Source organism: Oncorhynchus clarkii, chromosome 14 (assembly GCF_045791955.1).
Source record: "Oncorhynchus clarkii lewisi isolate Uvic-CL-2024 chromosome 14, UVic_Ocla_1.0, whole genome shotgun sequence".
NCBI classification, from domain to species: domain Eukaryota; kingdom Metazoa; phylum Chordata; class Actinopteri; order Salmoniformes; family Salmonidae; genus Oncorhynchus; species Oncorhynchus clarkii.
Window position 1 is genome coordinate 5,720,281 of NC_092160.1, and position 288,358 is coordinate 6,008,638.

A 288,358-nucleotide genomic window follows, 5' to 3' on the forward strand; every position below is an offset into this window, starting at 1 on the left:
AGGTTTAGTGGTAAAACATTTGATTTGTGGTCAGAAGGTTCCGTACTTTGGTTTCTCATATAGCTAGGAGACAAGCACCCTGATGAGGTGTTGATGACCCAGTATGATGTCCTCTCAGGCTGGGGCTGATTTGGGGTGTGGGAGACTGGGAGTGGAAGTGAATGTGGCTGGAGTGAAGTGACGTGAAGTTCCAGAAACAGAATAGCTTTGAAACCGAACCCAGCCGTTGTGCCCACATCTCGTCATCACTCCGCCGCCAGGAACACATGTCACAGGCCATCCACGAAGCCTCTGGAGGAATTTACGCTCGTTGGAAAGTTAGGGGGGGGGGGGCTCAGGCGGGCAGGGGAGAGATAGAGATAGGGGAGAGGCGGAGGTGAGTTTCCAAGGTGTTGCTCCTCTGGGCTGGGATCGGATACATTCTATGAGACTCCAATAGCCGGCGATAATGGAGGTATGGGGTGTAGCGTTACACCACATCGCACATGATTGGATGGTGAGGGCTGGGAAAGTGAGAGGAGAGCAATTTCATCCTTGTAGTTCTATGTAGCTCCAGTTTCCTGTAAGGGACAAGGAGACCTTCCAAATAGACAGTAGGCTCACCTATATGTTGCGTTCCCCTGTTTCTGATTCACCTTGCTTTACAGTTTATACTAAAAATCTTTACACTGTCATAAAGTAGGCAGATTTAAATAGTTTGACAAGTGTAAGATACATTTTATGTGAAGTGTAACCGAATAACATTCCGATTCATTATACCGGTGTTAATATCGCTAAGATTACATGCTCATGTTTGTGTCTGTTTTGCTTGTATAGGCTACATGACCTCTCTGTATCTAAGGCTGGGGCTAGCTAAAGTCCTATACGTTTCTTCCGTGACAAACAGGCTGTGTAAAAGCACTTTTGAAATGAAGAAGAGCTGAATAATAGATAGATAAAGAACTTAAAGCCATGTAGACTGGCCTATATTATCAGTGTTCAAACCCCCAGCGGCCTGCTGTTTCTTCCCTAGCCCCCCCCCCCCCCCCCCTCTCTCTCTCTGCTATGAAAGGTTATTATATGCAAGATGTAAAATGTTGGCTGTTTTATTTAGCGGTTTAAAAACAAGCTGGCTGGATGTTAATGGGATTCACCTTAGTGTTTGGCACTTGCCCTGGGGGCATGGTTACATTCACACAGCATGGGGAGCAGCACTCCAGAGCTAGCAGCGCTACAATAGCTGTTAGTGAATGTATTTCAGAGTACTAGAGAGTCTGGTAATGGGAATGAGCCACTTCACCGCTAGATGCTAGGATTGTGTCCTCAAGTGTTATTGGTTACCAGTTCGGATGAGTTATGATTTGTGGATACATTTTGCCATTAATTGTGTATGCGTGTGTGTTGTTTACCTTGTCGGTGTGTGTGTCTGTAGGTATGGGGATTTGAGCCTCAGGGTTTGAGATATAGGCTAATGATTAGTGTGGGTATGTAGGGGGACAGGTGGAGGGTAGAGGGTATTCCTCGGCTCTCTTTTGTTTACCCAGTTGGCCCCTGCACATTGATACTTCACACACACCCAAATAGGCCTCACACTCTATAAGCTGTAGAACTGTCCACGTGCAAACTACCATGGCCTTAAAACACCTTCCTGTCTGAATGTTCCTCTCTCTCTTTTCTGTCTCTTTCCCTTCCTCTGTCTCTGCTCTGTGGGTGTATAGGTTAAACAGTTTCAGAGTGACTGCTTCATAAGGAAGTGCGTCAGCGATGTTGTCCCCATAGTGAAAGTGTGCTGCTTTCCCAACCAAAAACCCTGGATTAACAGAGTTACGTGCCAAGCTAAAGGACAGGGTCAACACACATAAGGCTATAGTAGCTAACCCTGAGACTATGAACACGTACAAGGTACTGGGTGATCCTGCCTTCCGAAGCTGACATTTAAAAATAATAATAATGTATTTCACCTTTATTTAACCAGGTAGGCCAGTTGAGAACAAGTTCTCATTTACAACTGCAACCTGGCCAAGATAAAGCAAAGCAGTACGACAAAAACAACAACACAGAGTTACACATGGGATAGACAAACGTACACAATAGAAAAATCTATATACAGTGTGAGCAAATGAAGTAAAGAGGTAAGGCAATAAATTGGCCAATAGTGGCAAAGTAATTACAATTTAGCAATTTACACTGGAGTGATATATGTGCAGATGAGGATGTGCAAGTAAAAATACTGGTGTGCAAAAGAGCAGAAAATCAAATATGGGGATGAGGTAGGTAGTTGGTTGGATGGGTTGTGTTACAGATGGGTTGTGTACAGCTGCAGCGATCGGTAAGCTGCTCTGACAGCTGACGCTTAAAGTTAGTGAGGGAGATATAAGTCTCCAACTTCAGTGATTTTTGCAATTCGTTCCAGTCATTGGCAGCAGAGAACTGGAAGGAAAGGCGGCCAAAGGAGGTGATGGCTTTGGGGATGACCACTGAAATAAACCTTCTGGAGTGCGTGCTTCGAGTGGGAGTTGCTATGGTGACCAGTGAGCTGAGATAAGGCAGAGCTTTACCTAGCAAAGACTTATAGATGACCTGGAGCCAGTGGGTTTGGCGACGAATATGTAGCGAGGACCAGCCAACGAAAGCATACAGGTCGCAGTGGTGGGTGGTATACAGTGCCTTGCGAAAGTATTCGGCCCCCTTGAACTTTGCGACCTTTTGCCACATTTCAGGCTTCAAACATAAAGATATAAAACTGTATTTTTTTGTGAAGAATCAACAACAAGTGAAGTGAACAATCATGAAGTGGAACGACATTTATTGGATATTTCGAACTTTTTTAAACTGAAAAATTGGGCGTGCAAAATTATTCAGCCCCCTTAAGTTAATACTTTGTAGCGCCACCTTTTGCTGCGATTACAGCTGTAAGTCGCTTGGGGTATGTCTCTATCAGTTTTGCACATCGAGAGACTGACATTTTTTCCCATTCCTCCTTGCAAAACAGCTCAAGCTCAGTGAGGTTGGATGGAGAGCATTTGTGAACAGCAGTTTTCAGTTCTTTCCACAGATTCTCGATTGGATTCAGGTCTGGACTTTGACTTGGCCATTCTAACACCTGGATATGTTTATTTTTGAACCATTCCATTGTAGATTTTGCTTTATGTTTTGGATCATTGTCTTGTTGGAAGACAAGTCTCCGTCCCAGTCTCAGGTCTTTTGCAGACTCCATCAGGTTTTCTTCCAGAATGGTCCTGTATTTGGCTCCATCCATCAATTTTAACCATCTTCCCTGTCCCTGCTGAAGAAAAGCAGGCCCAAACCATGATGCTGCCACCACCATGTTTGACAGTGGGGATGGTGTGTTCAGTTGTGTTGCTTTTACGCCAAACATAACGTTTTGCATTGTTGCCAAAAAGTTCAATTTTGGTTTCATCTGACCAGAGCACCTTCTTCCACATATTTGGTGTGTCTCCAAGGTGGCTTGTGGCAAACTTTAAACAACACTTTTTATGGATATCTTTAAGAAATGGCTTTCTTCTTGCCACTCTTCCATAAAGGCCAGATTTGTGCAATATACGACTGATTGTTGTCCTATGGACAGAGTCTCCCACCTCAGCTGTAGATCTCTGCAGTTCATCCAGAGTGATCATGGGCCTCTTGGCTGCATCTCTGATCAGTCTTCTCCTTGTATGAGCTGAAAGTTTAGAGGGACGGCCAGGTCTTGGTAGATTTGCAGTGGTCTGGTACTCCTTCCATTTCAATATTATCGCTTGCACAGTGCTCCTTAAAGCTTGGGAAATATTTTTGTATCCAAATCCGGCTTTAAACTTCTTCACAACAGTATCTCGGACCTGCCTGGTGTGTTCCTTGTTCTTCATGATGCTCTCTGCGCTTTTAACGGACCTCTGCGACTATCACAGTGCAGGTGCATTTATACAGAGACTTGATTACACACAGGTGGATTGTATTTATCATCATTAGTCATTTAGGTCAACATTGGATCATTCAGAGATCCTCACTGAACTTCTGGAGAGAGTTTGCTGCACTGAAAGTAAAGGGGCTGAATAATTTTGCACGCCCAATTTTTCAGTTTTTGATTTGTTAAAAAAGTTTGAAATATCCAATAAATGTCGTTCCACTTCATGATTGTGTCCCACTTGTTGTTGATTCTTCACAAAAAAATACAGTTTTATATCTTTATGTTTGAAGCCTGAAATGTGGCAAAAGGTCGCAAAGTTCAAGGGGGCCGAATACTTTCGCAAGGCACTGTATGGGGCTTTGGTGACAAAACGGATGGCACTGTGATAGACTGCATTCAATTTGCTGAGTAGAGTATTTACTCCTGAGGTGCTGACTTGCTGCACCCTCGACAACTACTGTGATTATTATTATTTGACCATGCTGGCCATTTATGAACATTTGAACATATTGGCCATGTTCTGTTATAATCTCCACCCGACACAGCCAGAAGAGGACTGGCCACCCCTCATAGCCTGGTTCCTCTCTACATTTCTTCCTAGGTTTTGGCCTTTCTAGGGAGTTTTTCCAGGCCACCGTGCTTCTACACCTGCATTGCTTGCTGTTTGGGGTTTTAGGCTGGGTTTCTGTACAGCACTTTGAGATATCAGCTGATGTACGAAGGGTGAAATAAATACATTTGATTCAATTTGATTAGAGTGTTGGAGGCTATTTTGTAAATGACATCGCCGAAGTCAAGGATCAGTAGGATGGTCAGTTTTAAGAGGGTAGGTTTGGCAGCATGAGTGAAGGAGGCTTTGTTGCAAAATAGGAAGCCCATTCTAGATTTAACTTTGGATTGAAGATGCTTAATGTGCGTCTGGAAGGAGAGTTTACAGTCTAGCCAGACACCTAGGTATTTATAGTTGTTCACATATTCTAAGTCAGAACCGTCCAGAGTAGTGATGCTAGTCGGGCGGGTGGGTGCGGGTAGCGATCGGTTGAAGAGCATGCATTCCGTTTTACTAGTATTTAAGATAGAGATCGACCAATTATGATTTTTCAACGCCGATACCGACTATTGGAGGACAAAAAAAGCCGATACCGATTAATCAGACAATTACCACAATACTGAATGAACACTTATTTTAACTTAATATAATACATCAATAAAATCAATTTAGCCTCAAATGAATAATGAAACATGTTCAATTTGGTTTAAATAATGCAAAAACAAAGTGTTGGAGAAGAAAGTAAAAGTGCAATATGTGCCATGTAAGAAAGCTAACTTTTAAGTTCCTTGCTCAGAACATGAGAACATATGAATGCCGGTGGTTCCTTTTAAAATTAGTCTTCAGTATTCCCAGGTAAGAAGTTTTAGGTTGTCGTTATTATATGAATTATAGGACTATTTCTCTCTATCGGTCCCTTTCCTTTTTCTTCTAGCCATCGCCGATCCACCTGTCATTTTCCATTTGTTTTGTCTTGTCTTCCCACACAACTGGTTTCAATTCCATCAATTACATGATTTGTATTTAATCCTCTGTTCCCCTCATGTCCTTGTCCGGTATTGTTTATTGTAAGTGCTTGTGCACGTTATGTCTGGTGTGCGTCGGGTTTTGTACCCATTTATTAATTGTTCTGGTTTCCGGTGGGTTTTATTATTAAACTGCGCCATTGGAAACACAGTTTTTGCTCTCCTGCGTCTGACTTCTCTGCCACCAGTACGCACCCTTACAAGTATAGGCTAGCAAATGTTATTTTAATTTTTAAGTATAATAGGACTTATTTGTTTCATTCGTAGGCTGACGCATATATACCTATCATAATATTTCCCCTAATGTTATTTCCCTGCCACCTCTTTCTCTTTCCGTTGTTGCTTCAGTCCTTCCTCGCAGTTAAATGAAATACTTTTTCTTGTCCTTATCTTTATCATTCTAATGACATCCTTGAATAATAAAGGTCTAGATTTAGATGCTTACAGTTCTCTTCACGAAGAGTGATTAATGGTTATAGGTCTGAATAATCAACTGCTATAGCCTACCGTCATTGTGTGTTCGCTCGGCTTTTAAGCTACCCGTGAGTTCTATTGGCTGCTGTATTTAGCATTCTGCAAAAAAGAGCTTGCATCTTTCTTCGATTAGTCTATTGGTATAAAAAATGCAAAAAAAAATAATGTCCAGCAAGCCTTTCCATTCTAGCTTTTGCTGCATGTTGACTCTAAGAGCTAAGGAGCGTTTTTTTAAGGAGAGAGACCAGCGTAGCACAAGTGCTTTCGTATTGCGCAAGAGACAGAGGCTATAAGTTAGAAGCTTATTAACCCATCATTATTTAGCTAAATATGAGGCTAACACTGCATTGAATGTATTACCTGAAAGAGGTAGGCTAGGACATGTATATATATATATATATATCTTAGCCTACCTCTTTTCAAGCCGAGCGAACACACAATGACGGTAGGCTATAGCAGTTGATTATATATATATATATATATATATATATATATATATATATATATATATAGGGCTATATATCAATCAAATCAAATCCTATTTTATTTGTCACATACACATGATTAGCAGATGCTATTGCGGGTGTAGCGAAATGCTTGTGTTTCTAGCTCCAACAGTGCAGTAATATCTAACAATTTCACAACAATACACACATCTAAGGAATGGAATTAAGAATATATAAATATTTGAGCGAGCAGTGTCAGAGCGTCATAGATTAAGATACAGTAGTAGTATAGGACATAATACAGTATATACATATGAGAAGAGCAATGCAAAATATGTAAACATTATTAAATTGACAGGATGATCTATTTTGGATGCAATTTGAATGGAGTTCATGGAGAGAGCGAGTCTGTGAGAGTGCTTGCGCGTGCACTGATTTAAAGCATTGATATTCGACTGATGGGCTGTTTTAAATCTACAGCAGCAATTAAAACAAGTATAATCTTTACAATTATAGACCAAGGTGACCCCCGAAAGCCAGATGGAAATTATTAAATTAGATGCGCATTCGGTCTTTATATTATTGTAGCATAGGCTATGTCGGCCTACCTGTCACAAGAAAAACATTTACCATGATGAGAGGATAGGTCTACATCCACTGTGAACTGCACTCCGTACTGAGATGGGCTGTCTGTCTCTACCCTGAGTGTTGATTCATCATGCGGAGACCGTAGAGAAGCAAGATTTAGACATTGCACATAATTTAACAGTTCCATTTCACAACATGCTGTTCATATAAATAATTTACCGGTGTCTCGCAGTTATTTATCCCTGGAAAAGGAAGTGGTTTTAGGTGGTAAATCCCGGTATATTTCAGTAACTGAGTTTCTGCCATTCAACCCTAGTGCTTAGCCCCCTCCTGTTCTCCCTGTTTTCCCATGACTCCATCATCAACTTTGCTAGTGATAAAATGGTGGTTGGCCTGATCACTGATCACTTTAACCAGTGATGTAGTTACTGACTCCGTTACTGACTCCATCATCAACTCTGTAGTTACTGACTCCGTGACTGACTCCATCATCAACTCTGTAGTTACTGACTCCGTGACTGACTCCATCATCAACTCTGTAGTTACTGACTCCGTGACTGACTCCATCATCAACTCTGTAGTTACTGACTCCGTTACTGACTCCATCATCAACTCTGCTGGTGACAAAATGGTGGTTGGCCTGATCACTGATCACTTTAACCAGTGATGTAGTTACTGACTCCATTACTGACTCCATCATCAACTCTGTAGTTACTGACTCCGTGACTGACTCCATCATCAACTCTGTAGTTACTGACTCCGTTACTGACTCCATCATCAACTCTGCTGGTGACAAAATGGTGGTTGGCCTGATCACTGATCACTTTATCCAGTAATTACATAATTCACAAGGCAGGCAGTTCGCTGAGGCAGTAGATCATCTTTTGGAGGGATGTGAGAGAGAGACCAAGTAAGTGAATTAATAAAGTTTTTGATGGCATATTATTACAAACAAAGTACTATGGTAGTGAATTGATGTTAGCTTTAGCAGTCAGCAAGGAAAGTTAGCTTTCTAAGCTGGAAGCTACCCGTATCTTCCTCCGTTGTAAAGTGAACAGTAATTAACAGTTCAAACATTTCTACATTCCTGCCGGGGCTACAGGGTACCCTAGAAGGTTGCAAGTTCAAACCCCCGAGCTGACAAGGTACAAATTTGTCATTCTGCCCCTGAACAGACAGTTAACCCACTGTTCCTAGGCCGTCATTGATAATAAGAATTTGTTCTTAACTGACTTGCCTAGTTAAATAAAGTTAAAATAAAAATACAATTATTCAAGTGTGTTAACTTCTGTCAAGCATGAGCGGGGAGCTAATATGTGACTCATTTCAGGAAACTAGACGTGTCGCACGGCACTACTTCACAGGAGCGCCATTGATCAATGCATTTTTTGGCAGAAATACCTTCTGGAACATGTGGACTTTCTTGTGCTTTAATAACACAATTGTATGACATCTGTAAATACGAATAAAATTGTTAAATTACGTGCCTAGTTGGTTTAGCCACAAAAAAATACAGAAACCTTCCCGCTAGCGATAATTGGCTGAGATAATGAGTGGGCTGGACATGCCGAGAGGTGAGTTCGGATTGGTCTGCCATGTAGCAGGCTTCTGTCTATAATATGAGCTGGTCAGCATGTGTGGGTAATCGTCCTAATGTGGCTTTTTTTTTTAAAGATATCATGTAGTAGAACTGTATCATTTTGCTTTCCACTTTCTAGAGGACTGAATTTTGAAGTCAGTGGAATTAGAGTATGATAGCTAAGGGGATGAAGAAAATGTAGGTGTTTGATTGCAATTATGAAGACGGATTCAAAAAGATAACACACAGAAGGCTCTTGTATAAAACACCTGTCTCCGGATTACATCTTCAAATTAAGGGCAACCATGGCATCTGTGACAGAGAGAAAAGCGTACATCCATTTATATGTGTAAGAGAGTCTAGCTAGCTACATTTTCAGATATTACACATTTCAAATTTAGTCAGAAAGTTGTTTTCATTTCAAGTTAAAGTGTACTGTTAGCTAGCTAACATTAGCTGGCTAGCTAGCTAATGTTACATGTATGATCTGTGTAGTAATATTCTTTTTTATCTCAGAGCCATTTGCTTTGCTAGTTATAGTCTAATTGTAACGGCTTTCTTCCGCTGAAGGAGAGGAGGACCAAAATGCAGCGTGGTTAGTGTTCAACATCTTAAATCAAGACTATACACGAGAACACTACAAAATACAAAACAACAAAAGTGAAAACCGAAACAGTCCTATCTGGTGCAATGACACACAATCACCCACAAAATACCCAAAGAACATGGCTGCCTAAATATGGTTCCCAATCAGAGACAATGACAGACAGCTGCCTCTAATTCAGAACCAATCTAGGTAACCATAAACATACAAAACTACCTAGAAAGGAAACAGCCCCATAAACATACAAAACCCCTAGACCAGACAAAACACATAAATCCCCCATGTCACACGCTGACCTAACCAAAATAATAAAGAAAACAATGATAACTAAGGCCAGGGCGTGACACTAATGTTAGCTAGTTAACCTGGTTGGTTAGCTAATTGCAGATTCATGCAGGGTTGTAACGTTATGAGTTGGGATTATGGTTCATTGTTTAGCTAGCTAGCTACATGTCTTATCAAAATACTCCACTATGCAAGTAACTATGTCAATAGAAAGTTTATGATGTCACTGCGACAACTGTCGATAGACATAGCTGGCAAATTCGCTCTGGCTATCTACTCTGATTTCAGAGCACTCTCGTCTGATTGTGCCAGAGTGCAGAATAACTGACACATTTACGAACACTCAACACCCTTTGAATATGGCCGGTATTGCTAAACATTGGCAAAAAGGCGTCATTAAATTGTTTCCAGCAGCACAGTTGCAGTCACCAATGCTCTGGATAACATAAAAACAGCCTAACCAGCTCTGCTAGGGTGAATAAAATGGTCAGAGTGAGCTGTTCTCTCATTTGTATCTGGAAGTAGCTAGCAAGCTAGCCAATGTTAGGCAGTTAGCTTGGGTGCTTGACTACTGTTAGGTCAGAATGCTAACCCTACTTTTCGGAGAGCGAAACACTCTGAATTTAGAAATGGACAATCTGACAACGCTCTGAGTTTACGAACGCCCAGAAAACACTCTGGCATTCCAGATTAAATTTACGAACACACCCGTAGTATAAGCCAGCCTTTAGTCTTGAAATCTTTGGTTGTTTAGTACATAGCCTCACATGTGGATCCTTGAAGAGATGGATGGGGCTAAAGCTTAAGAGGGTGTGAATGACACTGAATGGTTGTAGACAAAGAAGAGCTCTCCAGTAGGTGTCCCAAAACATTCAAGGGACATTTTCTCATAAGTGAGGTTATAAGTTGATCAATTTTCAGCAGAATTACTTTCCCCTTGTCACTTAACTGTAGTGTATGATATACTATTTTCTAGCTCTACTTGTATCCAATGTAAAAAACACAATTTCAAATTTTGCTAAATAAGACCAAATCGAGCCGGTCGGTCACATATGATGCTGCCCAGACTCCCAGTGCAGGCTAGCAGTCAGTAAGTGGACCAGGCATGGCGCACGCTATAATAAGGGGTTGGCTGTGCTGATAGACAGGCTTAATCCGTGAGACACATTTGACAGAAGTACCGAAAGTAACACAAATTTTAGTACCCACCATTTCAGTGTTCTAATATTGAAAAAGTAACAACATTTCAGTATACTGTGCAACACTAGCAAACGGCACATACACTGCTGCAAGAATTGATTGATTATAGAGATTAATATTACCATTCGAAGCTGCTATATTGTTTATAACTATTTTTATTACCATAAGTATTCTGCTACCAGCTAGAGATGGGCGATATGGACAAAAATCCATGTCGCGATAAATTGTCTGATTTGACGGAATAACGATAAATAGAACGATATGTTTATAACATTAATGTGCACCACTTTTTTTATTACCCTTTACTACTTTGATGGTTGTAGACATCAATTGTCCCATTAACAATCACACATATTAGCAAGCTTATTTCATTTAAAACACATTTCTCTAGGCTAGAGGTCGACCGATCAATCGGAATGGCCGATTAATTAGGGCCGATTTCAAGTTTTCATAACAATCGGAAATCGGTATTTTTTGACACCGATTTGGCCAATTATTTTATTTTTTCTACACCTTTATTTAACTAGGCAGTTCAGTTAAGAACACATTCTTATTTTCAATGACGGCCTAGGAACGGTGGGTTAACTGCCTTGTTCAGGGGCAGAACGACAGATTTTTACCTTGTCAGCTCGGGGATTCAATCTTGCAACCTTACTGTTAACTAGTCCAACGCTCTAACCACCTTCCTCTCATTGCACTCCACGAGCGTCCTGCTACTCATGCCAGGAATATAGTATATGCATATGATTAGTATGTGTGGATAGAAAACACTCTGAAGTTTCTAAAACTGGTTAAATCACGGCTGTGACTATAACAGAGCGTGTGTTTCATCGAAAAGCGCAAGAAAAACTGGTCACTGAAAGCTGAAAAAAGTATCCATGCGCCCCTTTCATGTGTTGTTTAAAGGAAACCAAATTTAATATGGACACGGATGCAATTCCTACAGCTTCCACACGATGTCGCCAAAAACGTCATTTTCATTGACAAAAATCCTTTGAGACATTACCAATAGATCCGTCATTCCATCCAGCCTACAACAATCGATTTTGGAAGATTGAAAAATGGACATTGTTTTCTTGAGTAGCTGCTATTGAATACAGATCGCCCAGTGATCAATTTGATCGCTTATTAACGTTTACAAATACCTAAAGTTGGGTTACAAAAGTAGGTTGAAGTGTTTTGTCAAAGAATATAGGCAACTTATATAATTTTTAAAAATGACGTTGCGTGTTGGAAGAGAGCTTTTTTCCTGAAGCAGACAGGCTATACAAATGGATATTTTGGGCATTCATGGACGGATTTAATCGGGAAAAATACCAATTTGTGATGTTTATGGGACGGATAGGAGTGCCAACAAAGAATATCATCAAAGGTAATGAATGTTTTATATTTTATTTCTGCGTTTTTGTGTAGCGCCGGCTACGCTAATTCTTTTGTTTACGTCGCCTTCAGGCATTTTGGGGTGTTGCATGCTATCAGATAATAGCTTCTCATGCTTTCGCCGAAAAGCATTTAAAAAATCTGACTTGTTGGCTAGATTCACAACAAGTGTAGCTTTAATTCAATACCCTGCATGTGTATTTTAATGAACGTTTGAGTTTTAACGAGTACATTTAGCATTTAGCGTAGCGCATTTGCATTTCCAGGTGCCTACTTGAGACGTCTGCGTCCCAAGTAGGATCAAGAAGTTAAAAGGAACCACCAGCTTTCATATGTTCTCATGTTCTGAGCAAGGAACTTAAACATGAGCTTTTTTACATGGCACACATTGCAATTTTACTTTCTTCTCCAACACTTTGTTTTTGCATTATTTAAACCAAATTGAATATGTTTCATTATTTATTTGAGGCTAAATTGATTTTTATTGATGTATTATATTAAGTTAAACTAAGTGTTTATTCAGTATTGTTGTAATTGTCATTGTTACAAATACATTTTAAAAATCGGCCAATTAATCGGTATCGCCTTTTTTTGGTCCTCCAATAATCGGTGTCGGTATTGGCGTTGAAAAATCATAATCGGTCGACCTCTAGTACAGGCTACTTATCGTGATGAACAATATCAGCAAAATGCCTGTGATAAGTGATCAGTGTGGTCGGCGTTGATCATGTATCGTCCCAGCTCCACTACCAGCCACTTTAATCCCTGTTTCCATGTACATTCCTTCTTCAATCACTCCAGTACCCCTGCACATTGTAATAACGGTATTGTCACTGCACTGACCTGCATACTGTATAAGATCGGTATATAACTGCATTCTCGTTTCTTTTCTTTTTTTGTCTCTGGGATTTCACGTTTTATTTGTTATCTTTATTACTACCTTTATTGTGCATTGTTGGGAAAGAGCTTGCCAGTTAAGCATCTGACTGTACTGTTTTACACCTGCTGTATCCTGTGCATGTGACAATAAAACTTGGAACTTGCTACTCTCTTAGCCGTGTCTCTGTTCTGTGTTTACAACCAGGCCAGGTGACTGAGGAATGACTGGCCACACAGGGTCAATGGGAGCCTGTCAGCCAGTGTGTTAGCCAGCCAGAGCAACATGATAACCTAGTTACAACCTAGCCACAACACTAAACCATCTGCAGCATCTGTTGCTCCCCAAAAGCTCCTCTTCTTCCCCCTCCCTGTGTGAGAGCAGAGCAGCAGACCACCTTTTCAGACCCCAGCCATTAGCAGGGCATCTGGTGTCCAAGCGGCTCCATCTGCAGAGGCATGTGGCCCCACTGTCAACAACACAGGGCTATGTGTGTATGCTAACGGCCCACATCTAAACAGGTCAGCCTCGTAGTCTGTGGAGAGATACTGTGCACAGATAGATAGAGTGTGTGTGTGTTGGGTTGGCTAGGGTCATTTCCATTCCATTTCCAAGTCAAGAGTTGTGTATCGGCCGCTGGAAGATTTACCAGAGCCAATTTCCCTCAGCAAATAGCAGAATTGGAGTGAATGAAATGTCTTTGACCCCCATCTCCTCTGCCAGCATGGACTCTGCCACTCCACTGATCCGCGCCAGTGCCGCATCTGTTCGCCTGCTGTCCATTTGTGTCTGCCCATCCTGAGTGACACGGGACGGGTCTGTGGGACAGTTGTTGGCATGCCCAGGGGTCAGTACCCAAACACAGCTGTGGCACCTCTACACGCCACAGATCCTACGGGCTGCAAACAATATCACAAGGGTTGTGTTTGTGAGTTCAGGGGGGGGTTGTTTATTCACGGGGTCTTGATTAGAACGGGATATCTTGTTTGAAACAACATCAGGTGCAACCAGGGCTCTCAATTCACATTTTTCATTGGTAGCACTGGAACCACATGAAATTGATTTACAGCCTATATTGGGCCTATATGGATGAAATGTTGTGCCCTAGAAACTAATATGTAACACAGTAAAGACATAGGTATCAACCTTTTAGCTTTTATAATAAACAGTCATTGAAATTAGTCATTTTTGGAATATTAGGTTTCTACATAGTGTAAAAGCATTATTTTCCTATTGAGAAGCATTACATCAAATATTCTGTCTCTTTAACAATGTCTTGTGATGACAACATACAAGAGATCTGTCATTCATTCATTCATTCATTGCTATGATCATTGATCCCTTTTCCTTTCTTTCTGTGCCCACAAATGGTTGGATATACTAGTAAAGTTACCAGGTTGTTAGCTAGCTAGACAATGAGGTAACACGACTGAACAAAGTGTAAACAAATGGTTAACAACGGGCAAGTAGTTTTGGAACAGCCTACAATGTAGTTTATGAATGGAAAATGCGGACCCGCTATAGGAAGCTGAAATGTTGCACCAGTAATATGGGTCAGGTCCTTTGACCTGGTCGGACTAAAAGCCATCTGTTTTCGCTATAGTAATGCTGCAGTTATGATTCTATCTAATCACTTTTTTTTTTATCTGGGGCACTCTGAAACAATTGTACAGCGCAAAACCTTATCATTGCAACAATTATTATCTGGGAGATATTTTAATTTTTTATCTGGTCACAAGGCAGAATGCTTTGTGGCATATGCAACCAAATTGGTCGCATTTTAGAGCCCTGGGCGCAATACGGCTGACTAGACTCAATGGGTTTTCGGGTCGCAGCTGTGTTCAATTCGGGCCTACACCATTTAGATTCCGGGTCAATTTGGCCCATACAGACCCAAGTACATCAGATCATAAATATATGATTTTAACCTTCCAAAATGTGCTCTTTCATATGCTTTTTTTCCACAGAGTTGATAGACCCAACTGTTCAAAATTTAGAGCCAAATATTTGATTGGGAATTTTGGGGATTTTTTTTGCCAAACTTTATATCACTGTCCCTTGGCCTCTGAACTAGAGTTTGACATGGGAACATTCCGGCAGGAATCCTGCGATCCTGCTGGATTCCGGCAGGAATGGGTGTCAAGTTCTAGAGTCATGTTCGGGACAGGACAGGCTCGACAGTCTACAGGAACAAAGAAGTTTTGGTGGTGGGGGTAGAAATATATAATGTGTGGAGCATAATTTTTTTTAAACAAAATATAAAAGCAACATGCAACAATTTCAACAATTTTACTGAGTTATAGTTTATATAAGGACATCGGTCAATTTAAATAAATTCATTAGGCCCTAATCAATGGATTTCACATGACTGGCCAGGGGTGCAACCATGTTGGGTGGGCCACTGACTGGGGAGCCAGGCCAAGCCAATCAGAATGAGTGTTTCCCCACAAAAGGGCTTTATTATAGACATATTATAGACATCAGTTGTCTGAGTGGCTGGTCTCAGACAATCCCACAGATGAAGAAGCCAGATGTGGAGGTCCTGGGCTGGTGTAGTCTGCGGTTGTGAGGCCAGTTGGCCATACTGCCAAATTCTCTAAAACAACATTAGAAAGGGCTTATGGTAGAGAAATTAAAATTAATTTATCTGACAACAGCTCTTTTGGACATTCCTGCAGTCAGCACGCTAATTGCTTGCTGCTCTAAATTGCACATTTTAGATTGGCCTTTCATTTTCCCCAGCACAAGGTGTACATGTGTATATGCTGTTTAATCAGCTACTTGATATGCCACGCCAGTCAGATTGATGGATTATCTTGGCAAAGGCGAAATAATCACTAACAGGGATGTAAATAAATTTGTGCACAACATTTGATAGAAATAAGCTTCTTGTGCATATGGAACATTTATGGGATTTATTTAACCTTTATTTAACTAGGCAAGTCAGTTAAGAACAAATTCCTATTTTCAATGACGGCCTAGATTAACTGCCTAGTTCAGGGGCAGAACGACAGATTTGTATCTTGTCAGCTCGGGTTGCAACCTTTCGGTTACTAGTCCAATGCTCTAACCACTAGGCTACCCTGCCGCCCCCAGATATTTTATTACAGCTCATGAAACATGTGACCAACACTTTACATGTTGCGTTTATATGTTTGTTCAGTATAGTTTACCTAATAAAAATAGATAAATAAATGGTCATTTCTCCCTTCCTTAGGCTCACTCGCTCGCCTCGCTCCAGTTGTAGCCAGTCACTACTTTACCTTAGATTCGTGCGGAGACATACACAGTTGCACATGTCATGAGTTCATCCGACACTGGGTAAATTAGAAGGGCTGCCTTCATTGCCAAAATCTCATAATGCGGTTGTTATCAGCTATGTGTGCACTGTGCAGGCAAATGTCTCATTAGCGCTGAGCCTGCCAATCGAGGCAGTAACTATGGCTACTCACACAGAGAGCGCACTATCGCATTTAGTGGATACTCACACTGCTCTCAGGACAGGTCTGCCGGTTTTGATTAACTGAAGTACCTTTTCATAACAGGTTAGGAGAATTTACGCAGCAGATTATGATAATTAACGTGGCAGGTTGGGAGAATTAGGTTAGGCTTAGCAAAAATGGTCCATTACGCGACTGAAACATATCTAGCTACCACCAGGCCTACCCTGAAAACAGTCTTGGTTTCCACTAATGTGATTCTGTACGCAGAGCGCGGTACAGACAGACCAGCAGCTAAAGGAGGAAGTTAATTTCTGAGCCTAAAAATGAGCACTGGACAGGCGGGGGCGATTTTTTTTTATCAAGATGGGAGAGGAATGTTCTGTGGTTATAGAACTATTGCATGATCAGGAAAGTACAGGAGATGGGGACAGGGAGCCTAGCTGTTACTGTTGGGCCAGTAACCTGGTTCGAAGCCTTGCGACAAGTAGTTGAAAAATCTGTTGATGTGTCCTTGAGCAAGGCACTTAACCTCAATTGCTCATGTAAGTCGCTCTGGATAAGAGCATCTGCTAAATGACTAAAATGTAAATGTAAAATGAATGAATTTTCACACCGGTGTCAACCTCTATTCTGAACATCCCAGGGAAAATATACTTATAGTGTTTTTCAGATTTTGTTATTGCCTTATTCTTAAATAGATTAAATTGTTTTTAAAATGTATTAAAAATATTTAAAAACTTCACATTCACATAAGTACTCCTTCCTCAGTACTTTGTTGATTAACTTTTGGCAGTGATTACAGCCTTGAGTGTTCTTGGGTGACGCTACAAGCTTGGCACACCTGTATTTGCGGAGTTTCTCCCATTCTTCTCTGCAGAAGAAGGGGAGGTTTGATTGGGAGTGTTGCTGCACAGCTATTTTCAGGTCTCCAGAGATGTTAGATCGGGTTCAAGTCCGAGCTCTGGCTCGGCCACTCAAGGACATTCAGAGACTTGTCCCGAAGCCACTCTGGCGTTGTCTTGGCTGTGTGCATAGGGTCATTGTCCTGTTGGAAGGTGAACCTTAGCCCCAGTCTGAGGTCACGAGCGCTCTGGAGCAAGTTTTCATCAAGGATCTCTCTGTACTTTGCTCCCTTCATCTTTCCCTCGATCCTGACTAGTTTCCCGGTCCCTGCCACTGAACATCTTGCCACAACCGTAGGGATGGTGCCATGTTTCCTCCAGACGTGACGCTTGGCATTCAGGCCAAAGAGTTCAATCTTGGTTGCATCAGATCAGAGAATCTTGTTTCTCATGGTCTGAGTCCTTCAGGTGCCTTTTGGCAAACTCTAAGCGGGCTGTCATGTGCCTTTTACTGAGGAGTGGCTTCCGTCTTGCCACTCTACCATAAAGGCCTAATTGGTGGAGTGCTGCAGAGATGTTTGTCCTTCTGGAAGGTTCTCCCATCTCCACATTGGAACTCTGGAGCTCTGTCAGAGTGACCATCGGGTTCTTGATCACCTCCCTGACGACAGCCCTTCTCCCCCGATTGCTTAGTTTGACTGGGCGGCCAGCACTAGAAAGAGTCTTTGGTGGTTCCAATCTTCTTCCATTTAAGAATGATGAAGGCCACTGTGTTCTTGGGGACCTTCAGTGCTTCAGAAATGTTTTGATACCCTTCCCCAGATCTGTGCCTCAACACAATCCTGTCTCTGAGCAGACAATTCCTTTGACCTCATGGTAAGGTTTTTGCTCTGACATGCACTGTTGGACCTTATATAGACAAGTGGAATTTACATCACAGGTGGACGCCAATCAAGTTGTAGAAACATCTCAAGGATTATCAATGGAAACAGGATGCACCTGAGCTCAATTTTGAGTCTCATAGCAAAGGGTCTGAATGCCCACTCTATGTAAATAAGGTGTTTCTGTTATTTATTTTTTGTTTGCAAAAATGTTCTCAACATGTTTTGGATTTTTTTTATTTTTTATTAATAATTTAGAATAAGGCTGTAACAAAACCAAAATGTGAAAAAAGTAAAGTGGTCTGAATACTCTTCAAATCAAAATCTAATATTTAGCAGATGTAATTGTAGTGTAGTGAAATGCGCATACACACACACACACACACACACACACACACACACACACACACACACACACACACACACACTCACACGTGTTTTACAAGTTTGAGACCCATACTTAGGAAAGTAAATGAAGGGTCATGGCGGAAAAATAGGAAAATCGTTTTTTAGTGATTCTAAACTCTTTTATGTGTCAAATTGACCCGGAACATAAGGGAAGATTTAAGGCCCCAAGTTGCCCGTAACAGTTGGACAATGTTCAGGGGTTATTTGGGTGTTGGGACTGACTGACAGGGAATCTGGTCTGGTCCACAAACAAAAACAACCTACTTTCCCCCTCCTGGAGTGTCAAGTGGATGGATATTTCTCCTGGGACACAGGTGTTGGGCCAGGGTGTGTGGGCCATGGTGTGTGTGTGTGTGTGTGTGTGTGCTAAACCCAGGGTGTGATTGTTTTCTCCTCTTAATGACCTGCAGAGGCCTGCTCAGTGACTCTCAATGGGCCGTGATGGGTGGAGAAGGGCTTGGCTAATTAGAAAGAATTTGTGGTTTTTAAAGCATACTAAAACACGTTCCAAAGAGGACTTCACTCTCCTCTCGCTCCCATCCCCTCTTCCCCTCCACCTTCCCGTACTCCATTCCTTTGAAGGCCTACTGTATACTGGTCTGTGTTTGGAGAAGTGCTTCTCAAACGTGTTGTGTCATGCCTAAAGCCATTCAGACATTCCAACGTTGAGATTTTCTTATGACCCACCTACAAAGAACATGTTTCTAGCCTCAACCCAGACTTATTTCCCAAGAGGGACTGGCCACAACCCACCACCATGTGGGAAACACTGCTGTAAAAGTCGAGAAGAGTAGGGCTGTTGTAATGCGACTCTTGGTGTCCCCTCCGTCCCCCTGTCACCCTCCTCTAACCCCCTGCCCTAAGGCCCAAGGAGCCAGGGGTCATCCAGTGTTTTCCAATAGCGCCTAATCAGTCGGTTACAGACTCATTTTCCACTTCATATTAACTAGGCTATATTTCATTTTAAAAGTTCAAATTCGCTAGTCCGTCAAGCCCTCTCCCGCTATAATGAACGATGTGTATCTTCTGGTGATCTATTGACAGGATAGGCGCCTGTCAGTCACAACACCAGCGATGACAGGGAAACGCAGCAGAGAGGAAGAGGCGAAGCGAGCTGTTTCACTCTCGCCAAAATCTGTCCAAAATGAGCCCAATGTGTTTCTATTAGCGGTTTTTGGACCTAAGCTTGTCACCTGCCTTCTTGGGTTTGGGACAATGACTTCCATTGTTAGGGCGGAGACATGAGCATCTCGTCAATATATTTGTAGTCAACTTTCTTTATACTGAGGAGGGAGAGAGAGCATAATGCTCGTGAATTTGCACCTTCCATGTAATGTAAGTGGTAACGGTGAGTAGAAATCCATGACTTTTCTGGCACGTTCATTTATTTTATTTTGCGTGTTTCACATAGTCAGCCACGCAGAGTCGAGGCTATTTACTGTGCGTTGATTGACAACTGAACAGCGAGTGTTGACTAGTTTATAAAAGGCGTCGAACTGACTGAATGAAGTCGATCTCGTATATCCTTTTGCCATTCATAAGTCATGCAACGTGGTTAGATGTTCAAGGTATCGCAATGGGACAAGTAACCAAAGGATTTTTAGGTTTCCTTTCCTAGGATGTCGGGGCTTGCCAGACAGTGACGCTGAAGTGATTAACACAGAATTCAACAATATAAAAATGTATTGACTTAGTAGGGAATCAACTAAATTATTTGAAAATGAATTAATTTGGCCAAGTTTATCATAAGCCATGAACAGAATGCATCAGGGATTTGTAATTCCAGCAACTTTCTGAAGAGGCAACGAGAGCGGCCGTGTCTGTGTGTGTGCGGTGCGTGCACCTACCACTTTGTGTAGCCATTAGCAATGATGCTAATAGAAACATTCCTCTGTTAGATGGAAACGCATTCCCAAAAACCTTCTCAATTATATGGTAACTACAAAGTAGCCTACGCTTACCTGACAGAATGATATCATGATTATTTGAATCAATCCAGTGGGTATTTGTTTTGCAAACTCTACTTTCACATGTGCACTACAAAAGCACCACTAAACAACAACCTTTTGCTAGGGGCGCACTTGAAATAAAGAGGAACTACACCCCAAAATAAAAAATATCTCCGATTTTTTTTTCTTAGACCTTTAATCTCAAGAGGGCACCGGTTAAATGTAAAAAAAAAAAAAAAAAATAGTTTATCTTATTAAGAAAATAGGCCTGATCATAGACCTAGGTCTAGACCTACACAATATTCAAAACAACTAACAGTACAATGAATTCATACATGTTCAGTAATAAAAATGGTAAAGTCATGTCTTTATTAAAAAAACATTTTTTGTGATATTGTGTAACTCGATAAAGTATTCAATAATTTCGCTGTGTTTTTCAGATGGAATCAAGGCATTAGAATGTACCAGAGGCCACCAAAATAGAGCTCCTTCTGCAAAAAAATGTATGAAGCTCCTGGCCTGTATATTAGAACCATACAGTAGATCTAGACAGCCTATGTAACCCCCCAGCCCCAAAGCACTGCTCTCATTTCTCTCTACCTCCCCCTTTGCTTTCCAGCACTTTCTCCTGGTCTCACTCTCTCCTTTTTATTTTATTTTATTTAAGTCATCTTTTTAATGTCCAGAATCCATTTATTCTGCCCCTTGGCGCTCTCTGGCAATGGCTGAAGACGGTGTGTGAAATGAAATTTGGTCTCCCACTCTCTCTCCCAGTACTCACACGGGCTAGCCGGGAACAACTCGATAAGGGAGAGAGGGAAAGATGGAGAGAGTAGTAGCCTGGTGGTTAAGACCATTCGGCCAGTAACCGAAAGGTCACTGGTTCGAATCCCCGAGCTGACTAGGTGACGAGTGTCAGCTGGATACTAGCGTCTGTTAAATGACAAAAAGGTAAATGAAAAAGGCAATTTATCCTCCAATACCGTCTCTTTCCTCAGGGCTTTTAATGGAGTAACACCCTCCCTTTCTCTCTTCCTTGTACTTACTATCACAGTCTTCTGTGATAGTACTACTACTAGTTAGTCCTTTATTGGTTCGGACACCCGAAGTTCCCCACAGTTGATCCACAAAGAAATCAGCTGGCGGGTGGAATGAAAACGTTCTTTAAACCCAAGACTCAGCACGCGGTTCAAAACAATTATATTGCGTTTCGGAAACGTTTTAAATCATGATTTTTGGGGTTTTGTTTTACCCAGGAGCTTGTTGTGTGGTGAAATCCATTCTGTGAGTGGTGAGGCAGACATACGGTACCAGCCACCCATGCAGTGGATCAAGGAACTGTCCATTATTTGTGTGGTGCTGAAACATATGTATTATCCGTCCACGTGACAATATGTTGACAAGTTTACATTCCCTGGCTAGCCTAGGTTATGAAAATGGCTAATGCAACCGGAGAAATAAAAATAAAGGTTCTCAAGTGTAATATATTATACAAATAAAGTCAACAAGATGGAATATGGGGAAATCTGCACCAAATAAATGTTTAATCTTCAACACAGAAATGCTACTAAAAATAGTTTTACAGAATACTTTAATAATTTGTTTTAATTTCCAGTGTCCTCCATCTCCAGTAACTGAAGTTAATTGTATGTTTTTTTTCTTCTAACAATAGTGTAAAATTAACAGCCTTACAGAAAGACTCATGTGAAGGCCAAATTACAGAGGAGGAACTTCTTGATGAAATGAAAGCCTTTAAGTCCGGAAAAACTCCAGGGCGCAAACCTTTTTTCGATGTACTCGGAGGTCTGTTATTAGCATGTTTTAACCACTCCTAACAAAATGGTAGGTTATCAGATACTCAGCAAGGTCTGATTTCACAATTACTGAAACAGGACGCAGGTGGAAAATCTAAAGATCCAGTCCACCTAAAAAACTGGAGGACCCTTACACTTCAGTGTATAAGAGAAGAAAAATAATTAATGCGTAACACATTGAATTGAAAAGGTATTGTTGGAATTTATTCATCCTAATCAGACAGGTTTTTTACATGGACGATACATTGGAGATAATATAAGACAAGTACTGGGAACAATAGAACACTAAAAAAAATCTGGTAAACTGATTTTGAAAAGGCCTAGTACAACTAGAATTTATTTTATTTTTGGAAAATCTCTTATTCAATGGGTTAAAGTTAATAATTATAGTAACCCAGGTGTAAAATAATAAATAATCTGTACTTCTCAGAAGGTATTAAACTGTCGAGGACTAAAACAAGGTTGTCCACTTTTGGCATATGTATTCATTATGGCCATCAAAATGTTAGCTATTAAAATCAGATCCATCAATAATATAATGGGATTGGGCTAGACATCCATAGCTCTATAGTACAGTACATTGTAATAATAAGAGGAAAACCCCCCCAAAATAAAAACATCCATAGCGTAAAAACGAAGGCCTCTTTGTACGCCGATGACTCGAGTTTTCTTTTAAATCCGCAATCTGGATCCCTGCACAGCCTCATAGAGGATCTAGATCAGGGGTGTCAAAGTCAAATGGACGGAGGGCCAAATAAAAAAATCAGCTACAAGACGAGGGCCGGACTGTTCGAATGTTCATTGAAAAATTTTTAAATGACGCATATAGTCTAGTGAACCTAATTGAACCTACTGAAAACCTAACAAATATATTACAATATGATCAGATAAATAAAGCAATATTTTCTTATGGCTCTGTCAGTAATCTTTAATTTTCAACAGACACAAAAGACAAATTTCCTTTATATAAATATCCCCATAACATGAACATTAAATGAAAGAAACCGGTATTCAAGGCACCATCAGTAGACTATATTTTCTATTTTAGCAAAAGTGGGCTAAATTTACTTCAAAGAAAAAACAATAATAGCAATTTTCTATCATCCACTCAACTGAAATATTTTTAAAATATAATTGGATTGAAATACAAAAAAATAAAGTGCAAAAATCTATTAATCAAAAACAACACTTTGTTTAAGGAGAAGTAACATGCAGTGAAAACAAATATTAAATTTTAACTTTTAAACTTGAACTGAGTAAAAACTCTAAATATGTGATTGCACAGTAATGTTCACTTGTTTGAGGTTGAGGGTGATACTTGGTGGTGTCCCATCTTTTCCACAAGTTCATCAATGTTCGGGGTAAGGCTCTGAGCTGAAGAAATCCTCAGAATTGAGTGGAGGTGTTCAGCAGTAAGTCGACTTCTGTGTGATGTTTTGTTCAGGTTCATCAAAGAAAACAGTTGTTCACACAGGTATGTGCTGCCAAACATAGACAACGTTTGAGCAGCCTGGATGCGCAGCTGGGGCATTGTGCCGGGGAGGAAACGGGCGAACTCCGCAGCACCCACTGCCGCATATTTTGCCCTCAGTGCATCATTGCATTGGAGGTCAATCAACTCCATTTGGAGGTTTGGTGGTGAGCTTTCCACGTCAACAGCAAATGGGTTACCGAGCAGTTCCAACCTGCTTTTTTGTGCTTCAAAGTCAGCAAATCGGCGTCGAAAGTCAGCGGCAAGCATACCTATTTTATCAGCCAACTGTGTGCTCGGGAACGCACTGGTAGAGAGCTTCTCTTTCATGGTCTGGCAGCTGGGAAAGTGGCTCAAATTTTCTTTCCGCATCTGCGTCTCCCACAGAGTCAGTTTGGTTTTAAATGCCTTCACTGTACTGTACATATCAGAGATGACACGATCCCGACCCTGCAGCTGCAAGTTTATTGCATTCAGATGACTCGTAATGTCACACAGAAAAGCCATTTCACACAGAAACATTTCGTCTCGGAGTTGTGTTGTGTCTTTCCCTTTGCTGTCCAAGAACAGACAAATCTCCTCACGAAGCTCGAAACATCTTTGAAGCACCTTTCCCTGGCTTAGCCATCGCACCTCTGTGTGATAAGGCAAATCACCATGCTCCGTTTCTAACTCCGTCAGAAATGCCTTGAACTGGCGGTGATTCAAACCTTTGGCTCTGATAAAGTTAACTGTGCGCGTGATGATGCTCATTACATGCTCCATTTTCAAGGCTTTACCGCACAACGCTTCCTGGTGTATGATACAATGATAAGCTGTCAGCTCACCTGTCGCGTTTTCCTCTTGCATCTTTTCCCGTATCTTCGCCACCAGTCCGCTCCTGTGTCCACACATCGCAGGTGCTCCGTCGGTTGTCAAACCCACGAGTTTTTCCCAAGGCAGCTCCATCTCATTTACACATCTTGACACCTCTTCATACAAATCATGCCCCGTAGTTGTGCCATGCATAGGACGTAAAGCCAAAAACTCCTCTGTCACGCTTAGGTTGGAGTCCACTCCGCGGATGAAAATTGACAACTGGGCAATGTCAGAAATGTCGGTGCTCTCATCCACAGCCAAGGAATATGCAATAAAATCTTTTCCCTTTTTCACAAGCTGCTCTTTTAGATTGATGGACAACTGGTCTACTCTCTCGGCAATGGTGTTTCTGCTCAGACTCACATTTAAAAAGAGTTGCCTTTTTTCTGGGCAAACTTCGTCACAAACTTTAATCATGCAGTTTTTGATGAAATCCCCCTCCGTAAATGGCCGGGCTGATTTAGCGATCTCTTCTGCCAAAATAAAACTGGCCTTGACAGCAGCCTGGCCTTGTGATTTGGCTTTTTTGAACAGAGCCTGTCGAGATTTGAGGCCTCGTTTTAATTCCTCTGCCTTTTGTAGCCTTTGTTCCATGTCCATATTCTTGTTTTTGTCCGCGTGTTTCGTTTCATAATGTCGTCTCAGATTATACTCTTTCAGTACCGCCACACTTTCTCCACACAGAAGACACACAGGTTTTCCAGCTACCTTCGTGAACATATACTCCGACTCCCACCTTGTTTGAAACCCCCGGTTCTCAGTATCCACCTTCCGTTTTGCCATTTTTGATGGGTATCTGAAAGTTAATTTTACTGTGATGCTGACGACTGCTGTGCCAATAAATATTGAAATGAAGCAGCCTACTGCTCGGTGCGTCACCTTTGCATTGTGGGAAATGTAGTATTGGTGCGTGTAAAAGATCTGCGGGCTGCCGGCTTGCTGCGGGCCGGTTCTAATAATAAATCAAGATCATCCCAGGGGCCGTAAAAAACCTTCTTGCGGGCCGGATGTGGCCCGCGGGCCTTGACTCTGACATATGTGATCTAGATGGTTTCTTGAACCTCTCTGGATTATAAGGGTGCTATATTACGTGTGCCAAATGTAACATTTACATATCTGTGTAGTTCACCAATAAAATGGTCTTACGGTGAAGTGGACATACTCAGTATTCATGTCCCAAAATAAATAATACATTTTTATAGAAAGTTTGAAAAAATAGATAAGATCTTGCTACCATGGAAAGGTAAATACCTGCCTATTTGTAGGAAAATAACCCTGATTTAATTATTTATCCCAGTTTAATTACTTATCCCAGTTTATCTATTTACTTATGGCCGTGCCTACACCGAATAACTTGTTTTTTTAAATGATATGAGAAAGCCAGTCAAAATTAAACAGACCTATTTATATAATGAATATGAATTAGGAGAGTTAAAATTATGAAATATTAAAGCATTGAACCTCTCACTAGTGGCTTTGACTTTGTTGTCCTTAAGCCATTTTGCCAGAACTTTGGCAGTATGCTTGGGGTCAATGTCCATTTGAAAGACCTATTTGTAACCAAGCTTTAACTGCCTGACTGATGTTTTGAGATGTTGCTTCAATATATCCACATAATTTTCCTGCATCATGATGCCATCTATTTTGTGAAGTGCACTTGTCCCTCCTGCAGCTAAGCACCCCCACAACATGATGCTGACACCCCTGTGCTTCACAGTTGGGATGGTGTTCTTTGGCTTGCAAGCGTCCCCCTTTTTCCTCCAAACATAGCGATGGTCTTTATGGCCAAACAGTTCTATTTTTGTTTCACCAGATCAGAGTACATTTCTCCAAAAAGTACGATCTTTGTCCCCATGTGCAGTTGCAAACCGTAGTCTGGCTTTTATATGGCGGTTTTGGAGCAGTGGCTTCTTCCTTGCTGAGCGCCCTTTCAGGTTATGTCGATATAAGACTCGTTTTACTGTGGATATAGATACTTTTTTACCTGTTTCCTCCACCATCTTCACAGGGTCCCTTGCTGTTGTTCTGGGATTGATTAGCTCTTTTAGCACCAAAGTACGTTCATCTCTAGGAGACAGAAGGCGTCTCCTTCCTGAGCGGTAGGACGGCTGCGTGGTCCCATGGTGTTTATACTTCCATTTTTTTTCTCAGGTCTTGGCTGATTTCTTAGTATTTTTTCATGATGTCAAGCAAAGAAGCACTGAGTTTGAAGGTAGGCCTTGAAATAGATCCACAGGTGTACCTCCAGTTGACTCAGATGATGTCAATTAGCCAATCAGAAGCTTCTAAAGCCATGACATACTTTTCTGGAATTTTCCAAGCTGTTAAAAGGCACAGTCATCAATTATAATCATTTTTTTATAAAGCCCTTCTTACATCAGCTGATATCTCAAATTGCTGTACAGAAACCCAGCCTAAAACCCCAAACAGGAAGCAATGCAGGTGTAGGAGCACGGTTGCTAGGAAAAGCTCCCTAGAAAGGCCAGAACCTAGGAAGAAACCCAGAGAGGAACCAGGCTGTGAGGGGTGGCCAGTCCTCTTCTGGCTGTGCCGGGTGGAGATTATAACAGAACATGGCCAAGATGTTCAAATGTTCATAGATGACCAGCAGGGTCAAATAATAATAATCACAGTGGTTGTCGAGGGTGCAACAGGTCAGCACCTCAGGAGTAAATGTCAGTTGGCTTTTCATAGCCGATCATTCAGAGTATCTCTACCGCTCCTGCTGTCTCTAGAGAGTTGAAAACAGCAGGTCTGGGACAGGTAGCACGTCCGGTGAACAGGTCAGGGTTCCATAGCCGCAGGCAGAACAGTTGAAACTGGAGCAGCAGCACGACCAGGTGAACTGGGGACAGCAAGGAGTCATCAGGCCAGATAGTCCTGAGGCATGGCCCTAGGGCTCAGGTCCTCCGAGAGAGAAAAATAAAGAAAGATTTAGAGAGAGCATGCTTAAATTCACACAGGACACCGGATAAGACTGGAGAAATACTTCAGATATAACAGACTGACCCTAACCCCCCGACACATTAACTACTGCAGCATAAATACTGGAGGCTGAGAAGGGAGGGGTCGGGAGACACTGTGTCTGACGATACCCCCGGACAGGGCCAAACAGGCAGGATATAGGACATACACCAGTCAACTTGGTGTATGTAAACTTCTGACCGTCTGGAATTATAAGTGAAATAATCTGTCTGTAAAAAAAAAAAAAATACTTGTGTCATGCACAAAGTTGATGTCCTAATCAACTTGCCAAAAAACTATAGTTTGTTAATTAACAAGAAATTACTGGAGTGGTTGAAAAACGAGTTTTAATGACTCCAACCTAAGTGTATGTAAACTTCTGACTTCAACTGTATGTATGTATGTTTGTTGACATTATACAATACATTCTGGGTGTCAAGTAAACGTCTGTCAGACCAAAGATGTTATGATGAGGTGAAGGAATGGTTCACTCATCCTTCGGGTAAACTTTCAGAAGTGAATGAAGGGAAGTGACTTATCATCTTTTCTCATCTTATTATCTTTGGTTGATGCGAAAAACAACATGGCGGCGTGCACAAACTACCTATCATCGGATTTACTTTAAATTTCTAGGAAGTGTTTTACTCAATTATTTCGATCAATTTTGAGCTCACCCGTGATGTGATTAATTATTAAATAGTAATTGCTATTAGCTAATTCATATTGTGGTTTCTGTCAGCTGAGAGTTATCTAAAGATGACCGCTTGTGTTACGTCAATATTTCCTCTGCACAAGGACTAATGTATCTTACATTTGCCAGTTTGGATGATTGTGTCTACTGTTGCTACATCTGTGAATGTCTGAACATTGCATCCAAAAATAAACTTGCCACATTCAGGACATAACTTTGTAAGGACTGTGTAAAAAAGACAGTGTGGCTAGCTCAAATGCTGACTGTTGCCTCAATCGAAACTGGATGTTCTAAATAAATGTTTGAATCAAACCGGTTTGAGCGTACGCACCAGGGACCACTGTAGAATGATCGCACCCATTTGTTGGTACGTGTGAAAAAATTAAAAGTTAGTTTGTTACATTTCTTTCCTTCTTAATGCGTTTGAGCCAATCAGTTGTGTTGTGACAAGATAGGGGTGGTATACAGAACACAGCCCTATTTGGTAAAAGAGTCGCAAAAACCATCAAGCGCTATGATGAAACTGTTTATCATGAGCACTGCCACAGGAAAGGAAGACCCAGAGTTACCTCTGCTGCAGAGTGGATAAGTTCACTAGAGTTACCAGCCTCAGAAATTGCAGACCAAATAAATGCTTCACAGAGTTAAAGTAACAGACACGTCTCAACATCAACTGTTCAGAGGAGACTGCGTGAATCAGGCCTTCATAGTCGAATTTCTGCAAAGAAATCACTACTAAAGAACACCAATAACATGAAGATATTTGCTTGGGCCAAGAGACATGAGCTATGGACATTAGACAGGAAATCTGTCCTTCAGTCTGATGAGTCCAAATTTGAAATTTTTGGTTCCAACCGCAGTGTCTTTGTGAGACGCAGAGTAGGTGAACGGATGATCTCTGCATATGTGGTTCCCACTGTGAAGCATGGAGGTGTGATGGTATGAGGGTGCTTTGCTGGTGACACTGTCAGTGATTTATTTAGAATTCAAGGCTCACTTAACCAGCATGGCTACTACAGCATTCTGCTGCTATACGCGATCTCATCTGGTTTGCACTTAGTTCCACTATAATTTGTTTTTCAACAGGATAACGACTCAACACCCCTCCAGGCTGTGTAAGGAGAGTGATGGAGTGCTGCATCAGATGACATGGTCTCCACAATCACCCGACCTCAACCCAATTGAGATGGTTTGGGATGAGTTGGACCGCAGAGTGAAGAAAAAACAGCCAACAAGTGCTCAGCATATGTGGGAACTCATTCAAGACTGTTGTAAAAGCAAGTGAAGCTGGATGAGAGAAAACAAAGAGTGTGCAAAGCTGTCATCAAGGCAAAGGGTGGCTTCTTTTTTGGTTACTATATGATTTTATATGTGTTATTTCATAGTTTTGATGTCTTCACTATTATTCTACAATGTAGAAAATTGTCAAAATAAAGAAAAACACTTGAATGAGTACGTGTGTCCAAACTTTTAGACTGGTACTATATACAGTGGGGCAAAAAAGTATTTAGTCAGCCACCAATTGTGCAAGTTCTCCCACTTAAAAAGATGAGAGGCCTGTAATTTTCATCATAGGTACACTTCAACTATGACAGACAAAATGAGAAAAACAATCCAGAAAATCACATTGTAGGATTTTTAATGAATTTATTTGCAAATTATGGTGGAAAATAAGTATTTGGTCACCTACAAACAAGCAAGATTTCTGGCTCTCACAGACCTGTAACTTCTTCTTTAAGAGGCTCCTCTCGTTACCTGTATTAATGGCACCTGTTTGAACTTGTTATCAGTATTAAAGACACCTGTCCACAACCTCAAACAGTCACACTCCAAACTCCACTATGGCCAAGATCAAAGAGCTGTCAAAGGACACCAGAAACAAAATTGTAGACCTGCACCAGGCAGGGAAGACTGTATCTGCAATAGGTAAGCAGCTTGGTTTGAAGAAATCAACTGTGGGAGCAATTATTAGGAAATGGAAGACATACAAGACCACTGATAATCTCCCTCGATCTGGGGCTCCACGCAATATCTCACCCTGTGGGGTCAAAATTATCACAAGAACGGTGAGCAAAAATCCCAGAACCACACTGGGGGACCTAGTGAATGACCTGCAGATAGCTGGGACCAAAGTAACAAAGCCTACCATCAGTAACACACTACGCCGCCAGGGACTAAAATCCTGCAGTGCCAGACGTGTCCCCCTGCTTAAGCCAGTACATGTCCAGGCCCGTCTGAAGTTTGCTAGAGAGCATTTGGATGATCCAGAAGAAGATTGGGAGAATGTCATATGGTCAGATGAAACCAAAATATAACTTTTTGGTAAAAACTCCACTCGTCATGTTTGGACGACAAAGAATGCTGAGTTGCATCCAAAGAACACCATACCTACTGTGAAGCATGGGGGTGGAAACATCATGCTTTGGGGCTGTTTTTCTGCAAAGGGACCAGGACGACTGTTCCGTGTAAAGGATAGAATGAATGGGGCCATGTATCGTGAAATTTTGAGTGAAAACCTCCTTCCATCAGCAAGGGCATTGAAGATGAAATGTGGCTGGGTCGTTCAGCATGACAATGATCCCAAACACACCACCCGGGCAAAGAAGGAGTGGCTTCGTAAGAAGCATTTCAATGTCCTGGAGTGGCCTAGCCAGTCTCCAGATCTCAACCCTATAGAAAATATTTTGGAGGGAGTTGAAAGTCCGTGTTGCCCAGCAACAGCCCCAAAACATCACTGCTCTAGAGGAGATCTGCATGGAGGAATGGGCCAAAATACCAGCAACAGTGTGTGAAAACCTTGTGAAGACTTACAGAAAACATTTGACCTCTGTCATTGCCAAAAAGGGTGTATATCAAAGTATTGAGATAAACTTTTGTTATTGACCAAATACTTATTTTCCACCATAATTTGCAAATAAATTCATTAAAAATTCTACAATGTGATTTTCTGGAATTTTTTTCTAATTTTGTCTGTCATAGTTGAAGTGTACCTATGATGAAAATTACAGGCCTCTCTCATCTTTTTAAGTGGGAGAACTTGCACAATTGGTGGCTGTCTAAATACTTTTTTTGCCCCACTGTTTATGTTTATTGGTGGAGTGGGGTTACGCTAATTAGAAGGCCCTTTTTTCAAAGCAATTTGAGTTGTCAATGTGCCGCATCTCAAATGTTGAATAGACAAACTCATTAATGCATGCAGGGAGGGGAATGATAGCTAACTACTCTGGAGTCATAAAAACAAGTCATGGATCTGCTCTCGGAACAATTATATGTAGGTGGGTCAGGATGTGGAGAAAAATCTGTCCAGGTGTCGGGCATCAGATGGAGCTCGGAATTGATGTGGGCGGTTCCAAAAAACGGACCCATGCAGAACTCTACTACTAGGTCTCTGTTGGATCATTAATATGGGGGACATCTAGCTGGCTTTACCATAATGACTCCTTGCGACATTGGTTGTCAGTGTCTCCCTGTGCTGTTGTACATCAGTGGTCTCCCTTATACGTTTCTTTATTGAGCATGTCTTGTTCTCCACGTTTATTGTTAATCAAACGAAGCATCTCAGGAAGAGCCCCCGCCCTCCGCACTGTAATATGTAATTATGTCAGTGCACTGAATGCAAAATTAGTCTAGTGGGATGGCAGGAGCTGAATAGCTATGGTTTAGGGATGGGGAGGGAAGAGAGGTATAGTGGTGGCAGAAGAGTGTGTGGGGGGGGGGGGGGGGGGTTGTAAGTCCTAGTCATTGCCTGAGCCCATTCATCATGCAATGCCTGCTGGGATGTGCGGGGGTTAGTCGCACACAATCACAGCCTGTTCTGCTCTGTTCTGGCTGTGACTGCTCTCATGTGCTCTGCTCTGTTGTGTTCTGTGGTCCTCTGTTCTCTTGTTTTCTCCTCTTATTCTTGTGTTTTCTTGTCTTCATCCGTATTTCTTGTTGTGCTCTGTGGTTGCTGTTTACCCCCATCCGTCCTCTGTCTGTCTGACAGCTCTCTACCAGAACAAATATGTGCTCCAGAAGAAAAAAAAACATAATTGCATTGCTTGTATGTCAGTGTTGTAATGAACAAACATCAAGGTTGGGCCTGCTGTGATGCTATGTTATGAGAGCAGAATACTGTTGGTCGTTCCAAGTGTACATCCTCCATACAGGCCTTGGCCTAGTGCTTTCAAGTACAAACCACCTAAACGGACTTCAAAGGGCAACATGCCTTCACATAAGTTTAGGACTAGTCCTATTCCTAGCTCGAACTCTAGCAACATTATAATGTATGTCTCACACCTGTGTTTTAATCTGCGGAGGAGGTATCACCGAGTCATCTGCTGTGTTTTCTAATGAAGTTGGGGAGATGTGACGACATGTCATGCATCTAATTTCCTGCTTAACTGTGTTGATGTTGGGGCTGATGCGCTGGCTCCTATTGGTGTTGCTGTGGTTAATCTCCCACTGCGACAGGAAACCGTGGAGTCACTGGGGGATACGGGGGGTGGGGGGGATATGGCATCAATAATTAGATTTGTCTATGCTACCTTCCCTGTGTGAGCAGAGGGACGGGGATAGCGATAGATTGAGACGGGGAGATGGGAGGGAGGGAGAGCTGAGTGAGTGAAGTTTTTGTTTTTCTATTGATTGACGTACAGATATCTTGAGAAGTTCTGGATGTTGTGCACAACAACTAATGTCCCTCAAAGTTTGTCATGCAACTAATGAAAACAAACATTGTTCCAGGCACAGCAAAGCATCATGTTTGAATGAATATGCGTTGGAGTTTCTTTTCTTTTATGTCACTCTGTAAACAGTTCTGAGCACATTAATAACCTCTAGCGACGAGCAATCCCGTATCCGGGAGCGTAATCATAGCCTCAAGCTCATTACCATAACGCAACGTTAACTATTCATGAAAATCGCAAATGAAATGAAATAAATATATTCAAACACAAGCTTAGCCTTTTGTTAACAACACTGTCATCTGAGATTTTCAAAATATGCGTTACAGCCAATGCTAGACAAGCATTTGTGTAAGTTTATCATGGCATAATGCTATGCTAGCTCTGCTGGCAGCAGGCAACATTTCACAAAAATAAGAAAAGCAACCAAATTAAATCATGTACCTTTGAAGAACTTTGGATGCTTTCACTCAGGAGACTCCCAGTTAGATAGCAAATGTTCCTTTTTTCCCAAAATATTATTTTTGTAGGCGAAATAGCTCCCGTTTCTTCATCATGCTTGGCTGAGAAATCGACCGGAAAATGCTACAACTATAACGCCAAACCTTTTTCAAAATTTGCTCCATAATGTATTCGATAATATATCTGTCGAGGCAGTTGGTTTCTCATAAGAAACGATTGGAAAAATGGCTACCTCAGTATTTTACGCAAGGTTTTCTCCGGGAGACACCATGCGACCACTCGCCCTATATGGTCTCTTACAGCCAATCTCCAATGGAAATGCCTAAAAAGACGTCACAATGCTGTAGACACCTTGGGGAAAACGTGGAAAACGTAAGCTGACTCCTAGCTCCTTCACAGCCATATAAGGAGTCATTGGCATGAGGCGGTTTCAAAAAATGCGGCACTTCCTGATTGGATTTTTATCTGGGTTTCGCCTGTAACATGAGTTCTGTGGCACTCACAGACAATATCTTTGCAGTTTTGGAAACGTCAGAGTGTTTTCTTTCCAAAGCTGTCAATTATATGCATAGTCGAGCATCTTTTCGTGACAAAATATCTTGTTTAAAACGGGAATGTTTTTCATCCCAAAATTAAAAGAGCGCCCACTATATCCAACTAGTTTTAACCTACATGAATCGCAACATGCGCATTTTTTTGCCTTTGTAACCTTTGGGCGGGCTGCACAAGCGTTTCTAAGGGTCCAAACAGTGTCATTAAAAAAAATATATATAAAAAAAAAATACAAAAACGCAGTGTAAACTTAAATGACTAAAACCAGATATGAAGTATGTATAAAAAATAATAGACCTATATATTTTTTCAATATTGTAATCTTTGAGTACTAACAATGACCATAATAAAAGCTACACAGTCGGGGACAATTTAAAATGTCCAAAATAATGAATTTAGCAGTGTACATGTTGTTATTATGTTTGAGCAAAAGAACACAGCATTAGCCATGGCAAAATGCCTATAATTGCAGGAAACCAGCTTTAAAACTGCAAAAATATATAATCTCCATGGCAGAATAAAATTGCTTTACAACTGCAGCATTTTCTAGCCACTGCATGACAAAATGTGTAGAATTGCAGGAAATTAGCTGAAAAATTCTATGATTTCTCTACAATGCCAAGGTGGGGGCCTCTAAAATGTACTCTACAATTTAGCCAAATCGACAGGCCGACCGCGCTCATTGCCACACCCCTGCCACGTCCATGACCTAAGCCCTTTTTTTATCCATAAAAAACCCTGCATGCATAAGTCTGCTTTCGGCAGAAGAACAATGTTTGTGACAAGCCTACTTTTCCTGTAGACCCAGATCCAGGGCTTGATTGATTAGGACCTTAAGCCTACTTGCTGTTAATTATGGGGAAGATAAAGCTGCACTGTAACGTTGCTGCCTGCCTGGGAAATAAGTAATGAATTAGTGATAAGGCTCTCAGACACAGAGACAACACCATTACAATGGCATCTGTTTACTTTAGATGGACCAGTTGGATCTTGCCATTTGCAGAGTGGGTGATCTGAGCTTTTCTGGTGTAAAGAGAAGGGATAGGCTAGTGTATCAAACACTCTTGCCTTTCCTTTTTTTCTCTTTCCCAGACCGTCTGTTTCTCGTTCTCTTTGTGTCACCCCATCTATCTCTTTCTATTGCTTCTATCGTTCTCTCGCTCTCCCTCTCTCTCTCTGTTTCTCACTCTCTATCACCCCATATATCTTTCTTTCTATCACCTCATCCCTCTCGCCTTCCATCTCCCAGCAGAGTCATTCCATGTCATTCTAGCAAGCCAGAACACCCACCATCTTAGATTGTTCTGAAATCTTTTCTGTAGTTAAAAACAGATACGATTAGCATTCCTGCAACATTATTTTGTTGACATTTAATTTGATCTCTGAGAAATTAAGCTAATTGATTGCACCCACATTGGCCATTTATATTTTTAGGATTCACATAATCGTCTATAAATATAGTACCCAACATCCGATTTGAATCAAACTTTTTCCTACCATTGATTTAAGAGATGAGCAATCCAATAAAATTGTAAAAAGCCACCCACGGACCCCCCATACAAATCCCACCTCACAAAGCAGTATACAGTTTTCGTTCTCTATGCCTTGCGGCTTGGAATATTGCTTCTTCATCCTATGTAGTGTATTTCCTGGAAATCTGGTATTCCCTGTGATTTTTCCCCCCTTCTGTTCAAGAAAACTTGTCATTCATATCGCTTGCATTATTTACCATATGTTACTGTGAAAAGTGCACAAAAAAATTCCATTCAAGCAATTCAGTTTGTCCTTCTCATAGCAACCCTAATGGTTAATCCCAACTCAAATCGAATCAAATTTTATTTGTCACATACACATGGTTAGCAGATGTTAATGCGAGTGTAGCGAAATGCTTGTGCTTCTAGTTCCGACAATGCAGTAATAACCAACGAGTAATCTAGCTAACAATTCCAAAACTACTACCTTATACACACAAGTGTAAAGGGATAAAGAATATGTACATAAAGATATATGAATGAGTGATGGTACAGAGCGGCAAAGGCAAGATGCAGTAGATGGTATCGAGTACAGTATATACATATGAGATGAGTATGTAAACAAAGTGGCATAGTTTAAAGTGGCTAGTGATACATGTATTACATAAAGATGCAGTAGATGATATAGAGTACAGTATATACGTATACATATGAGATAAATAATGTAGGGTAAGTAGCATTGTTTAAAGTGGCTAGTGATATATTTGACATCAATTCCCATCAATTCCCATTATTAAATTTCCATTATTATTAAATTCCCATTACTTGAACTCTACTTGAATAGTCTAACAAATGGCATCTTTCTGAGAGGGCTATCCCTATGGTGCAATTCTCATATGAAGATTTCTCCTACAAGCCCAAAACGTTGATGGAGAAATGGGCTAGTGACTAAAACTGTTGCGCCAACCCTAATAAAATGATACAATTATAAACCATTGCATGGCAGTCGTATGTTTCCCAAAAACATCTCTATATGTAGTGTGATTAGTGACATTTCCCATTAAGCCCAACCCATAATCATTACAAAACACTATACAGTGTTTCAAGACCATTTAGACCATAACATCAAAGCCATTAGAACTGCTGGGTTCACCAGGAATGATCTAACTAATCCCAACCTTTTTTGAAGGGAAGAAACCACATACAGAGGGGCCATTCCTTGGACACAAATTAAGCCGAAGAGAAGGACCAACTGAATTGCTTTCATGACGGAATGGCTTGCATCTTGAGGATGACCACATCATTTATTTTCATCATGAGCATGGGGGGTGGGTGGCTTGTGACTGTGTTATTGGATTTCTCATGTTTTACTCATTGTTAGGGATAATTTTGGTCCAAATCGGATGTTAGGTCATATATTTATTGGCAATTATATGAATCTAATAAATTAAAATGGCCAATTTGGGTGCAATCAATTAGCTTAATTTTTCTGAAATTGTATTTCAATAGAAATAATGTTTCTGGAATGATAATTTTATCTGTTTCTAACTAGAGAAACAATTTCACCACAATCTGAGATGCGTGTCGAAATCCTCTTTCTTGTGCTGGGTGAGGTGCTGGTTGAGGTGGATCCAGCAGTCTTTCTGTCCTTCCCTCTGGACACTACTGACAATGACACACTTCTTCTCCCCAGTTGGAGCTGGAACTGCCACTAGCTGCTAATATATTGTACTATGGCTGTGTATGAGAGCTCTAATACAGCAAAGTCAATCCCCACACTAATATCAGCAACAACAACAACAACAACAACAAAAAGTTGTATTTTAGACCTGATAGGTTCAGTGAAAATCCAACTGACATTTACTCCTGAGGTGCTGACCTGTTGCACCATCGACAACCACTGTGATTATTATTATTTGACCCTGCTGGTCATCTATGAACATTTGAACATCTTGGCCATGTTCTGTTATAATCTCCACCCGGCACAGCCAGAAGAGGACTGGCCACCCCTCACAGCCTGGTTCCTCTCTAGGTTTCTTCCTAGGTTCTGGCCTTTCTAGGGAGTTTTTCCGAGCCACTGTGCTTCTACACCTGCATTGCTTGCTGTTTGGGGTTTTAGGCTGGGTTTCTGTACAGCACTTTGAGATATGATGTAAGAAGGGCTTTATAAATACATTTGTTTTGATTTGATTCAGTGAAATGTGTTGTTTTACAGGTTCAGCCGTAGTAGTACAGTGCCCCTGGGTTTTATGTGCCTTGCTCAAGGGCACATATTTTCACCTTGTCAGCTCAGGCATTCAAATCAGCGGCCTTTCGGTTAATGGCCCAACACTCTAACCACTAGGCTACCTGCCACCCTGGCGATTACTATTCACTCATACAGTTCTGGACTTTCACCTTAGTTCAGCACCTCTATTGACAAACTCTCCGGCCCAGTATCCCCACCACACTACTTGGATAACCTCATTCCGTTCCACTCCTCTAACCCACACTTTTTCTAACCATCATGGGATAGGGGAAGGGGCTAAGGGCGTGAATTGTCACCTGATGGATACATGGTGGATCCCCCCACCCCTCCCCACACACATACACACTAGGGTTCGGCGATATTACGATAGTTTCATCTATCGACGATGATGGACATGATGGACAGCTATCGCTGATGGTGACGACATTGTGACGTGACAGACGATGGTTTAGCCTATTTGAACTTGACTGGCGCAGCGCCGTACAGAAGGGAGTCGGGCAGCACATGAGTGACGTTTGAGTAATTTGCCTCTTCCTGTTTGCTATAGCCTATTTCAATACATATGTTGTATACAGAAAGCAAAAGAGGAATGTAGGCTAGACAGAGGGGATAATTCTACCACCGCAGCGCAAAATGTTCCATGCAGAAGCTCCACCAGAAAGGAACTGTTTGAAATGATTTACCTGCACTTACCCTCTGCCCGTGCTTTCAACGACATTATCTTTCATCATGATTGGACCAGTTGTAGCATGCGATTTCGTGCTATAGCCCAACGGTAGGCCAATAGGGGGGCGATACCATCGTATACTGTATCACGGTGTTCTATGAGTTCATAATCACGATGGTACAGAGGTTGACATCGCTCAAGCGTAACACGTGCGCGCGCACGCTCCCTAGTGCCTACCTCCCTTTACCAACCCCTGTTACGCTATTGAGCAGGATTCAGTCCCAGGTTTAGTCTCTCAGTGAGAGATCAGAGTGTGACAGAACTATAATTAGCATCACCCGCCATGTCTCCTAGAGGTCACCATCATTCCAGAGCTCTACTCCTCCTCTCCTCAACCCCTCCCCTCCTTACCTCTGACCCATTCACATGGTACACAGCGTCTCGGGTGACATCACCCTTTCATAATGGCTTCCTCTCACCAATCTTCCCTTTCCTCCTCCTGTCCTTCCTTTCCTTCCTCTCGTCAATCGCTCCGGCTAAGTAAATTAGGGTGATTTCAATAAAGCTACCATCGTCCACCTCACTCCATTAGTTTGATTAACACCCAGTGGTTCCTGGTTCCTCTATGTCCCGGAGTCGTCATCCGTCTCTCCTCTCCTTCTCCGGGTCTCACTAGACAAGGAGGTAGTTCTGCCTTTCATGAATCCTTGTAACCTAGTTACTGGTGCTCAGCAGGGGAGAGAAAATCATTTAAGGAAGTGGCTTGCTGAGGCAGTGCTGGTACTACTACGAAACCCAGGAGCCGTCGTAACCAAGGTTTTCACTCATAACATTTTTCATCTGATGGATGTATTCTCTTTGTTTGGTTGTTTTTCCTCTCTAGAAGTGAAATTATAAGGAGGCCTGTTTTCGGGTTAGTCTGCTACCTGTTGGGAGCTATTGGAGGACATTTGGCAGCCATCTTGTTTTGGGTTGGTATGAGCTCTGCCTCCTTAAGTACAGATCTAGGGTCATCTTACCCTCTAAAAATCCAAACCTTAACCATACACAGGGAAACGTACATAGGGAAACTGACCTCGGATCAGTGTCGAGAGGCTCTTTCGTTCCCAAGAGGCCTAGGACCAGTCATTGTCAGGATTTTCAGATTGACTAGAATAGAATGAGGTCATTCTGAGAACTAATGCATTTTATACAGTGGGGCAAAAAAGTATTTAGTCAGCCACCAATTGTGCAAGTTCTCCCACTTAAAAAGATGAGAGAGGCCTGTAATTTTCATCATAGGTACACTATGACAGACAAAATGCGATTTTTTTTCTCCAGAGAATCATATTGTAGGATTTTTTATGAATTTATTAGCAAATTATGGTGGAAAATAAGTATTTGGTCAATAACAAAAGTTTATTTCAATACTTTGTTATATACGCTTTGTTGGCAATGACAGAGGTCAAACGTTTTCTGTAAGTCTTTACAAGGTTTTCACACACTGTTGCTGGTATTTTGGCCCATTCCTCCATGCAGATCTCCTCTAGAGCAGTGATGTTTTGGGGCTGTTGCTGGGCAACACGGACTTTCAACTCCCTCCAAAGATTTTCTATGGGGTTGAGATTTGGAGACTGGCTAGGCCACTCCAGGACCTTGAAATGCTTCTTACGAAGCACTCCTTCGTTGTCCGGGCGGTGTGTTTGGGATCATTGTCATGCTGAAAGACCCAGCCATGTTTCATATTCAATGCCCTTGCTATTGGAAGGAGGTTTTCACTCAAAATCTCACGATACATGGCCCCATTCATTCTTTCCTTTACACGGATCAGTCGTCCTGGTCCCTTTGCAGAAAAACAGCCTCAAAGCATGATGTTTCCAACCCCCATGCTTCACAGTAGGTATGGTGTTCTTTGGATGCAACTCAGCATTCTTTGTCCTCAAAACACGACAAGTTGAGTTTTTACCAAAAAGTTATATTTTGGTTTCATCTGACCATATGACATTCTCCCAATCTTCTTCTGGATCATCCAAATGCTCTCTAGCAAACTTCAGACGGGCCTGGACATGTACTGGCTTAAGCAGGGGGACACGTCTGGCACTGCAGGATTTGAGTCCCTGGCGGCGTAGTGTGTTACTGATGGTAGGCTTTGTTACTTTGGTCCAAGCTCTCTGCAGGTCATTCACTAGGTCCCCCCGTGTGGTTCTGCTCACCGTTTTTGTGATCATTTTGACCCCACGGGGTGAGATCTTGCGTGGAGCCCCAGATCGAGGGAGATTATCAGTGGTCTTGTATGTCTTCTATTTCCTAATAATTGCTCCCACATTTGATTTCTTCAAACCAAGCTGCTTACCTATTGCAGATTCAGTCTTCCCAGCCTGGTGCAGGTCTACAATTTTGTTTCTGGTGTTCTTTGACAGCTCTTTGGTCTTGGCCATAGTGGAGTTTGGAGTGTGACTGTTTGAGGTTGTGGACAGGTGTCTTTTATACTGATACGTTCAAACAGGTGCCATTAATACAGGTAACGAGTGGAGGACAGAGGAGCCTCTTAAAGAAGAAGTTACAGGTCTGTGAGAGCCAGAAATCTTGCTTGTTTGTAGGTGACCAAATACTTATTTTCCACCATAATTTGCATATAAATTCATTAAAAATCCTACAATGTGATTTTCTGGATTTTGTCTGTCATAGTTGAAGTGTACCTATGATGAAAATTACAGGCCTCTAATCTTTTTAAGTGGGAGAACTTGCACAATTGGTGGCTGACTAAATACTTTTTTGCCCCACTGTATGTGGTCAGAGGTTAAGCATCCATACTCTGCTGCTCTGACACCTGAGAATGGGCTAACAGCTGTGGTTTACCTTCTATTCTTTCCCACCCGCTCTCCAATTTCCCCGTTTTTTTCTCTTTCATTCCTCTCTCATATTTCAGGGTTTTGCATCAGTTTCTCTCACCCCTCTCTTTTTATTGGAATTAGCCCTCTCTCTCCTATCATTATTCTCTCTCATCTTTCAATCTGTCCATTAATTCGCCTTTTGATGCTAGCCTGTCTCTTTTTTCATCATCTCTCTCTATCGTAGGTTCTCTCTCATCCCTTTCTCTCTGTCCGTCCATTCAGTCCTTGCTCTTACTCTCCTTCTCCCCCCTCTCTCATTCTCGCTCTCTTTTGCTCTCTCTGTCCATCCAACCCCCCCCCCCCCCCCCCCCCCCCCCCCCCTTGGCTGTTGTTAGGGCCTGTTGAATAATGAAAGCCTGGAAGGGCCATAGGCCAGAGTACCAGTTAACCCTTTGATCTCTGATCACACATGACAGATTGACAAGGGCATCCACTTCATCCTCCCTACCTCTACCTAAATGTACCCACAATACATCCTGCCTTATTGATGGGGGTTTGAACCAGCAGGAAGTTGCTCTAGTGCCATAGCCTTTGTTATCTTAACGTTGATGTTTTATTGAAGCCCCAGAAAAGGCTGTGATTAATTATTAATTTGGGTGCAAGACTTTAGGGCTGCGCGATATGTGTAAAAAATGTAATTGTTATTCCTTTTACCAAATATTACAATTTTGATTTGACTTGCAATATAGATATTTTTTTTTTTACTTGGGAGAACTGTTGGAATCATGGTAATAGAATGCGTTATATGAAGAACCAAACTGTTCCAAACAAGAACGATGCTGCTTTACAATCTGTTGACTGCATTTGACCCAACAGAAGAACAGCAGGGAGGAGGAACTGTGCTGCTTGAGTGACAGGGTGTGAGGTTTGTGTGTGTGGGAAGCAGCCGAGAGAGGAAAAGAGACGACAGGGTAAACTATAAAAATGGGCGTCACATGTGGCTGGGTAAAGTTTCAAACTATTGCGATCTGGAGATCTTTTGCGAAATGGATATTGCACATGTCAATATTGCGATTTCGTTGTGAATTTGATTAACTGTGCAGCCCTACAATAGGTGTCATGACATTCTCAGCCCCTATTCTCTACCAAGGTTTTCCAGCACAGAGCTTTGACCAACTACAGTAGCTATGTTGGACTATTGTACCTCAAACAATGTGTATGTAGGTTTTTTAGGATTCAAACCTTCTCAAACAGCCTAACTCGTACTCTTAGAGGAGGGCCTCCCACAATAATGTTATTTGTACCGCATTCAAGTTAAAGTATTGGATTCTTCACACTAATCCAATTCCACTACCTTTTCAAGCTTTTTTAAATTATATTTAAACAGGCTTTGTTTTTATACCTACAAGACCATCGTGCTTGATTGAGAAAGCCGTTCTGTCTTGTAGTAATGTGGTACCAGCCTGTATTCCCTTAAACCTTTTTATTTAGCAATACATGTCATTGAGAAAAAATAAATATTTAATTAAATATTTTTGGGGGTCAGTAGGTGGTGGTGGTGTGTTGGACACAGACACTCATATATAGAGGTCTATAGAGCCAGTCTGCATTCCTGATTTCTGTAACCGTTAGCTTGCATTTGTAATATTGACATAAGCTCAGAAATATGCTGATCAATGGGCTGATCAATGGGAAATACCTGCACTGAACACAAGGGGCGCTATTTTGAAACGCCACAGAGCATCTGTAATCCTAAAGTTAGCAATGCTAATAAGTACATATAGAATCCCATAGAGAATGCTAACTAAATGCTAACGAGCACATTGCGAACATTTTACACAGTCTCTGACCTAAACTATTTTCAGAACAGACGTCCCAGCTCATAAAGTTATGCAAGTAACAAAAAAATGCTACTCACAGTTTGCTGCACAAAACAAATATTACACAGCAAGGCTCTTGATCCAGGAGGGGATTCTTTACTGTTACCAGGCGAAGCATGATTTTGGAAGAAGCTAACCATTTAGGTAGATAGCTAACTAGATACTAAATGAATTGCCTCTGCCCTTCCTACTAAATTAGCTCACCAGCTACTACATTAGCCAACCAAATGCACAACTGCAGAGCATTTAGGACATTTTAAACAGTTAAATTAATAGTTATAAAATATCTAGCTGGCAAACATTTAGCTGTTAATTCCATACTGTAACTAGATCACCTTGCTCGTGCTGCACAACAGTGAGTGACTCACAAGGCTCCGGTCTCTCGTCGTTGTGTGCTTGCAAACAAACACCACTTGACTGTGGACTACTGGTGAACTTCATAATGAAAATTGACCGGTGATATAAATAATGCGGCCTTCTTTATACCCTAACGTATTGCACACGTTGACTGGAGGTATTTACTTAATAAGTAGCTACAAATATTCACATTTATAATTTAAAAAAACTTTTGACGGTATTGAAAAAACATTCCGTCGCTATTTCCAAATACCCTGGTATACGGTATACCGCTTGAGCCTACAAACTAATGCGCTCTGCTCCAGCAGCGGAGGAGCCGGATGTTTCAGTGGGACCAGAAGATAAACAAGTGCGTAGATAGGGCCTGGCGCTCCGTCAATCAGCTGGGGTACCCATTTCAGGGAGCACAATCTGCCCCTTTGCCATTAACGAGTGTTTCCTTGGGATGTAACGTAGGGGTGGAGGGCATAGGTAGACAGTGTCCTTCGCCCCTGACTGTTGGGTACTCTTTTCCAACAGTTTTGTTAGAGAGGGCGAGGGCAGGTGTTCGGCAGGATTTAGCGAAGGACTCTGGGTGCTAGCTAACTAGGACTCCGGTACACAGCAGACGGGATAGGTAGCTAGCTAACGATAGCTAGGACACAGGTATGCTGTGTCCGTCAACCCCGCCTGTTGTGCATCGACAAGCATTTCGCTACACTCGCATTAACATCTGCTAACCATGTGTATGTGACAAATAAAATTTGATTTGATTGATTTGATTTGGTTTTCCCACAGTTCTATTAACGATGCAGGAACCAATGGGATGCTCGATCCCACATTATGGGCAAGACGCACGCAGTAGTACACACACTACAGTCCCTGTCCATTGCCACTCAGTGATGCTCTTTTAAGAGCCACCTAACAATTGAAAATAAGCGCACACCGTACGTGTGTGTGTGGGCCGGTGTGTGTGTCTCAGGACTGCAATACACATTTGTATTTTTAAGTTATTGTTTTCCGCTTGTCTGATTGGTCTTGATATCTTGTTAGGAAAGGCAGAGGCAATTAAGCCTGTGAACATGCACCATCACATCCATTTGCATGTATTATTCAGTGAATAAATCCATATTTTTTGCTTACTGTACATCTGACACGTGTATCAATTAATCAATCTTGTAATACATAATCCAATCACCCAATGTTAGGCACTCTGCCGGGTCTTATTAACCCTTGATAATCAATATCCACTCCCTTTCTTCTTAAGTGCTCGTCGTAAGCTTTAGAGACCCAGCTACAGAGGCCCAGAGGCCAGGATGTATTGATCGTTTGCTCTGATTGGAAGCTTCCCATGAAGAGTGGGGGAGGTGGTAGTCAGGGTCACAGACTGGGTAAATCATCTTACCTTTCTCATCGCTTTCTCCCTCTGTTCTGTTACCACAGCTGTCCCAGGCAGCAGGAGAGAAAACATGGCGCTGCCTCTGCCTGTGTGTGTTTGAAGGCCATGTGGCGGAACGAATGGGAAATGTTACATTGGGTTTACAGTGACCGTTTGTGGCTGAATTTACTTTGGCAGCTGGTGAAATGTTGTGCATGTCATGCCAGAGACAGGTTTCACATTTTACACAGCCAACACACCGCTCTGCTGCAGTGTGTGTTTGTGTGATTTGATGCCCATAACTCCCCCTCCTAACACACACACACACACACACATCCACGCTCCATTAAACTGTCAAACGGGTGTGTATACGCTGCTGCACACTGGCATTTAATCCATAACTGTCCCGTTTCCCCAGAACGGACAGTGAAAAGCACAGCAACCTCCACACACACACACACACACACACACACACACACAGAGACAGACAGTGAGCTGGGGGGGGGATAGAAATTAAGGAAGGCAGGGTAACAGACAGAGCCCAGATAGACCTGTCATCTCCCTGACATCCCGCATGTCTCACCTAATGCTGGCTGGGGATGGCAGGGCTGGCTGGGCGGGGGACTGGGCGGGTGGAGTGTTATGGAACAACAGCTGTAACTGGGGCTGGGAAGGTAGGAGAGCTGGCTGAAGCTGTGGGGGAGTGGCAGGGCTAGGTATGTTTGTATTCCATGAAGTAGTGAGTAAAATCATATCAGTCACCGTCATGAGGGCACAGTGTTCTGTCTTTTGTTTGTTTAAGCAAACCGTGACTGTCTATATGGATTGTTATTCTGCATCCAGGCAGGCCTATCTGCTGTTGTTGATTAAACTGTGAAAGCAAGCTGATGATGATGATGATGATTCTGAATGCAACCCGCTCCCCATCCTCACCAGCCAGTGAAAAATGCTATCTGTTTCATCTGGCTGAGACAAAATATGGGCAGCACAGCACAACATAATGTCTCCCTCTCTTTTGTCAGCTATTCTTCCTTACCGCGGTATTCCAATGGGAACCCCTCTTCGTTGCCGGAATCACAGGCAAATCTGTACGGGCTGCTCGGCTTTCTCTTTTCTGGACATGAAAGAGGGAGAGAGGGAAGAGAGAGGGGGGATGGAGGGAGAGAGAAGGGGATAGAGAAAGAAATAGGGAAGAGTCATGTTCCATTGAGAGTGATAATGTTCTGGTACCTGACACGTAGCCAGGCAGGCTCTTAAATCCAGCTCATCATCATTTCATGAGGAGGTATTGTAGTGCTGCTTATCACTGTCTGATCAGCCATCAGAGCCGGTGTTATCCCCCTCGGCCCACAGATTGATTGGGCCAGATTTGAGGAGGTCGGGAGGGCAATGGTGGCTGTTTGTCCTGCTGATCTGAGCTTGTGTTTCAAAAGCCTTGTTTTGGGTTTGGCACACCCTTTATGTGGTTTGTACTGTGTTTCTGGCAGGTTGGCATGTGTATTTTTTGTTTTATTTCATTGTATATATTATATATGGGTTATATACAGTGGCGGACAAATACACTGCTCAAAAAACACTAAAATAACACATCCTAGATCTGAATGAATGAAATATTCTTATTAAATACTTTTTTCTTTACATAGTTGAATGTGCTGACAACAAAATCACACAAAAATGATCAATGGAAATCAAATTTATCAACCCATGGAGGTCTGGATTTGGAGTCACACTCAAAATTAAAGTGGAAAACCACACTACAGACTGATCCAACTTTGATGTAATGTCCTTAAAACAAGTCAAAATGAGGCTCAGTAGTGTGTGTGGCCTCCACGTGCCTGTATGACCTCCCTACAACGCCTGGGCATGCTCCTGATGAGGCCAACTCCTGGACACTCTGTTGTGCAACGTGGCGTTGGTGGATGGAGCGAGACATGATGTCCCAGATGTGCTCAATTGGATTCAGGTCTGGGGAAGGGGTGGGCCAGTCCATAGCATCAATGCCTTCCTCTTGCAGGAACTGCTGACACACTCCAGCTACATGAGGTCTAGCATTGTCTTGCATTAGGAGGAACCCAGGGCCAACCGCACCAGCATATGGTCTCACAAGGGGTCTGAGGATCTCATCTCGGTACCTAATGGCAGTCAGGCTACCTCTGGCGAGCACATGTGGCCCCCCAAAGAAATGCCACCCCACACCATGACTGACCCACCGCCAAACCGGTCATGCTGGAGGATGTTGCAGGCAGCAGAACGTTCTCCACGGCGTCTCCAGACTGTCACGTCTGCCACATGTGCTAAGTGTGAACCCGCTTTCATCTGTGAAGAGCACAGGGCGCCAGTGGTGAATTTGCCAATCTTGGTGTTCTCTGGCAAATGCCAAACGTCCTGCACGGTGTTGGGCTGTAAGCACAACCCCCACCTGTGGACGTCGGGCCCTCATACCACCCTCATGGAGTCTGTTTCTGACCGTTTGAGCAGACACATGCACATTTGTGGCCTGCTGGAGGTCATTTTGCTGGGCTCTGGCAGTGCTCCTCCTGCTCCTCCTTGCACAAAGGCGAAGGTAGCGGTCCTGCTGCTGGGTTGTTGCCCTCCTACGGCCTCCTCCGCATCTCCTGATGTACTGGCCTGTCTCCTGGTAGCGCCTCCATGCTCTGGACACTACGCTGACAGACACAGCAAACCTTGCCACAGCTCGCATTGATGTGCCATCCTGGATGAGCTGCACTACCTGAGCCACTTGTGTGGGTTGTAGACTCTGTCTCATGCTACCACTAGTGAAAGCACCGCCAGCATTCAAAAGTGACCAAAACATCAGCCAGGAAGCATAGGAACTGAGAAGTGGTCTGTGGTCACCACCTGCAGAACCACTCCTTTATTGGGGGTGTCTTGCTAATTGCCTATAATTTCCACCTGTTGTCTATTCCATTTGCACAACAGCATGTGAAATTTATTGTCAATCAGTGTTGCTTCCTAAGTGGACAGTTTGATTTCACAGAAGTGTGATTGACTTGGAGTTACATTGTGTTGTTTAAGTGTTCCCTTAATTTTTTTGAGCAGTGTATATTGGCACCCTTGCACTTTTCTTAAATAATTCCCTATTTCTTAGAAAATAAGCTGCAATTGAAGAACATTTTTGGTCTCCCACATTTGAGGGAAAAAAATGGTTCTGCAATGTTGGCAATCCAATAACTGCGTGTGGAGACAAACTTTTTTCAATTGCAACTTATTTTTTAAGAAATAGGGAATTATTTCTTACATTATATTGTGTCTGTGCACGGTAGTGTTGAGTTGGTTTGTACTGTGTTGCATGTTGCCTATTATGCCACGTCTCCTATAAGAGTTCACCTTGTATTGTTTCTGCACAGTAGTGTTTTGCTACCGTGAATCTATATGATCTGTAGTTCATAGGAGAGATTTATCGCTTGGTCTTGTTCAGCAAATCCATAACATATGTTTAGCAAAAGAATAGCTACATATCCCACGTTTGTCTTCCGAGTCAGATGCAAGAGGTCACAGATAAAAGATGAAATCCTAGCAGATGTTTTATGTAGATATTTATTTTTCTAATGCACGACTTCTTAGAGATATCAAGCTATTTGCCTGGCTTCTCTGACTGTCAGTGTGATAAGATAAGAGAAGTCCCCGCAGCATATTACAGCTGTGTGTGCACTAAACTCGTACTTCTCTTTGGCCTATCAACAGTCTGACTTTCACCTCTGAAAGACCTCTTCTGTATTGGAAACACAAGGAGAGCACATTAACAATGCTCTCTCTTTCTCTCTCTCTCCCAATGGAGATGCTTTGTGCTGCTGCTGGCCCGGTGTCCTTCAGTGTTGTGTCCTGAGGTGGCAGTGGATAAACAATCTGAACAAACACTCCTCCCACTCACATTGATCCCAAGGTCTCTGTCCATCCCTCTCTTCCTCTCTCTACAGTATGTCTTTATCTCTGTCCATCCCTCTCTTCCTCTCTCTCTCTCTACAGTATGTCTCTGTCTCTGGTTGCTTTCTCTCTGTCATTGACTCTTTTTGTTCTGTTCTGTTTTACAATTGACTTATGTTACTCTACACCTCTAGTGTGTTCTGTTCATGTCCCATTTTTATATTTCTACATTTCTCTCTGTGTCTCTTTCTCCTGGCTCTTCTCTCTCTCTCTCTCTCTCTCTCTCTCTCTCTCTCTCCCTCCCCCCCAGCTGGACATCATCACCACATTGATTCCACCTGCCCTGATATTATATGAAAGCCACCCCTCACCCCTTCTCCAGCTCCAACCCTGTCAAAAAAAATTATAAATGACCACCATTGCTCCAACCATTGTGACTTTGTCTCAGGGACTACAATCTAATTTCTCTCCTTAGAAAATTAAGTAAACCACCACTCGTCTGTGCGTGTGTGTTTGTATCTTATTCACTGCCCCAGGCCCTCTTGATTTCCACACATAAACCCGTCGGCCATCTTATTCCAGCGCTGCAGGACATCCATATGCATGACATAAAGTGGAGGAATGGAGCGATTTAATCCATATACAATATACACCATAGGATGCAGCCTCCTGTGGCCCCTAGCTAATAGCCACCGCTGTCACTCAACTTACAGAGAAAATGTCTGGAAATATTGGAAATCATTCCAAGTGCAGTAAATTATACTTTCTCCTTGATTGCTTAATCATAACTCAATATCCAACCTACTGGAATGAATTTGAAATTAGTTTGAGCCGACATTGAGTTAGAAGGGTGAGATTGGCTAGGAAGAAGCTCAGAACACATTTGGTCCCTTCATCAGATGTTGTGATCTTTAAGTGGTTTCACTACCCTCCTTCATGGATTCTCGTCTTGTCTGGCAAATATACAGTGGGGTCCATAATTATTGGCACCCTTGATAAAGAGGACAAAAAAAGAGTGTACTGGTGTGCTTGGCCAAAGAGCTCTATTTTCATGTCATCTAACCATAGCACCGCCTGGAGTTTGATAAACAGCATTGGCACTTGGATGGAAACCGGTGCTATGTTCAGATAACATGAAAATGGAGCTCGTTGGCCACGCACAACAGTGGCGGGTTTGGCATTGAAAAACAGAAGCATATGCAGAAAAGTATCTCATACCTACTGTAAAATACGGTGGTGGATCTATGATGTTATGGGGCTATTTTGTTTCCACTGGTCCTGGGGCCCTCAATTAAGGTCAACGGCATCATGAACTTGACTAAATACCAGGACATTTGAGCCAAAAACATGGTTGCCTCTGCCAGGAGGCTGACACTTGGCTGCAAGTGGATCTTCCAGCAAGACAATAACCCCAAGCACACATCAAAATCCACAAAGAAATGCTTAATTGACCGCAACATTTTGCAATGGTCATCAGTCTCTGGACTTGATCCCATTTGAAAACCTGTGGTTGGAGTTGAAAGGGCAGTCCATAAGTGCAGACGAAGGATATCAAGGATCTGGAAAGATTATGTATAATTTTGACCACTTTCTTTTAAAAATACAAAATGATAATACTTATTAAGCAAAATGTCTTTCTCTGAACAATTGTATTATTATAAAATAATATAGTTTCCCAATTTTTCTGCATGCAATGTAGCTCAGTATTTGTATTGTTTATTTTATAAAGTATTTTATTGCTCATCTTTATCAAGGCTGTCAATCATCATGGACCACACTGTTTTTACACTACTGTTACTGCTACTGTTATCTCTTTGTCCTGTACCAGCCAATTTAAAGATGGGACCTGGTGCGTCTCTGCTTGGCACTCAGCATTAAGAATATAGATTGGGGGTAAGGCCCTGTGATAGACTTGTTATTTGAGTGAAAGGCATTCATTTCCCTCCGTTTTTGGGGGGATGGTGTGTGTGTGTGTGTGTGTGTGTGTGTGTGTGTGTGTGTGTGTGTGTGTGTGTGTGTGTGTGTGTGTGTGTGTGTGTGTGTGTGTGTGTGTGTGTGTGTGTGTGTGTGTTTGAGAGAGATGTGTCTCTTGTGTGTTCATTCATCTCTATAATGGGGTAAGGGGTGTGTTGAGTTGATGTTGTATGTTCCTCTCTCTCCAGTGTGCAGTGGGGAGAATACTATGGACAGATACCTCTACTTTACTGCTACACTATCCGCTAATGAACGTGTGTGTGTGTTTGCATGTGTGTGCGTTTGCGAGTGCACAGGCATGTGCACTGGCGTGTGTGTGACCGGATGTGTGCATCTGTTGGTACCAGTGGAGGCTCCTCAGAAGAGGAAGGAGAGGACCATCCTCCTCAGTGGATTTCTTAAACTTAAAAATGGTAAAACATTAAAAAACTAGACTAAACATATTCACGTCACCAAATAATTGATCAAAACCCACTGTTTTGCAATGAAGGTCTACAGTAGCCTCAATAGCACTCTGTTGGGTAGCACCATAGTGTAGTCGGAGGACAGCATGCTTCTGTCCTCTTGGTACATTGACTTGAATACAAAACCTAGGAGGCTCTTGGTTCTCACCCCCTTCCATAGCCTTACACAGTAATTATGACAACTTCGGGAGGACGTCCTCCAACCTATCAGAGTTCTTGCAGCATGAACAGACATGTTGTCCACCCAATCAAAGGATCAGAGAATGAATTTAGTACTGAAAGCTTACGCAACAGCTAGCTAGCACTGCAGTGCAGTGCATAAAACGTGGTGAGTAGTTGACTGAAAGAGAAAGACAATAGTTGAACAGCTTTAATAAGTACATTTCTTCAAAAATGAAGGAGAAGCAAGAGCGAGAGAGATTTCGTCATTTCTTTTTTCAGTTTCACTTACTTAGCTAGCAAATGCAGCTGGCTAGTTTAGTTACTCAAACAGAGGGATGCTATGTTAGTTAGCGGTCTATGACTATCCAACACAACACTGGAACTCTTCCAAGTCAAGGTAAGCTTTTGGTTATATTAAATTATTGCCACTGGGCCCCGCCGGTCTAACTGCTACCTGACTATACACTGTAACGTTACTGGTTGTAGTGGGTTTACTAGCGCATTAGTTCTATTAGCCATGTTGACTAGGATGTTACTTTAGCTAATATGGGGACAATGATGTAAGCTGTGTGTAGCGGTTATGACATGGTTTAGCTTGGAAAGTTATTTTTCGCCTGGCCACATACAGCTGATGTGTTGTTCATTGAAGTCCACAAACAAAGTGAAAAGGTGAAAGGAGGAGTGCGCACAGAGGCTAGAATGAATACAACGTGGCTGCTATGATCAAGGGTGCATTCAATCCGCGGATTCTGTGGGGAATAAATTCTTAAAGGAAAGTAAACGAAACAGGGATGAAAATACCTGAATTTGTCCAATAGAAACGTTCATTTGCAACTGTTGGACTAATGATTACACCTAGATTACACCATTACAGCTAGATGCAGGCAAGAGTGTGCAAGGTGTTATTGAATGTGTCACTGTCGGTCCATGTGTCACTGTGTTTCATCTAAAATTTTTCTCTCGACCTGTGTGCAACTACGTTGTAAACTTTAATTCATAGGCTAGGTTGTAGGGAACCTATCGATGTTACATTGAACTGGATTAATGGAATATGAATGACAGTCATCCAACATGCTGTAATAGAAATAAGGACATGCTCATGAAAAAAAAATCCTCCCTCGTCATAAACTGCACTGACCACCACTGATTGGTACCGTGTGTGTCTGTGTCTCCCTGCCTCTACCATAGTATTCCCATGGCGTCGCTATTTCAAATACCATCCCGGCTGCTTTCCCCAGAGTGTGGTAATCCATTTCACACGTTTTCCAATCCCCTCAGATCCACCGTATCTCCAGTGAGGCGCGGCTATATCAGAGATCCCAGATTCTCAGTTTGGAGAAGCTGCTTTTAGAGGCCATCTGAGTGGAGAAGACCCATACATATTTCATCTTCTCTCCCCATGTTTTTATTCATCTCAGCCCTAATCGGCTCTCCACATTCTGAATGTATAATCATGCTATTATACTGTGCCTGCTGCAGTTAGCTTCAAGCTGGGGATCTCTGGGCTAGATAACATCAGATACAATCACATCAGATGAGCTAATGTGGTTACATTATCATGGCTAGAAACTAGCTCTGTCCACCACTGAATATGCAGGTAGGCTACAGAAATAGCCACAATCTTTCTCATTTCTGTCCCAAAACGTCCCTTTCGTGGGCTCCGGGCTCCAGGAGTTAACGTCCAGATCAGCCCATGCACTCTGTCCGATTACGCTGAATAACAACACAATTAGGGAACAGCCGATATAGAACTTGTTTTAGGGTCGATGGCAATTTTTGGAGGGCAAAGCCAATATTTGATGGCGATATTGAATGTCATTTAATTTTAAAATGTTGTTGACAAAATTTCCCAGAGACAGCAATGTGTTCATTAATGAATACATTTTAACATCAAATAATACATGTGACTTTGGTAAAAAAAAATATAAAAAAATCTTACTAGCTAGTGTGTGCTAGCTAGCTGGCGTGTGCTAGCTAGCTAATGTGCGTGTAGTGACACAATGCTTGTAGTGACGTAATGCTAGTGGGCGAGGCATGTGTGCTAGCTAGCTAATGTGCGTGTAGTGACACAATGCTTGTAGTGACGTAAGCTAATCGCCGTCGTACTGTTGCAAGTACCCTAAATGGCAGTGGGCGCGATGTGTTATGGGCACTGGGTGTAGTTACTGCAGTCTGCAGATAGATATTATTGGATTGGTCACTCTTAAGACACTTGTCCTCTCTCACATGCAACAGTTTGTCAATAATTAAATAAGACCAGTCATTTTACCTAGTGAATGTTTTTGGAGACAATCAACTTACTTTTTCTTATGGTTCGCATATTATAGCAAATAAAGTTTTAAGGTAGTGAACCGATGTTAGCTGTACGCTATCTAGCAACGTTAGCTTTCGGTGACTGAATGAAAGCTATTTTCCAAGCTACCTGGCTAGTTAACTAGTTAGCTAGCTACCGGTATCTTGTTTAGTAAAGTGCTGTAGCCTGTTATGCACTTTTGTTTTGTTGATCAGTAAATGAATGAATACTTTCAATTAGGGATGTAACAATTTCCCGAAAGGCGTCGGCCCCCGATTGTAATGTTTTTAAGATAAAAGTGCATCGGTCCACGGACCCCAAACCAATCAAAATGTAGCATGCATCCGTCATTTTTTTACCTTTATTTAACTAGGCAAGTAAGTTAAGAACAAACGGCCAAGGAACAGTGGGTTAACTGCCTGTTCAAGGGCAGAACGATAGATTAGTACCTTGTCAGCTCGGCGATTTGAACTTGCAACCTTCCGCTCTAACCACCAGGCTATACCTTCTGAAAATACTTATCATCTTTTGTGACAACTGATGGATCCTCTCCTTCAGTGACGAACTGCATGACAGTCATTGATCTACAAGTCAATTTGCATGCCGAATAACCCCAGGCAATATCAGCAGCCTAGTCAGACTGTACACTGTGCCCAGATTCACACCTGTTCCTGATCTTGCACATCTGCGTGGAACCTTAAGCAAAGTTTCAAACTGTCAAAACGATTCGATTTTGAGATGGGGTGAAATCCAGACTTGTGCTTGTTACTATTTTCCACATAGTAGAATAATAGAGAAGACATCAAAACTATGAAATAACACACATGGAATCATGTAGTAACCAAAAAAGTGTTAAACAAATCAAAATATGTTTTATATTTGAGATTCTTCAAATATCAATTATTTCAACCAGCCTCATGATTTTTTATTTATTTAATTTTTATTTAACTAGGGATGTCAGTTAAGAACAAATTCTTATTTACAATGACGGCCTACCGGGGAACAGTGGGTAAACTGCATTGTTCAGGGGCAGTTACGGAGCAGATTTTTACCTTGTCAGCTCAGGGATTTGATCCAGCAACCTTTTGATTACTGGCCCAGTGCTCTAACCACTAGGCCCCATGATGTAGTCACCTGGAATGCATTTCAATTAACAGTTGTGCCTTGTTAATTTGTGGAATTTATTTCCTTCTTAATGAGTTTGAACCAATCAGTTGTGTTGTGACAAGGTAAGGGTGGTACACAGAAGATACCTCTATTTGGTAAAAGACCAAGTCCATATTATGGCAAGAACAGCTCAAATAAGCAAAGAGAAATGACAGTCCATCATTACTTTAAGACATGAAGGTCAGTCAATCCGAAAAATGTCAAGAACTTTGAAAGTTTCTTCAAGTGCGGTCGCAAAAACCATCAAGCGCTATGATGTAACTGGCTCTCATGAAGACCGCCACGGGAAAGGAAAACCCAGAGTTACCTCTTCTGCAGAGGATAAGTTCATTACGGCTATCAGCCTCAGAAATTGCAGCCCAAATAAATGCTTCACAGAGTTCAAGTAACAGACACATCTTAACATCAACTGTCCAGAGACTGCGTGAATCAGGCCTTCATGGTCGAAACCACTACTAAAGGACACCAATGAGAAGGGCCAAGAAACACAAGCAATGGACATTAGAAACACAAGCAATGGACATTAGACCGGTGGAAATCTGTCCTTAGGTCTGATGAGTCCAAATTTTAGATTTTCGGTTCCAACCGTCGTGTCTTTGTGAGAGTAGGTGAGTGGATGATCTCCGTATGTGTGGTTCTCATTGTCGGTAAGTTATTTATAATTCAAGGCACACTTGACCAACATGGCTACCACAGTATTCTGCAGGGATACACCATCCCATCTGGTTTGCGCTTAGTGGGACTATCATTTGTTTTTCAACAGGACAATGACCCAACACACCTCCAGGCTGTATAAGGGCTATTTGACCAAAAAGGAGAGTGATGAAATCCTGCATCAAATGACTTGTCCGCCACAATCACCTGACCTCAACCCAATTGAGATGGTTTGGGATATGTTGGACTTCAGAGTGAAGGAAAAGCAGCCAACAAGTGCTCAGCATATGTGGGAACTCCTTCAAGATTTTTGGAAAAGCATTCCAGGTGAAGCTGGTTGAGAGAATGCCAAGAGTGTGCAAAGCTGTCATCAAGGCAAAGGGTGGTTACTTTGAAAAATCTCAAATATGTTTTGATTTGTTTAACACTTTTGTTGGTGTTGATTCCATATGTGTAATTTCAAAGTTTTGATGCCTACTATTATTTTACAATGTGGAAAATAGTCAAAATAAAGAAAAACCCTTGAATGACTAGATGTGTCCAAACTTTTGACTGGCACTGTATTTTCATTGGCTAAGTCATGGCTTATTTGTAAGCCTGTAAATAAAGATACATTACTAACTCAAACACTTAATCTGCAAAAATTACTATTTAATTAGTTGGTGATGGTGATTTCAGAACAAACAAACATACAAGCTACATTGACCCCCCTAATCTGATAGTGGTAGTTGGGTGGTAGATGCTGAGTGTCCCTTATGGCTCAGCTCAGGTGCCTACATAGTACATACACCATAGCCATACATAATTTACACACATACAGTTGAATTCGGAAGTTTACATACACCTTAGCCAAATGCATTTAAACTCAGTTTTTCACAATTCCTGACATTTAATCCTAGTAAAAATTCCCTGTTTTAGGTCAGTTAGGATCACCACTTTATTTTAAGAATGTGAAATGTCTGAATAATAGTAGAGAGAATGATTTATTCCAGCTTTTATTTCTTTCATCACATTCCCAGTGGGTCAGAAGTTTATATACACTCAATTAGTATTTGGTAGCATTGCCTTTAAATTGTTTCACTTGGGTCAAACTTTTCAGGTAGCCTTCCACAGGCTTCCCACAATAAGTTGGGTGAATTTTGGCCAATTCCTCCTGACAGAGCTGGTGTAACTGAATCAGGTTTGTAGGCCTCCTTGCTCACATGCGCTTTTTCAGTTCTGCCCACAGATTTTCTATAGGATTGAGGTCAGGGCTTTGTGATGGCCACTCCAATACTTTGACTTTGATGTCCTTAAGCGATTTTGCCACAACTTTGGAAGTATGCTTTGGGTCATTGTCCATTTGGAAGACCCATTTGCGACCAAGCTTTAACTTCCTGACGGATGTCTTGATGTTGCTTCAATATATCCACATACTTTTCTTTCCTCGTGATGCCATCTATTTTGTGAAGAGCGCTAGTCCCTCCTGCAGCAAAGCACCTGCACAACATGATGCTGTCACCCCCTTGCTTCACAGTTGGGATGGTGTTCTTCGGCTTGCAAGCCTCCCTTTTTCCTCCAAACATAACGATGGTCATTATGGCCAAACAGTTCTATTTTTGTTCATCAGACCAGAGGACATTTCTCCAAAAAGTACAATCTTTGTCCCCATGTGCAGTTGCAAACCATAGTCTGGCTTCTTTATGGCGGTTTTGGAGCAGTGGCTTCTTCCTTGCTGAGTGGCCTTTCAGGTTATGTCGATATAGGACTTGTTTTACTGTGGACATAGATACTTTTGAACCTGTTTCTTCCAGCATCTTCACAAGGTTCCTTTGCTGTTGTTCTGGGATTGATTTGCACTTTTCGCACCAAAGTACGTTCATCTCTAGGAGACAGAACACGTCTCATTCCTGAGCAGTATGACGGCTGTGTGGTCCCATGGTGTTTATACTTACGTACCATTGTTTGTATAGATGAACGTGGTACCTTCAGGCCCTTGGAAATTGCTCCCAAGGATGACCTAGACTTGTGGAGATTACAAATTTTTTCCTGAGGTCTTGGCTGATTTCTTTTGATTTTCCCATGATGTCAAGCAAAGAGGCACTGAGTTTGAAGGTAGGCCTTGAAAACATCCACAGGTACACCTCCAATTGACTCAAATGATGTCAATTAGCCAATCAGAAGCTTCTAAAGCCATGATTGTAACGGCCGTTAGTGGAAGAAGGTGAGGACCAAGGTGCAGCGTGGTAAGTGTTCATAATTTTAATGGTAAAGCTGAACACTATCAAACAAGGAACAAAAGAACAACTGAAACAGCTCCGTCAGGTGCAAAACACACTAAACAGAAAATAACTACCCACAAAACTCAGGTGGGAAAAGGCTACCTAAGTATGGTTCTCAATCAGAGACAATGCTAGACAGCTGCCTCTGATTGAGAACCACACCCGGCCAAACAACAAAGAAAAACAAAACATAGAAAATGAACATAGAATGCCCACCCTAGTCACACCCTGGCCTAACAAAAATAGAGAATACTATGGCCAGGGAGTGACAATGACATCATTTTCTGGAATTTTCCAAGCTGTTTAAAGGCACAGTCAACTTAGTGTATGTAAACTTCTGACCCACTGGAATTGTGATACAGTGAATTATAAGTGAAATAATCTGTCTGTAAAGAATTGTTGGAAAAATTACTTGCCAAAACTATAGTTTGTTTAACAAGAAATGTGTATTATATCGGGGCCCATGTATCTAGATACGTATTAAATAGTCTTGTAAGGGAAGATGAACATCCCTTCTTTCAGTATATGTACGTGCTGTGTGTCTTTATTCAAGTGTACTTGAAACTATATGCACGATAAGTGGGTAGCTAACAAGATGAAGTCCAGCCAGAAGTTCCTCGCCGGCTTGCAAAGGTTTTAACATAAGTGCTCTCGCGCTACATAGGGGACATCGGCTGCACTGGTACTCAAGGGCCGATAGACTAGGAACGGCTAATGTCGGCCAAAAATATTGGCCCTATCAATTATTGGCTGTTCACTAAAAGCAATCATTTCAATCTTCATTTGGCCAGAGTCATAATTGAAGGCCCACGAACCATTTGAGGAATTTCTCTATAAATATAATCCTTGGTGAAATCAACTCAGTCTTGGGTACATAAATTGAGGTGCTGAAAGTTTTTCATAATTCTGCAGCTGTTCAATTCGTATGAGGTGTAGAAAGAGGAGAAAAAGTCAGTCACTTTCCTCGAGAATTAGAACCACGGTACCAAACTAGATTTTGTTTAGATTCCAGCTTCGTCACCTCCGTCCTTCACTAATCTCGGTTAATTCAGAACTAAAGTCTAGCGTAATTGGTCAGATGCTCGATTAAGTTATGGGTCCATACGTGTTAAGAGGAGAGATAAAACAAGGATCGGAACCGGAACGAAGAGCTTCACCCTTTTCTGTTCGCAAGTTACGGGCAAGTCTATGGGCCAAATGTCCCCTTCCGAAATTCTAAAGATGCTAACACCTGCGGAATCATGGTTTTTCCAAATAACCAGTGATGGAAAACCTGACGCACCGGAACAAATGCTGCTGATCTCACGCATCCCGTGTTGTATCATGACAGATCTACATGACCATTTATGTTTACGTTGTCAGTCCACAAAAGATTTGTCCTTAACAGGCATGAAATTAATTGATTTGAAGGGAAGTCAGTGTAAATGTTTGCACTGTGGCCAAAAGGGATGCCGCCCACTTTGTGCATTCAGATGGGCAAAAAAAAAGAAAGAAGAGCCGGAGAGAGAGAGAGGAACTTTCACCGTGCTTATTCTTCACTCTTTTTCACATCCTAAACTTTTAATCGCAACAGCCACAATGGATGCATGAAATGGATTTTGAATTTCAGATCTGATTCGATTCTTTATTGATGGATGCCAAGGGTGGCTTAGTTCCGACGGAGGGAACGGTCACTGCCTTTGAAATACAACCTGTCAAAAAACTATTGTTTCCGGCTTGCATTTCCATGTGTGCATGTTGTTTGTAGCTTTAAATGCAGCACAGCAAAAGGGAATTTTCCATTTCTTTTGAAGTCCTTAATCTCCAACAGGATAGAAAGGACAGGATGAATGCAAATGCTGAGATTTAGTTCAGCTGTTAAAAGTACCACTACTTTCTTTATGATGGGCAAATCCAAAGCTGCACACTTTCAAAAGCCATTATTATCATACGAAGTGTAGCCTTCCTATATGTGCATACTACATACAGCCTTTGTGAAAAGCTTTGCATGGACTTTAATGGTGCAGGTTGTAGTGTGCTCTACCCATAACTGCAGAGTCCCTGGTTCAAGTCCTGGTCCGGCTGTTCCCCCTTCACTCGCTACAAGTAGACTGGTAGTACAAGGAGCCAATAGTGAACCACTGCCAGTCATTAACACATGTGCTGCTGTCCTAATGTCATCAATGTCCAGATTAGGGTTGCAACGCTGCCGATAATTTACCAAAGTTACTAGAATCTTCAGTAATTTAGGTAATTAAGAGAAAATGTACGGCCATCGATCGTAACTTTGGTCATTTATTACTTGAATAACTTAAAGTTGCACTATGCAGAAATTGCACCGCCATTTCCTGGTTGCTATAACTAATAGTTTGCCTAATTTCAGTTCATGTGACAAAATGAGATAGTATAGTGTAGGAAATCATTGTACCATCCAAACCTTTGTGAAATATATTTTCCATAACCAAAAATATTGTTGTTTCAGCTGTTTGAAGCCGAAAGTAAAAGATACAAAAACAAAACTTGGTTGCCTGTTTTACATGTTATTTTGGCATTAATGAGTGTCACATATCAGTTTGCAAACAATGTAAAAAAAAAATATATATAAAAAAATAACCATTGAGTTGATAAAGCCGCATACAAATCTGGTGTCTGTTTTGCTTTCTTGAGTAAGGCAGCTCCAAAATGCAGGTGCTTCAGCCCAGCTTAGTGCTTTCTGTGATGGTGGGGCAGCCAGCGGAAAATACGGAACGTAGGGGTTGGTAATGTTCTCTAGTTGCGCAGTGATTTGCTCAGTGTTCTGTCACTCACTGGGACACTATGTCACCGGCAAATCTAAGGGTAGAGCTCGAAAATTCAAGCCCCTTTGGGTGCTGCCATAGAGTTACATTAGAAGTGCTGATCCAAAAAAGCTCAAGGTCGTTGGCCACAGATAAAATGACATCAAATCACGTTATATCTACAGTAGCTTTGATTGGACAATGAGAGAACAATGTAAGAATGGTCCATGTTCTGAATTGTGTTGCTGTACATTTCAAAGGGGCTGAACAACTAGTTATATTGACTACATCCGTCCTAGCTCGCTCATGACTGTCATAATCGAAATTACGGATTGCCTCTTATCCGCTTGTTGTCCCCTTATGCCATAGTTTGTACATCTCAATTGTCAATAGAAACCACATTTGTTTAAGCAAGTCAGCCATATCAGCTATGTTGTTTTTAAAGGCAGTAAATGAGTCTGAATTAACATTTTCACAGCAAGACAAGGCTCCGCTGATAGCCAGGTGTAGCAGTGGTAAGGTGTTGGGACTGCTGTTAGGACAGCTTTATATAGGTCCTAACAGTTTGTGGGCACCGTTTGTCACCATTATAGTGCAATTCATGTATCGTTTAGTGTTGTGTTGTGTAATGGCTTTGATGGCATGCATCCCCAAAACACATTTTGCCTCAATAAGATTTACATGCTCAAATCGTCATTGACATAGTAAAATAAATAAAAGTATGTAATTTTGGGGCGGATATTTCATGCTAAAACCCAACTATTAAACACCAATGGTTTATATTTAGGATGTTTCACTGCCTTGTCATTCAAGTTTTTATTTTAAAATCTTCTTATTTCATTATTTCAAATATTTTACATGTGATAAGGCCAGAAGAGAGGGTCAAATAATTACAGAGACGTGATACTCTGAAGTACCCAAAAAGGCCACTACATGTCTTGTGATAGACCACAAATAATTCTTGAAAGATACCAAAATTCTGGTAGTTTACTTGTAAACTTAGAAAGTTTCCAGTAATATACCCTCCCTTTGCAACCCTAGTCCAGATTAACTGGATTACACATTAGGGATTACACCACCCTGACCTTGACCCCGACACCTTGGCTCCGACCCTGGCACTGACCTGTCCAGCTGGATGGACATACAGTACTGCTGCTCTGCTGTTCTGCTTTTTTTAATTCTTCAATTTGGTTATTGATCATTGCTAGAGAGACATTTTCTTGCCATAGATTTTCAAGCCGAGTTAAGTCAAAACTGTAACTAGGCCACTCAGGAACATTCAATGTCATCTTGGTAAAATACTCCAGTATATCTTTGGAGTTGTTTTAGGTTATTGTCCAGCTGAAAGGTTTTTCTCCCAGTGTCTGCTGGAAAGCAGACTGTACCAGGTTTTCCTCTATGGTTTTCCCTTCCTTTTTATCCCCCCCAAATTCCCAAGTCCTTGCTGATGACAAGCATACCCATAACATGATGCAGCCACCACCTTGCTTGAAAATATGAGGAGTGGTACTCAGTGATGTGTTGTGTTGGATTTGCCCCAAACATAATGCTTTGCATAAAGGACATAAAGTTCATTTCTTTGCCACATTTTTTGCAGGATGTGTGTTTTGGAATATTTTTATGCTGTACAGGCTTCCTTATATTCACTCTATAATGTTGGTTAGTATCGTGAAGTAACTACAATGTTGTTGCTCCATCCTCAGTTTTCTCCTATGACAGCCATTAAACTCTGCCTGTAACTGTTTTAAAGTCATCATTGGCCTTGTGGTGAAATCCCAGAATGGTTTCCTTCCTCTCCGGCAACTGAGTTAGGAAAGATGCCTGTATCTTTGTAGTGTAATTAGTAGCTTCACTATGCTCAAAGGGATATTCAGTGTCTTCTTTTTTTCATTTTTACCCATATACCAATGGGTTTCCTTCTTTGAGAGGCATTGGAAAACCTCCCTGGTTGTTGTGGTTGAATCTGTGTTTGAAATTCAGTGCTCAACTGAAGGACCTTACAGGGTACAGAGATAAGGTAGTCATTCCGAATCATGTTAAACACTATTATTGCATACAGAGTGCGTCCATGCAACTTATTATGTGACTTGTTAAGCAAATTTTTACTCCTGAACTTATTTAGGCTTGCCATAACAAAGATGTTGAACACTTATTGACTCAAGACATTTCAGCTTTTCATTTTTAATTAATTTGTAAAAACATCAAAAAACATAATTCCACTTTGACTTTAAGGTGCATTGTGTGTAGGCCCGTAACGCAAAATCTCAAATTCAAGCTGTACCACGAAAGAATTTGTACAAGGTCAAGGTGTGTGAATAGTTTCTGAAGGCACTGTACTGTATGTGTGTTTTTGCTGAAAATGACACTGCATGTGTATCATTTAAGAGTGCCTTCCAGGTGATCTCATTCTCCTGATGCAGTAGTTTATACTGTTTGAAACAACAACATTATTGAAATATTGAAATGGCATGGGTGACCAAGAAGAAAAAACAAATTGATACAATTTAAGGCCAAGTGGCAAACAATAATTCAGGCACTAGGGATGGGGGCGTGAGCATGTAGTTCTGGGCAGATGATATGCAGTCATTGTTTGTGTGCGTCTTTAAGTTTTGTTCATATGTACAAGTTTGTATATGGAGTGAATTATTATTATTTATTGAGAACAGAGGGAATGCTGATTCCACAGAAGGAGAACACTGCCAGAACTCTGGCGTTACCATGGAGAGTGTGCGGTTGCCAAGGCACTTGGAGACGGAACAGGGAGGGTCATAATTTATTCCTGTCAGCGGCACCGCGGGTGGTGAGGGGTGTCAGGAGGGGGAGGTCGGGGGCATTAAGGTCCTGAGGGGCAGAGAGGAGAGGGACAATTTTATTTGTCAAAAAGTGGCACCTCTGGCTAGTTCACCTCACGCTGATACTGTACTGCACTGGCCTCAGGGGGGAGAGAGAGAGAGACAACCTTAGTGTTGTTTAGCCAAGGAGTTGCTTTGCTAGAGCTGATGTCCAGAGGAGGCCCCCGCCTCCCTCTCCTTTGTTAGGTCTAACTGACCACCTACCCAGAGGCTAAAGACTACTCACTCTCACAGAAATTTAGGAAAGCATGTATACACAGCTTTGTTTTCGTGAATTTTCAGGACTTTTTGGGGAGATACAGTGGCTTGCGAAAGTTGGCATTTTTCCTATTTTGTTGCCTTACAACCTGGAATTAAAATTGATTTTTGCAGGGTTTGTATCATTTGATTTACAGAACATACCGACCACTTTGAAGATGCAAAATATTTTCTATTGTGAAACAAACAAGAAATAAGACAAAAAAAAACAGAACTTGAGCTGACTATTCATCCCCCCCAAAGTCAATACTTTGTAGGGCCACCTTTTGCAGCAATTACAGCTGCAAGTCTCTAGGGGTATGTCTCTATAAGCTTGGCACATCTAGCCACAGGGATTTTTCATTTTTCAGGGTAAAACTCCTCCAGCTCCTTCAAGTTGGATGGGTTCCGCTCGTGTACAGCAAACTTTAAGTCATACCACAGATATTCAATTGGATTGAGGTCTGGGCTTTGACTAGGCCATTCTAAGACATTTAAATGTTTCTCCTTAAACCACTCGAGTGTTGCTTTAGCAGTATGGTTAGGGTCATTGTCCTGCTGGAAGGTGAACCTCCGTCCCAGTCTCACATCTCTGGAAGACTGAAAAGGGTTTCCCTCAAGAACTTCCCTGTATTTACCACCATCCTTCATTTCTGACCAGTTTCCCAGTCCCTGCAGATTGAAAAAACATCCTCACAGCATGATGCTGCCACCGCCATGCTTCACTGTGGGGATGTTGTTCTCTGGCTGAGGAGAGGTGTTGGGTTTGCACCAGACATAGCGTTTTCCTTGATGGCCAAAAAGCTCAATTTTAGTCTCATCTGACCAGAGTACCTTCTTCCATATGTTTGGGGAGTCTCCCACATGCCTTTTGGTGAACACCAAATGTGGTAGCTTATTCTTTTCTTTAAGCAATGGCTTTTTTTCTGACCACTCTTCTGTAAATCCTAGCTCTGTGGAGTGTATGGCTTAACGTGGTCCTATGGACAGATACTCCAATCTCCGCTGTTGAGCTTTGTAGCTCCTTCAGGGTTATCTTTGGTCTCTTTGTTGCCTCTCTTGGTTAATGCTCTCCTTGCCTGGTCTGTGAGATTTGGTGGGCAGCCCTCTCTTGGCAGGAGTTTTGTTGTGGTGCCATATTCTTTCCATTTTTAATAATGGATTGAATGGTGCTCAGTGGGATGTTCAAAGTTTCTGATATTTTTTTCCAACCCTGATCTGTACTTCTGTACAACTTTGTCCCTGATCTGTTTGGAGAGCTTCTTGATCTTCATGGTGCCGCTTGCTTGGTGGTGCCCCTTGCTTAGTGGTGTTGCGGACTCTGGGGCCTTTCAGAACAGGTGTATATATACTGAGATCATGTGACAGATCATGTGACACTTAGATTGCACACAGGTAGACTTTATTTAACTAATTATGTGACTTCTGAAGGTAATTGGTTGCACCAGATCTTATTTAGGGGCTTCATAGGAAAGGGGTGAATACATATGCACTTTTCCATATTTTTTGTTTTTGAATTTTTGGAAACAAATTCATTTTTAATTTCACTTCAACAATTTGGACTATTTTGTGTATATCCATTACAGGAAATCCAAATAAAAATTCATTTAAATTACAGGTTGTTATGCAACAAAATAAGAAAAACACCAAGGGGGATGAATACATTTGCAAGAAACTAAAATGTATTCCCATTCCAAATCCTATTTATCTCAACTCGAACCTTTTTAATACATTTTAGGACATGGGGAAAAAGTATTGACTTTTTTCAAAAGTGTTTTCCTAAATTGTCAGGACATTCTGGTGACTTGTCAGGACATTGTGGTCCTGACAATGTAGGAAAATACGTGTACACACACACTCCTCAGCGCTGCTGTCATCTGGTATTGTTTATATTCATGCACCCACTTTATTCTGCCCTTACAATTAATCCCACGCTAATAATGGGGTAAATATGTTAATTGCTGTTTTGAACACTTGGTAAATTCCTGATTTGATTGCTGCATCGGACAATTTTGTTGCTAATTTCTCTCGCTCTGTCCTTCTCTCTATTTTCTCTCTTTTTATTGCCTTTCTTTCCCTCTTCCCGCTTTTTTCTCTCTCTCCCTCTTCCTTTCTCTCTCTCCCTCTCCCTTTCTCTCTCTCCCTCTACCTTTCCCTCTCTCCCACTCCCTTTCTCTCTCCCTTTCTCTCTCTCCCTCTCCCTTTCCCTCTCTCCCTCTCCCTTTCCCTCTCTCCCTCTCCCTTTCTCTCTCTCCCTTTCTCTCTCTCCCTCTCCCTTTCCCTCTCTCCCTTTCTCTCTCTCCCTCTCCCTTTCTCTCTCTCCCTCTCCCTTTCTCTCTCTCCCTCTACCTTTCCCTCTCTCCCTCTCTCCCTCTCCCTTTCCCTCTCTCCCTCTCCCTTTCCCCATCTGTCTGTGTCTGTTGCCTCGTTTAGTAACTCTTTCATCCACACAGGCAATTACAGCCCTCATATTCACTGTGAGCTCTTCCCGTCAGAGAGCTTGGAAAGGTTAGCTATTAAATTCACATTAGTCTCAGTCTGTCTACCTCTCTACCTCTGCTCTCTATGCATGAGTAAGGGACTGATTCCTTCTTTACTGTGTTCTGTTCAGCAGCAGACTGGGATGGATGGAGAGAGAGCCTCTCTCCACCGCTCTCTACCTTGCTGATACGTCATCCCCACGTTCCATCAGGTCACTCAGGACATAAAATATTCATGCGTCTTCTCTCTTCTTTCTTTTTTCCACTATTTTCCATTTATTTCATTATTTGTCGGGGGAAGGGTTGAGGGATGCTTAGAGTCTCCTTTGAAGGCCGAGAGATTGAGTAAGAGATAGAGAGGGTTAGATCTGAACATCCATTAGCCTGCGTTTTCCACTCAGTGTAAATGCATCTCTAGTGTACCTAGCTACCTATCTATTCCCGCTACATTACAGTCTAATGCTCTCTTCTCTGCTCTCCTCTCTCCCCCCTGACCTTGCTACAAGGCCTAGGCTCATACCCAAGGCCTCCAGCTCTCCTTGCGCTCCCTATCTCCATCTCTCTCTTGCTCACTCCTCCCCCCCCCTCTCTCTCTCCCCCACCCTTTCTCTCTCTCCCACACCCTCCCTCGCTCTCCGTCACCCCTCTCTCTGATCTTGTGTAATTGTAGTCCTTTGTGGCCTAGGCTGAAGGTCAACATTGGGGGCCAGTCATAACTGGTGAGAGTTGGTCAAGACCTACCATAGATAGATGGCCTTCTTCCCTCTTCTTCCCTCCTCTCCTCTGCTTATCCTGCTGTTAACCGGTGCCCGCCAACCCCTGTCACCACCAATGCCAGTCTCACGGTAGCGTTTTGTCCCCTCAGACCTTTGGCCTCAGATAACATTCTGTCATTAGTGTGATTATCAAGACAAAATGACTTTTAAAAGTCCCTTTTCAAAAGAAAATAAGAGGACTTGACTACTCAAACCCACCACGGTGCTCGAGTAATATCTGGAACCTTCTCTCAAAGCAGGGTAACCACCCACCTGAGAAAACGTTACTACTAGTGATAAAGTTTCTGTCTCTCTCTCTCTCCGCAAGTCGTCCTCTGCTCTCTTGCGCGACCTCTGCGCTGTGCCGTAGCGGCTAATCTTATTTAGATAGGCCGTGGCACGGACCTGGCTCCTCACAGAAGGAATGGGAATCTTCAGCATACCAGGGCTGTGTGTTTTGGTCTGCTCTGGAGAGATACTTTCTCTGCACACCCACGTCCTTTTCACAGCCTCTTTACGTTGAAAAACTCTGGTCCTCAGAAGGGAATTCTGGAAGCGGCTCATAGAAAGTGTGATATATTTTTCTCTGCCGCAGCAGCACGGCCCAGGAGGGCGATTTGGGGCATCTTTACAGATTGTGACTGACGCAGGAAGACCGGCGTGACTTCGCTATACCAAAATGTACAGTTCTCACACAGTTGATTGTTTTGTATGGTGAGATCTTTGGCCTCTCTCCATGGTATTCCACAAGGAATGCTATATGGAATGATATTGAACTCTCCTTCATGGAATACCTTGAGGAATTCTATATGGAACCAGGGAATGATATCAGGTTTTTCCCTCATCAAGCTACTCTAGTCAGAAATCAATAACTCATTAAATGCAGTCCGTGTCAGGGAACTACTGTTTTGTAAAGTGTCGGGCTTTGGTGGGCCCACACAGAGCACTCTGCTCTCTCTCTGTACGGTAATAAACCTTTGATAATGCCCTCCCTTTAAGAAGACATTTTTGATTGCGTTAGGTAATCCATTTTTGATTAGATCCAAGGTCTTAATGAATCCTTATGGGTAGAATGGTGGTCATTAATGAATGGTTGAGATTGAGAGGGCGGCGGTCTGTCTTGCTCTCGTGTGGGGTGTGTGTCCTTGGATAGCGGAAGAGAGAAGGAAAAAAAACCCGCAATACTTAATAATACAGTTGTCTCATTTCTCAAGTAGTTCTCCTTGATAGAGATGAGAATGGAGAGAAGAGAATGGTTCTGTGTGTTTTATGGGGAATAGGAGGCTAGTGACCATGGCTTCATTTTACATGCAGTAACAGATCCCTGCCTGGACAGACTGCCTCAACTGCTCGCCTCTAGGCTTTGTTCTCTGTCTGTGTCTGTGTCTGTGAGGGCCAAGGGTAGAGCTCTGATGGCATGTGTGTAGGTGAAGGCAAGAACTACTTTTTAAAATGACCTTTCAGAGGAGCTGGCACCTGCACTGTAGCCTACACCTCTCCCACACAAGTAAACAAACCAAAGAAATATGGCAGTGAGTTACGTAGAGGCAATATTCTCTCTGTGGATTTTTGATGTTCTATTTCTTTCTTGCGTTTCTTTCCAGGTCATCACCGGATATCGTCCAGGAGGATGCTGCTATTGGGATGACCTTTGTGACCTCACCTTTGCCCTCCCCTGGAAAGATCCACCACCAATCAAGAACCCTGAACAACGGCCTACATGGATGTGGTTGGCTGGTTCCAGTGATGGACAGGTGACCAGCCAGCCCTCTAGCCGCCCTCTTCTACTTTGACTCTCCTCCCCCTCCCTCCCAGACGTGCAGCGTGCACCCCCGGTCGGAGACCCCCCACATCTCTGCCATGGTGACATAATCAGCAGCACAACATGTGGGAGATCCAACATCATGAGACCTTCTCATTTCTATCTCCAGTAGCTGCTGCTGAAGCTGCTGCTTCTCTAGCCTGTGGATTACCGACTAGACCACTTGAAATAACAAGACGGACTTTGGACTAATTTACTTTTACTCTCCACCAAGTAGCCCTCGAGAGACTGTTTTCTGGGTGTTACGGTTGGACGGTCAGTGAGGTCAGTCGGTCGGGCGTTGTGCGTGACGATGCTGGGATGCGTGTCCCGCCTGCGTCGGCTGGTCCGTCTCGTCCACCACCTCCCCCTCCAGACCTCCCTGCTCCTCCTCTTCCTCTTCTGCACCGTCAGCGTCTTCGTCTCCGCATACTTCCTGTACGGCGTCAAACGGGAGCTCGAGCCCTCAGGAGGGGGCGTGGCTGGCAGCGAGGGGGCGTCGGCCATCTACAATGACCTGCGGGCGAGCCCGTCTCGGCTGCTCCCGGTGCGGGCGGTGTCGGGGGGGCTTGCTGGGGGCGAGGGGGGCAGAGGAGGGGTGAGGACAAACCCCCTGGTGCTGGTGTTTGTAGAGAGCCAGTACTCTCAGCTGGGCCAGGAGATAGTCGCCATCCTGGAGTCTGGACGTTTCCACTACCGGACAGAGATCTCTCCAGGTAAAGGGGACATGCCCACATTAACAGATAAGGAGCGTGGGCGCTTCACGCTAGTCATCTATGAGAACATTCTGAAATATGTAAACCTGGATGCCTGGAACCGAGAGCTGCTGGACAAGTACTGTGTGGAGTATGGAGTGGGCATCATCGGCTTCTTTAAGGTTAGAAACACCCTACTGGCTGTCTTTCACTCTATCTCCACCTCTCCAGCTGTCCATCTCTCTTTATCTTTCTGTCGTCCCTAAGGAAATAGATCTCACTGTGCTGGAGAGAATGTGAAAGAGCTGAGGTGAGGAGTAGTACATCTACAGTACCAGTCAAAAGTTTGGACACACCTACTCATTCAAGGGTTTTTCTGTATTTTTACTATTTTCTACATTGTAGAAAAATAGTGAAGACATCAAACTATCAAACCATCAAACTATGAAATAACACATATGGAATCGTGTAGTAACCAAAAGTGTTAAACAAATCAAAATATATTTTATATTTCAAAGTAGCCACCCTTTGCCTTGATGATAGCTTTTCACACTCTTGGCTTTCTCTCAACCAGCTTCATGGGGTAGTCACATGGAATGCTATTGGGGAGGGAATCAGAGTTCATCTCAATGAAATCTCATCTGAAGAGATAGTCAGCTCCATCATCAATGTTGAACAGGAATGTGTGTTAAATATCTCAGCAAGCATTGAGCAAAAGTTGCTGTAATATTTTTTGGTGTGAGCACATCTTTAGTGTGTGTGGGTGAGTGTTAACGTAATTGGTTTTTTGTGTGTTTTTAATTAAACCTTTATTTAACTAGACAATATAATAACATTGCGTTTTCTCAGACTCCCACATGAGGAAGGGTGAGTGAGAGCTAAAAAGATTCTATGCCACATGATTGGAAGTTTTGCCTATTAAGTGCAATACAACAGATTTCTATCTGCAACGTTCTGAATAGAATTGACTAGAATGGACCTGAAGTTGTAACGCTGTCCCCTCTTGATGTTGTCATTGATTTCCCTCCTGTAGGCCAATGAGAACAGCCTGCTGAGTGCCCAGCTCAAAGGATTCCCCCTCTTCCTCCATTCCAACCTGGGCCTGAAGGACTGCACGGTCAATCCCAAGTCCCCCCTCCTCTTCATCACACGCTCCGGCCAGCCCCTCCCCGGCCCCCTGCCCGGGGACGACTGGACCGTCTTCCAGTCCAACCACTCCACCTACGAGCCCGTGCTCCTGACCAAGACCCAGTCCGCCGAGAGTGTCCCCTCGCTCGGTACGACAGCCACGCTGCTCCCCTCCGTTGTGCAGGACCTGGGTCTCCACGACGGCATCCAGAGGGTTCTGTTTGGGAACAACCTCAACTTCTGGCTGCACAAGCTGGTGTTTGTGGACGCGGTGGGCTTCCTGTCGGGGAAGAGGCTGTCTCTCTCCCTGGAGCGACATCTACTGGTCGATATAGATGACATATTTGTGGGGAAGGAGGGGACCCGGATGAAGGTGAAGGATGTCAAGGTGATACATACTTGGAAAATAGAAAATATTAATTTCCAATGTTTTGGTCTCTGAGACCTTGATAATTGTGTTGCATAACATGTTTGTAATGAAGCATTATTAGCTAGGCAGTTGGGCTGGTACAGGACATGAAAGGCATCGTGCCATTCCTAGTATTATATTAAACTTCTCAGTATGCTGACTCAGATGACATATAATTAGGTTAAAATAAACAGATGATCGATGGAATTGTGTTGTTTGATTTCAGTGCAGCCTTTGATGTTATTTAACCAATAGATAAATAGTGTTCTTCAATGGAAGCTTTTCTAACATCAGATACAGGGCATTGTCCCTCAGGGCAGTTGCCTTCAGTCGTTACTCTTCTCGGTTTTTACAAATGATTTGCCACAGGTCTTACACAGAGCTGGAATGACTATGTATGCTGTTCATTCCACACTCCACATGTCGGCACCCAAAGCCAGTGAGCTCATTGGAATTCTAAATAAGGAGTTACAGTCAGAATCAAAATACACAAATGGCACAAATCAACTATGCTAGTTGTTCAGGCTCTGGTCTTCTTGATTACTGTTCGGTAATATGGTCAAGTGCAGCAAAGAAAGACCTAACAAAGCTGCAGCTGGCTCAAAACAGAGCAGCACGCCTTGCCCTTTACTGCACATACAGAGCTAACATCAACAACATGCATGCCAGTCTTTCCTGGTTGAGGATTGGTGAGAGATGAACTGTTTCTCTTCTAGTTTTTTACGAGAAGCGTTACATGCTGACCAGACCACTCGCGCATGTCCGTCCGCTATTCGCGCGCATGTTGATTTTGTCCCCCCACACCAGACGCGATCAAGAAACGCAGGTTGAAATATCAAAACGAACTCTGAACCAACTATATTAATTTGGGGACAGGTCGATAAGCAAACATTTATAGAAATTTAGCTAGCTAGTTTGCTGTTGCTAGCTAATTTGTCCCAGGATATAAACATTGGGTTGTTATTTTACCTGAACTGTACAAGGTCCTATACAATTAATCCACAGAAAAAAGGGTAAACCAAGTTTGTTTCTAGTAATCTCTCCTCCTTCAGGATTCTCCTTTTGACTTTATATGGTGGTTGGCAACCAACTTTAAGGTGCATTACCACCACCAACTGGACTGGAGTGTGGACCTCAATTCATCTTTCAATCACCCACGTGGGTATAGGCTCCTAAAAACCAATGAGGAGATGGCACGTGGATATATGCTCCTAAAAACAAACAAGGAGATGGGAGAGGCGGGATTTGCAGCACCTGAAGCTTCACAAATTGAACCAAGTTCTATTTTAGTGCCTGGCTATGCAGACTCGATTGAGCAGTGGGTGCAATGATTGAATAACATGTATGTGTACATTTATTTTGCAACACTCGAGCACGCGACGCAAGCGGTGTGGTCAGCATGAGAATTCCAGATTGTCTGCATAATCAAATAACATTCAGCTCCGACACCCATACATACTGCACAAGACATGCCACCAGGGGTCTCTTCACAGTCCCCATGTCCAAAACAAATTCACGGCAACGCACAGTATTATACAGAGCCATGATCGTATGGAACTCCCTTCCATCTTTAATTACTCAAGCAAACTTTCAATTTACCTTCAAAAAATGATTAAACAACATCTCATGGAACGGCGGGGACTGTGAGGCGACACAAACACACATGCACACACACTAAGGGCGTCGGCATGCTTCAGTTCGGCTGGCACCTAGCCACACTTTGCGAGCCGGCCGGAATGAGTGTGCTCGCATACTCCCATAAAAGACCTTCACTTGGAAAAATGAGAAAAAAGCAGCAATAGTACGGTTTGTCCATTTTGAAATGCTGTAGTTAGTATAAACTTCCTCAAAATAGTCCGAATGAATATTAATCTTGCAATCTTGCAATATTAGTCGCGCAATTTGACATCTAACTAAGCTGTTTGGTGTAGTACACTACAAGTACACCAAAAGTATGTGGACACCTGCTCGTCGAACATCTCATTCCAAAATCATGCATGCAGGAAGCATTCTCTTAGCATCCGCCAAACCCAGATTTGTCTGTTGGACTGCCAGATGGTGAAGTGAGATTCATCATTCCAGAGAACGCGTTTACACTGCTCCAGAGTCCAATGGCGGTGAGCTTTACACCACTCCAGCCGACAGTTCTTGTGCTGACGTTGCTTCCAGAGGCAGTTTGGAACTCGGTAGTGATTGTTGTAGGCGTTGTAACCGATTTCTACGCTCTTCAGCACTCAGCGGCCTCGTTCTGTGAACTTGTGTGACCTACCACTTCGCGGCTGAGTTGTTGTTGCTCCTAGACTTTTCCACTTCACAATAACAGCACTTACAGTTGACTGGGGCCGTTCTAGCAGGGCAGAAATGTTATGAACTGACTTGTTGGAAAGGTGGCATCCTATGACGGTGTCACGTTGAAAGTCACTGAGCTCTTCAGGCCATTCTACAGCCAATGTTTGTCTATGGAGATTGCATGGCTGTGTGCTCGATTTTATAAACCTGTTAGCAACGTGTGTGGCTGAAATAGCCGAATCCACTAATTTGAAGCGGTGTCCACATACTTTTATATATATAGTGTATTTCTTTAATGGAAAAAATTGCACGAAAATGAGTCGTCTCCCGTTGAATGACAACAAAGACTTTATTGATTACTCTGTACTGTTGACCAATCACCGACGAAGGGGCATAGACTTTGGCTCTGAACTTTGACTTGCCTCCAGAAAAGATGTTGTGTGCCCGAACAGCTGAAAAATTGTCACCGAAGCCCAATACGAACGAAAAACATCACATGTTGTCATAATATACAGTACCAGTCAAAAGTTTGGACAAAGCCTACTCATTCAAGTTTTTTTGTAATTTTCTACATTATAGAATAATAGTGAAGACATCAAAACTATAAAATAACACATATGGAATCATATAGTAACCAAAAAATGTGTTACACAAATCAGATGTATTTATATTTGAGATTCTTCAAAGTAGCCAACTTTGCCTTGATGACAGCTTTTCAGACTCTTGGCATTCTCTCAACCAGCTTCACCTGGAATGCTTTTCCAGCAGTTTTGAAGGAGTTCCCACATATGCTGAGCACTTGTTGGCTACTTTTCCTTCACTCTACGGTCCAACTCATCCCAAACCATCTCAAATGGATTGAGGTAATGTGATTGTCGAGGTCAGGTCATCTGGTTAAGTGTGCCTTGAATTGTAAATAAATCACTGACAGTGTCACCAGCAAAGCACCATCACATCTCCCCCTCCATGCTTCACGATGGGAACCACACATGCGGAGATCATCCGTTCACCTACTCTGCGTCTCACAAAGACACGGCGGTTGGAACCAAAAATCTAAAATTTGGACTCATCAGACCAAAGGACAGATTTCCACCAGTCTCATGTTTCTTGGCCCAAGCAAGTCTCTTCTTTCTTTCTTTCTTTCTTTCTTTCTTTCTTTCTTTCTTTCTTTCTTTCTTTCATACTTCCTTTCTTTCTTTCTTTCTTCTTATTGGTGTTGCAAAGTTGTTTCTTTGCAGAAATTCGACCATGAAGGCCTGATTCACGCAGTCTCCTCTGAACAGTTGATGTTGAGATGTGTCTGTTACTTCAACTCTGTGAAGCATTTATTTGGGCTGCAATTTCTGAGGCTGGTAACTCTAATGAACTTAACCTCTGCAGCAGAGGTAACCCTGGGTCTTCCTTTCCTGTGGCGGTCCTCATGAGAGCCAGTTTCATCACAGCTCTTGATGATTTTAGCGACTACAGTTAAAGAAACATTCTTGACATTTTCCATTTTGACTCACCTTCATGTCTTAAAGTAATGATGGAATGTCGCTTCTCTTTGCTTATTTGAGCTGTTCTTGCCATAATATGGACTTATGGGGTATCTTCTCTATACCACCCCTACCTTGTCACAACACAACTGATTGGCTCAAATGCATTAAGAAGGAAAGTCATTCCACAAATTAACTATTAACAAGGCACACCTGTTAATTGACACTCATTCCAGGTGACTGACTACCTCATGAAGCTGGTTGAGAAAATGCCAAGAGTGTGCAAGGCCGTTATCAAGGCAAAGGATTTGTTTAACACTTTTTTGGTTTCTAATGATTCCATATGTGTTATGTCATAGTTTTGAGGTCTTCGTGATTGTTCTACAGTGTAGAAAATAGTATAAACAAAGAAAAACCCTGGAATGAGTAGGTGTCCAAACTTTTGACTGGTACTGTTTACACCAACTCTTCCAAACTGTTCCGACTGGGAAGCATGCAAACGCCTTTACACACATCATTTTTTGGTTTTGTATTATTATGATGTATTTTTTTGAATGATTGTTTGTATATCGTTGTATTTTAAATTTGTCTGACTGTCCTCGTCTATCAGTGTTTTGTTACTTGTCATGTTTTGTGTTTTTTGTGGACCCCAAGAAGAGTAGCTGCTGCTTCTGCAAAAGCTAACGGGGATCCAAATAAACAAATAGAGTTGACAGGCTACAGCGTTACGATAGAGACACACACACACACACACACTCTCTTAAGAACAATATCATGAATATTTCAATACATACAGAATAGCAGAACCCTTTCAGTTATCTGTATCTTTCTCTGTGTGTCCCATCAGAGTTGGGCCGCTTCCTCACACGAGCTAGGGTAGAGAAGTATATCAAGGCTTCCTTCCTCTCTTGGAATCCGAACAGTGGGGTGTGAAGAATAAATCACACTGTCTCTCCTGACAAGGCAGGAGAGACACAGGGAGACGGGGAGAAAGAGGGAGATGTGAGTGGATTCAAATATAGTACGGAGATCAAATGAAACAAACACTCAAATCAGAGGAGAGAGAGAAAGGAGGAGAGAAAAGAGTACAGGAAAAATGCACCCGGGGGTGGATGAGGGTGTGTACAGGGAGGGAGTTGCAGATTGACAAATTCAGCTGTGTGTGTGACTGTGCGTGTGCTTACATGCGGGTGTGTATTGCCCTGCTCACCTTCCCTCTCCTCTCTGAGTCAGGCCCTGTTGGAGACCCAGAGAGCGCTGCGTAACAATGTTCCCAACTTCACCTTCAACCTGGGCTTCTCAGGGAAGTTCTTCCATGCAGGTAAGACCGGAGAACACAGCATCCCACTCATGCAGTACCCGATCTGTGTACTGAAGCTTATTACTGATAGCATCACAGTTTATACTCCAGTACTCCTTGGTTTATCACCAGAAATCCTAGTTTTCTCTTGTCCTCCTCTCTCTGTGATTATCTTCCTCACCTTCTATCTCACCCTTGTCCATTCCCTGACAACCTCCTTTCTTTGCCCTTTTCATGTTTCATATTCTCTCTATGCTCCACTGTCCTCCTCCTGTCCTCCCCTTCTTCCACTATTCTTCTTCTCACCTCCTATCCTCCTCTTCTCCCTCCCCCGTCCTCCCTTCATGTCCAGGGTCAGATGAGGAGGACCTGGGGGATGATCTGCTCCTCTCCTACGTCAATGAGTTCTGGTGGTTCCCCCACATGTGGAGCCACATGCAGCCCCACCTCTTCCACAACCAGTCAGTGCTAGCCGAACAGATGCTTCTCAACAAGAGGTTCGCTATGGTGAGTCTCTGTCTGTCTGGAGGCTAGCAGTGGGATGCTAGCAATTAGCCCACCTCACTATGTTGCTCCAAATGAGAAATTCAAACTTTAGCTTAACACAGCTAGCACCACTGTGATTTTAATTGTTATTCCTTCTTTCTCCCTACCTACTTTATATTTCTCTCTCTCTCTCGCTCTCGCTCTCTCTCGCTCTGTCCTTTCTTCTTCACACCCACCCCCTCCCTCTCCCCTCCCTCTCTATATCTCTAGGAGCACGGTATCCCCACTAACATGGGCTATGCGGTAGCCCCCCACCACTCAGGTGTGTACCCAGTTCACCTGCAGCTGTACGATGCCTGGAAGAAGGTGTGGGGCATCAAGGTGACCAGCACGGAGGAGTACCCCCACCTCAAACCTGCCCGTTTCAGACGGGGATTCATACACAGCGGTATCAGCGTGAGTCACAGAACCTTTACCGACGGTTGCACTCTCTCTCTCCCTTATTCTCCTCTTTACTCTTTCTTGCCTCTACCTCTTCTGTGTTTGCATCTCTCCTCCACTTCTCTCTGTTCCTACCTCCATCAACATCTTTCTATCTCTTCCCCCCACTTGTCTCTGTCCTCCCATGAGTGGTTGATATAACAGCGGTAGGATTTTATTTATATCACCGTGGCAACAGTGGCCTTGGAACGGACAGTCTCATTAGGCCTTCCCGTTGGGTCAGTAAGTGTGTTTTGAGGATCCCTCTACAGCAGGTGGTGATACTGGACCGTAGCCACGCCAACCACTTGGCTGGCCCCCAAACACTACCTCCTGGATACACCTTTAACAATATAGCAACACCATCCACGGCGATGACCGTAACACTGGCTTAATAACAGTAACCATAAATCACCAAAACATAACTTTATCTTCTTCGAAATACATTCTAAAATAAATCCGGTAGTCTAGTGTCTACAGTGTGTGGTGTTGCCAGTAGTTTTCCTCCCCTGCGCTCTGTATCTCTCTATTTTTGTCTGCCCTTGAGATGCAGCTCTGAGTGGTCCAGTCTTCTCTGCTCTGCTCATACAATACATTAGATGATTGATATTCAGATCCCCAGACACTCTCTCTCGCTGCGTGTGTATTTGAATGAATTTCCATATAGACTCAGAGCGAATGAGGTTTGCTTTCCCCAAACGAGAAGTATAATATGAAGATTATTGAACACAAAAGTGGTGATATTGCCTAATATGTTTTGCATTGACTAGACCAGTGGGGCTGGTGTGTGTGTGTGTGTGTGTGTGTGTGTGTGTGTGTGTGTGTGTGTGTGTGTGTGTGTGTGTGTGTGCGCGCAGGTCTTGCCCAGACAGACGTGTGGTCTGTTCACACACACCATATTCTATAAGGAGTACCCAGGCGGACCCAACGAGCTGGACAAACTCATCAACGGAGGAGAGCTGTTCCTCACTGTCCTACTCAACCCGGTGAGTTAACACGCACACACACAAACGCATGCACACACACTCTTTCATTCTCTCTATACATTCAATTGCTACTCAGACTATCAGAGTGGATTGAAGTGAACCTTTCTGTCTTTCTCTCTCCATTTTCCTTCATCCATCTCTCCTCCTCCAGATCAGTATTTTCATGACCCACCTGTCTAACTACGGTAACGACCGGCTGGGCCTTTACACCTTCAAAAGCCTGGTGGCCTTCCTGCAGACGTGGACCAATCTGCGGCTACAGACCTTGCCTCCCGTCCAGCTGGCCCACAGATACTATAACCTCTTCCCTAACGAGAAAGACCCACTCTGGCAGGTCAGTCTGTGGGAGAGAGAGCGAGAGAGAGAGAGAGAGAGAGAGAGTGGCTGGAACTGGATGTGTGCATTAACTAATACTGGGATGTTAAAGGGGTGCTCCACTCAAAATACAACCTAACATGTTAACAGTCTTGGAGAAATCAGCTACATCCAAGGGAAGTAAGAATATCATGTTAGGTTGTATTTTGCATAGATCCTCCCTTGAGTAATTTATTCAGGTTAGTCTCATTTAGATAGAATTTATTTAACAGGGGTCCTGGTTGGACCCTTGTCCTGTACACCACAATCTGTTGCCAAGAATTGTGTTTGTGTTCAAAGGGCATCTCCATTGATAGTTCCAATATGTAGCCGCATGTCCTCGGGATGTTGTATGGATGGATTTGTTCAGGGTTCATTAAGCAACTGGATACTTGTAAGAATTTCTAATGATCTTCATAAACCCTGGTCCTACAGGATCCCTGCGAGGACAAAAGGCACAAGGACATCTGGTCAAAGGAGAAAACGTGTGACCGCTTCCCCAAGCTGCTTGTCATTGGGCCTCAGAAGACAGGTGAGAGAGACGGAACACCAGCAACCCCCAGTGGGCATCACCAGCAATGACTCTCGGTCCACAATCTTACGTTGCTTTGTTTCACCTCGTTTCTGTTTCATTTCCCTACCTCTTGTAATTATTTACAATAGTTCGAGTTGAGACGTCTTTGGTCTGGTCTGTAGGAGGGAGGTTTCGAGACTTTGGGCTGAAGAGGTGTCGTTCTTTCAGTGTTACACACTCTCAGTACAGAACAGAACAGACTAACAGGAACTGACCTGTCACAGATGACCGACTGACTCGCTCTCCTCCAGAGTGAAAGCAGAAGGAAGTTTATGAGGAACACACACTCACCGACACTAATGGGAATGGGACACTAACGAGACAATTTATTAGATTATTAATTGTTATGGCTGCGGCAAGGTGCTTCAAAGTCAATTTGTCAATGCCTCAAAATAGATTCTCCCTCTCGCTTCTCTCTCTCTTGCTCTCTCTCTCTCTCCTTCTTCCCCTCCCCCCTCTGTCTTTCTCTATCCACTTCCTCCCCTCCCCCGTCTCTCTCCCTCCCTCCCTCCTCTCCATAGGTTCTACAGCCCTCTATCTGTTCCTGGGCATGCACCCTGACCTGACCAGTAACTACCCCAACAAGGAGACCTTTGAGGAGATCCAGTTCTTCAATGGACACAACTACCACAGAGGCATCGACTGGTATGACTGCCACCGAGAAAGAGCTCTGGGCCCGTGTTCATAAAGCATCTCAGAGTAGGAGTGCTAATCTAAGATCAGGTCCCCACAGTCCATGTAATGGTATTCCTTATGATCTAAAAGGCAAAACTGATCCTAGATCAGCACTCCTACTCTGAGACGCTTTATGCATATTTACAATAAGCAGAATTACAATAAGCAGGGTGATCGCGAAGTGGATGACAACTTAGAGGCGCTTGCGCAGACCCAGACAATGTCTAGAGACTTTCCATTGAACATGCTTTCTAGTCCAGGAGCTTAATATGTGCTTCTGTCAGTTTATAATTTAGTTGGTGTATCTGTTTACTCTTTTGGTGAACACACAGGTACATGGAGTACTTCCCCCTGCCCTCCAACACCAGCTCAGACTACTACTTTGAGAAAAGTGCCAGCTACTTTGACTCCGAGGTGGCAGCGGAGCGGGCGGCCACCCTCCTGCCCAAGGCCAAGATCATCACCATCCTCATCAACCCAGCCGACCGCGCTTACTCCTGGTACCAGGTTAGTTATAACTCTTTATAATGCATGAGACATAACCATTCTTCCTTATTAACATGTAATATCCAATCCTGGTACCAAGTCTTAGAAATGCTGATAACTGTTAGAATTTATAATAATATATGAGTAGTTAGGCCTATGTCATGCTCTTATTACTGAGTTATAACCACTCTTGTTACTAGGTCAGTTATACCTCATCAGGCACCATATTACTGAGTACCATATTAACACAACACCATTTCTTCTCTCTGCTTCCCCTTACAGCACCAGCGTGCCCATGATGACCCGGTGGCTCTGAAGTACTCCTTCCATGATGTCATCACGGCTACCCATGATTCCCCGGTAAAACTGCGTGTGCTCCAGAACCGCTGTCTGGTGCCAGGCTGGTACGCCATCCACATGGAGCGCTGGCTCAAACACTACCACTCCAGCCAGGTCCTGGTTCTGGACGGGCAGCAGCTGAAGACTGAGCCGGCCTCAGTCATGGACAGGATCCAGAAGTTTCTGGGCCTGGTCAACACCGTCAACTACCACAATATCCTAGCGTGAGTTCTCTTTAGCAACACATAGCAGCTAACCTACCTAACCATTTATAAAGTTCATTCAGTAACTGATTCCAAGTGTCCCAGGTGTAGGTTTAGGTACGTTTACAAAATGTTCTGATTTTCTGCAGGTTTGACCCCAAGAAAGGCTTCTGGTGTCAGCTGCTGGAGGGAGGGAAGACCAAGTGTCTGGGGAAGAGCAAGGGGCGTAGGTACCCTGACATGGACCCGGAGGTAAGAGTTCTCATTTGCCAATACAAGTTGTTCACTGATATTTGCTTAATTAAGATACATGTTTGTAGACTACCTCTACGATTATCCTGCTTGTAACTGATAAGGGGTGTTTATTGATTGAATCTTGGCTGTGGGGGTAATTATCATATTATCTCTCTCTAAATTACTCCTATTGTTCTCTCTTTCTCTTTCCTCCAGTCCCAGTCGTTCCTCAGGGAGCACTACAGGGATCACAACATAGAGCTGTCTAAGCTGCTGTACAGAATGGGCCAGCCCCTGCCCAGCTGGCTCCGAGAGCAACTGATCCATACCAGGTAGAAGTACCGGGAGGGCGGGGGGTGGCAGCTCAGCGGACAGTACCACAGCTCAACCATCCCCCTGACAGAATACCATATGGAGGAGTATGATTCTATCCCCTTAGAGGATTATTTGAATCCCTTAAAGAATCCATAAGGGATAAGTACTCACCCTTGACAAGGTTCAGAAGGGGTGTGTTTTCTGATCACCTGTCAAAGTGAAGATTAGGATGCACGAGCCTCCTTCTCAGGGTGCCCTTCATAAGAGGGAAGGACATTGAGGAAGGGAGAGCAGGGATTGTGATTTACTAGTTGGCAGTGAGTCTACAATGGCCTGCCGCCTAAGTTCTCTCCCCTTACTCCCCAAGTTGCACCTCCCCATGATGCACCACCACCCTCACTTGGTACGGTCTAGGAACAGGACTGTACCACCTCTTACGGGGGTTTACCTGTGATACAGACAGGATGGGATAGAGACGGGGGTGGTCAACCCTTATCCGCTCTTCCTTTGACTATCCCTTGCCTTACTCACATGGACTCAGACCTTACTCTTGGGAGGAAGAGGAGGATGAAGAGGAAAAGTGAGACTTGGCTAGCCTGTACAGTACCAGTCGTTTAAGGCTGGGCGGAAATGAACAGTGTCAGCTTGTGTCAGTCAACACTCTACTCCCATATACTGAAAGACACAACTAACTGCCATCCTAGAAATTGGAAGATGAATGAATAAAGTAGATGATGAAACAATAGGGCAGATATGACAAATGAGTAGAGATCAATTAGCACTTGAATTAAAAAAAATGAATGGCATTAGTTGGAAATGCCTGTGGTCTCTGTCTAAAAACCAAGAGGGATATGTTGTGTATTGACTGGTAGTCTTATTCACTAGGCCTTTGTAGACACTAGACATTAACACATTTACCAGTGCCAGGACAGAATCAGCACCACTACATTGCATGGCCTATTGACAGTTCTTATTTTTTTAAGATTGTGACCATTTTTTTTTACCCCTTTTTTGTTTATTTTAACTTTGGAGACGCGTTATTGTAGAATTGACCAGAAAGAAGTTTTGCTTACTCTCTGTTTCGGATGGAGTTGATTGCACAGCACAGGGGGGTGCCAGGCTGCACATGTTAAAAGCACAATATGCAAAGTGGTATCTCTTAAAAAGACTCTTTACAAATTCACACAGGTTCTCATTAACCCTTTTGAGCAAAACACGTTGAAAATAAGTATTTCTGGTCAAAAAGATGTTGAAATGACGTATTTGTAACGTCTTGTGCTCACTGGGACAGGTTGTCTGTATGTGAAGTTGGACATAAGCTATGTTTAAATGCTCTCATGGAGATAGAAAATGAGAAAACAAAACAATATTTTTATTGAGGATGTCGTCAAAGCTGTGTATATTTTTGTCTCTTTGTTCTATTTAATTTGTTATTAGCAGGTGTTCATAGTATTTCTGCGTTGCATCAGGGAGGATATAAAATATGCACATCTAACATAGTCAATATGAGCCTATACAGTTGAAGTCAGATGTTTACATACACCTTAGCCAAATACATTTAAAATCAGGTTTTCACAATTCCTGACATTTAATCCTAGTAAAAATGCCCTGTTTTAGGCCAGTTAGGATCACCACTTTATTTTAAGAATGTGAAATGTCAGAATAATAGTAGAGAGAATGATTTATTTCAGCTTTTATTTCTTTCATCACATACCCAGAGGGGTCAGAAGTTTATATACACTCAATTAGTATTTGGTAGCATTGCCTTTAAATTGTTTAACTTGGGTCAAATGTTTTGGGTAGCCTTCCACAAGCTTCCCACAATAAGTTGGGTGAATTTCAGCCTATTTTTCCTGACAGAGCTGGTGTAACTGTGTCAGGTTTTAGGCCTCCTTGCTCGCACACGCTTTTTCAGTTCTGCCCACAAATGTTCTATAGGATTGAGGTCAGGGCTTCGTGATGGCCACTCCAATACCTTGACTTTGTTGTCCTTAAGCCATTTTGCCACAACTTTGGAAGTATGCTTGGGGTCATTGTCTATTTGGAAGACCCATTTGCGACCAAGCTTTAACTTCCTGACTGATGTCTTGAGATGTTGCTTCAATGTATCCACATAATTGTCCCCCCTCATGATGTCATCTATTTTGTGAAGGGCACCAGTCCCTCCTGCAGCAAAGCACCCCCACAACATGATGCTACCACCCCCGTGCTTCAAGGTTGGGATGGTGTTCTTCGGCTTGCAAGCCTCGCCCTTTTCCCTCCAAACATAACGATGGTCATTATGGCCAAACAGTTCTATTTTTGTTTCATCAGACCAGAGGACATTTCTCCAAAAAGTATGATCTTTGTCCCCAAGTGCAGTTGCAATCTGTAGTCTGGCTTTTTTATGGCGGTTTTTGAGCAGTGGCTTCTTCCTTGCTGCGCTGCCTCTCAGGTTATGTCGATATAGGACTTGTTTTACTGTGGATATATATAGTTTTGCACCTGTTTCCTCCAGCATCTTCACAAGGTCCTTTGCTGTTGTTCTGGGATTGATTTGCACATTTCGCTTCAAAGTACGTTCATCTCTAGGAGACAGAACGCGTCTCCTTCCTGAGCGTTATGATGGCTGCGTGGTCCCATGGCGTTTATAGTTTGTACAGGCGTCTATTGTTTGTACAGATGAATGTGGCACCTTCAGGCATTTGGAAATTGCTCCTAAGGATGAACCAGACTTGTGGAGGTCTACCCCAAAAAATTCTGAGGTCTTGGCTGATTTCTTTGTATTTTCCCATGATGTCAAGCAAAGAGGTAGGCCTTGAAATACATCCACAGGTACACCTCCAATTGACTTAAATGATGTCAATTAGCCTATCAGAAGCTTCTAAAGCCATGACATCATTTGCTGGAATTTTCCAAGCTGTTTAAAGGCACAGTCAATTTAGTGTATGTAGACTTCTGACCCACTGGAAAATTGATACAGTGAATTATAAGTGAAATAATCTGTCTGTAAACAATTGTTGGAAAAAGTACATGTCATGCACAAAGTAGATGTCTTAACCGACTTGCCAAAACTATTTGTTTAACAAGAAATTTGTGGAGTGGTTGAAAAAAAGAGTTTTAATGACTCCAACCTAAGTGTATATGTAAACTTCAGACTTCAACTGTACGTACGGTATAGTTCCAAATTTGTTGGTCACATGGTTTTACCACCGCAACCATAGATATCAAAAAGCTGCTCTTACTGTCTGCAATTGTTGTCAGTCGATATAGCAATTCACATGCATTTCCTGACTATGTCGTGTCATGTTGTAGACATACGTTATTGCATGTGGTCGAGGTGACATTCTTTCAGCCCCCTCTCACAATGCAATGAGAGAGGTATTTAAGTGGGAGAGAATCAGCCAGGTCGTATTGAAATGTCACTACAATGGGTCATATAACACAGTGCCATCTGCTAAAGTCCAAGCAGATCTTCTGTTTCCTGTCTGTTCATACCATCCCCTCTCATCTCTCCTCACGCAGTCAACTGGTGTACAGAGGTCCTTGATTTCTTTATATAAAGTATTATTGACACGATAATAACGCATAATAACAGTAATGATGGTACTAATCTCCCTGGACTGTACGATAAAGACGTGTAATTGTCGTCAATAATTTTTACGGTGTAACTGATATTGTTGGTGCTTTTTAATTTGCAAATAAACACCACTGTATTTTTGTCTCGTTGGTCAATTTGCTCTTCTTTCCCCTCTGAGTTTTCAGATAAGCACTCTATAATTTGGAACGGGAGAAACGGATTACTGCTCAAACAAAGTATGTTTTGGCATTAGAGAAGACGGAGATTGGAATAGTCTCACGGGGGGCAAGTATGAGGAAATGAACAATGAGGAAACTCACTATTAGGGTCTGGTGTGTTCGCATTTTTTCCCCTGCTTATTTTATAAACATAATCTTATAGTGGTTTTAGTTTCACAGTATATTTTAACATTTTGGGGGTTTCAGTTTGAAGCTGTGTTAGAAGATGAGTACAGATATCCATCTCCAGACTGACTGAGTCTAAACTGACTATGAGTAAATGTGTACTATATTGAGACTTTTCTTGTCCTCACATGATGATCTGATTTATCTTGACAGCATCTCCTTCTCATCACCGCTTCCTTAAAATGAAAATCCCCAACATTCACTGTAGAATAAGGGGATTCCTGATCAAGAACTAGGGAATGACCGATGATCCGTTTACAGAAGTAGATAATAGCCTTCAAGACATCCAATGAGAATAGAACTTCATAATATGACAATGTTGTCTCTGGGGAGAAGGGTTTCAAACATCTTGCATCCTTATCAACTTTAATATCATACTAACCTTTCCTATTACCATACTGCAGCTTCTAAAGTATCTGCATCCCATTTCAGAATAGAATTAAGGACAAAAGCCAAATATTATTTTTTTCTATCTACACATTATTACCTCCTGAAAATAAGAGAAGCAAAATATTGCACTGGTTCAAACCTCTATCCATAAGTATTATTTATATTAATTGTTTTATCAAATAAATCTCATATAATTACTGGGACAGTTTAGGTACAGGGCTAGATAAACACGGGTGTATCCGTTGTAAATGTTGCACCCATTCCAGAATGAATTATGATCTGTAGAGTAAAAGCGTTTCCTCGTAAACCAATCAAATGGGATGTTCATTTTAAATGTTAAATCTGAGGGATTTTCTAACAACTATTAATGCTATGAAATGTTGAACTACTTTCTTTTCATCCGTTCAGATTTGTCTGCCTCCATCAACAAGTGATGCAGGGCAGGTTGACCAATGACAGCTTAGAATAAACTCCTCGACAATGTAGTTGAACCTGCCCATCACTTTATTGACTCGGGACTTTCCATTTAATTCCAGGCTAGACCATTGTTCTATTCATTTCAGCCCGATACTTTCTCCGAATAGATCCCTTCCTCATTTACTACACTGTTAAATCGTTGCGTTCGTCGGATCCAGACTAGTTTTGATTTGAGAGAACTTGGAGAGTATGGAGGAGCAACAGCAACGTGATGATGCGCTCCTGGAGCGCACAGGGAGCCAGGACGTGATCCTACCAATGACAGCTACAAGAGGGTGAGACACAATTACTGCAAAATCTATAAAACATATTTCATTTGTTAAGTATTACAAATGAAATATGTTTTATAGATGTTGCAGTTAAATCGGTAAACATTCATTTTGCCTATAGGGTCAGTGTTTCTTTACCTTCCAAATGAAGGTTCAAGTATGTATAAACTCAAATTATTTTATTATAATATCAAAAAGGATATATAAATAATATTAGGAAAGTCCTTAAAAAGGTGTAATATTTTATGCTTAAGGTTACAACTGGTAGGCTATGCTATTCTGAATTTACATCATTATTGAAAGTATGCACAAATGATATTGAACATGCAATCACGACATTTGATTTCATGTATTTTTCTGAATTACATTCCCAACGTGTTGATTATAGATTGTTAAGATTGTTAAGGTAGTATTAATACAAATGGGAGCTATCTGATTAGGTGGCCTTCCCCATACTTTCGCTATTTCCTAGTCAAAGCCTCTGCCTGGCAACTAGTGATGTCTCACAAACCTGCATTAATCATTGGCTCAGGAATGAGGAACAGAAAACGGTTTCATATTTTCATTCTAAAAAGGGGGGTGGGTAGTTCTTTGTTGCATAAGAACTGGTTTAGGATTAGCTTTTGACTCTGGACCAGGGCTTTGATTCTTTTTTTTTTGGAGGTGCACTGATCTCACATAACATACCAGGGCAAATCCAAAAATGTCAGAGATGCAATTATGCACATCCTCATACCACTTTGAAAATGACATTTGATCCAGTCCCCATGGGGTCAAGGTGTAATCTCTATATCTCTCTGTAGGGCTTCTAACAGCCGTCCGTTGAAGATAGCAGGGTTCACAGTGTTGGCCTGTCTTCTCCTGGCCGGCCAGGCCTTCACTGCCTACATGGTCTTCAACCAGAGGGGCCAGATCCACGACATGGAGAAGACCAATGATAACATGCGCAAGCAGCTGAGAAACAGACCTCCAGGTAAGGGAGGAAGGGGGGAAGGAAAGGGGAGGGAGGAGATGGAGGAACAAGGAGGGAAGGAGTGGTGTTGATGTTGGTGGTCAAAGGAGAGGGAAGTGAGATATACTTATTTAGGAAGAGAGACTGGGGGGACTTGATAGAAAAGAGAAATACAGGTACTGGGTTTATTCCTCTGAAGTTCAAAGTTCTGGGGGAGCTAGCTTTATCCCAATTTGAAGTGTGCACTCATTGGTCTCTGTCACCCCCCTTTTGCTCAAGCAGTAGCCCCTGTCCAAATGCACATGCCCATGCTCAACATGCCCCGGCTGATAGACTTCACTGATGAGGACACCAAGACAGAAAAGACTCCCATGACGGTATGACTCCTGTTTCCCCATTGCGGTCTTCTTAAAGGCTTCTATAAACTGAGGAAAAGCGGTCACTAGATGGCAGCAACTACTCACTTGCAACTGTCAACTTATGTGTAACTCCAGTGAAATTGCATTGTATATCTACCCCCTTAGGAGTAAGCTCCCTCTTCCTGCTCTTTTGAAATTATAATATGAGTGTGATGAGTATTTATTTTCTGTTTGTCTCTCTGCTCTCCCATCAGAAATTGGAGGCCACTGCCATTGTGAGCCTAGAGAAGCAGGTGAAGGACCTGCTGCAGGTAAATTAATAAATACATATTCATTTATCCACTCTTTGCATTGAAGTCACCTCTACAAAAGGACAGAGAAATGTCAAATATTGACAATCGATCGATTGATCAATCATTTGATTGTCTGTTTTTATTTAGAGCCCCCAGCTGCCCCAGTTCAACGAGACGTTCCTGGCCAACCTACAGAGCCTGAAGAGACAGATGGAGGAGGCCGAGTGGAAGGTGAGACTGAATCTGTGTGTCCCAAATAGCACCCTATTCTCTCTCTAGTGCATTCCTTTTGACCCTGGCCATAAGGCTCCTGTTTACCATTTGGGACTCACCCTGAGAACATATACTTATAATAGGCAGGACAAACATATTTCAACGATTTCACTTATATAATCAAAACCAATAAATGATAGCAAGTTTTTTTTTGCCTCATTCAGTAGTTTGACCTAATTAAGTAGATTCATGTTGAAAAATAATGTGAAAATAATAATTTATATTCCTAAAGCATAAGTTGAAAATTATACTGTTGCTGCTTCCTGCTGTCATGGATTTTACATTTATAGCCCAGTGTCAAAACATTGGTTTTAGATGTCCAATCTCATAATCAATATGCTGAAATAAGTTGTGATATGTTGAAGACAAAACAGACACACTATTCACACTTGTGTTCAGGTAACTTGTATTCTGGTAAATTAGTACCTTATAAACTTCTCAGGCACCAATATTTACCAGTCGGTCACTCTAGACTGGAATTGATTAGTACAAACCAAAGATATTTATCTGGTACAAGCAATTGAATTTCTAAGATTGTGATAAATATAAACTTTCATACTAACACAACCAATCTGAGGTAAAAAAAGGATGTGTATTTTCTGTCATTCTTGAGTGGTGAAAACATTAGTTTGTTTAATGTACTAAGACGTTTTGTCTACCATAGGGAATTTAGGGTAGTATAAAATATTTTGATTTAAGATGATAGTTAATGAAGCACACTCACAGTTTTTTTTACAACAATGACATACATTTCTTACTACTTTAACCATAGAGAGAGTTTAACCACAATTGTTAACCACAATTTAATCAGGCGCTCTAGACTAGAGCTTACATAGTGACTGTGCAGCAGGCTGAATGTTTGATGTCTCTCCTTATAATATCCCATGAATATACAGTAGATGACCCACACTTAGGCCTATCTTATTTGAACTTTAACCCCCGACTGTGTTTTCTGCAGGGTTTTGAGACTTGGGCACGTAATTGGCTGCTCTTCCAGATGGCCCAGGATAAGCCCCCTGCACCCACCACACCTCAGCCTGGTGAGTTTACCACAAACCACCGCCATCACCACCACCCACCAACCTTCACACCACCTTACGAATGCACAACTTCCTCTGTCTTGTCTCTCTGTCTCTTATGTCATCCACGACCTGAACCAAGTATCGAATAAAAACTCACCTTTTCTCTCCTCTTTTCTTTCGTCTTTCCCTCTCTTCTGTCTGTTCCTCAGCCGCTGGCCTGCAGACCAAGTGTAACCTGGAGAAGTCGTTCCACGGCCGTAAGCTTGGTGCCTACCTCCCTCAGTGTGACGAGCAGGGCAACTACCTGCCCATGCAGTGCTGGCACGCCACTGGTTTCTGCTGGTGTGTGGACAAGAACGGCAAAGTCATCGAGGGCACCAGCATGCGTGGCAGAGCCACCTGTGACAGAGGTAGGAACTGGGCAGACAGTTATACAGCGTTAAGCGTTACTGAACTCTGTGTCCATGCAATTGCTTTTTAGTGCATTCTGCAGTCTATAACAAAGCTCATTTGCTCACTATTGCACCTGCCATGGTATATCTATGCAGTTGTATGTACATATAGATAGTGATGTGACTATTTTTGTCTCATGCTACGGTTTGTTCCCCGCAGTCCCCAGTCGGATGGCAGCTTTCCCCAGGATGATGCAGCTGAAGGAGTACAAGGGTGAGTGTTTCACAGACAAGCAGAACTAGAGAGGGAGAGAAATAAACTCAATAACAAACAGACAGAGAGAGAGGGATACAATACATAGACCACACTTGATTACATGGAACTAAATGGTGTTGTCTGACTGTTTTGTTTTTACACTGTGTACTGTTCATCTGAATAAATTGCATGATGGTTTCGTACATATGGTTGATTCTATTCTCTATATTTTGCAGATGAGTAAAACCACAGCTCCACCAGGGCACCAGCTGGCCTGCTCTCCTCGTCTCACTGCCAGATCGAAAAATGTTTTTGTTTTTTTACTTCTAATGACTATTTCACTCTTCCGCTATCATGATAAAGGTCAATTATATGGGATACAACACAATGAAATACTCTCTTTTGATTTATGGATAATAGTTTTCTTTGGACAGTATAAATGCTGTGAACAATATTAACAGCATTTTTTTGCTTCTGAACTCAACACAGCTATGTAAAGCATTTGAGATATAAATACAAGATGTGTGTTACATTTTAAACCATGCACAACACCCAGACTTTTCCATCCCCAAACCCTGACCCAAACTCCTGTCAACTTTGACCCCTAGTCCCTTAACCTGGCCCTCCAATCATATCCAGCTGATGGAGGCTAGCCCCACCCCGTTTCCCTATTCTGTCTCTCCACACATAGACTGCCATAGGGCTTATTTGATCAGCTTCTGTCTAGAGTTTCTAACATAGATGTAATGTTTTAAACCTCTATAACCCTGTCTTTGAAGCATGCTTTGACTTTTATGAATGTAGGGAAAGGTAAACCGATAAAAATTAATAAAGTGCTATTTCCTACTAAAATGTGTTTGTTTTTTTGTGAACTCTAATGTACAATAAATCTCTTTAGGACAGACTACTTAAACATACATGGTACCATCTGACTAGAGATTTTAGTTCTGGGATAACAGATTCATTTAACATGGAATCTACCCACCACAAAAAAACAACTAGTGTAAAATGAAAGACCATAACAAGACTGCAGATTAAGGGTTATGCTATTTTTTTTATTTATTTATCCGTTATTTTACCAGGTAAATTGACTTAGAACATATTCTCATTTGCAGCAACGACCTGGGGAATAGTTACAGGGGAGAGGAGGGGGATTAATGAGCCAATTGTAAATTGGTTAGGAGTAGGCTACAGTAGGATGAAATTAACTGTTTGACACATCATCGGTTTTACTTTTCCCTCCATTAATGGTAAAGGTAGGATTGGGAGAGGGTAAGCTGATCCTAGATCTGTGCAGAACATCTATACTAAGATGTTGGTTACTGAAGAACATTACTTTTTAAAGCACAACATTTTGGTGTAGGGTGGCATGCCTCTATGTATAATGATGATGGTAATACAACATGCTCCTTGGCAGAGGGAGTATAATTCTTGGTAAATGACATACGATACATGACCAAAAGTATGTGGATACCTGCTCGTCGAACATCTCATTCCAAATCATGGGAATTAATATGGAGTCGGTCCCCTCTTTGCTGCTGTAACATCCTCCACTCTTCTGGGAAGACTTTCCACTAGATGTTGGAACATTGCTGCGGGGACATACTTCCATTGCTGCGGAGACTTGCTTCCATTCAGTCAAGAGCATTAGTGAGGTTGGGCACTGATGTTGGGTGATTAGGCCTGGCTCACAGTCAGCGTTCCAATTCATCCCAAAGGTGTTTCAATGGGGTTGAGGTCAGGGGTCTGTGCACGCCAGTCAAGTTCTTCCACACCAATATCGACAAACCATTTCTGTATGCACCTCACTTTGTGCATGGGGGCATTGTCATGCTGAAACAGGAAAGGGCTATCCCCAATTTGTTGCCACAAAGTTGGGTGCACAGAATCGTCTAGAATGTCATTGTATGCTGTAGTGTTAAGATTTCCCTTCAATGGAACTAAGGGGCCTAGCCCAAACCATGAAAAACAGCCCCAGACCATTATTCCTCATCCACCAAACTTTTCAGTTGGCACTATGCATTCAGGCAGGTAGCGTTCTCCTGGCATCCCCCAAACCCAGATTCGTCCGTCAGACTGCCAGATGGTGAAGCGTGATTCATCACTAGAGAACGCGTTTTCAATGCTCCAGAGTCCAATGTCGGCAAATTTTACACCACTCCGGCGCTTGGCATTGTGCATGGTGATCTTAGGCTTGTGTGCGGCTGCTCAGCCATGGAAACCCATTTCATGAAGCTCCCAACGAACAGTTCTTGTGCTGATGTTGCTTCCAGAGGCAGTTTGGAACTTGGTAGTGTTGCAACCGAGGACAGACGATTTTAACTCGCTTCAGCACTCGGCGGTCCCGTTCTGTGATCTTGTGTGGCCTACCACTTCGCTGCTGAGACATTGTTGCTCCTAGACGTTTCCACTTCACAATAACAGCACTTAGAGTTGACAAGGGCAGTTCTAGCAGGGCAGAAATTTGACAAACTGACTTGTTGAAAACATGACAAAAGTTACTGCGCTCTTCAGTAAGGCCATTCTACTGCCATTGTTTGTCTATGGAGATTGCATGACTGTGTGCTCGACTTTATACACCTGTCAGCACCGGGTGTGGCTGAAATAATCGAATCCAGTAATTTGAATGGGTGTCCACATATTTTTGTATAAATAGTGTATTGTCATTCAAGGTGCTTTATTCTATTCTCCAATGCTGATGGGGCATAATATGGAAGGTGAATAGAGATAGCTAACATTGGACCTTAGCTCCCAGCACTATGGCATTGTTGGAACGTTGTTCATTGTTGTTTAATAATTGCTAATATTAGCTGCCTGGCTCGTTAGCTAACACTACGTGACATGTGTACAACACCCATTGAATATGGCCGGTGTCTGCAAAAAAGCGTAATGAAATTGTTGCCAGCAGAGCTGGTTAGGCTGTTTTCATGTTATCCAGAGGTAAACAAATCATCGGCCAGAGCATCAAGTGTGCACTCCAAGAGCGAAACGATATGTGGGTGAGTCTAAAGCTTAAGAGGGTGTGAACAATGCTGAATGGGTGTAGACAAAGAGCTCTTCACTAGATACCAAAACATTCAAAGGCGGTTTTCTCAAAAGTGAGTTTACAAGTTGATCACTTTAAAAGCAGAATTACTTTCCCATTGTTCCTCAACTACAGTGTATGATATACCATTTTGTAGCTCTGAGTCTCTACTTTTATCCAATGTAAAAAAAAAAACATTTCACATTTTGCCACATAAGACCGAATCAAGGTGGTGAACCACATATGGGAAGAACAACCACATCCAGTGTTGCCAACTCCTCAGTAAGGAAAGTAGCTATTGGCTGTCCTAAAAGTCGCTAGAAGTCGCTAAATGATGGCGTCACCTAATTTTCATAATTGTCCATGTGCATGTATTTGTGATGGACGCTGTAGGAGAGAGGAATAACGTTGTGAGAGAGACAAAAAGTGAGTAAAAAAACACCCTAAATATGTTTAGAACTACAAATGAACTTCTGTCGATTCTTGGTTTTTTTAAGTCAATATTCCAACCCTCTTCCTTTATCCGGGCTTGGGACCGGCAAAAGTGACCCAAAAAATACACTCTGGCAGAGTTACTTCGTTTTCTATTTTATTTGTTATTTTATTTTCTTGTTTTTTGTTTTTTTGTTTAGTTTGGTTTGGTTTTTAACCTTAGGAGCCTACAACAAGTCACAGTAAAACATGAACATTTTTAACCATAACATAATTTTTTAAATTTTTTTATAAAATCTACATTAACAATCTAAATTGACCAAAAAGAGACAATAGAAAAAACTGTCAATTGCAATGTGAGAAAATGATGGTAACTAGCCTGGCCCTAATTCAGGTTATATATTTTTTTTAAATGTAAGCCAGGGCGGGATCAGCCAGCGGCAGTCTGGACGCGGAGGGGTGAACATCTCCTGCTCTGACTGCAGCTGGGAGGGACTGCTGCGCGAGGACTGGGCCGCCTGTGAGTGCTTTTGGACAGGGTGGGGCAGTTGAGAAGAGTAAGAACAATACGTGAAGCATGTCAGAGTCTCCAAAAGTCTCCAATAACAACAGAAAAAGTCGCTAGATTTGTCGCTAGTTGCTTTTTTGAAAATGTGTCGCTAGAGGGGTCTGAATACTCGCTTAATATAGCGACGAAGTCACTAAGTTGGCAACACTTACACATCTTTTATTTCTTATCTGCACCACTATTATCACTGTCATTCACATATTTGATTAGTTCCCATAAATTAAAGGGGACATTTTCCTGCATACCTTTGACATTTGTAGATTTCAGGTGAAAGCGGACCTTTAGTAAAATGGAAGTTTAACTATCCCTTTTACTAAAGCAGAATAGGGAATTATAAAGAGTGGGATTGACTTTTCAAGATATTAAAATATGTTTCAGGACTTAATGCAGACATGCAACTACAACAATCAAGAGGGTGAGTAAAGAATTTAAAGATTTTTCCTTAAATTGGTCACTTATTTCTCTCACTTCAACATAAGGGATTCATTAACTAGAGACACAGTGACAGTTATGAAGTTCAACAGCCAACTATCACCTAATACCCCCATTTTATTATTATACCCATCTGCAATATACTGTTTTTTTTTTCAGAGTGATTGCAGTCATAATAAAATAAATCTAAACATTCAATTCAGACTGCTGTGAGTTTGTATTTTTACAGAGACAACCATACTAGGCTAGAGAACAGACACCTTCTTTATTGGAAAAGTCTATCTGAAGGTAACCTCTGTTTTGAACTCATACCCACATCCTGAGTAACTGTACACCCCTTGACCAGTGAAAATGGAGTCTGGGACATAAATATTTCAGGCCAGTGTAATCAAACCCAAATGAACTCGCAACACTCTGGATGGTATGGCTTCAGACTGCTTTCTCTGAGGACATGAACACACCTGTAAGTACCTTGCTACTTACTGTCCAATGTATGTGTGTCATCAGACTTGTTATAAAGGGTAAATTAGTGTTATTAATCCATCTCTTTCATAATGTTGTGGTTAATGGGACAATGGTGTCCAAAGGTAACCGAGCATGAGATCCGGGACAGTATTCAGGAGATTCGAACAAAAATGATGTCACAAGGGGACCATCGAGAGGAGGATGTCCATAGGCTGGCAGAACTAACCCATAATCTAAAGGTGAGATACAGTCTCTTTCCTGTAGAGAACAGCATATCTAGCTGTATCTGAAACAACAAATAAACTATGCCTCAATCTCTGCAATGAGTATTTAGAGTTGTGTTGATTTGGCAGGGACTGCATTCCCCAAAGACCCTAATACATATTGATAATAGTGACCATAACCCTGACCACAACATGGACCACAGTGTGACCATAGAGAGAAGGAAAGACCTGCAGGACCAGCTGAGACAGGAGGTGGACGAACACATCCAAGGTAGTGTGTATGCAATGTGAGGACTGTAATAAGTACACAAGCGAGCTGTAGTTGTAAATATACTAGGATGAGAGCTGTAGTTCTAAATATGACCACCAAAATACACTACGTGAAACCTGCATGATTGGTGTTCGAAATCCCGTTTTCCCTCATAAGTATTTGAAGTCACTGTGATAGGACAACCACTGTTTCCTTACTCTGTCCAGTGTCTGCGTAATTTTCCCCATCTTAATCTTTTATTTTTATTGGCCAGTCTGAGATATGGCTTTTTCTTTGCAACTCTGCCTAGAAGGCCTCCAACTCCAATGTCTTTTCTGGTTAGGGCCAGTTTGAACTGTTCTGTGAAGGGAGTAGTACACAGTGCTGTATATGATCTTCAGTTTCTTGGCAATTTCTCGCATGGACTACCCTTCATTTTTCAGAACAAGAATAGACCGACGAGTTTCAGAGGAAAGTCTGTTTCTGGCCATTTTCAGCCTGTAATCAAACTCACAAATGCTGATGCTCCAGATACTCGGGCCAGTTCTTTTCTCTGTAAATATCAATGATGTCGCTCTTGCTGCTGGTGATTTTCTGATCCTCCTCTACGCAGACAACACCATTCTGTTTACATCTGGCCCTTCTTTGTACCCTGTGTTAACAAACCTCCAAACGAGCTTCAATGCCATACAACACGCCTTCCGTGACTTCCAATTGCTTTTAAATGCTAGTAAAACCAAATGCATGCTCTTCAACCGATTGCTGCCCGCACCCGCCCACCCGACTAGCATCACTACTCTGGACGGTTCTGACTTAGAATATGTGGACAACTACAAATACCTACTGTAGGTGTCTGGTTAGACTGTAAACTCTCCTTCCAGACTCACATTAAGCATCTCCAATCCAAAATTAAATCTGGAATCAGCTTCCTATTTCGCAACAAAGCCTCCTTCACTCACGCTGCCAAACATACACTCGTAAAACTGCCTTTCCTACCGATCCTTGACTTCGGCGATGTAATTTACAAAATAGCCTCCAACACTCTACTCAGCAAACTGGATGTAGTCTATCACTGTGTCATCCGTTTTGTCGCCATAGCCCAATATACTACCCACCACTACAACCTGTATGCTCTCGTTGGCTGGCCCTCACTACATATTCGTCGCCAAACCCACTGGCTCCAGGTCATCTATAAGTCTTTTTTAGGCCTTATCTCAGCTCACTGGTCACCATAGCAACACCCACCCGTAGCACGCGCTCCAGCAGGTATATTTCACTGGTCATCCCCAAAGCCAACACTTCCTTTGGCCACATTTCCTTCCAGTTCTCTGCTGCGAATGACTGGAACGAATTGCAAAAATCACTGAAGCTGGAGACTTATATCTCCCTCTTTAACTTTAAGCATCAGCTGGCAGAGCAGCTTACCGATCAATCAATCAACACAGCCAATCTGTAAATAGCACACCCAAACTACCTCATCCCCATATTGTTATTTATCTTCTTGCTCTTTTGCATCCCAGTATCTCTACTTGCACGTCATCATCTCCACATCTATCACTCTAGTGTTAATACTCAATTGTAATTATTTCACCTCTATGGCCTATTTATTGCCTTTACATCCCTAATCTTCTACATTCGCATACACTGTACATATATTTTTATTTTGTGTTATTGACTGTATGTCTGTTTATGTGTAACTCTGTGTTGTTGTTTTTGTCACACTGCTTTGCTTTATCTTGCCCATGTAATGGTTTTCTTCCGCTGAAGGAGAGGAGGACCAAAATGGAGCGTGGTTAGTGTTCAACATCTTTAATATAGATGATAAACGAGAACACTACAAAATACAAAACAACAAATGTGAAAACCGAAACAGTCCTATCTGGTGCAATGACACAAAGACGGAAGACATTCACCCACAAAATACCCAAAGAACATGGCTGCCTAAATATGGTTCCCAATCAGAGACAACGATAAACACCTGCCTCTAATTGAGAACCAATCTAGGCAACCATAGACTTCCATAAACACCTAGACTAGAAAAGACCCCATAAACATACAAAACCCCTAGACCAGACAAAAACACATAAATCCCCCATGTCACACCCTGACCTAACCAAAATAATAAAGAAAACAAAAATAACTAAGGCCAGGGCGTGACAGCCCAGGTCGCAGTTGTAAATGAGAACTTGTTCTCAACTGGTGAAATAAAAAATACTCAACTAGTCTAAAGAATGCCAGTTGTATTGCTTCTTTAATCAGGACAATGGTGTTCAACTGTGCTAACATAATTGCAAAAGGGTTGTCTAATGAACAATTATCCTTTTGAAATGATAAACTTGGATTAGCTACCACAACGTGCCATTGGAACACAGGAGTGATGGTTGCCGATAATGGGCCTCTGTACGCCTATGTAGATATTCCATAAAACATCTGCCGTTTCCAGCTACAATAGTCATTTACAACATTAACAATGTCTACACTGTATTTCTGACCAATTTGATGTTATTTTATTGCTTTTCTTTCGAAAACAAGGACATTTCTAAGTGACCACAAACTTTTGAATGGTAGTGTAGGCTACCAATATTCCCAACTCCGGAGCATAAAAAAAAAATCCCATATTTCCTGTGGGATCATGCACTTGCTTACTCCTTAAAATTCACAATTTTGATAGGCCTACCATTAAATTATATGTGCAAAAACTATTAGACTCTTTTTGGAACAGCAAGCCAGACAAAATTAAACGGGCCTATTTATATAATGAATATGAATCCGGAAGGCAGAAATGATGAAATGTTAAATATTTGAAAATGAAATCATCTCCAAAATATCACTATTTTTAAAACAACAAAATATAGATACAAAATTATTGCAATCAATAATGTTATATATATAAAGTATATAATATATATATATATATATATATATATATATGGGGGATATAACCATCACACCTCTGCATATTTTACTGTGAAGAGACAGAATAATTAGATCAGGAATGGCTGACAAATTGCAACATTTACTTGGAACTCTGTAAATAGCACTGCTGGGTGATTTGAAAAGTCAGTCAATTGATCAATAATATAATAATACTCTTAGAAAATGTGTTTCTTTTCATTTACAATCTCTAGAAACTATGACAATAGAAAGGTTCAGAACTTTTGTGAAACATCACAGTACATTAGAAAAATACTGTATATGTCAGCTATAAATCAAAACTAGATGGTCTTCAGAGATAGATGGGAGGGGTTGAGGGTAGCTGAAGGCTAGGACTAAAAACAAACAAAAGATTACTAATATAAAATATACTGTCCTTCAAATGTATGTAATATAATAAACAAGGAAAATATACATAATACATCTAAATGTATTTTAGATTCTTCAAAGTAGCCACCCCTTTGCCTTAATTGCAGCTTTGCACGCTCTTGTCATTCTCTCATTATGAACAGCCATTGAACCTACACTATTCCAGCTTTGCTCAGGATTTGTACCTGATTCATCTAATCTTCTCAATTGAGGATTGTGATCCGTTATATCGGGTGTTAGGCCTATAGAATAGTGTAGAGATCAGAGGCCTATGTCGCTATGAACAGTGAATCCCAAGAACTGTGTCTTTCCTTTTTCACAGAGGGGAGAGTAAGTGTGGAGAGGATGCAGGAGAGAGTGGGTACAATCCAGCAGCTAAAGGAAGCCCTGAGAGAGGAGAAACAGGAGAACAGTGAGAAATCTGACCACCTGGAACAGGTACCAGGAATACTCTACTGTTCTGTGAGGTTGAGAAGAACAAAGTGATCTGTCCCTAATGTAAAATATCTTCCTCCTTTGACAACTTGAGGACTGGTACCAGGCGGAGTACAACAGAGCACAGGAGCGGAGGAGGAAGATCAAAGAGGATCATGGGAGAGTGATACAGGAGGAGGTGGAGAAGATGGAACGAGAGCTGGGGCAGGAACAGGTGACTAACACTTGAGATTGATTTAGTCATGATATTCCTCACATCTTAAACACTCAAACTGTCAAATGTCCTGCCTCCATAAATCTACCCCTATGGTCAGACTGAGGGCCCCCAGAGGGAGCTGTTGGTCCTGGGCAGAGAGAGACAGGTCCTGATTCTACAGATGGAGGCCCTGCACACTGAGGCCTTGGAGGCTGAGAGAGACCTGGAGACACAGTACCACAGACACCAGCATGAGCTTCACTCTCTTAGGGAGGAGAGTCTGCAGGTAAGGCCCTTACCTGCACTGCCATTGTTTGAACCAACCCTGCCTATCTTACCCATTTGTGCCAGTGTCATACCTTTCACCACCATACTAAGCTCTGACTCCCCAATCCCTTATCAGGTGTTCCGGGTTTTCCGCCAGGTGAGTGAGGAGCAGAGGAGGGTGTCAGAGGGCAGGTACAGGACTCTCCTGCTAGAGGCCATACAGGATGCAGTCTACCTGTCCTCTCAGAACCAACAGCTACAGGCAGACAACAAACAGCTCCGCAAAGGTGAGTTACACACCTGGATAAAGCTTGTATAACATATTTCTGTCTCAGTATAGGCAGTTTAGATCCTACTTTGAGAAAAAACTATTTTACATCACTTGAAATAATGGTGTATTTCATTGCATACCTTGATTGGGTTTAAACCTAGTTCATCAATAAATCAGATTCTCTTTCTTTCTCCATAGCATTGGCAGAGCTAAAGGACATTCTGTGTGTGCAGGGTGACCTCAAGGGACAAAGAGCATCCCAGTAACAGTGAGGGGATGGGGAAATGTTTCTCATGGATTTATGGCATTTTATTCCTGATAGAAAATACCAAAGAAATAAAAGAGAAACAACCATTGAAATATTAATCTTTAATATATAGTATTGCATAAAACACTTTCTGTACTATACGTCTTGACATTGGCAGAGGTAATGATAAAGGCTAATAGAATGATCATACTGACAATCATAGCACCACTCTTAAGAAGTGTTGGGTGACAATGTAGAAATAATGGAGACATATTACTCAAATCCAACTACCCATGATATATTGAAGAAAAGGCTTGAATGAATATGGAGGAATTTGATTGACCTGGAAATCAAAGGCAAGTGAAAAGTAGGCAGTACATTATGCAGAACAGCTAAAACAGTGATGGTGTGATGAAGGGCTCTGTAAGTCTCGGCTAAAGTGCAGCTTCTATTACATAATCAACAATCAAATTAGAAACTTCAAATAACTCAAACTAAATGGACCATTTGGGACATGAGAAGAAAAATACTGGATCCGAATCACTAAAATAAAATTGCATTTCAAAAGGGAAAAGAACACTTAAACCAAAAAAACATTCCAACCTTAATGTCAATCAATGTCAACACATCATCTGGTAAAAAGTGCTGCCAGAGATTGTGGTGGGGTGGTGGAATGGGAGTCAGTTAACAGAGTTCTGCTAAAGGTAGTACAGATAGGCTGCCAGGCCAATCATAGAGGTGGGTAACAGGAAGAAGGGGGTGAGCTGCAGGCCCAGTAGGGCCCAGGAGAGCAGAGCATTGACCAGCATAGAGCAAGAGATGACAAACAGTCTGGTGATGCCGCTGCCATGCTTCAGCACTACTGACATCAGCAGCCCGTTTGCTGCCTGCCCAGCGACAATGGCCCACACCACCCCTGAGTAACCCTCCAGGAAATCCTGTTCTCCCCCCATGCTTAAGAGGTGGGAGACCAAGTTGATGGCCAATCCAAACACGTACAGGTATAGGTTCTGCAGGCTTAGGGGTAGTCGCTGGCTCTTCAGCACCCGCTCTGTGTAGACGGCTGCCAGCCCTGAGATGAAGCAGTAAACCAGCACTAGAACAAGGCCCCAGGCTGTGATGCGAAGCTTGGAACTTGCCTGGTCCTCAGTTTGCCCTGGATACTCCAGATCCAGACTGCTGTAGCTGTGACACACCCCGGCCCCCATGAGGATCCCCAGGGCCAGCCACTGGGCGGACCGCAGCCTCTTCCCCAGGCAGGAGGAGTAGAGCAGGGCCGTGGATGCGATCTTCAAGTTGCTGAGGACCTGGAAGGAGCTGGGATCCATGTAGATCTGCATGAGGACTACCAGGTTGTTGTTGAAGGCATAGAGTGCGGCTGGGACTGCGTAGGGGGCCACGAGGGCCAGGGACAGGGGGGCACGCAGGGCAGACAGGTCCCCAGTCAGGAGCAGAGTTGCTAGGGACACCAAAAGCTTGGTTATCTCTATCAGAAGCACACAGGAGGAGGAGCTAAAGGGAACCCGCCCACCCACCTTGGTGAGGGTTATTAGGGGGGCATGAGAGCCATAGATCAGGACCATCAGTCCTAGGAGGACACCCCACTGGACCCTCTTCCTCCACCACCTCCTGTGACGGGATGGGGACCCGGACCTCACGTTATGGATCACAATCATTCTCAATACTGCATGTTATTAACACCCTGGGAATAAAAGTACAAATACAAACACCCTCTAAATGGACAACAAAAACATGTTTTAAATCCCCGAAATTAGGCTAAATCTATTCAACCATAACATAATATTCTCAAGATATGTTCATATTCTAAGCCGATAAAAGTGATTTGTGATTACAAAACACGAAAGCACCACTGTCTTGCTGTTAACACCCTTGATTCAAAATCAATTAGATGGCTGCTGTACTTGGCAACTTTACTAAGGCAAGCAGTCAAATATCCCTGCACTGTAACCTTACTCAAAGAACAGAACCTTATCACCTTTTACACACTTTATAATCTGATTCACAGTGATCAGCAGAGAGAATAGCAGATGTTCCCAGGGAACTGAATGTAGATTTACGCTTTAACCTTTGAACAAAACCCAAAACAAACCGAGGCTTTCACACTGGACCCCTCAATGGACACGTCAAAATCCAGTTAAATCCACATTTTCTTTGTGCTGTATACACAATAGAGAGCCTCTGAAAGTGGTGGTTGTCTCCTTAACTTTAGGCAGTTAGAAGATGACGCCTAGGCCTGGTTCTTCCCATTACTTTGGTCCTTTTCTAAACAAACTCATATAGTCCTTCAGAGTGCTGTCAATGTTGGGCACCTGATAGTTTTGTGCAGCATAGATGCCTGTGAATGTTCCTAGTAGCACTCCTATGATAGCTGAGGAGCGGAGCTTGGCCACCACGTACCCGGCCAGGAACCCCTTCAAAAAGGGAGATGCCAGCACAGAGCCCCCCTGGGAGAGAACAGGAAACACCAGTCAGGACAAAGTATGCACACAATAAATAGAATATATGGCATGCTTTTATGACTCTCGTTTAATAAGCAATCATTAGTTGATTCTTCTATTACTGTTTCAGGACTGACCTGAGGTTCATGGTTTGTCTGCTGTCCTGTTTCATAAGGTGACATTTCACCTACTTTCTAACATTGGATAACAACATACTGTACCTGTGGAATTCCTGCTGCAAATTCAGTCTCCACACGCTTCTGGATATCTTCCAGTTGATTCTTGAGCTGGTTGAGATCCTTCATCTGCTTGAAAGGATCCTAGAACAAATGCAAGTAAGTTACACTGACTGGCAATCAATGAACTTAGGTAACACTTCCTGAAGCGCCTGTCAATTTCTGTCACTGCCCCTCAGTTAATGCCTTCTATTCAGTCTATGCATGCGTATGAGTGACCAGGGCTGTGTTCATTATTCTGATTATGTTACAAAACGTTTTGTAACAGAAAGGTTTACTACAAATGGAAAACGTTTTACAACGAAAACGAGAGCTTCTATTGGACAAATTCAGGTAGGTCCCTCCCTGTTTGGTTCTTAAACTTCGTATTCGATGGGGTTTAACGACAGGATTTCTTGATTCAATAATTAGCTGGTTGATAAACTGAATCAGTTTAGCTACAACTGGGGCTGGAGCGAAAACCTACAGGAAGGTAGCTCTCCAGGAACAAGGTTGGAGAGCCCTGACATAGGACATCAACAGCCAGCCAGGGTTTCATTAAATACGCTACAGGCAATACTTGGTATTGCGCATTTAGGTCTAATTAAACTGATGCATTTGGCTTTGTTCAACTTCAATTCACTGGTATTATGAAGAATAACTTAGCCATACTGTAGGTGAATTTACGAGGCATTGCTAGATACAGATCACCGGTTCTGACTGTCTCGCTGCCTGCCCCGATCCTCTTTCTCTTCACTATGAAAAACGCTAGTGTTTGGTCTTCGGTCTGTTGAGTGTAGAATAGTTCAGCCTACTCATTTATAGCCTCTAATTTAGTGAATTTACCCAAGACATTGTAAGCCGCGAAATACAGCATTGCGATAGCTTATAGCCTACTTTTTTTTTTTTAATTACCGATGCACAGTTCTGACGGTCTTCCTGGTGGCCGACATGCCTAAGCCTGGCTGTGCTCCTCCCATCTCTTTTAATTTATTTTACCAGGTAAATTGACTTAACACATTATAATGTATAGCAACGACCTGTGGAATATTACAGGGAAGAAGAGAATGAGCCAATTGGACGCTGGGATGATTAGGGGGCCATAATAGTATGAGGGCCGGATTGGGAATGTAGCCAGCGAACGATGCGAGAGTTTGTGTTCTAGAAATAGACTACGCAAAATAGTTTCCTCCCCTGCAAAAATACTGACGTTCAGGGAGATTGACAACCAGAAATGGGAGTTGACGCGCCAAGAGTCCACCATTACTTGATAAGCGCCCTGCTACGAAAATCCATACAGGAAACATTCCACCGGTATCTTTGAGTCTTAAAACACGCTTCTTATGCTCCGCAGACACACACAAAATCTAAATAACACCACTTCTTGTGGCTCACACCGATTTTCACATCTTGTGACTGTCACCCAGATTTTCCTCGAGACGTTAAACGGATTTCCAAAGTAAATTAGCATTGATCCAAAACCCTCACTCCGACCTAAAAACGAGTCTAGAAGTTTACCGCACAGATTTACTTCTCTTGGTTTAATTTTTCTTTGCCACTGCAACCCATTCATTCTCACTTTCTGTACGATTAGTTTCATCCGACTCACTAGCTGCAGTCTCAAAACAAAACCTGTTTTTCCGCCATCTTCTCCTTGCTTCTTAAACCGTTTCCGTAATGAATAACGTTACACGTCCCCTGACAACTTACCAACACACCGTGCCTATCTTGTTATACGTTAAAGCTAGTTGGTTTATGACTAGATCATGCTACTCTTAAATAGCTCGTTTTCTGACAAGACACTTAAAAAAGATTGAAGGCAAAAAACAGTACTCACCTTGTCACCCGCCATTTTTGTTTTAAGTGAATGCTCTGTGATCTACTCATATGCCTAGGATGCACCGCCACGTCAGAACGATTACTTTTGCTTGGAACACTATTTGCTTGTGGGCAAAGTTGCACTGATTGCAAGTCAGCTAGCTGTTTTACCTCTCAACCATCGAGGCTGGATATGGTTAGGGGACACTGATCCTAGATCTGTGCCTATGGAAATTTGAAAATTGTAGTTGCTGTCAGTCAAATCAAATCAAAATCAAATCAAATGTATTTATATAGCCCTTCGTACATCAGCTGATATCTCAAAGTGCTGTACAGAAACCCAGCCTAAAACCCCAAACAGCAAGCAATGCAGGTGTATCATGCTTGGATTAAATTCAGATATTATTCCCGTGCTATCATTTCCTGGGTATGTGTCATAATTGATTTTACCCCACATGCACTGTCAGGGATAGGTTGCTGTGTTATCTAGACTAGTGGAAACCGTAGTTTCTTCTTCTTCTATGATGTAATGGCGGTCCGCAAACCAACGTTTAAGGTACATGCCGCCACCGACTGTGCTGAAGTGTGTGTGGTCAATCACGGTTTACAATATTTCTAAATCCTCCTATCTAACTCAGTACTTCTGAGAAAATAAAAAAGAGCCCTACTAACTTCTAATAGACCCTACCCCATCCCCCAAATCCCTTCCAAACCCCCGAACCCCATCCAACCTCAATAATCCCACACTTCAATCTTTCCCTCTCTTCAACATACTTACAACAATATAACAACACATGCTCCACCGTTTCATCGACCTTACACTCCAGACACAAACCATTAGCATGCTTGACAAACAGATGTTGTGACGAGTTCAACCTTTCTTTGGAAGGCATATAGATGCCGGCCCTTGGGCCCAGTCCCATCTCTTCTGCCACACATCTATCAAAATGTCTCTGATCTTACATTTGGCCTCACCTCCACCCAGTGGAACATTAATATAAATTATCTCTCATTTCAAAAATATTTTGGCTAACTGGTCTACAATTTATTTCCCTTCCACTGTGCTTGGACCCAGCAGAATCTCATTAATACACCTATTCTCCATAACAACATTAATACCTTCAATAGTAGGTCACTCCTATTAGATTTACCAGATGATAAACTATTCAATACAGACAGAGAATCAGAGCATACTATAATTCTAACAACTTGTACGTACTCCACCTAGTGGAGGGCAACTATTATCGGCAACAGTTCAACTTGTGGCGGCAGGTAGCCTAGTGGTTAGAGCGTTGGGCAAGTAACCGAAAGGTTGCTGGATTGAATCCTCGACCTGACAAGGTAAAAAAAAAAAAAATGTTGTTCTGTCCCTGAACAAAGCAGTTAACCCACTGTTACCCGGTAGGCCGTCATTGTAAATAAAAATTTGTTCTTAACTGACTTGCCTAGTTTAAGGTGTCCTTTGAAACAACACATTTGTGAAAGCAAGATTTCTGAACAGGTCTCGTGTCCGTGTCAGGACCAACATAAGCAACATTTCCTACAGTAGGTCCACTTGTTCCAGGAGTAATCCTGTTATCTCCATCATTCTGCCTAATAGTTCCCCCAAACTGCCTTGCAGCCTTTGCATATAACACACTATTAGTGATGTTATATCTTTGGTCCTTTCTAGCCTCTTTCTGCACCTGGCATCCACCAAATGCTGCACTGTGTTCCTCCCCACAGTTACAACATTTAACCTTGACATTGTTCCCACATTCACCATAATCATAACCGCCACACTTGGCACATATTTTCTTTCCTTTGCACAGAGCCTCTACCTTTCCCATTATTTGGCATTTAAAACACCATCAAGGTGGAACAAATTCTAACAGTAAAAGCCAGGAAGCCATCTGTACTTTCTTAGGTACAACCTTCTCAAACATTAATACTGACAGGCTTTCACTTCTCTGCCCCTCTTTCTTACTGAACAGTATTTTGGCTTCAACCACTATGCCCCCCATTACTTTTGTTTTTCAGTACCTTCACTCTCTTCACGTTCTCAACACTAGAAGTGCCACTGCTGGCAGCAGTGCTTATAGCAGGGCCATTCTTTCTCCTTTTCCTTTTCACCACAGACCATCTAGGTCGATGACTTTCATCATCTCCAACCAGTGGCGGTTCTAGCTTGCATTGCATCACCCCCCCCCCCCCCCCCATTAAATAGCATGGTCATTACACAGGTGCACTTTGTGCAGGGGACAATAAAAGGGCCACTCTAAAATGTGCAGTTTTCTCTCACAACACAATGCTACAAGTTTTGAGGGAGCAGTGCAATTGGCATGCTGACTGCAGAAATATGTATTTTTTATTTAACCTTTATTTAACTAGGCAAGTAAGTTTAAGAACAAATTCTTATTTACAATGGCGGACTACCCCGGCCAAACATTAGCCCGGACGACGCTGGGCCAATTGTGCGCCACCCTATGGGACTCCCAATCACGGCCGGTTGTAATACAGCCTGGAATTGAACCAGGGTCTGTAGTGACACCTCTAGTACTGAGATGCAGTGCCTTAGACTGCTGCACCACTCGGGAGTCTAATGTCCGCCAGAGCTGTTGCCCGATAATTTAATGTTCATTTCTCTACCATGAGCCACCTCCAACGTTGTTTTAGAGATTTTTGTCATACGTCCAACTGGCCTCACAACCGCAGGCCACGTGTATGGCGTTGTGTGGGCAAGCGGTTTGCTGATGTCAACGTTGTGAACAAATTACCCCATGGTGGCGGTGGGATTATGGTATGGGCAGGCATAAGCTATGGACAACAAACACAATTGAATTTTATAGATGGCAATTTGAATGCAGTTACCGTGACGAGATTCTGAGGCCCATTGTTGTGCCATTCATCTGCCTCCAACACCTCATGTTTCAGCATGATAATGCACAGCCCCATGTCGCAAGGATCTGTACACATTTCCTGGAAGCTGAAAATGTCCCAGTCCATATCTGTATTCACAGTCATTTGAAATCCATAGATTAGGGCATAATTCATTTATTTCATTTGACTGATTTCCTTATATGAACTGTAACTCAGTCAAATTTTGTTGCATGTTGTGTTTTATATTTTTGTTCAGTATAGTTTGAAAATATATTTTATGGAAAGAGATGCTGTATGTTTGTGAACCATGCTGTTTGATTTGAGAGGGTGCTCCTCCCTCACTGCCTTTGAACATTCACGTCATGGGCCATAGACCAGTGCACTGCGGTTCAGGTTAATTGAACGCTGCCAAGGATTACAATTGAGTTTGCACAGTTACTACAGTATGACCTTTAATCTCTTGTTTTGAAGGACATACATTTATCTACATCCCCATAACATTATTTGATAGCCTACATAGGCTACTGATCTAGAATGTCCCTATCTTGATGGTAGGAGTATTAAATGAAGGAATGTACATAATATGTAGCCCTAATACCAATCCCCTTGTCATTTTGATTCTGTTTCGCATGGACACAGAATTAATTAATAAATCATGATGTCACTAAACTTCCCAAGGCTCTCCTCGGCTCCCTGTAGCCATGGAAACCATGGAGGTGTATGAGGAGACTAATAGAGGGCGTCAGAGGAGGTGCAGAGCTGCTACACTCTCATGGAGGTCAAATCTCAAAAGAAGAGGAAGAAGAACAAGGCTCAGCAGGGGGAGATCATGTAGAAACCCCAAAAGCCCAGGTAGTCTACTTTACTGGACCCAAACAGTCAATGCAGATGACATACTCACTATTTTCACACTGTCTGAGTGCACCTGATTTGGATTGCTCGGGTAGACGGAGCAAACTAAATCAAATGACCCAATCTTTGTGTTGAGTTGACTGCTGTATCAGTCAAGATATCAATTATTTATAAAGTTTGACCTTTCACCTCCAGATCAGCCTACCTGCTGTACTACTTTGACGTGCACCAGACCATACAGCAGGAGTTCCCCAGCCTGCACCAGTCTGAGATCATCGAGAGGATCAGTGGGTGTTGGAAGAGGCTCAACGTGGCAGACAAAGGCTACTACCTGGAGAAGGCCAAGCTGGAGAAGGAAGGGACAGACACTGTATGTTTACCTCATATTTCTACCAGTGTGTCTTCTGTCTAAGATAGTGTGGTCAAGAAAAACTCCTGGCCCTAGTCTTAAAGATAACACCAGTCCTTCTTCTCTGTGTCCTCCGTAGACATCGCTGGACCCTTCCAAGGAGCTCCCAGGCTTTGTAGGATCCTCCCCAGGGCCAACTACATCCTCCTGCCCAAGGGGGCCACGGACAGGTTCCCAACTGGAGGTATGTATGGAGGGTGAAGTGAAAATGTCAATTTATTGGTAGGAAAATAATGAGTCATATACTTAAACAGTATATGTGTGCCACAAATTTTCCATGTTTCATGTCTCAGGTGAAGACGACTCCAGTGGAAGGTGCAGCCCCTTCAAGACTTCTCCCCAGAAACAACCAACCAATCCTGGGGACACCCCTGAGACTGGTGTGCCTCCCTCTGATGACCAGACAGCCCCTCCCAGTAATGTGCCTGGAGGGTGTAATGCAGGGAGAGGACCACTGGAGTCCGGAAGACCGATGCACCGTGCAGTTACAGCAGGGTCATCACCAGAGAGGGGTAGAGCCAACAGCCAGGGAATCATACTGCCTACTGCAGTGGTGTCAGGGACTCAGACAACTACTATGATGTGAGCATTACCATGGATAATGTTATATAATTTATCCTTTATTTTTTTTACATTTTTCCTAGGTGGTCACACTGAGAATCTATTTTTCAAACAAGCCCTGTGAGTATTTCTCTTAGTGGGCTTCAAGTTTTAATTGTTAAAAGTTATTTAAAGTGTAAATTCTGGTGTCTTTGAGCTGAGCTTGGGCTGGAACACTTGTCACTGGTGCCAGGGTCAAAGTTCAGGAGAAGAACAGTGTGAATGGTCAGTCGTGATCTGTGAGAGCCATCCTCTCCGCCCCCTTAAACACAGGTGGGCACTACTGTGGACAGATGCGACAGCCCTATTTCAATACTTTGACATGATTGGATTAATGCTTCTTTGCTGTGTAAACACACATGCCTAAAACTGTGTTGTTATTTGTCCGAAACTAGGCCGTGCCTTAGTCCAGTGGATTACTCTCCCTCCTGACAAAGGCAAAGTTGAGAAGACAACAAAGCAGCCATAATATGGCTGTAGATATCCAGCTGTTTTTAAAGTTATATTATGTACCTATAAAATAACATAAATCTACCTCCACACTAGTTAGTGGGACCTTTTAAACTACATTTTGGGGAGCATAAGCCATCCACACTTTTCCTTTGCAGGGCTCAGTGTTGTCTGTTGGAGTGTGACAATGTTGACCTTTCTGTATTACTCCCACTCTATGTTGGCTCATAGTATGACATGTGTCCTCTGTGTGACTGTCTCTTCCTCCTTTGTCAGGACCTAAGTCTGTCTACGGCGCGGGGCAGGGGTTCGCTGTGAGAACCCGTCATGTGGCTACATATACAAGAACAGCCTACAGAGAGCCCCTGCTGTGGATGGGAACTGTGCAGGAAGAAAGGCAACGGAAACATGGTACAGGTCAGTCTGGAGGGCAGGACCATGCACACGTAAAAAAAAATAATAATAAAATAATCATAATTCATATCTCGAAATTCATAACATACCTTTAGTGAACATTTCATTTGTTTTTAGCAGAGGCCCATTTATTTCTGCAACGACACACTCACTTTTGGCACCCAGACCGCCACAATGAGTCGCTAGACCACGTTGAGACAACGACATCCCTGCCGGCCAAACCCTCCCCTAACCCGGACGACGCTGTGCCAGATGTGCGTCGCCTCATGGGTTTCTCAGATCACGGCCGGCTGTGACACTGCCTGGGATCGAACTCGAGGCTGTAGTAATGCCTCAGCACTCAGTGTCTAAGACCGATGTGACACTCGGGAGGCTCCTTTTATTTTTTTAATATATTTTTTTTTACTGATTTGTGATTTATCTTCAATGCTCTTAAATAATAACTTCATAAGATAATATACAGAATCTTATAAGTCAAGATGTATGACTGGCTGGCTAGTGGCTTGTGTGGATATTTTAAGTAGTATATGGTGGTTAACTAGAGTCTAGACTATCTGTGTTGTTGCTACCACCTGAGGAAGGGATGGAGTTAAGTCGGAGCGAATATCATTGATGCCGTGGCACCTCTCTGTCTTTCTGCCTCTCTGCTGTGCATATGAGCCAACCAGACCAAATATTGACGCTGATGTTCAGTAAATCAAGTGTGGTCAAGTGTTATGCTGCTGTGGCAGTACTGTTGCTAACTACACACACTCGACTGGGGACCGCATCTCAAGCCATGTTTGTTTGGATACCTAATATAATAATCTAATATATAATCTAATATAAAATTGTATTTGTCACATGTGCCGAAAACAACAGGTGTCGACTTTACAAATTTAGGCTACTTATGAGCCCTTTCCCAACAATTCAGAGTAAAAAAAAAAGGGTGAGGCAAAGTGTGAGGGCAAAGGGGCATGTGCTGGGCACAGGTTGACTCCTATCTGTGCACTGCTGGAGGGAATCACACAATCTTTTAGTGTTGCTGTTTGTCTCGCTGTTGGCATCTGAATTCTTCCTTACTCTTCTCTAACCTCATCTCTCTGTTCTCATCTTCTCTCACTTCTTTCCCTCTTTCCTCTTCTACTTCTCCATCCCCCTGTCTCCTGTATCCCTACCTCTCCCTCTACCCCTCCCTTTCCCCCTCCTTCACTGTTTCTCTTACGCTCACTCTCTCCCTCCCTTCCATCCCCCTATCCTCCTCTCTCTCTCTCTCTATCTCTCTCTCTCAGGGTGGTTCAGTAGCTCTGTTAGACCCATACCAGACCCTGACCTCAGCCCAGAGGGAGCTCCAGCGCAAGTCCACCCTGCAGCTGCTACACCATGCCCTGCAGATCTCAGAGAGTGAGGCTGAGCTACACGACACCCTGGCCCACATCCAGGAGCTCAACTCCACCCAGGTGGTCCTCAATACCACCCAGGCTGGGGATCAGGAGTTGGAGGAGGACCAGGGAGGCTTGGGGAGGTGCAGGTCCAGTCAGGCTGGCCATGGTTCTATGAGTCTACAGCCACACACTGTGCTCTATGTCACTATCCCTGTTTACGGGAGGACAGAGGTGAGAAGATTTGTTTGTGTAGTTTTGTTTTTGTTTTAGCTCAATGGTTGGTCACTGTTTCACATTTCTGGTGTTTTGTACAATAGTTTGGTTTAAAGCTGGAATCGTCAATGATGAAACGGCCACTTCCGTTTGGGATATTACAACAACAAAGAAGTTACTGCAAACAACAAACACTGTTTTATACCCTCTGATATCATCACACATGTGATAGAAGAGCACAATATGTACTGCATAGTTTTTTTTACCATGCTGGATGAAGCTTCTCAGCTCTGCAACAAAAACAATCACAACGGTGGTGACCTTTAAGGAAAGGTCTCTATCATGTGTCTCTGGTGTTTTGTCTCATATTTCTGTAGCATGGCAAGAGGACCGCTGGCTGTTGACTGATACACTGATCCAGACAGCCTATTTCCAGCTGAATGTGACCAATAGCATTTGATTTGAAGGTGTGTCTCAACCCCCAGTGTCTGGCCCTACACAGCTTCACCGACCTCCACCCAGGTCTGTTCAACATTGGCAACAGGTTGTTGGTGAGTGTGGATCTATTCTTTAAAATCTGGAGCCAGCTCAGACTGGGCGAGCATCCTAACCAGGCAGTCAGGACAAATCCTGGACCACTTCCACAACCACCCTGGTAAGACTCGCTTGGAGCAACTGACAGTTCAGATGGTTTTGAGCTATTACTTTTGTCCAGGTTCACCCATCTCTAACTTCATCTATTCTCTCTCTTTTCTTTCTCCTCTCTTCATCCAACCCTCTCTCTCGCTCTTATTTTTTTACTCATCCTCCATTCCTCTTTCCTCCTCTCACCCCTCAATCTGCTTGTCCCCCCCCCCTCTCCAACTCCTCCTCCCTCCGTCGATCAGTCAAATCTCTGAGACCCGAGGAGTTGGCCAATGTCCAGGAGCTGCTGGTCAGTGGCTACTGGGCCTTTGAGTGTCTGACGGCGAGGGACTACAATGACATGACCTGTGGTGTGTGTGTGGCATCGCCCCCAAGATGGAGATGCACCAGCGGTAATACACACAACGTGCTGGAGCTCAGGAATGTGGAGGTGAGAGCGGATAGAGACTGGGTGGGCAGGGAGGGTCTGCAAAGAGACTTGCATATTTCTGCGTATTTTTGTGTATTTTAACATGCATTTATTAATGTGTACTGTAGTTGTAAATGTGTGTATTGTCTCTCGATGTGTATTGTGTACACAGGGCTCACCTCGGTCTCAGTGTTGTTAGAAGAGCCACAGATCCTACAGCCGTAAAAATAGAGATATTTAGTAGTCCTTTTTTGCATACATTTTTCATATGTGTCCTCTGTGGTTTATTTAGTTTGTTTTAGCCTGGTTTGTTTTCAGGACTTTCAAGCTGTGTCTGCATGCATTGTGTTGTATTTATGTGGATACCAGTGTTTCTCCCTCTTCCCTCCCTCCTGTAGTTTACGTGGCCAGACTTCGGGGCTCCAGATGAGGTGCATGTGGATGACGTCTGACTGGCCATGGAGAGTGAGGCCATTGAGCAGGCAGCGTTCCCCTGCAGCGTCGCCATCACGCGGGTTGACGCATCTATCATCGCCCCCCTTCACCCCCCCCCCCCCCCCACCGAGGAGGGGCTCCACCGTCATCAACACAGAGAAGGACAAGGCCTTACTACTCACACAACACAGGTAAGTAGTCTACAAGTAGTAGATTCATTATCATTCAGTGTTTATCCAAAAAGTAACTAAAATGTTTATTCACATCAAGTAGAAAAAACACTGTTGCACAATATCAGGACACAAATAATGGCCACTACTTGCTGATTACATGTTGTGTGGGTTCCGGCTGCCCCGTCAGTTGTGGTGCGTCTGATCCACGAGGGTCAGCTCAGACCATACCGGTTGGACGAGCACAGTGCAGAGGAGCTCAAAGGCATACAGGACTGCTGTGGAGAGATGGCTGCAACCAGAGAGCAACAGGGTAGTGTGATTGTGTAAGTGATGTCTCTATGTGTGTTTATTTCTGTTTTGATTGTGTTTGTTTGTTAATGTTTAAGAGATTGATACATGTCTCTTTTATCTCTGACAGGATGAGTTGCTGGTCTCTCTGATCTCCCTGTATATACGTGTTCAGAACGGCCTCTTCGCGACACCATCCACACCTCACCGCAGGCGAGCTGTCCAAGATCTGCCTCCATCAGTACAACTCACCAGTCAATCCATCCAGTAGAATATCAATCAATCGATCAGTCAATCAGTTATCCACCATAATCCATTCTACTATTACTCAGTTAATCAACCTGTCAATCAACCATTCAGTCTGTCAGTCTATGAAAAAGGCTAGCTAGACAACCGTGCCTCAACAACATTTACTAAATCTATTGACATGACAAACAGACAAATTGTATTGGGAGGCCTTCAATGTAAGGTGCTAAAAGAGATGCTTATGTGTTTTCAAAGAAGCAGAGGTGTTGCTGCTAACCAGACTCATAGTCTGTAACTTATTCTCTCATCAGTCCAGCAGAGAATTTGCTGGCTTGAAAGAGGAACCTATGAAGAGTCTAAATTTGAACGCTACTACAGCTACTGCCCTCTGCTTTACTTTGACTGAAGGAATGTTCACAGTTTTAGAATAGAGCATATTGTCCATGTTGACTAACTTCAATCTTGGAGTGCTTAATGTTTGGTCTAGACGTCTATTATGATTTAACAACTGTGTGTATTTAATGACCTCTCGTGCTTTGTCATTATCAGTGAGACTGTTCTGATGTTTTATCCTCTGCTTTGAACGTAAATGTTTTCAAAGATTCAAGTAGACAACCTTTCTCATCTGCCTCATGGCAGATGTGAAAGGACTACAGGAGACTGTGCCTAATCTCCAGTTGGAGGAGTGGCTCCAAATGTCAGGACTGTTCTATCTCAGCTGCTCGAACGGAATTTCAAGAGAACAATCAGTGGATTTTATTAATGCCCCGTACTGAGTAGGATTCTGTGTTTTCACATGCGAAAGGCATTACTTTTGATTTAAAAAACGCTTTATCTGCCTTCACAATGAAAAATAGTTTTATAACTCAAACATATTTTATGGAAAAGAGATGTATGTTTCTGAACGATGCACCATGCTGCATCGTTAACAATATGAGCGTGTGGCACGGACCTCCATTTCATTTTGAGCAGGGCACGCCTCCCTCACTGGCATCGCCCGGTCACTTGACTTGGCCGGTTCAAGCTTAAATGATGACATTTCCAGAGTGGTTTTGCTCAAGACTTTCTAAATAAAGTTAAAAAGTATTTATTTATGTTGAATCAAGTTTCTGTGGTTTTGTTTGGGGTGATTCTTACTTCCTATTTAGGTGGTCTGGTATTGCTCAACCTGTCATGACAACATGGAATGAAACTTCAGAAAAATGCAGAGAAGACATTATTGTATCCAAAATGGGGACAGTTTAAAACTCACAGGAATGTAGCATTTTGTTCCCTGTTGTGGTCCTATTTGTTCTTTCTTAGGACGTACAATAGAGTATCTAGGCTGAAATATTTTGTTTTTGAAGGCGAGGGTAAATGGAAAATTACATATTTCCAAGGAAAGCCAAGTTTCAGAGTTTGCGACACATTGTCTGTGAATGTAATTACTGTCCTTGCAGAAACCATACTGTGATTTGGTTAGCATAAACTAAAAGGATGACCCACAAATGATTTGTCCTTTGCTTTCAAGCAGTAAAGTAAAAATAACATTTACATTACACTGAGTATCCCAAACCTTAGGAACACCTTCCTAACATTGAGTTGCACCCCCACAAGGTGTCGAAAGCGTTTCACAGGGATGCTGGCCCATGTTAACTCCAAATGCTTCCTACAGTTGTGTCAAGTTGGCTGGAGGTCCTTTGGGTGGTGGACCGTTCTTGATACACACAGGAAACTGTTGAGCATGAAACTCAGCAGCATTGCAATTCTTGACACAAACCGGTGCACCTGGCACCTACTAACATACCCCGTTCAAAGGCAATTACATTTTTGTCTTGCACATTCACCCTCTGAATGGTGCATAATCCATGTTTCAATTGTCTCAATGCATAAAAATCATTCTTTAACCTTCCTCCCCATTCATCTATACTGATTTGAAGTGGATTTAACAAGTGACATCAATAAGGGATCATAGCTTTGACCTGGTCAGTCTGTCATGGAAAGAGCAAGTGTTCTTAATTTTTGGTATACTCAATGTATATCATACATACAGTTAAAGGGACATTTAAAAATGTTTCACTTCATATTCATCATCTCCAGCACCACCACAACATCAACATATGTGAAAATTGTGCATTTCTATATTTTGTAGTAAAAAAAGATAGTGGAAGATAAGGCTGGACTTACATGAAAGCAACTTTCACAACATTTTCGCTACAGTTGCAGGTTGCAAGTGACATCATCTCAAGCAACTTTGCTGTTACATGCAGCTACTCAAACGTGATTAAAATTGCATGCAACAGCCAATCAAATTGAAGCTGCTTGTTTGAGAATCTCCCGATGTCTTCTGCTGCGTTACATTGTGGTTTCACAAATGAGTTGTTTATCCAACCATTTGGTTATTGTAACAGCAAGGATATAGAAGATATGCATTATGTACAATTTAGCTTGTTAGCTAGCCAAAATGACATTGCTAACACCAACACAGCTAGCTAGCTAGCGCAGATCATGGTGGACATTTTTCAGGTCAAAATATCATTTATTGACTGCTAAACCATGTACAATCATTTGTATATGATCTCTTGTTGTGCTAGTCTCTGTTCTGTCAACCTTGACCACTGATGGTGCTGCACAGCACTGACAGCTGTGTTGACATGACAACTGGGTCAGAATTCCTAACCTTCGAATGAATAATGTGACAAAAGCAGCCAATTGTTTTGATTGGCTGCTGAAATAATAATGAGTTGCTTATTATTTCACGAAGCAATGAAGAAGCAACTCAAATTGCGTGAAAGTTTCATCGTGTAACGGCAGCCTGTGTTTCCAATGACATCATCAAGCAATTAGAAGACAATGCCTACTCATAAATGCTTAAAATCACATTATGCACATGTAACAGTATAGCTTCCGTCCCTCTCCTCGCCCCAACCTGGGCTCGAACCAGGGACCCTCTGCACACATCAACCATGAAGCATCGTGCCACAAAAGCCACGGCCCTTGCAGAGCAAGGGGAACAACTACTTCTAGGTCTCAGAGCTAGTAACGTCACAGACTGAAACACTATTAGCGCGCACCACCGCTAACTAGCTAGCCATTTCACATCGGCCACAATCACCCCCCTTTTGACCTCGTCCTTTTTCGCAGCAACCAGTGATCCGGATCAACAGCATCAATGTAACAGTATAGCTTCCGTCCCTCTCCTCGCCCCAACCTGGGCTCAAACCAGGGACCCTCTGCACACATCAACCACAGTCACTCACGAAGCATCGTTACCCATAGCGCCAAGGGGAACAACTACTTCTAGGTCTCAGAGCAAGTGACGTCACCGACTGAAACACTATTAGCGCGCACCACCGTTAACTAGCTAGCCATTTCAGATCAGCCACACACACCAATGATGTCATTGGAAATAGTTATCTTTATCTTTTTTACAAATAAACATAGAAACGCGCCATTTTCTCATGTTGATGTTGGGGTGGTGCTGGAGATAATGAATATGCAATTGAACATTTTTTACATCTCCCTTTAATAAAAAGCTCATAGTTTTCTCTCCTTTCAACTCAGTGTTCAGAATAGCTGCTGACAATTCGAGTAAACGTCTTACAACAATTCTGATTTTACAGCTGACATATAGCTTTTCACTTTGACGTAGAGCTTGTATCTGCAATCATCATAATTACAGTAGGCAGTATTAGCTGATTTCTACATTCAATACAATGAATCAACATTTTTACAGCATAATTGACCCCCAAAAATGATGAAGTGACGAATGAATGAACATCAAAATATTGAGTGTTACAGAAATAAAGAATCGATTGAATCAATCAAAAACAAAGCCTTTGTGTTGTCAATACTGTGATCCACAGATTTCCTTATACAGTTTTATCTGCCTTTCATTCCCTACTGTATCATATAGCATATAGGCTATATGTCGACTGGCTGAGTCTGAAGTAATATTGGTTAACGCACAACTAAAATCTTGTGCCATTTAGACAGCTGCGTGATTCTGTCATATTGTGACTGTCATACAAAACAACTATGGCTAGAGATTTTTTTTTAAACAATACACATGCTTTCATTGATGTAAATAGCGTCTCAAAATCCATTTCAATGCATTTCATGCAGCATGTTTAGGCTGAGGGACAATACATGGAATGTGTTCCCCAGTTAAATTGCATCTCATGTTATTACGTCCAGCATCAAACTAAGCCATCATACGAATAAAAAAACTCAAATATACTGTAGCAGAAATTATACAATTGCATTGTTTGCTACTGTCTTGCTGCTGCATAGCATGTTGAGAAAAGGTAGTCCTGCAATGTGAAAGTGAACCCGCCGACAAATGTCAATTCAAACACCACCAGCATTCGTTCCCATTTCCCTCAAATAATAGATAAACCCTTACAATAGTGGCTACAGAAGAAGATAATGTACATTAAAAGTACAAATAGCCTACAAAAAGCTGTGAGCAACACAATCTGTTCTGTCAGGGTAGATGCATCTTTGGTGCATAGATTTAAAAGATAATCTCCAAAACAACAAAGAAGAGTAATTAATGTAAAATAAGGCATTATATATATTAATTACACATCTAAGGCACTATCTGTGATTAGATTCATTCCCGCCTTTGTTTTTCCAAAACTTGTCATGGGATATAACAAGTCACATGACATGACTCTCGCAGCTTCCTGTCTGTATACAGTGTAAAACAGGCCTAAAAACTGATTTTCAATGCTTTAACAAAATATCACAATTCCATTTCTTTGGCTCTGTGCTCCCAGAATGATTCTACAGTGAGCAGGAGAAGATAGAAAGTGGACGAATTCCAGATCAGAATGTGGACAGTTTGATGATGTCGGAGCTGTCAGACATAGAAATAGAATTATGCTTTCAGCAGAACTGATAGTTATTGGTCTTCACCAGTGGTTGCTCCTCTTCTTCGTGCTCACACGACTGGTCACAGGAGCCGTCACAACACTTAGGCTCATCATTATCATCACACAGCTCCAACTCCTCGACCATCATGTCCTGCTGCAGCTGGATGTTCTGGTGCTGCTGGGACAGGAGAGTAGAACACTGAAGAGAACAGGTTTCAAAACAAAAACTCATTCATGAGTTACAGTATTGCTATCTTCAAACAATGCTTAAGTCTGGTCAATCCAGTCTGACAATGAAACATGTTTTATGCTGTCCATAGGGTAGATGCTGTTTTATCCTGATAAGAGATATACAGCTTATCTACCATGGTAAACATCAATCCCCCTGTCTGTGTTACCTGATCTGGACGTTCTGGCTCCTCACCCAGTAATCTCTCAATCAGCTGGCTGATCTTGCTGAAGGTCGGTCGCTCTGTTGGCTCCAGATTCCAGCACATTTTCATGATTGTATACCTAGTGGGACATAAATACATCATTACCTTATTCTTCTTTATTCTTACTCTTATTATTATCCATCCTGATGCCCAGTCACTTTACCCTGCCTTCATGTAAATATCTACCTCAAATACTGTACATCGTACCCTTGCACATTGATCTGGTACTGCTACTCCCTGTATATACAGTCGCTTGATTCTTGTGTATGTTATTCCTCTTGTGTTATTTTTTACTCTGCATCGTTGGGAAGGGCTCGTAGGAAAGCTTGTCACTGTAAATACTACAACTGTTGTATTCAGTGCATGTGACAAATCTAATTTGATTTGAAGTATCATATTGGTTCCGATACCGTAAAAAAAATACAATATTTTGTATCATTCCTCGTCGTTCTACAAGGCCCTCAAGCATCATGGAGAAGATTGTCTCAATATAGAGCTCTGTGGTCTTTCGAACACCGGAGATGCACCCCTCCTAAACACCACTACAGTCCCTCTAGTCTTCTCCTTGCCTGGTCTGTGAAATGGCACTGTTTCGGGCCCCAGCCTGCTGATCATGTGGCTAACACGCAGAACCACGCCTGACCAAGGACTGACTCATCCCCACACAAAGGGGCCCAGATGAATAAGTCCTGACTCAGTCTCAGTCCCCCTCTGTCGCTCTGTCTCCGGACCCACAATACTGTTATTCCGGGCAGTGTGGCAACCACAGCGAATCGACACACACAGATAGATGTATGGAGCCTTGGAGATATTGAAAAATACACTCTTTCTTTCTCGTTTCTATGGGGTGTTTGATTGTGGAGGAGAGCTTTGTTACTTTTTCAATGTAGGGCTCAGAACTCCAGCCAAGTAATCTGGAATCAGCCATGCTTAATGTGTCTATGGCACAATACATGTACTTTTATTACAAATGCTGAACAGGGGGTATGACTGGAACATAGGGGGTCTTTGTTCAGTCTTGCAGAATATTATAAAAGGATATTGTAGTATACATGAATGTGTATCCCAATGAAGCCCAATTGGCCTGGGGACAAGGTTGTTTAAACCTAAAAGCCCTGAATCTGTAACTTACATCTCTGGAGGTGCAAAGTCTGGTCGAGACATCTGATAACCACACTTGATCATGTTGTAGAATTTAGTATCCACCAGGATACTGGGGTAGGGACTCTTTCCTAAAGAAATTAAACAAAGGCACATGAATTAAACAACAAAACAAGAACGACTGAATGATTTCACCAGAGATATCAACATCTATTATGTTGAGAAATCTATGTTTATGCCAGCTCACCTAGAGAGAAGATCTCCCATAGCAGGATCCCATAGGACCAGACGTCACTCTGGACAGTGTAGAGACAGTCAAAGATACTCTCTGGAGCCATCCACTTCACTGGCAGACGCGCCTATAGACACATGGTGCGAGGAAACGCATATCAAACACACGTGAATGTTTCTTTATTGACATGGAACATGTTATTGAGGTTGTCACTGTTGTTTGCTCACATTGCCCTTCACCACATAGTTGGAGTCATTCATGATGTCACGTGCCAGGCCGAAGTCACAGATCTTAGCCACATGGAGGTCTGTCAGGAGGACGTTCCGAGCTGCCACGTCCCGGTGAATACACTGAGACAGACAGAGAGAGAATCAGTTACAGTAGCTTACGGCGGCATCACAAAGTGCATCTCTACTTTCCAAGAGATTATATTTTTTTTTAAACTATAGTCTGCTGAATTTTCATCAAACATAATCTCCAACTGCGAAGTGTACTTATACAGGCCTTGTTTCGCAACCTTTGTTGTGAAACTTTGTGTTGATGTGACTCACGTTCTTGGCTGCAAGGAAGTCCAGGCCCTGAGCCACCTGGTAGGAGAATCTCAGCAGGTCCTCCATGTCCAACGGCCACGAGTCCGGCCCACCATCCTCACACACAGAGTCTGATAGAACCGAATTTTTATGTTCATAGAAATGTCCAACTGAGACAAACAACAATAAACTGGTGAACCAATGCAATGAATGGTGCTAGATAAAAGAAAAGGGAGTAAGACGGATCAATTACCCAGAGAGGAGTTGACAGGCTGGGGACCAGGCCTCATCTCCAGGTAGCTGTCAGAACACACACTGGATATCCCACTGTCACTGGTAGAAGGAGCGGAGAACGGGATCAGGGGAGGAGAGGAGGGTGAGGGTCGAGAGGTGGTAAATCACACAAAGTGGTTACTTCACAAGACTGCTTCTCTGTATGCTGAATAAAGGTGAGTCAGAGTACGCCTTCTTTTTCATGGGCTTGGTGCCAACATTATCCATACCTTCTGATGAACTGTTTCCCTTCACAGAGGTTCTTGTAGTCACTGGTCTCCTCTGGTACCGCTGGTATGTTCATGACAAAGTTCAGGAAGGTCTCCTGCTTGTGTCGCAGGAAGTTCAGAAGGTCGCCATGACTACAGTACTCAGTGATCACCAGTACAGGTCCTGAGATAAGAAACATTGATATTTTATAATAAACTGAGAAAACTTTCAAACTTCCACATAGTACGAAACTTGACGCATTTACAAAAATATACAGATACTGTAATTCTCTGAATGTCTCTGCACTTCTTCAGATAGGAAGCTGTGTTTTATAGTGTTCAGTCTCACCCGCCTGAGTGCAGGCTCCCAGGAGGTTGACAATGTTCTTGTGCTGTCCCAGGTGACTCAGAATCTTCAGTTCTGACATCAAAGCCTCTCTCTCATCTGAGTGGGCCCTGGCTGCAGAAAGAGATAGATAGACAGATAGATAGATAAATAAACAGAGAGAAAGATAAACCCAATCATATGACACTCCCGTACCACTGTGATCACAGACGGTTTCTCAGACTTTGATCAATTCTACTCCTGAACTAAAAAAACGTGTTCAATTCAATGGATTCTGACCTTTGAGCATCTTTACAGCCACTCGCACCGCGTTGTCGTCCTCCCCCAGACCATAGGCTGTGGCCTCCACCACCTTCCCAAAGGCCCCGGCTCCTAGGATCTTTCCTGCGGGTCACACATCCAACGCATCACTTTCTAGTCTGACTGTATGTCAATATCCTTTATTTCCCATAAATACACTTTACAGTTGTACATGTAGTTGAGATTCCACTCATTCACCATACAGTATGGAATATCTAACCCAGGGATGGGCAATTGGCAAATTCACGAAAAAATGTCAATAATAATTCAGTCGAGGGCTCAAATTACTGTTGATAGTTAGAATAGAAGAATACACAAGGTGCAATGTCGAAATGTGGTTGTGCATCAGCAGTCAATTAGCCCATGTCAGCAATGTTTTTCTAGCATGGTAAGTTAGTCTAGCGGCCAGCTATCTAAACTTGTAGTAAGCATGGTCGAATTACCGACGGGATGGGGCCCATTGATCATCAGTTATCATATTAAAAACTGCTAACATGTGCTTCCACATTATGGCAAAATGAGCAGAATTGCATGAAATGATTTATACAATTTCAAAAACATCTCTCCGCTCCATGGCAAACTGTTTAGAATTGCAGCCAACTTGCTTTAAAACGGCAAAGTTTTCGCTACGCCACATGGCAAAATGTGCAGAATTTCAGGAAATTAACTTTAACCCCCTTGTGGGAGTCGTAGTTTTGCTCTACTACCCCGACAAGCATCTTAGGACTCTTCCGTAGTCCGTACAGCCGATCTTCCAACTTCTGTCTGTAGCGTCCGAACAGTTTGGGCTACACACTAATATGATCCCTCTGTGGAAAGGTCGCTCACAAACACGTACATGTCCATTGTTTTTGCCTTAGGATGCCCACAAGCCTCACAAGACTCCTCTGAAGGTCCCCCATGACCAGTTAAAACAATTCATGGAAGCACTGTATATGGAGATAAGTGGTCAAATACATGTCAGAAAAATCTTTCTTATATCTCTCAGATATAGAACAGACACTTCAGAACAAACTTTTGGGGGGACTATCTGTTGTTCCATGTAGTGTATCTGTTATTCAATGTGTTTGTATGGCCTAACAGTAGTAAGGCCAAATGACATTTTTCATCAAACTTCCAAGAACCAAACCACTGCAGTAGCCTATCTAAGAAAAGGCCACACACCTAGCTTGAGCTTGTCCCTGGGAAACTCCCACTTCTCATTGTACGGCATCTGAGTTGGGTCGATAAAGGTGTAGTTGTTTCCTTCACTGGCCTGGATGATCTTCCACCGGATCTCATATCTCGGTTTCTTCAGAGGGAAGGAAATGTATATTAGTCAACCATTTGAATAACTAAGGGTTCTCCATGGTTTCTTTGACTAAAGGTAACAATGATTTCAAACTACATGTATTTGTTAATACTCTATTCATGAACATATCAGTCAGTTTCTTGCCTATTTTATTTTAGATGAGATTGCATACTGGTCTATTAGTATATTTTCTATATTGCAGAGGGTGTTTTGTGTCCTACCTGTTTGTACTTGTAGAGCAGGACCATGAGTAGCAGGAGGAGAAGGGCCAGCACACCAGCTGCTCCCAATAGAGTGGAGGTGAACATTATATCTATCCAATCAGAGAGAAAAGTCAGGGTGTCTGGTGATGACACACTTAGAACATGCTGTGTGTGATGGCTTTGTTATGGGTTTATGTGGAACCAAGGAAGAGTAGCTGCAGCTAAAGTAACGGCTATTGTGAATCTGAATAAACAAAAGAACAGACAGTTCATGTACAGCTCATGTGCTTGACTATGACGACACAGGAAAAAGGAGTATGAACTAAGGATAAGACAGTAAGCCTGAGGATAACCATGGATGACCGTGCTCTGGCTCTTACTGGAAACGTCCATGGCGAAGGTGTCTTTACCGACTCCGACCAGGTTGAAGGCGACACACTCCACGGTCATCCTATGGCTGGACGGTTCCATTGTCAGGACGCTCTGGACCTCGACCACTCCATACTCCTCCCTCTGGACCTCGACTGTTTGGGCCAAGAGAGGAGCAGGCATCTGGAGACCTGTTGCGTTCTCATTGCACCTGTTCCATAGGAAGACACAGATAGGATAGAGTTCCCCATTTAGTTATGATACCTAATACGTCATTATATATTTTTAAATACATACTATACTTATTAAGTCTATCTTTTACAATGGCAATATCATACCACTGTGCCCTCTCTAACACCTACGTGGTTCGGATTCCAGAGCACTGGTACCAGAGGATTATGGGAGCAGGGTAACCGAACGACGTGCACGTGAGGGTGGTGATGTTCTCCCATCTCACCACGGCAACCGGCCTCTCTGCCAATCAAGAGAGAGCAGAGGAAGTCAGTGGCATGGTCAAGTAATAAATCTCACACACTCAACATAGAGACAAATATGTTCAATAGATGCTGTGCTGAAAGAAAATGTATTCCTCAGAGAGAATGGTTGTTGTATGAACTGACACTGTGTATTAGTATGTCTGTACTCATACTTTACTTACGATACATTTGGATTTGGAATGTAATGGATGCGTTGGCCATGGAACTCTTGGCATAAAAGGTGTACTGGCCCTGCTCCTGTGCAATCATCCTCTTGAGCAGCAGGGTAGCGGAATACCTGAGTGAAAAACAGACCTGATCTACAGTCGTGGCCAAAAGTTTTGAGAATGCCACAAATAGTAATTTTTTGCTGCCTCAGTTTGTATGATGGCAATTTGCATATACTCCAGAATGTTATGAAGAGTGATCAGATGAATTGCAATTAATTGAAAAGTCCCTCTTTGCCATGCAAATGAACTGAATCCCCAAAAATATTTCCCCTGCATTTCAGCCCTGCCACAAAAGGACCAGCTGACATCATGTCAGTGATTCTCTCGTTAACACAGGTGTGAATGTTGACGAGGACAAGACTGGAGATCCCTCTGTTATGCTGATTGAGTTCGAATAACAGACTGGAAGCTTCAAAAGGAGGGTGGTGCTTGGAATCATTGTTCTTCCTCTGTCAACCATGGTTACCTGGAAGGAAACACGTGCCATCACCATTGCTTTGCACAAAAGGGCTTCACTGCCAGTAAGATTGCACCAAAGTCAACCATTTATCGGATCATCAAGAACTTCAAGGAGAGCGGTTCAATTGTTGTGAAGAAGGCTTCAGGGTGCCCAAGAAAGTCCAGCAAGCGCCAGGACCGTCTCCTAAAGTTGATTCAGGAATGGCAGCAGGCAGGTGCGAGTGCATCTGCATGCACAGTGAGGCGAAGACTTTTGGAGGATGGCCTGGTGTCAAGAAGGGCAGCAAAGAAGCCACTTCTCTCTTCTCTGTTCCTTGTGCAGCTATTCTGCAAAAGGTACAGGGATTGGACTGCTGAGGACTGGGGTAAAGTCATTTTCTCTGATGAATCCCCTTTCCGATTGTTTGGGACATCCGGAAAAAAAGCTTGTCCGGAGAAGACAAGGTGAGCGCTACCATCAGTCCTGTGTCATGCCAACAGTAAAGTATCCTGAGACCATTCATGTGTGCGGTTGCTTATCAGCCAAGGGAGTGGGCTCACTCACAATTTTGCCTAATAACACAGCCATGAATAAAGAATGGTACCAACACATCCCCTGAGAGCAACTTCTCTAAACCATCCAGGAACAGTTTGGTGACAAAACAATGCCCTTTTCCAGCATGATGGAGCACCTTGCCATAAGGCAAAAGTAATAACGAAGTGGCTCGGGGAACAAAACATCAATATTTTGGCTCCATGGCCAGGAAACTCCCCAGACCGTAATCCCATTGAGAATTTGTGGTCAATCCTCAAGAGGCTTGATATTATACAGTTTTCCATTGTAACATCTGACAAAAATATCTAAAGACACTGAAGCAGCACACTTTGTGAAACTTAATATTTGTGTCATTCTCAAAACTTTTGGCCATGACTATACACTCTTAGAAAAAAAGGTACTATTTAGAACCTAAAAGGGTTCTTCGGCTGTCCCCATAAGAGAACCCTATGAAGAACCCTTTTTGGTTCCAGGTAGAATTAGTTTGGTTCCATGTAGAATAATTTTGGGTTCCACAGAGAGATCTACCTGGAACCAAAAAGGGTTCTCCTATGGGGAGAGTTGAATAACCCTTTTGGAACCCTTTTTTTCTAAGAGTTTATTGTAGTCACTGGAAATGTTTAACTGGGACAAAAGTGGAATGAATGCAGATGTTGTGTGGTTTGGTGACTAATACATGCTAGTTCTCCTTAGACAGTTACTGCTATGTGTCATAGCGGAGGTAAAACATTAGCTCTTTCCTTCCCTTAACTCTAGTTTCATAGTACAGAACTCTTTGGACCGGTGGTGGTGACGTCTGAGTTTGTGCCAGATAAACAAATAAACGGAAACATCAGCTCATTTCAAATCTTCTGCAGTTTCCCCATTCTGAATTTCAGTACATTCAGAAAGTATTCAGACCCATTGACCTTTTCCACAATATGTTACGTGACAGCCTTATTCAACAATGTATTAAATAACAAATGTCCTCATCAATTTACACACAATACCCCATAATGACAAAGCGGGAACAGGTAAAGAAAATGTTTTTGCAAATGTATTCAAAATAAAAAACTGAAAAACCGTATTTACATAAGTATTCAGACCCTTTGCTATGGGACTCGAAATTGATCTCATGTGCATCCAGTTTCCATTCATCATTCTTCATATGTGTCTACAACTTGATTGGACCACCTGTGGTGAATTCAATTGATTGGACATAATATGGAGAGGCAAACACCTGTCTATATAAGGTGCCACAGTTGAGAGTGCACGTCAGAGCAAAAACCAAGCCATGAGGTTGAAGGCATTGTCCGTAGAGCTCAGAGAAAGGATTATGTCGAGGCACAGATCTGGGGAAGGGTACCAAAACAGTTCTGAAGAATTGAAGGTCCCAAAGAACACAGGGGATTATATCATTCTTAAATGGAAGAAATTTGGAACCACCAAGACTCCAAGAGCTAGCCTCCCAGCCAAACTGAGCAATCCGCGGAGAGGGCCTTTGTCAGGGAGGTGACCAAGAACCCGATGGTCACTCTGACAGAGCTCCAGAGCTCCTCTGTGGAGATGGGAGAACCTTCCAGAAGGACAACCATCTCTGCAGCACTCAAGACAGAAGCCACTCGTCAGTAAAAGGCACATGACAGCCAGATTGGAGGACTCTCAGACCATGAGAAACAAGATTCTCTGGTCTGATGAAACCAAGATTGAACTCTTTGGCCTGAATGCCATGCGTCACGTTTGGAGGAAACCTGGCACCACCCCTACCATAAAGCATGGTGGTGGCAGCATCATGCTGTGGGGATGTTTTTCAGCGGCAGGGACTGGGAGACTAGTCTGGATTGAGGGAAAGATGAACGGAGCTAAGTACAGAGAGATTTTTATGAAATTCTGCTCCAGAGCGCTCAGGACCTCAGACTGGGGCGAAGGTTCACCTTGTAACAGGACAATGACTCTAAGCACACAGCCAAGACAATGCAGGAGTGGCTTCAGAACAAGTCTCTCAGACTTTCAGAGGATCTGCATAAAAGAATGGGAGAAACTCCCCAAATACAGGTGTGCCAAGCTTGTAGTGTCATACCCAAGAAGACTCAAGGCTGTAATCGCTGTCAAAGGTGCTTCAACAAAGTACTAAGTAAAGGGTCTGTTTTTATTTATTTATATTTTTGCAAACATTTCTAGAAACCTGTTTTTTGCTTTGTCATTATGGGCCATTGTGAAAAAAATATTTTATTAATTTAAGAATAAGGCTGTAACGTAACAAAATGTGGAAAAAGTAATGGGTCTGAATACTTTCCGAATGCACTGCATAATTATGATCAAGTGAGCCTTTGATCCGTGAACATTTTAAAATACAGTTTTCTGTTGCTGCCCTTTAGTCCCAAAGCCCCAAACGCCTTCCCAAAACAGGTAGAGGAGGATCACTCCTCACTCAGTCAGTGCTCTTCATCTTGTTGTTGTATGAGTACCACCCACCTGTTGTTATAGCGTGTAAAGGTTTGTTCCTGCGTGGAGGAGGCTGTAGGGGTGGCCCAGTGCTGGCCTATGATCTGAGGGTACGCCTCGATCAGGACACTGAGTTTCAGGTCTTCCCCCTCGTTCACGTCAATGGACAGGCCCTGGTGAGCCAGCTTGGAGGACAGCTGGGGAGAAAGACGGATGTAGGCCTCCTCTGGACAGAGACATGGAGAGACATGGGAGTGGTTATCTTCAAGGTCAGCCAGAAGTGTTTTCATTAGGCACTGAAACAGAGAGGGACTTCCTAAACTTGTCCACCCAAAAAAAGCTGTATTGATACAGTCTGCGTTGATTCTCACGATCCAGTTCTGCGACTGGAATGTGTTCGAATATCCCCATGTGTGCCTGAATTGTATTAGAGTTATCCAATAACTTACCTACAACCATCAGGGAGGTGGTAGATTTGTTGACTCCAGCCTCGTTGGTGCCGATGCAGGTAATGTTGCCTGTGTCTGACTGGTCCACTACAGGGATGGTCAGGATGCTTTCAATGTCCAGACGGTTACTGTCAACTGATTGGACTTTCTGCTCTATTGTAAATCTCTGTAAGAAGAGACAGGAAAATAACATAATGTCATTGTCAAGACATATTGTCATGCGTTTTATTTTGGCCAACAGTGGAACAAATAGGTTGTTCCAGATACTCTGAAAGTGCTTGCCTTTTTGGAGCTGTAATTCCACGTGACATTATAGTTGAAGTTGGGGTTGTGTGTGGTGCAGTGGATGCTCAGCTTCTCGCCCACGATATGAACATACTCATCCTTTTCCAGGAATACATAAGGTGGGAAACGCAGCCCTGGACACAGAGGGAACCAGGAACACAGCATGTATAAGAAAAGCACACACTTCTTAGCCAATTCGAATGCTTGTTCCTGAATTTGAATATATAGCAATTTTACAGTACAGTACATGGGCCTGATCAAGCATGTGACTTTAAGTAAAGTATCCCTCCACAACACTCAACCTACTTACTTTGGATGATGTTGAGGTTGAAAGTCTTGGAAGTCCTCTCCACCCCGTGGAGTTTGGCGCTGCAGACATAGTCAGCATTGTAGCTGGGGTGGAGGTTGCGGATGAGAATGCCTCTGCGGGGGTCTGCTGTGTAGTTCATCCCTGGGGGCACGGAGGTACAGTTGTCCATGCGGAGCCCCAAGTCTGTGGCCTCTGGGTCGGTCAGCAGGCAGGGGAGCAGGTGGTCCTCCCCCTCCTTCCTCACCACACGCAGGGACGCGCTGCTGGTCCAAAACAGGCTGTCTGGGTCTGGTGGAGAAGGGGGGATGTGTTAGAATGAGGGATACTGGCCAACACACCGTCTCTACAGGTATGGTAAACCAACAGTAACTCTCTCCTCTTCTGAGCTTACCTTTCACATACACATGCACCGTAGAGAACAAGTCCCGAACCTTGACGTTCACACTGGTATATTCACATTTATATGTCCCAGTGTGTTCTGCAGAGGGGCGGTCCACCTTGAAGGTTCTGACTCTCCCATTGCCCTTGGAGATTAAGCTCTTGTGTTTGGACAACCGGGTCAGCCAGTTGACTGGACCATCCCCCTCACACCTCAGGACCAATGGGGTGCCAGGGTTCAGTACTACTTCAGACCCAACCACGACCTCTGAGTTTAGCTTGATCACAGGACGTCGCCATTCTGAGGAGGTTAACATAGAGATGAGATCATAAATCTACGCGTTTCAAAACAACTGGGACCTCGGAAGTGGGAAATCTCTGACTTCAGTGCGTTCAAGACTAATGGGAACTCAGAAAAAGCTTAAACTTGGAAAATGTGTTTTTAACAGACATCCAACTCGGAATTTCGAGTTAAACCTCAAATCACTATTTATTTTTCTGAATGTCTTCTTGGTCACTCTGTGTTTAGGATTAAGAGTCATCTTGGACACCACAAATTCAGGAAACAAATGACAGAACTGGCCAGTCTGGCTCTAAAGGAGAGATCCTATTCTCTCTCTCACTTCTGCTTTTCTTCTCTATATCAATGTCATGCTACCGAGAACGGGAGTGAATGGAGACACATTTACTAGTCCCTCAGGGACCCACAGACATTTCATAATTTAGTTGTAGCCCTGAACTAGTTCAGCTGATTTACCTAGTCAAGGGTTGCGTTCCTCTGCTCAGATGTTGCATGCATCAACTAATGGTTGCATGTTGCGTCATCGACAGTACGGTCGGGCACCAGATTGCTATAAAATAGTATATGGCTAGCTGATACATAAAATACATATCCAGGCATGTAAGATCTGGCACGTGGCAGAAACACCTGGGCAGAGGAACACGCCGAAGGGCTTGATGATTAGTTGACTAGTTGAGTCAGGTGTGCTAGTTCTGGAATATATCAAATACAGTGGGGCAAAAAGGTTTAGTCAGCCACCAATTGTGCAAGTTCTCCCGCTTAAAAAGATGAGAGAGGCCTGTAAATTTTCATCATAGGTACACTTAAACTATCTAGAAAATCACATTGTAGGAATTTTAATGAATTTATTTGCAAATTATGGTGGAAAATAAGTATTTGGTCACCTACAAACAAGCAAGATTTCTGGCTCTCACAGACCTTCTTTAAGAGGCTCCTCTGTCCTCCACTCGTTACCTGTATTAATGGCACCTGTTTGAACTTGTTATCAGTATAAAAGACACCTGTCCACAACCTCAAACAGTCACACTCCAAACTTCACTATGGCCAAGACCAAAGAGCTGTCAAAGGACACCAGAAACAAAATTGTAGACCTGCACCAGGCTGGGAAGACTGAATCTGCAATAGGTAAGCAGCTTGGTTTGAAGAAATCAACTGTGGGAGCAATTATTAGGAAATGGAAGACATACAAGACCACTGATAATCTCCCTTGATCTGGGGCTCCACGCAAGATCTCACCCCGTGGGGTCAAAATGATCACAAGAACGGTGAGCAAAAATCCCAGAACCACACGGGGGGACCTAGTGAATGACCTGCAGAGAGCTGGGACCAAAGTAACAAAGCCTACCATCAGTAACACACTACGCCGCCAGGGACTCAAATCCTGCAGTGCCAGACGTGTCCCCCTGCTTAAGCCAGTACATGTCCAGGCCCGTCTGAAGTTTGCTAGAGAGCATTTGGATGATCCAGAAGAAGATTGGGAGATTGTCATATGGTCAGATGAAACCAAAATATAACTTTTTGGTAAAAACTCAACTCGTCGTGTTTGGAGGACAAAGAATGCTGAGTTGCATCCAAAGAACACCATACCTACTGTGAAGCATGGGGGTGGAAACATCATGCTTTGGGGCTGTTTTTCTGCAAAGGGACCAGGACGACTGATCCATGTAAAGGAAAGAATGAATGGGGCCATGTATCGTGAGATTTTGAGTGAAAACCTCCTTCCATCAGCAAGGGCATTGAAGATGAAACGTGGCTGGGTCTTTCAGCATGACAATTATCCCAAACACACTGCCCGGGCAACGAAGGAGTGGCTTCGTAAGAAGCATTTCAAGGTCCTGGAGTGGCCTAGCCAATCTCCAGATCTCAACCCCATAGAAAATCTTTGGAGGGAGTTGAAAGTCCGTGTTGCCCAGCAACAGCCCCAAAACATCACTGCTCTAGAGGAGATCTGCATGGAGGAATGGGCCAAAATACCAGCAACAGTGTGTGAAAACCTTGTGAAGACTTGCAGAAAACGTTTGACCTCTGTCATTACCAACAAAGGGTATATAACAAAGTATTGAGATAAACTTTTGTTATTAACCAAATACTTATTTTCCACCATAATTTGCAAATAAATTCATTAAAAATCCTACAATGTGATTTTCTGGATTTTTTTTCTCATTTTGTCTGTCATAGTTGAAGTGTACCTATGATGAAAATTACAGGCCTCTCTCATCTTTTTAAGTGGGAGAACTTGCACAATTGGTGGCTGACTAAATACTTTTTTGCCCGACTGTACATCTTAAATACAGTTAAATAAGGGTTAAATAAAAATACTTGGAACGGTTTGAGAACCACCCTCCTAGACTATGGTAATGCCCTGGCCCTTTTACATCCACAAACACCAACACAAAAACAAACAAAGACATCTTTGAATTCCTTATTTTCTTCCCGAAACAGAAGGGTCAGAGTGAGATAGAGGGAGCTGTATGGGGTGGTAAAACCATGTATGTCCTTTGGGTGTGACAAAGCTAACTGCTGGTGATGCGCTGATACAGGGACAAACAATGCCGTCTTTGAGACACTCAAGCAAATCACAGGGGCCAAGGGAGTCTGAAGAACTTCAACATAAAGCTACTGTAGAATAGGGCTTCAAATGGCATGTTTTTCTTGTCCTCCTTTAACTCTCTAACACCTTATTTGATAAAAAAGTTAATTTGGGCTCTATTGGGCTCTCTTGTGGTGGATTTATTTCAGCATCCACTCTCCTGTATCTGGTAAAGCATGGATCAGAAAACAACATCTGAAAATCACAATAGGTTTTGTCTCAATTCATTCTTTCATGTAAAGTATGTCTTGTTTTTGATTTATCTCAAAGCAGAACTGAGTTTTGTTGTTCAGCAGATTTTCTTAGTTACCACAGTCCACAGCTCAACCTCAGAGTGTCAAAGTGAGGGAGTGCTCCTGGTTTTGGGCTATTCAGTATCGATTGGGTCTAGACTTCCCGATAACATTACACACCACCTTCTTATGGACTCCAAGTATACTAGCTCCCTATCAAATGGCTGTTGAGCAATGGAACAAAAACAGCAGCAGATGTACAGGACATTACGGTCCTACCAAAAGAGGCTCATAAAAATAAAAATAATGAAACATTAAAAATGGCATAATTTTCAGATAAAACTATACTAAATATATTCACGTCACCACATCATTGATTAAAACACACTGTTTTGCAATGAAGGTCGACAGTGGCCTCAAGAGCACTCTGTAGGGTAGCACCATGGTGTAGCCAGAGGTAAACTAGTTTCCGACCTTCTCTGGGTACATTGACTTCAATACAAAACCTAGGAGACTCATGGTTCTCAACCCCTTCCATAGACTTACACAGTAATTATGAAAAGTTCCGGAGGACGTCCTCCAAACTATCAGAGCTCTTACAGCATGAACTGCCATTTTGTCCACATAATCAAAGAATCAGAGAATTAATCTAGTACTGAAAGCATAAGCTACAGCTAGTTTGCACTGCAGTGCATAAAATGTGATTGGTAGTTGACACTTTCCTACTCTAACCAGTGGCGACACATCATTCAGGGCTGGTGGGGCAGAGCCCCACCTGTTTAGCCCTGTACGCATGTTATTTTGGCATTACAACATGTCACATATCAGTTTGCAAACACTGTTATTAAAAAATCATTGAGTTGATAAAGCCGCATACATGTTTTGCTTTCTTGAATAAGGCAGATCCAAAATGCAGGTGTTTCAGCCTAGCTCAGTGCTTTCTGTGGTGGTGGGGAAAGTATGCAGCGTAGGGATTGGTAATGTTCTCTAGCTGTGCCGTGATTGGCTCAGTGTTCTGTCACTCATGGGGACACTACGTCACTGCAAAATCTACGGGGAGATGTCGAAAATTCAAGCCCCTTGAGTGCTGCCATAGATTTACATTAGAAGTGCCCACCTGAGAAGACTCAAGGTCATTGGTCACAGATAAAATTATGTAAAATCATATTATATCTACCATAGCTTTGATTGGACTGATCATGTTAACATAGCAAGCTAGACAAGCAGTCATCATCATGAATCAAGTCAAAAGTCTACTGGCAAATCCTTTTCAATCCTTGTCATATGAAGAGAAATTATAGATAAAACATAGTGGTGCTCATCGGCCATTGGACATAAACATTACACTAGTGGTGGAAAAAGTACCCAATTGTCATATTTGAGTCAAAGTAAAGATATCTTAATAGAAAATGACTCAAGTTAAAGTGAAAGTCACCCAGTAAAATACTGTTTGAGTAAAAGTCTGAAAGTATTTGGTTTTTCAAATACTTAAGTATCAGGTATTGGGGCAGCAGGTAGCCTAGTGGTTAGAGCATTGGGCCAGTAACCGAAAGGTTGCTCAGATCGAATCTCTGAGCTGACAAGGTAAGAATCTGTTGTTTTGCCCCTGAACAAGGCAGTTAATCCACTGTTCCCTGGTATGCTGTCCTTGTAAACAAGAATTTGTTCTTAACTGACTTGCCTAGTTAAATACATTAAAATTAACTGTGGTTCCAAGTACTTAAGTAGTTTTTAGGGTATCTGTACTTTTCTTTACTATTGATATTTCTGACAACTTTTACTTTTACTCCACTACATTCCTCAATAATATAATGTACTTTTTACTTCATACATTTTCCATGACACCCAAAAGTACTAGTTACATTTCGAATGCTTAACAGGACAGAAAAATTGGCATATTCACACACTTTTTAAGAGAACATCCCTTGTCATCTCTGCCTCAGATCTGGCAGACTCACTAAAAACAAATGCTTTGTTTGTAAATTATGTCTTAGTGTTGTAGTGTGCATGCAGCTATCCGTAAAAAAATAAAACAAGAAAATTGTGCTGTCGGGTTTGAAATGATTTATACTTTTACTTTTGATACTTAAGTATATTTGTGCAATTACATTTACTTTTGATACTTAAGTATATTTAAAACTAAATAGTTTTACACTTTTACTCAAGTAGTATTTTACTGGGTGACTTTCACTTTTACTCAAGTCATTTTCTATTTAGGCATCTTTTATTTCACTCAAGTATGACAGTTGGGTACTTTTTCCACCGCTGCATATAAATTGCATTTTAGTCTGGTAATATGTATGTAAAAGTATGGAGGACACAAGAGACGCAGTGAGTACAATGTCAACAACACAACACATGAATCCCAATACGATGCAGTATAGTTGAAAACAGGTGTTGAGTCGTACCTTGAGCTGCAGTGGGCAGGATCCCCAGAAGGAAGGCCAGGTACAGCTCCATCCTGGATCTGCTCCAGATCTATGTGTGTCTGTATGTCTAGGAGTGTTGTTATTGTGTCTGTGGTCAAGGAGAAAAATGAGGAATCATTACGCTGGATCTTTGCTGTCACTCACTGTCATACACTTCTTCTTTTCTAAAGAGGATATTTGGAAATCAAACTTTCACGATTTGTCACCTTGAAATCAAGGCAATATAGGCCAGACCTTACTGAAAGCCTTTTCAAATGTAATTCACATGCTATTAATAAAAGTTACTGTGTAACATGGCTAAGATTGGAAACAATGAACTCTACTGAACCTGTAGATTTCTTCAGCTCAGTGGTATGCCTCTGATCCCACAGAGCTCTGTGGATTCACCATCCGGGAGCGAGTAAAGTTCCTCCAACCCTGTCTCTCTTCTGTCTCTATCTCCCTTAGCCTGACCAGAAGCCAGTAAAAGAGAGAGAGGCATAAACAGACAGATAGAGGTGTCACGCTCCCCACTAATGACCATGTGTCTCTGTTTAGCTAGAAAACAGGACGGCCCTCCCAGTCCTAATGCCATGGTGCTGAGACTAATCTGCTGTGATGATGGGTCACACTGCTGCTCTGCTGCCTAGCCCCAGCCCAAGCCTGCTAAGCCTCATCCCCATTCCCATTCCACAGAGAGAGAACCCATGATCGACACGGTAGATGATCGGCTGAGTTTTGAGTTTGCTTGTGCTGAGGGCTGAAAAGAGAGGCTTTGATTGAACTAAGTCTAGCTGGGCTTGGGAAAGTCCCAATGGATTTTTTGGGGATATCTCTCTTATGGTCAATTAATCAGGGGCCATTTATTATCTCTTCGACATTGAATGGATAAAGCCAAGGCATTAAAATACAAGACAATGTAGAAACAGATGTTGGTGTTGAAAATTAGAGAGCTAAAAAACTATGTATTATTTTCCGTTATGGGAAAATAGTAGAATGCTGCAAGTCATTGAACTAATATAAAATGCAGAACACATTTCTTGTGTTATATATTCATTATAAACTTTTATTTTCACATAATCACTTTTAATTAACATACAAAATACTGCATATAAAAATACATTTGTAAACATACAGAAAAGCTTTGGTACCATAGCGTGTGTGTGGTGAATATTCTACATTATGTAGTGTGTGTGTTCTGCATTCCTGCGTGTTCTGCATTCCGTGTTCCTACATCATGTGACAAATGTATACAAATAAGCATATTTATATTTCACTGGTAGTGTATCTAACCATAGGTCAACCTCTGTGAGTGGACTCTAAGCAAGTTACAAGAAAATAAGTGACTTCTCTCAGGTATCATTTCATTGTTTCAATAATATAGATTAAAATCTCGATACCCACATTTCTAAAAAAGATCTCCTACCAAAGAGAAGCTTATTTTAACATTAGGCCTACTATTTGTATTTTTCATAGAACTTCATACAATAGAAAAGCACTTCAAAGATATTAGATCAGTCATGGGCACAGTACACAACAACGTACTAATCTTGTACCAGGTGTGCTAAGGCAGTGATATGCTCAGATCACTTCTCATTCAGTCAGTACCTCTGTGTAAAAACATAACATTTGTTCATACCTCTCAGACATCATTGAATCTCTTATGTACTGAACCTAAATCTCTTTCTTGGAAATGTTCATGTTTCCCTAAACATTGTAAAGTGCAAAATGTATACAGAATTGTTTAAACAAAATGCTATATAAAACGTTTAAAAAAATCTCTATAAAACTCAAGACAACATAAAATGATATTTGACACATAACCTTTACTGAATGTACACTATTCTGCTTAATTAAGGCCAAATGCATGAATCTTTTCTCTAAGTTAATTATATTCCCGCAAAATAACTTGAAATAGAAAGTACACATTTGTAAAAACAAAGAAAATATACCTCAGTGCAACTAGAATGTCATATCCCATTGATGTTGAGAAGTATAGATGCCATAAGATGATGTGTGTCTGATTGTTTTTACTAACTAAAGTAGCCTACCCATCTAAAAATATGAACTTTTTCACACAAGCAAAATGTAACAGTACATGCTCCACTTTTAGGGGTAAAAAAAACTGAAAGGGTTTTAGAAGCCTAATGTTTTCATCTTTATAATATATAAATACAAAACATGTATCAGGAAAAATGACAAGACAAATCCCCATAGAAACACTGCAATAGTGACCATACTACAAGTGTATTTTAAAATCATGAATTTCCTGATGTACATTTTTATTCTTATGTGACACTGGTATTTTTTCATCTTCATTATTATGTGAAGGCTTTAAAAATGGTCCCTCTCTTCAATATGGAGTATTTTGCATTGATTAGATTTATTAAAATCATCATCAATCAACAATCATCATTAATTAAATATATGTCACTCTCTCATTGTAATTATTGATTTTCAATTGATTTTCAGCACAGAATTATTTTGAAAGTACCAGTTGTGAAATATTTGCTTAAAGCAGTGGGAATTGCTTATGTTGTTAGGGTTAGCTCCTCACTGAAATCGCAACATGTTGTCTTAATCCACTAAAGCAGGGATGGCCAACTGGCAGAAGGAAATTAACTAGTGCCGGCTCTGACTGCATTTGTGGGTAGGGATGTGTGTACGCAGACCCGCGAGCCACTGCGGACCCTCATGATAAGTAAAAAACAATATGTGGCCCCAACCCCCATCAAAGTTTCCCATCCCCCGCACTAAAACTATTCAGGAATGTTGCTATACATTCACCAAGTTTCTTAAATCTCTACAGGAAGCTGTCTTCCACTTCCGGTGTTCCAGAAGATTCCAGTGGAATCAGAGCCTGGTTGGCATGGAGATCCTCCTCTTCTGGAATGGTGTCTGCCTCGGCTGTCTCCTGGGAGATGGAATCAGCCTCGTCATCCTCCAGAGCCAGAGAGCTACAGGGAATAACAACACACATGTTTCTTTACAAACAAACGTGGGATATTACGATTTTACGTCCCATTTCAGGTGAAGACTATACAGCGTTGCGCAACAAATCAAAACAATGTAAAACCTAAACTATCATATTTCTGCCAGCTTGTCTAATGTTTCAGTTTAAATGTCTTACAAAATCCTCAAAATGTGACACTGAGTGTACCAAGCATTATGAGCACCTGCTCTTTCCATGACAGACTGACCAGGTGAATCCAGGTGAAAGCTATAATCTCTTATTAATGTTGCCTGTTAAATCTACTTCAATCATTGTAGATGAAGGGCAGGAGACAGGTAAAAGAAGGATTTTGAAGCCTTGAGACAATTGAGACATGGATTGTGTATGCGAGCCATTAAGATAGGGTGACCAGGCATCCCCGTTCATTGGGGACAGTCCCCGTTTTTGGTGGCCTGTCCCCGGCTGGAGCTGTCCCCAGAAATGTCCCCGTTGTTAACTGTGCTTTAAAAACAGACTGCAAAGTGAAATAATATTATACGTGGAAAGAAAGACCGGGCAGCAGAGACTACCGATTAATGTCTCAATCGCTTTGTGCTTGTTTTGTCTAGCAGAGGGGGCTGCTCGCAATATCAGCTTCATTCACAGTTCTTCTTCTACTAACTACTTGCTCATGCTAGTTTTAGAGAAAAAAGCTGTGGAAAACTCAGCCAGAAGCTAGAAAGTGTCAAGTGACATCACCACAAACGTCTTTTCAAGCCAGGTAAGTTACAATTGATACTATCTAATGATGTTATAATGTCACAATTTATTATATAGATAGATGATCTGCTTTATAAGGTTTTAAATAGGTTATGCTAGCTAACATTAGCTATGTCGGCTAAGTTATCTAGCTAGGTTAGCTAGCTACTGTCATGGTAGCTAGGTTAAAAAACATTCACATGTAAACATGCAGAAGACGGGCTATTTTGAAAATATGATTATATTAAATTAATGTACAATTAAGAGAATATTTACTTGTAGATTATAAATTGAATGGTTTGGCATTAGTAGGGTGAAAATATATTTGGACATTTTTATGGATAACTGTCATGGATATCATCCTCTTCGTCTGAAGAGGAGTAGCAAGGACCAATACGCAGTGTGGTAAGTGTCCATGTTTTAATAGTATAACCTGAATACGACAGAATACAAAATAACAAAGTGAATATAAACAAAACAGTCCTGTGTGGCACAAACACTGACACAGGAAACAATCACCCACAAAATACCCAAAGCATATGGCTGCCTAAATATGGTTCCCAATCAGAGACAACGATAAACAGCTGCCTCTAATTGAGAGCCAATCTAGGCAACCATAGACATACAAAAACCCCTAGACTGGGTACCAACCCCATAAACATACAAAACCCCTAGACAGGCCAAAAACATATAATCACCCATGTCACACCCTGACCTAACCAAAAATATGAAGAAAACAAAGATAACTAAGGTCAGGGCGTGACAATAACATTAGTATAATGTTTTCTGTTAGAGTGGAGAGGAGGAAGACTGAAGAGGAAGAAGAATGAAAGAGAGAGGAGGAAAGGTAAAGATATGATTACAGAGCTTGCTAATTTATTATTACAAACAATGTTTTTGAGAGAAAATACAAAAATGAGGCAAGTAATGGGAATCTGTTAACCAAAGTATTTTATCTAATAGTGTACTATTTATGATTAAAGATTGGAGAGGAAGGAGAAGGGAAAATTAAGGGAGTAAAAAGAATGAAGTGAGGAGAGTGTAGAAGAGTGAGGTGGAAAGGTAAAGAGAAGGAAAGGAAGAAAAAGCAGGAAGACGAGTGAAGAAAAGAGGAGGAGAAAGATTGGAGGAGAAGAAAAAATTAAGAGAGTAAGAAGAGTGACACAAGGAGAGTGAAGAAGAACAGACAGAGGAGGTACAATGGCTCTTTCCAAGAAACGGAAATGCCATTTTGATGACAACACGATGAGAGAATTTCCATTTATACACTCCGGTCAAGACGATAGAATGGTTAACTGCACCCTTTGTAATTCGTATTTTTCAATTGGGAGCGGGGGAAGAACGGCAGTGGTAGAACATCAACAGAAGAAAAAGCATAAAGCCTCTCTGATTGCCCGTGTTGGTTTGCCCTCTGTCACCACATTCTTCAAGAAGGTAGAGCCTTCCCAAGAAGAATATGGTTTAGCTGTGCAGGAGGGTGTCTTTGCATACCACACTATGCGACACAATCATAGTTACTGATCTATGGACTGCACAGCACAACTGACATGGAAGCTTTATAAGCTGAAGTTTACATGTGCTAGGACAAAATGTGAAGCCATAGTGAGTAATGTTTTAGCACCATGGGCAACTACTTTGGTAACAGAGGACCTAGACCAGGTTGAATTTGTGTCCCTGTCCATTGATGCGTCCAATCATGGACATGTAAAGCTGCTGCCAATAGTAGTCAGATATTGTAAGATATATGATGGCAACACATCTGTGGAAACAAAACAGCTCGATTTTGTTGAATTGAAAGGAGAAACAGCAGAGGAGATTGCAGCTGAGGTCCTGGTGGTCATCCAAAAATGTAACCTGGAAAACAAAGTCGTGGCATTCTCTGCCGACAACACAAATACCAATTTTGGTGGACTGAATAGGCTGTGTCCATACCGAAGTTAAAAATGCTCTGCAGTGGGACGGCCAAAACAGACCAAACATGGCCAAAACAGACCAAACACGGCCAAAACAGCTTTGGATATGATTCCCCTTGATGTTGAGTACCTGCTCACAAAGATATTTTCATATTTTCATATTTTCACCGTCAGAGTAGAAAGACTGAAGAGCTTTCGTAAGTTTGTTGGCCAGGAGTACCATAACATTTTAGGACACAGCAATGTTTACTGGCTGTCCATGCTCCCTGCTCTAGAAAGAGTGCTGAAAATGTATGTGCCATTGAAATCCTTTTTTCTTCTGAAGACAAATGCCTTGTTGTCCTGTGAGCAATGTTTGAAGATCCACTGATTGAACTTTGGCTGGCCTTAGTCCATGGAAACCTGACTGTATTCAGTGACAAGATCAAGATGCTTGAAGGCCAGGACTGCTGTTTTGTGGAGTCATCTGCAATTCTGAGAAACGTTGAGGCAAAATTGACTACAAGGTGTGAAGACAATTTCATTCCAGTTTTGGTCAGAGGACTTCTGAGAGAGCTAGAGGAAAATGGAGCAATGTCTAAAGAGAGCTTTCTCAAAACATCCCAATCATTCTTCACTACGGCTGTGAACTACTTGCAAGCATGGGGAAAGCACACAGATAATCTAAAATATTTACATGGTCTCCTTTTAAAAAGGCAACCTCAGCGTGAAGAGATCCAGAAGGCAGCAGGCACACTGCAGGAAAAATGCCCCAATGTGACCATCAATGAGGATGCATTGTTTGACGAGGTTACTGGCCTGCAAGAGTTCCTAAAGGGGGGATCACTTGAAGAATGGAAAACATCTGAGACACCGCTTAGTCAGAGATGGAGCACGGTGATTACCCACTTCGAAGAGAACGACATCCCACACACTAACGTGGCTAGATTAGCATCTGTTATCATGTGCTTACCTGGAAGTAATGCACCAGTCGAGAGAGTGTTCTCCCAAATGAATGATATATGGACAGCAGCAAGAAATGGGTTCACTGTTTCTACCATCAAGGCCATGCTTATTGTGAAGACAAACTTCAACCTCCCCTGCCAGGAGTTCATGGAGAAGCTGGCCAAAGACAGAGCAATCCTAAAGAAGATACATTCTTCTGAGAAATACACAGATTAGATTGGTATAAGTATATTATGTAGTTACCAACCTCATCACCGTCTTATTTCTTTATTATGTTGTTAAGTATTTCACATAGACTATTGTCTGTTTTTTTCAGTTTTGCTCATATTCTCTTCTGCTCTTATTCTACCCAGACTACCAGGACCACTGAATGGCTGTTCAGATCAGTTCTACCCAGACTACCAGGACCACTGAATGGCTGTTCAGATCAGTTCTACCCAGACTACCAGGACCACTGAATGGCTGTTCAGATTGGACAGTTCTGTCTCATCTGTAGTGTTTCTGTAATATAGTTGTTTTCTCTATCACAGTGTACCTGTTAGACTAAATACATGTAACCGGAATTGTCCCCCTTTATTATTTCATAGATAATAACATTGGATATTTTAATTATATATTTACCGCCGAACTGGAAAGGTCCCCGGTTTTAATTTCAGAAATCTGGTCACCTTACATTAAGAGGGTGAATGGGCAAGACAGTGTCTTTGAATGGAGTATGGTAGTATGTGCCAGGTGCACCAGGTTGTGTCAACGCTGCTGGATTTTTCACCCTCAACAGTTTTCTGTGTGTATCAAGAATGGTCCACCACCCAAAGGACATCCAGCCAACTTGACACAACTGTAGGAAGCAATGGAGTCAACATGGGCCAGCATCCGTGTGGAATGCTTTTGACACCTTGTAGAGTTCATGCCCCGACGAATTGAGGCTGTTCTAAGGAAAAATAGGGGGGTGCAGGGTGCATCTCAATATTAGACAAGCAACACTGAGGCATGCATGAGAGCATCAGCTGTTCCGGACGACTGTGTGTTCACGCTCTCCGTAGCCGACGTGAGTAAGAACTTTAAACAGGTCAACATTCACAAGGCTGCGGGGCCAGATGGATTACCAGAACGTGTGCTCCGGGTATGTGCTGACCAACTGGCAGGTGTCTTCACTGACATTTTCAACATGTCCCTGATTGAATCGTTAATACCAACATGCTTCAAGCAGACCACCATAGTCCCAGTGCCCAAGTAAACAAAGGCAACCTGCCTAAATGACTACAGACCCATGGCACTCACGTCCGTAGCCATGAAGTGCTTTAAAAGGCTGGTAATGGCTCACATCAACACCATTATCCCAGAAACCCTAGACACACCATAATTTGCATACCGCCCAAACAGATCCACAGATGATGCAATCTCCATCCCACTCCACACTGCCCTTTCCCACCTGGACAAACGGACCACCTATGTAAGAATGCTATTCATTGACAACAGCTCAGCGTTCAACACCATAGTACCCTCAAAGCTCATTACTATGCTAAGGATCCTGGGACTAAACACCTTCCTCTGCAACTGGATCCTGGACATCCTGACGGGCTGCCCCCAGGTGGTGAGGGTAGGTAGCAACACATCTGCCGCGCTGATTATCAACATTAGAGCTCCCCAGGGGTGTGTGCTCAGACCCCTCCTGTATTCCCTGTTCACCCACAACTGCATGGCCAGGTACGACTGCAACACCATCATTAAGTTTGCTGATGACAACAGTGGTAGGCCTGATCACCGACAACGATGAGACAGCCTATAGGGAGGAGGTCAGAGACCTGGCCGGGTGGTGCCAGAACAACAACCTATCCCTCAATGTAACCAAGACCAAGGAGATAATTGTGGAGTTACAGGAAAAGGAGCACCGAGCACGCCCCCATTCTCATCGACGGGGCTGTAGTGGAGCAGGTTGAGAGCTTCAAATTCCTTGGTGTCCACATCAACAACAAACTAGAATGGTCCAAACACACCGAGACAGTCGTGAAGAGGGCACAACAAAGCCTATTCCCCCTCAAGAGACTAAAAAGATTTGGCATGGGTCCTGAGATCCTCAAAAGGTTCTACAGCTGCAACATAGAGAGCAGCCTGACCGGTTGCATCACTGCCTGGTATGACAATTGCTCAGCCTCCGACCGCAAGGCACTTCAAAGGGTAGTGCGTACGGCCCAGTACATCACTGGGGCAAAGCTGCCTGCCATCCAGGACCTCTACACCAGGCGGTGTCAGAGGAAGGCCCTGAAAATTGTCAAAGACCCCAGCCACCACAGTCATAGACTGTTTTCTCTACTACCGCATGGCAAGCGGTACCTGAGTGCCAAGTCTAGGACAAAAAGGCTTCTCAACAGTTTTTACCCCCAAGCCATAAGACTCCTGAACAGGTAACCAAATGGTTACCCGGACTATTTGCATTATGTGCCGCCCCCCAACCCCTCTTTTACGCTGCTGCTACTCTCTGTTTATCTTATATGCATAGTCACTTTAACTATACATTCATGAGCATACTATTTCAATTGGCCTGACCAACCAGTGCTCCCGCACATAGGCTAACTGGGATATCTGCATTATGTCCCACCACCCGCCAACCCCTCTTTTTACGCTACTGCTACTCTCTGTTCATCATATATGCATAGTCACTTTAACCATACCCACATGTACATACCACCTCAATAAGCCTGACTAACCGGTGTCTGTATATAGCGTTGCTACTATATTTTCAAATGTATTTTTACTGTTGTTTTATTTCTTTACTTACCTATACACACACACACACATACTTTTTTCCCCTTCTCCGCACTATTGGTTACAGCCTGTAAGTAAGCATTTAACTGTATTTGGCGCACGTGACAAATAAACTTTGATTTTGATTGGATTCTTAATGTTTAGTACACACAGTGTATACATGGTAAGATAAGACCAATTTTTATTGAAATCCCACGTATGGCTCTGTGTGTTGGTGTTGTAACTATACAAGGTCCTCTAGAGTAAATATGCATTGTCTTTCCTGCATGCTCAGCATTTGGCACACATTTGCAGTCAGTCAGTCAGTGTTTGTAGTCAGGAAGTACTTTAGACAGCCATACCTCGCGGGGCTTTCCATTGGCATGCGGTTGGCCTCGGAGAAGACTTCCTCCTGAGGCTTGGGGTCCGGGATGGGAATGATGTAGTCATTGTAGGAGGTAGTCACTTCCTCTTCATCTGCCTCCGGTCTAAAGTCTCCAGTTAGGGGGTAGGGGTTGAGATCCTGGAGGGAGTCAGGGGCGGTGGAGGGGGTGATGGCTGGGGTGAGGAAGGGGGAGGAGAGCCTGGGTTTGGTTCTGACCACGGCCGGGTGGTCACTCTTGAAGAACTCGTCGTTGACTTGGCAGTATCTCTGTACCAATAATTAGTCAATTAGATACATCTCAGTGATCAATGTCAGATCTGTCCATAGTCAATACACACTTAAAGGAAAACCCCACCCAAAAACTATATTTTGGTATTTGTTTCATTCGTCCATTCTTGACATAGTCCCAAAATGTTTTACTTGTCAGCAATCAGGTTTTTAAGATATGTAACTTACAAAATACAGAAATCATCCCTGTATGATGCATTTTGCATTTAGCAAAAAATGTGATCGTTTTCATAGATGGATGTGGAAATACTGTTGGTCTTCAGATGCAATGTGTAAAGGGAAAAAACCCTATATTAATAGGATACCTTTTTATAGCTGTCAGTGAGCATGTTCCCCATGGTGTGCACCAGAAAGGAGAACTCTGGCCTCTTCTCATGCTTCTCATCCCAGCACTTCTGCATCACTTCATAACTGGAGGACAGAATGACTTCCTTAGTTGAACATTTTAACTGAACTTGTCACTAAAAAAGAACTGACAGAAGACATGGTTAGAGAGAGGAGTTTGAGAGTGATGGTAGAGACTTACACTTCGTCTGTGGCGTGGTTAGGTTTGGCCATGCGATAGCCTCTCTTTAAGGCACTGTAAAACAGCTCATTCATAGGAAGGTCAGGGTAAGGGGTTCCTCCTGATAAAATATCAACCATTCAAGTATTTAAAGGCTGATCATGCTGAATCAGGAGTGTCCAAAAGTTCTCAAATCTCGAATGAAACAAGAATCATGACATATTTGGTTTCCTACGAAAAACACTGTTCACGCTGTTTCACGCTAAATTAACCACTTCTCAATAAGTACTCTTCTTATCACAACCGTTCCAAAAGCATTTGTAAAAATCCCAAAATGAATTGATAATAAACCCAGACTGTAGCTAATAACAACAAAACCTCATCTGACCCTAAATAGATTCAGGATTAGACATGCTGATTGTCTTATCCTCTTAAGATAACTTTATTGCCTGTTTGTTTAAACACGGTATTGACATCCTTTTGAAACCTCTATACTAACATACATTAAATAAACGAGGTCATCAGACCGCTCATGCTACTACTGACCTTTCTGAACGAAATCCAGTTAATGGGTTGTTTCGATTTAATCAAACAGTAATCTCTTTGAACTATCAGTTAATAATGAATGGATTCCATTTCCCGTCCACCTACCAAGGGTGAAGATCTCCCAGAGCAAGATGCCATAGGACCACACGTCACTTAGGGTGGTGTACAGGTTATGGAAGATACTCTCTGGGGCCATCCACTTCAGGGGCAGGAATGTCTGAGAGGGCCAGAATTAGAGAGAACGTTAGCATCAGCCAGGTACTTAAAGGTAGGTTACAGCAGAAGTTATGGCTTACAATTTAAGTCAGAAGAAAGTTGTAATTTATGGTGTTTAAATGGTGTTTTAATGTTATCTTTCAAACTTTGTCTTATTTAATGTGTATGTGTATGAGTGACCCTTAGTGAGCCTGCCACTCACGCTGCCTTTGGAGATGTAGTTGGAATCGTGCATGATGTCTCTGGCTAGGCCAAAGTCACAGATCTTCACCAGTTTCCCCTCACAGATCAACACGTTCCTGGCGGCCAGGTCACGATGGACACACTGGGGAGGAGAGGGTTTTAAATGGGCAATCTGCAGTTGCTACATTTTATTTTTGGAAATGTGTGATACATTATGTACCCGTTGATTCTTGAAGCATAGGACGTATATATGCCTCATGAGCTTTACTGTAATACCCAACAACAACATTGATGAAATTCCATACCACAATAAGCAGGTCTTTCAAAAAGTCAGGAAGTTGGCAGGCTACTCTGACAAACCATCTCCACCGGCCCATGATGACCCACTCGCCCTGTCCAACAACCTCAACAACTTCTTCTCAAGTAGAAAAAAAGAGGAGGAAGGGAAGCGCTGCTAAGGTACACAATAGTCGATTTTGGTAGACAGAAGGTGCTCTTTGGTGAAAGGGGTAAAATGGTTATCAAAAAGCAAGGAGGACCAAGGCACTCTTCATTTAATGAATTATTAAAATGCCTTGATTTGTATGGCATGTTCAATAGAAACAAAGTTTCGGCTGCATGGCCTTCTTCAGGGAGTACAAAGAAACTTCTTCTCATGATTTGATACCCACGTTTTGATACCCACTATGATCCAGAAGCTGTGAGAACTTGCTGGATGCCCTCCACTTTACTGATTCCCATGGCCCACTCTTCAGTGAAGAGGTGGCGGCATACCAGCGGAAAGCTTCGGTATGTGCAAGGCCAGGCGGGATAAAGTGTCGAGTCCTAAAAGCATGAGCTGCTGAGCTCAGCCCCATCCATAGCCATTCACCTACCGCGATCCACTGGCACAATCCCACCCTATGGAAAACATCTACCATCGTGCCCATTCCTAAAATGTCTACCTCGACTGAGTTCAACCGGCATGTTGCTCTCAAGTCACTGATCATGAAATTCTTGGAAAGACTGGTTCTTAACATCCTACTACTACCCACCGTTCACTCCTCCCTTGATCCCTACCAGTTTGTTACAAAGCAGGGAGAGGAACGGCTGACACAGTGGTCTGCAGCCTGCACAGGCTCCTGGAACACCTGGAGGGAATGGGGAATTACGCACACATCCTGTTTGTGGGTTTCAGCTACGCCTTCAACACCATCCAACGACACACGATGATCCAGAAGCTCAGTAACCTAGACATATCTCCCACCATCATTCGCTGGATCCACAACTCTTTAAGTGGCAGACCTCAGGCCGTGAGAATAGATAACACCAAGTCCTCTGTAAGCATCACCAACACTGTTGTTTGTTTCTTCTGTGTTTTCATATTTGTTTTAGGTATTCCTGTGTGAGCTGGACCAAGATTTTCCTATTGTAGGACAATAAATGGGATTCTGATTCTGATTCTGATCCGGTCAGTGGTATAATCTACTTTAAAAGTACTACTTAAGTATTTTTGGGGGGCAACTGTACTTTACTATTTATATTTTTGACAACTTTTACTTTTACTTCATTACATTTCTAAAGAAAATAATGTACTTTTTACTCCATACATTTTCCCTGACACCCAAAAGTACTAGTTACATTTTGAATGCTTAGCAGGACAGGAAAATGGTCCAATTCACACACTTATCAAAGAGAACATACCTGGCATCTCTACTGGATCTGATCTGAAGGACTCACTAAACCCAAATGCTTAGTTTGTAAATTATGTCTGAGTGTTTCAAATATTTTACTCAGGCACAGTTCATATAAGTAAATCAATTAAATAAAATAAATAAATTAGGCCCTAATCTATGGATTTCACATGACTGGGAATACAAATATGCATCTGTTGGTCACAGATACCTTAAAGGTAGGGCCATACATCTCATTCACATATAGTTGATCAGGCTGTTGATTGTGGCCTGTGGAATGTTGTCCCACTCCTCTTCAATGGCTGTGCTTAGTTGCTGGATATTGGCGGGAAATGTAACACGCTACACGTCAATCCATCCCAAACATGCTCAATGGGTGACATGTCTGGTGAGTATGCAGGCCATGGAAGAACTGGGACCTTTTCAGTATCCAGGAATTGTGTACAGATCCTTGCGACATGGGGCCGTGCATAATCATGCTAAAGCACAATGCTATACACGTGGTATGCGGTTCTGAGGCTGGTTCGACGTACTGCCAATTTCTCTAAAACGAGGTTGGAGGCGACTTATAGTAGAGAAATTGACGTTAAATTCTCTGGCAACAGCTTTGTTGGACATTCCTGCAGTCAGCATGCCTATTGCACGCTCCCTCAAGACTTGAGACGTCAGTGGCATTGTGTTTTCTGTCAAAACTGCACATTTTAAAGTGGCCTTTTATTTTCCCAGTACAATTTGCACCTGTGGAGTGATCATGCCATTTCATCAGCTTCTTGATATGCAACACCTACCAGGTGGATGGATTATCTGGTAAAAGGAGAAATGCTCACTAACAGGGATGTAAACAAATTTGTGCATAAAATTTGAGAGAAATACGCTTTTTGTGCATATGGAACATTTCTGGGGTCTTATATTTCAGCTCACTTTACATGTTGTGTTTATATTTTTGTTTAGTGGACATATCAAACTATAATTTGATATGTCATTTTGGATCAGTTGTTGCATCCATAGCTCTGTCTATTTGAGAGTGGTTACATTTCTCCAGCCCCGTCTATCAGCTTTTAACCAAAACATTAGCAGGGAAGATGCTTTGTTATTGTTTCAACTGCTTGATTGCCCATGTAAACAACCGGGTTATAGGAAGCCAAGGTCAGACTGGACATTAACTATTGATGGTGAAGTACATTCTATATCCATATCTACAGCTCTGTAATTACTGTGCCTGGCTCAATAAAGGGTAAATGATAAATAAATATATATATCAATAAAAGTTTAGATTCCATGTAATAAATAAAGGCTGAGTAAATAAAACATTACATACATTCTTGGAGGCGAGGAACTCCATGCCTTTGGCCACCTGGTAGCTGAAGCCGATGAGGTCAGTATAGCTAAGTGTAGTAGAGTCACTGATGAACAGGGCAGGGTCCGTTGTGATCTGGTCTGGAGGGAGAGCAGAGACAGGGATGGCAGGGTTCATTAATGAGGTAACAAAGAGAGACAATGTAAAGTTGAATAGATGTTCAGGTGATACACATGGACAGTATACACTGAGGGTACGAAACATCAATAACAAATAAAATACAAATCAAACTTTATTTGTCACACCTTGCAGACCTTACCGTGAAATGCTTATGTACTAGCCCTTTACCAACAGTGCAGTTTAAGAAGAGTTAAGAAAATATTTACAGAATAAACTAAAATGAATAAAGGTAACACATTAACATTACAATAAAGTCCAGTGGCCAGGTTTGATGTAGGTAGGTGTGAAGTGACTATGCACAGATAATAAACAAAGAGTAGCAGCAGTGTACAAAACAAATGGAGGGGGGGCGGGGGGGAGGTCAATGTAATAGTCCAGTGGCCATTTGATTAATTGTTCAGCGGTCTTATGGCTTGGGGGTAAACGCTGTTAAGGAGCCTTTTGGTCCTAGACTTGGCGCTCCGGTACCGCTTGCCATGCGGTAGCAGACAAAAACAGTCCATGACTTGGGTGACTGGAGTCTCTGACAATTTTATGGGCTGTCCTCTGACACCACCTACTATATAGGTCCTGGGTTTCTGGGCCGTACGCACTACCCTCTGTAGCGCCTTATGGTCAGATGCCGAGCAGTTGCCATACCAGGCGGTGATGAAACCGGCCACAATGCTCTCGATGGTGCAGCTGTAGAAGCTTTTGAGGATCTGGGGACCCATGCCAAATCTTTTCAGTCTCCTGAGGGGGAAAATGTTTTGTTGTGCCCTCTTCACGACAATCTTGGTGTGTTTGGACCATGATAGGTCGTTGGTGATGTGGACACCAGGGAACGTGAAACTATCGACACACTCCACTACAGCCTAGTTGATGATAATGGGGCCTGTTCGGCCTTCCTTTTCCTGTCATCCACGAACAGCTCCTTTGTCTTGCTCACATTGAGGGAGAGGTTGTTGTCCTGGCACCACACTGCCAGTTCTCTGACCTCCTCCCTATAGGCTGTTTCATCGTTGTCGGTAATCAGGCCTACCATTGTTGTGTTGTCAGCAAACTTAATTATGGTTTTGGAGTCAGTTTTTGGCCACGCAGTCGTGGATGAAAAGGGAGTACAGGAGGGGACTAAGTACACACCCTGAGGGGCCCCACTGTTGAGGATAAGCGTGGCAGACGTGTTGTTGCCTACCCTTACCAGCTGGGGGCGGCCCGTCAGGAAGTCCAGGATCCAGTTGCAGAGGGAGGTGTTTAGTACCAGGGTCCTTATCTTAGTGATGAGCTTCGTGGGCACTATGGTGTTAAACGCTGAGCTGTAGTCAATAAACAGCATTCATGGGTGTTCCTTTGGTCCAGCTGGGAAAGGGCAGTGTGGAGTGCGATTGAGATTGTGTCATCTGTGGATCTGTTGCGGTGGTATGTGAATTGGAGTGGGTCTAGGGTATCTGGGAGAATGCTGTTGATGAGAGCCATGACCAGCCTTTCAAAGCACTTCATGGCTACCAATATGAGTGCTACGGGCGGTAGTAATTTAGGCAGGTTACCTTCACTTCCTTGGGCACAGGGACTATGGTGGTCTGCTTGAAACATGTAGGTATTACAGACTAAGTCAGTGAGAGGTTGAAAATGTCAGTGAAGACACTTGCCAGTTGGTCCGTGCATGCTTTGAGTACAGGTCCTGATAATCCATCTGGCATTGCGGTTTAGTGAATGTTGATATGTTTAAAGGTCTTGCTCACATCAGCTACCGAGAGCGTTATCACACAGTCATCCAGGACAGCTGGTGACCTTGTGCATGCTTCAATGTTTCTTGCCTCGAAGCTAACATTAAATGCATTTAGCTCGTCTGGTAGGCTCGCGTCACTGGGCAACTCGCATCTGGGTTTCCTTTTGTAGTCTGTAATAGTTTTCAAGCCCTGCCACATCGGATCGGCGTATTGACATTTTGCGTGTTTGATAGTTCGTCTCAAGGGCATTGCGCGATTTCTTATAGGCGTCCGGATTAGTGTTCTCTGCTTGAAAGCTGCAGCTCTAGCCTTTAGCTCGATGTGGATGTTGCCTGTAATCCATGGCTTCTTGTTGGAATATGTGTGTACGATCACTGTGGGGACGACGTCGTCGATGCACTTATTGATGACGCCGATGACTGTGGTGGTATACTCCTCAGTGCCATTGGATGAATCCCGGAACATATTCCAGTCTGTGCTAGAAAAACAGTTCTGTAGTGTAGCATCCACTTCATCTGACCACTTCCGTATTGACTGAGTCACTGGTACTTCCTGCTTTAGTTTTTGTTTGTAAGCAGGAATCAGAAGGATAGAATTATAGTCAGATTTGCCAAATGGAGGGCGGGGGAGAGCTTTGTACGCATCTTTGTGTGTGGAGTAAAGGTGGCCTAGACTTTATTTTCCTCTGGTTGCACATGTGACATGCTGGTATAAAAATTTGGTAAAACTGATTTAAGTTTGCCTGCATTAAAGTCCCCAGCCACTAGGAGTGCCGCTTCTGGGTGAGCATTTTCTTGTTTGCTTATGGCCTTATAGAGTTGGTTAAGTGCGGTCTTAGTGCCTGCATCGGTCTGTTGTGGTAAATAGACTACAAATAATATGTATTTGAACTTTCTTGGCAGACAGTGTGGTCTACAGCTTATCATGAGGTACTCCATCTCAGACGAGCAATACCTCGAGACTTCTTTAATATTAGAGATCACGCACCAGCTGTTATTGACAAACATTCTCACACCCCCCACCCCTCGTTTTACCAGACGTGACTTCTCTGTTCTGCCGGTGCATTAAAAATCCCTCCAGCTCTATATTATCCACGTTGTCATTCAGCCGCGACTCGGTGAAACACAAGATATTACAGTTCTTAATGTTTTCTTTTTCAATGATTGCATGTTAGCAAGTTGATGGCAGTGGTCGTTTACTCGCTCGCCTACGGATTCTCTAAAGGCAGCCCAATCTGCATCCTCTTTTACTCTGTCTTTTCTTCACGCAAATGACAGGGATTTGGGCCTGTTCCAGGAGAGCAGTATATCTTTCTCATCAGACTCGTTAAAGGAAAAAGCTTCTTCCAGTTTGTGGTGAGTAATCACAGTTCTGATGTCCAGAAGTTATTTTTGGTCATAAGAGACGATAGCAGCAACATTATGTACAAAATAAGTAAAACATTTTCCAAACAACGCAAAAATGAACAAAATAGCACAATTGGTTACGGGCATGTAAAACGTCAGCCATCCTCTTCGGCGGAATTTTAACACCTGCTCTTTCCTTGGCGGCTGACTAGGTGAATCCAGGTGAAAGCTATGATCCCTTATTGATGTCATACACAATCCATGTCTCAGTTGTCTCAAGGCTTAAAAATCATTCTTTAACCTGTCTGCTCCCCTTCATCTACACTGATTGAAGTGGATTTAACAAGTGACATCAATAAGGGATCATAGTTTTCACCTGGATTCAACTGGTCAGTGTATGCCATGGAAGGAGCAGGTGTCCTTAGTGTTTTGTACACTCAGTGTACATAGAGGCTCTGTAGGTCAAATGAACAACTAACCCATCCTCCTGTGCTTTCTCTTCTCATGTGCTTCCCATATGTTTGACATATAACAGACCTAAAATATACAAAGTATACAGTACACTTGAGCTTTGTTATGGCTCTGTATTTCTTGGACTCTATACCTTGTTCCTGGTAATGGTCGTGCTGATAGGGAGACTCATAGGGAGAAGGCTGGATGTCAGCGTATTTGATGGTGTCTTTCAGCTCCTGCATGGGGACGTACACTGTGGGCTCGTCCTTACTCATGTCCATGTAACCACCGTCACACTCACTGCCAAATGACACGTAGCTGCCAAGATATTTGGGACACATTAGGGTAAAGTATAATAAATTAAAAAACACATGGTCATCTCTGTCTGTACGGCCTCATTTTGTAATTGAATGTCTACAGATGTAGGATCTAAATGTAATAACCCTGCAGCAGCAGGAAATTGAAATTATTATGTGGATTATAATGAATGGACATTTTTGTGGTTGATACATTTTTTGTAAGGGAAAAACAAGTCTGAAATTTCAAAGTGGAAATGACAAACTTCAGAAGCCTTTTTAAAGCTCAAATACACAACACGTTTACATTTCCTGCCTTGCAGAAAAGTTATCCTGCAACAGGGTGATTAAATGAAGATCCTACATACGTACACTACAATTCACTTAGAAATGTGATTGTTTTTGAAAGAAAAGCACATTTTTTTATCCATTAAAATAACATCAAATTGATCAGAAATACAGTGTATACATTGTCAATGTCGTAAATGACTGTTGTAGCTGGAAACTGTTGATTTTTAATGGAATATCTACATAGGCGTACAGAGGCCCATTATCAGAAACCACCACTCCTGTGTTCCAATGGCACGTTGTGTTAGCTAATCCAAGTTTATAATTTTAAAAGGCTAATTGATCATTAGAAAACCTTTTTGCAATTATGTTAGCACAGCTGAACACTATTGTCCTGATTAAAAAAGCAATAAAACTGGCCTTCTTTAGAGTATTTGGAGCATCAGCATGTGTGGTTTCAATTACAGGCTCAAAATGGGCAGAAACAAAGAACTTTCTTCGGAAACTCGTCAGCCCATTCTTGTTCTGAGAAATGAAGGCTATTCCTTGCGAGAAATTGGCATGAAACTGAAGATCTCGTACAATGCTGTGTACTGCCTAGAAGGTCAGCATCCTGGAATCGCCACTTCACTGATGATGTTGAGACTGGTGTTTTGCGGGCACTATTTAATGAAGCTGCCAGTTGAGGACTTGTGAGGAATCTGTTTCTCAAACTAGACACTATAATGTACTTGTCCTCTTGCTCAGTTGTGCACCAGGGGCTCACACTCGTCTTTCTATTTCTATTCTGGTTCAAGCCCATAATTAAAATTCCTCAAAAATACAAGTATTATACACCATTTTAAAGATAAACTTCTTGTAAATCCAGCCACAGTGTCCGATTTCAAATAAGCTTTACAGCGAAAGCACACCAAACGATTATGTTAGGTCAGCACCTAGTCACAGAAAAACATACAGCCATTTTCCAAAGAAGGAGAGGTGTCACAAAAGTCAGAAATAGCATTATAAATATTCACTTAACTTTGATGAACTTCATTGGAATGCACTCCCAGGAATCCCAGATCCACAATAAATGTTTGTTTTGTTCAATAAAGTCCATCATTTATGTCCAAATACCTCCTATTTGTTCGCGCGTTTAGCCCAGTAAACTAAATGCTGAATGCGCGATCGCTAAGTTCAGATGGAAAGTCAAAAAAGTTATATTACAGTTTGTAGAAACATTTCAAACGATGTATAGAATCAATCTTTAGGATGTTTTTATCATAAATTGTCAATAATGTTTCAACCTGACAATTCCTTTGTCTTTAGAAATGAAAAGGAACGCAGCTAACTCTCACAGCTTCGTGCATGACTTAGCTGATGGCATTCTGCCAGACACCTGGCTCAAACAGCTCTTATTCGCTCCACCTTCACAGTGGAAGCCTGAAACAAAGTTCTAAAGACTGTTGACATCTAGTGGAAGCCTTAGGAAGTGCAATATGACCCCATAGACACTGTATATTGGATAGGCAATCACTTGAAAAACTACAAACCTCAGATTTCCCACTTCCTGGTGGATTTTTTCTCAGCTTTTTGCCTGCCATATGAGGTCTGTTATACTCACAGACATCATTCAAACAGTTTTAGAAACTTCCGAGTGTTTTCTATCCAAATCTACTAATTATATGCATTTGCTAGCTTTTGAACCTGAGTAGCAGGCAGTTTACTCTGGGCACCTTATTCATCCAAGATACTCAATACTGCCCCCCAGTCCCAAAGAAGTGTTAACAATGTCTACACTGTATTTCTGATCAATTTGATGTTATTTTAATGGGCAAAAATGTGCTTGTCTTTCAAAAACAAGGACATTTCTAAGTGACCCCAAACTTTTGAATGGTAGTGTATGTCTTTCTCCCATTCAGGGCCTGAGTATTTTATCCACTCACTGGCCAATATAACCTCTTCTTTATCTTCCAAATGAAGACCTGAGTGAACCACCAAATGAGGAGGTAGCTCTTACCCTTTCCTTTGGCTGAGAGGGGTGCTCCCTCCAGAGATGCGGCAGCCAGAGTCCTCCTGGTTCTTCTCAAGGTAGTACTGCAGGAACGAGTGCTTGTTCTTGTGTAAGTAGTCCACCAGGTCTCCATAGCGACAGTACTCTGTCACCAGGTAGAGAGGGCCTGAGAGGTTGGGTGCCACAAAAGGGACATTTTTATCTTCATTGGGGAAGAGTTTGTGTGAAATATTGTATTACACATACAGTGGGGAGAACAAGTATTTGATACACTGCCGATTTTGCAGGTTTTCCTACTTACAAAGCATGTATAGGTCTGTAATTTTTATCATAGGTACACTTCAACTGTGAGAGATAGAAATCCAGAAAATCACATTGTATGATTTTTAAGTAATTAATTAGCATTTTATTGCATGACATAAGTATATAAGTATTTGATCACCTACCAGCCAGTAAGAATTCCGGCTCTCACAGACCTGTAAGTTTTTCTTTAAGAAGCCCTCCTGTTCTCCACTCATTACCTGTATAAAAGACACCTTTCCACCACTCAATCAAACAGACTACAACCTCTCCACAATGGCCAAGACCAGAGAGCTGTGTAAGGACATCAGGGATAAAATTGTAGACCTGCACAAGGCTGGGATGGGCTACAGGACAATAAGCAAGCAGCTTGGTGAGAAGGCAACAACTGTTGGCGCAATTATTAAAAAATGGAAGAAGTTCAAGATGACGGTCAATCACCCTCGGTCTGGGGCTCCATGCAAGATCTCACCTCGTGGGGCATCAATGATCATGAGGAAGGTGAGGGATCAGCCCAGAACTACATGGCAGGACCTGGTCAATGACCTGAAGAGAGCTGGGACCACAGTCTCAAAGAAAACCATTAGTAACACACACGCAGTCATAGATTAAAATCCTGCAGCGCACGCAAGGTCCCCCTGCTCAAGCCAGCACATGTCCAGGCCCATCTGAAGTTTGCCAATGACCATCTGGATGATCCAGAGGAGGAATGGGAGAAGGTCATCTGGTCTGATGAGACACAAATAGAGCTTTTTGGTCTAAACTCCACTCGCCGTGTTTAGAGGAAGAAGAAGGATGAGTACCATCTCAACCGTGAAGCTTGGAGGTGGAAACATCATTCTTTGGGGATGCTTTTCTGCAAAGGGGACAGGATGACTGCACCGTATTGAGGGGAGGATGGATGGGGCCATGTTTCGCGAGATCTTGGCCAACAATCTCCTTCCCTCAGTAAAGCATTGAAGATGGGTCGTGGCTGGGTCTTCCAGCATGACAACGACCCGAAACACACAGCCAGGGCAACTAAGGAGTGGCTCCGTAAGAAGCATCTCAAGGTCCTGGAGTGACCTAGCCAGTCTCCAGACCTGAACCCAATAGAAAGTCTTTGGAGGGAGCTGAAAGTCCTTATTGCCCAGCGACAGCCTCGAAACCTGAAGGATCTGGAGAAGGTCTGTATGGAAACGTACAGGAAACGTATGATCTCTGTAATTGCAAACAAAGGTTTCTGTACCAAATATTAAGTTCTGCTTTTCTGATGTATCAAATACTTATGTTATGCAATAAAATGCAAATGAATTTCTTAAAAATCACACTATGTGATTTTCTGGATTTTTGTTTTAGATTCTGTCTCTCACAGTTGAAGAGTACCTATGATACAAATTACAGACCTCTACATGCTTTGTAAGTTGGAAAACCTGCAAAATTGGGAGTGTATCAAATAGTTGTTCTCCCCACTGTACAATTACATGGTTAGTAAAAAGAAAAGTTTGTAACTATGATGTTATTGTCTCCTTAGGCAGATGGCTTAACTCCCACATTAATGTTCCAGCATATAGTGCCTTGCATAAGTATTCACCCCCTTCCTATTTTGTTGCATTACAACCTGTCATTTAAATTGATTAATTGAATTAAATTGATGTAATGGACATACATAAAATAGTCAAAATTGGTGAAGTGAAATGATTCTAATTTTTTTTGTTTTGTTTTTTTTGAAGAAATAAATAAAAGTGGTGCGTGCATATCTGTTCACCCCCTTTGCTAAGAAGCCCCTAAATAAGATCTGGTGCAACCAATTACCTTCAGAAGTCACACAATAAGTTAAATAAAGTCCACCTGTTTGCAATCTAAGTGTCACATGATCTGTCACACGATCTCAGTATATATATACACCTGTTCTGAAAGGCCACAGAGTTTGCAACACCACTAAGCAAGGGGCACCCCCAAGCAAGCGGCACCATGAAGAAAAGGAGCTCTCCAAACAGGTCAGGTCCAAAGTCGTGGAGAAGTACAGATCAGGGTTGGGTTATATAAACATATCAGAAACTGAACATCCCACAGAGCACCATTAAATCCATTATTAAAAAATGGAAAGAATGTGGCACCACAAACCTGCCAAGAGATGGCCGGCCACCAAAATTCACGAACCAGGCAATGAGGGCATTCATCAAAGAGGAAACAAAGAGACCAAAGATAACCCTGAAGGAGCTGCAAAGCTCCACAGTGGAGATTGGAGTATCTGTCCATAGGATCACTTTAAGCCATACACTCCACAGAACTGGGCTTTATGGAAGTTATAAAAGAAGGCCAGGAAGCCAGAAAAAAATAAGCAAACATGTTTGGTGTTCGCCAAAAGGCATGTGGGAGATTCCCCAAACATATGAAAGAAAGTGCTGGTCAGATGAACTAAAATTGAGCCAACACCTTTCATCACCCCGAGAACACCATCCCCACAGTGTAGCATGGTGGTGGCAGCATCATGCTGTGGGGATGTTTTTCATTGGCAGGGACTGGGAAACTGGTCAGAATTGAAGGAATGATGGATGGCGCTAAATACAGGGAAGTTCTTGTGGGAAACCTTTTTCAGTCTTCCAGAGATTTGAGACTGGGACGGAGTTTCACCTTCCAGCAGGACAACGACCCTAAGCATACTGCTAAAGCAACACTCGAGTGGTTTAAGGGGAAACATTTAAATGTCTTGGAATGGCCTAGTCAAAGTCCAGACCTCAATCCAATTGAGAATTTGTGGTATGACTTAAAGATCGTTGTACACCAGCAGAACCTATCCAACTTGAAGGAGCAGTTTTGCCTTGAAGAATGGGCAAAAATCCCAGTGCCTAGATGTGCCAAGCTTATACAGACACCCAAAGATACCTGCAGCTGTAGTTGCTGCAAAAGGTGGCTCAAGTTTTCAGTTTTTTCATCTTATTTCTTGTTTATTTCACAATAAAAATTATTTTGCATCTTCAAAGTGTTGTTGTGCATGTTGTGTAAATCAAATGATACAAACCCCCCCAAATCCATTTTAAATCCAGGTTGTAAGGCAACAAAATAGGAAAAATGCTAACGGTGGGTGAATACTTTCGCAAGCCACTGTACATGCTGTTGCCCTAGGTCTGGGATTTCAGAGACTAATGACATTAGGTTGTGAGCTTGTGATTGTTGCTGTGGTGAAGGGGGCAGGGCTCACCCTGTTTGGTGCAGGCCCCCAGCAGGTTGACAATGTTGAGGTGAGGCCCCAGGTGGCTCATGATCTTCAGCTCTGACATTAGAGCCTGGGTCTCACTCCTCCTGGCCGTGGCTGGAGGAGTGTTCAGAGGTCAGAGAACTAAAGCATGAAACAGACTGCATACAGGCTTAAAACTACCTCTATGCTGAAGATGATTGTTCTCACTTACATTTGAGCATTTTCACTGCCACTTTCGTGCTGGACTGGGAATGACTGAGACCATACGCGGTCGCTTCGACCACCCTGCCGAATGCTCCGGACCCAAGAGTGCGACCTGGAACAAAACACAAACATTGCCCAAATCAGAACAGTCAATATGAACAGTAACTTGTATCTGTCTCTATTAATTAAATACACTATCAAATAAAGATTTGGGGTACCCCCATAGACATCATTGGCACCCCCTTCCCCCATGGTTCCTGGTCCTTACCCAGCACCAGGCTGTCTCGGGGCATCTCCCAGGCAAGGTCATAGGGCAGATGGATGGGGTCAACATAGATGTACTCATGTCCGTCCAGACTCACTGACTCGATCACCTTCCACCTGATCTCATAGCGAGGCTTCTGAGGCAACACACAAGAGAAAGAGTTACCCAATCACTCAGGCACATTGAGATGAGTGAGTTAGTAATTGTACTGCATAGTTGCATAGTTTGCATAGTTGTTTTAACATTGTTCACTGTGTCTTTGTGCAGTCTCACCTTCCTCCACACAGCGATGAGGATGATGATGGAGATGATGACGATGACTACCAGCGCTAGAACCGCAGCCAACACTGCCACCTGGGAGAAAAAAGCTAGAACACAACACAGAACATTAACATCCAACTATGACATAGTCGACATAGTCACAGAGAACATTTGTTCCTAGTATTAACATTCACACCATTATTTATACATAAACTATTTATCAAGTGTGCTAGTGCTGGACTGGAACCAACAGCCTGCACAGTACACCCTGCAACTCTCCAGGACTGTCTAGTTACAGTATGTACTTTGATAAATGCAACCCCTTAGGTAGATGATACACATCGAAATACAAATATCCCCATAGATAAAAATTTTGTTCTTCGATAATGGCAATAGCATCATTGTTTGGTTCGGTCTTTAGATACATACTGCTGGACACCAGTTTGACGTCCCTCCTGCGGAGTCCTCTCTCGTTGCTGGCCTCGCAGCGGACGCTCACCTGCTGGGGCTTGTGGAAGATGACCTGGCTGCGGACCTGGCCCACCATACGGCTCTCGTTGAAGCTGACGTTGGTCTGGACGCTCAGGGTCTCAGGGTCTGACACTAGGGGCTGCCACACTGTGCTCCGGTTACTGCACCTGGGAGAGATGTTATGATGATAACTACAGGTGTTTCAATAGTACAGTAGTAAAGGTGAACTACTACTACTGCTACCTTCACTCAGGTGTGTCTGAGGTAAATGCTGTGAGCTAATGTACTCTGGTATAGAAGCTGTCTGATAACCCATAGTTGGCCTGATATCAGTTTAAACTGTGATTACTAAAACGAAACAAGCTAAGTCTGCCCTCTAGTGTCCAGAGTGTGACAGAATGCCAGACACTGACAGTGTGATAATGATGACATGACCCACTTGAGCATGCTGTCACAGCTGAACCACTGGATGGTGGGGGAAGGTACCCCCTCAGCCACACAGGTCACTGCATGCCTCTTCCCAGGGAGGTGGTGGTCCGACAGGTCTGTGATCTGAGGGGGGACTACACAGAGAGGGGTACAGAATTAGGAACGACATATCCCATGAATCTAGACGATAAGTGTAGGTATATGTTGAGCCAGGGTGTAATTTCAATAGTCTTAAGTTACTTTTTATTATCATCAGCCTCTCATTTATTTATACTGATCTCAAAGCATAGGGAGTGTGAAAGAAATGGAGCTACATCCATGGTGGATGCAGTTCTTTCAAATCAGTGCTGATGACAAAAAGTAAAGGAGGAGAAGGAACCACTTAACAGACGACTGATATACACCACATTGGTTTACGTTGGTTGCAAAGGCGACTCACCTTTGACCTCTAGATCAAAGGTCAATTTCTTGGCGTCATCGCCGTTGGCGACGTGAACGGTGTAGAGGCCTTTCTGTTCTGTCCTGATCCTCACCAGGGTCAACGTGCTGACGTACCTGAGATAGAAGGATAATGGGAAACCACACAGTTAAAAATGTTGGTTCACTGATCCTGGAAAAATGGGTTTATCTTAATAAATCCATCAACATCGCTAAAACCATAAAACCTCCTGAGACACCCAGTCTCTATCAGTCAACAGCAGATGAAGCCTAGACAGCAGGTAACCCAACACCCAGCAGGAACCAGAGGCAGACTAAGACCATTTCTGAGGGGTAAATTACCCAATTAGTTGCTAATGTAATGCATTGCATACCACACAAGTGGGATTGTAAATCTGGTTGCCTGATCTGTTTTATACTTACATGTGACGACAAATAGAACAAACTCTATTGATCTAATCTGAGAAATTCAATCTCCAGATTGATTAGAATTGATCGTCGTCCAGGTTGTCTCACCTGGTTTCATGCTCCTGCTTGGTGATTACGACGTTGTCCCCGTTGACCGTGGCATCATCTTTGGTCCAGCGGACACGTGGAGGGGGGTAAGCTTCAATCTCCACCCTCAGCTCTACGTTCTGGTGCAGCTGGGCCGAGACATTACGATCCTGGACGGACCTCAGCTCCACAAAGCCTTGCTCTGACAGAAGAAGGTTGTCATTAGTTAGTAAACGCATAATAAGTATAGTACCTCTGTGAACATTCTGCAAGAACATGTAGCCTGCGTTAAGGAATAAATAGCTTGACAAATGGGAGTTGAGAAGCTGAAACAGACAGGCACCCAGGGCAAGGGAAGAGGCCTTTAAATTTGTGATCCATATCTGCAGCCAATGTTTTCTTAATCTTAAGTTATCAAAAGTTTATTTTTCTTCTCCTTTATCGTAACTACTATTTAAGAGTATTAAGTGTAATTCACTGTGTTTACAGTATGGCTGCTAAGTATAGTGGTTCCATATTGTATAGGCTGAGGTGATTACAAAGCTTCCTAGTCAAATGGTTGAACTGTTTCGAGACTGAAACGAGGATCTGTCATTTCCAGTGTGCTGTCCAGAGTATTGGCCCAGAGCCATGTAGAGAGAAAGACTTGCAACATGAATGCCCTGGCTGTATGAAGAAGGCAGTTTATACATGTTTGACTTACTGTGGCCTAAATATAACACAACCTCAGTGGGAATAGGGTAAGCGTTCACAGAGGCACGACTGTCTCTTTGGCTACTTCCAATCCTCAAAGAGGGTGATAGAGAAAAAATGTTGGGTTTTACCATTCAAAAAACTTTCTGCTGACTTCCCTTTAGAAGCTTGTTGGACGCAGTTAAGTTGAATGAATTTCAATTATTTGAAGTGACTTCTAAGGTAAAGGCACAGTGCTGATTCTGATTCGACAATATCTCTCAGATTGGACACTTTGTACATAATGTTATCAGAAATAATAATTCAATGTTATTTGATTTTAATTGACTATCTCACACAAAACACAGATGTTGTGCTTGTATGTTCAGTGACGTTCACTAGCTAAATTATAAAAATAAAAAAAATTACATGTGGTTTATTTTTAATAGAACTCTCTCTCGCGTAGTGCATTGGGGTTCATATTATGAGTGATGCTCTTTCGGTCTCAAAAAAATTGCCTTAATAATAATCTATCCAGTCTTTGTTTGTTTTTAGAGAGTCTCTTCCTGTCTCCTTCTCACCAAGGATGGTGATGTTGACATTGGCTGTGGCTCTCTGGTCCTGGACACCCTCGTGGACATGACACGCATACTGGCCCGTGTTGGCCAGCGTCACCTTGGAGACTATGAGGCGTGAGCGCATCTTCTGGGATGACAGGACGTCAGTCAGAGGCTCAATGGAGTCCACCTGACAGACACAGGGGAGGAAAGGGGTGCATATATTTTGTATTCCTTCTGAGAGAAGGCTATAGAAGTACAAACTAAGTAATATCAGATTCTACTAGTTTAACAGGATGTGTTGATTTTATCCACATGTATATCTATCAGTGAAATCCTATCACAAGGGCCTTCAAACCTCTTAAGGATGTGACAGTTAAAAATAAAAAAAATTGCCTAAAATAACATACCCAAATCTAACTGACTGGAGCTCAGGACCTGAAGCAAGGATATGCATATTCTTGAAACCATTTCAAAGGAAACACTTTGAAGTTTGTGGAAATGTGAAATTAATGTAGGAGAATATAACACATTAGATCTGGTAAAAGATAAAATAAACAAATGCAAGTGAAAGGCCATAATATAATATTGCAGATTAGGCACAATTTTATATTGTGTGCAAAGTTTAAGATTGATCCAGTGAAGCATTGCAATACTGGACAATATTTTGTATCAAGTGTGCCCAAATGTGCCGAAATGGTCAATTTATACATTTACAAGTACATAGCTATAGAGAACATACACAAATTATATGGTAATACAAAACGTAAGTTCACACACTCCCAGGAATGTCATACATGATGGATCATTAGCTAATACACTAACTTTCACGCATCTAAATGGCCGGGCGGGGTGGGTGTAGAGCCAGAGACAGCAGGGGTTCAAACTATAAAACCCAGTTCCTACATTTTAATATAAAAATTGATTTTATCAAACAAAACTATGCTACATTTTATCTCGGGGACCCTCAGGATGACAAATCAGAACAAGATTACTGAATGTAAGTACATTATTTACCTTCAGAGGTGAATGTATCAAACCAGTTTCCGTGATACATTTTTTGTTGTTGTGCACTCTCATCAGCATGGTCTTTTTTCACTGTAATAGCTACTGTAGCTACTGTTAGATTAACAAGAATTTAAGCTTTCTGGCCATAGAAGACATATGTCCTGGAAAGTTTGCTGTTACTTACAAAATGCTAATTACATTAGCTCACGTTAGCTCAAACGCCCCGGTATAGGGACACCGACCCCGTAGAGGTAAAACACTTTCACCCCCAAAAAGATAGTGTATTATGAATGATGATATGAAAACCATGTGTCTGTTATGAATGATATTTCCTGGGGACTTAACACATCTAGGTGTGGCTACACAGACATCTTGATGTAATTTGCTCTATGCCTGTTCTCCTCTCTTCTCTCCCACTCACGTCTCTATTGGGATAGTCCCAGGAGAAGAAGACCAGCTCCACTCCGTGCACCGTGCAGTTCACGGTCAGAGGCTCGCCCTGCTTCAGCACCGTCTTAGACGCATTGATGTAGGCGTCGATCGTCTCCGGAACTAACACGGGAAATGTGTGGAAAGCGAAGAAAAGAAAGAAATGGATGTGAGGGAGAGCGGGATAGAGATAATGAGTTCCTTGTTATTTTTAGACATTACCGTAAGGTGAAAGAGAACATATTGCTTACTTAGCAATATCACTGATATACAACAGCTTGAGACCATAGATTGATACCCTTGCAATACTGTCGTTGTTACATCCAGACATGCATATCAACAATGACGTGCATGGCCTGTACAGTACAATGAATGTCATGAAACGCTAGGTCTCTAGCCTTCTCTAGTCTCCTTCATTGTTACATCCCCAGGCCCATCTCTGACCCCCAGCCCCAGCCTCAGTCCAGGTACCCACCAACAATGCTGAATACGTAGAAAGCCTGGGACTCTTTCTCCTCCCCGTTCAGCTCTCCTCGGCACACATAGGTCCTGTCCTCCAGTGGCGCCCTGTAGCCCTCACTTGGGATGTAGACCCCCTTCAGGTGCATGTCACTGTCTCTTTCGTAGAGGGTGACGTTGATCTGGGGGTTGGTGACCACACACGGGATGATCCCCTCCTCGCTGGTCTTGGTCACCATGCCGTGGAAACTCTCAATGAACCACACATCAGGATCTGTGTGAGGAAGACGAGGGACGGGAAGACTTAGCATCACTTGAGGGATAAGAGGAAACATTTCACACCATATGAGGAATAAAAATATTTTCTTTATATTATGATTGAACCAAGATATTGAGGCCTATAAGTGTAGTTTGCTGTCACAATATCCAATATTTGCCTGGGCAGTGGGAACATAACAGTTGTCTAACCTAACCTATCTTTGTAAAAGTACAATAGCTGTGACAGAGTGTAAAGAGGGCGGCATGTAGCCTAGCAGTTAGAGACGAGCCAGTAACCAGATGGTTGCTGGTGTCAAATCCTAGATGCCGCTGTACCCTTGAGCAAGGCACTTAAACCACACTACAATGGTGCCGAGCGTGGCAGCCCTGCGCACCTCTCCAAAAAAAGCTGTATGTGTGTCTCTTGTAGGGGTTGTGTTAAAAGAAGAAGTACCATTTTCATTGGACCATGTGTCTAATTGACCAATAAAGTGATCTTAATCTAATTTTAAAGTTATAACAGTGTTCTCACCCGGAACAAAGACTGCCACCTCTATAGTCTCGTCAGTCCAAGCCTCGGTACAGACATATACTCCCGTTTGGCTCCACGTCACATTGTCCAGAATGAGAACACTGGTTGTGTTCTGGTTCTCCACTCCAAAATAGGGAACATTGTCATCCCGCTTGAACCTCCATTCGACCGTCCCCCAGCCAGAACAGGTAATGATCATGGAGTCACCCGCTGTCATGACGACTTCACTGTTGCTAGGGGAGATCTCCAGGCAACAGAACTCAGGACAGAAGTGTAAAAGAGCTGCAGTCAACACAAACAAGAAAAGGTCAGGTTTGGGATCAAATAGCTAGATCTTCAGGTCAAGGGTCAAAGGTTAAGATAGCAATAACAACTCAGATATCTGTCCAATTACACAGCGATGACGGAAGTGACCAGTCTGGTGGGTTATGGAGGAGGGATGTTGACAGATCCTTTTAAGCTGATCAATGCTCTTTTCCATCCACATTAAAGAGCAATCTCTATGGCAAATTAGCTGGATACAAAGTTCAGGAGTTTTTCCCTACCATGTAACCTAACTAGGAAAGACTCAGGCTCTAGTCATGTTATATCTCACAGTTTATTTTCATGATATTTCAGTAGATGTGTGGTTGTTTCTCTCACCTGTAAGAATGGTTGTCAGATGGAGAGTGCATACTCTGACACTCCTCATGGTGATACGCTTCAGGAGATAATTATTCTGCAAACAGATTTCAAAACAAAAACACTGAATATTGTAGTCTCCATTATAGCCCCTGTTTTCTTCACGACATTCCTCCCAGCATATTGAGTTTGACCCTTGTGTTAAAGACAAAGTCCCTACCCAGAGTTTCTATTTTACACTTGTCCTTCATACAGTAAATGGCTTCTGACAAAATTATTGAGAGAGAGACATAGACGACTCCAAGGTTAGCGCAAGGGTGTTGTTCCCTCCTACGCTGGTTACTGGTGAGCTCAGGCATTCGGACAGCTCGGGGATCGGGACATGGGGAGGGTGGGACTCGGAGTTGGTCTGAACATTCTGAACTCATAACATCTTCTTAATATCTCTTCACATACACTACTGATACGCTCAAATCATGTTGGATGCATTTTACCCTTGTAAGACCAACAAGGTTAGGTCGAAACCAAGTTGGGAGCTTACTATATAAATCACATGTCATGACAGCACAATCTGTTCCTAATCCAAAGATACTGTATGCCACAGGAAGAACACAGGGCTAATCATAGACATGGACTTAACAGAGTAGATGCGGCTCTTAAAATACAACGGAAGGTTACTCCCCTCTCAATAATGAGATGTGAGTTCTGTACACAACATTCCGGTTCTGTGTTCTGAATGGGTTCACATGAGAGGTATGTGATGGCTCGCTGCACAGGGACAGAACAATGTCGGAGAGTTTTTGTTCTTGTTTTGCCAGCGTTCTGTCCAACTAACAAACGGGTCAGTGTGTGCCTCCGCAACACTCTGCTGCTGGGGCTAAAACTATTCCACTGTCGTGTCAAAACCCCTTCATTGGATTCCAAGTAAACAAAAGGCAACCACAGAACGGCAACAACAAACCATATTTTGGAGTTTGTTTGCTGATAAACTGCTATGGTGATACAATGTGCAGTTTCGTGACTTAAAACACAACACTGAGGCAAAATCTCAAATGATACCCTATTCCCCAACAATGCTGCTAGGTATAAAACTATTCCACTGTCGTGTCAAAACCCCTTCATTGGATTCCAAGTAAACAAAAGTAATTAGGCAATAGCGGCAACTACAGAACGGCAATAGCAAACCATATTTTGGGTTTTGTTTACTGATAAGCTGCTATGGTGATACAATGTGTTGTTTCGTATTTTAAAACTCAACACTGAGGTAAAATCTCAAATGACACCCTATTCCCCTTCAGAAAGTATTATTTACATCCCTTGACATTTTGTTGTGTTACAAAGTAAGAATAAAATGGATTTCGATCTTGTCTCATCGCTGCAACTCCCCAACGGGGCTAGGGAGAGGTGAAGGTCGAGTCATGCGTCCTCCGAAACAAGACCCGCTTAACCCGGAAGTCAGCTGCACCAATGTGTCGGAGGAAACACTGTTCAACTGACGACCGGAAGTCAGCCTGTAGTTGCCCGGTGAGCCACAAGGAGTCGCTAAAGCATGATGAGACAAGTAAAGCCCCCCGGTCAAACCCTCCCCTAACCCGGATGACGCTAGGCAAAATATGTGCCGCCCTATGGGACTCACGGTCACGGCTGGTTGTGACACAGCCTGGTAAAACAAACACGGGTCTGTAGTGACACCTTAAGCACTGCGATGCTGTGCCTTAGACCGTTGTGCCACTCGGGAGGCTCATAGTTGTCATTTTTTGTCAATGATCTACACAAAATACTATGTAATGTCAAAGTGGAAGAAAAATCTATCAAATGTAAAAATAAAAATAAAAATATAAAAAAATCTAGCACTAGTATATCGTGATTAAATAAGTATTCAACCCCCTGAGTCAATACACGTCTTTGGCTGCGATTACAGCTGTGAGTGTTTCTGGGTAAGTCTCTAAAGCCTTGTTCACATTGGCAGTTTGAAGTGACACCAATCAACATTTTTTCCGTATCCGATTCGAATCTGTTATTTTTCCTGCAGTCTGAACACCCAAAAGCCATATGGAATCTGATATTTCATTCCACATTTCAAACCACCTTCAGATATGGTTGAAATGAGATACAAATTTGATTCCTGGCCTAGCAAATTGTGTCTGAAAAGTCAAATCTGATTTCTTTGCCCTCAAGTGGTTGTTAGACTGTTATTTGGTGTGTCTTGTTGCTTGCTAGCTACTCTATTGACAGTTTGACAAGAACAAAATGTGGTGCCTAACTTGTTCATTGTTTGCAAACAAATTAGTGTTTGAAATGTGATAGAAAGCTAAACAGCTACCTAGCTAGCTAGTTGACTGCTGTGGCTAACCAAAAATGACTTATTTTGAAAGTTGGATCATCTTATTCTTTGGTGCTTTAAAGGTGTTCTTATACTATGATTTAGAACATTCAATGTAACTGGGAAACATCCAATGGTAAGCATTGTTGTCACCTGCTAACTTCTGAGCTATAGGAAGCACGACCACCAATCAGCCTACACACCCGTCATTATATGACAACTAAGCATAGCCATATCAGCAAGTGACTGCTGTCTGAATATACACAAATCCGATTTGGTCACTTGTAACTTGTTGTTTGGACAGTCAGTATTCCAAAACTGATTTGAGCATTAAGGTCTGCAGTGTGAGCAAGGCATAAGAGCTGTCCGCACCTGCAACATTTTCTCATCATTCTTTTCAAAATTCTTCAAGCTCTGTCAAATTGGTTGTTGATCATTGATTCCTAGACAACCCTTTTCAGGTCTTGCCATAGATTTTGAAGCAGATTTAAGTAACTCGGACACTCAGGAACATTCACTGTCGTCTTGGTAAGCAACTCCAGTGTAGATTTGGCCTTGTGTTTAGGTTATTGTCCTGCTGAAAGGTGAATTAATCTCCCAGTGTCTAGTGGAAAGCAGACTAAACCAGGTTTTCCTCTAGGATTTCGTTCTTAATACTCTGTCAAATAGGTTAGTATTGTAGACTAATTACAATGTTATTAATCCATCCAAAGTTTTCTCCTATCACAGCGTTTAACTTCTTATGGCTGGGGGGCAGTATTGAGTAGCTTGGATGAATAAGTTGCCCAAACTAAACGGCCTGCTCCTCAGTCTCAGTTGCTAATATATGCATATTATTATTAGTATTGGATAGAAAACACTCTAAAGTTTCCAAAACTGTCAAAATATTGTCTGTGAGTATAACAGAACTGATATTGCAGACGAAACCCCGAGGAAAATCAAACCAGGAAGTGGCTTCTATTTTGAAAACTCCATGTTCCATAGCCTGCCTTTGCTCCATTTAAAGGGATATCAACCCGATTCCTTTTCCTTTCGCTTCCTCAAGGTGTCAACAGTCTTTAGACATAGTTTCAGGCTTTTATTTTGAAAAATGAGCGAGAAAGATAACATCGCGTCATTGTATGGCCGGTTGCCAGCAGCGTTTTGTATGCGTAACAGAGTTTGGCTGCCAGAGCCTTTCCCTCTTCTGAGGAATGATTATAAAAAACGTTTGACATGTTTCTGTGGACATTACGGAAACTATTTGGAATTTGTCTGCGTTGTCGTGACCGCTATTTCCTGTCGATTTCTGAACATAGCGCGCCAAGCAAACGGAGGTATTTTGGATATAAAAAAATCTTTATGGAACAAAAGGAACATTTATTGTGTAACTGGGAGTCTTGTGAGTGAAAACATCTGAAGATCAAAGGTAAACGATTAATTTGATTGCTTTTCTGATTTTCGTGACCAAGCTACTTGATGCTAGGTGCTCATAATGTTTTGTCGAGCGATCGATAAACTTACACAAACGCTTGGATTGCTTTCGCTGTAAAGCATATTTTCAAAATTTGACACGATAGGTGGATTAACAAAAGGCTAAGCTGTGTATTCCTATATTGCACTTGTGATTTCATGAATATAAATATTTTTTGTAATATTGTTTGAATGTGGCGCTATGCAAATCAGCGGTTGTTCATGACAATTATCCCGGGATTGCAGCCCTAACAAATTTTAAACTGAAACGGTTTTAAAGTCACCATTGGCCTGATGGTGAAATCCCTGAGTGGTTTCCTTCCTCTGCAGCAACTGCGTTAGGAAGGATGCATGTATCTTTGTAATGACTGGGTGTGATTCAACATCCAAAGTGTAATTAATATCTTCACCATGCTTAAAAGGATATTCAATGTCTGCTTTTTAAATTTTTTAACTACCTACCAATAGGTGCCCTTCTTGCAAGGCATTGGAAAATCTCCATGGTCTTTGTGGTTGAATCTGTGTTAGATATTCACTGCTCGACATAGGGACCTTACAGATAATTGTATGTGTGTGGTACAGAGATGAGGTAGTCATAAAAAAATGTATGTTAAACACTATTATTGCACACAGAGTAAGTTCATGCAACTTATGATGTGACTTGTTAAGCACATTTCTCCTCCTGCACATATTCAGGCCTGCCATGAGAAAAGGATGGAATACTTATTGACACAAGACATTTCGGCTTTTTATTTGTATTTTGTAAAATGTCAAAAAACATAATTCCACTTTGACATTATGGGGTATTGTGTGTAGGCCAGTGACCAACAGAAATCTAAACGTAATCCGTTTTAAATTCAGGCTGTAACACAACAAAATGTAGAAAAAGTAAAGTGGTGTGAATACTTTCTGAAGCCACTGAGGTTCACTACCAGACCCCCCTTTTTTTTGAGACGCAGACTGGTTTTGATGTTTTAAGAGCAATATCATCACTTCAGCGTCAACATCATGTCAGAGATCAATGGAGGTTAAAGGTGACATGGCTCACCCATCATTGACAACAGACAGCCAATGAGAGAGAGAGCTGGAAGTATTCCTGAGTAAACACTGCATCATTAGAGGGAAAGAGGGCAGAGAGAAATATCGACAACACAGATAATGTGATGGAAGGAGAGAGGGAAAGAGGGGTGGAGGTTCTTGTGGGTGGAAGTGGGGAGGGGGAGCGTTAAGGGGGGCACAGGGAAGGGGTGCAGCAGCAGGCGTCTGGAAACAGTTAAGGATAGATCACAGGCCTGTACGCAGGAGGAGGGTGGGAAATGGAGAGAGGGCGGAAGAAAGAAGCCCTGGGAAGAGAGGGAGGAGAAGCAAGAGGAGGAGGACTCCTTAGTGGAAACATTGAAATTGATCTTAAAAATAATTGTGGGCACTTAAAATTGTTTAAATTCTGTTTTGAACTGGATTACTTAATGAGTACTATTAAAAGCATGTGTAGTAAAAATGATCCAACTTCTCATTTGATCACGATACAACTGTGGAACTGTTCCATCACCATGAAGATGTTCCTCCTCACAAGACAATGTTTCATACATTGTCATATACAGTTTGAAATACTGTATAATAATTGTTCTGTTTTTAGAAGTAATCAACAGAATCATAAAACGTGCTGGAAAAAGTATTACTGTTACTTTGATTACTGTAAAGCACTTTGTGCAACAAGTATTCTAGCCTATGAAAGGTTCTATATAAAAAATATGAATTTGTTAATATTTGAAATCTCCTGACTATCCAGCTAACTGTTACTCAAACTTGGATACAGTATATCTTTAGATCTTTAAGCCTGTGTAAAGAAACTGCCCTTGGCACTTCCGTTCCCCAAACTGAAACTCTTAAACTGTTCCAACAACATGACTCAAACATTTCCTCCCCCGCCTCCATCCTCCTGGTTCTAATAAAGCTGAGGATCCAGAGAGAGAGGGATTGGACGTCATCCTGCACTAGGCTAGCTAGGGCCTTGTGCAATGTTTGATTTCATTATAAAGTTTTTGGATTCTCTCACACACTCACAGTTACAGAGGAAACAAACGCAGGTAGGCAGGCAGACAGGCAGGCAGGCAGACAGGCGGGCAGGCACGCACGCACACACACACACACACACACACATACGGAGGCACACTTACTGTCACTCACACACACATTCACCATGACATGCACAAGCATGCATGCACACACTCCAGTCAACGCTCAACACACACCCCCTCCCGTTCCCTCCCCTCTGTGTCACTTGTGTACAGTACAGTTCACATTCCCACAGTGCTCCTATGAAACTTTCCCAGGCCCACTGATAGAGTGGGGATGGTGGCGGAAGCGCCAGGGCCTGGAGGTCACGCCGTCCCAGAAGGCCATACGTCAGAACACTCAGAGAGCGATCCGCAACCAGGGAAACAGTACATCAATATTTATGAGCACGAGTCACCTCAGTGTCACATATGACAACTACAGCGCCTTGCAAAAGTATTCATCCCCCTTGCCGTATTTCCTATTTTGTTGCAATACAACCTGTAATTTAAATGGGGTTTTATTTGAATTTCATGTAATGGACAATAAATAGTCAACATTGGTGAAGTGAAATGAAAAAAATGAAAAAGTGGTGAGTGCATATCTATTCACCCCCTTTGCTATGAAGCCCCTAAATAAGATCTGGTGCAAACAATTACCTTCAGAAGTCACGTAATTAGTTGAATAAAGTCTACCTGTGTGTAATCTAAGTGTCACATGATCTGTCACATGATCTCAGTATATATATATATATATATATACACCTGTTCTGAAAGGCCCCAGAGTCTGCAACATCACTAAGCAAGGGGCACCACCAAGCAAGCGGCACTATGAAGACCAAGGAGCTCTCCAAACAGGTCAGGGCCAAAGTTGTGGAGAAGTACAGATCACGGTTGGGTTATATAAAAATATCAGAAACTGAACATCCCACGGAGCACCATTGAATCCATTATTAAAAAATGGAAAGAATATGGCACCACAACAAACCTGCCAAGAGAGGGCCTCCTACCAAAACTCATGGACCAGTCATAGAGAGAATTAATCAGAGAGGCAACAAAGAGACCAAAGATAACCCTGAAAGAGCTGCAAAGCTGCACAGCGGAGATTGGAGTATCTGTCCATAGGACCACTTTAAGCCATACACTCCACAGAGCTGGGCTTTATGGAAGAGTGGCCAGAAAAAAAGGCATTGCTTAAAGAAAAAAATAAGCAAACAAGTTTGGTGTTCGCCAAAAGGCATGTGGGAGACTCCCCAAACATATGGAAGAAGGTGCTGGTCAGATGATAACTAAAATTGAGCTTTTTGGCCATCAAATTAATTTAGTAATTGCTGCAAGTAATTGCTGCAAAAGGTGGCTCTACAATGTATTGACTTTGGGAGGGCGAATAGTTATGCATGCTCAAGTTTTCTGTATTTTGCCTCTTCAAAGTGGTAGGCATGTTGTGTAAATCAAATGATACATACCCCTCAAAAATCTATTTTAATTCCAGGTTGAAAGGCAAAAAAATAGGTTGGAAGGCAAAAAAAATGCCAAGGGGGTGAATAGTTTCGCAAACCACTGTATACGTTCACGAGTGGCGATGAGGAGAGGTCTGGAGAGTGGACATCAGAGTTGACCCTAAGGATAGGAAAACACTCACTGCTCGTGCCTATGCGCATTAAATGCTTCTGGGAAAGACAAAGTGCATCAGCTACTCTGTGGTATTGTAAAGTGAGGCTGTGGGGGGTTGTAAGTAGATACAAATGTGTATGTGCAGAGTAGATCTATGTCCAGGTCAGAACTCTGTGTGAGGAATGGAACTTTTATTAAGCGTGAAGACGGTGAACCATGGGAGGATCTGCCAAGAGGTCCTGACCGTGCTTCAGTAACCCTGAACGGCCCAGATAATACAAGCTGCTGTTGGTTCCAGTTGATCCCAGAGGAGATGGATAAAAATACATTGACTTAGACCATAGTGACAAGATGCACATGAAGCAACCCTGGGTGCATTTGTAAATACATTTTGGCTATCTACTCTGATTTCAGAGCACTCTCGTCTGAGTGTGCCAGAGCGCAGAATAACTGATGCAAAAAAAACGTAATTATATTGTTGTCAGCAGCAGAGTTACAGTCACTAATGCTCTAGATAACATGAAAACAGCCTAGGGTGCTAGGGTGAGCAAAATTATCAGAGTGAGGTGTTCTCATTTGTGTCTGGAAGTAACTAGCAAACTAACCAACTTTAGCCAGTTAGCTTGGGTGCTGTTGTGAGGCCCGAATGCTCAGATCAACCCTACTCCTCAGCTAGAGCATCCAGTGTGCGCTCTGAATTTACAAACAGACAAAAATCTGAATTTACAAATGCCCAGAGCACACTCGGAGCGCACTCTGGCACTCCAGACTGAATTTACAAACACACCCACATTATTATTATTATTTACTTTTGTGTACTTTTTACCCCTTTTTCTCCACAATTTTGGTAGTTAGAGTCTTGTCACATCACTGCAACTCCCGTACGGATTTGGTCGAGACATGGCCCTGCCAAGATGCACTGCTCACTTAACCCGGAAGTCAGCCGCACCAATGTGTCGGAGGAAACACAACTGCCGATCGAAGTTAGCTTGCATGTGCCTGGAGTCACTAGAGAACGATGGGACAAGGACATACCGACTGGCTAAACCCTCCCCTAATCCGGACGACACTGGGCCAATTGTGTGCCGCCTCATTGGTTACCTAGTCACAGCCAGCTGCGACACAGCCTGGGATCGAACCTAGGTCTATCGTGACCCCTCTAGCACTGCGATACAGTGCCTTAGACCGCTGCACCACTCGGGAGGCCCTTAACCTTTTCATATGTGAGTTCCAAATATCTCTAACGGTCACCCGTTATGCACATGATGTCAGAATGCAATCTCTGTTCCAAAATGTGATTGTTACGCAACAGGACAGTTAACACGTGCTGCCTGTTAATTAGCTATAGGCCATGTTTCAACTTGTCAATTTCAAATTATTTTCTAACAAGTTGTATTTGATAACAACAGTTTGAATTGAGGGTTGTTCCACCTCCTCATTAATTCACATAGAAGGCGCCCATTTCAGATTTGCGGACAATTTATGTTTGAGGCTTTACTGAGCTAGAAAAACTTCCCTCTTCGAGGAGAGCCCTTCCCCATTTCTTCCGCACATCAAGTATGCAGACATTTGCTCAGTCTTGCTTACATTGCCTCCATTGTTGTTTTCCTTACAAATTATAACTTTGGGCATGTGTGCGTTCCTATCAAAGTAACTGCCTTATTTTCTGCATATCATGCTGTCGTTTCTACTGTAGCATGAACTATGTATGTACAGTATGCATGCATGTATGTATGTATGGAGCATAATGTATTTACAGTTTTATTCACATGTTTTCAAGTACTGGTGACAAGTAATGCATTCCGATTCTTGCATCGATTGTAATGGACACCTAAAATACTTTTTTGAGGGTTGTACTGATTATAATGAGCTAATGCGAAGCTATTTGCCATCTATGTGTGGCGCCATGTTTGTTGACATTATACAATGAATTATGGGTGTCACGTAAACGTCTGTCAAACCAAAGATGTTATAATGAGGTGAAGAAATGGTTCACTCATCTTTCGGGTAAACTTCCGGAAGTGAATGAAGTGAAGTGAATGATCATAGATTACACACCCCCTTCAACATGCATACTGCAAACAGACCAAACTCCTCGTCTCCTCTTATTATATTTGGTTGACGCAAAAAACAAACATGGTGGCGTGCACAAACTATCCATCGTCATTCCCTCGATTTCTAGAAAGTGTTTTACTCAATTATTTAGATCAATCTTGAGCTCACCCGTGATGTGATGAATTATAAATAGTAATTGCTATTAGCTAATTCATATTGTGATTTCTGTCAGCTGAGACTTATGACCGCTAGTGTTATGATGTCAATATTGCCTCAGTTAGCTCTAGGACTAACGTAGCTTACATTTTCCGGTTTGGATGATTGTGTATGCTGTTGTTACTTCTGTGAATGTCTGAACATTGCATCCAAAAATAAACTTGCCACATTCAGGACATAACTTTGTAAGGACTGTGTTTGTGCAAAATGTTTCTGTAAAAAAAAACAGTGTGGCTAGCTCAAATGCTGACAGTTGCCTCAATCGAATCTGTACGTTTTAAATAAGCGTTCCAATCAAACCGGTTTGAGCGTATGCTGCAGGGACCACTGCAGAATGATCACACACGTTTGTTGATACGTGTGAAAAGGTTAAACACACCCACATTTGAGTAACCTTTTGGACAATGGTCAAAGTGATGTCACAATCACCACACTAACCACTATTTGTTGCCAGGGGGAGTATGGAGTATGTTTGTGATGTCACAATCATCCTTTATTGGTAAGCATTGTTCTGTTCTCCTTTGTGATGCTACAATTGACACTTCGCTAAGCCCTGCCCCAAAATTGTGGGCAACCAATCACAGTGCTCCAATGGATAGCAACTCTCGTCAAGTCCGACACCTTGGACAAGCTCACGTTTAAAGGGAAACTTCACCGCTAGACACTATTTGGGGTGTTTTTCCAGTCTCTCTACATAATTACTACATTACTCATCTCATATGTATATGTATATACTGTACTCTATATCATCTACTGCATCCTTATGTAATACATGTATCACTAGCCACTTTAACTATGCCACTTTGTTTACATACTCATCTCATATGTACAGTGCCTTGCGAAAGTATTCGGCCCCCTTGAACTTTGCGACCTTTTGCCACATTTCAGGCTTCAAACATAAAGATATAAAACTGTATTTTTTTGTGAAGAATCAACAACAAGTGGGACACAATCATGAAGTGGAACGACATTTATTGGATATTTCAAACTTTTTTAACAAATCAAAAACTGAAAAATTGCGCGTGCAAAATTATTCAGCCCCTTTACTTTCATTGCAGCAAACTCTCTCCAGAAGTTCAGTGAGGATCTCTGAATGATCCAATGTTGACCTAAATGACTAATGATGATAAATACAATCCACCTGTGTGTAATCAAGTCTCCGTATAAATGCACCTGCACTGTGATAGTCTCAGAGGTCCGTTAAAAGCGCAGAGAGCATCATGAAGAACAAGGAACACACCAGGCAGGTCCGAGATACTGTTGTGAAGAAGTTTAATGCCGGATTTGGATACAAAAAGATTTCCCAAGCTTTAAACATCCCAAGGAGCACTGTGCAAGCGATAATATTGAAATGGAAGGAGTATCAGACCACTGCAAATCTACCAAGACCTGGCCGTCCCTCTAAACTTTCAGCTCATACAAGGAGAAGACTGATCAGAGATGCAGCCAAGAGGCCCATGATCACTCTGGATGAACTGCAGAGATCTACAGCTGAGGTGGGAGACTCTGTCCATAGGACAACAATCAGTCGTATATTGCACAAATCTGGCCTTTATGGAAGAGTGGCAAGAAGAAAGCCATTTCTTAAAGATATCCATAAAAAGTGTTGTTTAAAGTTTGCCACAAGCCACCTGGGAGACACACCAAACATGTGGAAGAAGGTGCTCTGGTCAGATGAAACCAAAATTGAACTTTTTGGCAACAATGCAAAACGTTATGTTTGGCGTAAAAGCAACACAGCTGAACACACCATCCCCACCGTCAAACATGGTGGTGGCAGCATCATGGTTTGGGCCTGCTTTTCTTCAGCAGGGACAGGGAAGATGGTTAAAATTGATGGGAAGATGGATGGAGCCAAATACAGGACCATTCTGGAAGAAAACCTGATGGAGTCTGCAAAAGACCTGAGACTGGGACAGAGATTTGTCTTCCAACAAGAGAATGATCCAAAACATAAAGCAAAATCTACAATGGAATGGTTCAAAAATAAACATATCCAGGTGTTAGAATGGCCAAGTCAAAGTCCAGACCTGAATCCAATCGAGAATCTGTGGAAAGAACTGAAAACTGCTGTTCACAAATGCTCTCCATCCAACCTCACTGAGCTCGAGCTGTTTTGCAAGGAGGAATGGGAAAAAATGTCAGTGTCTCGATGTGCAAAACTGATAGAGACATACCCCAAGCGACTTACAGCTGTAATCGCAGCAAAAGGTGGCGCTACAAAGTATTAACTTAAGGGGGCTGAATAATTTTGCACGCCAAATTTTTCAGTTTTTGATTTGTTAAAAAAGTTTGAAATATCCAATAAATGTCGTTCCACTTCATGATTGTGTCCCACTTGTTGTTGATTCTTCACAAAAAAATACAGTTTTATATATTTATGTTTGAAGCCTGAAATGTGGCAAAAGGTCGCAAAGTTCAAGGGGGCCGAATACTTTCGCAAGGCACTGTATATACTGCACTCAATACCATCTACTGTATCTTGCCTATGCCGCTCTGTACCATCACTCATTCATATATCTTTATGTACATATTCTTTATCCCCTTACACTTGTGTCTATAAGGTAGTAGTTTTGGAATTGTTAGCTAGATTACACGACCAGATTGCACGACCACACTAGCAGAGAGTAGATATGGTTGTCCTTGTTCAATAGGGACTTGTCTCAACGATTTTCCTATCTGCCACGGTATTGCAGGATATCTAGGTTGACTAATTTCCCCTGAATTTGTGAAGAATACAGCCTGACGGGAGCCCTACTTCCATGTCCAATTGTGTTCTCACCTTCGAAGGCAGGCTTGTTCAAAGTGGGGGTGGTACTAGTTTCTACAGGTTCACAGGAGCTATGTTACTGTGCACTGTCTGGCCAGCTAAATAATTACAATGACTGCTTCTGATTATTCCTCTTTCCAAGAAGAGCTGTTCTTTTTACATACTAACATAGGGACATACTGCCCTATTAATTTGAGCCGGAATAAAGAGAAGAGGAGTTGAGACAGAGAGAACAGCAAGCAGCGATGGGGAGCTACAGTCAGACTGGTGGTGCCTGTGCGGGTGCTGTCCAGCCATGTCGATAGAAGAGGAATGTCTGTGCTGCAATGAATTCGTTCATGGACAGCCAATGCAGACCCCATGGAATGTGTGTTTGTGACAGACCAACAAAGTTTCGATGCACATATGGATATCAGTGTGCTTGAGACGTTCTTCAGAACCTCCAAGATCAACTGGTGGCAGCAGCCTAAACCAGTTGGACCAGGAAGGCAAATGACAAATGAGTAAGTTGTTTTGCTGTTGGTAGCTAGCTAGCAATATAGATAAGCTCTCTTTTCACATGAGGCAGTATTGTTCAGTACAGTATCATTTCCTGGTCGATTTGGCCATAACGGGGCTCGCTACTAGCCAATGCTAGCCAATTTGAGCTAGCTAGTAGCTCTGTTTGCTATACCCAAAATGTACTGTAGCCTAATACTATAGCTAACTAGCTATCTAGCTGGCTAATGTTGACCTAGCTAGCCTCAGTGCATCTCATTAGGCTTAAGAGCAATACTGGAGAAATGTTAGGTCAAGTTAGATGGTGCCACATTTTCCCAGCTAAACTGGAGAAATTATTTGATGATGATGACGAAGAGTAAAGGAATGACTTTGACTTCATGACTCATATTACTAGTAGTCTTTGAGTAACTACACCTGTGTTATAGCTAGCTAGCTAACGTGTGTCTGTGAGATGTGCAATATTCTGCATCCTGCTGCTACAGTAGAAATACAGACAGTGCACTACAATTGCCCACGAAAATCGAATAGCTTTTTTTCCAGTCTCTTACAATGCTTCTTGGTGGCCTGCAGATTATTTTTTTAGTTTTTTAGAGAAGCTAGGCACAGGACACCAAATCCCCTTGCCTGCGTGTGTTGTTGGGGCCATTTATGCAATTCAAGAGGAGATGTGAAAGGTCCATAACAATCTTCACTTGTATCAAAGTGACTCCGAATACCACGCAACAACCCCAAACACACCATATGCAAGTATGGTGTATGCAAGTCCCGTTGTAGAACTGTAGTATTTATAGGCGTTAGTTGTATCTTTTTATTTTACTGTATATGGGGTGGCAGGTAGCCTGGTGGTTAGATCGTTTGGCCAGGAACCGAAAGGTTGCTAGATTGAATCCCCGAGCTGACAAGGTAAAAATCTGTTGTTCTGCCCCTGAACAAGGGAGTTAAACCACTGTTCCCTGGTAGGCCGTCATTGTAAGTAAGAATTTGTTCTTAACTGACTTGCCTGGTCAAGTAAATAAAGTATATGTTATGTTCGGTTCTGTTAATTACTGATGTCCCCTTTAAGAATGGAGCACCCTTGGTCATGCTCAGTGTTATTCTATGTTATTCTGGTACTAACTCGTTTTCAGTCTTTCTTATTATATAAATAAGTAATAAGAGCTAAGACACTACGATGGCGACGAGGATGATTATCTGCAGTGTGCATCACGAATGCAGATGGAGCTCATAGGAAGAGAGGAAGTTTTTGACCCTGTAAGAGAGGAAGATTTTGACCCTGTAGCACAACAGCTAGTGACGACGAGGGGAGAGCTGACGAGAACGAGGTGACAGATCAAAGACCCGTGGAGCTGGAGGTAAAGAGAATGGCTAGCATCGGGAAAATAGATGTGTTTGATGACACGCAAGAAAACTGGGCAACTTACATTGAACGACTGGAACAGTACTTCATTGCAAACAACATTGCTGATAACAAAAGAGTACCAGCGTTGTTGAGTTTAATTGGCCCAAGAACGTACAGTTTGCTAAGAGATCTGACTGCCCCTCTGAAGCCCTCAAATAAAACATTCACAGAGATTGTGGAGATATTGCAAAATCACCTATCACCTAAACCATCGCGGAACGTTTTCGTTTCCACAAGAGAGATCAGAATGAGGGGGAGGGTGTTAGTACACATGTAGCAGAGTTGAAGAAACTGTCTGAACATTGCCAGTTTGGAAAGAACCTAAATGACACATTAAGGGATAGATTTGTTTGGGGACTGAAACATGAACACATTCAAAAACGTTTGCTCATAGAATCAGATCTCACGTTTGCAAAGGCTGTTGAAATTGCTGTGGCTATGAAAATCGCGACTGAAGATGCATTTGAGTTGAAAAGTAAAATAAATACTGACCTATCACAAACTTCCCTGCACAAGTTCACGCAGACGACAGCGCCCCCGTGTGGCCGACAAATGCAACAGGTGTGACAGAGATGGTCACAGAGCAGAGGACTGCCGTTTCAAAGACTAAATTTGTCACAAATGCAGTAGAAGGGGGCACATTCAAAGAGCATGCAGAGCAAAATTCAGTCACAACAGGAAAACTGAGAAAATTAAAAGGTCTGTGAATGCACTAACAGAGAACAGTGGCAGTGATTTAGATTAATAGAATGTGTGGGGACTCCAAGGTAACTGTGAATTCAATGTTGCATGTGGACCAATATCCCCTGCCAGGTCTGGATGACATCTTTGCTGCACTAGCTGGTGGAAAACACTTCAGTAAAATCGATCGGAAACAGGCTTTACCTGCAGCTACTGGTTGAAGAGAGCTCCAAACAGTACCTGACAAAAAACACACTAAGGTCTATACAGGTATAACCTCCTGTTTTTTGGCATTGCATCAGCCCCAGCCATTTGGCAATGAACAATTGACCAGATTTTGCAAGGAATCCCAGGAACCCAGTGTATCCTGGATGGCACGATCATAACAGGATGCACCGACAAAGAGCACCTGGCTAACCTGGAAGAGGTCCTGAAAAGACTGAAAGAGTATGGTCTACAGGCAAACTTACAGAAGTGTGAGTTCTTCAAAGACAAGATTGTTTTCTGTGGACATGAAATCGACCGCAATGAATTGCACAAAACACAAGACAAAATCGAGGCAGTGGTACAGGCACCACGACCACAAAATATCACAGAAGTGAGATATTTTACGGGACTGATCAATTACTACAGAAGATTCCTCCCAAACCTTTCAGCAGTACTCCAGCCTCTAAATCAGCTCCTGGAAAAGAATAGAACATGGCGGTGGACAGAACTGTGTGAAAATAAACTTCTTGAGGCAAAACGGCTCATCACATTTGAACAGGTCCTGATGCATTACGACCCTGAACTGCCAGTGAAGTTGGCTTCTGATGCGTCCCCTTATGGCTTAGGGGCCGTCCTTTCACACACACTGAAAGATGGGTCAGAGAGGCCAGTTGCATTTGCGTCACGAACATTGAATGATGCAGAGAAAAACTACTCACAAATCGACAAAGAAGCACTGGCACTAGTGTGGGGCGTCAAGAAATTCCACGCATACCAATATGGCAAGCGTTTTACACTGGTTACAGATCACCAGCCGTTGCGTTCCATTTTCAGTCCAAAGAAAGGCATTCCGGCAATGACAGCAGCCAGGTTACAGCGATACGCCTTGTTCCTTGCCAGTCATATGACATTGAGTTTCTGACTACAAATACCTAGGTGTCTGGCGAGACTGTAAACTCTCCTTCCAGACTCACATTAAGCATCTACAATCAAAAATGTAATCTAGAATCGGCTTCCTATTTTGCAACAAAGCTTCCGTCACTCATGCTGCCAAACATAAAGCTGACCATCCTACTGATCCTTGACTTTGGCGATGTCATCTATAAAATAGACTCCAACACTCTACTCAGCAAACTGGATGTAGTCTATCACAGTGCTATCTGTTGTCACCAAAGCCCCATATACTACCCACCACTGAGGCCTGTACACTCTCGTTGGCTGGCCCTCGCTTCATACTCGTCGCCAAACCAACTGGCTACAGGTTATCTACAAGTCTCTGCTAGGTAAAGCCCCGCCCTATCTCAGCTATGGTCACCATAGCAGCACCCACTCGTAGCACACGCTCCAGCAGGTATATCTCACTGGTCACCCCCAAAGCCAATTCCTCCTTTGGTCACCTTTCCTTCTAGTTCTCTGCTGCCACTGACTGGAACGAACTGCAAAAATCACTGAAGCTGGAGATCTCCCTCACTAGCTTTAAGAACCAGCTGTCAGAGCAGCTCACAGATCACTGCACCTGTTCATAGCCCAGCTGTATACAGTCCATCTATCTACCTCATTCCCATACTGTATTTATTTATTTTGCTCCTTTTGCACCACAGTATCTCTACTTGCACATCCATCTTTTGCACATCTACCATTCCAGTGTTTAATTGCCATATTGTAATTACTTCGCCACCAACTCCCTTATTTGACCTAATTTGCACTCACTGTATATTGACTTTTTCTTTTTTTCTACTGTATTATTGACTGTATGTTTTGTTCATTCCATGTGTAACTCTGTGTTGTTGTATGTGTCGAACTGCTATGCTTTATCTTGGCCAGGTCGCAGTTGCAAATGAGAACTCGTTCTCAACTAGCTTACCTGGTTAAATAAAGGTGAAATAAAAACACCAATCCAATGGGTCTACAGGATCTGTACTACTAAAGCTGGTGTCAAGGTCGTCATCATCATCAGCGGCAGGATTAGTCAGTAGGACATACACAAGTTAGTGATTAGCCAACATTTTACCACTTTGTCCACATCAATACACATTTAAACAAGGTACTTTATCCACCCATCGCCCTCGTGTCAATAGATCGTGCTGACTAACCATCCCACAAAATATCCATCCCCAACAGACACCAGTCAGTCACCCACACCATCCCCTCCTTACTAATAACTTCGATTTTTTCCAATTTAGAAATTAAGCTTCGCATTAACTATCAAATACGCCTCCATAATACAGATAACTACAGTAGAAGTTGTACCCTACTTATAAACACAACAACAAGACACAGACCATGTTTACGCCTAGCTCCAGTATATTTATTTGATCATCGTGGAGTCATGGAAAGATTTAGCAAAGGTGACTTTGGTAAGATTTAGCAAACACTAGTTCCTAGTGCTGAGTTTGATGTTGATGTTGCTGCAGATGTTGATAGGATCAGACCCTGTAAATCGAACATATAGGCCAGTCACGTTAGCCTATGCGGTAGTTATCTAGCTAACGGTTAGATACGGTACGCTGTAGCTAACGTAATCTGACATAGCTAAAGTTAGCTTGCAAAGTTACAAATCACATCACCAGATAGCAGCTGGCTAATTACAATGATTTGCTTTGGAACATCTAGCCAGCATATTATGAAAGCTAGCTAGCTCAACGTTGGTTAAGATAAACAAATGTAGTTTGCTAGCTAGTTAAATACCTGTTGACTCCCATTCTCAAACGGATCCACCTTGGCAGCGGTGGCAATTTGTCCTGAAATCGTGAATTCTGTATATTGTGATTTGCTTATACCAGTAAATGTAGATGGCCCGTTTCTACCGGTAAGATTCAGAAATGCTTGCATTTGCATGTAGTGAGTAAATTATTATATATTATGATATATTAGTAACATATTAATGGACATATACAGTTAAAGAGCAGTGGTGAAATCTACTTTTAAAATCACATTAATGGCAGTTAAGGCTGTGGCAAAAACAGAGTTTTCTTTTAAAAATTAAAAAGCGTACTTGATACTGTAATTCCTGAAATTAAGGAATATTTTTCTGAAATGATGGAATATTTTTCAAATCCAAAATTGTACTTTTGTTACGTTGTTTTCTAGCTCTCAGTCTCATTGACCACCAAATGCTAGCTAGCTAGCCACTTAATATAACATGTTTTCTCAAAATGTAATGTTAGCAATGGTAATTATACTACTCCAATCTGACAATTTGAGAGCACTAATTTAGCTACAAAAGTGGTTATAACTTTGACTACATGATGACAGTGAATTCAGAGCCATTCAGTGGCTAGCTACACTACAAACATAATTTGACCAGGTTTTCGTGAAGCAATTGTAATGACAGTCCACCACAAGAGGTTCCCGATTAGCAAGGGGTAGTATGTGTTTAATGTCATTGTGTTTTAGAAACAGTGAGGGGATTTTGCCAGTGGTTGAATGGTGATTTGGGCTTTCCGGAAAAATGTTGTTGAGGTTGTAACAGTAACCAGGGGGGGGGGGGGGGGGGGGGGGGGTTGGGCTTAGTGAAGGGTCAACTGAAGGGGCGTTATCATATTTAAGTGGTCCATAGAAAGAGTGGTCTAGGACAGTATGTATACTGTCCCTTTCCCCCATTGGCTATGGTCGACGTAAAGATAGGTGTTTACATTAGAGATGTCATGGTGATCACCTTGCAGTTAAAAGTGTGTTCTCAGAGCGTGAGTTTTCCCAGGGATGCTGGGAATCTCATGTTTGAATGACCCTTCCCAACATTCACTACCAACCCCACCACACTTAGTGTCACACCCCCCCCCAGGCAGCCCGGCCCACGCGCAGGACACAGCTAGTGTGTAAACTGACTTTCCTCAGCAGCCTTCAAGCTCAATCTCTGGGTATTATCCATACTGGTCCGTGTTTGAGTTAGACATCTGGCAATGATGTTGCAGTCAGCACATGAGGTGGGAACCACTTTCTCAATCACATTTGCAACCAAGCATTTGCCTTACTGAGCGTGTCCCAAGGGGAAGCGGGGAGACAGTGTTTGAAAGAATAAAAAATACATTTAATAACAAAAGACAGACACTTGGTCCAAAAAGCTTATTTGAGCGCAGCTGGAAAGTCTTCACTTCCTGTATGGGGAAACATGCTCCCATGTGTGGGTGTGAAGGAGTGATTCAACCATGATGCTGCAGACCACCAAGACCACTGGCCAGACACATACTAAAGCACAACACAACGTAACCAGATACAGAGTACAGTGCAACACAACACAATGACGCAAAAAATGGCACATCACAATCAGAGACAGAAGAGCGCAACACAGTGCAACACAGACAAAACACAGGATCAAACAGACAAATTAACATAGACCAGACAACTGTACACAGGAAAACACAAGACAAAGCATGACAAAATTAGGGACAGAATAAACAAGATCAAACACAATGTGGAATAGAAGAATGAGAGATACCACAACAATGGATAGAACACAAACTCAGATGATACAAACAAAACAGAGAAGGGACACGCTGATGGACAGAACACAGTTTATGACACAACACCACAACAAAGTGAGCAGTACAACAAAGGGAATATGAGAACAGACACAAAGCTTACTCAACACAGAGGGTGTTGCCTATTCTTAATACGTGTGCAGGACATGGTCCTGAACAAAACAAACCTCTCCAATTTTGTGGTCTACTCTTCCATTACGGAACCTTGCTCTGAAAGCACTAGTGTAGTGGTCATACTATACATGAATTGGACATCTTCTAAATCACAGAACTAATATGGTAGCTATAGATACGTTTACACATCATTGTCATCCTCCAGCTTTTTGTGGAGTTCTCTTTAGACAACAGAGTCAGTCTCTGACAATGAGAATGTGGGGAAAAAATTATCCATTGTCCTTTTTAAAATAAACCTATTTTTCTATCGTTCCTCACAGAGTGACGAAACTCTCCTGAGACAAGACTCCTGGGGCCGGATTCACAAAACATTACTTATGAAAAAACGTAAGAAGTTTAAGGAAAAAAATAGGAAGTTCATAAGATAGGAATTGCATTTACGAACTTTCTTAGGAACTTTGTAAAAATCTTTCTTAAGAACTTCGAAAGTATCTTAACGTGGCATTGACATTAGTGACGTGCTTGAAACCAATAAATAAGCCTATGTGACAGGGATGATCGGATTTGGTTATTTCGTTATGTTTCACACATTATAGCCATTAGACTAGCTATATCAAAATCAGAAATGGATAACCAAGAAAAGAGATTGAAGTGATGGTGGAGGAAATAGCAACCAGGAAAAGGTTGCTGTTGGGGAGACTTGATAACTGCGGGGTCACTGCAAAGACCAAAAAAAGAGGATGGGCGAGAGTGGCCGAGTCTGTCTCTGCCATCGGGGGTATGGCAAGGGACAGTGACGCCGTAAAGAAGAAGTGGTCCGACATCAAGTTGGCTGCTAAGAAGAAGGGAGCTCAAATCAAATCTTATTGGTCACATACACATGGTTAGCAGATGTTAATGCGAGTGTAGCAAAATTCTTGTGCTTCTAGTTCCTACGGTGCAGTAATATCTGACAAGGAATCTAACAATTTCACAACAACTACCTTAAAGGAAGTGCAAAGGAATGAATAAGAATATGTACATATAGAGATGCAGTAGATGGTATAGAGTACAGTATATACATGTGAGATGAGTAATGTAGGGTATGTAAACATTATATAAAGTGGCATTGTATAAAGTGACTAGTGATACATTTATTACATCCAATTTTTAATTATTAAAGTGGCTAGAGATTTGAGTCAGTATGTTGGCAGCAGCCATTCTGTTAGTGATGGCTGTTTAACAGTCTGATGGACTTGAGATAGAAGCTGCTTTTCAGTCTCTCGGTCCCAGCTTTGATGCACCTGTACGGACCTCGCCTTCTGGATGATAACAGGGTGAACAGGCAGTGGCTCGGGTGGTTGTTGTCCTTGATGATCTTTTTGGCCTTCCTGTGACATCGGGTGGTGTAGGTGTCCTGGAGGGCAGGTAGTTTGCCCCCGGTGATGCATTGTGCAGACCTCACTACCCTCTGGAGAGCCTTACGGTTGTGGACGGAGCAGTTGCCGTACCAGGCGGTGATACAGCCCGACAGGATGCTCTCGATTGTGCATCTGTAAAAGTTTGTGAGTGTTTTTGGTGACAAGCCAAATTTCTTCAACCTCCTGTACGCCGAGGAACTTAAAATTTCCCACCTTCTCCACTACTGTCCCGTCGATGTGGATGGGGGGGGGTGCTCCCTCTGCTGTTTCCTGAAGTCCATGATCATCTCCTTTGTTTTGTTGACGTTGAGTTTGAGGTTATTTTCGTAGTCATCGTTTGCAAACGTGATGATTGAGTTGGAGTCGTGCATGGCCACGTAGTCATGGGTGAACAGGGAGTATAGGGGAGGGCTGAGAACACTCCCTTGTGGGGCCCCAGTGTTGAGGATCAGCGGGTGGAGATGTTTCCTACCCTCACCACCTGGGGGCGGCCCAGGACCCAGTTGCACAGGGCGGGGTTGAGACCCAGGGTCTCGAGCTTAATGACGAGTTTGGAGGGTACTATGGTTTAAATGCTGAGCTGTAATCGATGAACAGCCATGCCATGATTAAAAGCATTGTTTCGAGCGAATGCTGCCATTCATTAGACCATTCATGTGGACCAGCTGGAAGAGAAGATGTCGTCCATCGTAGAGATGGTGGTAGAGCGTAAGTTAGTTAGCTACGTTAGCTAGCTAACGTGTAAGACATTATAGCCAAAATAGCTAACAACATTAACGTTAGCTAAGTTAGCCAATTTCTTCTTTGCAAATTCACGAGATAGCACTAGCTATTTAAAACTTCTAGAATATTGTAATATATTGTTTAGGGAATGTTTTGCGAGATTTCAGTCCAGATATATAGTATCTTCAGCATATTGTGCAAACTGTACTGTGCATAACCATAAGTCTTCTCTACTTTAGTACTGGGTGTGTGGTCTATACAGTAGAGTATCTTCCAGTCTGTGAGAGGGGAAATAAGTAACATTTCAAGCCTTTGGGCATTTTCCATCCACAACCAAAGTGTAAACAACATGTCACTGGAACACAGATGTATTCTACTGTAGATGCATCTACATGACAGTTGTTTAACATTCTTGAATTGACCTATTTCTTTATTTATTATTAGGGTCGCTGCATGAACAGCTTTATGTGCCAGACAACAAAGATGAAATAAAAATACTTCACCATCGCGGAAATACCAGAAATGTTTTCCCACTACTGAAACTTGTCTGACACTGTGTCACAGTCTCTTCGGAAAATGAACTGGAACTGTGTGTTATAGAACCAACCAAGTCTACATCCTTGTAGAACAACACCACGCTACCTTGGCTAATAGATCTTAGCTTTCCTGCAATTAAACTACTGACCCTTCAGTAAGGATCACACAGAGGCTATAGACTAACAGTTAACTTCCTTGTGTGTACAGTAAGTATACTGCAGCTTCTGCCAAGAGGTCTGGACCTTCATGGCACGGGTGGTAACGGGGAAGTGTATGCCAGGGACGCTGATTCACACACCACTCCAGCTGTTCCCCCTAAATCGCTATACTATCGTCACAGAACAAGATGTTAATTGAACGAGAGAGGAAACTACAGTGAAACTGATATAACAGCAAATGTCCATTGCTATATTTTCTCCGCTTCTTGAAATGCAACGCAGTGGTGTTGGATTATCATGGGTAAACAGTGACTGATGTCTGAAGGGCCCTACCTCAACAGAGCTGTGTCAGACTTCTTATTTGGGAAGCTGTGGGTTCTGGCTAGATCCTATTTAAATGAAACTGTAAATGATACTGAGAAGGCTAAGGGGAGGCGGGGAACTGAGGGTCTGGACCTGGTAAAAACCAGTGGTAAAAAGTGTGGTAGTTGTTGGATGTGGCTCACGTTTGATATCAGTTTAATGATCTCGTTTGCAACTCATTTGGAAAACTAAACGAGGGAAAAGGCTTAAAAAGCTTTAAAGAGGGGGAAAAAACACTTAACAAAGTAGCTCTTATTCAATGTCTCATTAAGCATTTGTCAAAATAAAAACTATTATCCTGTAATCAAATGTTTGTCCTTTACTATCAAGGCCCCAAAAAATCTAGACCAGTGACTATGACATAGAGTAAAAAGAACATCCAGTATTATCACCAGGCAATGATAATATGTTATAAAAAGACGAAGGGCAGAGTTCCAGTAAAATGACAACCGAAAACCCTTGGTGAACTCTTCCCACTCCTAGGGAAGATACCGGATGTAGAGGGTTAGACACTGACAACTTGCCCCAGTCCCCTAGCCTCTCCCCCTACACCCCCAACCCACTCCACTAAACCCTCCCCATCTGGCAAGTAAAACACCCATGTCCCCCCAACCCTCATCCCCACCTCTCAACTCAAACACTTGAGGGAATAGCAGACCCCCCCCCCACACCACAGACCCACCCCTTCCCCGTGAGAAATAGAGGACGCCTACACTCCTCAAGAAAAGGAAAGAAAAAGAGAAAAAGAAACAGCTGAATACAATTACAGCTCTGACTGGCTTTAAATCCCTCTCGTTTTCCTTGGCGGCTTCCAACAACACAGCCGAGAGGGAGAGAAAAAAGGAAGGAAAAGGAGATTTTTTAAAAAGTTTGTAAAGTTTGTTAGTTTGAGCATTAAAGCAGCTTTGCAGTGGGGTCAGGACTATGGGGGTCAACTGACCCTGCTTTGAGGAATTTCAGTTTATTATTTTCATGTTTGTTGATAAGTGTTTTAATGAGAGATACTCATACAGTGGTGATTTTCTATTTCCATCCCTGAGACTCATGGGTAGTTTCAGTCATGATTTTAAGGAGGGAAAATGTAATTACACATAAGCTAGTTTTGTTCACTGTAGCATCATCAGTTTAGCGGTTATCTTTCAAATTCACACAGTCAGAGTAGCAAGCCAGATACATTCACTCTAGCCAAGGACTATTTTTTCTCTGTTTTCCTTCGTGTGAAAGGTCTTATCACGTCTGAGAGCTACAGCATGTTTTCCTTTGCCCTCCTTCCCAGTTTGTATGACCAGAACAAATCCCTGACATGTTTTAGTTGGACCAAGGACAGCACCAGAGGAAACAGCATTGTTTTCAATGGGCCCACTACAGCCTGAATAGTCAAACTGACTCTATTCACCATTCACGTTCATTGTGACACTGTTATGACGAATTCTCGCTGTCAATACATTTGACCTCCTGGGATGCGCTTCACTTTCTTATGAAGCCTTATTACTCTGTTACGAAGCTTTTACGGAACCCTTCTATTGTCCTCCAAAGAGAGTGGCTGGCTGAATAGCGCTCACACCCTCTCTCAGATATGATGCAGCTGCTTCTTGTAGTGTTGTTGAGTGGGAGGTGGGAGGGGGAGGAGTGGTGCAGGCCAGACCTGGACAGGATGTATTAGCCCAGCACTCCTCACAACTCATTAAGTGTTCTATGTTCTAATGACTCTGTCAGTGGAATGGTTTGCATCAAGGTGGAGGAAGGGGGAGAGGTGGAGGAGGATGAGAAAGAGGGAGGCTTTGAGTAGCAGGCTGTTTCAGCCACCAATGGCCTTACTACAGTGGCTATTTCTTGGTCCAGAATTATAAGGATGATACATAAGGAATCAATGGATTATTGACCACTGACTGGTAAACTATTTATATAATGTGTTCTGACAATAGCACGAAGATGTAGCTTTTCAGTGTTGATCTCTATATTTACTATAGCTGTAGTACAAGTTAGAATGGCAACACTTCAAGAAGGAGAGCTAAGTGCCAGGTTTAAACCCTTTATTATTTGTATTTAATTTAAACTTTATTTTAACTTGGCAATTCAGTTAAGAACAAATTCTTATTTTACAATGACGGCCTACCTCGGCCAAACCCTTACCTAACCCGGACAACGCTTGGCCAACTCTGTAATCATTGTATGATCTCTAAAGCAGGTATACTATATGATCTATTCATGAAGGCCACTTAAATACAATTATTTGAGAGAATTCTGATTTATTAGTAACAAATCTAAACAGCATTAGTGCCTGTGCTTGATTCCAAACACTTATGACTTTGGATTGAAAAGATCAAATCATAGGCCTTATTCAATGTGCTGCAAAGCCTGTAGCTATAAGTTACCACACTGGTACTTCAACCTGTATGGGCTAGTGCCTGTGAGCCGCCTGTTTAATCAGATACACTGCATGTCTTCTGCATGGTCATAACGTGAATCGCATTTCTCACTTTGGCTGGCATGCAGGCAGCTCTGAGAGCCAGGACACGGCTGATGACAGCGAAAGGATTAGTTTTACTGCCAGACAGAGAAGACGAGAGGGGAAGGGAGGGGACAGGAGAGGAGACGAGAGGAGAGGAAAGGAGGGGAGGGGAGAAGGCTGTAGCACTACAACAGCACAGGGAGAACTCTCTTTCTATCCAACATACCAGCCCCCTGACACACTAAGAAAATCCCCACAATGTTCCAAACTTGCCTAAAATTAAACTTCCGAACGACTTAGAATGGCAATTATAAAGCGATACATAAAACAATGGTACGAACATAATTTTTAAAGATCATTAGAACAGGCTATATATGTCTTATGTACATTCAAAACAGCTTGTGACAAGATGGTTACACATGATAAAATAAAAACTGTGCTTCAGAGGAGAAGAGACAGATATGAGGAGTGAACAGTAAACCACATGTCCTGCTGACATCGGTTGTATCAAACAGATCCATCTGCATTACAGTGCGGGAGCATTGTCTGTTTGTGGCTCTACAACCTAAACCAACCCATTGCCAGAGCATTGGTATACCAAAGGCTTCTAGCATCTGACCATAGTCATAGAACATCAGTCTCAGGTCCACAACATCTGTTGGATGAAAGATCAACATGCCACACATGTCTTTGTTATGAGATTAAATGACTGCTATAACCCCACGGTATGTAATATGTATGCCAGCTCAATAACTGAAACATCCACAGTGATTAAGTCTGTCTGTGGGGATGTCAGAGAGTAGAGTATGTTGGTATAAATGTCTGCCTCTCTCTCTCTTTTCTGCTCAGCTGACACAGATACAACTCATTGGTTTACAAATGACACATGCTCACCAATGACAAAGCAAAAAAATCCTATGGGCCAGTTTCCCGGGCACAGATTAAGCCTTGTCTAGAACTAAGAAGCCTTTTCAATGGAGAATCTTTATTCACATCCTGTTTCAGTCTAGGACTAGGCTAAATCGGAGTATAGTATAATGTATAATACTTAGATGTACAGTAGGATCTTAATTTGATCACTCTTTTGTTCCTGGGGTTTTTCCTGCACCACAGGAAATGTAAATTAGCTTTTTGATGTATATACATTCACTGAAAACACTAACACACGATTATATTAACAGTATTGCACTTTTCATGTGGCCTACTTTTTAACCACCCATCAAGCAAAATAATGGATTTAACATTTAAATCCGGTTGCTGCGGGATTAGTTTGCTGTGACAGTAGTCAAATTAAGATCCTACATCTGTTTGTATTTGTGTATGTGGTTAAAACAAAACACAGAGTTGTATCCTCAACTGAAGACTCCTATGACGTGAATGATGCTATGCTATGATAATGGCTCCATGGCTGTCAGTGGCTCCCCTGTGTAGCTATGCGTAGAAGATTGATTCTGTAAAGGTCATTCACCAGGGCTGCAGGGCATCAATGGTTCACTGGTGAGGACCAGTGGTTCACCAAGGGTGAGTTGAGAAAGCTGTACAAATAGCCCCTTTAGCACCGACGCACAAAGTGTCAGAGTGTGTGTGTGTGTGTGCACTTGCACGTGTGCATGTGTGTAAGAGTTGCACCACCTCTTTTGCCCTCAGAACATCCCTGTCGGTACATGGACTCTACAAGGTGTAGAAAGTGTTCCACTGGGATGTTGGCCCAAGTGGACTCCAATGCTTCCCACAGTTGCGTCAAGTTGGCTGGATGTCCTTTGGGTGGTGGACCATTCTCAATACACACAGAAAATTGTTGAGCATAAAAAATCCATGTTGCAGTTCTTGACTCAAACCAGTGCGCCTGGCACCTACTAACATACCCTGTTCAAAAGGCACTTACATTTTTTGTCTTGCCCATTCACCCTCTGAGTGGCACACATACACAATTCATGTCTCAATCATCTGAAGGTTTAAAAATCCTTTCTTAACCTAACTCCTCCCCTTCATCCACACTGATTGAAGTGGATTTAACAAGTGACACCAATGAGAGGGTCATAGCTTTCACTTGGATTCACCTGGTCAGTCTATGTCATGGAAAGAGGAGGTGTTCTTAATATTTTCTATAATCAGTGTATTCACTTGTCAACACACATGAAGGTCTACAGTAGCCTCAACAGCACTCTCTGGGGTAGCACCATGGTGTAGCCAGAGGACTGTTATTTTCCGACCTCCTCTGGGTAAATTGACTTCAATGCAAAATCTAGGAGGCTCATGGTTCTCACGCCCTTCCATAGACTTACACAGTAATATGACGACATCCGGAGAATATCCTACAACCTATCAGATCTCTTGCAGCATGAACTGACATGTTGTTCACACAATCAAAGAATCAGAGAATTAATCTAGTAATGAAAGCATAAACTACAGCTAGCTAGCACTGCAGTGCAGTGCATAAAATGTGGTGAGAGAGACAAAGACAATAGTTGAACAGTTTTGAACAAATTCATTGCTTCAAAAATGAAGGAGAAGTAGCTGCGATAGAGATAAATAGCTATGTTTTCATTTTTTTTTCACTTTCACTTTCTTAGCTAGATAATGCAGCTAGCTAATTTAGCTTACCAAACACCCGGCTCAAACAGAGAGGAATGCTATTTATGTTAGCTAGCTGGCTAAGGCTATCCAACACTGGAACTCTTCCAAGTCAGGGTCAGGCTTTTGGTTTTAATAATTTACTGCCACCTCGTCCCACCTGTGTAACTCCTAAACTGCTTGCTGTATGTACACTGTACTGTGTGATTGTAGTTGGTTTAGAAGCCATGTTGACTATGACGTTAGCCAATATGGCGACAATGATTTAGGCTGTGTCTACTGGTTTGCAGTTATGGTATGAACGTTTGGGTTGGAAAGTTTTTTGTGTGCATTGAAGTCCACAAGCAAAGGGAAAATGTGAGAGGAGGAAAGTGTGTAGATAAAAGGACTTACACAATGAGCAAAGTGATGATGCTTTTTGTATGTGGCTGCTATGAATGGGAACTGTGTGTGCGGATGATCAGGGGTGTATCTTTTTTGACAGATTCTGTTGGAAAACTTTTCTTAAATGGAAGCAAACAAAATGGGGATGAATCTACCTGAATTTGTCTAGAAACTCTTGTTTGCAACTGTTCGGACTAATGATTACGCCATAGATCAGCTGGATGCCTGCAAGAGTGTGCAAGACGGTATTGAATGTGTCACTTTCTATCACCTTGATTAATCCAATTTGTCTCTCGACCTGTCATCCAATATGAAGTAGTAGAAATAAGGCCATGCCAAATAAAATCATCCTCCTCAATCTTAAACAGCGCAAACCACCAACACACACACACAAAAAAAACACACAATAGTGTAAGTCTAGCAAGCCATTCCATGACATTAAATACACAAAGTTAACTAAATTAATCAATTACCAATGAATCATTACAACAACAAAAATATGTTAGGAAAATGGAATTATCCAGTTGTGGACAGCTACATGTGATAGACAGCCATGTAATTTAATTATTCGTAGTGGGATTTCACCCCAACAGATTGAAATTATACATCTTTCATGTCCAGTAGTAAATAATAGGCTCTATTAAAGCTGCCAAAAATGTATTATTCAGAAAAACTGTAAATGTGAAAGAAAAAGAAAGAGCCAAGCTGAAACAAAACCCTCTTACCTTCAGTGTACCAGTTCTCGGCTGTGTCTTGGCTCCTAAAACATGATCAAGTCTCAGTCTCTGTGAGTGTGTCTAGTTCTCTCTCTCGCTCTCTCACTCTCTCTTTCTGTCAAAGAAGTGCGCTATCCAGTGGTTGGTTGCCTTCAGAGTAACAGTCTCTAGTAACAGTCTCCAGCCAATTGTGTTTTTAAGGGTTGGACTAGATCCCTCTGAAGTGCAGAACTGTAGGGTTTAGGGTTAATCTTCAGTGTCCTGGGAGTCCGCCGGAGGAGGTACGGCTCTGAGCTCTCTGTTTATGTAGTCAAATCACAGCACAGGGGGTCTCCTCTCTTCTGGTCTGCTCTCCTCTGCTCTCTTCTCACACACACTGATAAAGCCAGCCCACTGCTCTGCCGAATAGCGAACAGAAACAAATACTGTCTCTCACCCAGAAGAGACTGCCAGTGCTCCTGAACCACCACTGCGGAGGCTTTGACACATGGAGAGAGAGAGAGAGAGAGAGAGAGAGAGAGAGAGAGAGAGAGAGAGAGAGAGAGAGAGAGAGAGAGAGAGAGAGAGAGAGAGAGAGAGAGAGAGAGAGATGTATTGTTAACTTCACCTGTTTATTATTTACTCCAATTCCTTTTGCATTGTTAACATGTGATTCCCATGCCAATTAATCCCTTAATTTGACAATGAAATTTAATTGAGAGTGCGAGAGCAAGAGCGAGAGCGAGAGGAGGGGTAGACAGAGGGGGAAGACGGAGAGTCAAACAAATGGATCAGGTTGTGTTTGTTGTTCTAAGGTTCACCACCGATGTGATTTGTGTGAGGTGTAACTGAACTGAAGCAGTTCCGACAGTCACTACTAGCAACAGGACCGGACTGCATCTGCATCTAAGACTCAAAACAAGCACAACAAAGTGAGAGAAAGGGACAATTCCAGGAGAAAACATGTTTTGGCAAGCCTGTGCTAGGCTATAGAAAATAAACTAAAAACAAGTCTTTCACTTAGTAACATAACCCAGCTTCACGTTCAGTATTAATCACCTCATCTACACAAAGTGTGAAAGAGTGAGAGAAAACAGCAGGTTTGTACTGTGCAAAGGAGCTCTGCTTTCAGTTTGAAAGAATATCTCTCTCTCTGTGTTTTCAATGTCCATGCCCAAGCCTGTTTTCAATCTTGGCCAGATTCCTAATTTCTCCTCTCCCAGGATATGAGTGGATGGCCTGAAAATTCATAACGCCAGCCAGCAGCTGACTCAGGCCTTTCTTTCTATTAGAGAGGGCCTCCTGAGAGGGAACAGGGGGGACAGAGAGTTAGCGATGAGGGGGCAAATTGGACCATACTCTCCTTTAATTGTTTGAGTCAATGTGAATGCCCAGCAGCAGCAGTTCGAGGGATGTAGAGTGCCCAGTAGTTAGATAAGAGGGCAGTTACAACACAACACATGGAGTTCAGAGGGGAAAACAGCATAGTCTTCAGAACAGGAGCTGCCAGTCTGAGCATAGTGGGGCCCACCTCACAGTTTTATACTAATGCAATAGTAATCGACTGTAATACTTTAGAATATATATTATCATGTTCTCTACAAGCCCAAAGTGAGCTCATAGTGCAGTAGAAACATTGCATAGATCGCTGCACTGCTGCCACTACCACATCAATTACTTAAACTTCTATCACTGTAAAATTAGCCCTCTGCTACAGCTGTTGCTTCTTCATCTACTGTACCAGATGTAGAAACTATCCTCATTTAAAATACCAGTAATAGTAACACCATGGCTGCTGTACAGTACTCACTGCTTCCCCATATACTCTTATCTATGAGGATGACGGGAGCTAAGACAAACAGTCTAAACATCCTCCAATTAAAAACAGGCCTGCTATTCTTTTGGGACAGACCATCACGGTAGAAATATGTCAGTCTAAGCCTTATGACTGGCTAGGCCAAGAATGCCAATGGACTGACTGGGACACGCATGTGTTGTTGGGAGGCCTGGTGAATTATCGACAGTCATATTGACATAGCCTCACTTAAGGGGGGATGGCTTTTACAATGGCACAACAGTGGAATTAGTCTAGGGAGTGGTCAAGAGAGGATATGTTTTGTTTTGTAGTTAAAGGGAAAATGTCAAACCCCATATATAAATCAGGTATGAAGGTAAGACCCAGATGCAGACCACGTCGAATAAACAATAGTTTAATATTCCAACAGGGGCAGGCAAGAGATAGGTCAAAGCAGGCAGGGGTCAGCAAACCGGAGGTGAGGCAACGGTACCGGTCGGCAGGCAGGCTCAGGTCCGGGTAAGGCAGAGGTCGGTAAACCAGAGGGGGGCAAAGGTACAGTTCGGCAGGCAGGCAGAGTGGTCAGGCAGGTGGGCTTGGAGTCAGGACAGGCAAGGGTCAAAAACAGCAGCGGCGAGAAAAGAGAGACTGGAAAAAGCAGGAGCTGAGACACAAAACACTGGTTGACTTGAACAAACAAGACGAACTGGCAACAGACAAACAGAGAACACAGGTATAAATACACAGGGGATAATGGGGAAGATGGGCGGCACCTGGAGGAGGGTGGAGACAATCACAAAGACAGGTGAAACGGATCAGTGTGTGACAATATAGAAGGCTTAGTAGGGAAATAAATGACTAATTCGAGCTGGGATAAGGTGCCATGCAGTTCTGCCTACTATATATTGGTTTATGTGTGTAGAGTCTGAAATTGGGCCATCCTCATCAGTAGTTACAGTAAGGGAGAATTATGCTGTATAAGAATGAATACTGGCCTCAATTAAACACTTAAAGATAATTGTTATGACGTTATCAATGACTTGCTTGTTTGAGGTTTGTGAAACGATCTGTGGGATACACTTCAAGCAACCACATTTAGCATTGCATAATAAAGTATTACATAACACAGTAAGAATAGATAACACAGCATTTAGCGAGGCCCAGTAGGCCAGAGGCATCATGCCCATAGGGGGCAGATAATAGCAGAGATACAGAGAAACATATTTTGTTTCTTTAAAAAGGACACCCACTCAGGATACAGACAGCTCAAGAGGTATGCTTAGACATGCGTAATTAGACATTAAGCGTAATGGCTCTAGATAGGTTTCAGGTGTTTGAAAAATGCAAAATCTTCCACTTTACCGGTGTCCACCCATTAGCGATTCTCACGTATTTTGTGCCCCCTCAGATTTTTTTGGGATCATGACGCCCCTGCTGTAGGCCACACAAGCTGTGACTGTCAGGGTCGTTGTATGGAGGAGACCAAGGCGCAGCGTGATATGCATACATTCTTCTTTAATTAAGAAAGAACACTGAACAAAATGAACCGTGAAGCTAAATATGAGAAGTGCAGACAGGCAACTAACATAGAATAAGAACCCACAAATACCCTATGGAAATGGCTACCTAAATATAGTCCCCAATCAGAGACAACGATTAACAGCTGCCTCTGATTGGGAACCAATTCAGGCCACCATAGACCTACATATACCTAGACTTACAAAACCCCTATATATACAAAAACCCCTAGACAATACAAAAACTAACATACCCACCCTAGTCACACTGACCTGACCAAAATAATATAGAAAACAAAGATAACTAAGGTCAGGGTGTGACAGTGACTTAAGTCCACAGTATCTTTCCCTCCAGGAGGAGGCTGGTGAACATCAAAGCATTGGGTCTGCCTGGGGACCCATAACAACTCATAACTGCCCAGAGGCAGTGCTCCTGACACGTGTAAGTGTCTCACAAGTGGCCCAAAGAGGCTAGAACTCTTTGATTACTTCCCCAGTTACACTTTATGTGTCTACAAGACGTACAGTAGTGAAATGCTATACTGTTTATGGTGGACTACTACACTTAACCACAGAGACAATTCAATCTACCTTTGAATTAGAAAAAGTCTGATTCTTATTTCTGGCACAGAGCGAGAGTCAAGTTCCTTTAACTCAGCTGTCTATATGCAGTATGTTCTATTTAAAGCGTTTTGTGGTTTGAAACTTTTCTGCAGATGTTTGAGACTTTTTTCAGGGATCTATAATAGAGTTTTAGACTTACATAAAGCTCAGACAGTTGGCTTTGCTCAAAGCTTATGTCTGGAACCTGTGTTGTGCAATGGACAGACTTGCCTGTTGAGCTGAAGTGTGCATGCTTCGTGCGTGCGTGCGTGTGCCTGCTTAGCATTCCTGTCTGTCTGTCTGTCTGTCTGTCTGTCTGTCTGTCTGTCTGTCTGTCTGTCTGTCTGTCTGTCTGTCTGTCTGTCTGTCTGTCTGTCTGTCTGTCTGTCTATCTGTCTGTCTGTCTGTCTGTCTGTCTGTCTGTCTGTCTGTCTGTCTGCCTGCCTGCCTGCCTGTCTGTCTGCCTGCCTGCCTGCCTGCCTGCCTGCCTGCCTGTCTGTCTGTCTGTCTGTCTGTCTGTCTGTCTCTCTGCCTGCCTGCCTGTCTGTCTGTCTGTCTGTCTGTCTGTCTGCCTGCTTGCCTGTCTGTCTGTCTGTCTGTCTGTCTGTCTGTCTGTCTGCCTGCCTGCCTGTCTGTCTGTCTGTCTGTCTGTCTGTCTGTCTGTCTCTGTCTATCTGTCTTCCCATCTGTTTGTATGTATGTCTGTTTGTATGTATGTCTGTTTGTATGTATGTCTGTTTGTCTGTCTGTCTTGTTTGCAGCAACAACGAACAAGATAAGTGTGGTCCTACACAGTCCAACAAGATACCAGTGCTGAAAACACCCTCTCCACAAAAGCTCTACTTAACAGGCTATTCTTTACATTAGACGTGGTAGAGAAAGTGGGATTTACAGTAGAGGTCGACCGATTAATCGGAATGGGCGATTAATTAGGGCCGATTTCAAGTTTTCATAACAATCGGAAATCGTATTTTTTTTTTAGCTTTATTTAACTAGGCAAGTCAGTCAAGAACACATTCTTATTTTCAATGACCGCCTAGGAACGGTGGATTAACTGCCTTGTTCAGGGGCAGAACGACAGATTTTCACCTTGTCAGCTCGTGGGATCCAATCTTGCAACCTTACAGTTAACTAGTCCAACGCTCTAACCACCTGATTGCATTGCCCTCCACGAGGAGCCTGCCTGTTACGCAAATGCAGTAGAAGCCAAGGTAAGTTGCTAGCTAGCATTAAACTTATCTTATGAAAAACAATCAATCAATCATAATCAGTAGTTATGGTTGATGATATTACTAGTTCATCCTAGCGTGTCCTGCGTTGCATATAATCAATGCTTTACAGTTTTTCTCAGTCGCTTTGGTGCATTTTTCACATCATCCCTAACATGTGCAAAATAATAAGTGCATTTCTCAGAACAATTTGTACAAACTGCAATATACAATAGATATGTTTCTAAAGTTAGTCAGTCACTAAAAATCCTTAGTACATCTCTCAAAAGTAAATATTCATGCCAATGATCATGTCAGTGTCATCAGAATGATAAGTCATCAAGTCTTTGTTCACGAACAAGGTCGTCAAAATGTTTAGGCATGTTGTCAATGTAACTGTGTACTTTGACAGTATTACCTGATGTAAACTTAGGCTACAGTTTGAATGACAGTTACTGTATTGAAAATGCACAAGGCTGCACTTCTATGGCATATATCAATTTCAACAGTACTATTTACATATTACTGTATGTGGGTTATTGATTGAAAGAGACTGGACAACCCAAGGGGCACAAAGGAAAAAAAACTAAATTAGAAAGAAACACAGGAAAGCACCCCAAGGCACAACTTTGCCCGCAGCACTGTTGTGTTGTCTCTACACATCCAGACGTTCCTGTCTGTCGGCCCACATATTCTCATCCACATCACACCGGATATTTTCCCTTCCAATGCAACGTGGAAAGAATCTTTTGGAATGCCTTATCCATCCTCTGCAGGCGTCTACTGTGATGTTCTCACATGCTGCATCAATTGCAGCCAGCAGGGTCATCTGTGTGTGTGGCTGACGATCGTACACCTTCCACCTCCATGCTGAAAAGAACTCCTCAATTGGGTTAAGGAATGGTGAATAAGGTGGGAGGAATTCTATGAGCATCCTCGGGTGGGTCACAAACCATTGCCTTATGATGTTTGATCGATGGAAACTCACATTATCACAAATGACCACATACTTTGGCAAATCCTCTCTAAACAGACCCCTCTCATCATCAGGGATGAGAGCCCCGTAGAGAGTCTCTAAAAAGTTGAGTAGATGCTGGGTGTTGTATGGCCCTATAAGGGGGATATGGGTTAGGACACCATGCTCCGAAATAGCAGCACACATGGTGATATTTCCTCCCCGTTGGCCTGGCAAATCCACAGTAGCTCTGTGACCGATGAAATTCCGACCCTGCCTTCTGCATTTGGTCAGGTTGAAGCCAGCCTCATCCACGTATACCAAGTTGTGAGAGGGTTCACTTGATTCCAACTCCATTATACGCTATATCCTAGAACACACAGTTGAATGTGTTTTGGTAAGGAAGAGTGACATAAAATGTACATATATTGCATGTTCCTTCCACAGCAATGGAAATGTGTGCAGTTTATGCGCACTGTACTATGTATCACTATAAAATGTTGCTGTAAAGTAGTTACATAGATATATGTTTTTCCTGTACATACTGGTACCGTAGCTCCTTAACTCTGTCCTCATTCCTTTGGAATGGTACACGGTACAGCTGTTTCATACTCATCTGGTTTCTATGCAGCACCCTGTCGATGGTTGAGATGCTAATCGTATAGATGTTTTCAGACATTGTTGTCTTCTATAATGGTCCTTTGTATTTCCCTGAGTCTCATGGCATTGTTTGCTCGGACCATGGTGCAAATAGCCTCCTCCTGTTGAGGTGTGGAAAGGCGTCCTCTGCCACCAGTTTGAGGTAATCTTGCAGTCCTATGTGGGGAAAAATGCAGTGATGCATCGCACACTTTCACATAGACAAAAACTATGCGAACACACATTTTACTGTAAAACATACAGGTGGGTGCATGTAAGGTGCAGTATGTATCTGTATAGAGTATATTTCTGTATGCTGTGAAATACAAGTGGACTACTGTAATATGAAGCATTGTAGGAAGTATACAGTATACTGCTTATATACAGTAACAGTGCACTGTACATTGGTGGACATACCTATTCTCTCTTCGAAACGTTTGAACTATTGAGGACACGGTTGATCTCCCAATATTCAGCTGCACCCTTCGAACCGCCTCAGCCATTGTAAGGCCATGATTGACAACATGGTCTACAATGGTGGCCCTTATGTCATCAGATATGCGCCTATGTCCTCTTCTGCCTCTTCCTCTGTTTTGCCTTCCACCACGCATCCTTGCCCCTCTTCTTCCTCCTCTTGGCTGTTGACCCTGTTCGTTTCCTGGTCCATCCATTATTGGAAAATTGCAACTCTGTGTTGTGGTCTGTCTATATATGCTTGCCAATTGATTCTTCATGAGATGCACCTTTGAGCAATTTAGACAACTGGTTGATTGTTGGTTGAACTAACACTTTACATTCCTTCATGAGTGAGGGTCAATTTAACCTGCACGATTCATCAATTCAGGTTTTTGTACAAAAGGTCTAAAAGAAATGTATAAAACCATGCTTGACAGTTTATGACAAATAGTTCAACAATTTTGCATGTAATGGCTTATGCAAGGAACTAATGCCTAGATGTTTTGAGGGGTAAGACTATTCAACAGAGAACCATCTACTATATTTTGATCAACATGACATGAGCAATTGATAATGTGGAACAAAAGCTGACACTTGTACATTATCAATTGCAATTTGTTCAAAGGAATAAGAAATTGCTTTAATGATGTGCACAAGTGACTAGATGATTTGGAATTTGTACAAATAGTATCAAGAAGTGCACTTTTGATCTAAGAAATGCACCAAAGCAACTGAGAAAAACTGTAACAAAAGCGCATTTGCGAAAAAAGCACAATCGTTGGACAACTGTACCTAACCATAAACACCAATGCCTTTCTTAAAATCAATACACAGAAGTATATATTTTTAAACCTGCATATTTAGCTAAAATAAATCCAGGTTAGCACGCAATATTAACCAGGTGAAATTGTGTCATTTCTCTTGCGTTCCTTGCACGCAGAGTCAGGGTATATGCAACAGTTTGGGCAACCTGGCTCGTTGCGAACTAATTTGCCAGGCTTTTACGTAATTATGACATAACATTGAAGGTTGTGCAATGTAACAAGGATATTTAGACTTAGGGATGCCACCCGTCAGATAAAATACCGAACGGTTCCGTATTTCACTGAAATAATAAACGTTTTGTTTTCGAAATTATAGTTTCCGGATTCTACCATATTTATGACCAAAGGCTCGTATTTCTGTGTGTTATTATGTTATAATTAAGTCTGATTTGATAGAGCAGTCTGACTGAGCGATGGTAGGCAGAAGCAGGCTCGTAAGCATTCATTCAAACAGCACTTTTGTGCGTTTTGCCAGTAGCTCTTCGCAAGCACAGCGCTGTTTATGACTTCAAGCCTATCAGCCTAATGGCTGGTGTAACCGATGTGAAATGGCTAGCTAGTTAGCTGAGTGTGCGCTAATAGCGTTTCAACGTCACTCGCTCTGAGACTTGGAGTAGTTATTCCCCTTGCAAGGGCCACGGCTTTAGTGGAGCGATGGGTAACGCTGCTTCGAGTGTGGCTGTTGTCGATGTGTTCCTGGTTCGAGCCCAGGTAGGAGCGAGGAGAGGGAGGGAAGCTATACTGTTACACTGGCAATACTATAGTGCCTATAAGAACATCCAATAGTCAAAGGTATATGAAATACAGTACAAATGGTATAGAGAGAAATATTCCTATAAATACTATATTAACTACAACCTAAAACCTCTTACCTTTGAATATTGAAGACTCATCTTAAAAGGAACCACCAACTTTCATATGTTCTCATGTTCTGAGCAAGGAACTCAAACGTTAGCTTTTTTACATGGCACTTATTGCACTTTTACTTCTCCAGTACTTTGTTTTTTCATTATTTAAACCAAATTGACCATGTTTCATTATTTATTTGAGGCTAAATATATTTTTATTCATGTATATTAAGTTAAAATAAGTGTTCATTCAGTATTGTTGTAATTGTCATTATTACAAATAAATAAATAAAAATCAATTAATCGGTATCGGCTTTTTTTGGGGGGGGTCCTTCAATAATCGGTATCGGTATCGGCGTTGAAAAATCGTAATCGGCCGACCTCTAATTTACAGTACAGTATGAGCTACAGTGCCTTGCGAAAGTATTCGGCCCCCTTGAACTTTGCGACCTTTTGCCTCATTTCAGGCTTCAAACATAAAGATATAAAACTGTATTTTTTTGTGAAGAATCAACAACAAGTGGGACACAATCATGAAGTGGAACAACATTTATTGGATATTTCAAACTTTTTTAACAAATCAAAAACTGAAAAATTGGGCGTGCAAAATTATTCAGCCCCTTTACTTTCAGTGCAGCAAACTCTCTCCAGAAGTTCAGTGAGGATCTCTGAATGATCCAATGTTGACCTAAATGACTAATGATGATAAATACAATCCACCTGTGTGTAATCAATTCTCCGTATAAATGCACCTGCACTGTGATAGTCTCAGAGGTCCGTTAAAAGCGCAGAGAGCATCATGAAGAAGAAGGAACACACCAGGCAGGTCCGAGATACTGTTGTGAAGAAGTTTAAAGCCGGATTTGGATACAAAAAGATTTCCCAAGCTTTAAACATCCCAAGGAGCACTGTGCAAGCGATAATATTGAAAAGGAAGGAGTATCAGACCACTGCAAATCTGGACTGCAAAGACCTGGCCGTCCCTCTAAACTTTCAGCTCATACAAGGAGAAGACTGATCAGAGATGTAGCCAAGAGGCCCATGATCACTCTGGATGAACTGCAGAGATCTACAGCTGAGGTGGGAGACTCTGTCCATAGGACAACAATCAGTCGTATATTGCACAAATCTGGCCTTTATGGAAGAGTGGCACGAAGAAAGCCATTTCTTAAAGATATCCATAAAAAGTGTCATTTAAAGTTTGCCACAAGCCACCTGGGAGACACACCAAACATGTGGAAGAAGTTGCTCTGGTCAGATGAAACCAAAGTTGAACTTTTTGGCAACAATGCAAAACGTTATGTTTGGCGTAAAAGCAACACAGCTGAACACACCATCCCCACTGTCAAACATGGTGGTGGCAGCATCATGGTTTGGGCCTGCTTTTCTTCAGCAGGGACAGGGAAGATGGTTAAAATTGATGGGAAGATGGATGGAGCCAAATACAGGACCATTCTGGAAGAAAACCTGATGGAGTCTGCAAAAGACCTGAGACTGGGACGGAGATTTGTCTTCCAACAAGACAATGATCCAAAACATAAAGCAAAATCTACAATGGAATGGTTCAAAAATAAACATATCCAGGTGTTAGAATGGCCAAGTCAAAGTCCAGACCTGAATCCAATCGAGAAACTGTGGAAAGAACTGAAAACTGCTGTTCACAAATGCTCTCCATCCAACCTCACTGAGCTCGAGCTGTTTTGCAAGGAGGAATGGGAAAAAATGTCAGTCTCTCGATGTGCAAAACTGATAGAGACATACCCCAAGCGACTTACAGCTGTAATCGCAGCAAAAGGTGGCGCTACAAAGTATTAACTTAAGGGGGCTGAATAATTTTGCACGCCCAATTTTTCAGTTTTTGATTTGTTAAAAAAGTTTGAAATATCCAATAAATGTCGTTCCACTTCATGATTGTGTCCCACTTGTTGTTGATTCTTCACAAAAAAATACAGTTTTATATCTTTATGTTTGAAGCCTGAAATGTGGCAAAAGGTCGCAAAGTTCAAGGGGGCCGAATACTTTCGCAAGGCACTGTATATTCTGTCTGGATGCCAGATCGATCACTGTACATTTTTCTACACATTCTGATGGACATCAGGCTTATAGTTTCTCATCCTTTAGTGTTCACTTGGCTGGTGCTAATGGTGGATTGTCGCTAATGGACGTCTAGACTAGATATTGACTTCAATCTTTAATAAATGCCTTCCCTTCTGAAATTCAAATGGATGGTGTCTTTGCACCAGCTGAGTAGGCTGTCACTGTAGATTATCAACAATGTTACATTTTTATTCATAAAGTAAATAGAAGGGTCTATACAGCATTAATTGCCTCAGGTGAAAGTAAAAGTAGTTTTGAGATGGCAGCCTACTTCAAACCCAGGAAACTTCATTACTTTTCACAAACAGTAGAGGACAGTGGATCACACACATTAAATGTACTTTAACCCAGCATGTTGTTGTCCCTCATTTCAGGTTGTTGGCCTGCATGACATGTCTGGTAATCTGATGCCCCACTAGGATCACTTTAAAGTCACTCAGTGTATCAGACTTTAAGGCGGGAATATAACCCCCAACCCCACCTCATACAGACATAAACACAGTGAATGACTTTGATTGAAGGAATCATTTTGTACATGAAATAACCATAATATCCTCACCTCAATGGCCTCAGCTGATCCTAACTTTTTCATTAACACAATGTCTGAAAAATACCCCATATAATCTTGATGTGAGGGGCTGAGCTAACGAGGTAGTTCCTCCAGGTTGTAAAGTTGACGTCATGGAGATACCTTCGAACTGTCAACTTGTCCAGGAAACAACACTATATAAAGGTGTGGTGAGGTGTAGATACTCAACAGGTGCGTAGGTTACAGGAGGTCGAGTCACGTAGATAGATTGCTAGGAATTTCTAGAGAATTGGTGATATAATTTTGTGGATTACTATGCGCAGAGGAGTTAATTCATTGAGATGTACGTGAGTAAAAACACCGGAATGTACACCGGAATGTACTCAAATTCGGTGGGACACCCGACTCAACCTCTGAACAGTCAGAACTTCATGCAATATACGGATTTCACCGGTTATCATCACGTCACAGGCATCAGTGACCCACATTCCCAGACGACAGGTGTGTGGAACCCTGCTTACTTAGCAGGTCCGCGGGAGGAGTGGTCACCGTATGGCCAGAGCGTGGACTTCCACGGTTTGAGCCCAGGTTCAGAACAGATACATTTCAGTTCCCCGGATCTGACATCCATCCTGCCTACGGGGCCGGGTACTCTTCCATCACTCAACTCCCCTGCCGGGCAGTACTCTCCAGATTCAGAGAGAAGAAACTCATACGACTGGATCAGACACAATGTACATTCATCCAGTACAGGTAAACTCCCCAAATCCCAGTTCCCTTGAGCCTGTCTCATATCTATGAATTGGCTTAGTTTATTTCCTCAATTTTTTGTATTTATTTTGTGCAGTAGGCTACTTATCGTTGAACGCCCAAAACAGTTTTTTGATTTATGAACTTCGCAGGGGGGATTACACATATTAGAAAAATAACACACGTTATGGATTTGTTGATCCAATGTCAGACCTCAATGGCAGACGTCAGATTTAACATTTTGAGTGGGTGTAGGCTTACCAGATACAAAACAAGCATTGTTGACACACTGAAAACAGAATACATATTCATATACACAAGTTCCTGAACCATTGCACAACGTCACACACATTCATCAAACAGAACCTTTTCACCTATCCTTTCCTCTGGTTAAAATGTTTGAGTGAAAAGCTAACATCCGAGGCGAGGGATTCTGTAGTCTGTGGTTCCCCACCCTCTCTGTCCACTGTGGGGGTGACAGGTTAATCAGATAAGGCTGACAGCCAGGTGTTTGGTTTGGACTGGGCTGGGTGTCTCAGACAGGACAGGATCAACCCTCCTCTACTGGAAACTCTCCTGGCCTTATCTCACTTTGTGTTCCCCTCCTCGTCCTACTGCGATCAATGTTCGGTCGCACCGTGCCGTCAAGAACTCTCCTGTGGATCAATACCATCTCCCTGACTCACCCGTCCCTGGCGCTGTGTGTGTGTGTGTGAGAATGGGTGTTGTGTGTGTGTATAGTAATTGTGTGTGTGCGCACGCACGCAAGTGGGACTGAATGGCTATCTATGTAAACTCCTATGTAAACAGCTCTCACAGTGATAAGAACCACCACGGTAATGTCTTACATAGTCTCTTACACAGTGCTTATGATTAACATGACTAATAGGGTAGATGAGGCTTCACAGGCGCCAGAGAGCTTTCAACCACCCCCGTGTGTGAGACTCAACTCTAACACGGCTCCAGACAGATCTCCATCAGCAAATTTAGCGGTCTGCGGTGACACTACTGTTCATACATTGTGCAGCCTGAGTCATGGAGATATCTTCACACTGCTTACACTTGAATCTATGTATGCCAATCCCTCTTTTGTATTTATCATATCACCTGACATACCAATTCAACCAATTTAGAACATCGACATCAATCCTTGGACCATTCCTTTAATAGTTGACAGAGACGTTTATTATTATACTTGTTAAATTGTCATACTTGTGTTTGGTTCCAGGAGGGAAGACGCGGACCAAGGACAAGTACAGGGTGGTGTACACAGACCAGCAGCGCCTGGAGCTAGAGAAGGAGTTCCAGTACAGCCGTTACATCACCATCAGGAGGAAGACAGAGCTGGCCCTGGGCCTCAGCCTCTCAGAGAGACAGGTGTGTGTTACAGAGACAGTGCAGAGCTGGCCCTGGGCCTCAGCCTCTCAGAGAGACAGGTGTGTGTTACAGAAACAGTTGGAGAGCTGGCCCTGGGCCTCAGCCTCTCAGAGAGACAGGTGTGTGTTACAGAGACAGTTGGAGAGCTGTAGAAAGAGTTCCAGTGCAGAGCTGGCCCTGGGCCTCAGCCTCTCAGAGAGACAGGTGTGTGTTACAGAGACAGTTGGAGAGCTGAAGAAAGAGTTCCAGTGCAGAGCTGGCCCTGGGCCTCAGCCTCTCAGAGAGACAGGTGGGTCAGAGAGACAGGTGTGTGTTACAGAGACAGTTGGAGAGCTGTAGAAAGAGTTCCAGTGCAGAGCTGGCCCTGGGCCTCAGCCTCTCAGAGAGACAGGTGGGTCAGAGAGACAGGTGTGTGTTACAGAGACAGTTGGAGAGCTGTAGAAAGAGTTCCAGTGCAGAGCTGGCCCTGGGCCTCAGCCTCTCAGAGAGACAGGTGGGTCAGAGAGACAGGTGTGTGTTACAGAGACAGTTGGAGAGCTGTAGAAAGAGTTCCATTGCAGAGCTGGCCCTGGGCCTCAGCCTCTCAGAGAGACAGGTGGGTCAGAGAGACAGGTGTGTGTTACAGAGACAGTTGGAGAGCTGTAGAACGAGTTCCAGTGCAGAGCTGGCCCTGGGCCTCAGCCTCTCAGAGAGACAGGTAGATGGCAGAGAGCAGACATGTCGGTGAAAGTGACGGGTGGGTCAGAGAGACAGGTGAGCGCCACAGGTGGGTCTCAGAGGGCTATAGGTGAGTCTCAGAGAGCAATGTATGTCTCATCATTCTCTGATATCACCACAGGTAAAGATCTGGTTCCAGAACAGGAGAGCCAAGGAGAGGAAAATTACCAAGAAGAAGATCCAGCTGTCCCAGCAGACCTCTAAGACTACAACTACCCTGACCTTAACCCCATCCTGCCTGGCTGACCCCAGCAACGGCTCCATGGCAACCAGCTCCAGCTTGTTGTCAGAGACAATATCAATGACTATCAAAGAGGAGTACTGAGGATAACAATATTCAACTGCTGTTCCCATGACAATCACTACAGAAGATGTAATTGACCTCAGTGATATGATGAAAATACTATTACATGCGTCTTGCACACCTGTAGTAGAACGCTACGGTCTGTGTTATGATAAGAAGAAAGAGATAGAGAAAGAAGAACAGGTTACACTATGCAAATATGTATAAAAGACATAAGTGCCTTATTTGCAACTGCTTTTGTGTTATATTTTCTTGACGCAAATTAATTTGTAACTAAAAAAATAACGGAAATGTTTTGATCTGATCTCGTTTTTAAAAATATATTTTTATCTTCAATATTTTGCTTGAAAGGTTTGATTAGTTGAGGCACTGTGGAGGGAAATTCAATTTAAGAGATGTTGAGATACGAAGTAAATCAGGGGTATTTCGCTTCACATCCTGATAGTTGATCTACAGCTGGCCTCAGTTTCTCAATCATGTGATTCATCCAGACAAATAAATGTCTTGGAACGTCTTATTGGTACAAACATTTGTGTTATAAACGACTTTACAAGTGTATCGTTGACACCTAGGCTACATATAGATGTTGTTTGTCCCGTTTTGCCAAAATGGACACCTGAAAACAAGTGCTGTAGACCCTGTACAGTATGTGCCAAGATAGCCATGATCACAAAGGAGAGAAAGCACACGCTTTAGCCGTTTACAGTCTCTCCACAAGTGATGAGTTTGCTATTTTAATGTCACAGGCAAATGAAAAGTTTCATGATTGCACTATCAAACTGATAAAAACCTTATCTAAGTCACATGATGATGGGTACGGAACTCATTGCATTGCTGTAAAACTTATGGACACTTACATCCCCAGATGACAGTATTTGGCCTTAACTCTTATGAATTTCACATGAATCTGTGCAGTCTGCTGATTTTGAAATTGCATACCCCTTTCTCTCTGCTTATTGTCTAATATGGGACATGACAAGAAGATGTCAGAAGAATATGTTAGTTATATGATTACAGCAGCATACCTGGGCATCTGTGTCACCTGTCTTATAGATCAGTAACCATAGAGAGGTAATGATCCTGGGGTTGTGGATAATTCAACTGTGATTGGCCATAAAGACTGTTTATTACTCCTCAGATGGGATGACTGGTAGGCCAATGCTCTTAACCTTGGACCTCTGACCTCTATGCTGTACTATTAGAGAAGACAGGAACAACGTTTGCTTGTTTTTAAAACAGGATTTTATTATCAAATTGCAGTTTCCAATCACAGTGGCATCAACAAGGAGCACGACAAGTGACTCCTCTGCCTATTACATTGTTATCGACACTTTGTTAGAAACGTTATCTTTATTTCTCAACAGCCTCTTCACAATTTGTTCTTTTAGCTTGACTTAATGAGTGAGAATGAGATACCATATAGCAAAATAATATGCTTTTTTTTTTAGTTAATGAGGGGATTCTCATCTGGAAATAATGCAACTCAAACAGGAAATGCATCACCAACGTTAACCCTCCAAAACCAGAGATGTGGAAAGGTTCAAGGGAAGAAAAAAAAAAAGGATTGATGGTGTGAAAAGATATGACCATGTATCTAAACAACTATTTTACAACATTAGCTTATTTTTGCACTTGCTCAAAAAACTATTTCTAAAAATTATACATGATCTTATTTTCTGTACAGGTACTGTGCTGTATAAAGATCATCATGTAACTACTATCTTCGATATAACCAGAAATGTATGCATGTGTGTGTAGGCCAGGATGATTTTCCTCAGACAAATAAGAGTATATTTGATTTTTTAGCAATATCTCAAGATGTGTTAACTAGGGAGATGGACTGCAAGCTTTAAAGTATTGACTTAAGATATTGGTACTTCAATTTCTGTTATGCAATTATCAAAATTCTTCAAAACATTATTTGAAATCACTATTTTATTACTTCTATCATGCAGCAAACACATGTAGGAATTTGTGACATATCACACAACTGAAACAAAACCAAACTGGTAAAACACTTTTCCAAAGAAGGAAATGTGGTAAATAAAAACAGAAGTGATGTATCCACTTCTTGGAAACAGACAGTGTCCACTTCTTGGAAACAGACAGTGTCCACTTCTTGGAAACAGACAGTGTCCACTCTAAATTGTGAACATACATTTACAGTAACAGCTGTGTTTTGTAACTAAGACAACATGATTCAACATGGCTGTCGTCTGTATCAACTTTGGGCCTCTCAGGGAGTGCATCTCAATAATCTCTTTCTTCCTGAAATGTGGGCTCGTTCACCACAAGCATTGGATTGGTGTTGGCATGGGCAACAGGGAGATTCCATATTCTATTAATTTCCTTCCAAATCCAAGAAGGGAAGTGAACAAGAAAAGGAGAGATCATTGGGACGCAACCAGTGATTAATCTCAGACTCTGTGATTCTGTCACGCCCTGACCTTAGAGAGCCTTTTTATGTCTCTATTTTGGTTTGGTCAGGGTGTGATTTGGGTGGGCATTCTATGTTCTGATTTCTATGTTTTGTGTTTCTATGTTTTGGCCTGGTATGGTTCTCAATCAGGGACAGCTGTCTATAGTTGTCTCTGATTGAGCATCATACTTAGGCAGACTTTTTCCCTTTTGTTATTGTGGGAAGTTATCTTTGTTAGTGGCACTAAGCTTCATGGTCGTTCCTTTATTTTGTTGGCAACATTTTTATCAATAAAAGAAAATGTACGCTCACCACACTGCGCTTTGGTCCTCTTATTCCTTCCAGGAAGATGGCCTTGACAGATTCAACTCTGTGTCCTTCTATTCTATCATATTGAATCTAGACAGTACCTTGCTTCCTGGCCTTTCTGTACCCTGGCGTATACACAGTCCTCCTCCTCAGGTGTGTCAGGTGTGTCTACCTTCCGCCGGGGACCGTGTAATGTTTTAAACTGTCCATACTCCACCTCGATCGACGCCTCCCTCTCCTCCTGTCTCATCTGCTTCTTCAGTATCCTGACATCAGCGTATTCCACAACCTGGCTGTCATCATTAGCTAGAGAAAGAGAGAGCAAGAGCGAGAGGGACAGGTGGGGAGACATTACATCTAGTATTTCAATGGCAAGACTGGTAAATTATAGTACTTAAGAAAAAATGAAGAGGTACTGATACATTTCCTCTAACCTGGCGTCTTTGAATGTTTATTTTTCTTCTGGACACAGTAAACTGCCAACACCATCACTAGGACAATAACCACTGCTGCCAGAGACCCTGCTACCATCCAGATGATCACTGGGTAAAAGAGAGGAAGCAAAACAACATATGGAAATGTGGAAGGTTGTTCCATTGTAAAACCAGCCACCAATGTTACTACAGATATAGGATTTTAATTTCAGCCCTTTTGTTACAGCAGAAAAATCCTCCTGCACTTACAGGAAATGCTAATTGTCTTTGTGGAATGATACTTCTTGACCGTCAAAAGGCCTTTGACACAGTCAACAATTGTCTCCTAATCTCCAAACTGGAGGCACTGGAGTTAAACAGTATCCCTCTAGGCTGGTTAAAGTCCTACTTGTCAAGTAGGGAGCAAGTGGAAGAGGTTAAATGGTTCACTGTTTCAGGCAAATCCAATAAGTTGTAGTGTTCTGCATGGGAGCCTGCTTGGACAGCTACTGCTTTTACTGCATATAAACGATACGAAAGAGGCTTGTTCTCAGTCTTTTTCTTTATGCGGATGACACTTCTGGTGTCTCACTAAAGTAAAACTCTGTTGGAGAGCGTACTTAGCACAGAGCTCACTAACATTAGCAAATGTCTTGGAGAAGCTCTCTCTGCATTGGTTGAAGTCTTCTGTTCCATTATGAATGTCCCCTACGATATAACTGCCGTGATAGACGTTCTGATAGACGGTCTCCTTTAGTTTTTATGCTGTATTATCTCGCTGCCGTACTGTGTTGAACCGTGTTTGATCTTGCATGGCCATCTTGTCACAAGAGGTGTAACGGCTCGAAGAGTGATGGGTGTGGAGTCAGGCGCAGAGAGCAGAGGATTTCGTAAAAAACACGTTATTTCCGTACAATCACAGTGCACAAAGAAGGTGACGCCGAACACAGGCGTAAAACACTCCAAAATGTACGACGCAGGTACATACGCTGTCAGCGGAAAAATCCAAAAGACAGGAACACTCCTTGACCAAAAACAGCAAACAAACCCGCACGAACACAGGCGGGCTAACGGAACTTAAATAACCGACCCAAAACACCCCAAACAAGGAACAGGTGAAACCAATTAGACCCAACAAAACGAAAAGGGGAAACGGGATCGGTAGCAGCTAGTAGAACGGCGACGAAGAGCGCCGAGCGCCACCCGAACGGGAAGAGGAGCCACCGTCGGTGATATTCGTGACAAGAGGACCACCATGGAAATAAGTCCAAGACTTTATTGTGTGTTATCCTCGAGGATTTTACTCAAGTGCAAGTATGGCTTTTTCAAGTTTTATGTGTGCTTGTTATTTAAAATGGTTCGAATTTTTTAAAAACGACACTAAACTGTATGATAATGACACCAATAAAACATCAGGGTGAGCATTATCACTTACTAAAATTCCACAGGGTCTGATGGGCTTTTGTAACTGATATTTTGGGTGGCATGTGTGATTGCTGGGTCTGGAGGTCACAAAGGTGTCAAGTACCTTACCAGTGGTTGTTCTACTGGTGGAGGCCTCAGTCCCAGTCGTGGTTGCCACTGGTGTAGGCTTAGCACACAGGGTATTACCAGCTGAAATCACCCACTCTGCTGTCTTTGTCTTGTTGGGTTTGGTGCAGTTAATATATATGAGTGCTGTAGGCAATAAATACAGGAATCAAATGTGTATCTGAATTAAACACTGGCAAACGGACAGTGCAGTTTCTCAACAGGTCAATTTCCATTGATAAGGATCGACCATTATCATAATTGTTATCATTAATCTTGTTTCACAATACGTCTGTTTAACAAAATAAATTAAACAGCAGATAACCTGGACAGTGCGAGATTCTCTCGCTGGTGGTAACACTGTTGATGTTGTTTTTGACGGTGCAGGTGAGATCTCCAGACTGGCCTTTCTTCAGCGTGATGGTGTCTGTCTTGTCACCAGGAGAGGCCTCAGTGTCTCTCAGTGGTTGTCCATCCAGAGTCCAGCTGTACTGGGGACCGTCCCCCTCAGAGGAGCAGGACACCCTCACCTCTCCATTAGACAGGCACTCAGAGGACAGCTTTGCAGGGGACACAGGGGCTAGGGGGAAGATGAACAATTGTCACGTTTATCGTATGAATCGGACCAAGGCGCAGCGTGGTATGCGTACATTCTTTATTATATTAAGAATGAACACTGAACAAAATAACAAAACTAACCGTGACGCTACAGTACCTTGCGAAAGTATTCGGCCCCCTTGAACTTTGCGACCTTTTGCCACATTGCACGCCCAATTTTTCAGTTTTTGATTTGTTAAAAAAGTTTGAAATATCCAATAAATGTCGTTCCACTTCATGATTGTGTCCCACTTGTTGTTGATTCTTCACAAAAAAAATACAGTTTTATGTCTTTATGTTTGAAGCCTGAAATGTGGCAAAAGGTCGCAAAGTTCAAGGGGGCCGAATACTTTCGCAAGACACTGTATATGAATAGTACAGACAGACAGCTAAACATAGAACAAGAACACACAAACACCAAAGGGGAAATGGCTACCTAAATATGATCCCCAATCAGAGACAACGATAAACAGCTGCCTCTGATTGGGATCCATATCAGGCCACCATAAACATACAAATACCTAGACCCACAAAAATCTAGACATACAAAAACCCTAGACAATACAAAACCCCTAGACAATACAAAAACTAGCGTATCCACCCTAGTCACACCCTGACCTAACCAAAAATATAAAGAAAACAGAGATATCTCAGGTCAGGGCGTGACAACAATGGTATTTATGTTGAGGTTATAATGTTGTTACTGGTTGCTGTCTAGTTTATAACAATTACAGCTCTATGGACACATTTACAAACTTTAAATAGTTACACATTGTTAAATGCATTTTTAGTGACTTTGATTTATAAGTCAATGCATCATACTTGTTGATGAAATGTCCTAAATTAATATCTAGGAAGCGAATAGTGAAATTAATGTATCAAATAATAAAATAGTATAGTCATGAGTTAGAGAGTGAGGCATTTACCTTCAATTAACAGTTGTAGTCCTCTGGTGCCCAATGATGTTCCATTTTTATCAAAGGTTACAATTACGTATTGAGCTAAATCAGTCCTTTCTGTGTTATTTATCATAAATGTCCCATTGCTGATGAAGAAGTGTGACCTAGCTGTAATGGAGTCATGGATTATCACCTCATTGTCTTTCATTCGGAATATTCGTATAGAATAGTCTTTTTTAAGCGTGATTTCATATGCTCTGGCATCAGTCACCAGCTGGAGATAGACAGTTCCTCCCAGAGCTGCATAACATGACCTGTTCTGTCTAGCATCACAGGAGGTCACCATACCTGAAAATCAAGAAGAAAGTCAGTGACTATTACTGTCCCCGTTTTGAGTTTAATTTTACAGATGATGATACAAGCACGCAACAGTATATGGAAGTATATATATGAGACTGTTCAGTGCAAAAAAAATGTAATATACACACTATATATATACAGTACCAGTCAAAAGTTGACTCCTTCTCATTACAAGTTTTTCTTTAATTTTTACATTGTAGAATAATAGTGAAGAAATCAAAACTATGAAATAACATTTTAGATTCTTCAAAGTAGCCACCCTTCTCCTTGATGACTGCTATGCACACTCTTGGCATTATTTCAACCAACTTCATGAAGTAGTCAGTCACCTGTAATGCATTTCAATGAACAGGTTTGCCTTGGTAAAAGTTCATTTGTGGAATTTCTTTCCATCTTAATGCATTTTAATGCACTTAATGTAGCTAACACAACATGCCACTGGAACACAGGAGCGATGGTTGCTGATAATGGGCCTCTGTACGCCTATGTAGATATTCCATAAACAAATTAGCAGTTTCCAGCGACAATAGTAATTTACAACATTAACAAAGTCTACACTGTATTTCTGATCAATTTGATGTTATTTTAATGGACAAAAAAATGTGCTTTTCTTTCAAAGCAAGGACATTTCAAAGTGATCCCAAACTTTTGAATGGTAGTGTATATACACGTTTCCTGATATTTCTTATATCTCTCAGATATAGGAAAGACACTTCAGAACAAATATCCTTTAGATTCTTTCATGGGACTATCTGTTATTCAATGCATTTGTATGGGCTAATTGTCACGAGGGACTAGGTGTGTGAGGAAGAATCAGGCGCAGAGCAGAGAGTTCCACAGGAAGAAGTGCACTTTAATATGTGTTGGGGAATAATCAGAATTAGTTGGGTAACATAGATAAGATGTTTTATTTTCATTATATGTTTGTGAGTTACTTCTCATCAGAATGTCTATTTTTGTATAATACTGTTCGCCATTTGCAGTCATCTGTTCTCTGTCAGGACTAAGTTACTTGGGCCGCAGAGAGGGGAGAGGTCAAGCGTGTATCTCTTGGCTCCACAATGTCTCTGTGCCAGTCACTGTGTCTCTTTGATCTTGTCAAGGAGGGGTGCATTTGATATATGCCTGTTGATAGGTTTTGTTTTATGGTTCTGAGAGCGAGAAAATAACATAGTTTAGGAGACAAAGCTGAACGATAAATTATGGCCGAAGCTGTCTGGCTATGTGTGTCTTTGCTATAAAGGATCTCAGTTGCAATGTGTAAGGACTCTCAGAGAATTCATTGATAGACACTGAATTGATCTGAGAGTCACAGGGTTGTGATGGAGATCATATAATTAAAGATGGACTTTATTGTAACTCTGACTTGTGTGTGGTTTGCTCTCATGATTTGGTAAATACAGGAAATTTCCACGACATAAGGCACCAAAAGCAATGCCCACAACACAGAAATATGGACCAACCCAAAACACAGGGTACCAGCTCCAGAACACGAACACACCTAATAACACACACAAGTAACACAAGAATAACCCCGCACAAAACAAGGGCGGGTATACGCACTTTAAATAAGGAAGTCCATCAAGCACACACAAATAGACACAGGTGCAACTAATTAGACAAAATAAACAGAAAACAAAAAAGGGATCGGTGGCGGCTAGTAGGCCGGTGACAATGACCTCCGAGCACCGCCCGAACAGGCAGGGGAGCCAACTTCGGCGGAAGTCGTGACACTTAATAGCAATAAGGCCAAACTTAATCATTTCAAGGGGTCTTATTCAAAATCAAATAGCAAAATGATCCTTGGTTTGACCTTCTTAAAATAAAGCTTAGTAGCCCCCCCCCTCCCCGGACTCTTATGGGTTAATTGGCAACATACTGAAACAGCACCTCAGTTTATGAGAGGTATTAATTTGACAAAAGTGATTCTGAGTAACCTACAGTATACTGTATCACAAAGGGCTGTGATCAAGCGATGCTCTTACTGCTTTATATAATATTCAATACTGCTTATATTATGCATAAAAAGAGGGACACTGACACATAAAGAAACTTCTTACCATGAGACACTCCTACTAAGATCCCCAGCAGTCCAAACACAGCCTCCATGTCTCTTCACAATACAGGGCTCAATTTAACAAATTAACCTCCTGTACTTTAACAAAGTCATCTATTTTTCATCCAGTGGGGAATTTTCATAACCGGTCAGTGTTTTACGGCATAAACAAAATCTTAGCAAAGTGGCAGGAAAGATACTCCAGCTGCACCTGCCGTTCAGTAAAATTCACTCAGTTTGTGACAAAAGAAACCTAACTCTAGTCATAGGTTCTTACTTAGAGGAAAGAGGAAGAGCCTTGTGGCCCTGCCTCACAATTTCAGTACCAATCAAAAGTTTAAACACATCTACTCATTCAAGGGTTTTTCGTTATTTGACTATTTTCTACATTGTGGGAATAATAGTGAAGACATCAAAACTATGAATGAACACATACGGAATCATTTAGTAACCAAAAAAGTGTTAAACAAAACTAAATATATTTTATATTTGAGATTCTTCAAAGTAGCCACCCTTTGCCTTGATGACAGCTTTAAACACTCTTGGCACTCTCAACCAGCTTCACCTGGAATGCATTTCCAACAGTCTTGAAGGAGTTCCCACATATGCTGAGCACTTGTTGGCTGCCTTTCCTTCACTCTGCTGTCCAACTCATCACTAACCATCTCAATTGGGTTGAGGTCAGGTGACTGTGGAGGCCAGGTTATCTGATGCAGCACTCCATCGCTCTCCTTCTTGGTCAAATAGCCTTTACACAGCCTGGAGGTGTGTTGGGTCATTGTCTAGTTGAAAAACAAATGAGAGTCCCACAAAACGCAAACCAGATGGGATGGCGTATCACTGCAGAATGCAGTGGTAGCCATGCTGGTTAATAAGTGTGCCTTGAATTCTAAATAAATCACTGACAGTGTCACCAGCAAAGCACCCCCACACCATCACACATCCTCCTCCATGCTTCACGGTGGGATCAGCACATCCGTTCAACTACTCTGCGTCTCACAAAGACACGGCAGTTGGGACCAAAAATCTCCAATTTGGACCAAACAACAGATTTCCACCTGTCTAATGTCCATTGCTCATGTTTCTTGGCCTAAGCAAGTCTCTTCTTACGGATGTCCTTTAGTAGTGGTTTCTTTGCAGCAATTCGATCATGAAGGCCTGATTCTCGCAGTCTCCTCTGAACAGTTGATGTTGAGTTGTGTATGTTAATTGATTTCTGGTGAAGCATTTATTTGGGCTGCAATTTCTGAGGCTGGTAACTCTAATATACTTATAGTCTGCAGCAGAGGTAACCCTGGGTCTTCCTTTCCTGTGGTGGTCCTCATGAGAGCCAGTTTCGTCATAGAGCTTGATGGTTTTTGCGTTCAAAGTTCTTGACATTTTCCAGATTGACTGACCTTCATGTCTTAAATGAATGATGGACTGTCATTTCTCTTTGCTTATTTGAGCTGTTCTTGCCATAATATGGACTTGGTCTTTTACCAAATAGGGCTATCTTCTGTATACCACCCATACCTTGTCACAACACAACTGATTGGCTCAAATGCATTAAGAAGGAAAGAAATTCCACGAATTAACTTTTAACAAGGAACACCTGTTAATTGAAATGCATTCCATCTCATGAAGCTGGTTGAGAGAATGCCAATAGTGTGAATAGCTGTCATCAAGGCAGAGGGTGGCTACGTTGAAGGATCTCAAATATATTTTGATTTGTTTAATACTTTCTTGGTTACTACATGATTCCATATGTGTTATTTCATAGTTATGTCTTCATTATTATTCTACAATGTAAAAAAGTGTAAAAATAAAGAAAATCCCTGGAATGAGTAAGCGTACAAACATTTGACTGGTACTGTGTATACACACTGAACCAAAATATAAACCTAACATTTAAAGTCTTGGTCCCATGTTTCATGAGCTGAATAAAATATCTAAGAAATGTTCCATTTGCACCAAAAATATTATTTATCTCATATTCTGGCCAAATTTCTTAACTGTTGGTGAGCATTTCTCCCTTGCCAAGATAATCCATCCACCTGACAGGTGTGGCATGTCAAGTACTGATTTAACAGCATGATCATTACACAGGTGCACCTTGTGCTTGGGACAATGACAAGCCACTAAAATGTGCAGTTGTGTCTCACAACACAATGCTACATATGTCTCAAGCTGAGGCAGCAGTGCAATTGGCATGCTGACTGCTGGAATGTCCACCAGAGCGGTTGCCAGATAATTTCTCTACCATAAGCCCCCTCCAACGGTATTTTAGATTATTTGGTGGTATGTCCAACTAACCTCACAACCACAGACCACGTGAAACGCCAGCCGAGGACCTACACATCCTGCTTCTTCACCTGCGGTATCGTCTGAGACCAGCCACCTGAACAGCTGATGAAACTGAGTATTTATGTCCGTAATATAATAAAGCCCTTTTGTGGGGAGAAACTCATTCTGATTGGCTGGGCCAGCTCCCCAGTGGGTGGGCTTACGCCCTCCCAGGCCCACCTATGGCTGCGAACTGTGACTCGTAAAATCGTGAACTGTAAAATCGTTGAAATTGTTGCATTCATATTTTTGTTCTGTATAATATGAATTGTAATTTGTAAAACATATCTGAAATGGGTCATAACATACGAAATGTAACATATTATACCAAATGGAGTGTATCGGCTTTACGTACAGAATAATACAAAATGTTCTGAGACCAGGTTGCAGCGAGGCTTCATGGTGAAATGGCCCAGGGCCCGGTTTCCTGATAGCAATGGAACTGAGGCTTACGAGTGTTTTAACAATGCATCTTTCCTACAACAGCAGAAGATGTAACATGTGTTTCCCAAAACATCACTCAGAGAGAACAGTCGCTAAGTGCGTTGTTGGAGTATGTGTCGATACTGATAGAATCAAAAGAAAGGGATCGGATCAGCTTTCTCCATTCAAATTTTTCCTTAGCATTATATAATTATTTCACAATACTGACAACAGATCAGCTACTAGAGAGATCGTACCACCTACGGCTGCAAATATTGAGGCGGCTTATTCTATGCTTACCCAATAAAAATTCACTAAATCCCATATTTGACACATCATTGCACACGTTAGGCTACTCATCATAAAATATATTGAAGCAAATTACAGACAGTGGTCTACAAGTAGCAAAATAGTACTCGATTGAACATAAAATGTATTTCAATAATTAAAATAGGCCTGTAGCCCTCAATTATTTTTTGTTATGTGTTCATCGCGGTTTATTTGAAGCATCTTTTTATATGTCGCTTGTGTGTAACAAATGCAAAGACATAGTCAACTTTGTATTTGTAGTCAACTTTCTTCTGAAGTTATCAGATGTCTCTCTCTCTCTATCTCAATTCAATTCAATCCAAGGGGCTTTATTGGCATGGGAAACGTGTTAACATTGCCAAAGCAAGTGAGCTCTCTCTCTCTCTCTCTACACAGTTAATGTTGACAGTCAGGATGTGGAATACGCAGATGTCAGGACACTGAAGAAGCAGATGAGACTGGAGGAAAGAAATGTGGAATACGGACAGGTGAAAGTGGAGGTGGTTCCCCAGCAGCCATTGGAGGTGTATGGACAGAATAAAACATTAGAGGGTCCCCGGTGGAAGGTAGACACACCTGAGTAGGAGGACTGTGTGTACGCCAGGGTACAGAAAGGCCAGGAAGCAAGGTACTGTCTAGATTCAATATGATAGGAGGCTGATTTATAGGAAAGTACAATGCAGTTTCCATCTGCCTGTGGGCATATCATCCCTAACTGGCATTGCATATCTTACAGATTTCATCCCATTATCCCATTAGATTCAGGTTTTCAAATGTGTTCCTTACTTAATTTGCAATATGTACACCAAGCCTTAAAGAACAACCAAGTTAAATAATTCGATGAACTAAGTTCAGAATAACATTTGCCAAAGTGAGATTTATTTAGCTATTTACAGCTAAGAGACTATTTACTGAAACACCCCAACTGGGTAAAAATGAAGGGTGAGCCCTCTACCATAGAAAAACAACTAATCAGTCCCTCTACAGTGGCTTGTGACAGTATTCACTCCTCTTGGCATTTTTCTTATTTTGTTGCCTTACAACCTGGAATTAAAATATATTTTTGGGGTGGTTTGTATCATTTGATTTACACTACATGCCTACCGCTTTGATGTTACAAAATCTTATTTTATTGTGAAACAAACAAGAAATAACACAAAATAACAGAAAACTTGAGCATGCATAACTATTCACCCCCCCAAAATCAATACTTTGTAGTGCCACCTTTTGCAGCAATTAAAGTTGCAAGTCTCTTGGGGTATGTGTCCATAAGCTTGACATCTAGCCACTGGGATTTTTGCCCATTCTTCAAGGCAAAACTGCTCCAGCTCCTTCAAGTCGGATGGTTTCCACTGGTGTACAGCAATCTTTAAGTCATACCACAGATTCTCAATTGGATTGAGGTCTGGGCTTTGACTCGGCCATTCCAAGACATTTAAATGTTCCCCCTTAAACCACTCGAGTGTTGCTTTAGCAGTATGCTTAGGGGCATTCCAGTCTCACATCTCTGGAAGACTGAAACAGTTTTCCCTCAAGAATTTCCCTGCATTTAGCACCCTCCATCATTCCTTCAATTCTGACCAGTTTCCCAGTTCCTGCCGACGAATAACATCCCCACAGCATGATGCTGCCACCAACATGCTGGGATGGGATTCTTGGGGTGATGAGAAGTGTTGGGTTTGTGCCAGACATAGCGTTTTCCTTGATGGCCACAAAGCTCAATTTTAGTCTCATCTGACCAGAGAACCTTCTTCCATATGTTTGGGGAGTCTCCCACATGCCTTTTTGGTGATCAAAATTTCTTTTTTTTCTGATTAACGCCCTCCTTGCCTGGTCCGTGAGTTTTGGTGGGCGGCCCTCAATTGGCAGGTTTGTTGTTGTGCCATATTCTTTCCTTTTTTTTTGTAATGCATTTAATGGTGCTCAGTGGATGCTCAAAGTTTCTGATATTTTTTATAACCCAACCCTGATCTGTACTTCTCTACAACTTTGTCCATTACTTGTTTGGAGAGCTCCTTGGTCTTCATGGTACCGATGCTTACTGGTGCCCCTTAGTGGTGTTGCAGACTCTGGTGCCTTTCAGAAGAGGTGTATTGTATATACACTGCTCAAAAAAATAAAGGGAACACTAAAATAACACATCCTAGATCTGAATGAATGAAATATTCTTATTAAATATTTTTTTCTTTACATAGTTGAATGTGCTGACAACAAAATCACAAAAAATATCAATGGAAATCTAATTTATCAACCCATGGAGGTCTGTATTTGGAGTCACACTGAAAAATTAAGTGGAAAACCACACAACAGGCTGATCCAACTTTGATGTAATGTCCTTAAAACAAGTCAAAATGAGGCTCAGTAGTGTGTGTGGCATTCACCTGCCTGTATGACCTCCCTACAACGCCTGGGCATGCTCCTGATGAGGTGGCGGATGGTCTCCTGGACTAAAGCATCCGCCAACTCCTGGACAGTCTGTGGTGCAACGTGGCATTGGTGGATGGAGCGAGACATTATGTCCCAGATGTGCTCAATTGGATTCAGGTCTGGGGAACGGGTGGGCCAGTCCATAGCATCAATGCCTTCCTCTTGCAGGAACTGCTGACACCCTCCAGCCACATGAGGTCTAGCATTGTCTTGCATTCGGAGGAACCCAGGGCCAACCGCACCAGCATATGGTCTCACAAGGGGTCTGAGGATCTCATCTCAGTACCTAATGGCAGTCAGGCTACCTCTGGTGAGCACATGGAGGGCTGTGCGGCCCCCCAAAAAAATGCCACCCCACACCATGACTGACCCACCGGACTTTCCAGACTCTGTCACGTCTGTCACATGTGCTCAGTGTGAACCTGCTTTCATCTGTGAAGAGCACAGGGCGCCAGTGGCGAATTTGCCAATTTTGGTGTTCTCTGGCAAATGCCAAACGTCCTGCACGGTGTTGGGCTGTAAGCACAACCCCCACCTGTGGACGTCGGGCCCTCATACTACCCTCATGGAGTCTGTTTCTGACCGTTTGAGCAAACACATGCACATTTGTGGCCAGCTGGAGGTCATTTTGCAGGGCTCTGGCAGTGCTCCTCCTGCTTCTCCTTGCACAAAGGCGGAGGTAGCGGTCCTGCTGCTGGGTTGTTGCCCTCCTACGGCCTCCTCTACGTCTCCTGATGTACTGGCCTGTCTCCTGGTAGCGCCTCCATGCTCTGGACACTACGCTGACAGACACAGCAAACCTTCTTGCCACAGCTCGCATTGATGTGCCATCCTGGATGAGCTGCACTACCTGAGCCACTTGTGTGGGTTGTAGACTCCGTCTCATGCTACCACTAGAGTGAAAGCACCGCCAGCATTCAAAAGTGACCAAAACATTAGCCAGGAAGCATAGGAACTGAGAAGTGGTCTGTGGTCACCACCTGCAGAACCACTCCTTTATTGGGGGTGTCTTGCTAATTGCCTATAATTTCCACCAGTTGTCTATTCCATTTGCACAACAGCATGTGAAATGTATTGTCAATCAGTGTTGCTTCCTAAGTGGACAGTTTGATTTCACAGAAGTGTGATTGACTTGGAGTTACATTGTGTTGTTTAAGTGTTCCCTTTATTTTTTTGAGCAGTGTATATATACTGAGATCATGTGACAGATCATGTGACACTTAGATTGCACACAGGTGGACTTTATTTAACTATTTATGTGACATCTGAATGTAAGGGGTGCGTAACTGGTGGCAGGGAAGTCAGACGCAGGAGAGCAGAACTGGGTAATAACCGGAGCAGTTTAATTATCAAAACCAACGGCATCCAGAAAAACAAAATATGGGTACAAAACCCGTCGCGCACCAATCAAAATGTGCACAAGCACTTAAAACAAACAATTTCACACACAGACATGGGGAGAACAGAGGGTTAAATACACGACAAGTAATGAGGGAAATGTAAACCAGGTGTGTGGGAAAACAAGACAAAACAAATGGAAAATTAAAGGTGGATCGGCGATGGCTAGATGACCGGAGACGTCGACCGCTGAACACCGCCTGAACAAGGAGAGGAACCGACTTCGGCGGAAGTCGTGACACTGAAGGTAATTGTTTGCACCAGATCTTATTTAGGGGCTTCATAGCAAAGGGAGTGAATACATATGCACTCAACACTTTTTTGTTTTTTTTTAATTTTTTGAAACAAGCAAAAAACATAATTTTCACCTCACCAATTTGGACTATTTTGTGTATATCCATTACATTAAATCCTAATCCTAATCCTAAAAATCCAAAGGAATTTGGATTTTAGGCAATACTTAGGCAAGGCACTGTATATATATATATATATATATATATATATATATATATATATATATATATATAATATATATTATATATATTATATATTATATATATAAATATATATATTTATATATATATATATATATATATTATATAATATATATTATATATATAATATATATATATATATATATATACATATTATATATATAATATATATATATATATAATATATATTATATATTATATATATATATATATATTGGGGTTAAATAAATATATAAACATATAGATATATATTATGCAACTTTTGAAGTTAATGTAATGTCATTGTTCAGTGAGAAAACCACTCTGGAAAAGGGTGGAACAGCTCTTCCAGATGTGAGCATGAAACAGATTTTAAATTCACAAATTCACTAGTGATATAAATAATCATTTCAAAGTAGAGGAGGAGACACGGGTAAAAAGGTCAGACCTTCCATCCACCCTCACACTGAGTTGTGGAAGGCAGATCAGGTTGCAAGCATTTGGTCAGCACTGCCTGGCTTTGAGTCAATAGATTCTGACAGCGGTGACGAACCATGACTTAGGCCAACCAGAACACAGGCTGTAAAAGGTAGTAAAGACAATCCTCCAGTGACAGTAATCACAGGTTGCGAACGACTAGGTTGTGCAGGTTGCGAGTAGAATCAACATAAGTCGTTCAACAGTAGTGAAACCTTGTGTCTTTATGAGCAATAGCTGCTCTACTGATAATCTCAGTGCGTCCTTGCTGGGATGACACAATCAGTCTACTACCGGAGAATATCAACACCAAACACATTGGTTCACCGTTCCACGGGAGCGGACAGTACACAGCATACCATAATGTTCTGAATAATGGCCAAGTCTACCTCGCTCCTTATTCTACTGAACCGCTTAGGCGTAACAAACACAAGTCCAACATTTATCGGAAACTGTTAAACTACTTGTTCACTACCCTCCTGCTCTCCGGGGATGTACAACTCAATCCTGGGCCCAATATCACCGAGCCAGTGATACGCACCGGAGTGGAGAGCGGTGGATGGCCTCGTCCACTGGTCGTCGCCGCTGTGGAGGTGGGTGAGTGCTATGGTCCTATGGTTTCTCTCGACTCACCCGGCTCCAGGATAGATTTTGACTCTTCAAACATACCAGAGTCGTTATGTGCGATCTCTGACTCTGTTTCTGGTACGCAAGCTATTTTAATTAGTTCCCCGCATCCAGTGCAGGCGGGAGGGATTGTTAATTGCGCTAACGAACTGCCCCTAATCAAAACGAAACAAAACGGCCTAAACCCAGCCGTCAGAAAACACAGAAAATTTAACTTTTTTCAATGTGTCAATCACTCTCGAGTCATCTGGGACCCACGAGCTAAGCCCAAGGGACATCTACTCACAGACTCCAACCTTGACTTTCTCTGCCTCTCAGAGACATGGCTCCATAAACACTCTCCATATGCTGCTTTGATTGTGCCTGGCTACAATGTTTTCAGGAGAGACAGGATTGAAGGAAGAGGAGGGGGTGTGATGATTTACATTAAAGAACATATCCGATGTAAACAAATTGAGTGGTCATGTGATAATGAACTAGAATGTATCGGCCTGAACGTTACACTGTCTCCCCAAATGTCTTTTACCCTCATTGGAATGTATAGGCCACCTTCCACCAAAAGTGTGTTTTTTGATCAGTTTAATACCATGCTTAGGGAATGTGATTTTGGGAAAGAGGTCATCTTAATGGGAGATTTTAACATTAATTATGAAGACAAGTGTTGTAGGAAAACCCTCAAACGAATCACTAATACCTTTGACCTTACACAGCTAGTTAAAGGGCCAACCAGGGTGACTTGTTGCTCTAAAACACAGATTGATTTGGTGTTCAGTAATAAACCAGAGAGAGTGACTAAATCATTCAATATGGTTACTGGGCTATCTGATCATAATCTGACACTTATAGCCAGAAAGCTGTCTAAGAGCAGGTTTAACCTCTCTACTGTTAGAAAGCCGGATCAACTCAGAATACCTAAGAGTGAATTAAACTATTTTGAAAAAGCAATTAAGGGAATAAACTGGAATGATCTCTTGTCCTATACAGACGTGGAAGCTGATAGTCAGGTTTTTCTATCCACAATCCAGACTACAATAAATGGCTTCCTAAAGAAAATCAAATCCAAACCTGGCCAAAAGAGCACTCTTCCTTGGCTAAATGGAGAAATCTGGAAATTGATGAAAGAACGAGATTATGCTCTAATAATAGCCCTAAAATCTAAATTAGAGCATGACAGACGTAGGTTTACCATGTTGAGAAATAAGGTGATGAAAGAAATTAGACAGGCCAAGGCAAACTTCTTTATTAACATAATTGGTGAAGCAAAGGGAAATTCTAAATTGATATGGGAGAATCTAAAAAAGTTAACAGGGAAAGACCATAGTAACACTGCAAAAAGACTAGAAATCATGGTGAATAACAATCTAACACAGGATGCAGTCGAAATAGCAATAGCCTTCAATTCCTACTTTATTGACTCTGTCAGGGCACTGACACAGAACCCCTCCACTTGTTTCCTGAGCCCAGTGCTAGTGAATGACACTCAACCTGTCTTCATCATAAGGGAGGTTTCTGAGTCAAAGGTGAACAAGGCGATTAGCTCACTAAAGAACTCTAAAGCCAAAGATGTGTTTGGGATGGACTCTACCTTTCTTAAAAACTACAAAGAGTCACTCATTGGCCCCATTACTAAGGTCACCAACACATCTATTGGTCTCGGTGTGTTTCCAAGGGTATGGAAGTCGGCCATAATAACGGCCATCTTTAAATCAGGCGACCCTGCTGACGTGAGTAACTACAGGCCCATTAGTATACTACCTGTGGTGTCAAAGGTTGTTGAAAAGTGTGTAGCAGAACAACTGATTGCCCACCTCAACAACAGCCCCTTCACATTACACTCCATGCAGTTTGGCTTCAGAGCGAAACACTCCACAGAAACGGCCAACTGCTTTCTTCTGGAAAATGTGAAGTCCAAGATGGACAAAGGGGGTGTTGTGGGGGCTGTGTTTCTGGACCTAAGGAAGGCTTTTGATACTGTTAACCATGAGATTCTCATCACAAAATTGTCCAAGTTCAACTTTTCCCCTGATGCCTTGAGATGGATGAAATCATACCTTGAAGGCAGAACTCAGTGTGTCAGAGTGAGCAATGAGCTGTCGCCCACTCGTAGCTATGATGTGGGCGTGCCCCAAGGGTCAATACTGGGGCCCCTCCTGTTCAGCCTGTACATTAATGATCTGCCTTCTGTCTGTACTGGGTCTGAAGTTCAAATGTATGCAGATGATACAGTGATATATGTGCATGCAAAGAGCAAACAACAAGCTGCACAAGAACTCACTACTGTAATGGTCCAGGTTACAAAGTGGCTCAGTGACTCGTGTTTGCATCTCAATGTGAAAAAAACTGTTTGCATGTTCTTCACAAAGAGGGCAACAGATGCTACTGAGCCAGATGTCTATGTGTCAGGGGAGAAGCTCCAGGTGGTATCCGATTTGAAGTACCTTGGCATCATACTTGATTCCAACCTCTCTTTTAAAAAGCATGTGAAAAAAGTAATTCAAAAAACCAAATTCAACCTAGCTAATTTCCGATTTATACGAAATTGTTTGACTACAGAGGTAGCAAAACTGTACTTCGAAACTATGATACTCCCCCACTTAACATACTGCTTGACTAGTTGGGCCCAAGCTTGCTGTACAACATTAAAACCTATTCAGTCTGTCTACAAACAGGCTCTCAAAGTGCTTGATAGGAAGCCCAATAGCCATCATCATTGTCACATTCTTAGAAAGCATGAGCTCTTGAGTTGGGAAAATCTTGTGCAATACACCGACGCATGTCTTGTATTCAAGATCCTTAATGGCCTGGCTCCCCCTCCACTCAATATTTTTGTTAAACAGAAAACCCAGACATATGGCAGCAGATCCACAAGGTCTGCCATGAGAGGTGACTGTATAGTTCCCCTAAGGAAAAGCACCTTTAGTAAATCTGCATTCTCTGTGAGAGCTTCCCATGTCTGGAATACACTGCCATCAGACACACATAACTGCACCACATATCACACTTTCACAAAATGCTTGAAGACATGGCTAAAGGTCAATCAGATTTGTGAACATGGTCCCTAGCTGTGTGTTGCCGCTTTCCATGTTGTCTGTTGTCTGTAGCTTGTGAGGTGTGGAAACACTTTGTTGCTTTTATGAATTTTGTCTTGCTGCTTTTTGTTTTATGTTGCTCTGTCTGTATGCTACGTCTTGCTTGTCCTATGTTGCTATGTCTTGCTTGTTCTATGCTGCTATTGTCTATATTGTAATTGTTTTTAATAACCTGCCCAGGGACTGCGGTTGAAAATTAGCCGGCTGGCTAAAACCGGCACTTTTACTGAAACGTTGATTAATGTGCACTGTCCCTGTAAAAATAAAAATAAACTCAACTCAACTCAATGGCCAGGAGAAGCAGGGTCCGTCTTAGGGAAAATGAAATCAGGACAACAGCCCCATCGACACAAAATTTAAGAAGCTCTCTCCGGCTCAGCAGCAGAGTTTGCTGGATGCTGTGGAGGTAAACTAATTTGACCCCCTCTTACGTCCCTTCTCAGCTGGTGTACATATGAAATCGGATGGAATATATGTGAACATGATGGTGAACAACTTGCAATAGATTTTTTAGTAGATACGGGTGCTAAAGGCACTGTAGTGCCCATATCGTATGCAAAACATATATATCATCAACACATGAGAGTGACAGGAGTGGGGGGGGGGATGAGAGCGACAGGAGTGGGGGGGGGGGGGGGGGGGGGAGACAGATGTGAAACAGACCAAACTATTATCAATTTATATTGATCCAATGAAGATTGATGCGGTAGTGTGGATAGGCTCATTTGAACAACCTATTTTAGGTCTTGATGTTATTATGCAACTTGACTCTACATTGAACATCTCTGAAGGGAAGGTGACATGGCAAATTAGACAACTGCAGATTTCTACAGTTCAGAACTATCCTATTTAGACTACGAAGAAAAATGTGTGTGGAACTTTGGATATGGAGCCAGTGTGCTTGACAGGTTTTGCCCCACCTTGCACAAAACAATATCCCATTAGCAAGGAAGCTATGGACGCTACCAAAGTAGTGATCAAAGATCTACGGGACATGGGTATAGTTGAAAAAATTGTCTACCGACATGCGTTCATACTCTTTTGACAATGAATCAAGTTGCACAGGTCACATCTGCTCGTAGGAACAAATGGTCGACTGTGTTGGAGGCTCCTAACATCACCATACCACGTGGCACACCATGTAATCCAGCTACTCTGATGCTTCCTCCAGATACCGCATTGCTTGAACACGACTGTTGTGAGTTGGTTTTGGATTAGCTCTCTGATTGGTTTATTAAGAGGCATCCGTTGGAAAACCCTGAGTTCATCTTATCCACAGATGATTCAAGCATTGTGGAGGGGGGTGTGAGGAAGGCAGGCTGGGCAGTTTCTACAACGGACAATGTGATAGTGACAGGCACGTTACCTGCAGGAAGATTAGCACAGGTGGAGGAATTGGTGGCTTTGACAGAAGCATGCAAACAGGCTGAAGGAAAAACAGCTAATATCTACACAGACTCAAGGTATGCTTTTGGTAATTCCCATGATTTTGGAAAAATATGGAAAAACAGAGGATTCATGACATCACTGGAGCTCCTGTGAAGAGTGGACCAGAGGTGATGGTTCTACTGAATGCTCTCAAGTTACCTGGACAAGTTGCAATTTTGAAAATGAGAGCACATGGAAAAATCTTTACAGATGAGAGGACACCTCTGTCTGATTAGGAAATACAACTCGGATGCATTGCCTAAGGTATTATGTAGTATACGGGCAACAATTAACAAAACCACAGGGTTGAGTCCATTTGAGGTCATCACAGGTCGACCCATGTCACTACCAGGCATGTTAGATTTGAGAAAAGCAGACGTTCACTTTATGAGTGACACTATGCTTAACTATTGCATACAACTCTCTACTGCAGAGGCTTCTGATTTAAAGAAAATTTTCACAGAACTGCTTGTTGCAATTTTGATGAGGCTCTGTTGTTCCTCTTCTTCTCCTATCAGTTGGTAAACAAACTGAAAGGGTGCACACTGCCACCTAGAATGTGTTGTTTGAACAGGTATAAAGCCAAGGTTTGCGATTTACAGCTAACTGCTGTAACCTGCAGTTATAGAATGTTTGCTTACGAATATAATTCATTGGCTGATCTCTCCTGATGACCTGGATGGAATTATGTGATCCTCAACCCTTAGGAAGTCTCACTACTTCAAAATGTGACAGTCTTCAATGGCACAACCCATGCTAAAACAGGATTTTGGGCACTAGAGTCTTCTATACATCTCAATGTCCAAAACACACTTTTATTTTTATCTTCTAGTTGGTGGTGCAGCAAAACAAAGATCATGGATATACTAACAAGATACATGTCTCTCTGCCCTAACAATGGGAGTCGTCCACAAAGCGACACGCCTGGCTGTCTAGCTCTCGCCTTTCCTTTCTTTGGATTAGTGGATACATCTCATTATTATAATACATTTTTGAATATTCGATGAGAGTAGCTGACGTCAACAGCCGTATTCAATGGAGAGAGACGCTATGCTACTAGCCTCATTCCACGAATACGCATAGCCATCTCGAGACAAAACAAATATAAAGTGTTTTTTCTCAAAGTTGGCGGGATGTCACGTGTCCTACCTATATCAGTATGCTCATATCAACTTCAACATTAAAAAACTTATGTTAGATCAAATCTCTCTTCCTCTTTCTCTCTGGTTCTATTTTAAACCCAAACAGGTTCTATCTAGAACACAAAAAGGCTTATTCAAAGAGTTCTCCTATGGGGACAGCCAAAGAACCCTTTAGGTTCTAAATAGCACATAAAAATGTGTAGCATCACATTTCACTTTTTATTGTAGATATTATCAGATGTCATCACACACAAGACATTTAGCCAGCCTGGCTGTTAATTTAATGAAGAAGTGCAACTTTAAAGAGGCTCATCCCCCTGAGTCACAACCTATTAATAGGGTCAGTTCAAAATTACACATTTCCTTTAATTTGCTAAGCCGAGTCCTTGTGAAGAGATATGGAGACTGTGTTTGGACTGTTGGTGATCTTAGCAGGAGTGTCTCATGGTAAGAAAATAATTTAAAAAATAAAAAAATTTAAAAAATAATAAACATGTAGCGAGAGCATCACTGTGGGCTACTCAGAATCCCATTGGTTAGCAAAACAATAAAGAACACAGAGTTGTCTCCATGAAAATGATAACTGACTGAGGTGCTATTACTGTATATTGCCTCTGATGCCATTCATTTCTTTGTACTGTTGCTTGGTGTCTCCTCATCTATAAAAGTAAACATGACTCAAAAGAGGACAGCGATAGAACACATCCCTCTCTTGTTTCTCAGGCATGGAGAGCCCCTGTGATGCTAGAGAGGATGGAGCTCAGTGTTATGGAGCTCTGGGAGGAACTGTCTATCTCCGGCTGATCACCAACGCCAGTGGACATCAGGTTAGATTTTGGAAGGACCCAACTGGTGCTAAAACAGAGATACTCACAATGAGAAGAAACATGTCGATAACAAAAGGGCCTATTAATGGCAGGTCAGAGTTCATTATAAACAAGGGGATATTCAGGATAGATAACACAGTAAGGAATGATTCTGACAAATACTGTGCTGAAACATTTAATGCAAATGGATCATTATCGGGCTCCAGAAGACTGCAACTGTTCATTGAAGGTAAAAAGTTAATTCTCTAAGAAAAAAAGTCATAATTATTTGCTTCCTCAATATGAATTTAGACCATTTACTGAACAAAAATGATGCGATGATTTATAAATCAAATTAAGAATGCATTTGTATAACTAACAAAACATATGTACAGTGCCTTCAGAAAGTATCCATACCCCTTGACTTAACCACCTCTATGCGTGCATGGTCACCACTATGCTATGCAGGTCAAAAAGTTAATTACTTTGCCATTTTTTTATAGTATTACTTTACTGCTTTTTTGTAAAGTAGATGCATGTTTTGGTATATTTTTATTCTGTACAGGCTCCCTTCTTTTCACTTTGTCAATTAGGTTAGTATTGTGGAGCAACTACAATGTTGTTGATCCATCTTCAGTGATCTCCTATCACAGCCATTAAACTCTGTAAATGTTTTGCCTCATGGTGAAATCCCGGCATTAGTTTCCTTCCTTTCCGGCAAGTAAGTTAGGAAGGACACCTGTATCTTTGTAGTGACAGGGTGTATTGATGCACCATCCAAAGTGTAATTCATAACTAAACCACACCCGGGCTCACCTTCTTCACATTTTTACCACTGAACTTATTTAGGCTTGCAATAACTAAAGGGGAATGAAAACGTATTGACTCAAGACAGCTTTTCATGTTCTATTCATTTGTACAAATTGTAAAAAGCCACTGTAAATATGTTTCCATATCTGTAATTTTGATAATCTAGACAGCAACCAGTAACCACATTATAACATCTTCCCCCATAGCCCCTGTGACACAGGCTAAGCTGTCCTCTAAGTGTCTCATGGAGAGATGAGGGTATCCTGCTCCTCTGAGGGGGACAGTCCCCAATACAGCTGGACTTTGGATGGACACCCACTGAACAACAATGACAACTCTTTTGGTGAGAAGACAAACTCCATCACACTGCAGAAAGGCCTGTCTGGGGATCTCAACTGCACCATCAGAAACAATATCAGCAGTGTTACTGTCAGCAGGGTAATCTTGCCTTGTCCAGGTAAGATACTGTTTAATATCAATGATAATAATGATGATGATTATAATAATGATCAGCCCTTATCAATGGAAATTAATCTGTTTTGGAACAGCACTATCCATCCTCCTGGGCTTTTCACTCACAATATTGTCTAGGGTATATCGAGAATGGTGCGACAAACAAAAAACATCTAGTAAGCGGTAGTCCTATGGGTGAAAACAGCTCGTTAATGAGAGGTCGAAGGAGAATGGCAAGAATTGTGCAAGCTAACAGGCAGTCCACAACCAGGCAAATAATGCTGCAGTACAACAGAGGTGTGCAGAATGGTTTCTCTCTGTCCTTGTCCCGGATGGGCTATTGCAGCAGGTAACCACACCGGGTTCCATTCCTATCAGCTAAAGATAAGAACAAGTGGCTCCAGTGGGCACACGATCACCAACACTGGACAATTGAGGAGTGGAAAAACATTGCCTGGTCCGAATAATCCGGGTTCTTCTTGCGTAGTACTGATGGCAGAGTCAGGATTTAGCATAAGCAGGATGAGTCTATGGACCCATCCTGCTTGGTGCAGTAGCTGTGTGTGGGTAAAATCCCTAAGTAAGCCAAACAACAACACAACGAGATGCAACGATTCAAGTTGTTTCTGTTAATGACATATGCTTTCAAAGCGATTTGAGAGGAGAGACACCAAATCCAAGCTGGCTTCCCTTGACACTTTTTATTATTTCGCCATGACCATTCACAGTTGAGTTCACTCAGTTTAGCTAAACAATGATTAGCAAATGTGTTATAATTTATTTGTCAAGGGAGTCCAAATTCTCACTTGGTTCCCTTTCATTCAATGCTAGGGGTGGCAACAATGTCATACTCGTTTGGACCAGACCAGACAGTATCAGATAGATGGCCAGATGCTTTCTCCTGTGAGATAAATTCAGCCTCTTGCGAATTGAAGGAAAATTGTGAAACACAGTGACGAAAGATATATATATATCTTTTTGTGGGGGAGGATACATTATTTGGGGAAGCCCGGCTTCCCTTTGCCTCCATGAATACACGTCATTGGCTTGGTGTCAACGGTACATGCGTTTGGTGGTGGTGTAATAGTGTGGGGAATGTTTTCCTGCACATGTTAGGTCCCTTGAAAACAATTGAGCAATGTTTTCATGCCCTGAAGAATTCAGGCTGTTCTGGTGGCAAAGAGGGGTACTAACCCAGTACTAGATCGGTGTACCAAATAAACTGGAAACTGAGTATAAACTCTGCAAAAAAATAAACGTCCCTTTTTCAGGACCGTCTTCAAAAGATAATTCGTAAAAATCTAAATAACTTCACAGCTCTTCATTGTAAAGGGTTTAAACACTGTTTCCCATGCTTGTTCAATGAACCATAAACAATTAATGAACATGCACCTGTGGAACGGTCATGAAGACACTAACAGCAATTAAGGTCACAGTTCTGAAAACTTAGGACACTAAAGAGGCCTTTCTACTGACTATGAAAAACACCAAAAGAAAGATGCCCCAGGGTCCCTGCTCATCTGTGTGAATGTGCCTTAGGCATGCTGCAAGGAGGCATGAGGACTGCAGATGTGGCCAGGGCAATAAATGGCAATGTCCGTACTGTGAGGCGCCTAAGACAGAGCTACAGGGAGACAGTACGGACAGCTGATCGTCCTCACAGTGGCAGACAACGTGTAACAACAACTGCACAGGATCGGTACATCCCAACATCACACCTGCGGGACAGGTACAGGATGGCAACAACACCTGCCCGAGTTACACTAGGAATGCACAATCCATCCATCAGTGCTCAGACTGTCCGCAATAGGCTGAGAGAGGCTGGAATGAGGGCTTGTAGGCCTGTTGTAAGGCAGGTCCTCACCAGACATCACCAGCAACAACTTCGCCTATGGGCACAAACCCACCATTGCTGGACCAGACAGGACTGGCAAAAAGTGCTCTTCACTGACGAGTCGCTGTTTTGTCTCACCAGGGGTGATGGTCGGATTCGCATTTAGCGTCTAAGGAATGAGCGTTACACTCAGGCATGTACTTTGGAACAGGATCGATTTGGAGTTGGAGGATCCGTCATGGTCTGGGACGGTGTGTCACAGCATCATCGGACTGAGCTTGTTGTCATTGCAGGCAATCTCAATGCTGTGCTTTACAGGGAAGACATCCTCCTCCCTCATGTTGTACCCTTCCTGCAGGCTAATCCTGACATGACCTCCAGCATGACAATGCCATCAGCCATACTGCTTGTTCTGTGCGTGATTTCCTGCAAGACAGGAATGCCAGTGTTCTGCCATGGCCAGCAAAGAGCCCAGATCTCAATCCCATTGAGCACGTCTGGGACCTGTTGGATCGGAGGGTGAGGGCTAGGGCCATTATCCCCAGAAATGTCCAGGAACTTGCAGGTGCCTTGATGGAAGAGTGGGGTAACATCTCACAGCAAGAACCTGCTAATCTGGTGCAGTCCATGAGGAGGGGATGCACTACAGTACTTAATGCAGCTGGTGGCCACACCAGATACTGACTGTTACTATTGATTTTTGACCCCCCCTTTGTTCAGGGACACATTATTCCATGTTTGTTCGTCACATGTCTGCGGAACTTGATCAGTTTATGTCTCAGTTGTTGAATCTTATGATCATACAAATATTTACACATGTTACATTTGCTGAAAATAAACACAGTTGACAGTGCTTCTTTAACTGCACCTTACCCAGTGGGACAAAGATATCAGAGCGAGTGGTTAAGAGGTTAATAATACCCTGTGTGTTAAACCTACAACAGTGGCCCCCACAACAGAAGCAACCACTAGTAAGGCCTAGGGGCTTGAAAACCCAGTGACCACCAGACCCAGAAATCACACCCAGGGTACAGCAATTACACACAATCATGTCACATTGACAAAAGCCCATCAGACCCTGTGGACTTTAAGTAAGTGATAATGCTCATCCTGATGTATTATTGATGTCATTATCATTATTACCATTAAGACGTTATGGCCTTTATGTATAGTGCATTTGGAAAGTATTCAGGCCCCTTGATTTTTTCCACATTTTGTTACATTACAGCCTTATTCCAAAAGTGATTAAAATTATTTTTTTTACCCTCATCAATCTACACACAATACCCCACAACGAAAAAGAAACAGATTTTTAGAAATGTTAGCAAATGTAAAAATACATAAAAATAATAATAATAAATAAAACTCTTCAGTACTATGTTGAAGCATCTTGGCAGTGATTATGGCCTAGAGTCTTCTTGGTATGATGCTTCAAGCTTGGATCCCCTGTTTCTGGGGAGTTTCTCCCATTCTTCTCTGTATATCCTCTCAAGCTCTGTCAGGTTGGATGGGGAGCGTTGCTGCATAGCTATTTTCAGCTCTTCCCAGAGATGTTTAATCAGGCTCTGGCTGGGCCACTCAAAGGCATTCAGAGACTCCATTCTTTCACTCCTGCATTGTCTTGGCTCTGTGCTTAGGGTCATTGTCCTGTTGGAAGATGAACCTTCGCCCCAGTCGGAGGTCCTGAGCACTCGAGTAGGTTTTCATCAAGGATCTCTTTGTACTTTGCTCGATCCTGACTAGTCTCCCAGTCCAAAAAGGAAAAACATCCCCATATCATGATGCTGCCACCACCATGCTTAACCGTATGAATGGTGCCAGGTTTCTTCCAGATGTGACGCTTGGCATTCATACCAAAGAGTTCCATCTTGGTTTCATCAGACCAGAGAATCCGGTATCTCATGGTCTGAGGGTCCTTTAGGTGCCTATTGGCAAACTCCAAGTGGGCTGTCCTGCCTTTTATTAAGAGTGGCTTCCGTCTGTCCATTCTATCATAAACGTCTGATTGGTGTAGTACTGCAGAGATGGTTGCCAATTTGGAAGGTTCTCCAATCTCCACAGAGGAACTCTGAAGCTCTGTCAGTGTGCCCATCGGGTTCTTGGTCACCTCCCTGACCAAGACCCATCTCCTCCGATTGCTCAGTTTGGCCGGGCAGCCAGCCACAGGAAGAGTCTTGGTGGTTCCAAACCTCTTCCATTTAAGAATGATGGAGGCCATTGTGTTCTTTGAGACCTTTGGTTCCCTTCCCCAGATCGGTGCCTCGACACAATCCTGTCTCGGAGCTCTAAGGACAATTCCTTCGACCTCATGACTTGGATTTTGATCTGACATGCACTGTCAACTGTGGGATGTTATATAGACAGGTGTGGGCCTTTCCAAATCATGTCCAATCATTTGGATTTTCCACAGGTGGACTCCAATCAAGTTGTAGAAACATCTTAAGGATGATCAATGTAAACAGGATGCACCTGAGCTCAATTTCGAGTCTCTCAATTTCGAGCAAAGTGTCTGAAAACATATTGTCACGTTCGTTGTATGGAGGAGACCAAGGCGCAGTGTGATTTGAATACATTCTTCTGTATTTGCACGAAGAACGCAAAGCACACTAAACAAACTAACAAAATGAACGTGCAGCTAATAATAATGAGTGCTGACATGCAATTACACATAGACAATAACCCACAAAACCTAAATGGAAAATGACACCTAAATAGGATCCCCAATCAGAGACAACGATAAACAGTTGTCTCTGATTGGGAACCAATTCAGGCCACCATAGACCTACATTTACCTAGACAGTACCAAAACCCCATAGATATACAAAAAAACATAGACAAGACCAAAACACACATACCACCCTCGTCACACCCTGACCTAACCAAAATAAAGAAAACTAAGATAACTAAGGTCAGGGCGTGACACATGGAAATAAGGTATGTGTTTTTTTTAAATGTAATACATTTGCTAAGACGTCTAAGAACCTGTTTTCGCTTTCACAAAATGGGGTATTTTGTGTAGATTGAAAACATAATTTAATCAGTTTTAGAATAAGGCTGTAATGTAACAACATGTGAAAAAGGGGCCTGATTTATTTTCTTAGGCACTGTATATGTGGCTGTTTTTACAATGAAACAACCTTAGCGCTGATGTTGTTCTGTCTCTGTTTCCTCTCTTTTACCCAGAGATCATAGGGATGGTAGCAGCGTCTCTGGCAGGCGTAGTCCTTGTCCTAGTGATGGTGTTGGCAGTTTACTGTGTCCAGAAGAAAAATAAACCTCCAAAGACTTCAGGTTAGAGGATATTTAGCTGTAGCTCTTCATTTTATCTACATTAACTTGGGAAGTAATTGAATTTGCCACGTCAGTCTTGCCATTGAAATGCTTCAATGGCAAGACTAATAATCTCTCTCTTTCTCGCTCGTTCTCTCTCTCCACAGCTACGGATGACAGCCAGGATGTGGAATACGCTGATGTCAGGATACAAAAGAAGCAGATGAGACAGAAGGAGAGGGAGGCGCTGGTGGAGCTGAAGGACAGACAGGTGAAAGTGGCGGGGGGCCCCCAGCAGACGATGGAGGTGGAGTATGGACAGATTAAAACATTAGAGGGTCCCCGGCGGAAGGTAGACACACCTGAGGAGGAGGACTGTGTGTACGCCAGGGTACAGAGAGGCCAGTGAGCAAGGTACTGTCTAGATAGAATAGAAGAGGCTGAGACTTTAATCACTCGTTGCCTCCCAATAATCTCTCCTTTCTCCTAAAGTGTTGACTTGTTCACTTCCCTTCACGTATTTCAAAGGAAATGAATGTTATATGGCAACTCCTCGTTGCCCATGTTTATACCTATCCAATTCTTTTAAATTTGTGGGGAGTAGTGAAGGAGTGCACACATCTGGAAGAAGGAGAAATTATTGGGACGCAAACCTGAGGCCCAGAGTTGATTGATACAGACGACAGCTATGTCTAATTATGTTGTCTTACAGTTACAGTAACAGCTTTGTTTTGCATGTTCACACTTTAGAACACATATTGTCTGTTTCCAAGAAGTGGATACGTCACTTCAGTTTTTCTTTATCACGTTTTAACACAAAAACAAACACAAAAAAAAGAAACGTCCCTTTTTCAAAGATATTTCGTGAACGTGCCTTAGGCATGCTAAGGAGGCATCAGGACTGCAGATGTGGCCAGGGCAATAAATTGCAATGTCTGTACTGTGAGAAGCCTAAGACAGAGCTACAGGGAGACAGTACAGACAGCTGATCATCCTTGCAGTGGCAGACCATGTGTAACAACACCTGCACAGGATCGGTACATCCGAACATCACACCTGCGGGACAGGTACAGGATGGCAACAATAACTGCCCGAGTTACACCAGGAACGCACACTCCATCCATCAGTGCTCAGACTGTCCGCAATAGGCTGAGAGAGGCTGGAATAAGGGCTTGTAGGCCTGTTGTAAGGCAGGTCCTCACCAGACATCAGCGGCAACAACGTTGCCTATGGGCACAAACCCACCATCACTGGACCAGACAGGACTGGGAAAAAGTGCTCTTCACTGACGAGTCGCTGTTTTGTCTCACCAGGGGTGATGGTCGGATTCGCGTTTATCGTCTAAGGAATGAGCGTTACACCGAGGCCTGTACTCTGGAGGGGGATAGATTTGGAGTTGGAGGGTCCGTCATGGTCTGGTGCGGTGTGTCACAGAATTATCAGACTGAGCTTGTTGTCATTGCAGGCAATCTCAACGCTGTGCATTACAGGGAAGACATCCTCCTCACTCATGTGGTACCCTGCCTGAAAGGGTCATCCTTAAATGACCCTCCAGCATGACAATGCCACGAGCCACACTGCTTGTTCTGTGCGTGATTTCCTGCTAGACAGGAATGTCAGTGTTCCGCCATGGCCAGCGAAGTGCCCGGATCTCAATCCCATTGAGAACGTCTGGGATCTGTTGGATCGGAGGGTGAGGGCTAGGGCCATTCCCCCCAGAAATGTCCGGGAACTTGCAGATGCCTTGGTGGAAGAGTGGGGTAACATCGCACAGCAAGACCTGGCAAATCTGGTGCAGTCCATGAGGAGATGCACTGCAGTACCTAACACAGCCGGTGGCTACCCCAGATACCGACTGACAGACCCCCCCCCCCCCCCCCCCCCCTTTGTTCAGGGACACATTATTCAATTTCTGTTAGTCACATGCCAGTGGGACTTGTTCAGTTTATGTCTCGGTTGTTGAATCTTATGTTCATACAAATATTTACACACGTTATGTTTGCTGAAAATAAATGCAGTTGACAGTGAGAGGACTTTTTTTGTTGTTGCTGAGTTTAGTTGTGTGGTGTTCACGTGTTTCTTGTGTCAGTTGTGTGATATGTCATAAAGTCTTACATGTTTTTGCTGCATGATAGAAATAATGATACAGTTATTTAAAATAATGTTTAAGGAATTTGTGATTTTTGATAATTGCATAACAGAAATGTTTTAGATATTATAATCTACTTACTTACTAATTTCCAATACCTTAAGTCAATACTTTGAAAAAAATGTAATGCACTCTTATTAGCCATTTGTCTATGAGGACAATAATCCTGACATGACTCATATCTAAGATACATGATAATCTTTATATTGTTTTTTAGCAATTGCCTTTTTAATATATAGCTAGTGCAATAATAAGCTAATGCTGTAAAATAGTTTCTGATATACATGACCATATCTTTTCACAATCAAAATATATTTTTCTTCCACATCTCTGGTTTTGTGGGCTTAATGTTATTTATGCATTTCCTTTTTGAGTCACATGAGTTCCAGTTTAGAATCCCCTCAACCAGAGGCGACGGACAGACTGATTGGCTAAAACCAACATAATGTAGCTTTTCTTCAAGATGTTACCATATTTGGTTAGCTCTTCTGAATAACTAAAAGTAAAGAATATAGGACTTCACCATTATGTCAGTGTCACTCAAAATAAGTTCATCTAAAAGAACAAACTGAGAAGAGGATGTTGAGAAATAAAGATACTGAGCAACACAAACATGACATGCAGTGGAATCACTTGTCACTCTTCATCGTTGATACTGCTGTGTGATGGGAAACTGCAATTTGATATTAAAATCCTGTGTTTAAAAACAAGGAAAAGTTGTGCCTGTCTTCTCTAACAGCACAGTATAGAGGTCAGAGGTCCAAGGTTAAGAGCATTGGCCTACCATTCATCCCATCTGAGGAGTAATAAACACAGTCTTTATGGCCAATCACAGTTGAATTCTCCACAACCCCAGGATATATAGGAAAGGTGACACAGATGCCCAGGAATGCTTCTCTAATCATACACCTAACGTGTTCTTCTGACATCTTGTCATGTCCCCTATTGGACGATAAAAAAGGAAGAATAGGGATTTCATGTCAAAACCAGCAGATGAATGTGAAATTAATATACTGTAAACTGAGGATGTACACTGAGTATACAAAACATTTAGAACACTTGCTCTTTCCATGACAAACTTACCAGGTGACTCCAGGTGAAAGCTATGACTCCAACCTAAGTGCATGTAAACCTCCGAGTTCAACAGTATGTAGCTAGTGGGCTACGCTGTAGCGCCAATGCAGAAATTCTGGAGATTTGTATAAATTCTGACAACGAGTCTGTAAGAAAGTCAGGAATCAGATTCTGGCAGTGACAGTGAGGAGCAGCCACCCAACCTTGTAGACATTGAGGACCCTGAATCTGAGGACCCCTAGTCCACTGACCAAGTCCCAGGTCCCTTTGAAGATGCTGGTGGTGATGGAGGCAGACCGAAGGTGGATGAAGTACAGGTGGTCTGTGGTAGCTGCAGTAAGCACATAACAGTGACTTCAAATTCTGAAAACGCTCAAGGGTCTCTTGACTCTGCACATGATAAGCACTGGCCTGATTACGTTTAATACGCAATAGTCGCAAGACTTGTGCGAAGTGAAGTTGGAACCCTGATCGCTCTGAATCACCGTAAGTATTTAAAATATTGAGATGAACTGTGACAAAGCCTTCACAACAGACTTAGTGGTAATGTTGCGAAGTGGATAGGCTTCAGGATATCTTACAGCCTGACACATCAGTTAACATGTAGGTGCTACCAGCAATAAAACAGGGTAAGGGTCCAAAACAATCAATAATCAAATGCTCAGATGGCTGGTCTGTAACAGGAATAGGTTATTGCTGGACTGGCCTTAACATCTGATTAGGCTTCCCAGTCAGCTGACAAACATGGCATGTTTTGATGTAAGCAGAAATGTCTTTCTATAAAATGAGGCCAAGACAAATTACCCAAAATTCAATCATAGGTTTTATTAACCCCTAAGTGACCAGAAAAGTCATGATGTTTTCAAAACTAGATCTCGAAGCTTAGAAGGAACCACAATCTAAACAATAGCATTACCCACACAACTTTTGCTGTGAGGTGTCCATTTCCTCACCAACAACTGATCTTGAATGTAGTAACCCTGGGCAGCACTCCTTACCTCAACTGGAAGTACTTGATCAAATAAACCTTTTAAGGTAGGATCAGTGGACTGCGCCATCACAAGATCACTACAGGATATAGGCAAAGGTAAATCATTTAATGGATTATCAAACTGTTCGGCTATGTGTTGTGTAAGTTCCGTTCTGACCGTAGTGTCAGCACTGCTCAGCACAAGTCACAGTGCATGCAGAGAATACCTCTGGGAATCTCTGTATGTTTTCATCGATAATCCCTACATGGGTTGGGTTACGAGAAACCACCAGAGGAGATATGTCACGCCAGACACGACTACCGGCTAAGTTGCTACCCAAAAATCACAAACACCGTCAACGGGCAGAAAGGGACGCACCCCAAGGGAAACCTAACCTTGCACAAGGTCAGATTTAAGTTTGACTTCCTGCAAGGGTACAGACAACGTATTCAAACCTATCCCTTGAATTAGGACACTGGTTCCTGTCTCCAGAGAAAGAGTCAGAACCGACTCAAACAAATTATTCAGAGGCACCAGACTCTTGTAGAATCTTTACTGGCACATCACTTCCCAATAGTGAAACATAACCCTCTGAGAAACTGAATAATCAGTATTAAAAGGTTTGGACAATTCTTAAGCTTGCGCAACAGGATTAACATGAGGGACAGGCCCAGCTAACGCAACAGGTTTTAAATTTGTGCTGGCCAATCTGCTTACCTTTTTACCAAGGACAGGACATTTGTTCTTCCAGTGGCCTTTACCTTGACAATAATTTGATTTTACTGATATCATTCTGTCCACATTAAGCAGGGACAGATCTGGATGGAAATGGGTCATTAAACAGAACTAAAGGAATTTGCTGCCCGAAATCGACTTGAACTGTTCCTCTGTCCCCAATCTCACATACGGGACCCTTAAAAACAGTTTTTTGTCGGTCAGTATGTACTCATCTGCCAAAACAGCAGCCTCAGATGCAGTCCGTACTTTATATCAAGACGATCAGGGACAGATTATTTGAATTGTTCGAGGGTGACCAGGTTGCACAAATCTTCAAAACTAGTGACTGCTGACGCAGTACACCAACAATTACATTTAGTTAACAAAAATCCAGAGAACTCACATGAGACTGTTTTGAACCTTTCTTCAAAGTTCTAAAATACTATCGATACACTTCAGGGACCAACTCGAAACCATGCAGGACAGCAGTTTTAATCTTTACGTAATCGTCGCTATCTGAAACACTAAGAGATGAGTAAGCCTCCTGAGCCCTACCGGTCAAAACACACCGTAAGCGTCAAAGTACGGTCTGCATCAGGCCAAGCCCGAGAATCTGCTCCACGTTCAAATAACGTTAAAACAATTATCAGGATCCTTTTCAGTAAATTTAGGCAACAACCGGAGATTACCAGCAACATCAAAAGGCGGAGAATGACCAAGGGAAGAGCGTCCCAATGGGGAGCTTGAGTAGTCATTCTCAAAAGAAAATTCACCTGAAAGTTTGCCTTCTCTGACAAGTTCTAAACGCTGATGTTGCAACCACAGTTTAGCTTGTTCCGTATCCTGCTTCAAAATTTCCAAATCAAGTTTGTTATTTTTGCTGTTTCAACCTTTCAAGATCTTTGTCATGATTTAGCTGCAATAAAAGTAACTCCTTTTTCTGCTTAAATGTCAAACCAGCACTAGACAATTGGTACATTCAATACAGGTTCACTCAATTCTGCCTTCAAAATACCAGCAGAAAGAAAAGTAGCTGACAGAATAGACCTCACTGTATCCTTGAGACGTTTGTCACGCATCTCAACATGATTATACTCACTCAATTTCAAAAGCTGTTCCTTCAGTAAACTGCATAAGCAACTCTTCAGAAGGAGCACGGACAAAATCCTCAAAAGGCACCATAATGCTACTTCCACATTAACAGATTAGTAGCCCAGACTTTGAATTGCCCTAATGAGCACATTGACTACAGAACAAGAAGCACATAGCTGACTTAACAGTGCAAAAACAGATGAGCATTACTTGAGTTTCCCCAAATCTTATTGTTAAACTTAACCCTAGTCTTCAGTGGATTTGCAGCGGGGATTGATGCACTAGAGACGCTGGCACGAAGGAGGAACCAGCTCGCTGGTAACCAACCCCAAATGTGCTCCCGAGATAACTGCTCTAACTGCTCTGACCGCTATCACCAAACAAAAATAACAAACGATGCACAACGTGCCCCAGTGGGAATACGTTGCTATCCTAATGGGGAAAAACCATAGCTCTGGAAAATGAGTTATGTCTGCCTCAACTTCTGTCATACATTGCAAAGACAACTCACCTCCATAATCTGATGACCCAACAGGGAACAGAACAAAGTGTCTCTAGACAGTACAGGAAAATAGACTTTGTGGTCATCTCTCAACCAATGCACCAAATCAAAACTAATAAATAAACAAAGTCATCAAACCGATACCATAGAATGAAATTTCTCTAAACCAATTGAAGTGTGATTAAAACACACAACTACAAAATGTGTACATACCTCCCAATATACAATAGCACGTACAACTGGCCAAATAGCCATACAAGCTTCTGGGACAATAACACAACTAAGTAAACCACAAGATCCACCAAAGAGTCACCAATTAGCGCTAACCAATTACCATATATACTTGGGATAACATCAAAATAACCAAGGCAAAGTCCTAGATGAGCCCCTATTTGTCACAACCTGGCCCTTAGATGGTGATAAGCAAGGGAGTACACATTGGCAGTTAAGGAGTAACAAAACATGTAATAACTAACAAAGTATAAAGCAACAAAGGAAAACTAACCTGTGAAGTGTGAAAGTAGGCATGTGAGGGGTGTAATGGAGATGCATGGATGAAGGTAAAATGTGTGTAAGTGCTAAAGGGTACACCTACTCAAAAAACATAATCAACCAGATCATAAAACAAAATGGTGCTTGGGGAGAAAGAGAGCAAGGACTGAGCACCAGGAACTTTTATCTCCTAGTTGATCCCAAACCCAGGTTCAACTTGTCACCTTGGGGACCCAATCAGCTCCACCTGTCCCCAATCTGCAAATAAAAGCACAAACACAGAGAAGTAGGCAGAGAGAGCGTATCAAATAACATAGTGCCAAATCATGTCGTTACTACCCTGCATGAATCTGCTGGGAGCTAACCGACTAGGTTCAATGTTAGCTAGCTAACATTAGGCTCTAAATAGCAAAGCAAAAGATTCTGGGATACAAATAATGTCATACACATAACGTTAGTTTGGGAGCCAGCCAACTAATGTTAGCTAGCTAGTTAGGTAGCAGCACACTTTAGCTTGAAATTAAAGCACTTTTGGGGAGAAAAAGGGGTAAAAAAATTTTTTTTAAAGAAGCCTGATAGCAGACCAATTCTCTCCTCTCTCCATTCATTATCTCTGCAAATAATGGCTAGTGGGAAGGTGGATTAACCAACAACTTATAATTTAACACATTTATTTGTATTTACAGATGGCATACAAGTTTGTTATGAAAGTTGACATGTTCCAGATGGCATTTCTGTCAAAAAATGCATTTTCGATAAAAAAAAATGTTTTAAATCAGTCCTGTGAAGTCGTGACTTGTGACATACGCCTAGTTTCCTGAAACTGGTCACAAATGAACTTTTAACAATGCACACCTGATAACTTCTCTAGGGTAGGGGGCAGCATTTGGAATTTTGGATGAAAAGCGTGCCCAAATTAAACCGCCTTCTACTCAGGCCCAGAAGATAGGATATGCATATATTGGTAGATTTGGATAGAAAACACTCTAAAGTTTCCAAAACTGTTAAAATAGTGTCTGTGAGTATAACAGAACTGATTTGGCAGGCGAAAACCTGAGAAAAATCAATTCAGGGAGTAGGATTTCTTTGTTGTTGTAGTTTTCTATTCAATGCCATTACAGTATCCATTGACTTAGGACTCAAATTGCAGTTCCTGTGCCTTCCACTAGATGTCAACAGTCTTTAGAAATTGTTTCAGGCTTGTATTCTGAAAAATGAGGGAGTAAGAGCAGTCTGAATGAGTGGACCCTGCCGTGTCACAGAGCTTTTTCATGCGTGCGACCGAGAGAGTGCCTTTCTTGTTTACCTTTTATATTGACAACGTTATTGTCAGTTTGAAATATTATAGATTATTTAGGCTAAAAACAACCTGAGGATTTAAATAAACATTGTTTGACATATTTCTGTGAACTTTACGGAAACAATTTAGATTTTTTTTGTCTGCCTGTTGTGACTGCGTTTGAGCCGGTGGATGACTGAATAAAACGTGCAAACAAAACTGAGGTTTTCGGATATAAAGAGAGACTTTATCGAACAAAAGGAACAGTTATTGAATAAATTAATGTCTTCTGAGTGCAACCATATGAAGATCATCAAAGGTAAGTGATTAATTGTATCTCTATTTCTGACTTGTGTAACTCTTCTACTTGGCTGGTTACTGTTTGTAATGATTTGTCTGCTGGGCTATGTTCTCAAATAATTTTAAGGTATGCTTTTGCCGTAAAGCATTTTTGAATACTGACACCGTGGTTGGATTCACAAGAAGTTAATCTTTAAACCTATGTAAAATAGTTGTATCTTTTCTGAATTTTTATAATGAGTATTTCTGTATTTGAATTTGGCGCTCTGCAATCTCACTGGATGTTGGCCAGGTGGCCAGGTGGGACGCTAGCCTAGAGAGGTTAATTTAAATGAATTCCAGGTGACTACCTCATGAAGCTGGTTGAGAGAATGCCAAGAGTGTGCAAAGCTGTTGTCAAGGTGGCTACTTTGAAGAATCTCAAATATAAAACATATTTTGATTTGGTTAACACTTTTTTGATTACTACATGATTCCATATGTGTTATTTTATAATGTTGATGTCTTCACTATTATTCTACAATGTAGAATATAGTAAAAATAAATAAAAACCCTTTAATTAGTAGGTGTGTCCAACATTTCTGGTACTGTATGTTACATGCCTCAAACTGAGAAGTGTCAGCAGATAATAAACCTGAATTAACAAGGTAAAATGATGAGACGGAAAAACGTTAGCAGTGTACAGTAGTAGGCATTCTCCAAAATTCAAGAAGAAACCTCTAAGACTTCAGGATCCCACGAAGCTCATCAATAAGGTAAGTACCCTGGGACTAAATCTCTCCATCTGCAACAGGATCCTGGACTTCCTAACGGTCCGCCCCTAGGTGGTAAGGGTAGGTAACAACACATCCGCCAAGCTGATCCTCAACACGGGGGCCCCTCAGGGGTGCCTGCTCAGCCCCCTCCTGCTTCCCCCCTCATGACTGCACAGCCAGGCACGACTCCAACGCCATCATTACGTTTGCTGATGACACAACAGTTGTAGGACTGATCACCGACAACAACGAGACAGCCTATAGGGAGGAGGTCAGAGACCTGACCATGTGGTGCAAGGACAACAACCTCTCACTCAACTTGATCAAAACAAAGGAAACGATTGTGGACTCCAGGAGAAGGAGGACTGAGCACGCCCCCCATTCTCATCAACGGGGCTGTAGTGGAGCATGTTGAGAGCTTCAAGTTCCTTAGCGTCCACATCACCAACAAACTAACGTGTTCCAAGCACACCAAGACAGTCGTGAAGAGGGCACGACAAAACCTATTCCCCCCCAGGAGACTGAAAAGATTTGGCATGGGTTTCCCAGATCCTCAAAAGGTTCTACAGCTGCACCATCGAGAGCATGGTTGCATCACTGCCCGGTATGGTAACTGCTCGGCCTCTGACCGCAAGGCACTACAGAGGGTAGTGCGTATGGCCCAGTACATCACTGGGGCCAAGATTCCTGCCATCCATGACAACAACCACCCAAGCCACTGCCTGTTCATCCCGCTATCATCCAGAAGGCGAGGTCAGTACAGGTGCATCAAAGCTGGGACCGAGAGACTGAAAAACAGCTTCTATCTCAAGGCCATCAGACTGTTAAACAGTCATCACTAACATTGTGGCTGCTGCCAACATACTGACTCAAATCTCTAGCCACTTTAATAATTAAAAATTGGATGTAATAAATGTATCACTAGTCATTTTAAACAATGCCACTTTATATAATGTTTACATACCCTACATTACTCATCTCATATGTATATACTGTACTCTATATCATCTACTGCATCTTGCCTATGCCGTTCGGCCATCTCTCATCCATATATTTAAATGTACATATTCTTATTCTTTCCTTTACACTTGTGTGTAGAAGGTAGTTGTTTTGAAATTGTTAGATTACTTGTCAGATATTACTGCACGGTCGGGAACTAGAGGCACAAGCATTTCGCTACACTTGCATTAACATCTGTTAACCATGTGTATGTGACCAATAAAATTTGATTTGATTTATTGAGCGTGTCAGTGGTAACCCACAAATGCTGATGCTCCAGATACTCAACTAGTCTAAAGATGGCCAGTTTTATCTCTTCTTTAATCAGGACAACAGTTGTCAGCTGTGCTAACATAATTGTAAAAGGGTTTTCTAATGATCAATTAGCCTTTTAAAATGATAAGCTTGGATTAGCTAACACAATGTGCCATTGGACCACAGGGGTGATGGTTGCTGATAATGGGCCTATTTGGAACGGTAGTCTATACGTTAGGCTTAGTGAAGGGTAGATCGGAGTTTAGTGCATAGAAAGTTACTGAGTGAGACAAGGGGAAGTGCAGAAAATTCATAAGGAGGGAGGCAAAGGGCAAAAGTCTAGTTTCAGTTCTTGATAAGGCATGCCAGCTGTGGAACTAGGGAGGAGCGAGGAATTTGGCTCGAGGTCAAGTCAACAGATGAAGTGAGAAGAAACCTCTGGGAGGGGGGCCAAATAGGCCCGCCACAACAACTCTCCTACTACAGTCCTATCTCACACATATACATTTCCACGCTCACAAAGCTTCTAGCACCAGGCAGGGCCATGAATACACCAGTGAGAGGAAACAATTAAGTTCCTGCCTAGCAGGAAAAAGCAAAATCTGATTGGCTGGGCCTGGGTGCACCCCTGCCCATTCATGTGAAATAAATAGATTAGGGCCAAGTGGATTTATTTAAATGTTATATATGTTGAACAAAAATATAAACACAATATGCATCAATTTCAAAGATTTTACTGAGTTATAGTTCATAGAAGGAAATCAGCCAATTTAATTAAATTAATGATATATAAACAGTACCAGTCAAATTTTGTACACACCTACTCATCCAAGGGTTTTAAGTGTGCCTTGGCATTCACTCAACCAGCTTCACCTGGAATGCTTTTCCAACAGTCTTGAAAGATATGCTGAGCACTTGTTGGCTGCTTTTCCTTCACTCTGCGGTCCAACTCATCCCAAACCATCTCAATTGGGTTGAGGTCTGGTGATTGTGGGGGCCAGGTCATCTGATGTTGCAACATCACTCTCCTTCTTTGTCAAATAGCCCTTACAAAGCCTGGAGGTGTGTTTTGCGTCATTGTCCCGCTAAGTGCAAACCAGATGGGATGGTGTATCACTGCAGAAAGCTGTGGTAGCATTGCTTGTTAGGTGTGCCTTGAATTCTAAATAAATCACAGACAGTGTCACCAGAAAAGCACTCCCACACCATCACACACCATGCACACATGCAGAGATCATCCATTCACCTACTCTGTGACATGGCGGTTAGAACCAAAAATCTCAAATTTGGAATGAGTAGGTGTGTCCAAACTTTTGACTGGTACTGTATGTAAATAAGGCATAAAAATGTGATCTAGCAGAGGTATATTGCTTGTAATTGATATAAGTATTTAGTATTTTTAAGTCAATTGTTACGGCTGGATTGTTTTAAAAACCCAAGAATGTTGTGGGTCCATCAGACTCGCGAACATTGGGTGAATAACAAAAACATGAACACCACACAAGGGTTAAATAATCAATACTGACACTGTGAAATGGAAGTGAATCTGTTTAAACACTTCCTTTCCTGTAGAACATAGCTACCTACAAACACAATACAGTAGCTAGAGTGTTCAAGCAGCTTTAGTGACCATTTGAATAAGATTGTGGCACAACAAACCCCCCCATTAAAACACAGAGCAGTGTTCTGTGTGGAAGGTGGGATGTTGATGCTCAGTAACACAGAGAAGGCTGATTATGGAAAATATGACTTGAACATTTACAACTCAGAGGGGATGCTTCTGAACACAAGACAAATAGACCAACTCCTGGTTACTGAAGGTATAGAACTTCGAAACACTTTCTTTGGATAGTCGCCAATAGATGGTTTATAGATGTTAAACTAACTGTCAACGAACTATTTAACTAACTAACTACCCACTAACTCTAACTAACTAACTACACACTAACTCTAACTATCACTAGCCCTAACCTTAACCAATACCTAACCTTCATGACTGTTTTAGAGAATGAAATAATAGCTGTCTTTTCTCATTCCTCAACAGCCCCAGTGTCTCCTCCTCAGCTGCCCTCTGAAAAATATATAACAAAACATATTTGATGAATAGGTACCAAATCCCATATAAACACATTGAATAACACATCCATGAAGGGTAAAAAATAAATTAAAAAAAGTCAATCATGAGCAATACATTTTTGAAGTGTCTGCCCTGTATATCTAGGAGATATAAGAAAGCACAGGAAATATTTGTGTGGTTTTGACACATATTTTCCCCCTTTTTGGGGTAGACACAAAACTACCTACATACAAAATATGTTTTTACCGGTACCCTTCAGACAAGTCCTGTGAAACGTGTGGGGGTCGTAGAGCAAAACAGAGAACACCATCGTGTTTGGTACTGACTTCTGACTTGTTTGTGAGAATCTCATCTATCAATGGAGTGGTCATATTAGTTTATAGGCCAAACCGTTCGGACACTAAACCCGGTTTTGGTGAGAAGACCGATTTTCTGGATGTCTTATTGTCTGACAAATACCGCTGTAGCTCGGCCACCTTCCACTGCAGATGTGGAAGACTGCCATAGGCCGATGTGGTGGATGGAAACGCTGCCCATTTAAAAAACAGATATCTCTAGCTTAAACTGACAGATTTTGATGGGGATTTTTTTTATTATGTTACTTATATTGGCTCACCTGTGCGTCAATAGACTCTAGGGGGTTTAAAAGACCTCACATGTGATTCCGATATATTGATTAAAATACTTTCTGAAAGACAGCCTGAATCACTTTTTTCTAAATATTTCAGATTAGGATTCTCTGTCGTTAATGTTAAAAATAACAACTGCAAGTGATTGCCGAATATTGTGTAGAAGTCTTCCACTCGAAATCTGAAAGGTCAAGGACAAGAAAAAATAAACAAATTCAACCACAGATAACTACGCTCCGTATTTAGTCACCATCAATTTCCTGTCTTTACCCACTGTCTATTAACTTTTTACATAATTGGCTAAAAAGTTGTCTATTCTTCTTCATCCTTCGCCACAGTGTCCCATCCTCAGCTGTCCTCTGCGTGTCTGTCCCATGGAGAGATGAGGGTGTCCCATCCTCAGCTGTTTTCTGCGTGTCTGTCCCATGGAGAGATGAGGGTGTCCTGCTCATCTGAGGGTGATGCTCCCCAATACAGCTAGACTCTGGACGACAGATGCTGAGAGACAGTGAGGACTGTCCTTGTTACGAAAGAAGCACCATCACTCTGAGGAAAGGCCCGTCTGCAGCTCTTACCTGCACCATCAGAAACCAGATCAGAAGTGTTGACATCAGAAAGACAATGTCGCCTTATCTAGGTAAGCTGTAGCCTTCTGTAATACAGTCAGCACTATTTGTATTATCATTCAATTAGAAGCATGAAGAATATCATGACCATCATTATTGTTATCGTCAGAAACCGACCTGTTAACAAAAACACGTTTTCATCTGGGATGCTGTATGATTCCTGTTTTTTACTTTATTATATATTTGCCCAGTGGGGCAAAGATATCAGACTGGATGATCACCACTGGAAGACCCCATCAGCAAGACAATCATGCAAACATCTCAGATGAAATCTCTCTCTCTTGCTCCGTCCAGGGTACCAGAGGACACAATGGAGGTTAAATGTGGGTAAATTGGATTTTCGATGTCGTGCTTAATTGTATTTCAAACAACTGTGTACTACTACATGCTCTGTCATTTTATCTTGTCTTAATTCATCAATTATTTGTTACATTTTTTTGTTGGAGTTTTTTATTTGTTGTTTTGGGTGTGCATGTTTTCTATCCAGAAGAGAGTATTGTTTTTTTCACCTAAATAAACGCATGTTCAGATCACAAATGCAACTGAAAGTAGGCTACTATCGTTTGGCTGGTGGTAAACATTATATTTAGCTGACTCAGTACAACGCTCATTATTGTATTTTTGGTATTTAGAGGAAGATAGCCCTCTAGTGGCTTACCTATTGTGTTCCAGTCTGTTCGTGCTGTGTAGCCACTCATCTCTGTGTTTGTTCATTTTTATGACAAGTATCTCCTGTTTGCCTCGGTGTGGCGCAGTCGGTAGAGTATGGTGCTTACAATGCCAAGGTTGTAGGTTCAATTCCCAAAGGGGGACCAGTACTAAAATGTATGTACTCTGGATAAGAGTGTCTGCTAAATTACTCAAATGGAAATAACTATAGAATAACATATACTGTATTATGGGACCAGCCTGGCATGAAGAGGCATCATCCCTTCTTCAGCAATTGCATCCAGAGGAACATATCTGACCGACCAAGACTTTCTGTGGCCTTTCTCATTAATTGATGACTTTTTCTTTCTTCAAAAATGATATAGACATGGAATCTTTGTATGCTGTATATTTGACTGTGGTTGTCTCACTTAAGATGAATGCACTTACTGTAAATTGCACTTGTTCACTGTAAGTCACTCTGGATAACATAATCTGCTAAATTACTCAAATGTAAATGTTTAACATACAAATCTCTTCTTACTATATTGAATATAGATGTCACAAATGTATAATTTGCACAGTTCTTTATTAAAAATGTAGTTATTTGTTGCATTTGACTGTGTAAAACATAGCAGTACAATGTCTTATCTGAGAGTAGATATGTAGTATTTTACAATAAAACATTATTATTTGTCTCTATGAACTGAAACCATCAAGTGATTTTAAACAGATGTCTGTCATTGAAAAACCCCATGCATGCCATGATCATATAGTGAAAAAACACACCAATCTCTTTCATGAGTTCTTTAAACAATAAACGTTTGGGCAAGCAAAATGTCACAAAGTGAAATGGTGTTAATAAAGTTTTAGCAAAGGATTTACACTTATCATCACTATCAACAAAACAGCAATTTTTTTCTATCCTCGGGCATGGAGATATCCTGTAATGCTACACAGAACATGTCTTGTTACGGAGCTCTGGGAGGAACTGTCTATCTCCAGCTGATGAATGATGCCACAGGATCCGAACTCACATTCAAAAAAGACCCCACTGGTGCGAGAACAGTGATATTCAAAATAAAACAAAACAAAATAATCCATGAACTCATTAAAGCCAGATCAGAGTTCTTCATCAATAGTGGGGCATTTCAAATAAATAACACAGAGAGGAGTGATCCTGCTGAATATTGTTTTGAAATCTTTAATTCAGATACTTGGAGACCAGAGGAGTACCACTGATCATTGGAGGTCAGGATCTTAAAAAACTAACATCTATTTGCAAAATAAGAATATTCCAAAGAAGCCAAATGCAATTTATATTGAAAGATTGAATGTTGTCATGCATGATTTGTGAGGGACTGTGTCAAATTAATTATAAATCTCTGAAAACATGTTTTTGGGGGGTTAAATACGCCTTTGAAGGCTTACATACAGTAACCCTCATGTGTGGTCTACAGCTTATCATGAGATACTCTACCTCAAGTGAGAAAAACCTCGAAACTTCCTTAATATTAGATTTGGGGCACCAGCTGTTGTTTACGAACACACACAGACCGCCACCTCTTGTCTTACCGGAGGCAGATGTTCTATCTTGCCATTGCAGCGTACAGCTGTATTTTATCAATGTCATCGTTCAGCCATGACTCTGTGAAACATTTGTTACTGCAGATTTTAATGTCCCGTTGGTAGGATATTCATTATTGTAACTCGTCTATTTTGTTATCCAATGATTGTACATTGGCAAATAGGACTGATACAGTTACTGTAACGAATTATATTATTAATTTTCCCATTACTGTTTATATTTTATGAAATTCACTACTGAGGGTTTTGTACAATCTTTACCTAAATAAATAACCCAACAACTGTCTACATTTGTCATATTCTCTGTTACTGATTTAATGTTTTATTTATTGATGCATTATTTGTATTTGTTTTACAAACTCTCTCAACAAGGTTATTGTGCAGTAGTAAGTGTTTGTCATTCACTGCAGAAATGTGTGATTGAAAGGATAGACCTCTCGTGTGTCCTCTAAGGAAGACTGGTTCCTTTTTCATTTTCTGTTCCTATTTGGCATCTAATGAACAAACCCAATTCATCACGGTTTGAGCTCCCAGGAAGTGCTCTATAAGTGCAGTCCATTATGATGTATTGTTATTCTGTCTAGCTGCAACCCAAAAGGTATCAGTTCCAACCGGTCGATGTCATCAATGAGTCACAAACAACCATTTGGGAAGCATTGGAATTTGAGTCTGCGTGTCCTCTCTGTTTCACTTTGTATTTCTCTCACCTGTCCTCCTCTCCCTCTCTCGCTATCTCGCTCTCTCACTCTCTCTCCTTCGTGCATTTTTTATAATGTCACAATCTTAGCTGGACTGAAAAATACTAGTTGTATTGTGAAGAAGGTGATGTGTTAGTTTCAGTGATGAAAAGCTTGTACAGTATGTTAGAGCTGACCACTGCCCTGACAATGCGAACAAGGTGTAATTTTCTCAGGTGCTAACATTTCTTTACACTTAAAAGTACACTCTTAGAGGTAGAAGACTTCTGAATTCATTGTAGAACCCTCTGTAGAAAGGGAACAGTCGAAGAACCCTTTTAGGTTCTCGATATAACCTATTTGTCTGAGAGTGTAGACTCACTTAACACTTTTGTACAACTTGTCTGATATTACACATCAAGAGACATGAATAAAGCCATCCTGGCTGTTTATGTAGTGAACAAGTGAAACTTTGATGAGGCTGTTCCTCTTTCCTCTGTGTCAGAACCTATTAATAATTTATTTTGCTTGTCAACAACTAAGTGAATTCTAATGATTGATGAGGACAGCTGGAGTGTCTGTCATACCACCTTTGCATGGGTTTTTGTTTATGTTGTAAATTGTCAAGTTATGGAAATTCAGCACTGAATGGAAAACAGAGGATTTTGGTACAGTACAGGATATCTTCATTTGTTAACTTGAGCCCTGTGGTGTGAAGAGACATGAAGGCTCTGTTTGGACTGTTGGTGATGTTAGCAGCAGTGTCTCATGGTAAGACGTTTCTTGATGTGTTGATTTCCCTCTTGTTTTACGCATGCTATACAGTAAGGAGCCTTGTTAACATCATGTAGAACGTGAACCACGAGCTCAAAGCTGTTTGTGGTATACTACAGGCTACTCAGAATCACTTTTGTCAAATGAATCCCTCTCATAATGACTAATGACAGATACAGAGACAATATTCAAAACACTGCAAAAGACAGTTGTCTCGTTATTCATTGTCCTGTGATAATTATAACTGACTGAGGTACTGTTATGTTTCTTAATACCTTGATATCATTGGTTTAGTTATACCGTTGCTTGTATTCTCATCCATAAAATTAAACCTTAAAACTAGGACAGTGATAGTCACTACAGTGTCTATTTTCCTTTTGATTTTCAGGCATGGAGACCCCCTGTGATGCTACACTGGATGGAGCTCAGTGTTATGGAACTCTGGGAGGAACTGTCTTTCTCCAGCTGATACACGTTGTCAGTGGAGTCCCTGACATATCATTAAAAACCAAATCCAATGATGCTGCTAAAATTATACTCCAAATTAGAAACAAACCCCACAAAATAGTGAAAATCCACAAATCCATTGAAACCAGAGCACACTTCTTTATCAACAACGGGACGTTTAGGATAGATAACACAGAAAGGAATGATTCTGCTGAATATAGACTGGACACATTTAATGCAGATGGGGAAACATTAGGGACCAGGAAATTACAACTGTTTATTGAAGGTACAGTAATTAGAAAACCTTTTCTCATATTGACAAATACTTGTTATTAACTATAACTATAATAACTTTACTGCAAAAGCTTCTGTGGCCTTCTACTTCTAGAAGAAGGGTTGTTTTCTCATTTGTTTTGCGAAAGTCTGCAAATGTCTTCAGATGTCGATTCTTCTTCCTCCACAGCCCCAGTGTCCTCTCCTCAGCTGTCCTCTCAGTGTCTGACCCATGGAGAGATGAGGGTGTCCTGCTCCTCTGAGGGGGACGGTCCCCAGTACAGCTGGACTCTGGACGGACACCCACTGAGAGACACTAAGGCCTCTCTTGGTGACAAGACAAACACCATTACGCTGAAGAGAGGCCTGTCTGGAGATCTCACGTGCACCGTCAAAAACAACATCAACAGTGTTACTGTGAGCAAAATAATCTCCCCCTGTGAGGGTAAGCTACTGTTTAATAAATGTTGTTAATCCAATATATTATGAAATACATTATCAGTGATTATAATAATGATGATGATCAATCTTTATCAATGGACATTGAACTGATAAGAAAGCACTATCCATTTGCCAGTGTTCAATTCAGATACATATAAGATCCCTGTTTATTTGATCATATGCAGGGATTATGTATGTTAACTGCACTTCCAACGGGACAAAGATATCAGAGTGGGTGATTGCCACTGATAATACCCTGTGTATTGAGCTTACAACAGTGGCACACACAACTGTGACAAATGCCTTCACCAGTAAAACAGAGGCAACCAAAGGTAAGTGACCTGACAATCTAGTGACCTCCACTCTAAATCATCCCACTCTAAATCTTTATCATACTATATTATAATTCTTTGTAGCGCTATTTTTAGTGCACTGTTTAAACTTGTTGTCCTATTTTTTGTCCGCCATCAACTTTAATGGAATTTCCTCAAATTACTAAAGGACCCATTGTGACATCATGACTTCCAAAATTATATTCCATTCACTCTAAACAATGTCACTTTTGACCTAAATCAACTACTTGACCACTCCCAACAATTTAGACGATAGACTTAGAAAGTGTATGAAATATAAGTTTGCTTCTGTGCTATTCAAATTTGAAATCAGAACAGAATTATCTTCTGCCCATCAAATTATTTAGTAATCGCGTCAACTACATTTCCTCTCAGCTTTTCCAAGTAACTGACATTTTGATCACTTTCCCAACCAGTTAGACACAAACTTAAAGGGTATGATATCTTGGTCTACTCCCTGCTATTCAAATCTGAAATCAGAGCAGAATGGTCATCTGCCAATCAACAGTAACAGCTGTTGTATTAATTGCATCAACTACTTTTTGTGTCGACTTTTACAGACAACTGACATTTTGACCACTTTCACAACAATTTAGACAAACACTTGGAGCCAATGACATCTTAATCTACTTCTCTGCTTTTCAAATCTCAAATCTGAACACTTTTTCCACTACCACAAAAATAATTTAAAACAGCTAAAGCAAGTCCCACAATTTACTATCTAGTTATCATTAATATGAATGATGGATTTCATGGCCTTTTCTGTAGTAACAGTGATGGAAATGAAACAACCTTCATGCTTATATGTTGTTCTGTCTCTGTTTCCTCTGTTTTACCCAGAGATCATAGGGATGGTAGCAGCGTCTCTGGCAGGCGTAGTCCTTGTCCTAGTGATGGTGTTGGCAGTTTACTGTGTCCAGAAGAAAAAGAAACCTCCAAAGACTTCAGGTTTGAGGATATTTAGCTGTAGCTCTTCATTTTTAGTACTACAATATCAAATCAAATCAAAGCGCCGAATACAACAGGAATACAACCTTACAGTGAAATGCTTACTTACGAGCCCCCAACCAAGAGTGCAGTTTCAAAAAACACGGATCATTTACGATGTCAGTCTTGCCAGTGAAATAATAAGATGCAATCTGTCTGACTCTCTCTCTCTCTCTCTCTCTCTCTCTCTCTCTCTCTCTCTCTCTCTCTCTCTCTCTCTCTCTCTCTCTCTCTCTCTCTCTCTCTCTCTCTCTCTCTCTCTCTCTCTCTCTCTCTCTCTCTCTCTCTCTCTCTCTCTCTCTCTCTCTCTCTCTCTCTACGCAGTTCATGTTGACAGTCAGGATGTGGAATATGCGAATGTCAGGACACTGAAGAAGCAGATGAGACTGCAGGAAAGAAATGTGGAGTACGGACAGGTGAAAATCACTGGGGCTCCCCAGCAGCCATTTGAGGTGTTTGGACAGAATAAAACATTAGAGGGTCCCCGGTGGAAGGTAGGCACACCTGAGGAGGGGGACTGTGTGTACGCCAGGGTACGCAAAGGCCAGTGAGCAAGATACTGTCTAGATTCAATATGATAGAAGGAGGCTGATTTATAGGAAAGTACAACGCAGTGTCCATCTTTCTATTTGCATATCATCCCTAACAGGTATTGCATATCTTACAGATTTCGCCTCATTATTACCAGATTCAAGTTTTCAAAGGTGGTCATTACTTAATTTGCAATATGTACACCAAGTCTTAAAGAACCACCAAGTTAAATCATTTGACAAACTAAGTTCAGACTTCCATTTGCCAAAGTCAGATTTCATTAGCTATTTACAACTAAGATACTATTTACTGAAACACCCCAAATAGGTAATAACAAAGGGTGAGTACTCTCCCATAGAAAAACTCAATAATCAGAAAATGGCAACTAGTAGTCAACAAATAAAACTGCACCAATGTGTTGATATCATGGCACTGCGCAATACTCGGCAAACTAAGTGCAAGTGGAAATCTGAACTTGGGGAGAACATTGAAAATTAAACTTGGGAGGGAATAACATTTTGGGTACTTTCTAACTCCAGACACAACGGTGAAGATAAGTAAAGAAACAACCAGTGAATACTGGAGAAAATGTGGGGAATTGTTCACAAACTACCCACTTATTTTGGGATCTTGTTCCAGAATGATGAAATGATGTTATTATGTTTTTATTATTATGTTTTTGACTTTGTTAACAATATGTTTAAATGCTCCCTGGCAAAGGACCCAACGAGTATTACAAAATGCCTATCTATTGATTATACTCCTGTCTGCAGCAAATAAATGTATATAACAAATAAAATTTGTTAAATAAGGACATTCATACTATGAGTGGAATTGTAGAGTGAAATGAATGTATTTCATGTAGAATAAAATTACAAACAGATATATGTGAAAAAAAGATGCAAATAACAAACATATGATGAATGCGATTACTAATTTTTGCTTTTCTTTTTTCAAATTGCTTTTCCTTTTTGTGCTTTCGGTGCCTTCAGAACATTTTCACACACCACAACTTTTTCCACATTGTGCTGTTACAGCCTGAATTTAAAATTGATTCAATTGAGATTTTGTGTCACTGGCTTACTCACAATGATGTCAAAGTGGAATTGTGTTTTTTTTTTATGTTTACAAATGAATAAAAACTGAAAATCAGAAATGTCTTGAGTCAGTAAATTTTCAAGCCTTTTGTTATAGAATGCAAAAATAAGTTCAGGAGTAAAATGTTCTTTAACAAGTCACCTCTGTGTGCAACAGTAGAGTGTCAAAGAAATTAACTTCATATCCTGAATACAAAGTGTTATGTTTGGGGCAAATCCAACACAACACATAAATGAGTATCACTCTTCATATTTTTAAAAATGGTGGTGGCTGCATCATGTTATGGGTATGTTTGTTATCGGCAAGGACTAGGGAGTTTTTTAGGATAAAAATAAATGGAAAAGAGCTAAGCACAGGCAAAATCCTAGAGGAAAACCTGGTTCTGTCTGCTTTCCAACATACACTGGGATACAAATTCACCTTTCAGCAGGACAATAACCTAAAACATAAGGCCAAATATACACTAGAGTTGCTTACCAAGATGACATGGAATGTTCCTGAGTGGTCTAGTTACTGTCTTAACTTAAATTGGATTGAAATTTACGGCAAGACTTGAAAACGGCTGTCTTGCAATGATCAACAACCACCTTTACATAGCTGGAAGAACTTTTAAAAGAATAATGTGTAAATATTTTCCTACCCAGGTGTGCAAAGCTCTTACAGACTTACCCAGAAAGACTCACAGCTGTAATCACTGCCAAAGGTGATTCTAACGTGTATTGACTCAGGGGTGTGAAATCAGGGGTGCAAAAAATAAATTAGATATTTCAATAAATTTGCAACAATTTCTAAAAACATTTTTTCACGTCATTATTGGGTATTGTGTGTAGATGAGTGAGAGGAAATATCAAGACTCAGGATAAGACCAGATGCAGACAGTTTGAATAACAGACATTTATTATACAACAGGAGGCAGGCAAACGACAGGTCAAGGGCAGGCAGAGGTCGGTAGTCCAGGGCAGTGGGAAAGGTACAGAGTGGCAGGCAGGCTCAGGGTCAGGGCAGGCAGAGGTTAGTAATCCAGGGCAGTGGGAAAGGTACAGAATGGCAGGCAGGCTCAGGGTCAGGGCAGTGATCAAAACCGGGATAAGTAGTATACAGACTTGTGATCAAAACCGGGAAAACAAGTAAACAGGCTTTGTAGGCTTGATGAGACAAGACGAACTGGCAACAGACAAACAGAGAACACAGGTATAAATTCACACGGGATAATGGGGAAGATGGGCGACACCCGGAAGGGGGTGGAGACGAGCACAAAGACAGGCGAAACAGATCAAGGTGTGTTTTTTTTTTTTTTATTCATTTTGAATTCAGGCTGTAACACAACAAACTGTGGAATAAGTCAACGGGTATGAATACTTTCTGAAGGCACTGTAATTATATAGTTGTCTGGTTTGTTGTGTACCTGTTTGTATCTCAGAAGACCAGAACCTTAATAATACAAATAATAACGATAATAGTAATTTACTTTACAAACACTAATTAAACTACATACATTTCTGATCATATCTAAGATAGTACATGATAGAATAATCTTAATTCAGCACACAGTACCTGTACAGCAAATAAGGGAATATTACATTTTTTGTGATTGTTATTTATATTTTGAGCTAGTGCAATAATAAGCTAATGTTGTAAATAAATTCTAAGATACTTTGCCATATTTTTTCACACCATCAGAATGTATTTTTCTTCCCTTGAACATTTCCCCATCTCTGGTTTCGGTGGGTTAAAGTTGCTGATGCATTAACTGTTTGAGTCACATGATTACCAGTTGAAAAACCACTCAGCCAGAGGTGATGGACAGACTGATTGGGTAAAACCAACAGACTGTGGCTTTTCTTCAGGACATTAACATATTCGGTTAGCTCCTCGGATGAACTAAAAGTAAAGCATATATGATTTCACCATATGTCAGTCTCAAACAAAATAAATGAATAAAAGAAAACAAATTGACAACAGGATGTTGAGAAATAAAGATAATGATGTTTCTAACAAAGTGTTGATAGCATAATGTAATCTTCTGTAAGATGCAGTGGGATTACTTGTGATGCTTCATTCTTGATGCCACTGCGTGATGGGAAGTTGCAATTTCAAAATAAAATCCAGGTTTTTTTTAAACAAGCAAAAGTTGTGCCTGTCTTCTCTGATACTACAGTATAGAGGTAAAAAATGCAGAGCCTTGGGCTACCATTCATCCCATATGAGAAGTAGTAAACACAGTCTACATAAAATCAAATGTTATTGGTTGCATACTGTTGATTCTTGCTAGAAATATACTTATTCGTGTCACCATACCATCACTTATTGATTACTTTACATGTACAATAATGTATAAATTGGGGTTAATGAAGGATGGATAGCAATTTGATGTATGGAATTACTGAGTGAGACAAGGTGAAGTGCAGAAAGCTAATATTCTGTTCCTAAGGAGGGAGGCAAAGGACAACAGGCTAGTTTCAGTTCTTGATAAGGAGCGAGGAATTCGGCTCGAGGTCAAGTCAAAAGATTAAATGAGTAGAAACCTCTGGGAGGAGGGACAGGGGGGCCCAACACAACCACTCTCCTACTACAGTCCTATCTCAAACACATACATTTCCACGCCCACAAAGGTTCTAGCACCAGGCAGGGCCATGACTACACCAGTGAGAGGAAACAATTAAGATCCTGACTAGCAACAGAGATGTATTGGCTGTCTAGATGTGTAAGGAGTTGACCCCACCTAGTAGGAGGTTATAAATAGATGTGCTTCTCTAATCATGCTTTGTCTTTGCAGCTGTGTGACCCATTGGGTGAATAAACCTGGTTTGAGTTTTTCCTAGTTGTCCGTTTGAGTTTTTACTCTGTTTGTTTAGAACCTAACAATACACATATTTAGCACGTGTTATTGCAGGTGTAGAGAAATGATTGGGTTCCTAATTCCAACAGTGCAGTAATATCGAACAATACAAAACAATACACAAAAATAAAAAGTAAAAAATGGAATTAAGAAATATAGAATTATTAGGATGAACATATGTCGTATATGAGTCCGGAGTATAAATATATACACACTGAACAAAAATATAAACGTAACATTTCTCTCACATGTTGTGCACATATTCATTTACATCCCTGTTAGTGAGCTTTTCTCCATTGCCAAGATAAACCATCCACCTGACAGGTGTGGCATATCAAGAAGCATACAGCATGATCATTATACAGGTTCACCTTGTGCTGGCAAAAATAAAAGGCCACGTTAAAATGTGCAGTTTCGTCACGCAACAGAATGCCACATATGTCTCAAGTTTTGAGGAAGCGTGCAATTCACATGCTGACTGCAGGAATGTCCACCAGAGCTAATGACAGAGAATTGAATGTTAATTTATCTACCATAAGCTGCCTTCAAAGTTGTTTTAGAGAATTTGGCAGTGTGTCCAACCGGCCTTACAATTGCAGACCACATGTAAACTGGCCAGCCTAGGGCCTCCACATCTGACTTCTTCACCTGCGGGATCATCTGAGGGGGGGTGGGTGGTGTGCTGAGGAGAATTTATGTCTGGAATAAAGCTATTTTGGGGGGGAAAACTCATTCTGATTGGCTGGGCCTGACTCTCCAGCGGGTACACCCCTGCCGGTGCACCCCTGCCCAGTCATGTGAAATAAATAGATTAGGGCCTAAAGAATTTATTATGTATATATGTTGAACAATAATATAAACGCAATATGCAACAATTTCAAAGATTTTACTGAGTTATAGTTCAAGATTTTCTACGGGAGACACCATGTGACCACATGCTATATATGGTCCCTTACAGCCATTCTTCAATGGAAATGCCTAAAAAGACGTCACAATGCTGTAGACACCTTGGGGAAAACGTGGAAAACGTAAGCTCATTCGTAGCTCATTCACAGCCATATAAGGAGTCATTGGCATGAGGCGGTTTCAAAAAATGCGGCACTTCCTGGTTGGATTTTTTATTTTTATTTGTTTATCTAACATCAGTTCTGTGGCACTCACAGACAATATCTTTGCAGTTTTGGAAACGTTAGAGTGTCTTCTTTCCAACGCTGTCAATTATATGCATAGTCAAGCATCTTTTCGTGACAAAATATCTTGTTTAAAACAGGAACGTTTTTCACCAAAAAATTAAAATAGCGCCCCTTAAATCCAAGAGGTTAACTGGGGCTCGAAGCTGACTGTCCTTCAGTAATTCTGTGTCAATACTAACTTCCACCTTCAAGTCAGAATCTGTGGGAGATTGAGGCTTTTCACCAGCTCTCTTAGATTCCGTATCTGTCTTTCTGTTGCCAATGCTGACGATGGGAACACCCATCAGTGGCTATGGGGATTAAAGTGGAGGGGTTTAAGGTTGAACATCATTCAATTGTCAGATTTGGCATATTTAATAGAATTATCATACCAGACAAATGTCTCGCCGATGACATACAAGCTCTTTTATGTTCCAATAATAAGATTGATACAGCATGCGGTACCCTCAACGTTAAATCATGGGAAAGTACTACAGAGGCTGAATCCTCCAAGGCCCGTGCTGCAGCCACCACAGACTGCAAACACAGAGGCATTGACTGTGTCACTCCATCAAGACGGGAGGAGTAATAAGCAACTGGCTTATTCTTCCCTCCGTGTCTCTGAGTCAACGCCGATTTTATAAACCCTTCCCTACAGTCTACTGTTTGTGTAAAGGGACGATCATATCTGGGAAACGCTAGAACTGAGATAGACGTCAATTACTTTTTTATGTTTACAAACTGGCCTTGCTGCCATAGCTTTACCATAAATCAACTCACTAAGTTGTTCTGTATGCAAAGCAAAGTATGGTACCCATGCTCGACAATAGTTAATCATTCCAAGAACTCTCAATGATCCTGGATCACCACAGATGCCATAAATCCCTGTCAACGTTCTACTTTTTAAATAAAAATCTTCTAATGATCAAATAAAGCCAAAACGAATGCTAACCATAGCATCTGCTTTCTGTACTAATGAAATCTCTCCTTCTGGAGTCCATTTTATCTAACAATAACACGGGTTCATCTTAAATCAGTCTCAATAATTTAATATATGTTGCATATTGCGGGTCCATTATCGACAGTAATTTACCATCCCTAAGAACTGAAACATATTTATTTTCATAATTCATTTTAATGCTTATCAAATCACTATTTTTCTATCTCAATCTATTTTCCTGCCCTATTGGCTTAAAATATGTCCTGTCCAAACCTCAAAGGACCATATCCTCCCCCATTTTTAACACACTCTCCTTATCAATTTCAGGAATGACCTTGAAATCAGTAAAGAAGTGTTTCTTACTCTATTAGACAAATGAAAGAAAAACCATCAAACATTTTCAGCATGTTGTATCCCAGGTTTCCAGAACATTTCCTTATTCTAAAGAATTCACATGTTTTTAATTAAAACTCAGAACATAAAACTTCTAATGGGGCGGCAGGGCGGCAGGGTGGCATAGTGGTTAGAGCGTTGGACTAGTAACCGGAAGGTTGCAAGTTCAAATCCCAGAGCTGACAAGGTACAGATCTGTCGTTCTGCCCCTGAACAGGCAGTTGACCCGCTTCCTAGGCCGTCATTGAAAATAAGAATTTGTTCTTAACTGACTTTCCTAGTAAAATAAAATAAAATAAGTAAATAATAGTCCACATGCATGTGTACCCCTTTAAAATAAAATTAACTCAACCTGCAATTCACTTTACTGACCTGACAAGGTTCCACATAATGGAACATTAACTTCCTGTTCAAATTCACTAGTATTACCTAAACAACCAAACCAAAAAAACAACCATCAAAAACTATCACAAATCGCAAAGGTTTTAACTGTTCAGTCCTCTCTCTTGTCTCGCTACCGCTATCCTCTGCTTCTGAATCTAGTCACACCTCCTCTTCCTCCTCTGACTCAGGCTGTGGGCGCCTGCTTCTTTTGTCCCTTCTATCTTTCTTGCTACGACAATCACAGTGATTGTGTCCTACTTTCTTGCAGTGCCTGCATGGTGCCTCACAATCCCTCACAAGTGACCCGACATGTTACAATTAAAACATCTATCATTATCTCTATCTCTGTCCTTATCTCCTCTTCTGCTAGCCTTCCATCCCTTTCTGTCAGAGCCCTTACTGGCTATCTCACCCAGAGTGGCCATCAAGTATTCTGCCCCTTTCAGCTTATTCTTAGTCTGCTCGCTTTTACCGTGCTGTTCATAATGAATTGTATATCTTGTTACTTCCCCCAGTTCTGCTAGTCCCCACCCCACCAAGGTTTTCTTTATGGTACTGCTAACCTCGGGGCGCATTCCGCTGAGGAAAGCTATCTTCAGCTGCTGGTGATATGCAGTGTTAAAACCATCTGCTATGGGGGGGGGGGGGCTCTGTTAAACCACTGGCACATCCTTCAGTCTCCCTAAGTACTGACTGATGGTCTCACCATCTCCCTGCCTGCATTCAGACACTTTAGAGAAGTCTGCGTGTCGGTTATAATAATCCCTCAAATTATTATACAATTCTGAAATTTTAACAACATAGTCACCCTCTGCCGCCCATGGCACTGTACTTAAATGGTTATGCCCTGGCACCCATTGCCCTCGTACAGCTGCCTAGTCCTTCCCCACCAACTGCCGTACCGCTCTCTCCACTTCTCCTGTGTTTAACTTGAAGCTGGCTGTCAAACCTTCTAGATCCCTTCTAATCCTTCCATGCCTGTTTTAGGGTGTACCATTCCTTCCCCCGCTCTTTCTACATTGCTATGTGTCCATGCCCTATACAATTCTAAAATAGGTTCCTGTCCTGCGTCCCCAGCCCGTGGGTTGGGCACGGCAATTAGAGGATACTGACTAGCCTCCTTTTCATCTTCGTCATCCAGCCACTCTGCTACTCCTCTCCTCACTGGGCTCTGGTTATGCGACTTCAGCCTTCTGAGTGGTAAAACCCTGTCTCTACCTCTTTCCCCCTTGTTCATCCTATGTCCTCGTTAGGTTAAATCTTTCATGACCTTCACTATGGTAACTAGCCCTATCCTATCCTCATCCGTCTCTACCCCGCCATCTGCTCCAGGAAGTTCCCCATATGGGGGTGGTGGTGGTGGGACGGAAAGCATTGGCTGCCGTCTCCTCACCCCCACCGTTTCATCATCAGGATTCTCTCTCCACGCCTCATATAATTTAGGCTTATGAGGGAACTCCAGAGGAGCAGTGGGAGTTATTGCTCTCTGTTACTGGCAACTTACATCTTCCTTCTTTTTCCTTTCTCCCTCAGCTCTCTTCCTCGCCTCGGCTGACCATACCCTCGCTGTGTCTAGCCCCTCTGCTCGTTGTTTATCTGCCTGGTCCCCACAAACCCTATTTATTTGTTTAATCATTGATTACAGTTTTTCTATATTTAAACGTCTGTCAAATTGGTACTTACTCCTCCATTTCGGGCCAAAATAGGTGTTCCTTTTTTATTTTCCCTGCATATATTTCTCATCTCCCGTTAATTCCGGGACCTCCTTTGAGGATTAACTGCCCATTGTTAGTAACCCGTGTAGTTCCTATACCTATTCTCAAAATCGGTGTATATGTAATTCTATGATCAAAGTATGTGCTTTTTCCCATTATCCAATTACTATAATTGTTATTCCTGCACAATCTATGTGTGTGTCTCTTTTCGTGGGATTGTCAGACCCATTTTGCGCGCCTCCGGTAGTTCTTGCCTCTCTCCCTGCTAATATACTTCAGATCAATTACTGTTAGATCTTAGTATGTTAGATCGGCTAATGTATAATGGCCAAGTTAACGTTTAGGTCTCAACATAGACAGTTCAGTGCAGATACCTTCGCGCCATTACGGATCTGTGTTTTTCCTTTCTTGAAACTTTATCTATAGAGGTGTCTATCGGACATTAGGTCTCACCCGTATTACAACCTACAAGCTATTTTACAGGGGTCGTAAATCCCTAGTCAGCCCGTCTCTGCCGACCTTAGATATATACCGGCCTGTTATAGAACCTCAATATCAGGGGACAAGTCTTTAATTTACATACATTCCTCTCTTGTGTTTATTATTTTTAATTACTCCTTGTCCATGCTACATAACCTCTAATCCCTAATGGTTAAGTTTCCGGGTCGAATTATTTAATCATTTATCTTAAACCTTCACATTGTTAGAAACATAATTATTTTTATTTCTCAACATCCACTTCTCAATTGTTTATTTTAACTTAACTTATTTTGATTAAGACTAACATATGGTGAAATCATATATGCTTTAATTTAACCTGTTGCGACGACCAAACCCGGATCCGGGATTCTATTTATAGACCTAAGCTCATTACCATAACGCAACGTTAACTATTCATGAAAATCGCAAATGAAATGAAATAAATATGCTATCTCTCAAGCTTAGCCTTTTGTTAACAACACTGTCATCTCAGATTTTCAAAATATGCTTTTCAACCATAGGAAAACAATCATTTGTGTAACAGTAGCTAGCTAGCGTAGCATTTAGCATTAGCGTTAGCATTTAGCAAGCAACTATCACAAAAACAAGTAAAGCCTTCAAATAAAATAACTTAACTTTGAAGAACTTCTGATGTTTTCAATGAGGATACTCTCAGTTAGATAGCAGATGCTCAGTTTTTCCAAAAAGATTCTTTGTGTATTAGAAATAGCTCCGTTTTATACATCACATTTGGCTACCAAAAAAAAACGAAAATTCAGTCCTCAAAACGCGAACTTTTTTCCAAATTAACTCCATAATATCGACTGAAAACATGGCAAACGTTGTTTAGAATCAATCCTCAAGGTGTTTTTCACATATCTCTTCATTGATATATCGTTCTTGGAAGCATGGTTTCTCCCCTCAAACAAATGGAAATGTACAAGCAGCTGGCAATTGCGCACCGAATTCCACGCAGGACACCAGGCGGACACTTGGAAAATGTAGTCTCTTATGGTCAATCTTCCAATGATATGCCTACAAATACGTCACAATGCTGCTAAGACCTTGGGGGAACGACAGAAAGTGTAGGCTCATTCCTTGCGCAATCACAGCCATATAAGGAGACAATGGAAAACAGAGCTTCAGAAATTCTGCTAATTTCCTGGTTGACGCATCATCTTGGTTTCGCCTGTAGAATGAGTTCTGGGGCACTTACAGACAATATCTTTGCAGATTCTGAAACTTCAGAGTGTTTTCTTTCAAAAACTGTCAAGAATATGCATAGTCGAGCATCTTTTCGTGACAAAATATCGCGCTTAAAACGGGAACGTTTTTTATCCAAAAATGAAATAGCGCCCCTAGAGATCCAAGAGGTTAAGTTTACATGTTTTATTTAACCTATATTTAACCAGGTGGGCCAGTTGAGAACAAGTTCTCATTTACAACTGCGAGCCGGTGAAGATAAAGCAAAGCAGTGCGACACAAACAACAACACAGAGTTACACATGGAATAAACAAGCGTACAGTCAATAACACAATAGAAAAAAAAGAAAGTCTATATACAGTGTGTGCAAATGGCATGAGGAGGTAAGGCAATAAATAGGCCATAGTAGCGGAGTAATTACAATTTAGCAAATTAACACTGGAGTGATAGATGAGCAGATGATGATGTGCAAGTAGAAATACTGTTGTGCAAAAGAGCAGAAAAGTAAATAAAAAACAATATGGGGATGAGGTAAGTAGATTTGGTGGGCTATTTACAGATGGTTAGCTGCTTAACATAGCTGATGTTTAAAGTTAGTTAGGGAAATATAAGTCTCCAGCTTCAGCGATTTTTGCAATTCGTTCCAGTGATTGGCAGCAGAGAACTGGATGGAAAGGCGACCAATGGAGGTGTTGGCTTTGGGGATGACCAGTGAGATATACCTGCTGGAGCGCGTGCTACGGTGGGTGTTGTTATTGTGACCAGTGAGCTTAGATAAGGCGGAGCTTTACCTAGTGTAGACTTATAGATGATCTGGAGCCAGTGGGTTTGGCAATGAATATGTAACGATGGCCAGCCGACTAGAGCATACAGGTCGCAGTGGTGGGTGGTATAAGGGGCTTTGGTGACAAAACGGATGGCACTGTGATAGACTGCAACCAATTTGCTGAGTAGAGTGTTGGAGGCTGTTTTGTAAATGACATTGCCGAAGTCGAGGATCGGTGGGATAGTCCGTTTTACGAGGGTATGTTTGGCGACGTGAGTGAAGGAGGCTTTGTTGCGAAATAGGAAGCCAATTCTAGATTTAATTTTGGATTGGAGATATTTAATTTGAGTCTGGAAGGAGAGTTTACAGTCTAGCCAGACACCTAGGTATTTGTAGTTGTCCACATATTCTAAGTCAGAACCGTCCAGAGTAGTGATGCTAGTCGGGCGGGCGGGTGCGGGCAGCGAATGGTTGATGAGCATGCATTTGGTTTTACTAGCATTTAAGAGCAGTTGGAGGCCACGGAAGGAGTGTTGTATGGCATTGAATCTCTTTTGGAGGTTAGTTAACACAGTGTCCAAAGTAGGGCCAGATATATACAGAATGGTGTCATCTGCGTAGAGGTGGATCAGGGAATCACCCGCAGCAAGAGCGACCTCATTGATATATACAGAGAAAAGAGTCGGCCCGAGAATTGAACCCTGTGGTACCCCCATAGAGAATGCCAGAGGTCCGGACAACAGGCCCTCCGATTTGACACAGATGCAGTGCCTTAGACTGCTGCGCCACTTGGGAGGAGCTAACCAAATATGGTAATGTCTTGATGAAAAACTACAGTGTGTTGGTTTTAGCCATATTAATATTATCTTATTTGCTGTACAGGTACTGTGTGCTGTATAAAGATGATCATGTACTATATTAGATATTAGCAGAGATGTATGTGTGTGGATGCCAGGATGATTTTCCTCATAAACAAACAGCAAATAAGAGTTTATTTTATTTTTCAGCAATATCTCAAGATGTGTCAACGAGGGAGATGGACTGCAAATTAATAAGTAAGTCGATTTTAATATCTGATACATTTTTGTTATGCAATTACAAAAAAATCCAACATTCTTTAAACATTATTTAAAATAACTAAATCATTACTTCTATCATGAAGTAAATACATGTAAGGCTTTGTGACATATTGCATGACTGAAACAAGGAACATTTGAACGCCACGCAACCATGTGGTAAAACAGTTTTACAAAGAAAGAAATGTGGTTAAGAAAAAAGGAAGTTCTAGTTCATGGAAACAGACAGTAGGCCTATGTGCTTACTCTAAAGTGTGAACATGCAAAACTAAGCTGTAACATGATTCAACATGGCTGTCGTCTGTATCAACTCTGGGCCTGTCAAGGTTGTGTCCCTTTCTTTGTTGTTTTTTGTTGTTTGAATTTTACCCCTTTTTCTCCCCAATTTCGTCTCATCGCTACAACTCCCGTACGGGCTCGGGAGAGATGAAGGTTGAAAGTCATGCGTCCTCCGATACACAACCCAACCAAGCCGCACTGCTTCTTAACACAGAGCGCATCCAACCCGGAATCCAGCCGCACCAATGTGTCAGAGGAAACACTGTGCACCTGGCAACCTTGGTTAGCGCGCACTGCGCCCAGCCCACCACAGGAGTCGCTGGTGAGACAAGGATATCCCTACCGGCCAAGCCCTCCCCAAGGAGAATTTGAAAGGAGAATTTCTTTCCCAGTGTCGGTTGGAAAGCAGACTAAACACAGGTTTTCCTCTAGGATTTTGTCTGTGCTTAGCGCCATTACATTTATTTGTATCATAAAAAACTCCCTAGTCCTTGCCGATGACAAACAAGCATAACCATACCATGATGCAGCCACCACCATGCCTGAAAATATAAAGAGTGTTACTCAGTGATGCGTTGTGTTGGATTTTCTCCAAACATAAGGCTTTGTATTCAGGACGTAGAGTTTAAAAAAATGCCACTTGTTTTGCTGTTCTACTTTAGTGGCTTATTGCAAACTGAATGCATGTTTTGGAATATTTTTAGTCTGTACAGGCTTCCTTCTTTTCACTCTGCAATTTAGGTTAGTATTGTGGAGTATTTTGGTATTTGGTATTTTATTAGGATCCCCATTAGCTGTCGCAAAAGCAGCAGCTACTCCTCCTGGGGTCCACGCAAAACATAAAACATAATACAGAATGGCATAATACAGAACATAAATAAACAAGAACAGAACTACATACATTTTTTTAAAGGCACACATAGCCTACAAATCAATGCATACACAAACTACAGTATCTAGGTTACTCTGTGGAGTAACTACAATGTTGTTGATCCATCCTCAGTTTTCTCCTATCACAGCCATTCAACTCTATAACTGTTTTAAAGTCACCATTGGCCTCATGGTAAAATCCCTGAGTTGTTTCCTTCCTCTCTGGCAACTGAGTTAGGAAGGACGCCTGTATCTTTGTAGTGTCTGGGTGTATTGATACACCATCCGAAGTGTAATTAATAACTTCACCATGCTCAAAGAGATATTCAATGTCTGCTTTTTTATTGCCTATCTACCAATAGGTGTCCTTCTTTGCAAGGCATTGGAAAACCTCTCTTGTCTTTGCGCTTGACTCTGTGTAAGCAATACACCATCCCATCTGGTTTGCGCTTAGTGGGATTATCATTTGTTTTTCAACAGGACCTCCAGGCTGTGAACGGCTAATTGACCAAGAAGGAGAGTGATGGAGTGCTGCAGCAGATGACCTGGCCTCCACAGTCACCTGACCTCAACCCAATTGTGATGGTTTGGGATGAGTTGGACCACAGAGTGAAGGATAAGCAGCCAACAAGTGCTCAGCATATGTGGGAACTCTTTCAAGACTGTTGGGAAATCATTCAAGGTGAAGCTGGTTGAGAGAATGCCAAGAGTGTGCAAAGCTGTCATGGCAAATGGTGGGTACTTTGAAGAATCAAAAATATAAAATATGTTTTGATTTGTTTAAAAAAATGTTGGTTACTACATGATTCCATATGTGTTATTTCATAGTTCTGATGTCTTCACTATTATTCTACAATGTAGAAAATAGTAAAAATAAAGAAAAACCCTTCAATGAGTAGGTGTGGCCAAACTTTTGACTGGTACTGTATTTGTTTGCAGTTTTATTTTATGGTGATACTTTCCATGAAATACATTTATTTCACTCTACAAGTACACTCTTCCATAGTATGAATGTCCTTATTGTCAGCGTCATGTGTATAGGTGGCAGGGAAGTCAGGCACAGGAGAGTCAAAATGAAGTGTAAATGGAGTCTTTTAATAAATGTCCACGGAACATGCTCCTTAACACTAAAAGGTACAGACATGAAAAAACATGGGTACGAGGACCCGTCACGCACCAACACAACAAAATAACAACACTGACAATAAAACAATCTCTGACAAAGACATGAGGGGAAACAGAGGGTTAAATACACAACAGGTGATGAATGGGATTGAAAACAGGTGTGTGGGAAGACAAGACAAAACCAATGGAAAATGAAAAATGAATCAATGATGGCTAGAAGACCGGTGACGTCGAACGCCGAGCACCGCCCGAACAAGGAGAGGCAACGACTTCGGCAGAAGTCGTGACACTTATTTATCCAAAGTGCTGTAATACATTTATTTGCTGCAGACAAGAGGATATTCAATAGATAGGCATTTGGAAACCGTTCAGGGATTAGTCCAAGTATGGCACTCTTTGGGTCCTTTGCCAGGGAGCATTTAAATACATTGTTTCAAAGTCAAAAACATAATTCCAGAAGTGTATTATTGTATAACAAGACCCAACAATATGTAGATAGTTTCTGAATAATTCCCCACATTTTCTCCACTATTCACTGGTTCTTTCTTTTCTTATCTTCACCATTGTGTCTGGACTATTAAGACTCAAGACAAGACCCAGATGCAGACAGTTTGAATCACAGATGTTTATTTAAAAAACAGGGGGCAGGGAAAGGTCAGTAATCCAGGGCAGTTTCAGAAAGGTACAGAATGGAAGGCAGTCTCAGGGTCAGGGCAGGCATAATGGTAAAAACTGGGAAGACTAGGAAAAACAAAAACTAGAGCACAGAAAACATACACGGGAACACACTGGTAGGACTTGACGGGAGAAGACAAACTGGCAACAGGCGAACAGAAAACACAGGTATGAATACACAGGAGAAAATGGAGACAAATGGGAGATACCTGGTGGGGGGGTGGAGACAAGCACAAGACAGGTGAAACGGATCAGGATGTGACATGGAGTGAGAAAGTACCTACTAATGATGTTCCATTGATAATGGTATGAGTATTCCTACAGACTGCCTCCCATTTTCAATGGTCTCCCTAAATTCAGATTCCCACTTGCACTTAGTTTGCAGAGTATTGCTCTGTGGCATGGCAGCAACAGATTGGTATAGTTGTATTATTTGTTTACTACTAGTTGCCCTATTCTGAGTATTGATTCTGTCTTTTTCTATGGGAGAGAGCTCACCCTTCATTTTTACGCAGTTGGGGTGTTTCAGTACCTTGCTCACTGGCCTCTCTGTACCCTGGCGTACACAGTCCCCCTCCTCAGGTGTGTAATGAGGGACCCTCTAATGTTTTAATCTGTCCATACTCCATCTCCATTGGCTGCTGGGGATCCCCCTCCACATGTCCGCAATCCACCTTTCTTTCCTTCTGTCTCATCTGCTTCTTCAGTATCCTGACATCAGTGTATTCCACATCCTGACTGTCAACATTAACGAGAGAGAGAGAGAGGAATCGTAGTACTTGAGAGAAATTAAGAGCTACAGCTAAATATCCTCTAACCTGACGTTTTTGGAGGTGTCTTGTTCTTCTGAACACAGCAAACTGCCAACACCATCACTAGGACAAGGACTACGGCTGCCAGAGACCCTGCTACCACCCTCCGATCTCTGGGTAAAAGAGAGGAAACAGAGACAGAACAACATTTTAGCATGAAGGTTGTTTCATTGCAACCACTGTTACATACCTTAAGGGAACATTTTGACATTCGCCATTTGGTTAGTGAGAAAGTCCATATGGCAAATGTACGGTCCCTTACTAGACGTCCGAAAACGTTTGTAAAATTTGCGGACGGCGTCGGGCCGTGCGGCAGGGCCGGATCTTCCGGGAAGTCATCAAACAAACTCTCTCGGACATTCGGTTTCCGTTTCATAAAATAATAACATTTTGGTCATTTTTCCGCTGTCCCGGTAAATCCCACAAGAGGGCATAAGCAATCATATTGCAAATGTACAAAACATCACATGGCCTTAACTCCTAAACGGAAAATATTTTGAAGCCGAAACTTGGTGAGCACAGGTTTGGCATAATGGGCAGTTGGCCCCGAACAAGATGGCATCTAGGCCTCAACGGTTTTTGAGTTTCCCATTTTTCTGGGATTAAAGGTCCAAAATGAAAATAGAGCAATAATTTTTCCGCTTCACGTCAAAGTCAAGGAGCCTCCGGTGTTCACTTTCAGCTTCCTGTGTAAACCTGAAGTGCCTTAAAATGGTGTCATAGGTGCTGTTTCCAAGGGTTAAAAAGGTCAGATCTTTTCAAAACTTCATATGTGTGATTAGGCAACCCCCATGAACTGTAAGTCAGTCATTTTTCCCAACAGATGTCAAAGAAAAGCTCTCTCACACACACACACACACACACACTCACACACAGCAAGGATGGAGTGACAAAGTGCGGTGCTTAAAGACACACAGAGCCTGCAATGGCATTTCCATATTCTCTAGGCCGTGCCGAGTTCAACGAGATGCCCCGCTTGACCGTAGCTCGCTCTGAGTGCAGCGACCGTGAAAAAAAGTAGGCCCAAAATGAAGCCTGGCCCTAAATGTAATTTGCTTTTGGGTGACAGTGAGAGAACCGTTAGGGTGAGAAGCACATTCGACCTCAGGTACGATCCTGAGGTCCTCCCGATCTGTGCAAGCCTAACCTTGACCGTGTGGCATTAACCCTTAACAGTAAAACAGGGTTTTTTGATCTCACAGATTACAATGACATCTCTCCCCATAGGAATACATTGCCTGCTCTTCTAAAGTCAACCTGAAGCCTATGTGGGTTATGAATGCCTTATGGACCTGTCTTCGATGACAGTCCATCAGGACACTATGAGGTCTACCTGTGTCGTTTCTAAGCTTCCTGAAGCAACCGGATGTGGTTAAAATCACCCTAAACGTGTTTTTCCATACCCAACCAGCAGTTTGTGATAAATAGTGTATTCAACCCTGTGTAAATCGGTCAGTTCTTAACGTAAACACTTACAACTCAGGATTCTGTAAAGGCATACCCCAATGAGGATATGTGTTTACTTATAGCTTCCTGTGCCAACCGGAAGTGCCATAATTGGTGTCACAGGGGCTGTTTCGAAGGGTTAAAAAAGTCAGATCTTTCCAAAACTTCATATGTGTGATTAGGCAAGCCCCATGAACTGTAAATCAGTCATTTCTCCCATAAAATGTCAAAGAAAAACTAAATCACACACACACACAGCTTGGAAGGAGGGACACATTGGGGTGCGTAGAGACATACACTGCCTGCATTAGTTAACCTTGTTGGAACTTTTAAAGAACCGTCAGACCTAGAGTTCTGAAACTTTAGAAACCTGTTCTAGACCTCAGGTCGATAGTGCGTGGTGAGTTATGTGGCTCTAGAAGGTTTTTGGACCGAGAAACAGCCTTGTACATTTGCAATAACTTCAATTCATTTTTGCATCACGAAAATGACGACATTTAGAAATGTCCCAGAGTCGCAAGACCCATATAGACGGACCCCAACATTTCTGTCCGATGGCTCATTCAAGGACCCCGTAGCAAGGCATGGAAAAAAATGGATTTTCAGCACCAATTAGGGTCTTGCTCGGGCACCAAATGACCTATCGAGCCGGAACTTGGGATTCGGGGTCGCCTCAGGTAGGCCTACACATAACATCAGAACTGGACCCGCAGCTAGAATGTAACTACGTGTTTTACGTTTTTATTATGGTTTGAACAGAAGGCGTTGTGAATTTTGGGCCAGCTCTGAAGTATGTGATAGTTGGCTACTAAGCGAGTTGGAAAAAGTGGGTTTGGTGTCAGTTTGTATCAGTTTGGTGTCAGAATGATATCTAATTGACTGATGGACGGTGACTTGCTGGTGACTCTTGTCCATTTGCAATATGTTTAAACAGTGAGGTACCATCACCGGAGTGACATTCTGAAATCAACCCTAACGAGTGATGGAGAGAAACTAGAATCACTGCCCGGCCATCCCGAGTTCATCGGGCCAGTCAATTTTGCATTCCTGCAGGATTTTTGAGCTTGCCAAATTCGTGATGGTAAATTCCCATTGAAACATATTGCAAATGCACATGCACATGCAATATGATTCAACAGTGAAAAAACATCACCAAATGGACATGATGAAGTCAACACAACGAGCAATGGAAAGAAACAACTATCACTGCCGGGCCATCCTGTGTTCATCAGGTCAGTCAATTTTGCAATTCTGCAGGATTTTTGAGCATGACAAATTCGTGATGGTAAATGCCCATTGAAACATATTGCAAATGCACATGCACTTGCAATATGATTCAACAGTGAAAAAACATCACCAAATGGACATGATGAAGTCAACAAAACGAGCGATGGAAAGGAACAACTATAACTGCCCGGCCATCCTGTGTTCATCAGGCCAGTCAATTTTGCATTTTGAGCATGTCAAATTCGTGAGGGTACATGGCAAATGGACATAACATCCTGATTTGGCATTTTCAAATCTTTCATATTGCATTTGGACATTTCTTATGGCATTTGGCCAACAAAAAGTGACTTTTGACTTTGACTTTTGACTTCCTATGAAATCATATTACAAATGGACAAAACATAGGCCTTATGCACAAGTTAAAAAAAAAACGATGACTAAAGTATGTTGATACAGTTCTTATACATGTGTAATTGACACAAAATTCGAAAGAATTTCAAAAAACGGTCCAGAAAGCACTTTTTTAAGGGTGTGTGAAGTTTTTTCAAAATGTTTGCTATTTTTGACTTTTGACTTCCTATGAAATCATATTGCAAATGGACAAAACATACACAAGTAAAAACAGTTTTTTTTTATTATGATAATAAAATTGGACAAAAGTATATTCATACAGTACTTACACATGTGTAATTGACAAAAAAAATCAAAAGAATTTCGAAAAACGGTCCAGAGAGCACTTTTTAAGGGGGTGCTAGGTTTTTTTTTTTTTTTCACTTTTTCAAAATTTTACTTTTGAATGTTGACTTGTGTTGCATTTTCAATATGAAAAACCACGGTGGAGCACACCTGGCATTTGCCATATGGCATTTGCAATCAACTTTGAACGAAACGACGCCGTATTGAGAGGGATTGGACACTGTGTATATGGTTTGTCCAGTGCCAATGACTTCCCATTCATTTTTGTCCATTTCAGGAGGGTGTTCCCTTACTCCCAGGAGACTCTGGACCTGCTGGTATCCCATGTTTTGTGGCTGCATGGCATCCCTAGTGACATTGTTTCTGACAGAGGACCCCCAGCTCTGGGTATTAATATTAGCCTTTCGTCTGGATATCACCCCCAGACCAACAACCAGACCGAGCGGGCCAACCAGGAGTTGGAAACTGCAATACGCTGTGTGACTTCGGCTTACCCTTCCTCTTGGAGTGCCCAGCTACCCTGGGTAGAATATGCTCACAACACCCTCATCAACGCCTCATCAGGTATGTCTCCCTTTGAGTGTGCTCTGGGTTACGAACCTCCCTTGTTCCCTGCCCAAGAGGTTGAAGTAGCGGTGCCCTCAGTACAGGACCACATGCGCTGTTGTCGTCGCACCTGGAGGAGGGCCCGGGCTGCTCTTCGTGCTTCAGCCCCAGTCTACACTCCAGGCCAAAAGGTATGGCTTTCATCTAAGGACTTGCCCCTGAAAGTGGTTTCCCAAAAAACTAGCTCCCCGATTCGTTGGCCCCTTCGAGATTGATCGTGTCATAAACCCCTCTGCTGTTCATCTGAGATTTTTAAAGGGTTAGCTAATTACTGTACCTTCAATAGACAGTTGTAGTATTCTGGTCCCTAATGTTTCCCCATCTGAATTAAATGTTTCTAGTCTATATTCAGCAGAATAACTGCTTTCTGTGTTATCTATCTTACATGTCCCGTTGTTGATAAAGAAGTGTGCTCTGGTTTCAATGGATTTTTTTTCGTAATTTTTTTCTTCTAATTTGGAGTATATTTTTAGCAGCATCATTGGAGTCGGTTTGTCAGGGAATGTCAGGGACTCCACTGACAATGGTCATCAGCTGGAGAGAGTCAGTTCCTCCCAGAGTTCCATAACACTGAGCTCCATCCAGTGTAACATCACAGGGGGTCTCCATGCCTGAAAATCAGAAGGAAAATAGACACTGTAGTGACTGACTATCACTGTCCTAGTTTTAAGGTTTAATTTTATGGATGAGAATACAAGCAACGGTGTAACCAAACCAATGACATCAAGGTATTAAAAAACATAACAGCACCTCAGTCAGTTATAATTATCACAGGACAATGAATAACGAGACAACTGTCTTTTGCAGTGTTTTGAATATTGTCTCTGTATCTGTCATTAGTCATTATGAGAGGGATTAATTTGACAAAAGTGACTCTGAGTAGCCTGTAGTATACCACAAACAACTTTGATCAAGTGGTTCACTTTCTGCATGATACAAACAAGGCACTTTACATCATGTGTAAAACAAGGAAATCGACACATAAAGAAACGTCTCATCATGAGATGCTCCTGCTAACATCACCAACAGTCCAAACAAAGCCTTCATGTCTCTTCACAACACAGGGCAAGTTAACAAATGAAGCAATACTGTACTGTACCAAGATCCTAACTATTTCATTCTGAGCTGATTTTCTAAGTTCTAACTCAGAGGAAAGAGGAACTTAAATTCATGTCTCTTGATGTGTAATATCAGATAAGTTGTAAAAAAGTGATGTGAGAATACACTCTAAGAAAAATAATTTATATCTAGAACTTACAGTAAGTGTTCTTCGGCTGTCCCCTTTCCACGGAGGGTTCTACATGGAATTCACCTCTAAGAGTGTACTTTTGAGTGTAAAGAAATATTCGGCCTGAGAAAATGACACCTCGTTTGTTTTGTCAGGGCAGAGGTCAGCTCTAACATACTGAACAAGCTGTTCATCACTGACATTAACACAGTACCTTCTTCTTCACAATTAGTCGGCTATATCAGTCCATTTAAGATTGTGACATTACAAAAAAATAAATGAATGCGAAAGAAAGAAAGAAAGAAAGAAAGAAAGAAAGAAAGAAAGAAATTGGATTTAAGAGGAGGAGAGGTGAGAGAAATAAAAAGTGAAACAGAGAGGACCAAATTTATAATGTTTCCCAAATGGTTGTTTGTGACTCATCGATGGCATCGACCGGTTGTAACTGATTCCTTTTGGGTTGCAGTTGGACAGAATAACAATAAATCATTATGGACTACATTTATATAGCAATTCCTGGGAGCTCAAACAGTGACGAATTGGGTTTGTTTATTAGAAGCAAATTAAGAAAATAACCAAAAAAAGGAACCATTCTTCCATGAAGGACACACTAGTGGGCCATCCTTTCAATCACAAACTTCTGCAGTGAATGACAACTTTTACTACTGCACAATAACCTTGTTGAGAGTTTGTAAAAAAAAAAATAATAATTATACATCAATAAATAAAACATTAAATCAGTAACAGAGAGACTATGACAAATGTAGACAGTCCATTTGTTGGGATATTTATTTAGGTAAATAATGTACAAAACCCTCAGCATTGAATGCATTGAAATATAAACAGTAATATGGGAAAGTTAATCCAATTTGTTACAGTAACAAATGGAGAAACAAGGCTTCAGTACCACTTCTAAAGACCAACCCTTCAAACATGCAGCTCTCATTGGCCAAGCTGTATTCCAGCATACAAAGTCTCCTCCTGCCCCTCAGGTCTGTCTCTCTCCGTGTTTGGTCTGGCACCCTCCAGCACTACAATCTGTCCATACACCACCTCCTCTGGAACCTCTCTCTGTTTCTCCCTCTTCTTTAGAATCGTGATGTCATCACACTCCAGTTCTGGACTCTCAACAGCATCTGTGTGTGTGTGTGTGGGGGGGGGGGGGGGGGGGGGGGGTATTGCACAGATCATTTGTTGACATTTAACATTTGAGGTATGGACGCAACCCACATATGCTCTAATGTTGATTTGCAGATTTAGAAATAGCATCCATTCACCTCCTTCACATGCACTTGACCGATCTGTAGATCTGGAAATAGGCCTATCGAAATGTATCTAGGCCTACACTAATTCAATGTAGGGACAACAACCTAAAGAAATTCTAAATTGAGCCACAACACTGAAACAACAGTCACATGAGCTGACTGAGTGTTGTAATCAGTGCTGTGGATGTTTATCTTTGACATTTGTTAGATGTGTTAGATTGTTAGGCTGTCACATTACTGACCTGATGCCTGTGGAGGGTTCCTCCTCTTGCGAATAGAGTAAGCTCCCACCACCACTGCAAGGACCAGGACCACAGCTACTAGTGACCCTATGGCAGTGCCATAAGATCCTCCTGCATGATATGGTGAGGAGAAATAGTGGTGGTGGGTGAGGGGGTTTGACACAGTCCAACACAAATCATGCATGACAACGTTCAAGCGTTCAAGATAAATTGCCTTTGGCTTCTATGGAATATTCTTATTTGGCAAATAGATGTGTTTTTTAGCTCCTCACCTTCAATTATCAGTTGTACTCCTCTCGTGTCCAAGTAAAGTCCATCTGAGTTGAAGATTTCTAAAGAATATTTAGCAGAATCACTCCTCTCTGTGTTATTTATTTTTAGTGTTCCATTATTGATGAAGAACTCTGATCTGGCTTTAATGAGTTCATGGATTATTTTGTTTTGTTTTATTTTGAATATCACTGTTCTCGCACCAGTGGGGTCTTTTTTGAATGTGAGTTCGGATCCTGTGGCATCATTCATCAGCTGGAGATAGACAGTTCCTCCCAGAGCTCCGTAACACGACATATTCTGTGTAGCATTACAGAAGGTCACCATGCCTGAGGATAGAAAAAAATAGCTGTTTTATTGATAGTGATGATAAGTGTAAATCCTTTGCTACAACTTTATCAATACCATTTATCCAACTGGTGGGTCTAATCCTGAATGCTGATTGTTTAAAACCGCATCCCAGCAGGTGCCTATTACACAAGTTACCACTGGCTAAATCTATTACGTTAAAATGCCCATTTCACTCTGTTCCATCTGACTGTGCAATCAACTGTCTCATCAATGTTTTTAATTAAAATATGTCATCAATATTTGAATATGTTGGCAACCCATTGTATAAATGTGATAATTCCTGTGAAGCCGGTGTTTGGAGGATATATTGGCACGGTATGCCGGCCCTCGACTTTGTCTCGAGACTAACACCCGTGCCAATATATCCTCCAAACACCTTCTTCTCGGGAATTATCACTTAATTCACTTTGTGACATATTGATAGCCCGAACTGATCTTTTGACCAGTAAATCATTTTCTTGTGCTTGTCTTTTAAAATAATTCACCTTCAATTTATACTGAACAAAAATACGAACTCACCATGCAACCATTTCAAAGATTTTACTGAGTTAAAGTTCATAGAAGGAAACCAGCCAATCAGCATAAAATCCCCACAAAAAGGGATTTTATTACAAACAGAAACTCCTGAGCTCCATCCTCACCCTACTCAGACAATCCCACAGGTAAAGAAGCCGGATGTGGATGTCCTGGGCGGGCATGGTTACGCGTGGTCTGCGGTTGTGAGGGCGGTTGGATTAACTGCTAAATTCTCTAAAACGACGTTGGTAGAGAAATTAAAAAGCTTGAGTGGACATTCTTTCAGTCAGCTTGCCAATTGCATGCTCCCTCAAAACTTGAAACATCTGTGGCATTGTGTTGTGTGACAAAAGTGTCATTTTATGGTCCCCAGCACAAGGTGCACCTGTGTAATGATCATGCTGTTGAATCAGTTTCTTGATAGGTCACATCTGTCAGGTGGATGGATTATCTTGGCAAAGGAGAAATGCTCCCTAACAGCAATGTAAACTAATTTGTGCACAAATGTTGAGAAATAAGCTTTTTGTCGATATGGAACATTTTTGGGATCTTTTATTTCAGCTCATGAAAAATGGGACCAACACTTTACGTGTTAGGTCTATATTTTTGTTCAGTATAAATTGCAATGCTCTATGATCCTACATAAGTGCCATTGATTTGAGACTGTTACTTTTCTCTTCATAATAGAGTGTTGCATGCTGCTGTAATTATTCAGTTACAACACCATTTATAACACTGGGTTGTTGTTGTTGTTTTAATTTGCATGACCTCCATAGACAAACATATATATATCTCAGTATAGAAAAAAACGGTATCCTACCATAAGAGGATTCTGCTGACATAATCAGAAGTCCAAACATCATAAACATGTTCCTTTATAATAGGCATCTACTGATGTGGCAACTATAGATTCCCTTATTGAAGTCCCAAACTTGGATTACAAACAACAAACTACCGTCCACGTTATAAATCAGAATGTCACTAGGCTATTTGAGTAAAACATGTAAATGATTGTTTCATTTCAGCGATGGGGAAGGAAATGTTTGAACACAACCATGATCTCACTTCTTCATTTCACAGACCGATGCATAAACATTTCAGTATATAGGATAAGGCATTCCATAAGATACATTTATTTATACCTTTATTTAACTAGGCATGTCGGTTAAGAACAAATTCTTATTTTCAATGATGGGCTAGGAACAGTGCCTTGTTCAGTGGCAGAACAACAGCTTTTTACCTTGTCAGCTGCAGGGATTCGATGTTGCAACCTTTCAGTTACTATTCCAACGCTCTAACAGCTAGGCTACCTGCCACCCCGTATATACTTAAGCGAACAAGAGATCTTGAGACTAGATTTATATTAGGGCTATAAGATTTAATGTGATCCAAAATAAATTATCACACCAGATTTACACTGTGAGAACTTTGTTTCAGTCTTATACTGTAGGTTATTTAGAGAAACACTATGCCCTTTTATTTGCTGTGTTTGTTACGGTGTTTCTCTGACACAAACTCAAGTCAGTTGTCAAGTGCAAGTTGAAATAATGGTTGAGAAACACTGTTACACCACACAGGTCATGTGTTCACTGTGAGCCCTCTCATGGTTCCCGCATGTAGGGAGTGAAGGTTTTCCATAGAAAATCAAAGTGAGAGTGTATTAAAATAAACCTTTTGTTTGTGAAATGTTATGAAGAGTTTCATTCCAAAACGCTATACAGTGGGGAGAACAAGTATTTGATACCCTGCCGATTTTGCAGGTTTTCCTACATACAAAGCATGTAGAGGTCTGTAATTTTTATCATAGGTACACTTCAACTGTGAGAGACGGAATCTAAAACAAAAATACAGAACATCACATTGTATGATTTTTAAGCAATTAATTAGCATTTTATTGCATGACATAAGTATTTGATACATCAGAAAAGCAGAACTTAATATTTGGTACAGAAACCTTTGTTTGCAATTACAGAGATCATACGTCTCCTGTAGTTCTTGACCAGGTTTGCACACACTGCAGCAGGGATTTTGGCCCACTCCTCCATACAGACCTTCTCCAGATCCTTCAGGTTTCGGGGCTGTCGCTGGGCAATAAGGACTTTCAGCTCCCTCCAAAGATGTTCTATTGGGTTCAGGTCTGGAGACTGGCTAGGCCAGGACCTTGAGATGCTTCTTACGGAGCCACTCCTTAGTTGCCCTGGCTGTGTGTTTCAGGTCGTTGTCATGCTGGAAGACCCAGCCACGACCCATCTTAAATGCTCTTACTGAGGGAAGGAGGTTGTTGGCCAAGATCTCGCGATACATGGCCCCATCCATCCTCCCCTCAATACGGTGCAGTTGTCCTGTCCCCTTTGCAGAAAAGCATCCCCAAAGAATGATGTTTCCACCTCCAAGCTTTACGGTTGGGATGGTGTTCTTGGGGTCGTACTCATCCTTCTTCTTCCTCCTAACACTGCGAGTGGAATTTAGACCAAAAAGCCCTATTTTTGTCTCATCAGACCACATGACCTTCTCCCATTCCTCCTCTGGATCATCCAGATTGGCAAACTTCAGATGGGCCTGGACATGCGCTGGCTTGAGCAGGGGGACCTTGCGTGCGTTGCAGGATTTTAATCTACACGGATTGGTGTGTTTTTTCACTATCTAATAATGGCAGCATGAGGTTTTCAATGATAGAAATGTATTTGTTTCAAATATTTTACTTGGTGGTTTTATTTCAGAAAGTCAAATAATCATGTTTTTGTGCAAAATGCCTTATATATCCACCTCACACTCAGAGAAATAGGTAGTACTGCTGTGTTTTACACAGTCAAATGCAACAAATAACTACATTTTCAATAAATAAATAAAACGTATAAAAGATATTCAATACAGTAATATGAGATTTTTATGTAAAACATTTACATTTGACGTTTTTTTTTCCATTTAGCAGATGCTGTTATCCAGAGCGACATACAGTAATCCAGAGCAATTTAGAGTGAGTGCACTCATTTTAAGATAGCTAGGTGAGACAACCACATAACACAGTCAAATACATTATACAGGATAGGAAGATTCAATTCCAGCTAAACAATTGATACAGTATATATAGTGTATTGAAAAAAACACATTTGTTACCGACCACTTCGATTCGGTATTATGTATTCTGCTTTGAAAGTTGATAAATTTGTAACCCCACTTTTGAGAAAATGGCCCTCGAGTGATTGGTACACCTACTAAAGAGCTCTTCTTTGTCTACACCCATTCAGCATCGTTAACACCCTCTTCAGCCTTAGCCCCACCCATCTCTTTAAGGATTCACATGTGAAGCCATGTGGTAAACAAACACTATGTCAAATAAAATCTAAGTTTATTTGTCACATGCACAGGATACAGAAGGTGTAAACGGTACACTGAAATGGTTACTTACATGGTAACCATATCAAAAACAGAAAGTGTCCAGATAAAAATATTTGATTAATATTTTATCATTATTAGATGACGCTTACCCAACACACTTGTCTAAATTGATGGGTTATGTGAAGGAAATGCTATAATTACCACCCAGCCACAACCTAGCTAAGTGGATGGGTCACCATTGTCTACACGTGTACACATGTTCATGAAATACAATAGATGGCCTTAATCACCCCCAGACACACCTACTTTGATGGGTCCTGTAATAATCTGGACGAAGTCTTTTGTTTAAACCTGTAGCTCGCTAGTTTAACAATGAACCGGCATAATCCCAACTCATACTACTACCAATACAAACATAGTATGAATATACAGGAAGCTAAAGCTAAAAAAAAAACTAGGTTCAATGTTAGCTAGCTAACATTAGGCTATAACTAGCAATGCAAATGGCTTTCTGGTAAGAATAATATTGCTACACATAACGTGAGCGAGCCAGCAAGCTACATTTGCTAGTTAACTAACAGTACGCTTTAATTCTGACAAAATTAGAAACTTATATCTGAAAATTTTGCTGGACTTACATATATACTGTATATAGATGAATACTTCATGGCAGACTGGAAACATTTAACTTAGTTTTGTTTGTAGTTACATCTTGTTTGGCCAGTGATGTGTCAAGTCACTCCAGTTCACACTGTGCAGAAACACTGTGCAGAAAGTAGCCCATCACTTTTTCCAACTGATCTGCCGATAGCGCCTGCTAAATTCAGGGCATCAATGTTGTTGAGAAAAGTAGCAAAACTATTGTATTTCTCGATGGCTAACAATTATATATTTCAAAAATGGCTCAGTACTGAACAGCTCATGTTACAGACAAAAGCATGCTACATGGTAAACCAATCCAAACTCATCTCCCAGCAAGCACAACAATTATCTCAGCCAATCATGGCTGGTGGGAAGGTTCCTGCCATTTTCCGTGGCTAAACCAACTAGTCTCATAATTCAGATTTTATTCATATTTATGGATGGAATACAAGTTTGTTATAAAGGCACATGAATGTTCACATGTTTCAGAAGGCATTTCTG

General features: G+C 42.0%; 9 protein-coding genes and 1 pseudogene across 12 annotated transcripts; 5 read left to right on the forward strand and 5 right to left on the reverse strand.

Moving 5' to 3' along the window:
- Positions 1-68,594: 68,594 nt before the first annotated feature.
- On the forward strand, positions 68,595-84,557 carry LOC139366166 (bifunctional heparan sulfate N-deacetylase/N-sulfotransferase 1-like). The gene is made up of 13 exons (XM_071103339.1): positions 68,595-69,305; positions 70,157-70,639; positions 75,658-75,745; positions 76,077-76,231; positions 76,481-76,666; positions 77,548-77,676; positions 77,828-78,010; positions 78,466-78,562; positions 79,126-79,249; positions 79,612-79,786; positions 80,048-80,328; positions 80,457-80,559; positions 80,758-84,557. Exons 1-13 carry the CDS (start codon positions 68,742-68,744, stop codon positions 80,875-80,877), a joined length of 2,688 nt encoding a protein of 895 aa, XP_070959440.1. The 5' UTR covers positions 68,595-68,741; the 3' UTR covers positions 80,878-84,557.
- Positions 84,558-85,664: 1,107 nt separating this feature from the next.
- LOC139366167 (CD74 molecule, major histocompatibility complex, class II invariant chain a) lies at positions 85,665-90,354 on the forward strand. Of its 2 annotated transcripts, none has more exons than XM_071103341.1 (9): positions 85,665-85,961; positions 86,759-86,928; positions 87,190-87,284; positions 87,521-87,577; positions 87,707-87,790; positions 88,791-88,872; positions 89,064-89,264; positions 89,467-89,520; positions 89,739-90,354. In XM_071103341.1, exons 1-9 carry the CDS (start codon positions 85,876-85,878, stop codon positions 89,744-89,746), a joined length of 837 nt encoding a protein of 278 aa, XP_070959442.1. In that variant the 5' UTR covers positions 85,665-85,875; the 3' UTR covers positions 89,747-90,354. The 2 variants fall into 2 exon arrangements, with proteins under 2 accessions (XP_070959442.1, XP_070959441.1); XM_071103340.1 differs by having other exon boundaries at positions 85,709-85,961; positions 87,187-87,284.
- Positions 90,355-99,724: 9,370 nt separating this feature from the next.
- Positions 99,725-101,293, reverse strand: LOC139366168 (probable UDP-sugar transporter protein SLC35A4). The gene has a single exon (XM_071103342.1). It carries the CDS (start codon positions 101,291-101,293, stop codon positions 100,316-100,318), a length of 978 nt encoding a protein of 325 aa, XP_070959443.1. The 3' UTR covers positions 99,725-100,315.
- LOC139366169 (SLC35A4 upstream open reading frame protein-like) lies at positions 99,725-104,166 on the reverse strand. The gene is made up of 3 exons (XM_071103343.1): positions 104,129-104,166; positions 102,298-102,396; positions 99,725-102,082 (listed from the first exon to the last, which is right to left on the reverse strand). Exons 1-3 carry the CDS (start codon positions 104,141-104,143, stop codon positions 101,885-101,887), a joined length of 312 nt encoding a protein of 103 aa, XP_070959444.1. The 5' UTR covers positions 104,144-104,166; the 3' UTR covers positions 99,725-101,884.
- A 3,503-nt stretch (positions 104,167-107,669) lies between these two features.
- On the forward strand, positions 107,670-113,372 carry LOC139365788 (HMG domain-containing protein 3-like; annotated as a pseudogene).
- Positions 113,373-114,445: 1,073 nt separating this feature from the next.
- LOC139366171 (macrophage colony-stimulating factor 1 receptor 1-like) lies at positions 114,446-135,173 on the reverse strand. 2 transcript variants are annotated; one of them, XM_071103348.1, is made up of 22 exons: positions 135,038-135,173; positions 134,689-134,797; positions 129,170-129,457; positions 128,779-129,066; positions 128,466-128,602; positions 128,184-128,349; positions 127,765-127,960; positions 124,269-124,384; positions 123,973-124,084; positions 123,622-123,821; positions 123,260-123,351; positions 122,912-123,038; positions 121,727-121,831; positions 121,451-121,561; positions 121,123-121,285; positions 120,873-120,952; positions 120,641-120,750; positions 120,317-120,439; positions 120,105-120,216; positions 119,889-119,988; positions 118,721-118,835; positions 114,446-118,497 (listed from the first exon to the last, which is right to left on the reverse strand). In XM_071103348.1, the coding sequence occupies exons 2-22, from the start codon at positions 134,738-134,740 to the stop codon at positions 118,336-118,338; spliced, it is 2,955 nt and encodes a 984-aa protein (XP_070959449.1). In that variant the 5' UTR covers positions 134,741-134,797; positions 135,038-135,173; the 3' UTR covers positions 114,446-118,335. The 2 variants fall into 2 exon arrangements, with proteins under 2 accessions (XP_070959449.1, XP_070959448.1); XM_071103347.1 differs by having other exon boundaries at positions 114,540-118,500.
- A 551-nt stretch (positions 135,174-135,724) lies between these two features.
- On the reverse strand, positions 135,725-195,472 carry LOC139366170 (platelet-derived growth factor receptor beta-like). 2 transcript variants are annotated; one of them, XM_071103345.1, is made up of 23 exons: positions 195,104-195,472; positions 165,942-166,017; positions 165,300-165,581; positions 164,526-164,783; positions 164,043-164,173; positions 162,638-162,803; positions 161,406-161,586; positions 160,891-161,006; positions 160,462-160,585; positions 159,981-160,189; positions 159,564-159,658; positions 159,294-159,426; positions 159,033-159,137; positions 158,825-158,935; positions 155,347-155,506; positions 152,915-153,081; positions 149,097-149,215; positions 146,125-146,247; positions 145,812-145,923; positions 145,182-145,281; positions 144,961-145,066; positions 144,345-144,634; positions 135,725-137,645 (listed from the first exon to the last, which is right to left on the reverse strand). In XM_071103345.1, exons 2-23 carry the CDS (start codon positions 165,988-165,990, stop codon positions 137,492-137,494), a joined length of 3,291 nt encoding a protein of 1,096 aa, XP_070959446.1. In that variant the 5' UTR covers positions 165,991-166,017; positions 195,104-195,472; the 3' UTR covers positions 135,725-137,491. The 2 variants fall into 2 exon arrangements, with proteins under 2 accessions (XP_070959446.1, XP_070959447.1); XM_071103346.1 differs by having other exon boundaries at positions 159,294-159,423; positions 195,104-195,224.
- An 11,449-nt stretch (positions 195,473-206,921) lies between these two features.
- Positions 206,922-209,753, forward strand: LOC139365923 (homeobox protein CDX-1-like). Its single transcript, XM_071102983.1, has 3 exons — positions 206,922-207,297; positions 208,523-208,671; positions 209,510-209,753. The coding sequence occupies exons 1-3, from the start codon at positions 206,922-206,924 to the stop codon at positions 209,711-209,713; spliced, it is 729 nt and encodes a 242-aa protein (XP_070959084.1). The 3' UTR covers positions 209,714-209,753.
- A 1,163-nt stretch (positions 209,754-210,916) lies between these two features.
- Positions 210,917-218,519, reverse strand: LOC139365924 (uncharacterized). Its single transcript, XM_071102984.1, has 6 exons — positions 218,280-218,519; positions 215,887-216,207; positions 214,689-214,943; positions 214,367-214,510; positions 212,855-212,962; positions 210,917-212,726 (listed from the first exon to the last, which is right to left on the reverse strand). The coding sequence occupies exons 1-6, from the start codon at positions 218,326-218,328 to the stop codon at positions 212,500-212,502; spliced, it is 1,104 nt and encodes a 367-aa protein (XP_070959085.1). The 5' UTR covers positions 218,329-218,519; the 3' UTR covers positions 210,917-212,499.
- A 38,323-nt stretch (positions 218,520-256,842) lies between these two features.
- LOC139365925 (uncharacterized) lies at positions 256,843-261,357 on the forward strand. Its single transcript, XM_071102985.1, has 6 exons — positions 256,843-257,166; positions 257,558-257,902; positions 258,080-258,334; positions 258,516-258,662; positions 259,524-259,631; positions 259,995-261,357. Exons 1-6 carry the CDS (start codon positions 257,118-257,120, stop codon positions 260,219-260,221), a joined length of 1,131 nt encoding a protein of 376 aa, XP_070959086.1. The 5' UTR covers positions 256,843-257,117; the 3' UTR covers positions 260,222-261,357.
- Positions 261,358-288,358: the final 27,001 nt, after the last annotated feature.

Coding starts and splice junctions, on each gene's coding strand:
- LOC139366167 (XM_071103340.1), top strand. CDS start 85,876: ATGGAGGAGCAACAGCAACGTGATGATGCGCTCCTGGAGCGCACAGGG. Junction 87,578..87,706: donor AGGTGAAGGACCTGCTGCAG/GTAAATTAATAA, acceptor GTTTTTATTTAG/AGCCCCCAGCTGCCCCAGTT. Junction 87,791..88,790: donor TGGAGGAGGCCGAGTGGAAG/GTGAGACTGAAT, acceptor TGTTTTCTGCAG/GGTTTTGAGACTTGGGCACG.
- LOC139366168 (XM_071103342.1), bottom strand. CDS start 101,293: ATGATTGTGATCCATAACGTGAGGTCCGGGTCCCCATCCCGTCACAGG.
- LOC139365923 (XM_071102983.1), top strand. CDS start 206,922: ATGTACTCAAATTCGGTGGGACACCCGACTCAACCTCTGAACAGTCAG. Junction 207,298..208,522: donor TGTACATTCATCCAGTACAG/GTAAACTCCCCA, acceptor GTTTGGTTCCAG/GAGGGAAGACGCGGACCAAG. Junction 208,672..209,509: donor TCAGCCTCTCAGAGAGACAG/GTGTGTGTTACA, acceptor ATATCACCACAG/GTAAAGATCTGGTTCCAGAA.
- LOC139366169 (XM_071103343.1), bottom strand. Junction 102,083..102,297: donor TTGCAGCAGGAATTCCACAG/GTACAGTATGTT, acceptor GTTCTCTCCCAG/GGGGGCTCTGTGCTGGCATC.
- LOC139366171 (XM_071103347.1), bottom strand. CDS start 134,740: ATGGAGCTGTACCTGGCCTTCCTTCTGGGGATCCTGCCCACTGCAGCT. Junction 123,352..123,621: donor CTTCGCCATGGACGTTTCCA/GTAAGAGCCAGA, acceptor CTGATTGGATAG/ATATAATGTTCACCTCCACT. Junction 118,501..118,720: donor AGCCAGAACGTCCAGATCAG/GTAACACAGACA, acceptor CTCCTGTCCCAG/CAGCACCAGAACATCCAGCT.
- LOC139366170 (XM_071103345.1), bottom strand. CDS start 165,990: ATGAGGAGTGTCAGAGTATGCACTCTCCATCTGACAACCATTCTTACA. Junction 164,784..165,299: donor GGTGGCAGTCTTTGTTCCGG/GTGAGAACACTG, acceptor TTCCTCACACAG/ATCCTGATGTGTGGTTCATT. Junction 159,659..159,980: donor CGTCAAACTGGTGTCCAGCA/GTATGTATCTAA, acceptor GTTGTGTTCTAG/CTTTTTTCTCCCAGGTGGCA.
- LOC139366166 (XM_071103339.1), top strand. CDS start 68,742: ATGCTGGGATGCGTGTCCCGCCTGCGTCGGCTGGTCCGTCTCGTCCAC. Junction 70,640..75,657: donor TGAAGGTGAAGGATGTCAAG/GTGATACATACT, acceptor TCTCTGAGTCAG/GCCCTGTTGGAGACCCAGAG. Junction 79,787..80,047: donor GCGCTTACTCCTGGTACCAG/GTTAGTTATAAC, acceptor TTCCCCTTACAG/CACCAGCGTGCCCATGATGA.
- LOC139365924 (XM_071102984.1), bottom strand. CDS start 218,328: ATGGAGGCTGTGTTTGGACTGCTGGGGATCTTAGTAGGAGTGTCTCAT. Junction 212,963..214,366: donor CACCAGTAGAACAACCACTG/GTAAGGTACTTG, acceptor TCTTTTACCCAG/TGATCATCTGGATGGTAGCA. Junction 212,727..212,854: donor TAAACATTCAAAGACGCCAG/GTTAGAGGAAAT, acceptor CTCTTTCTCTAG/CTAATGATGACAGCCAGGTT.
- LOC139365925 (XM_071102985.1), top strand. CDS start 257,118: ATGAAGGCTCTGTTTGGACTGTTGGTGATGTTAGCAGCAGTGTCTCAT. Junction 258,663..259,523: donor TAAAACAGAGGCAACCAAAG/GTAAGTGACCTG, acceptor TGTTTTACCCAG/AGATCATAGGGATGGTAGCA. Junction 259,632..259,994: donor GAAACCTCCAAAGACTTCAG/GTTTGAGGATAT, acceptor CTCTCTACGCAG/TTCATGTTGACAGTCAGGAT.